Source organism: Bos grunniens, chromosome 8 (assembly GCF_055505025.1).
Source record: "Bos grunniens cultivar Pamir isolate PY7600 chromosome 8, Bosgru_T2T1.0, whole genome shotgun sequence".
Taxonomy (NCBI): Eukaryota; Metazoa; Chordata; class Mammalia; order Artiodactyla; family Bovidae; genus Bos; species Bos grunniens.
The window spans coordinates 103,763,321-104,051,678 of NC_141172.1; the positions used below are offsets into that span (position 1 = coordinate 103,763,321).

At 44.5% G+C, this 288,358-nt stretch overlaps 1 protein-coding gene and 1 long non-coding RNA gene across 13 annotated transcripts in view; one reads left to right on the plus strand and one right to left on the minus strand.

Annotated features, from left to right (window-relative positions):
• The window catches only part of LOC147367865 (uncharacterized), a 2,234-nt gene extending 1,489 nt beyond the window's left edge, over positions 1 to 745 (plus strand). The window contains exons 2-3 of the long non-coding RNA XR_015168752.1: positions 120 to 219; positions 599 to 745. This is a non-coding gene — a long non-coding RNA (uncharacterized LOC147367865). The remainder of the gene's footprint in view (positions 1 to 119; positions 220 to 598) is intronic.
• A 35,816-nt stretch (positions 746 to 36,561) lies between these two features.
• TNC (tenascin C) lies at positions 36,562 to 138,949 on the minus strand. 12 transcript variants are annotated; one of them, XM_086413892.1, is made up of 30 exons: positions 138,736 to 138,949; positions 108,051 to 108,644; positions 103,192 to 104,601; positions 101,705 to 101,968; positions 100,468 to 100,583; positions 99,240 to 99,396; positions 95,261 to 95,530; positions 94,333 to 94,518; positions 94,000 to 94,089; positions 92,191 to 92,454; positions 83,764 to 84,036; positions 82,929 to 83,201; positions 82,069 to 82,341; positions 78,914 to 79,186; positions 76,373 to 76,645; positions 74,827 to 75,099; positions 71,941 to 72,216; positions 68,193 to 68,465; positions 66,398 to 66,670; positions 60,506 to 60,628; positions 59,270 to 59,413; positions 57,021 to 57,140; positions 54,918 to 55,061; positions 53,791 to 53,921; positions 49,187 to 49,319; positions 47,436 to 47,587; positions 46,343 to 46,439; positions 45,328 to 45,489; positions 41,434 to 41,597; positions 36,562 to 37,283 (listed from the first exon to the last, which is right to left on the minus strand). In XM_086413892.1, exons 2-30 carry the CDS (start codon positions 108,505 to 108,507, stop codon positions 37,173 to 37,175), a joined length of 7,155 nt encoding a protein of 2,384 aa, XP_086270018.1. In that variant the 5' UTR covers positions 108,508 to 108,644; positions 138,736 to 138,949; the 3' UTR covers positions 36,562 to 37,172. The 12 variants fall into 12 exon arrangements, with proteins under 12 accessions (XP_086270018.1, XP_086270019.1, XP_086270020.1 ...); XM_086413893.1 differs by lacking the exon at positions 71,941 to 72,216; XM_086413894.1 differs by lacking the exons at positions 71,941 to 72,216; positions 74,827 to 75,099.
• Between the last annotated feature and the right edge of the window lie 149,409 nt (positions 138,950 to 288,358).

Here is a 288,358-nt window from a genome sequence, read left to right on the forward strand (position 1 = left end):
GAGTTTTCAGGAAGCTGTTTAAAACACCTCTTATATGAGCAAATGGAGATTTGTATTTCCAGGATCTGATAGAAGATAGTTCATTCATGCACTAGACCTTCTGAAATGTATTTTTATAGACAATAATTGGATGAACTAGCTGAATGCAACACAAGGCATGGAAGGGCAAGCCGTTACCTGTCCTGAGTTCAAGATCCAGCTCACGTGCTACATCACTGTGTGAGTACCCCCAAGCTCTCTGATAGGTAATTGTTCCACGACCCTGAAGTGTTGAGCATAAATGGTGCTTCACTACAACTTGGAAGCCTAAAAGATTTCTAACAATATGTATGATATTGTCCTAATCCTCTTTTTCAGTTGACTCCTTCCCAGAGGGGCCTCATGTTGCCTGTCTTTGCTTTGCTGTCTTTTAGTCCCTGCTTCTCCCCTCCTTTTTCATATGTCCTGGGGGAACTTTTATTTTCATCTAGTTCAGGGTTCCTTTACCTCTACACTCTTGAGCTCACGGGTTCAATGATCATTTGTTGCAGGCAGGGGCTGGGGTGTCCTGTGCTTTGTAAGATATTGAGCAGAGGCATCCTTGTTTTCTCCTCACCAGATGCCAGTGCACTATTCTCCCGGCTGAGATGGATGGAAATATCTCCAGACACATGCCAATATCCCTCCGGGAGCCAAACAATACACCCTCCCCTCCAGTTTGGTGAATATCCAAGTTTGATGAATATTAAATTATTCTTGCCAGTGAGAAGTGGAAATTGAGGATTCTTCCTGGTTTCCATCCCCCTTCCCTCACTCTCTCTCTCTCTCTCTAACACACACACACACACGCATACACACATCACTGACGCTCATCTTCATCCTCTCGTATTGACACAGATATTATTTCTCTAAGGCAGCTCAGTCAGTGGCACGGTAGGTATTTCCCACTGTAGGAGCACTCCCATCATGGGAGCAGGACTTGGTGAGGATGGAGGGCAGTCTTTCCTCTCTGGGTTCATCCTCTGATTCCCAGGGTGGGTGGAGACATCTGCACTGCTGGAACTCCGTGATCAATACTTGAAGCTGAGGCCCAACATGACTTTACAATTTGTTCCAGAAAATCTTTGCCCAGAAAGACAAACCAGTAAATAACTTTGTTCTGAACCTCAGGCAGCTCATTAAAAAAAAATTTTTTTTTTTTTGTCCTTCTCAGTATGACTGATGCTCACCTGGGCAAACATCACCTTTCGCAGGACAACAAATTGCTCAACCGGGCAAACTGTCTTGTTCATCAAACAACTGTTTACTCATGAACACACCCTTCAGGGCTCTAGCCTTTCTACTCCTAAGCTATTAGAACAAAGACCTTCCTGAAACACTTAAGTTCAGACCACAGGACTCTCTAGTAATGTCACCCTTGCCCTCCCCCTTTCTGAGACACAAAAAACCTCTCCGGGTGGTGTTCTCCCTGATGTGATAGTAAAAACTCAACTCCGCCTGCTAAATGAAGTCCTCTTTGGGGAACTGGCAGTCCCCTAGAGCCTGTCTGCTTTTAAAGGAGGGGTTGCCATCATAAAGCATGGATCCAGTGATGCTTATCAAAAGACCAGGAAGAAATTTTGAAACAGCAGCTCATCTGCATCTTTGCCCAGATAGATTCCTAGTTATGGTGTCCCCACATTGCACTCTATAAGCAGAAAGGAAGCAACAAGTGGATTTAGGATTCTCTTGCCCACAAAGGGTGAGTTTAAGCAGAGTAGAGTCAGGGTAGCGAGTTTCATAAGCAGAGAAAATATGGAAAGCATAGGAACACACGTACACAACACACAGCACACACATGCACACACACACACGCATACACACGCACTTTGGAATGATGGAATATTTCACTTTTATTACTTTGCCATATTTAACGTGTGTTTCTTAATGAAGATGTTTTATTATTGTTAATCAGAATACTTGCTGCTATAATTTTAGATGGAATTATATGTGAATATAATTCTCTCCTAGCATATACTGGGATATTCAGGATCTTGGCTTCAAAAACTACTGCAGAGTCGGGAGTGTATCATCTGTAGAAAGCGTTAATTAATATGAAGTGTGAATGGAAAGAATTGTGATTACGTCTCCTTTTTTCCCCTTTGCATTTCTTTAACCACCTCAAGGTTACTAGAAAATGCACTTACTAGTGAGATGGAGTGGGTAACCTCTGGGGCATATGTCAGGATACAATAACCAGCAGTAAAATAAGTCACACTGCTGATACTCAGAGAGATGGAAGGATATAAAACCAGGAGATCCTTGACCCAGTAGGTCACTATAAAGATGAACTTCTAGGTTTGGCTTCATCTCTGGTTGTTTTAGTTGCTGAGTCATATGACTTTGGCCACTGAGTCAAGTCTTTGCAACCCCATGGACTGTAGCCATCCATGCTTCTCTGTCCATGGGGCTTCCCAGGTAATAATGCTAGTGGGTGGCCATTTCCTTCTCCAGGGGATCTTCCTGGCTTTTCCTCTACTACTTCCTAGCTGTGAAACCATGAGCAAAACGCTTCACTTTTTAGCTATAGTTTATTCACCTGCTAAGGTGAGATGTCTATACCTGCCCAATGAGCCTCACGGATTTGTTGTAAAAACCAAAAGAGATACTGCAGAAAAACATGTTTAGGAACCAGTTCAAATTCATTTTATTATGAGAACACCTCTTACTTTTTCAAATTGATATAACCATTGGTTAACATAAACTCCCTGGAGAAGGAAATGTTGACCCATTCCAGTATTCTTGCCTGGGAAATCCCATGGACAGACGACTTGGTGGGCTTGCAGTGCACAGGGTCACGAACAGTTGGACACGATGCAGCGGCTAAACACCACCACCACCACCACCACCACCAACATAAACTCCCGCACCTGGTGTGAATTCTAGAGCTATTCAGTTCAACGGGATTGCTCCAGGCAGACACAGGCATTTGGGGATCTCTGTCTTGTCTTAGAGTACTGTGGCCTGGCACTGTACCAGGAGCCTGGCTGGAGACCCCAGCTTGCAGCCTAGTTCTCCTAGTGTGTGCAGGCGCTGGGTGCACCCACTGAGAGAATCCCTAGGTGGAATGCAGAGGATTGCTTGCATCACCATCCTTCAGCCTAGCCTGTAATCCACAAATTGGATTTTCTAGCGTGGAGCCTATGGGTTTTTCTAGTGGCTCAGCCGGTAAAGAACCTGCCTGCAATGTGGGAGATGTAGGTTCTATCCCTGGGTCAGGAAGATGCCCTAGAGAGGGTAATGGCAACCCATTCCAGTATTCTTGCCTGGAGAGTTCCATGGACAGATGAGCCCAGAGGGCTACAGTGCATAGGGTTGCAGAGAGTCGGACGTGACTGAGCAAGCACACTTTCACTTTCAGGGTGGAGTCAGGGGAATGGGAGGAATGAGGGAGGAACAGATAAATGTCTGTCTCCTGCACCCACTACTGTGTCCTCACCAGCTTCTAGTAAGTGTTACCTCATATAACACCCGGAGTCAGTACACGCATATAGTCTATATGTGATTGTGCCGTTACAAGTTTCCAAAGCTTAAGTAATCTGCCCCAGGTCACAGAATTCATCACAGCAGAGCAAAAATTCACATCCAGCTGCATAAATTCCATTCTGCTTTACTCCATCTGAGCAAGATTTCGGGGATTTGTAGATTAGCGCTGTGGGGTAGGACAGCATCAGTACTGGAAGTCAGTTATGTTAATATCAGGCAGTTCCTAGACCTTAATGCCTTCAATTTTCTTTTCCTCTGCCACACTCTTTATTTTGATTCCAAGAATAAAGTAATCCAAGAATATTGTAATCCAGTGTTAATGAAACATGCATTGAATTCACAAAAATAGCTAAGTATTGTTTTCTTTTTCTTTCTCTCTTAAGGCTAGTTTTGAGTGGTGGGTGAGAATGGCTTTAAGGCAACAGCTTCCCACTTTTTTTGACTTTTGAAATATGAACTGGAGAAAGTAGGTGAAAACAGAATTTGATAGCTTGCAGGAAAGGTTTTTCTAAAATACCTCCAACGTGCTTAAGATATGAATAGGGAAGCTCACGCTCATCGTTACTTGCCAGCCTACCTGCCCACGAGAAGGAAATGTAGTATTTCCTTTTTATTTTCAGACTCTTGCCACTTCTCCAGATTTTCTAGGAACATTAGATGCTTACCCAGATCAAGGTGAGTCAGTCCTTTTCTAGACGTCCAGCCCAGAAAGAAGGCTGGGTTCTGAGCATCGGCTTCTCCCGGCTACACAGTGGTGCTGTTGTGAATCGGCCCTGCAGAGCCCTGTGGTGGGTTTTCCTGTCTGCAGTAAGGTGCTTACTGGTCCAGATTCTTGTCCCGGCTGAAAATATCACTTTGTCTCCAAAGTGATGGTTCTTTTCAAATCGTGTCCACAAGCCCAGGCGTTTCTACCCCCCTCACTTCACTCTACCTGGACAAGCTAGCACGCGTATGCACATGCACGCTAGCGTGTGCTTCCTTTCCTTAAAGGCAATTTTATCTCTGGTACCTGTTACCTTTCCCTGGACCTCTGATAGAATCTCACTGAGCAGCGGTGGAGTCCTCTTGTTACTTCTCTCCCAGAAGACCCACCCTGTACCTCTTATATGACTTCACCCCTATTTCTTAGTGAGTGACTTTGTATACCATTGGTCTCCAGAAGTAACAGCTCTGGTGCGATAATACGAGATTCTGTTCCTGATTCTCCTTGCTCCCGAGTATCACCTACATTTATATAATTCAGGGATCCCATAAGGTGTTTTTTCCTAAGTAATTTGTTTTTTCCTATCTAAACAGAAGAATGGTTTAGCATAACTTTAAAATCCACCCCTTCAACATATACCCTGTTTGATGTCTTAACAGGTGCCTTATAGCTGATATATTATATGACATATTGAAAAAAAGGTTGAGGTTTGCAGTCTGAGAGAAACTGGGCTTTGAAGCCTGGCTCCCAGTCACCACTTGTGTGACCAGGTTATTGCTGTCTCAAACGAGGATTCTTTCTCTTACCTCCTGCCTCTGCCCCCAACCTCCACGATGCAGACTGATTCCAGATGGATTCACTGAAATCACTGCTCTGTGTAATAGGCCTTTAAAAAAAATCCCCTCTTGTATATTCCAACTTTTCTGTATTGATCATGCATTCATTTTGTATTTTAGAGAAAAATAAAACCAGGAATGCATAGATGAAACATGATGGCATGCATGCATGCATGCTTGGTTGCTTCTGACTCTTTGCAACCCACTGGACTATAGCCCAATGGGTTCCTCTGTCCATGGGATTCTCCAGGCAAGAATACTGGAGTGGGTTGCTGTGCCCTCTTTTAGGGGATCTTCCTGACTTAGGGATCTAACCCAAGTCTCCTGAGTCTCCGGCATTTCAGGCAGACTCTTTACCCTTGAGCCACCAAGAAAGCCCAATGGTATATATACCACAGAGCACTTAAAACTGAACGACCTAGATCTATGTGTACAGCAGCAAGGAGAAACCTCCAAAGCCCTCAAAGGAGAGAGAAAGGCATGCTGTACATATGTTCTATTTATGTTCAACTTCAGACATGCAAAGAGTAAAATAAGTTGAGATCTGAAGGATCCAGTAGATAGTTTTCCCTTCCCTACCAGAGTTCTAACCCTAACCTGGGCCCTAGGAAGCTGGCGTGGGGCCTGGAGCGTGGGCCCACTGAGTGTGCGGCAGTGAGTGCGGGGGGACCCCCGCCCCCAGGTGCCTGCAGGTGGGAGAAACCAGATTCTCCACCTAATTTTTGGGGCCTCTGCTGGTGACAGCCGTTACCCTCTCTGGCTTGCGTGGTGTTGGTCCAGGCAGAGATGTCCCTACAAGGATGAAATCTGGCACCTGGGGACATCTGTGCTTAGCTTCAGAGCATGTCTACAGAGAGTCAGAGAAGGCACTGGCAACCCACTCCAGCACTCTTGCCTGGAAAATCCCATGGATGGAGGAGCCTGGTAGGCTGCAGTCCATGGGGTCTCGAAGAGTCAGACACGACTGAGCAACTTCACTTTCACCTACCAGAGTTCAGTGACCTCATGTGGAGCCCCGAGTAGCTTCTGGAAAGACCCTTTGTGTGGATTGAGTTTGGGTAGGGAGGGGGTTGCACTCCCCTTCGTCCCCTTTGATGGGATGGGGTGAAGGAAAGCTGAACACCTGCTAATTCCTTCTCTAAAAAAGCCCCAGTTCTTTGATCTCTTTATCCTTTGGAAGAATGTATTGCAAGCCTTTTCATAAAGCCTGAAGGTGAGTGATGGAGTCAGCTTGGCCACCTCTCCTCAAGTCTTGATCTAGAATGTCTGTGCTTGAGAATATGGGATATTTAAGAGGCACTGATTTATAAGTGGTCTTTGGTTTGGGGTGGGGGTGGATTTCTGCACAGACTCCAGGGTAGTAGCAGATGACATTGTTAACACATTTTCACGTATCATTAAGGCCCCAGGGTTTCACAGTCAGGCCCCAAAGCTGTTCATTCGGTGCCTGGTTCTTCTATGCTCAGCCCTGTACGGGGTACTCGGCCATGAACAAGCCAGGTTTCCGGCTGTGGGGGTTTCAGGGCTGGTTGGAATTACCTTCCTAGTTGGTTCTTTGCCACTGTCTCCTGCAAACGAGCTAAGCGTCATCACTGCGCTGACTCACCAGGATGTCCTGCGTACTTCCCCACCTTGGGGCCTTTGCTGTGCGTGTCCCTCTGTGTGCAGTGACCTTTCTTCACTCCATGGGCCAGGAAGTCCTTGCTGATTGCCAGGCTACCACATCTCTCCCGTTCTCACTGTCCTTCCTCTGTGCGGCTCTAACCCTCTCCGGGTGGGCCTGACGTTGCCTCGAGCTGTGCATGTAGCTGGCTCCGTGGACTAGGAGCTTTGGGAGGGCACAGCTTTGGCTTTTTCATTTTCGTGTTCACTGTGGGGCCTGGCGCAGTGAGGGGCACCCAGCAGAGTGGAGGACATCTAAGTGCGCTTCGCCATGAACTGCTCAGCCCCCAGAGCACGAAGCTGCCTCTCCTCCTCCCTCGGGGGTCTCAGGAAGAGTGGCTATCAGGATGGGTGGCAAGAGCACTGGGCAAGGCATCCTGAAGCCTGGATTTTCCTTCCTGAGCTTTCAGCCTCCTGGTCCTTGGGCTGCCATTGTCCCTCTCTGGGCACAAGGCTCTGCTTCTCAGAAGCGGGGCTCAGGGCTCACTGCTCAGAATGTGTAAGAATCCGTTGCTATTTGCTGTGCTTCTTTCAGATCTGACCTCCTCTGACTGTCTGTCTGTCTCTCTTTCCCCTTGTCCTTCCTCTGAGGTGTGTAATAAACCAAGAGTTTACAGTAAAAGCACAGGAAAAGCCGAATGATGTGTTCTCTTCAGGAAAGTACCTGGTCCCCCCAGGTAGCCAGCGGCTGCCTCAGGAACCCGGAGCCTCCCTGAGCTGTGGCTCCTGAGGACTTTCAGTGTAGACCTGGTAACCCACCTCAAGCCTTTGATGTGGCTTTGACAGGGCATGATACACAAGCAGCCCTGATTCAGAGCTGCAGAAAAGCTTGCTGCTTGCCACCACCAGCCCCAGGGATCAAACAGTGGTGGGGGTCAGTCGGGGAAATGGCAGAGAACATGAACCTCAGCGATCACACCCGCCTGCTCCCCAAACTTCAGGTGGAGCCAACATTTTTTTTTTCTGCCAAAGCTCTCCTAAAGAGGGAAATAGACGTGCCCTTTGAATCTGTGTGCATCCTGAGAAGCCAGGCGATGTTCAAAGGAAGCCCCTGGAGAGACAACAGATTGAGTAGTCAGTCCCCGAATATTCAGAGATGTCTGTGCTCATATAAAGAACTGAGGAATCTCCAGTTGGTTTATACACATCTTCTTAGTAGAAATGAAGATGATAGAGGATCCTGAAGATATGGTTTCTACTGATGGCTTTCACTCATTTATTCACGTACTTAGCGAAGATTTGAAGACTGATGCTGCACATAGCACTATGCTGTCACCACGAACACAATGGTTTTAGGCAGATAGATGGTAGATATGTAGATATCGATATGGCTATAGATATGGCTGTGGATGTGGATATAAAGAGAGACAGAGATAATGACTGGACCCTTGCAAAGCTCAGAATCCGGAAATGGACACAGGCGTTTATATCAACAGTGGCACCGATAATTGTGGTAACTGCCCAGGGCGAAAAGAGTGGTGAGCCACAAGCCTACTAAATGGGGCACTCTTGATTTTTTTTTTTTCTGGGCTCAGGCAGAGCTTCCTGCATAGAGTCATTTGAGAACTGAGCTCCAGTGAAAGGAGACCATCGTCCCCCAGCCTCCCCACCACACACACTGGTCAAATGAATCGCAGTGTGGATTCTGGAGTCTGCTTGAGTTTCCATCTGTCTCCACGATGATAAAGTCAGTCGATTTACACAGTCATCGAGGGACCCAGGCTCCCTCCTTCTCCCCTCCCATCTGCAGCTCTAGAATGCTGCTTTCAGTTTCAGCTGACAGGATGCCTGCTGCTCCTGTAGGCGTTATGATGCTTTCAGGTGCCAAGAACGGAAGGACCAGATGCCAGAGGGGGCATTTTCTTTCAAAGAGGTTACCCACAAGCCCCAGCCATTGGATTCTGCCCAAGTCTCATTGGCCAGAAATGGATCTCGTAGCTACTCCTAGTTGTAAGAGTGTCTGGGAGGAAGGGAGGGGTGGTGTGTGTTGAACTGGGCACTTTGCCTCTTTGAACCAAATCAGAGGAGACTGGGTGGTAAACTAGCTGTGTCTGCCCGAACTATAGCCAGTGTTTATTTTCCTTTGGCCATGTATGTCTTTTCCTCACTTTAGGCAACACAGTGACCAGGTTTTCTTTCTGGAAATGAACCTGCTTCCATGATGAACATTCCTCTTTTCCTGCCTTCCTGAAACCAAAGGATGGTCCTTTAGGACTTTGCATCCTGAACAAAAGAGACAAAGATGGAAAAATAGTTGGAGTACATTCATTCCAAGGTATGGTCAAAACTATTGGTGATTTCCTGCCACCTAGAACCCTGGAATTGCCCACTTTCTGCTGTTTTCACACTTGGTTTTCTAGTCTTCTCTCAGATTCAGTAAGCTAAACTCCTGGAGCCTCTGCTCTTTCCTCCTGATGCCTTTTATTTGGTGCCTGCTTCTCTCTTGGACCTGTCCCCTCTCCTCTCCTCCCCCCTTCCCCCTGGCACCCGGCTCTTCACTTGAAGCTCAACCTAGTCGTCTGGTGTTCAACTCTCTTGCTCCAGGTGGCTGGCTGCGTGTCTGTGCCTCTCCCCAACCCCACCCTCTAGACTGCACACTCCCTGAAGGCAGGGATAAGATCTAGTTCACTTTAGGATTTGACTTCCAGCACCGAGCATTGTGTACAGCGTGTGCGGTTTCTGAATGCACGGTTATTGTTGCTGTTGTTTAGAGGTCCAGCAAGGTACTGGGAACTATTGCAAAATTATCACAGAACAGACAAAGCAGAAGGCAGAGCGGAGCGATTCCTAACGCATCTTCAGACCGTTTCTCAGAATCCTGCCAGTGGACAGATGTAGAGAGTCCTCGTTCTTCAGTGAGCCCTGGCTCCTGCAGCCACCCTCTCCTCTGCATCACATTTTTCACTGCACCGTCTTCCTCCTCTCCTTCTTCCCTCTTCCTTGCTGTCATCACCACCCTTTTCTTCATCGTCATCATTATCCTCATCACTGTTAGCTCTTTTTGTGTACTTATTAATACTACGTGCCAGGCCTGTTATAGGTAATATCTAAGAGGATAAGCTTCTTGCCCAAGATTATAGCTAATTTCATAGCAAGGTTAGGACTCAAACGGAAGTCAGCTTGACCCCAAACCTGTGTTCTTGACCCTTCCCTCTCTCAGTCACAGGGTTCTCTGGCAGAGGACAGGGAATTGCTGAAGCCATTCTCCACCTTCAAATCCCTCCTGTGAGCCCTGCAGCGCCCGCTGTGATGCTCATAGACCCCTAGTCCTGCCGCCAGTGCTTCCCTCCACCTCGGGAGCCGTCCCTGACACCCACCGACCTGCCCCTGCTCCACCCCTTGCCCCCAGGTTCTAGCACTACCACGGCTTGGCGCACCAAGCATGCGCTGTGCTCTTCCAGCCCTGCGTTCTCTCCAGCTGAAACACCCTCCCCAGTCCTCCTGTACCAATCATAGTCGTCATTTAAGACCTCTGTCAAGTGGCGGAGACACGTGAACTCCTCCTGGGTCCCCACCCGCCCCACTTCAATTTCAGCAAGTTGCTTAGCCTTTCGAAGTCTCTTAGTTTCCGTAGGAAGGAGATAAAAGTATACACTTTGGGAATATGAAACAGTGCTCACATAATGACTTATGCCCCCGCCCCCTCTCCCGACCACCCCTTTTATTGCATCTGCCACCCACCCTTTCTCTGAGTCAAAGATGCCCACAGCCGATGGGCCTGCCTCTCCATCATTTTTGGTGATCGTCTTCGGTGATGAGACAGGAAGAAATGACACCCTTGGCAGTCATCGCTTCTTTCTGTCTAGTCTGCTAGGATATTCATGGACTCCTGATGTCTCAGTCCCCCAGTGGCTGGTGAGAGGCACCCTAGACAGGAATAGCTGCCACATCAAGGATGGAAATTCTATCTCAACAGCCTTGCCACTGGTTTATGTGGGCAGGTCGGATAAGGGGCACTGTGGACTGTGTGTAGAGAAGAGAAGGTGTGCATGCAAGGAAGAAGAGCTGGCTCCAGTCACGGAACTGCCTCTTACTGTGCGATTCCATCATGTCTCTGTCTCTCTGGCCTCAGTTTCCCATCCGTAATATCTGATACTGGGGCTCAGTCCCTAAGCAGTGTCCGCCTGGATCAACTCTTCAGTCTGGAAGACTGTTTCGGAGAAGTCAGCTTGGCTTCAGATACCCCATGGTGTTGGGGAGGAGTGATTGTTGGTGGTGGGTCATCCTGAACTAGAGGAGTCCAGGATATGTGTGTGTGTGTGTGTGTGTGTGTGTGTGTGTGTGTGCACAAGGGGCTGCTCAGAGGATGTGTGGCATCAACCTAGAAACAGCTACTGGGAATTCAGGACCACTTGGAATTCTTGAAGACACTCCAGACTGTCACTGTAGATTATCCTAAAGTCAAGCAGTTAGCATTCACTGAGTACCTACTGTATACTCCATGATACTGATAGGAGTTTTACATTTAGAGTTATATTTTTATAAGGATAGTTGAGTTATTCCTATACTCTTTCTCAGAGCTAAGGATCATCATTGGTCCAAACAGCCTTTCATTTTGTTTTTATTTATATTATTTTCTTCCTTGCACCCTTGGTTCCCTCTCCTAGTCTCTTTACACTCCATCATAAAGACATGTATATATTTTAAAAAATGTGTAGTGTTTATGGTGAATCTATAAGCTCTTAATTTATATGTATGATGCCATGATACATATCTTATTCAGTTTCCTCTTCCTTCACTCAATATTTTATTTTGAGACCCTATCTACCTTCTAGTTGACTTTTCTAACTGCTACACAGTATCTCTATCGACCCACTACACTGCACCCTTCTATTCTGCTAGGGGTGGCAAGTGTATCATCTCTAATTCCCAGAAGCAGTGAGTCAGGTTTTATCTGCTGGGTTACTCACTGCTTTTTTTTTTAACCTTTAAAAATTGGAATAGAGATGCTTTACAATGTTGCATTAGTTTCTATTATACAACAAAGTGAATCAGCTGTAGGTATACATATATCCCCTCCGTCTTGAACCTCCCTCCCACCCTTCCCCCATCCCACCCCGCTAGGTCCTCACAGAGCCCCGGGCACCGAGCTGAGCTCCCTGTGTCACACGAAGCTCCCCACTCTCTGTCCGTCACACGTGCTTGTGTAGACGTGCCGGCGCCACGCTCTTAAGTCTTCCCACCCTCCCTTTCCCCGCCCTACGCCCACACGTCCGTTTTCCACGTCTGCGCCTCTATTCCCGCCCTGCAAATAGTTTCAACAGTACCGTTTTTCTAGATTCCATATACATGCACTAACATACAATATTTGCTTTTCTCTTTCTGACTTACTTCACTCTGAATGACAGCCTCTAGGTTCATCCACATCCCTACAATTGATTCAAGGCAGACACTTCCTGCTGATGGAGATAGTTTTGGGTGCTGTGCAGTGGAACTATTAGCAACATGGAATTATATACTGTATTACACCATGTAGATCCTATCAGTTTAGTGATAGTAAGTCATTACTAACCCTCTTTACTCTCTACATTTTCCTTTTAAATAGATCGGGAGCAGGCCTCAGGCTAACAGGTTTGCAGGCAGCACACTCTGGCTGAAATTTAATTATGTTGGAAATTCAATTAAAAGGTAACAATAAAAACCTATCTATTTAAATGTTTCCATCTATTTTAAATAAACAACCTGTATTTCCACTTAAAGAAGTGACTTTCCATATGTAAGAGAATTTAAACATTGCTGATTATATACACATCATTATTGTATATTCCATTAAGAAAGAAAAAAATTATGCTGATTAACTGTCACACACCATTGAGCATGAACAGGCTGCCTTCAAAGATGTTAAAATGCGAACAAACATGTACCTGTTTTTGTTTCCTTTGACAAACAAGGGCAGTTATATAAAGAAGACAGTTGATTTAACAAAAAGTAAATAAATGACAATTCTTGAATTAAGTGAATTTGGTAAAAATGAAGATGCTGATGCAGGAATGACTGGAGTTTGGGAAACACTGAATTAGCTCATGTAGGTGATCCTCAGACCAGCTTTGTGAGGAAGGCATAGTTATTCCTGCTTAGCAGACAAGGAGGTTTAGGGCAAATTTATATTCAGGCAAGTAGGTCAAAAGTCCTCACCTCCAGGTCCTAAGAATCCATCACTTGTGACTTCATTTCGGGGTGGCCTCTCCATGCCCCTCCTTTTGGAGAGGCTTTGAAGAGTGCCTGGATCTTGGTTGTTTCCTCCCAATCTTGAACCCTTCAAACACTTGAATGCTTATGGGTTAGTAACCACCATCACTCCACCCCAAATATGAAGTAGCGTGTTCTGGTATCTTTCTTACAATGGCTACATTATCAACAGAGAAGTCAAATGATGATGAGTGAACATTTCTGATATTGAAGCACCCACTAAGGGATATATGTTGAGGACAGAGAACATTCTAGTAATGGGTGAGGCAAGAGCAGTAGAAGCAACAGCAGCAGTTGTAATGCTTTGTGAGTTACAAGTTTTTTTCACTTTTTAAAAAATTTGATCCTTACCACCATCATGAGTAGATATTATCCCCATTTTACAAGTGGAAAAACTGACAATGTTAATTTGCCCCAAATCATACAATTAATAACTGGTAGAAATGTAAGTAGATCTGTGAAGGAACTGCCTTTTCCCTTCTCTTTTTAAATTAAATTCCCTTCCGAGTTAGCTGTAGATTCACTACTATTAGAAATAATGTAGACAAGTCCAAGAGATCTGGTGTGCTACTGGATTTATCTTTTTCCCTCACTGGTAACATTTTGAAAAATTGTTACACCATATCAGACCAGGGCGCAGGACATGGATACAATTAAGACATAGGGTCTGTCCAGGGGTCTTGCCCTTTTATATTCACCTCCGCTTTCCTCTCCGGCACTGCATCCCATTCCTGACACCTGGCAATCACTAATCTGTTCTCCCTTTCTGCAATTTTGTCATTTCCAACGCTACATAAATGTCGTTACACAGTACATAACCTTTAGAGGCTGTTTTTCCACCCAGCTTCACCCTCTGAAGATTCACCCAGGTTGCTTAGCGTGTCGATAGCTTGTTCCTATTACCCTGACTAGTTCTGTGGTTTGTCCACCCAGCTTTTTAATAGGTTGTTTTCAGTTTTCAGCTATTACAAATAAGGCTTCTGTGAATAACCTCACCCAGGTTTTGCATGAACGTAAAGGTTCGTTTCTCTGGAATAAATGCCTAAGAATGTGATCACTGGTTTTTGGGGCAGTTGCATGTTTTTCACAAGAAACTGCCAGACTGTTTTCCAGAACGGTTATGTTGTTTGTGTCTTTCACCAGCAAAGTATGTGACCCAGTTTCCCTTCATCTTTACTCACATTTGGTTTTGTCATTAATTTTTATTTTGGCCAATTTGACAGGTATGTAGTTATATCCCACTGTAGTTTTCATTTACTTTTCCCTGCTGCTGCTGCTGCTGCTGCTGCTAAGTCACTTCAGTTGTGTCCGACTCTGTGCAACCCCATAGACGGCAGCCCACCAGGCTCCCCCATCCCTGGGATTCTCCAGGCAAGAACACTGGAGTGGGTTGCAGTTTCCTTCTCCAATGAAGGAAAGTGAAAAGGGAAAGTGAAGTCGCTTAGTCACGTCCGACTCTTCGCGACCCCATGGACTGCAGCCCACCAGGCCCCTCCATCCATGGGATTCTCCAGGCACCAGTACTGGAGTGGGGTGCCATCGCCTTCTCCCTAATGGCTAATAATGTCAAACATCTGTTATGTGCTTGATTGCCATCTGTATATCCTCTTTGTTGAAACTTGGCTGCTTTTTTCACCCAAGTATCCTTCCATTTTCCCCAATATTCTTTCTTTAAAAAAATTAAATTTTGTATTGAGATAATTATAGATTCATAACACTATGGCAGTGTTTAAATAATCCAGAGATCAATAATATGAACCACTAAAAAAGCGGACAAAAGATTTGAAAAGACATTGATCCAGAGAAAATATACAAATGACCAATAAGCACATGAAAAGACAGGCAGCCTCACGAGGTACCAGGGGAATACAGATCAAAACCACGGTGGGATTCCATTTCACATGCACTAGAATGGTTGTAATAAAAAAAAGGGAGCAAGAAAACGACAAGTGTTGGCAAAGACATGGAGAAACTGGAAACTTCCCACACCGCTGATGGGAATGTAAGATGGTGGAGCTGTTTTAACACAGTCTGGCAGTCTGTCAAAAGATTAAGCTCAAACACAGCAATTCCATTCCCAGGTGTATGTTTAAGAGAACCAAAAGCATATGTCCAGCCAAAGACTCATACATAAATATTTATAGTCACAGTATTCATAACAGCCAGAAATGCAAACAACCCAACGTCCATCAACTGATGAATAGATAATAAAATGCAGTATAGCCATACGATGGGATATTGTTCATCAAGAAAAAGAAATGAAATATTGATACATGCTACAACAAATGTGTGAAAAAGCCAGTCACAAAGGACCACCTGTTGTATAATTTCAGTTCTATGAGATACCCAAACAGACCAATCTGCAGAGACAGAAAATAGATTAGCAGTTTCCTAGGGCTTTGGGGTAGGGGGTATGGAAGAATGGTAGATAAAAGATGCAGGGTTTCTTTTGGCGAATAATTAAAATGTTCTAAAACTGTGATGATGGATATGCAATTCTGTGAATACACTAAAAGCTATTGAATTGTACAAGTTACATGAGCGAATTCTATGTTATATGATGCATATCTCTATAAACTTTTTTTTTTTTAAGAAATAATAAGGGGATATTCTGTGTACCTGTTACCTAATTTCTCCCAATGGAATTAGCTTGCAAAACTATGGTATGAGAGACTATTGACCCCAGGATGGTGAGATTGGTACAACCTCCTCTGTATTTAGATTCCCCCAAGTTTGCCTGTACTTCTCTGTTTGTCTCGTATTCTCTCTGTCTCTGTGCCCGTGTGTATTGTTCTATATATTTTGATCACAAATACTGGTTTGTGATATTTGTGATAATGTCATAGTCAAGACACCATCATAGTCAAGACACCAAATGAAATACTGCCTCTTTTAAAGCTCTGTTCACTTTAGTTTCCATCTAAGGAAGTGCTCCAAAGACCTCTCACTTGCCCTCACTGTTAATAACCCAAAGCAGAGCAGATACCCCCCATCCTTTTTCCCCAGGCATACCCGTTCTTGTTGTCAAAGGGCAGAGGTCATAATGGAGCATGAATTCCCACCCACACTGGAGAGACAGAAGGTTGGGATTGCAGGCACAATTCATCTAGATTCTAGAATCACCCACACTTCTGAAAGAGTAGGAAATTATCTTACCAAAAGGAGGAACATGAATTCTGGAAGGGGGATACGCCCCCATGTCTCCACTCCCGCTTTCTCCTCCCACCAATTTCGGAAGCGATCTCTAACTCCCAGGCTCAGTGGGTGACTTGTCAGCGCTTTCGGAGATCCGGTCTTTATTGGGCTGCCGCTAACAAACGCTCTCAGGGACAGGAGTGGCAATGATTCATCTGTACTAATCCCTGTGTTTTCATCAGCCCTGCTTCTGTGAGAGGGGACAGCCCCGGTCGCTCTTCCACATCATCATGTTTGGTTTCTCTCAAAATGTTTGCTCAGAAAAAAGCCCAGAGTTTGGCCTGGGCTCATTCTGGGCTTCCAGGGGAATTCCCCATCCGCAGACTCCAGGCATGTAGTTGCTAGAACATTCGCTCCTTACCTGGCAGGGCAGAAGGTGAAGCTGGCTTTAGCACAGAGGTTTTGAGGGGGGATCAAAGACAAGCTTACTGGGATCCCATCTTCCAGGACAAGAGATGAGGGAAGAAATAGCTGCTGTTACTCTCTGTGTCTCCACTGTGATCCCACTGCCTCCACAGCGCGGGTCCTATCACAGCTGACCACGTGCTAGCCTCAGCTTGACCCTCCATCTGGATCTTAGAATCCAGCCATGACTGGGCCACCTAACACTTCCCTTGTGCACTTCTGGTCTCTGCCACCCTCACTGTGGTCCCCAAACACTGACTTCATCATCTGATCCCCACCTCTGCAAAACCTCAAACTCCTCAAACAGTCACCATCCCAAGATCCCAGGAAAACTTTGCCCTGTGACGTGGTAGAATCTCCAAAAACAAGTACTACCACAAAGGATGATAATATCCTGATCATATCTTGATTAGTGGAGGAACTTTGTGAGACTAAAAGAAGCTCAGAGATGTGAAAAGGCCACATAGCGATGAGCGATGAGAATTTGTAACAACACATTTAAATGTCTCTCTCTTAACCATGGTTTCCTTAAAGTCTCCTAACTCTTTCAAGCCCTTCATCCCAGGTCCTGTCTTCCTTAGTAAGACCATAGCCTTGCAAACCAGAGGCAAAAAAAGGTGATCAGCTGGCCCTTGGAGACCCAAGGTGGAGCTGGTGTTGAAGCTTGAGTCTGAAGCCCATCTGCCTGCAGAACTCCCTTTTCTTTGAGGGAGGTCAGTTTTTTCCTTGAGGCTTTCAAATGATTGGTTGAGGCCCACCTACATTAAGGCTCTAGAGCCATATTCTTCCCTCAAAGTTGACTGATTTAAATGTTTATTCTTGTTCAGTCCCTCAGTTTTGTCTGACTCTTTGCGACCCCATGGACTGCAGCATGCCAGGCTTCCCTGTCCTCACTATCTTCCGGAGTTAGTTCAAACTCATGTCCATTGAGTCAATGATGCTATCCACCCATCTCATCCTATGCTGACCTCATCTAAAAAAATACCTCCACAGCAACATCCAGACATGCTTGATCAAATATCTGGGTATCATAGCCTAGCTAAATTGACACACAGAATTAACCACCACGTCAGCCAAGACTTTTATGGAAAGGAGACTAGGAGGGAAGGAGAGGGGACTGAATCATCTGTGTGGGTATTTGACCAAGAAAACAGAAGTACTTTAGATAAATGAAAGAAACGTCTAGAACAGAACGCTATTCTTGTTGTTTCCCACTCTGGCTGGGGAGCTGCCGACAGAACTGCCTCACAGGGTATCAGACAAACGTAAGGGCAGGTATCTACCAGTGAACATGCAGGGTGGCGTCTGGGAGGCCACGAGGCTGAGTCCTCTCGAGTTGCCTTCTGTTCCTGCGGGTCCTGTGTGCTGTTCACTCGTCCCCAGTAGCTAGGCGCTGGGGCCGGGGACTGGTTAGCCGATCCATCATAGCAGGACCAGGATCGTTTTGTGGAGAACAGCAGAGATGACAAACCACTGGAGCTGAGGTCCAGTGGACTCACAGCCAGACCTCAGAAAGGTGTCGAGGTGGTAGGGCTGAGTTACCAGACTTCGCCCAAGCCGAGGAAGAGCGAGAGAAACACACAGACCTCCAACTGCACGTGTTTCATACTTGGTTGTAAATGCTAGAAGATCAGCCTGGAGCCAGGGAGATCAATGGCGTTTCTTCTGATACCAGCCTCCAGCAGGCTTTGTGCCTTGGGGCTCCAGCGTTTCCCTTCCATCCTAAGGTTCCATAAGCCGCACCTAGGCGTCATCCTGAAGAAGAATTGGGGATGGCAGGGTCAAACCATCACTTTAGAGATTGGACCTTTCTCTTGTAGAGAAACTGAGAAATTTCTAAAGCGTTTATTAGTATTTCAATTACTGGTGCAAATTAAGTATAAATTATATAAAACTTAAAGTCCACATTTTTATCTGGCTCACTGGCTTGAAGATTAGATCTCTGGGTTCTTTAGGGAAAGCAACACATTTCAAAGCTGGCGTTCACTCCAAGGTCAGCTTCGGCAAATTGAAGGAGGGACACGCCCATCATTCTTCTACAATGTTGCTACACTTCCGTGACTTTTATTTTGAGGAAGAAAAGAAAAATATTGAAAGGTAAAAAGAATAATATCCCATGCATTACCACTACCCAGAGGAACAAACGCTAAGGCCTTGTCATATTTGTTTCTAGTTTTCTAGACACACGTGAAACACTACGGATGAAATACAGCCCCCCTTTACCCTTATCCCCAGACCCGCTTTCCTCCTGTCTTCCCCAGAAGCAACCAGGTTCACGAGTTTGATGTGTGTTCTTGTCCACTGGAAAATACCTTTATCTATACAAATGCACACATCCAGGAAAAATACAAAATACTGTGTATGTGTTTAAAATACAACCAGATGGTACCCACCTGTATTTATAATTCAATAACTGCATTTTTCGTTCATTCTTAATGAGACTACATTCTAATGGTTCTACTTATCCAGCTGCTACGTTTCATTTACTTTCCTGTTGATAGGCATTCTGTTTTCTTCCTTACTTTAAAATGTGCAGCCAGGTTTCAGTGGACATCTCTGCACAGTAGTCTGCCTTGACCTGTGGTTTCACTTCCTGCAGTTTCACTTTACCTGTGGTCCATGAGGGTCCAAAAACTACTAGATGGAAAATTCCAGAAATGAGCAATTTATATAAGTTTTCATTTGCTCACCATTATGATGAAACCTCCGGCTGTCCTGCTGCGTCCCAGCCAGGATGTGAGTCATCCCTTTGTCCAGGGCTTCTCACCTATTAGTCGCTTTGTAGATGTATCGGTTGTCAGTCCACTCCTGTGGTGTCTCAGTGCTTCTGTTCAAGTCACGCTTATGGGCCCGAAGTGCAAGAGTAGCGACTCTGACAAGACACTGTGTGTAAAGAGTTCCGTATGACCTGTGATTTCAGGCATGCGCTGGGGGTCTTGGAACGTATCTGCTGAAAGTAAGTGGGGGCACGGTATGCGTTTCCATGAACACAGATGCTTCTCTCTCTATGTTGTGCTTCGAGGCGCGGACTGCTGGCTTTATTGTATGAGGCTGTTCTCACACAAGGGCCTCAAGAACCTGTGCCTGTGTCCGTCTTTTCCTCAGATGCTGAATTCCTTGAGGCTGTGGGCTGGCACCCCTGTACTGCCTGCTCCTGGCACAGAATGTTGAGATAAATGAACAGATACACGAATGAAGGAAAGGCACCGCCTGCTTTCCCAATCTAGCTGCTTCCCTCACCCCAGCATGACGAGAGTAAAAGGAAGTCCCTGCCACGACTTGCAACATGTATTACTCAAATGAGCTCTTTTAATTAATTACCACAACTTTCTGAGATATAGAATTTTGTAGGTGATAAAACAGAGGCTTAGAGATGTGACGTGAATTCCTGCCATCACAGTCACTGGGAGTGAAGGTGGAATTTGAACCCAGGTCAGTCTGGACCCCACAGCCTATGGCCCTGGCAACCTTCCTCTTCCTCTCCAACACTGGGACTTGCTAATATGAAGCTGGTCTGGTCCTTCGCCTTCATCAGCATGACATCAGCTGACACTCGCCACCTCAACTCACCTTCATTAATTATCCCACAGCTTTGACTAATTAACCTACATCTTTCTGTCTTGGGCCTTGGGTGTACATATTAGGATTTAAAATGTGAGCAAGATGCTTTGGTATCAGTGAAGTTAACCCTGTAATTTCCATAATAATGGGAAAGCTAGACCAAGGAGCCAAGGAAGCAGGCTGCAAGTGACGTGGTGAATTAGAAGCCAGGCTAAAGTCAATACCAGCCTCCTGGGTGCAGGTCTGGAGCCCTTCGATCTGACTTTTGGCTCTTCTCTGACAGGGAGGAGAGCGGGTGGTGAATGGCTTTATAGTCTCACTGATCTTAGGGCCGAAGCAGAAGGGCACGGGGAAAGGCTTGGGGGCAGGAGCGAACACCACAGAAGCCGGGGAACACGCCTGCAGCAAAGCCCAACTTGTAAGTGCCAGATGCACATGCTGAGTTCTCTGGACTCAGGTCACAGGAGAAAGCTGTCTTGATGGCATAAGACTGTACTGGCCAGGGTTGGCTCACTGCCACAGCAGACACCATGACACCATGTGGCAAAATGCTGTACCGATGGCTTGATCATATCACGGCCCGATGCTCCTGCTGGGTGGGCTTGGTCTCTGCTGTCTGGGGTTGTTGGGGGAGTCAGGCTCCTTCATCTGCAGACTCTTCCATCTCCCACCCCCAGCCTGCAACATCAGTGTCCAAGGTGAGTAGAGGGAGCCGTGAGTCCGGGCCAGTCAGGGGCATAGCAGGCTGGAGGAGGCGTGTCTGGCCCCACGGCCCAGGGCTAGTATTTCAACCACACTACCCTGCCTCTCAGTGTCCTTGATCCTGTTTACTCCTCTCAGGAATGGGAACCATGCAGCCTGCTCTTCCCACCCGCAGCCCTGAGATTTCGAGCCCTGGAATATGTTTTATAAACGGATGTGTGCCCTGCAGGTGGAAGCCTGGCTGTGGTTTCTTCTCCAAGTGACAGAGAACTCAGCAGCCTGTCCACCCTGACCTGGAAGGACATCTTTACTTCAGACCCTGAAAGGAGATCTGAGAAACCTCACTAATGGATGGAAAGAGAGCTGCAGTGTGACTGCCTCGAGCGTGGTCACTACCGCTGCATTTGAGGCACAGGGGGTCATCTCTCCCCAGATGCTGTGTGTCCATGTGCTGTGTGTGTGCGTGTGGACACAGGCAATCAGTTCCCACCTCTCCCCGCCCCTGCCACCTGGAGCCATCAAGCTTGCAGCCACAGGGTCAGTGGTTGACCTTGAAGCCGGGCTGCCATGCCCTTGGAGGCTGGAAGGGTAGTTGGTTGGCCTATTGCATGGAATTGGGAATCCAGAGTCTCAGGTTGTAGCGCTCAGTGGGCTCACTTTCCTCATCTACACCACAGGGAGAATGCCTTACACAGCCGTTATGAGAACGAAAGAGTCTCATTATGAAAACTGCTGAGCAGAGTGAAAAGAGGCGGCAGTCAGGAAAGCTGCGGTTCTTTTTATGCCATGTCCAACATGCTAGAGACATGAGTTCTGGGCACTTGTATAAGGGATGAGTCAGAACCTTACCTTGTGGCTTCCCGGTGGCCCCATTTCAATAAGCGGACTTTTGCCTCAGTGTCCCCTCCCTGTCTGTCCCAATTCCTTCCCTGCATCTCAGTGGGCTTCTCAGAGGATCCAGTCAAGGCGGGACCCCTCCAGCCACCATGGCTGGTGGGCTGGTTCCTAGGCGGGGCTCCTCCGTGCTGACCGCGCCGGGCGGCTCAGCCTGAAATCTAGAGCCTCCCCACGGCCCGTTCACGGTCTGGCTTGTGTCAAGCTCATGGACCTGGTCTGAGATGGCCCTCCTGCTCCTCATTACAGCCACCCTGAGCTTCACCGCCTCAGTCTGGCAGGCCTGAGGCCGAGCCTGAGAGGAGAGCTCTGCAGCTGGTCCCGGGATGCAGGCGTAAGGGCGTGGGCAGGATGTGGCAGGCAGGACCAGCTCGGGCTCTGGTCTGCAGTTCTTGCCCTGGGCAGCTGTGGCTCCATCCCACCAGGGCTCCTGTGAGAAGCCTTGCTGGTCGCACCTCGAAATTGTCCCAGGGAAGGAGAGGTTGTAGCGCTGTCTTCATCCCACTTGGGATGTCAGAGCTTCTCAGGGCAGTCCCACCTCCCACTTCAGAAACATCCCTGAGTTAGACCCCAGGAGGCTTCCCAGGCTCTGAAGAAAGCCCTGAGGCAGAGGGTGGGGAGGCTTAGAGGCACGTGCTTGAGGGACAGTCGCCCCCTGCAGCCACCCTGATAGCCGGAGGATGTCGGATACAGGCAGAGTCCACAGGAGCAGCTCAGCAAGCTGCTTCTCACTTGGGGCCTTCCACTCCGCCCATGCCCTGCTCACTCTATGGTCTAGGTTCAGAAGTCACCTTCTTGAAAGGGGCTTTCCTAGCATCCTATCTGAAGGTGCCCAGCTGTGATTACTCCACTCCCCATTTTCCCTTCCAGACCCTTCTCCGGCAAACTGGCCAGTGGAGCTGAAAACCTACTAGCCTAGATAGGTTGTCTGGGTGTTGGGACAGGTTCACACAAGACCTGCACCAGGCTTGGGTTGGGGTCGTTACAAAAGTGCATGCATGCGAAGTCACTTCAATCATGTCTGACTCTTTGCGACCCTATGAACTGTAACCCACCAGGCTCCTCCGTTCATGGGGTTTTCCCAGCAAGACTACTGGAGTGGGTTGCTGTGCCCTCTTCCAGGGGATCTTCCCGATACAGGGATTGACCGCATGTCTCTTATGTCTCCTGCATTTGCAGATGGGTTCTTTACTACTAGCAGGACTACATGGGAAGCCCTCTTACAGAAGTGTGTGTGTGCTAAGTTGCTTCAGTCGCATCCGACTCTTTGCGACCCTATGGACTGTAGCCCACCAGGCTCCTCTGTCCATGGGATACTGGAGTGGGTTGCCATTTCCTTCTTCATCTTTATAGAAAACTAGGGGTCAAATGTCAGTGCTGGTCCAGGGAGAAGATGCCAAAGGAGTGCTATAGCTTTGATTGATTGTCAGATATTGGGGTAGGAAATGTCAGAGTCAGGAACGCAGGCGACGTAAGTACCTAGCAAAAACTAACCAAGCAGTAGGAAGTGGGAACTCAGGAGGAGACTGAAGGTCCGGTGTTATTTCCACAGACAGTGCCAGGCGGGCAGGAGTCTCTTGGGGAAGGACAAGATGTGCCTTCTAGTTCTGCTTTGTCATTTGAAGGGCACTTTCCCATCTCTGGTTGTCTCCCTTGATGTGACCACACCAGTGATGTCATTCAAGGTTGGGAGAAGTGACGACTTGTGTACACACCCCAGTGAAGACACGTTTCTATCCTGTAGGTCATTTTGAAACCCTGAAGGTAATGGGATTTTAAGACCAGGAAGGAGTCTCTTTTTGAGTCTTAGTCCAAAGGGGAAGTGGCCTGAAGTGGCCCCTAGAATTCTGGAATGCAGAAGAGCAGGGCCCTGCCTTCTAGAGACCATAGCTTTCCAAGCCCCAGATGAGAGCGGTCACTGCTCTGTAGGCCAGCTCAGGTGTTCGTTTCTCAAGGACCTCGAGATCCCTGTCTCAATTCCCCACGCTGGGAGGCAGGCCTCAAGTCAGGAAGAGCCTGCAGAATAATGTGTCGGCCTGGGAGACAGAGAAAGCAGTAGGTCGGGCCCTTACGTGTATGGATCCTCTTCCCTTCTAACTCAGTTGCAACCAACAGCCTCTTTCAGTGTTCGTACAGTTGGGTTCTGCAGTTTCTGAGAGTGAAGCTTGAGTGGTAGAGGAAAGACATACTCCTTTACCCTTAAAACCAGGGTCTACAGTGTGGGCTGGCTCCGTGGCCAGCCTTTGCAGTGTATCATGTCCAGTTGACCTTTGAACAACAGGAGTTTGAACTGTTCACGTCCTGTATACAGGGATTATTTTTTCAGTAAATATGTACTGTGGGATCCGTGGTTGGCTGAATCTGGGAATGCGGAACTGTAGATACAGAGGGCAGACTGACTGTCCACAGCCGGAGTCATGATTCCTGGATGATGAGGTTCTAAGTTAGTGTTCCATTTTAATCCTAAATGCTTTAAGTAAACCACCGCCTCAAGAGTGTAGTTTTGAAGTTATCTAATCTTTCTGTGTCTCAGTTTCCTCCTCTGGATAATGGACATACTGGCATCATTTATCTCTTAGGATTTGTGCGCACGTGTGTGTGTATGCGTGAAAGTTACATGTGTTTCTACCTGAGAAGCACTTACAATAGTACTTAGCATATATCTAGAACTGTTTCAAGGGTTTGATGATATTATTTTTGGCATCATCACTCATTTAAAGATGGTGAATTTGAGGGAGAGAAATCAGGTATTATTTTCAAACTAGAGGAGCCCACGTTGGGAGCCGGTGTACACTTTTTCATTTTCCTTATCTTCTATCTTACTTTTTTGCAAAGAGCTTTGTGATGGTTTACATTTCCCCGGTGGTTCCATCAGTAAAGAATCTGCCTGCTGTGCAGGATCCTTAGATTCAATCCCTAGGTTAGGAAGATCCCTTGGAGAGGGAAATGGCAACCCACTCCTGTATTCTTGCCTGGGAAATCCCACGGACGGGGCAGCCTGACAGGTTACAGTCCATGGGGTCTCAAGAGTCAGACACAACTTAGCAACTAAGCCTACCTACCTATGGGTTAAACAGAAGCAAAATTGAGTCACTGGGTTGCAAAAGGAAACAGGAAGGATCTAGAAGGAGTAGATTATGCTTCAGACCTAAGCCGTGACGATTTGAATAGTGGCCAATGAACTTGTCTTTAATTTACTGGCAGTTTAGACAGTGAGCAAACATGCCAGATGACATATGTTTCTCTTCCTGATCACAACCTCAGGTACACATCCATTTGCAGAAATGAACTCACTGGGGGCAGGGAGGTGGGGGTCAGACACAATAGGAATCTATTATGTGGTTCCTTTATGTATAAATGACTCGGAGTGGAGTTTACTATGGCTGTGTATCCAGTTTTACTAATGAAAAGCAGTCAAATGTGTGAATCTTACGTGACTCCTCTGGAAGATCCAGAGACTTTGCTTTTTGGAGCTGAAATACTAAGTTAAAAATCATCGGGTAAATGAAAAACACATTATAAGTGTTAGCTGCCTCTCACCTAGCAGACGTATACTTAAATTTTAGATTTCCTTCCCTCCCTCTGCCCCAAACTCTTCCATGGAGCAGCTCCCTGAACCTAGGGCACGTGAATGCGCCTGTCTGCTATTCCTGAATTAACTGCAAGAATCCGCATCAGTCCCATCTGTAAACCAGCCAGGCAGATGCTCAGCAGCCAGTCACCATGTATGTACCGTGTGGTCCTAGGGAGCAGAAGAAGGAGACCATTTACTCAGCACCGAGTCTATGCCAGACACTTACTGGGACACTTTATACATATTGTTGCATTTGTCGTAGTCATTTGAGGTAGCTATTATTATTTCCAGTTTATGGATAAAAGCGATCGAGGCTTAGAGAAGTTATGTAGCTTAACAAAGATCACATAGCTGGTTCTGTAGCAGAACTAGAACTTGAAACCATCAATCAATCGGTTTGTTTATCGATTTAGCACATTTCTGTCTTCCGTGCCTGATTCTGCTAAGAAGTGATTCCTGCCTTCACCACATCTGCAGTCTGGTTGGGGAGGCAGTTTTCTAATTCCTTGCCTAGTGACCTTGCTATAATCAATCTGAAGCCTTAGTATTAAAAACATGTATTATATTCTGTCCATGAAGTCATTTACATCCATTTGAATGCTCTTGGTGTTTAGGTTAAGTGGAGAAGAAAGAATGAAGTGTATCTGAGAAAGGGAGATGAATGATAATGTTAAATACTTTTTACACTGAAGATCTCCTTTATGGAGACAGTGTCTGTGACCAAGCCTCCAGTAATTTCCCAAGAGAAGTTTAGAAAGTGAAATCTAGCCTGGAGCAATCCCTTGTAGCAGAGTCCTGGCAGGGGAGGCAGTGAGGTTCTCTGGCGATAAGTCGGAGTTGAGGCTGCAGGTTTCTCTTCCTATAACGAGCTGGCTTCGGAGAAACCAAGTAAACCCAGAATTCTTAGGAGGTTCGTAGTGTTGCCAGCTTGCAAATATGGCTCCCCGACCATGGTGTTCCCTGGAGGAAGGGCCAGTCGACACTGTTTTTCTTTTCTTTTACGCCTCTGTCTCCCCAAGGGGCCACCTTCTTCATAAGACCAACATCTGGGTTTTGTGGTATCTTCATTCTTTCTTGATAGCCCTTCCTTTTGTTGTATTAGAGCCTCAGGATGGAGCCTGAAAGCCTGAAGTAGAAATATTCTAGATGCCTTGTAGCTGAACCAGAGGTGCAAAGTCCATTTGGGGGCTGAAAGGACCTTACACTGCTCTGTTTAATCTCTGGCCACTGCCAAGCCCTGAGATGCCTCCACTGTCCGGGGCTCACTGCTTCCGTGGCTGCCTGTTCTCTGGGTGGCTTTGGTCACTAGAATTTCTTTTCTGATGTGAGGGCCATTTGTCCCCGTGTAGATTTCACTGTTGGACTCTCATTCTTCTTCTGTCACCTAACAGAGTAAGTCTGCTCTGTCCTTTCCATGACAGACCTTTAGAGAGTTGGAAACAGAGGGTCTCTCCCTTGTTGCGGTGAGCAGGGGCCATTCCATTTTTCTTTGTCTAAAGAGCTGGGGATTCTAAAATTCTCACGATCCCGATTTTCTCAATATGCAGCATTCAAAAACTGAAAGATTGATTGGGACTTCCCTGGTGGTTCAGTGGTTCGCAATCCACCTTGCAATCCAGGGGACAGGCGTTCTGATCCCTGGTCCTGGAAGATCCCGCAGGCCGAGGGGCAATAAAGCCCAGGCAGCACGACTACTGAGCCCACACCCTGGAACCTGTGCTCCACAAGATGCAGTGAGAAGCCTGGTCACTGCAACCAGAGAGCAGCCTGAGCATCAGTGAAGACCCAGACTAGCCAGAAGCCTGGTCACTGCAACTAGAGAGCAGCCTGAGCATCAGTGAAGACCCAGACTAGCCAGAAGCCTGGTCACTGCAACTAGACAGCAGCCTGAGCATCAGTGAAGACCCAGACTAGCCAGAAGCCTGGTCACTGCAACTAGACAGCAGCCTGAGCATCAGTGAAGACCCAGACTAGCCAGAAGCCTGGTCACTGCAACTAGAGAGCAGCCTGAGCATCAGTGAAGACCCAGACTAGCCAAAAGTAAATTAAGAAAAAAAAAAGACAAATATATTAATGAAACATCTATTAATTGAGTGCAACCTTTTCGAATGGGCCTGTTTGTGACCTCACAACTCTTCCCAATAACTTCCAGGCAGCTGTTATAAATTTGCTGTTGTTCTTTAGTCACTCAGTTGTGTCTGACTCTTTGCAACCCCATGGACTGTAGCCCACCAGGCTCCTCTGTCCATGGAGGTTTCCAGGCAAGAGTACTGGAGTGGGTTGCCATTTCCTTCTCCAAGGAATCTTCCCAACACAGGGATCGAACCCGCATCTCCTGTGAGTCTCCTGCATTGCAGGCAGATTCTTTACCCCTGAACCACTGGGGAAGCCCTTATTATAAATTGATTCCTTAATAAACAAACCTTAATTGTGCAGCTGCTGTGTTGAAGCTCTGTGTCCTACAGATGTGAACACAGAAGAACAGTCCATGCCCTCATGGAATTCTCAGCTTGCTCTGAAGCTAACCCTGGGAGCTAACTGAGTTGGAAGCCCTTTGCTGCCTTGAACTGGGATTTGGGGTGGAGATGGATGCCTTTGAAAGCTGATTCTAATGCTCACCTGAAGGGTGTCCAGGTGGAGTGGAGTCTTTTGGCTCCGCTGAGCTGGGTCTGCTGTGTCCTTGTGTCTCAAATTCTGTTTCCACACCCGGGACCTGCTCCACTCTGCCTTCTCCCAATTGCTTAGAAGTCCTTGATTGTGGGAAAGTACAGCTGCGGAGACGCTCAGTGCCCCGGGCGCACTGAGGTAATTGGGGTAACCCAGGCCTCATTTTGCTCTGGAAAGCAGATGCACTTTTGGATAAGCCTCTTTCGCTTATGTAGCCACACCTAGGTCAGTTCAATTCAGTGATGTTCCAGCCATACCTGGAAAATTCCCTTCCTTTCTTTCTATTTTAGTAACCCTTCAAAGTTAATGCTTGTAAATAAAAAAACTTGAGAGGTCAGCTGCTTTTGCTCACTTCCCATCAGCCCTTGAGAAAGGAGGGTTTTGTGTGGTGGGGTGGTGGAGCCTCTGACCAAAATTGGAGGATGCTCTCCAAGCGGCCGCATGTGTGGAAAGTCCCTGGAGAAGTCATTTTCACGGGGCATGTATAGTGCTGTGTCTTTGAAATGACTGATATTTATGGTGTTTTTTTCCTCTGAATGTCCTGCTGGATTTCTCTCTCCTTGGCTGTGGGACAGTCTCAGCCCATAGGCACAGGAGAGGCTGCTGTCTGGGGCTCTTGGTAGAGCAGTTCCTTTCCTGTTTCTTAAAATCCTGCCATTAGATTCTGACCCAGGAGATAAAGAGGTGGGTGAATGGGACTGAGTTCAAATCCATATTGACTGTCTGGCCACTTGGGAGAAATTACTTCTTTTCTGAGTTTGTTTGTTTCCACTTACAGTGATGATCTGGGAACAAAGTCAGTGAACTGAATAGCAAAATAAGATGAGGCTTAAAGACCTCTCCTCCTAGGTCTGATCAAATGTATTCCATTAACATGTAATGACTGAGAAACAACGGAACAGGCTGCATTCTAGGTGCTGAAATACAGCAGAGGGGAAATGCATTTGAAGTCCCTGTTGTCATAAAGCTTGGTTTCTGGAAAATATATACACACGTAAGTAGACCAGTAGCATGTTCAGTGGAAATATACGCTATGGAGAAAAAGAGAGTCCTGGGGATGGGAGAGCACGTGTGTGTTTATGTAGGAGATGAGGGAAAGGCTCATCAAGATGACGCTGGGAGGACACGTGAAGGACGTGTGCCTGTGGGCCACACCTGGGTGGGTGGGGAACACTCCAGGCCAAGGGTCTGCAGTGGCAGAGCCATCGCTGATTGTTGGATTCACAGAGCAGCAGGAGGCCAGTGTGTCAGAACATCTTGTGATCAGGATAAAAGAGTCGAGGCCAAGGAAGCATCAGGACACAGATCACTCCGGGCTTCGAAGGCCACTGTGACACCTTGGCTCTGCTCCAAGCCAGAAGGTGAGCTCTGGGGGCTTTTAAGCAGAGGAACACAACTCAACATTTCAGGAAGGTGGCACTGAGGGGCTAGGCCTTGGGACAGAGGGTCCTTGGCTTCCTTTTCAACGCTGCTCAAGATGCTCAGGATAATCTGGAGTGACTGCTGTCTGAACCAGGCTTTAGAGGCGAAGAGAAAGTAAAACAGTAGCGCCTGAGGGCAGCAGGTGTTGGTCTGCAGTCTAGACGAGCCTCCCTTTGTCTGCAGGAAGCGGTCAGGAAGGAGGACAGAAGTTTTGTAGCTGCAAGGCCTGGGACAAACCAAAGGCACAGGGAAGTAGAAAACAGGAGCTTGGCCTTCACAAGCAGCAATCGGGGATTAACACGCAAAAGTTAATTAGTGATGGGACATCCATGCATATGGATGCATGCCGGGGAAGTGGGGTCCTCGCCAGGGGTCCTGGCAGAATCTGAGTGGGGACTGGACACAAGGGCCATAACCTTCCCTCCCTGTCCCCACCCTGTTCTGCCCATCTCCCCACTCAGTGTACTTTTGCAAGAGGTGATGAGCAAGAGGGTTTGTGGTTGTTGATGGGAGGCTCTGTGTAGCAGAGAGGGAGGCGAGGGCAGAAGGGGTGCCTGCCGTGCCTTGCTGCCTTGGACTGGGTGTGAACCCCTCCTGGAATGAGGGACTAGAGTAATAGTAGAGAAGGAGTTTTCCTGAGAGTGTCCTGTGAGCCTGGGAGCCCCTAGCCCCATCAACACATCTACAAAGAAGCGCTCTCCTAAAGCCGGGGGAGGCTGCCATCTGCTGGTTGACTGCAGTATTTCACCCAGGTGCTCCGCTTTGGACAAAAATCTTTCAATGTTAGAGAATCATCTGCGTGGGCATTTTCTCCAGGTCAGGCGCTGCCCATAAAACATTGCAGGCAGATTCTTTACCATATGAGCCATCAGGGAAGCCCTTTAAATCATCACCGATTCTCATCAGCATATGTCCTCTTTATTCTCGTTTTTAGGGATGCTCAAAAAAATTAAGTACCCAGATCTAGGTCATTCAGAAACTGGAAAACTTGGAATTCAAGCTCAGCCCTGACTACAAACATGACTACTTGAAGAAGTTATTATGTTCACATCAGCTATGCAAACTGTGAGTGTTGTGAGGGGACCAGCAAATGGGAGGTGTTCTGGGTGTGTTGAGCGGAAAAGTGGAGACAGGATAGATCTGTGGATGGATGGACGGACAGATGGATGGATGCGCCCCAAGGTGCTGCATCCCAGGGGCCCACGGACTCAGGTTTCAGTCCCAGCTCTGGCCTTTCAGGTCTGGTGACCTTGGAGAGGCCATCTCAGAGCTCTGACACACAGCTTTATCTGTAACTGCAAACGTGCTGGGATAATTGTGGGAGCTACTTGTTTTGACTGTGTGTATGTGTGTCTTTCTGTGTGTTTTCTTTCTGTAACATCTTGCAGTTTATTTTCCAGTCTTGGTGAGGCTGGAGCGATTCTCAAGAGGATAGCTTCTCCCTGTCCCCCTTCCCAGCTCTATCTACATTCTTCTGCTCAGACGGTAAAGAGTCTGCCTACAATTCAGGAGACCCAGGTTCGATCCCTGGGTTGGGAAGATCCCCTGGAGAAGGGAATGGCTACCCACTCCAGTATTCTTGCCTGGAGAATTTGATGGACAGAGGAGCCTGGCGGGCTACTCTGGGGTTGAAAAGAGTTGGACACAACTGAGCGACTAGCACTTTCTGGGCAGGGAGGAGGACGAGGGAGTGAGCCCTCTGCTGGCTCCTGATATACCACAGCACCCAAATCCTGGCAAGGTGCAGGCAGCAGGAGTCCAGGGCCCCAGTGGACAAAAGTGGACAGACAGATGCCTTTCCAGTGCAGGAGCGAGCTGTCTCAAGGATGTGCTGGTTATGTATCTCTTGGCCTAAACACCTCTGGCATTCTCAGCTCTGCCCAGAAGATGCAAAGCCTTTGAGAGAGTCATTTCCTAGGCAGGTTGATAGGAAATCTAGGGGTCCCCAAGGAGAGAGGGGTCTGGAATTCTCAAGGAGGAAGAAAGGACAAACTTTTCACAGTCTTTGTAGACCAGGACCTGGGGACTGGAGTCGATGAAAATGAGAGGGTAACAGGCAGGAAGGCCAGGGGTCTCCAAATGGAGGAAATAGCCTGCAAGTGTCAGACATTTTTATCTCTCTTAAGTAGCAGGAGGAAACAAACTAGCAATATTTGTTCCTTCTCTATACAAATTTAAAGGGAGGTTTCTCTTAAAATACTGTGTTGCCATAATGACACCAGGGTTCGCCTGAAGTTAGCTATTCTCGAGCCTAGAGATAACCAATGCCTTTTTCTTATGGAAATGTCCGTCTTAAGCTATGCTAATGTGCTATGACTTTACCCCAAACTCTGTCTCCAAGTCGGTTCCGCCTCTTGGCCCAGAATCTACTTGACAAACCAGTATGGATATTGTTCCCCTAATCTATGTAAATGAAACTATTTGTATGGTGGTCTGCCCTTCTTCAAGATTCAAGTTAATTGTTTTATGGCCCAGGATAAACCATTTGGTGCCACGATTATCCCAAAATGCATCTTATGGGTGAGGGGCCTGGTGCCATTCTGAATTTTAAGACATTCCTTTCTTTCATTAACAGACTGCTAGTGACTATATAACATCCAGCTGAAGACTAGCAGGGGGGTACTCTTTCTGCCCCCTTCTGATGCCTATGTCAGAAGCTTTCTCTATCTCCTTTATACTTCAATAAAACTTTATTACACAAAAGCTCTGAGCGATCAAGCCTCGTCTCTGGCCCCGGATTGAATTCTTCTCCTCTGGGGGCCAAGAATCCCGGTGTATTCGCGTGATTCAACAACCTTTCACCTTCAAGGTGAGGCCCTGCACGCCTTCACCCATGGTGTCCAGCCTCAGCTTGCCCTGGCATCACCACTGTCCCCATGCTAGCCACAGCAACCTCGAGGGGCCTCCCCGATTCTCCTACCCAAATGCTGAAGAGCAATGCCTTAGCACTCCCAGGCCCTGCAGTCCTCCCTGTTCCGAGACCTAATGGAACCTTGACTCCAGCTCGCCACATCCTTAATTAGTCTGGCTTCACTGAGACCACAGGGAAAATCCCCTGTAGGAATTGAAGGCACCTCAAAAACAGGGGTGTAGACATGAATAACACTCCTGTTTTTGAGCTGCCCTCAATTCCTACAGGGGATTTTCCCTGTTGTCTCAATGAAGCAGGGTTTCTCTGGTGGCTCAGTGGTAAAGAATCTACTTACCAAGCAGGAGACACAGGTTGCCTGGGTTGGGAAGATTCCCCTGGAGAAGGAAATGGCAACCCACTCCAGTATTCTTGTCTGGGAAATTCTATTTACAGAGGAGCCTGGCAGGCTACAGTCCATGGGGGCTGCAAAGAGTCAGACGGGACTTAGTGACTAAACAGCAGCAGCAGCAGACGTGGATAATCTTGCTGAGACTTCAAGCCCTATGGATTTTCCCTTCTAAACATCTCTCAGAACCATATGCTTCGTGTCTATTAATAGGAACACACTTACGCAAACTCCGTCACCTTTAACCTGGCCTCCTGCAGTGACCTCCGTACAGCTCTCTCCCATCTGTACTTCCAGCCCCAATACAAACTGCAGCAAAAAGATTTTTTTCTTTAATTGAAGAATAATTGATTTACAGTATTGTGTTAATTCTAGGTGTACAGCATGGCGATTCACACATTTACTCATTCATTTACACATATGTGTTTTTTTCATATTCTTTTCCCTTATAGGTCATCACAGAATATTGAATAGAGTTCCCTGTGCTATATAGTAGGCCCTGCTGCTTATCTATTTTATACACAGTAGTGTGTATGTGTTAATCCCAACCTCTTAATTTATCCCTCCCTCCACTCCTGTTTCCCTTTTGATAACCATACATTTGTTTTCTATGTCTGTGAGTCTCTTTCTGTTTTGCAAAAAAAAAGTTCTTTCTTTCTTTTTTTTTTTTGATTCCACAGATAAGTGATATCATGTGACATTTGTCTTTGTCTAATTTACCTCTTGCAGTGTGATAATCTCTAAGTCCATCCAGGTTGCTGCACATGGCATTATTTCATTCTCAAAAAGATTAAACAAACAAACAAACAAACAGGCATGAACATTATACTCCTCTGCTTAAAATTCCTTGGTAGCTTCCTGTTGTATTCGGGGAAAAGAGCAAAACCCTTATTCTGGACCCAAAGAACCTGTGGAATTGGGTTCTTGTTGCTGCCGCAGTCTCCCTAGCTCCTGGGCCTCTGGCTTTCTTTCTGAGCAGCCTGGCAGCCTCAGGGCCTCTAGGAATACCCTACCCTCTGCCTCCGCTCCCTCTGTCACTGGTCAACTCCTGCTCATCATGTAGGCTGTGATTCACGTGCCCTTCCTCGGGGAAGCTATCCTAGTCCGGTCCCGGCTAGATGTTCTGCTAGTCCCTTGTATTGGCTTCCAGGGCGTGCCTTCAGTCTGCAGTAATCCATTTGCTTGTCTGATGTGAATGTATAACCCATAACGCCAGCCTCTTCCTGGCAGGAAGGTTGCATGAAGGCTGCGTGAGGGCGGGACGTGTGTTGGTTTGTTCACTTAGCGCCGGGCACATGTGGGTTACTCAGCACGGACTTTTAAATGAAAAGGGAAACGAGAATCTTGGGAGACGAGAGCCATCAGCGGAGCCCCCACGGAGCCCCCTGGATACGCTGGGGCTGGCCAGGTGTGCTGGAAGGAGAGTGGCGGGGCAAGGCAAGCCGAGAAGGGGAGAAGGTGGGCTGGATCGTGGTCCCAAAGGACGGGGCTCTGTGGGCCGATGCTGAAGGTGGTTGTGCACCTCAGAGGCTCTTTGGCCTGTATTCCTTGCTGAGATGGCTCTGGAAAAGGAATTCCCTGACTCATCCCCCACCCATCTCCACCAGTCTCCTTCCTTCCACGTCCCTGTGCTGCCTGCCAGAAGCCTGGGGGCATGGGAGTCCATTGGTCTCATTCTTGAAGGGTGGTCTTTAGGATACAGAGCAGGAAGCAAGGAGCAGAGCAGATGGAGAAGGGTAAAGAGAAGACCAAACACCCTGGAAATGCGCTTTTGATGGAGAGCTACAGACTGCATCATGGAAGTGGAAGCGGGCTTGCACCTTGAGGGGGGACTAGGATTTCACAAGACCTTTCAAGATGGAGGTGGGTGCTTGAACAAAGCCACCAAGCCAGTCACTGAAAGATGTGTTTAAGAAATACTAAACTCACACTTCGGACCAGTACTTGTGGAGTGCAGAGACCCACTGTGGAGGTTTTGAATGCCGTGGCCTCAGGCCTTCTGCCCAGCTAGTCCCCGTGTGGACACAACTGCAATCTTCTGAAGGCCTTTTGAATAAGGACTCTTGTTTGATGTGGCCTCTTCACCAAGAGACTTTGACTCTTGTGTAGCTTCTGGGGAACACCTTACCAGCTTACTGTATCTGTCTTTCTTGGGAGGGGTAGGCTGAGGCTCAGGGGCTCCCGAGTCGGCAGTCAGTAGAGGGTTAAGCCCCCATGTAAGGTCTGGTTGTTCCAGGGAGCCAGTTTATTTGGGTTTACACAGCAAGGCTAGTGTTGCTATGGCTGGCTTGCAGGCAACAAGTCTTATGATCTGGAAGAGCAAACTGTGTATATAGCATGACGGCATTTATTAAAGCAAGATAAACGCAGCAGCAAAGGATCTGGCTGGAGCCATAAATTCCTCTGATTCTCCTTTCTGAGCCATCACATTCCATTTGAGTGAGCCCTATTGGGCCAAACATTTCCATTAAATAAAGTCGATTTGTTGAAAATCCCTAAGAGAATGAACTGAGAGTCGCCCCCTCCCTCCACCCCCAATCCCTGTTTGAAAAGAGAAATGTGTAATGTGTGGTTCTGACTCACACTGTCTGAGTACAAACAGGTCTGCTGTTCTGGGCAGTGAGTCCCCTCCATCACTAGGGGTATTCAGACCAAACTGGGTGACTCAGGGCTCTCTTCCATTTAGGGGGTGTCGAGCGGGGGGAGAAGGGGACGTTCCTAGGAGACATTGTCCCTGAGACTTCAGGTCATATGAGCCTAATGATGGATCCTGGTGACTTCCCCACACCCCTCATTCTGCACCACGGCACATGTATCCCAGGGAAGGGGGGAGTGTCATCAGGGACTTGGGGGAGAGCAAGGACATGGGGACCAGAAAACCTGAGTTTAAATCCTAGTTCTACAATTACTGGGACGGTAGCCACTGAAATCAACCCTGAATCTTCACAGGAAGGACTGATGCTGAAGCTGAAGCTCCAATACTTTAGCCACCTGATGCAAAGAGCTGACCTGACCCAAAGACTCATTGGAAAAGACCCTGATGTGCAAAAGATCATGATGCTGGAAAAGACTGAAGGCAGGAGAAGGGGACGACAGAGGGTGAGATGGTTGGATGGCATCACTGACTCAATGGATATGAGTTCGAGCAAACTTTGGGAGATGGTGAGGGATAGGGAAGCCTGGTGTGCTGCCGTCCATGGGGTCACAAAGAGTCGGACACAACTGAGAGCTCAACAATAACAACAAAGTCGCCACCCACAGGTCCTTCCATCCTATGACCCCCTGCCCAGTCCACCATGTACTGAGTGATAGTAGCCACCACCCATACTTATGCTGGGCACCTTGCAAAGGGCCTCATGGGATGATGTCTTTTATTTTCCACAGAAATGCTATGAAATTAACAAGTCCATGTATCCCCACGTTATTGATCAGAAAACTGAGGCCTGGAGAGGTTAAGGAACTAAGGAATGGTGGAGGCAAGGTCAGAGCTTAGGCCTCTGGGGACTTCCACCCTCGCTCGATCACAGTTCTTACCTTGCCTGTGGCATTTAGGAGATTACTTTAGAAAATGGGTATAAAGGTGTCTTTTAAAATAATAAACTGCTAGTCTTGGAAGTGTTGAGCGGGAAGCTGAATCTTTTTTTTTTTAGATATTAATTTATTTGGCTGCTCCAGGTCTTAGTTGCAGCTCATGGGATTTTTAATCGAGGCATGGGGGTTCTGGTTCCTGTGCAGGAACTGAACCCAGGTTCCCTGCACTGGACCACCAGGGAAGTCCCGAATCTTAAGTTACAAGCATTTTCCAGACTTGTTCAAACTAAAAAATATTTTCCTCTCTCCCAGCCCGCAGTCTCCCTTTCCTTCTCCCACTCCCTCTTGGCCACCACCCCTCCTTACCTCTCCCTTCCCTCCTCGCCCACTTTGTTCAGATACATTGTCTTTGGTGGAATTCAGGCTTAACAGTCAATGAAAGGAAAACCAACAGTCAAATTTAAAAGTACTTGTGCTTTTATTAAAAAAAAAAAAAAAAAATACAATCAGGTACTGTCCAGATGTGTTTTGGAGAGGAAGATCTCTTTAAAAATCCTTAGTTTACATCATCATCATCATCATCATTATTATATTAATAATATTAATCGTATCCTTAAAATTGAAACAGCATTGCTTTTCTGAACGTAAAAAAAGGGACGGCTTCAAGACACACATTGAATCACTGCTAACAAAAATAATGATAATTAATTATACAGCTTTGTGTAAAATCCAGCTGGTTCTAAGACAAGCTACCACTGTACAGGCTACCCCGCTCCCATCCCCAGAGCCACCCAAGAGAAGGAATACCACTGTGATGCTGTCGCTGCAAGACTTTTGCCGAATCAAACAACAGAATGGAAACCTGCCGGACACTGTGGTCTTTGGTGTGAAGGAAGTCATCGCGGAGTGGCTGAGGCCAGCTGCCGCAGGCCCCGACGATCCATGGTCAACTTTAGCTCCTGCCAGACGCCCAGGTGTGGCTTAATGGTCGGACTGCTCACATTGATGCTTTGGTAAAATTATCTTCAATCTCTGGGCCCTTCTCCTCTCCCCCAGTTGTCCCCGGAAACTTATGCCCTTTTGCGCCTGCCTTCGAGGTTTCGGAAGTTGCTGGGTCTCAGCTTCATCTCAGCAAACTGGATTGAATGCTCGTGGCCCTTCCAGTGGAACCAGTTAACACCCTGTGAAGGAGAGAAGACCTTCAGATTGGTTTCCATCAGACAAAGTATTCACTGACCATTGCTATTTAGTTAGGGGGACAAAATGAGCCCTATTTCAAACATATGGATTCCAGGGGGGAAGGAGAGGATGAATTCGGAGACTGGGATTGTCATATATACACTATTGACAACTATGTATAAATAGGTAACTATTTATCTAGTTAATCGTAGGTTCTATTAACCAGAACCTACTGTAGAGCACAGGGAGCTCTTCTCAATGTCCTGTGATGATGTAAATGGGAAGGAAACCCAAAAATGAGTGGAGATGTATATATATATATATATATATATATATATACACATACACGTGGGGCTTCCCTGGTGGCTCAACAGTGAAGAATCCACCTGCCAATGCAGGAGACATGGGTTTGATCCCTGGGTCAGAAAGATCCCCTGGAGAAAGATATGGCAACCCACTCCAGAATTCTTGCCTGGGAAATCCCATGGACAGAGGAGCCTGGCTGGCTACAGTTCTTGGGGTGGCAAAGAGTCAGATATGACTTAGCAACTAAATAACAACAGCAACATATGTGTGTGTGTGTGCATGTGTGTGTGTGTGTGCACATGTAGCTGACTCACTTTGTTGTACAGTAGAAACTAACACAACATTCTAAAACAACTATACTCCAATAAAAATTAATTTAAAGGAAGAAGAGCTCTGTTTCAGTTTGACCACTTGGAAGCTCACGGCTGTATCCTGCTGATCTGTTTATTGATTTGCATAATCAAAACTTTCAAGAGACCTGGCTGAATCAGTTGTTTTCGTTTTTAACTTTAGTCAGAAGTCACCTGAGTTTGCACTGAACTTTGATCTGCCACCTTGAGATAAAGTGGTGGCTGATGAAACTGGCCATCATTAGGATTACATGCTGCAGGAATTTGGGTCATGATCAGAGCTTACGGAATTGAGTGGCTATATGCGGTGGGCGGCGGGGGGTGGGTGGGGTGGGTGGGTCTATACTTCACAGGATTCCTATGACATGTTTTACAAAGAACATAGGTGGACACAAGTTTTGCAACCTGACACATAAAGTTGAATCTTTGTGTTCTTACTTGAGAGATAAACGTCTTGAACAAGTTATCAAAAGGTTCTGGGCCTCAGTTTTACTATTTTTCTTCTTTAGGGTTGATAATGCTAACCTTAGAAGAATACTGTGAAGATTAAATGAGTCTGTAAAGGACCTGCCACCCTGCTGGGCCCATCATAGGCGCTCAGTAAATATTACCCCCCATCTCAAGTATGGAGGCATAGCCTCAGAACTCTGGCCAAAGATGTTCCTCAAGAAAAGACTGTACTTGTCTCAGGGCCTCCTGGTTCTGGGTTTGGCTTTTCAGCAAAGTCGACAGGTGGTCGACTCTGCCTTCTGAGTCCCACAGACCCCTTGTCCTCCTAGGGTGGGGGTCAGCTTCAGAGAGTCCTCCTGTGGGGTCTCCCCTACCCCCCTCCCACCCCGCTCCATGCACTGAGCCCTCTTCTCTTCAGGTTTCGTAGGGCTGGGATGGAACATGTCCACAGAGAAGATAGTGGCTGGTGAAATGGAGGAAAATACAGATGCTTTGTTTAATGCTAATTTTTGGCATTGATTGATACTGGACAGCCTCTGAACCTGACAGGCGGATGGGATCTGAGACTCCCCGACTCAATTTAGGGGCAGATGTGTTTGCAATGAACTCAGCTTGGTCCTGTTCTCCCTTCCTCTGCCCTCGTCCTCTCCTCCGACTGAGGTTCAGAGCTGGAAGTGAGTCCTCCTAATGCTACGGTGGAGACTGAAGCCAGAGAGGGAAAGTGGCTTCACGGAGGCCACACGACAGCCAGAGCAGAGCCAGTGCTGGGACTGAGCTCCTGTGAACTCTGTGGCCTTCTATGTCAGCTCCTTCTTCCAAAGTTGGATGGAAGGATGGACGAGGAAGTTTCCTTCTGGCATGTACCTTTTTTTTCCCCCTCCCAAAGGACCTTGTGTTATACTGATGTTAGGGAACCAGGAGATAAAGGAGTGCAGTAGTTCTCAGAGTGGGTGTATTATTGAGGCCGCATATAGGGTAGAGAAAATACAAGACTGGTGTTCACATGTGTCCTTCAAGTCTTGCCTCCTCTGTAAAATAGACACAAAAAGCCATGTCCTGGTCCCCTCACAGAGCAAAGGTGATGCGCACGGGAGAGAGAAGGTGATAATGCTTTGAAAGTGTCAGAAATTATCAAGATAAGGTGTACATTTAAGGTCACAGAAATCATTTCCAGGTAGTTAACTCAACATAAACACATCTATCAAAACCATTAATAACAGAGCTGTTGTTCTTGTTTAGTCATTAAGTCATGTCCGACTCTTTTGCAACCCCATGGACTGTAGCCTGCCGGGCTCCTTTGTCCATGCAGCTGGTAAAAACAAAACAAAAAAACCCCCAAACCCAACAACCCAAAAGCTGCCAAAACAAGCCCAAGAACAAAAGTATAAGTAAGCAAGATGATGAGATGCTGCATCTTGCCTAGGACCCCCGATCGGAATCCCTGGGGCCATTTGGTGTGATTCGGACCTTTGCCTTCTTACAAAGGGATCCCAGATTGTTGGGAGAAATATCAACAACCTCAGATATGCAGATGATTTGACTCTACTGGCAGAAAGTGAAGAGGAACTAAAGAGTCTCTTGATGAGAGTGAAAGAGGAGAGTGAAAAAGCTGGCTTAAAACTCAACATTAAAAGCTAAGATCATGGCATCAGGTCCCATCACTTCATGGCAAACAGAAGGGGGAATAGTGGAAACAATGGCAGATTTTATCTTCTGGGTCTCTAAAATCACTGCTGACAGTGACTGCAGCCATGAAATTAAGACACTTGTTCCTTGGAAGGAAAGATATAACAAATCTAGACAGTGGATTAAAAAGCAGAGACATCACTTTGCCAACAAAGGTCAAAGCTATGGTTTTTCCAGTAGTCAGGACCATGTGAGAGCTGGACCATAAGAAGGCTGAGTGCTAAAGATTGATACTTTCAAACCGTGGTACTGGAGAAGACTCTTGAGAGTCCCTTGGACAGCAAGGAGATCAAACCAGTCAATCCTAAAGGAAATCAACCCTGCATCTACATTGGAAGGATTATTGCTACAGTTGAAGTTCCTATACTTTGGCCACCTGGTGCAAAGAGCTGACTCATTGGAAAAGACCCTAATGCTGGGAAAGATTGAAGATGAAAGAAGGGGACAGCAGGGGATGAGATGGTTAGTTAGCATCAGCAGCTCAGTGGACATGAACTTGAGCAAACTCCAGGAGAGAGTGGAGGACAGAGGACCCTGGCATGCTGCAGTCCAGGGAGTCAGAGAGTCGGACATGACTTAGTGACTGAACAACAACCACCACCTGGGTTGCAGGCTGGGTAAGGCTCCCTGAGACCCAGCCCAGGGATCAGTCTGGATGGCTCTGTGCGAATACCGTTCTCTGCTGTGTGGTGCAGGGATGGCTGCTGAGAAGCGGCCATCATGGTTAAGTAGCTGGGCCCACCTGACTTCATCCACTTTTCAGGCACCTGCTCATGTAGGCAGGGCTCAGCGTGAGAAAATAGTTGAATTGGGTTTTGTTTACCCATTTCCACAGAAACTGTAAAAAATAAATCTGTTTCTATGATTGCAGAAATTGTGTCACAGCATCCTGTATGGTGCAGGGAAATTTGGGGGCAGGGTGTGGCCTGGAGGATTTCTGTCTGTCCCCAGCTTTGGCCCATGACCTCAGGAAAGTCAGCTTTTTCTGGACCTCGGTCTTAGGATTCATAAGAGGAAGGAACTTAGAATCTGGGATCTTCATTCTAAGATGTTCTTGGGGCTCTGGAGGTGCCTCCAGGCCAGGGCCTGCATCACCCCCTGCTCTACCCAAACAGCCTCCACTGCCGTCTGTTTCCTTGTGGGGTTCAGACACAGATAATCCAGGGAAAGCTTTGTATGCCCGGCATCCCCTTGACCAGTGGTTCTCCTCGGGATCTTCATGGGCTAATACACGCTGTCTCTGTGGTTTACCTGGCCCGGGGTGCCATGGACTTCTCCCTGATGTGAAGAACCTGAGGTCTTGCCCCTGAGGTCCCTGCCTCCCCGTCTCAGCCCTGCTTGGGCCCTTGCAGGCTCTCACCTGACTGTGGCTGTTGTCCCCGTATCTCCCCATCAGGTTGACACGGTGGCAGTTCTTGTACCAGAAAGCCCCCTTGTAGGACAGGGCACAGTTGGTGATGGCCGAGTCTGTGTCCTTGTCGAAGGTGGAGAAGGATCTGCCATTGTGGTAGGCCATGGAGTCACCTGGGGGAGAGAGCGTACCGACTCAGGGCTGGAGCTCCTGGGGGGCTGTGGGAGCACCAGGGCGACAACCCAAGGGCCTTGGGTGGGCCGGTCTCCAATGACAGGCCCAGAGGTAGGATCCAACACGGGCCTGGATGGAACATGAGTACCGCCGGGAGCCTCATTTCTGATAGAAGTGGCACAAGGTGGTAGAAAGAGGGCTGCAGGTATGTTTGGAGGGTCTCGCTCCAATCCCATCTTTCTCACACCCTGGTTGTGTCCTTGCACAAATCAAGCCGCTTGTGGAACCTCAGTTTTCCCATCTGTGGAATGGAATGGGCACGGCACATTGATTTGGTTCACCTCGGGGCTGTGGGAACAACTGATACGAAGTGTATGCTGAACAGGCGGTATGGAGCGCAAATAGCTATGACTGTTGTTACTTTCATGACTGTTTCTGCATTCACTTGATGCAAAGGAACTCAGAGAGTAAGGTGGGAAACCTGTATTTAATAATGATGTGCTTTTCCCCCAAATGCAAGTATTTAGACTTCAGTTTTTTTTTCCATGTATTTATTTATGCTTAGTCGCTCAGTCGTGTCCGACTCTTGGAGAGCCCATGGACTGCAGCCCACCAGGCTCCTCTGTCCATGGGATTCTCCAGGCAAGAGTACTGGAGTGGGTTGCCACGCCCTCCTCCAGGGATGTATTTATTTATTACCCATTTAGTCCTAGGTAGCGCTAGTGGTGAAGGACTGGACTGCCGATGCAGGAGACATCGGAGATACAGGTTCAATCCCTGGGTCGGGAAGATCCGCTGAAGGAGGAAATAGCAAGCCACGTGGAGGATCCCATGGACAGAGGAGCTGGTGGGCTGCAGTTGGACACGACTGAAGTGACTTAGCACACACACGCTTATTCATTAACTCACACTCACTCGCTCATTTATTTACACATATATTTAGCAAGTTCTAATGAGTTTAGTTTACCACTCTGCCATGCTGCGTTTCCAGAGGTATCCTGAGCCAGTCTGCCTTAAGTCTCAGCCTACAGAGCTATACTTACAATCAAACCTTTCAGGTTTTAGATGTCACCAAATAGCTAGTATATTGTACATTTATTTTTCAAAGTGATGGGACCAATTTCCCCTGATTCTTAGACAAAAAGCCTGTTTACATGTAGTGCTACATGGGAATCTAGCTTGTAATTTAATATATTGAATTTTAGGAGTATTTAAGTGCCATTTCTGTGTTCGCTCACTTCCAACCCTGGCCAATGCTGGGCAGAAAAGTTGCAAGACATTGAGGCATTCTACCCTGATATATGGGAGCAAGTTATCATGGGGACTTGATAGGGATCTTCCCAACCTAGGGATTGGACCTGGGTCTCCTGCATTGCAGGCAGATTCTTTATCCATCGGGACTTGAGTGCCTTGTTAACTGATGAAGCTCCCAAGAGCTAGAATATGATGAAAGCTAGATATGATGAAGTATATGAAGCTAGATATGATGAAACAAGATGCTCTCCTGGGGAAGGGCTGGCTGCCCTCAGTACACACAGGAGGAGGCGTTTCCAAGGGTGAGCTTCTGAAATGAAGGGGTAGATTATGGCTCCTTTTCTGTTGGAAATACAGAGAGCAATGGGTGGAGGCCACATTCCTGCTGCCTTCTTGCCCAAAGTGCCTTTGCTTGCCCTGTAACAAGACCTTCCTTGCCTGAAGCCATCTCAACAAAAGAGGTATTTGTTGCTAGGTAAGAAAATGTGAGAATTCCTTGACGATGCAAGAATGAAAACAATGTTTGCTCTGGGTCTCTCTCTTCATTACCACCAGTCTGACCTCTAAAGAGCTCTGACTCTCCTTAGGTTGAGACCTGCTTCTGGCAAATCATGTCTGGAGACTTTTCCCATTATGGGTGTGTTCTTTCAGGGCCCAGAGGTTGGGAATGTGCTATAGCATCTGTCTCCTCTGTTCTCATAAACGTAATGGGGAGCCACCCCAAAGCCGGCAGGGCTTGGCATGGGGTGGTCAGGCTCTTATACCTGATCTCCCTTGTTACCAAAACCACCTGTGAGCAGCTAGGCTTGTCCCCTGGGCCCACCTTCCTCAAGCTGTTACATCTTGGGCAAATCGCCAAACTTCTCTGAGGCTCAGTTTCCTCACCTGTATAATAGCAATATCTCCTTGGATACATATATATGATCTGTATCATATATGTATCATTTATTATATAATTTATAATGCAAATGAAATGAGGTTTCCCTGGTGGCTCAAATGGTAAAGAATCTGCCTGCAATGCAGGAGATCCAGGTTTGATCCCTGGGTTGGGAAGATCCCCTGGAGAAGGAAATAGCACCCCACTCCAGTGTTCTTGCCTGGAGAATTCCATGGACAGAGGAGCCTGGCGGGCTACAGTCCATGGTGTCAGAAAGAGTTGGACACAACTGAGCGATGAACACTTTCACTTTCACAATGCATATGAAACATCAGCAAAAAGAGGCTGCACCTCATTTGCCTGAATGCATATGGTTTCCTTGTTTGTTTCTCTTGTAACATGGTGCCAGAAAACCACACAAAGGTCATTTCAAGTCAAAGACATCTTCCAAACCTGAGCTAGGTTCTGTACTAGTCAAAGAGTGAAGGACTGCCAGAGAGGTAGGGAGCTTCTCTGGTCATGTGGATGTGCCAGCTGAGGCTGCAAGGCCATGTGGCAGGAAGGCCTTAGAAAAGACTTATCTGGGTGGGTAATGGAGTGGACTGTCTGCTACTCAAAGTGCAGGCCACGGACCAGCAGTGCCACGACACCGGTATCACGAGGGCCCTTGTCAGAAATGGCGCGTCTCCGTTTCACCCCAGACACACTGTGTCAGCTCACCAACAGGATCCCCCAGGGGTCATATGTGTGTAATAAACAGAGAGGCACGGGAGTGCATGAGTATTAAAGCTCCCAAGACACTGCTTGCCTCTCTGTGTAAAATTGGTATCTAAACACGGAGTAGGGCTTCCCTGGTGGCTCAGAGGTTACAGCGTCTGCCTGCAATGCAGGAGGCCTGGGTTCGATCCCTGGGTCAGGAAGATCCCCTGGAGAAGGAAATGGCAACCCACTCCAGTATTCTTGCCTGGAGAATCCCATGGATGGAGGAGCCTGGTGGGCTACAGTCCACGGGTCGAAAAGAGTCAGACAGGACTGAGTGACTTCACTTTCACTTTCAGGTAGCTACAAATACATCTTAAATGTCCTATTTCCCAACCTACCCTAGGTTTTGGTGATCAAGTATCTACCTGCTGCTGCTGCTGCTGTTAAGTTGCTTCAGTCATGTCCAACCCAGTGCGACCCCATAGATGGCAGCCCACCAGGCACCCCCTCGTCCCTGGGATTCTCCAGGCAAGAATACTGGAGTGGGTTGCCATTTCCTTTTCCAATGCATGAGAGTGAAAAGTGAAAGTGAAGTCACTCAGTCTTATCCGACTCTTCCTGACCCCATGGACTGTCGCCTACCAGGCTCCTCTGTCCATGGGAGTTTCCAGGCAAGAGTACTGGAGTGGGTTGCCATTTCCTTCTCCCAAGTATCTACCTAGCCCTGTTAAATTGTAGTTCTGCCAGATTAGTACCTATCAAATGTTTGTGGATAAGTGGATGGGCCGATGCAGGAAGGACTGCTGAGTGGGGAACTAGCTGAAAGCCCGAGACGTGTTCGAGGTCCCGTGGGCTCCGCGAGTGGCTGTGCGTACCTGCCACGCCGCTGCACTCACCTGCCGTGCCACTGTACCCCTCCACCTTCAGCCGGTAGCGCGTCCGGGCATCTCCCACGCTGAACTTGTCGTAGACGGCGTAGGCCGACTCCCCGTGGTCCCGCAGGTCCACCCGGAGCTCGTACTGCCCCTGGGCTGTGATTTTGCTCAAAGTGTCCAGCCCTGTGGACGACAGGCGAGGGTTACCGAAGAAGCACAGTGACCGAGGCGTTCATTCCTCCTCACCGCCCGAGAGCAGCGGCTCCATGTGTACTAAAGAGCTTTGCCTGACGCACCTGCTCGGCTCCTTGCTGTTACAGCATCAGGTGACACATATGCAGTGTCCGAGCCTCAGCTAAGATTGGGTTGACCTCTTTGCCCTGCCCATCTCCTAGTGTGCTGTGAATATCAAAGGAAATAAGGTGGAGAGCGTACCTTTTCCACTCTAAGCTCGTTACCTGTGAAAGGCAATGGGGCAGATATTCCCAGGCTCAGATGCTGGAATGTATGACGGTGCCCTGTGCCAGGGGCAGGTTATGGCAAAGTGTGAGTCACAGTGGGGGGTGGGGGATGCCACGGTAGTGCTGGCTGAGAGAATTCGGGTGCCACTCACGTCTTTATTGGCTAGATCCCTACGGTCAGCAGTTTAACCTCTTTGGGGCTATTTTCCCAGGTGCAAGATGGGAGCTTTGTACACTGTGGGGCTGCTGGGAGGCTTGGAGGGTGTGGCTCTGAGGGACCCAGTCAGCATAGGTGAAGGACATCAGTGAGGATAATGCTCCAGGTGGCCCAGGGGTTGACGGAAGGCTAGGCTTATTCTTAGGGTCCGGCTATTGGCTCTCCTCCGAACAGATTTTTATTTTTAATGACCCAGAGAATCTCAAGTTTTTTCCATTGAGAATCTGATATTCTGTGTCGACCACCAGAGCTATCGTTTCCTCCTAATCCGTTTCTCTCCCACTTTTCGCTGTGGGTTAGGACAGACGACAGGGTTGCCGAATGGGCATTTGGGGCATGAACGCGCAGGCTGTATTACCAAGCCAGAACTCTTCTTTTAAGTCCCCAAATCCAGCAGCGTAGGCCTTCCAGTTTCGATAGAAGTCCTCACGTCCATTTTTGCGTCTCAGGAACACCTATAAACACAAGCAATGAATCCGGGTGAGCTTAAGCCATTGAAGGAACGAGAAGGTGTCTTTCTGAGAGGAGGAAATGCTCACTGTGGGAAAGGCACCGGACCCCACCTCTGTCCTCACTAATCTGGCGTGCAAGTCAGTGCACACACGCCACCTCCCCTCTCGGAGTCTCAGCGTTCTCCCCCGAGACAGGGATGAGTAAGACCACCACCCAGCTTTGGGTGATTGTGATGTGTCCGGGTAGGCCATACATGTGGGGACTCAGTGAACCTCCTGCTCAATTCTGCTGCCAATTTAAAACTGCTCTAAAAAATAAAATTTAATAATTAAATATTCATTGGAAGGACTGATGCTGAAGCTGAAGCTCCAATTCTTTGGGCACATGATGTGAAGAGCTGACTCATTGGAAAAGAGCCTGCTGCTGGGAAAGACTAAAGGCAGGAGGAGAAGCGGGCAACAGAGGATGAAATGGTTGGCTGGCATCACTGACTCAGTGGACATGAGTTTATGCAAACTCTGGGAGATAGTGAAGGACAGGGAAGCCTGGCATGCTATAGTCCATGGGGTCATGAAGAGAGCGACCGAATAACAGCAATAATTTTAAAAAGTACTACTTAGCTCATATGGTAATGGCACTGAAATCATTCATGGAAAACTCTTAGCACGCTAGTGCCTGGTAGATGGCCAGTGTTAATCAGTAAACTTAATGGGCTCGAGGATTTATACATCATTTATACATCACTGCCATTTATACATCACAGAGCTGTTTGAGGATCAAATAAGATAAATTACGAGAAAATGAGGAACTGCTCTTTATCCTCAGCTTCTTTCCCATTACTTTAAGAGAGAATTCCTGAGTGTTTCCATGTGACAGGCACTGTCTTGCAAACCCTCAGGCACATTAAGGTCAGAGGGCATGGAGGGGACCTCCCCGCCTCTCCTCTGCCCCCACCCCTCCTGTCTGAGAGGCCTGGAGCCTGTCTCCATGATACTCACAATCCATCCACCCCCGTCAGAGGTCATGTCACAGAAGACTTCCTGCTTCTGGGTCTTGTCATTGTTCAGATAAATGGTGTAGACGCCAGAGGTCGTGTCTCCATTCAGCATTGCCTGGGAGCAGTCCCTGGGGAATTGGTACAGGACTCCAACTGCAGGATGAGAAGGAGGAATGATTCTCGGGAGCAGGAGCTTTGAAGTCACAGGCTAAGTGCTTGTTGGCTAGGCACCTAAGGACAAGCAGCTTCACCTCTCTGAGACTCTGTTCTCTTGTGTGCAAGGGGGGGATTAAAACTATTTTGTGGGAGTGCAGCGAGGCGCAGAGGTTATGGATAAAAGGGACCCATTTCAGCCTTTTGTATTGATGGGAGCCACCATGATACCAGTGGGAGGAGCGCTGATCTGCTTGAGGGCTGTGTCAGGTTGACTATGATCAATCAGGAGCATGCAGGCAGCACTCCATGAACACCTGATGGACACCCAGGTGTTGGCCAGGATGACTGGGTCTCTAGCACCCAGGGCGTGGCTCACCGTGGGTCAGGACACTCTGGCAGGCTGCATGCATCTCAGACTCTTCAAAGGATTCTGAAGCCAAAAACAAGGAAGGGTTCTAGTCCTGAACTTGCTGCTTCCTTGCCTTCGGACACTGGAGAAGTCATATAACTGCTCTGAGCCTGGGAATCTTAGAAGGCTAACATAGGAATGTCTGGGGAATTTCTATTTGTGGTAACATGGTGCAAAAAATTCAACACTGGATAGAAACGGATGATCTTGGGACTATGCTTATTAGCAGGTAGACTTGAGAAGTGATGATCATAGCAGCTCTTTTTTGTTGTTGTTCTGACCTCCTCAATGTATGTTACCTTCCCCTGAGATTGTCTCATTAGGTATTTTCTTGTCTGTTTCACAACCTGGTCTGAGAGCATCTTTAGGGCACATTCACACCTGGCATTAGATCTGGAAGACAGGTGCTTTAGCATCCACCCCTCCTTCAGCAGGTGTGTGCGGAGTGACCAGAGTGAAGTGTGAAGGGCAGGAGGCAGCGCTGGGATATAGTCTGTATACCCAGTTCAAAGCTCTCCAAAGCCCCCCTCCTCCTTTCCTCTTCTCCATTGGCTGGGTTTGGGTGTGGTTCCCTGCTCCTGCAACACTGGAGCCCAGACCAGACTCTAACTCATGGTATAACCCTGAGCGGGTCATTTAGTCTCTGGGGGCCTCTGTTCCCCACCAGAAAACTGGGCAAGATAGTCCTGGCCTACATGGGAGGCCTGTTTGTGATTTTAGAGGATAAGGAGGCTTTATAAATGCCCACATGCTGAAGGAGAACACTGAGTTCATAAGGAGCCCCAACAATGGCTACCCACTGGGCTAGGAGTTCAGTACAGAGATTCTCCCAAGATCCTCATGAAGAAGGGCTCATTATTAATCCCATCATATGGATAAAGAAACTGAGACTTGCAGAATGGCAGTAACTCTCCTCCATCACACAGAGCAGGTGGCGATGGGGAGTGAATCCAGCTGTTCCCACTGCTGGCCCTCCTTCCCTCCCACCATGAGTCCTGTAACCTGCTACATCCACATTCCTCCAGCTTTTCAGGTAACTGCAGGTAATTGATTTTTATCAAAATGTGATAGAAGCATTTAAAGTAGCAGTCAGAGGAGAAGTGGAGGGTTGGTTCAGTCTCACAGAGTGTGATTTCAAGGCCTGGCTGGCCCCCGCCGGCCCCCCACCCCCACCCAGAGCCCCTTACTCGTGGTGAAGATGGTCTTGACTGTCTTGCTCCTTAGGGTCCCGTTCAGTGCCTGAATCCTGGCTGTGTAGTAGGTGGATGGGCTCAGATCCGTCAGGCTGTAAGAGGTGGTGTCTGGATCCAGAACGACTTCCTAAGGGCAGAAGAAAGATAAAATAGCCTTTGGTCACATAAATCCACAGGGTATAGATGATATATTCCTTTATTCACCCATCCATTCATTTCTTTGTTCAGCAAGAATACACTGAGCCCCACTCTGTGCCAGGCTCCATGCTCATGTCAGGGACTTAGACATGAGGAGAGTACCCTGTGAGCAAAGCTCCTGGGGCCAGAAGGGGCAGAGCAAATTCAAGTCATAGGAGGAGGCAATGAGCTGCCTCAACCATACTTCACTGAGGGGAGCAGCAGAAGAGGTGGGAAGACACCAGATTATAAAAGACCTTCAGTGTCAACCTATGGACTTTGAAGTTTATCATGATAAGGAATGGAGGTTCCTAGAAAGTACTTTGAAAAAGTGAATGCCATGATCTCAGCTTAATCTGGTAGGAAGATGAATCACACAAAGGGCAAAGGTTTAGACATGGAACAACAGACTGGTTCCAAATAGGAAAAGGAGTACGTCAAGGCTGTATATTGTCACCCTGCTTTTTAACTTATATGAAGAGCATATCATGAGAAATGCTGGGCTGGAAGAAGCACAAGCTGGAATCAAGATTGCCGGAAGAAGTATCAATAACCTCAGATATGCAGATGACACCACCCTTATGGCAGAAAGTGAAGAGGAACTCAAAAGCCTCTTGATGAAGGTGAAAGAGGAAAGTGAAAAAGTTGGCTTAAAGCTCAACATTCAGAAAACGAAGATCATGGCATCTGGTCCCATCACTTCATGGGAAATAGATGGGGAAACAGTGGAAACAGTGTCAGACTTTATCTTTTTGGGCTCCAAAATCACTGCAGATGGTGACTGCAGCCATGAAATTAAAAGACGATTACTCCTTGGAAGAAAAGTTATGACCAACCTAGACAGCATATTGAAAAGCAGAGACATTATTTTGCCAACAAAGATACGTTTAGTCAAGGCTATGGTTTTTCCAGTGGTCATGTATGGATGCGAGAGTTGGACTGTGAAAAAGCTGAGTGCTGAAGAATTAATGCTTTTGAACTGTGGTGTTGGAGAAGACTCCTGAGAGTCCCTTGGACTGCAAGGAGATCCAACCAGTCCATTCTGAAGGAGTTCAGCCCTGGGATTTCTTTGGAAGGAATGATGCTAAAGCTGAAACTCCAGTACTTTGGCTACCTCATGCGAAGAGTTGACTCATTGGAAAAGAGTCTGATGCTGGGAAGGATTGGGGGCAAGAGGAAAAGGGGACGACAGAGGATGAGATGGCTGGATGGCATCACCGACTCGATGGACGTGAGTCTGAGTGAACTCCGGGAGTTGGTGATGGACAGGGAGGCCTGGCGTGCTGCGATTCATGGGGTCGCAAAGAGTCGGACATGACTGAGCAACTGAATTGAATTGAACTGAACTGAAGTCAGTCGTCTCTAATATGGCTCTTTTTCACAGCCCTCTGGGAAGCTTTAAAATAAAACAGTGCCTGGGCCCCATCCTAGAGTGACTGAATCGTCAGAGCCTGATCGGGGCGTGATGATGGCGTGAGCTGCCCCAGCAGGTCTCTTGTCTAGAATGGGCGTATCCAGGAGGGGCAGAGGTGCGCAGCTGCCTAGGCCCATTCTAAGTCCACCTGCAGTTTGTGACGCGTCACTGTGCGGATGTCCAGAGGACGGGATCGCTTTCAGTTTTGCAGGAAATCCTTGTTCTTTCAGATCCTCTTTTTCAAAACGTCTAGTGCCTGTGCAGTCACCTTTTAGGAGATGACCCTGGTGTCAGGGATTGGAATTCCACCTGCATTCCTAGCTAACCAAATACAACAATGCTCTCTACAACCTGCAAACATAGCTGCTCGGATTTAGGCAGTAAGGAGTCAGTGTGGAGGCCCCTGGAAGGTTCACTGGCATCCTCACCACCAGGAATATGACATTATTCTGATTTTTTCCAATATGGGAGTGGGTGGGTGGGTTTGGAGGGGTGAGTAGTTTCAGAGAAGCTAAGAGACCTGCACTCCATAATTTGTCAGTGACAGGGTGGTCTTGCATCTGTCTCCTAACTCCCTGTCCAGGACTCTTTCCTCCTCTACCAGGCTGATTTTCTTGAGTGAAACAGATAAAGCTGGGGATTGGACATGCAGGGAGATAGACCCAGGTGAGAGCCCGTATGATGCCAGTGACCCAGTAACTTTTGTGTAGCTTCAGGTCTGGTCCCTGCGGAAGGATAAGGTATAAAGCTGCCTTCCTTAAGTTACCTGGGGATACAATTACCTATCAGCTTTCTAAGCTGCTGCACAAAGTCTGTTTCTAAGCAATTAGGGTAGATTGAAATGAGACTCATGGCTTCAGGCAAGCAGGATGCCTGACCAGGAAGGGCCCTCACAGGCTGGGGCCTCCAATGCACTCATTTTACAGATGTGAACACTGACAGCCAGAGAAGGCAAGGGACTTGTCTCTGCTCACACAGTGAGCTAGTTTACCGTTACGCTGACTCCTAGAAGGGCCATGACGATAACTAGAGATGTGTGTCCACTTCTGGTTAACCATAGCATATTGAACATGCCAGTTTATTTCTACTTGCTTCTGATACCCACTGAAATGAGAGGGAGAGATATAAAGTATAAACCCACAGGAAGAGGGGAGTGGCAGAGGAGACAGCAGCAGGCATGCGATGTCACCAGAATCTTGATCGGTGAGAAGTGTGGGTGGTGGAGTGACAGCGGAGATGACAGAACGGTGGAAGCCTCAGTGGATGGAGTCGCTCGGAGGCTGGTTGATGAATGCTGCAGAGCCCAGCAAGCTCAGAAACGGAGTGCACGCACAAGCAAAGATGCCTTTGAAGGCCCGTGTGGGGTGTGGTTGAACGAAGGTTTGTTTACAACTTTGTACAATAAACAGATTCCCAGTTCTCTCCATCCCCCAGCAGTCTGGATGACTGTCCTTCCCAGCCCAGGTGAAAGGCTGAGGTTTCCTGTCTGGACAGGCTGAGCTAGAGAGGAGACTCTGGATTCAAATCTATCATGCCCAGCTGCAGGGGAGCCTCAGGTGCTGCACTGGCTAGAGGAGAACTGAAGGTGTATACACAGTGGGAGCCCAGGCCTATTCTCCAGCGAGGCTTCTGGCAGCCTGGTGTGAAGGAGTTTTGTGGAGGATCCTCCAAGGAGAGTGATGAGCCTGAGAAATAGAGCTTACAGTCCTGATGCTTGGGAATCCTCCCAAGAAAATTGCTGTGTATGTGCCGAAGAATTGATGTTTTTGCCCTGTGGTGTTGGAGGAGACTCTTGAGAGTCCCTTGGACTGCAAGGAGATCCAACCAGTCAGTCCTAAAGGAAATCAGTCCTGAATGTTTGTTGGAAGGACTGATGCTGAAGCTGAAACTCCAATACTCTGGCTACCTGATGCGAAGAGCCGACTCATTTGGAAAGACCCTGATGCTAGGAAAGATTGAGGGCAGGAGGAGAAGGGGACGGCAGAGGATGAGATGGTTGGATGGCATCACCGATGCAATGGACATGAGTTTGAGTAGGCTCCAGGAGTTGGTGATGGACAGGGAGGGCTGGTGTGCTGCAGTCCATGGGGTCACAAAGTCAGACACGACTGAACGACTGAACTGAACTGACTGTGCCCAATTGCTCTATAGCGAGCTCCAAAGTTGACAAGCCCTTTCTGTGCTCTTAGACCTCCCAATCAGCTATTTCATTCTTGGCTCCAGTACAAAAAGGTCAACCGACATTAGGGGTAAGTCTCCAACATGAAACATGGTGACCCAAATCAAACCAAACAGCAGCAAACCAGAAAAGAGACCTTGGAGGAAACACTCTGCAGGCAGAGGAAGAAAATCCCAAGAACATATATTCTTAGACATAAAGAGAAGAAGATACAGGATATAGAAACAATATGCCAGAAAAAGGTCAACATGCAGAAAATAAGGAAAAGATCTTGGAAATTTAAAGGATGGTGACCAACATTAAGACATCAATAACATGTTTAGAAGGTAAAGGTTAGAAAACTTCTTTTACTTTCTAAAGTTATTTCAAGTTAAAAAGTAGAAGGAAAAAAATTCATGGGTAGAGAATAGAAATAAAAACTGCTGTAAACAGTTGATGTCATAAGCACATGGTGATATATATATCATTATATAACAGAATGATACCATCTGTGAGATATATGGCAAAGACGCAGAAGAAGCTTTTGGCCTTTGCTCAATAAAACACTAAAGGACAAAGAGTCCAGCTCCTAAAATGCCCTCAAGTCTTGTGAGCAGTAGTTCTTGACCTTGGCTGGCTATCAAAACTGGAGTCTGGTTAAAATGAGACCGGAGGCTACAACTTATGATTCAGAAAGTCTGGCATGGTGTCCAGTTCCTACTAATTTCTTTCCAGCTCCCTAGTCACACTAGCGTAGGAGAAACAGACTTCAGATAATTCTTCCTGACTTTGAGACTCATGTAACTGTTTCATTCAGCCGTGGGGATTTGTTTATATACATCAAGATACCTTGATTGTACCATCCACGGATTCATACACCAATAGGTAACCAGTGACGGACGCCCGGGGAGGTCTCCAGGTGAGGAGGGCAGTTTCCGACTGAACCTCTGTAGCAGTAAAGTCTCTTGGAGAATCAAGGTCTGGAGAAGAGAAGACATTTAATATCAAATAAGTCAGCAGGTACGGGCTTCCCTGGTGGCTCAGACAGTAAAGAATCCGCCTGCAATATGGGAGACCTGGGTTTGATCCCTGGGTTGGGAAGATCCCCTGGAGGAGGGCATGGCAACCCACTCCAGTATTCTTGCCTGGAGAATCCCCATGGACAGAGGAGCCTGGCAGGCTATAGTCCATCATGGGGTCACAAAGAGTTGGACACGACTGAGTGACTGAGCACAGCACAGCACAGGTCATCAGGTGTAGGATAAAGTCCCTACCAGGAGGCCTGAGTTCAAGTCCTTTCCCTAGCATTGACCTATATGACCTCGGGTGAAACCTTTCCCATCTGTAAATGAAGAGGTTGAGCCACATGACCTCTAAAGACACATGTTCTCTGTGTTTCAGCTCATCCTAAGGGCCATGTTTTCCTGAGCCCAATAGGATCGCAACTGGCTTTAGTTGAATTAGGGGAGAAAGACACAGCCATGAACATAATTAGAATGCCTCCCTTTGTTTCTAAAGAGGACAGATGAACGCTGGTATGGGCCCTCCCCCCTACTCAGTGGACACCGCTTCCATTCCTTTCCCCATTGCAATCTGAAAAAAAGATCTCAATGTATATAAAAAATCCAGCGGACATCTAGGAAAATCTGCCTTTAAAATCTTTCTCTTAAAAATATTTCCCTGCCTAGAACATGGATCATTAACTACTGGGTTTAGGGCCAGTGGGGACTGGTTTTCCACTTAAAAAGCCCTCCTCTTAAAATCATTTCCTAGTCTGTGGGGAGAGCAAGGTCATTTCAGTTCAAAAGGAAATGGTGTATTTCTTAAGTCTTGATTGAGGGGGCATTGGTGGATTGAGTTGCTGCTGATGTCATCACATTGCAGGGAGCTGACTTGAGAAATAATAGATGGAGAGGGATACTGTTAAAGATAGAGGCAGTGGGTGGGCTTTTTCCAGCTCTTCAGTGTCTTTGTACCTGTGGTGAACTTGGTGGTGATGGTTGAGCTCTTCTGGGGCCCTTTCTCTGCAAAGATCCTCAGCGTGTATTCTGTGGCAGGCTCGAGATTGGTCAGTGCGTACTCCACCGTGTTCCCGGACACCGTGCGGGTAATTTCTGGCACTATACAGGAAATATACACACCACGGCAGTTACCTCTCCCTGTCTGGGCCATCAGTGGGCTTGGCCAACAGTGCACGCACCTCCTAACACAGAAGCTTTCAGCAGTCCTACAGAAAAGCAGGTTTGATTTCTGAGATGACTTACACTCCTTTCTCTCTCTTGAGCACAGTGTTGCACAGGATCCAGCTAGAGTAGAGTTGCAGGTAACATCCCCATGCCTCAGGCTACCCAGATTTAATTTGTCCCCTTGCTTGCTCTCCCATTTTTTCCCACTTACTCTCACATCCTTTATAACTTGCTAAATGTCATATCTTTAGGCTGGGGAACCAGAAAAATCAGGTGGTATAGACAGACCAAAACCTGATTACTGGTTCTCAGTCTCATTGGGTCAGGACCAAGGGCGGACCCCAAGCCATGGCATCCAGGTGTCACCTTCCTTGTCACAGGTGACCAGATGGCCTGGCTGGCCAAGGCCTGAGAGGTTTCTCAGGGTATGGGATTTAAAAGGCTAAAACTGGGAAAGTTCGGGGCAAACTGGGCTGAGATGCTCACCCTCCTTGTCATCCATGATCCCCCTCCACACACACACACACTCTTCTGGATGAGGACATGTCTATGCCTGCAGCCACAGTTTCCATGATTCTGATGAACTATACTCTGGTTTATTTTAGGTGAGACAACATCATCTTCCCTGACTTACAAGAGTTTGCTCACGGGGAATATTTAAAAATAAAAAAAGTAGAAAAAAAGAAACCCAAGAATTCCTCTAGCCCCACCCCCTGATCCGCCAATCCTCACAAGGAACCCTCTCTTACAGGAGGTCGCCAGGGCTGAGTTAAGATTTTCAGAGACCCCCTGCACAGCTGATGGTATGCTCTCACGCTGTTACTGAAAGTAAAACAACCATCAGATATGAAACTCACATATACTGTGACATTAAAATAACATATTTTTTCCTAATCTAGTTCCTGAAGAATAGGGACTTGTTCATTGAAAAGGAATCTTTCTTTTCTCTCTTATTTGTATTTAATTTTACGTGCTAGTGGCTATAACTCACTGGTGCCCCAAACAAGTTACCAGTATTGAATCTGCCGGCTGAGTAAATGAGCACAGATGGTTAAAAAGGCAAGGGGAGATCATTTCTGATTTCTTAGTCAGATCAGCCCTGTCTGCGGCATCCAGGAAGTGCAGTCTCCCCAAAGCTGCCTGAAGTAGTCTATTTAAGATTTCAGATTGTGGACTCCTTTGTAAGAGGTGAGAGCTGTGCCTGTACAGGGTGGCTCATGGTGACAGCAGAGACCAGCAGGAGAGGAGGAACAGGCTGCAGATGCACCATCTGCTTTTCTTTAAATGGCCTGTTAGCCTCCTTGATATAATCGTGGTATTGATGCTTTTCCATTTGACCACAGCGGGAAGATACAGGTTGGGCTGCTCTCGCCACCACTTGCACAGGCCCCTTCACACCCATCCATTCACCAGCCCCTGTCCCAGCCCATGAGTCTGTTCTCAGGTGGCAACTGAGAACCATAAGAACATTGCTGGACTCACCAACCTACCCTCGCATCTTTGTACATCAATCCTAAAGGAAATCAACACTGAATATTCATTCAAAGAACTGATGCTGAAGCTCCCGTACTTTGGCTACCTGATGCAAAGAGATGATTTCCTGGAAAAGACCCTGAGGCTAGGAAAGATTGAAGGCTGGAGAAGAAGGGGATGACAGAGGATGAGATGGTTAGTTGGCATCACTGACTCAACGGTCATGAGTTTGAGCAAACTCCGGGAGATGATGAAGGAAGGGAAGCCTGGCGTGTGCAGTCCATGGGGTCGCAAAGAGTCGGCCATGACTGAGTGACTAAACAGCAAAAGCAACCAAAAGTGGCACAAAGAAAGAAGAACAGGAAGTTTAGAGCCGGACAGACGCTCCTCAGAGAGGGAGGGTCTCGGACATGACCTTACCTCTCTCCCCTGTGTAGGAGATGACATAATTATCCACAGGGGCGATGGCTGGCTGCCACATGGCCAAGGCTTCTGAGTCAGTGATGTTTGCTGTCACCAAGCTAGATGGGCCATCCAGAGCTGCAAGGAAACACAGTGATGTGTTGGAGAGATAGTCAGCCATGGGGCAGTGCATCAGACCACAGCTACTCTGCTGTCTACCCTGCTCCTGGCCTCCTGGTGTGGGACACAGTGTCAGAAGCATGCAAGAGTTCTGACCTTGGAGCCAGGATGACCTGAGTTTGAGACATGACTCCTTCCCTTGCTGTCTGGGTCATCTTGGGTCTCTGTTTCTCATCTGTAAAATGGGTATAGAAGCTCTGCTTGGCTTTGTTTTCAATTATACTTTGGTTTTCACATGATATTATAGGTGGAAAGGTGCTCTGTGAACTGCAAAGAGCTGAACACATGACAAGGATTTATATTTATAGTTCACGTTACTTTCTCCAGGGAAAGGCTTCACAAAACCAGGACAGGTACAGAGTGAGGGCTGCCTGTGATGTCTTTGGTTTTGAGTAATAGCTCTGGTTCGGTGGGCTATGGAGAACACAGGGGCAGGCTCCAGGGGCCGGTGGTCCCAGGCTCTACCTTGGATTCCCTGTTGTGGGTCTGTGTGCCTTTGGGTCATCTTCCTTCTCCACACCTCACTCTCCTCAGTTGTCACAGAAGGCTGCTGTAAGGATGAGCTAGACGATGTGTGTGAAATGTGCTCGGGGCAGCACTCAATAATTGCAGTTGGTCTTAACATGACTATTAAAGTTATTTGGAGTTTTCAGAATGATTCCTAAGTGACTTGTGCTGAGAAGGCATGGAGAGTCACAGTTCTTGGCCCTTTGAACTGACCACTGCTACAACCCAACACCCCCTTCTTAGAAACCAACCTACATGTGACTGGTTTCCAATTTCGTTCACATTTATGACTCAGTTACTCCGGGACCACAGCTCTGGGAAGATGGAGGGCAGGCAGCCATCATCAGCTGACTTCACAGCTGAGGTGCCTGAGCCCCAGGAGATGAAACGACCGGCCTGAGGGTCTCAGGAAGGGGTGGAGTAATTTGGGGGCACCCACCCTGTCCACCCGGAGGTCCTTCCTGTCTCATCTTACGTGGACAGAGTCTCCTTTAACAATGAGGACAATGGGGCCTCCAGAGGAAAAAGACCCAGGCTTTGCAATCAGTTGCCATGGAGAAGTCACAAATGAAAGATTTCTAGGCGGGGGATGAGGATCTGTGTGGCAGGGTGGTCAGGACTCTGGGTTCAGACGGGAGGTTTTAATTGCATATTAGCAACCCTTTTAGACTATTAGGATATTTTTAAAATTTCCTATGAGGCCCGTTCTTCAGATCCCTTAATGGATTAGGCTGGATAATTGCTCATATATCAAAGGATAAATTGTTTAGAGACATGGGAGCCTAAAGAGAAATTTTCCACTTCATTCTCCTTCAATGCAATTCATTATTTTTTCCCTCCTTATAATGTGCTGTACAAATCAGGTTATAATAGGAAAATCATCCTTTATCTAAGAGGGACGCACAATTTGGAGGCAGCCTGACCTGAGCTCAGGTTTGCTTCCAGCATTTACTAGTTATGTGGACTTGGCCAAGGCATGCGATTGCCCTGACTTCAGTTTTTCCCTCTGTAAAATGGGAAGGATATTAGCTATGAGAAGGATGTTAGCTATGTTGGTTTACATGGGAATGGTTGAGGAACAGCCCTGAAATACTGTAGCTGCCACATCGAGAGTTGTTACTTTATAGCTATAACGATTCACGTGTCTGTGTGAAGCATCTGCTTGGAAGGGAAGGAGGTGGATTAATGCGTGCAATGATCTATATTTACAGACGCTTTACACACAGTTTCCTAAGGTTCTTATAGCATCCTGCAGTGCGAGAAGAACTGCACCCGTTTTCCAAGAAAGAAACTAGATCCTCAGGACGTTGACCGACAGCTCTGTGTCCAGAAGGGGCAGAACCTGGGATTCGCACCAGGTCAGTATGACTCCCCAGCTTCCACCCTTTTCCCCACAATTCCCTGGGACATGGCGGCCCAGGGAGGCTGAGGATGAAGCTCAGAAGAGGCTACAACTGCGTCACAGAGGAGGCCTCTGGTGCTCCCAGGCCAGCCCACTTTCCGCTAGAATTTCCTAAACAAAAACATTTTTCTTCTAACTGCTGGATCATGAGCAATGATGCTGCAGGTGAGAAAAACACCTGTGGTGAGCGTCCCCGAGACAGGCTCGCTTTCCTCAAAGCCCTTCAGGGCGATGACGCTGACCAGGTAATCCGCTCCAGGTAAGAGTCTCAGCAGCCTGGTCTGGGTCTTGGTCCCATCCACAGTCACCGCTGAGGGCGCACCTGGAACACAGGAAAAGCAGGAGGGACTTAAGCACACCTGTCCCAAGAGTGGGCGTAACCGGTTTGGCAGTGACACTGCATTTATCCAGCATTTTCTTCACTTCTTCTCATTTGCTCCTACCCTCTAGCATAAGAGAAGAGGTTTTACTCTTTGTATAATGTTTTTTTCCATCCATGCAGAGGCCAAAAACTAAGCCAGGGGAGGAAAAATTATGAGGTCACAATGTGCTACAAATGGCAAGTTTCCATTCAGTAGAGAGCTGGCATGCTGTATAAATTTTATTTATCTATTTCTTCCCACAAAGGATATGGGAAGCTCACTGTGTAATGTATATCTGATATATTTAATCCATTGTATTCGCTTAATTATATATAGACTTATCTCTTACTAGCAGATATTCTACGATTGAAGAAGATGATCATGGTCTAATTTGTACTCTTATATCTATTAAAAAGTCCAAAATTTTTGTTTTTTAGAATCTGGGGGCTTTTGAGGAGCTTGTGTATCAGTTGACCGAACTCCCGACAGAGATGCTGCAGCGTGTCTCTGAAGAGATAATCATCTTTGTATACACTTTGCATATACTTATCAACTATCATCTTTGTGTACACTTCCACTAATAGGGAGCTCACTACCTCCCAGAATGTCTTTAGATAGATTTGAATATGCTTCCTCCCCCTACCCCCGCCCTGTGGTCTTGTGGTCTCTATTATGGCCCATGTGCCTGAACTAGAACTTTCAACTCTGCAAAGTCACAGCTTCCCATCCTTTGCTGAGACAGACAGATTTGGGGACCAAGAGGCAAAGATCAGTTTTGCCAAACAAAAAAGGTCAATGGGTTTAGAGTCTTTTGTCCTTGTGTGAAAACATTATTGGGGATCTATTGCTCATAGAATTTTAGAATTATGAGACTGGAAATGATCTTTTTAACATGATTCCTCAAGGTATAGTTTCTTTCAAGGATCTCATAGCACTTTACAAATGAAGTCTATTCAGATGGTCTCAAATATGAAGAGGAGGATGGAATTGTCTGAGCCACAATTCCACCCAAACACTCCAGATCCCTTCCCTCTCCCCACCAAGCGCCCTACCTCCTGCAATGGGCACATAGGTGACCCGGAAGCTCTCCACCTGGGTAGTGGGTGCCATCCAGCTGACACTGGCTGCGTTTTCAGTGATGTCTGAGAAAATGATTTCCTTCGGGGAGCCCATGGCTGTTGAGGAGAAAGCACAGGAGAAACCCAGAAACAGTTAACTCTCTTGCTCATCAGTGATTCTTCCTGAATTCCTTATCCATGAAAGCTCAGTTTACATCTGAGCCAAGCCCTTAGGATGGAGGATGTGGTGATTTGTGGTCAAGTTATGACTTGATGGAAACAATTGCTCTTTCATTCAGGTACAGGGCCCAGAGCTGCAGAGCTGCCATTTGGTTTCATCCAAAAAGAATGTTAGCATAGCTGACATCTAAAAAGTGAGGGTAAGTGGGTAGTTTCACAGTTTGAAATAACCTTCCTTTCATTTTTGATGTTTATCATTTTTTTTTCAAATCTTTGCCTTTTAATTCCTTTTATGATTAAAGAAAATTTGATATTAAATGATATCAAGTCTTGATGGGTCTTCCCTGGTGGCTCAGATGGTAGACAATCTGCCTGCAACGTGAGAGACCTGGGTTTGATCCCTGTGTCTGGAATATCCCCCGAAGGAGGAGATACTACCCACTCCAGTATTGTTGCCTGGAGAATTCCACGGTCAGAGGAGCCTGGTGGGCTACAGTCCATGGCATTACAAAGAGTTGGACATGACTGAGCGACTAACATTTTCACTTTCAAGACTTGGTAAGTGCTCAGTTCTTTCGCTTTATAAGGATTAACCCTCACTCAGAAACCACTGAGAAGAAGGTGTGGTTGTAGCCAATTTACAGGAGACCAAACTGAGGCTCCACTTTCACTTTTCACTTTCATGCATTGGAGAAGGAAATGGCAACCCACTCCAGTATTCTTGCCTGGAGAATGCCAGGGACTGGAGCCTGGTGGGCTGCCGTCTACGGGGTCGCACAGAGTCAGACACGACTGAAGCGACTTAGCAGCAGCAGCAGCAAACTGAGGCTCAGTTCTCCAATGAATACTCTTGTGATGTGATCTAAGTCCCAGGACTGGGCGGCAGAGCTGGGCATAGCCCTGGGATTCTGGAAATAATGTTTACGTGGAAACTGACCTCGACAAACTCATTCCCAGAATTAGATGGAGATTCAGAGCCAGAGGAGGGAGCTCAGAACCATGCCCAAGGCAAGCCCCTCTTGAATACTGGGTCTACCTGTGGGGAAAGCCATGCCCTGGGGAACTCTTTTTGCTACGTAAATACCTCCCCCGCAAACCCAGTTTCCTTTGGCTTTTCTCTGTGTATTTTTTGGCTTAGCTTTTTGCCCTCTTCAGCTGACCATGCTTAACCATACAATCCAGGAAACAATTTTCGGGTCTCCAGGGAGCTCATTTCCTCATCTTTTTCCCTCTGCAGCCCACGTTGATCATTAAGTTCTGAAACCCACAGCCCACTTTGGGGAGTTTTTTTTTTCCCCTCTCCATTTCTGCTCTTTCTCCCTCCTCCGACGCATTCTCCTGTGATCTGCTAGCCACCCCCAGATTCTGTGGCTGCCTGGGGTTTTGCCTTCTCCTTGGAGGGCTTTGGAAGCCACATGGCTCTGGAGTGGGATGATCTTGATTGTCCGAACACCCTGGAGAGGCTGGGCGACTAGGGCAGCTCCTGTGCCTCATAGGAGCCTCCCTTGCTCCATCTCAGTGGGAAAAGTGGTGCCCACTTTCAGGAATGTTTTGAGGATTAGCAGAGATGATTGATGTAAAATCCTAGCACAGAACTTGGCACACAGTGAGAATTCAGTAAATGCTTGCTTTTTTTTTTTCTTTCCCATGTGACTCTTTTTTTCCCCCCACCATGGGCAACCTGAATTTTGAAGTAGTCACCCAGGAAAGATCTAGATGAGGCAGAATAAGAAAAAAAAAAAAAAAAAAAAAACCCAGTGAGGTGTGTAAACTCAGGCACAGGGGCTCTCTTGCAGCAAGCCTGGTTCACTCGGACCTCCACTCTGTGAAACTCATCAGGCCAGGTCCTGGCACACTTTAGAAGGTGCATCTGGCCACAGCTCCCCTATCTAGATCCCAGTTTTCTCAGTTGCACAATGGCAATATTATCTGCCCTGTCTTTAAAACAAAACAAAACAAACCCATGAGAATTAGTAACCTCATCTGTCACGCACTCCTGAGTGATACACTGGAAAGCGACAGCAGGCAGAGAGCCGCGTGTCGTCTGAAGAACGGCGCAGTGGTGGTGGAATTCCAGGGTCAGTGGTATTTTTAGACAACAGACCTTCCTAGGTGCGGAAGACACTTTGTTATTTTAGCATGTGTCCTGCTGCCGTAAACAGGGCCCACGAGTCTCCAGCACCGAAGGGGAAGGGAGGGCCAACGGGAGCCTGAAGGCGGAGCCTCATAGAATAACCAAATTTTGCCTATTGAAAAGCTAGGAGGACCCAGGAAAGGCAATGCCTCTGACTCTCTTTCTGAGTAGACTCTTGGTTTTCAATAAAAGTTCCATTAGGGAAGCATTAGAAATTGCTAGAAATTCTCAAGGAGGTTGAAGAGGACTTCTGTTTGTTCTCTGCATAAAATGTTGCCTCCCCAAATCTGGAGCAAATTTCTTTAATAATGTCTCCATTCACAATCATTTAAAAACCTTTTACCTTCAACATAGTTTTATAAATACTTAATATATGTGAATCCTGTGAGAAGCTAAGGAGATGGTAGCCAGCATGGTTTAAGAGCAAGGACTTGGAGGTACACTGACCTGGTTTTGAATCCCATTCTGGCTTTACTAGATAACAGCACCTTAGCCCCTTAGGTCTCTGTGAAATGGGGCTGAATGTGTCGCTCAGCTGGACTGTCTGTGTCACGTGAATCAGTGAGGAAAAGTGTGTCAGTTGCACTGCTATGGGTGGCATGAAGTGCAAGCTCTACAATAGGTGGTTATCATCTTTACACTTAATGAGAGTCAGAGCCAAAGGCACGAGGCACAGAGAGTTGGCTCCTGTAGAGGAAGGACTGCTGAGCACGTGTCTCCAGACACGATGCCATTGCAGCTCTGTGGTTTGTGGTTTCAAGTGCATCGAACTGGAACTGACTGGAGGGGCTGGGAGGCTGCCTGGCTGGGAAAGTGAGATGGGGTGAGAGGGGGTACATTCTGGGGCTTGGAGAGGGGTTTCCCCCTTGGCTTCAGGGTGCGGAAGGGGTGTACAGTTAGGGTGGTGATGGGGCAGTTTAAGAAACATTTGAAGGTCCTCACTATCCCCAAGGTAGGCAGTAGGAACCTCCAGAAGAAAATGACAGAGTCATCTTACTCTGGTTTTGGATTTTGAAGTATTTTCTTTTCTATTCTAGGGACCATCCAGATGGTACCCAGAAGCGTGTTGGCATTTAACTTCCCAGAGATAAGAGAAGCTCCTCTGGCTTCCCAAAGGGGGACCAAGGCCATTGTGAAGAAGTGGCTCAATCCATGAAGAGGAAGAGCAGCCACTGGAGATGCAGGGATTGGCAGAGGAGAGAACAACCCATAACCTAAGGTCTGGCAGTAGGGGAATAGTTAAATAAACAAGATATGTGGGAATATATCTGAGATCTATTAATAAGCAAGGAACACACACACACACACCAGTGTGTGGAAGAGTGGGTGTGTTAATCACTGTGCCAAAAAAAACCTGGAAAAAAGAGAGAACACAGACTCCGGTCTAATCTTGTCTGTCTGTAAGAGTATTTCTGCAGAGATTCAGAAGAAAGTAGTCATGCTGACTGCTTCTAGATAGAGCAACTTAGTGAGGACAGCAGAATAGAGACCTCATTGTATATTCTTCTTTTTAACCTTTAAATTTTCAACCAAGTGGACCATTAAAAAATGTAAATTAAAACACCCATAGTATCAGCTAAAATTGTTACAATGGGCAAGGAAATATACTCAACATTCCTGATCTGACGGGAACCTCATAGCTGACCTTTGAGTTAGGGCCTATTGGCCAAGGGAGGGGACAGACACTCAGAGGGGAAAGGAGACTTGCTCAGGAGCAGGGGTCAGACGCCAAGAGATCTGCCCAGAGGCTGTAGGCTTAACCACTTGGCTACACTGCCTCCAGCCACTGTCTCTGTGCGGGGGCACTCGGGGCTGCCAGCCTGTGCTCAGGGAGTGAGAGGAGATGCTGCAGCAGCTTTTATAAAGAAAAAGAGGAGCAGAAAGAAGGGTTTACAAGGAGAAAGAGTGAAAAGACAAAAGGGAAACTTTCTGAAGCTGATGAGGTGACTGAGATGTCTACTGTGCTCCAGAGTCACCTCTCCCGTCATTCCAAATACCAGAGCACATGTGTGTACACATACACACACAGACACAGACGCGTCTCTTCAGCTGTGAAATACAATGCCCCAGAGAAAGAAGTCAAAGAAAGGGCTATCTTACAGAGCCTTTTCTTTTGTTCTTAAAAAAAGAGCTCATGATTATTCGTTCTCTTTTTTGCTTTAAAACTGCAGAGCCTTTGGGGAAAAAAAAAGATCAGCAAAACAAAATCGCCGATCAGAAGTAAACTTTGAAAAGCAGTGTTTATAAACCAGGGTCAAAACCAGCCTCTGCCTCTGATCTAGAGTTGTTTTGTGGGAAGCCACAGGGAGGAGGAGACAGGGACTCATGTCCCGGGAGATGGGGCCTCTGTGTTAATAAGAAACAGGATATTTCCTCTGGCTGAATTACTGCCTGGATCTCAGCATTTCCTCTACGTCTACAAATACCAATTTTTATTTCTACAGGTGGCTTCTCAGAGCTCATTTGGTCCTGAAAGTTGGCATCATAAGATACTCTGGACAAAGGGAAGGTGTAGTCTAGTGTTGTGCTCTTTGCATGTCAGAGGTGGCAAGCGTGTATAGTAGTTGGTTATGTTATCTAGCCTGCCTCTATTTAATAGTAGTAAAATAGCTTGGTATTTAGGTTCTACTCCAAATCTGGCTGTGTGACCTTAGGCCAATCACTTCACCCTTCTGGGTCACAGATTCCTCATGCACAAACAGAAGGGTCTGGGATACACCATTCCTCAGGTCCCTTGTACTTCTGCTTGTGGTTTTATGATTGTTTCTTCTGGTTCCTCTGAAGCAGCTGTCTCTAGCAAATGCTCCATTTCTGTACCTGCCTTGGTTTCCTGAAGGAATTCACCCTACCTTACCATTGAAGGTCTGTCCTTTTCTCTTTAAAGAATCATGTTAATCTTAATATTATCATTTTAAACCATCTGGTAATGGCCATTTTTCTTTATTCTTCTGGAAAGAACTCACATTGAATAGAATTTTCATTTCTGCCTCTAGTGCTTTTTAGAGTTGCTGTGAGTATAAATAAAATGTGTGAGCCCGCCAAACCTGCTAACCTCTTCTTTTTTCCTTCTTGATCAAGGTACTGACTATTCACATGTAGAATTTTAGAAGTATTAATCTTTAGAGGTAGAGGTACCACTTCTCCATTATACCCTGCATAGCTTGAACATTTGACCAAAGAACACGGAAGTATATCTCTGGATAAAACATAACAGGCAGAAAGAAGGATCTTTGGAATTTGAAGAAAAAGCAATGATTGTAATGATTATCTTAATGACAATAACGAAAATGTTACTTGCTCTCATTAGCTCAGCCCTTGCTATGTGCCAGGCCCTCCCTATGGGCTTTCCATGAATCATCTCATTCAATCCTCACAACACTATTAGGTAAGTGGCATCATGCTCTTTTTGCATAAACATTTAGCCATGATCACAATCACAATCATCCAGTCTATAATCAAGAGTCATGATTCAAACCCAAGCTTGTCTGCATGCAAATCTCTAATAATTTCCCAGCCCTGTGAGAAGAGGAACAGAGAACTTTTCTCTAGTCTCTCCCATTTATATATGGTACCTGTTGTTGCTATGGCAGTGACTGGCTGGGATCGCCTTCCACTGCTTATTCCATAGAGCTCAATTTCATATTCAGTGGCCTCTCTGAGACCTGTAATGTCCCTGGTTCGTTCGGGGGCAAGGAGGGTTATCTCCAGTGGCTCGGACTGCTTTTTGGTATCTCTGATTTTGAGAACAAAACTGTCGAAGACTCCTTCATCAGCTGTCCAGGACAGACGGAACCCATCTGGGGTGGCATCTGAAACCAGAAGGTTGTCAACTTCCGGCTCGGCTTCTAGAAGGGAAGAGAATGGTGGAAGGAGGAGAGAGAAGATCACTCAGCAGCCTGTGCCATAGTCTCTCTGGTGGGGGTATTGATATGCAGCCGTGTCCCGGCTCTCAGAGTGAGAAGTGTCCTGAGGTACCGAAAATAAAATGATTCAACATGGACATGTCCAGTAGGTCGAGGAGAGGAGAAAGAGAGTTGATACATTCAGTACAAGTCAAGTGGGTGCTTATATGTGTGAGTTTTGTCTAAAAGCAATTCTGTAAATCCACATCTGGACTCAGCAAAGACCCCTTCCCTGCATTATTAAACAATTTCAAAGCCAGTAACTTGTTTACATTTGCTCTCTGTCTGCCAGTGGCTGAACGCCCATGTCTGCGAGACCTTCTTCTTTTCTTTTTGCAAAGACAAATAAACCAGCATTAACGATCTGTAGAGCTGCCCACGATGATACGGCTGATTATATTTCCCTTGATCTTGAGCATTTGGCTTTTAAAACATTATAAATGTTATGCTCTTTTTCTTGGAGCTGCTATACTAAAGGAGGCTCCTACTCTTGACTGGCTTGCTTTTTGTTAACCATTCAGTAAGTGTTCAGATGGTAGAACCAAGACTTGGAACCTCTTGTACTACATACTTTAGACCCAAAGTTGTGATCTTGGATTGGCTTAACTAGACAAAACTCAGTGTCAAGGTAGATTTAGACCTGAGTTTCCCAAAGTACACTCAGAGCAAACTGTACCTGTTTGATCATCATTCATTGTCAAATAAATGTGGGAAAATTTCCTGGGTAAGCCCCTCTTGGAGAGAAGCATGCACTTTACAATGTTCTCTAGAGACTTGTGGTCAAGGATCTGTAACTCAGTGTTTCAGAAATTTATTTGAACATGGAACTTCTTTATTAAGTAGGACCTCTGAATATGGAGTTAGTCCCCTCTAGAAAGACTTTGGGAAACACAGATTTTTGACTGTTAAAGTTGTTCATGCTATATTTCTCTAGGAATTATGAGTATGCTGAAAATTATGGATTTAGTCTGTGTTGAAGAATCTCAATGATATTAGTGTTTACCAGTATAAGTTCACAGTTGGTTTTCCAATGACAAGCCCACCTGGCAAGTTTGGCAAGACCACAGTTGAGGCTTTGAGATGACAAATGCAGTAAATAAGTTTTTGAAATATACTCCTTGGTATATTTCTCTTGAGAAGGCTGAAACGTAGCTGGGGACCAGCCGGATGAACACAGAGGAGGGTAACACACAAGAGCTACAGACAAGATGCGGTCAAAGGATTCGGGACACCTAGTGGAGACATTTCGACCTTCTCGTTTCTGGAGTGGGAGGAAAGGAGCACTCGTTAGAGACGTGAGACGAGAGACAGTGCTGGGGGTGGGGGTGGGGACACAAAGACTAGGCCACATCTATGGATTAAGTAGGAAATATGGACAAGAGTGTTAAAACCATGGCGGTCTCATAGAAGGATTACATGGAGGGAACTGGGAAGAGGAGAAAATGGCTCACTTGAGCCAAAATACCTGTAATAATCTCAGCCCTCAAGGGCTTGGTTTGGTGCCCTTGGGTGAAGCCAGAGACCATGACCTCATAGCCAATGCCAGTTATAAGGCCTCTGAGCTCCAGCTTCCTCTGGGTTCCTGAAAGGGTGAATTCCTGGGGGTCCAGCAGCTTCCCAGAATCCACCACCGTGACTAGGAAGCTGTCAAAGGCATTCTCCGATGCCATCCAGGAAACTGTGAACCCGTAGGGATTAATGTCGGAAATGGTTAGGTTTTCCAGAAGGGGCAGGGCCTCTGAAAGAAGGGAGGGGTGAAAAGAACTCAGGTTAGCGGCGCTGACTCTGCCAGGACAGCACAAGTCTCCACAAAAACTGATGAGATGCACAATCAATCATCAAATGTGTTAATGTGCTCAGAAAATGCATTTTTGGTAAGAGCTTATCAGTTGCCAGGTGCCGTTGTCTTGTGTAGATCTCTTAAGTCTCTGAGATGGACGTCATTCCCACGATACAGGTAAGAAAGCCGAGCTTCAGAAGAAGTTGACTGACTTGGCCAAAGTCGCAGGGCTAGTATGTGACAGCACAAGGCTCTAGCTGGGTCTGACTCCAAAGGCCATGGATTTTTCCCAAGAAAACTGAATATCTTGTAATGGGTTTGGACTCCTTTGTCTATTTCCCACTAACTTATGGTCTTGAAGAAAATCAGCTTATTTATTTTTAAAACATACTCCCTTTTTAGTGTATTTTATATGTTTTTATTCCACTGCTAGATCTTATTTAGCATTAAGTTGACCAGGCCAGTTAGTGATGTATATCCTCACCAGCTGAGATAAAGGGATGAGGTAAGATTTTCTTGTGTGTCCAAATTTAACCAATTATGATTATGGCATATACTAAGATTTGTTAATTTTGTTTTCCTGGATAAAGGTAGGATCTTCAGTAAATTCTGTCATTATTTGTTCATTCAGTCACCAAACATGTGTCTCTGGTCCTCTTATTCCATAGGTACCAAAGGGTCTTTTTCCACATTGGAATTCCCCACAGGAGTGAGCTTGTATCAACTGAACTTCTGTTAATAATTCTCAACTGACAAGGCTTCACATCCATTATCCTATTGAACCCTCATAATGACACTGTAAGTAGATATTACTATCCTCTCTTCGCACCTATGACAACACAGTAAGCAGAGAGGTCAGGGATTTCTCCATGACCCAGTAGTAAAGGGACTTCCCAGGTGGTGTAGTGGTAAAGAACCCGCCTGCCGATGCAGGAGACATAAAAGTCATGAATTCAATCCCTGGGTCAGGAAGATCCCCTGGAGGAGGGCCTGGCAACACACTCCAGTGCTCTTGCCTGGAGAATTCCATGGACAGAGAAGCCTGGAAGGGTATGGTTCATGGGGTCACAAAGAGCTGGGCACGACTAGACGACTCAGTGAGCGACATATCCACTAGGTGGCTGAGCTGAGATCCAGCCTAGGTCATCTGACGCCAGGTTCAGTGTTTTTTCCATACCCTAAGCCAAAGTCTAATTAGTCAACCCCATTGGTGCTGGCAAGACCTGAGGCGTGAGCAGGGGCGCTGGAGAAGGCCCAGGGCCTTCCCTCCAGTAAAACGAAACACAGCAAGAGTGCATGTGTTTATTTTTATCAGAGCGGGTACGGGGGGTGGGAATTCCATGGCCAAGGGTGCTTTAGCCACATCTAGTTTAGAGCCTGTTATTTCACTGAAGCTAAATGGAAACATTCAAAGAGATAAATGACCTTATACTAATGCCCAGAGTCTAATACGTGGAATGTAAAGGAAAACGTTTTAAAAAGACATGTGTGGTGACTGAATGAACAAGTGAATGAATGCCCTCACCCCTTAAGCAGAGATTAAATTTTGTCACAGCTTGGATTTCCTGTACTTATTTTGAACTGCGTGGTGTTTGTCTTGAGGCTTTAAAAAAAAAAAAAAAAATGAAGATCTACTCTAAATCATAACTCTATCAAAGGCAAAGATGAAATCACATACACTGTGCTGACAGGCTCCTTTGTCTGCAAGACAAGGGTCTCAAATTCTGCTGCAGAACTTTGTTTGGATACGTGGCGCCTTTCTCTGATAACTGGCCTCCGTGAACTTCCAGGCCATCAAAGCAGAGAATTCCAATGAACAGGAGGACATTCAGGCTAATTAGTCCATCAAGGGCTAGCTATTTATAGTCCCTCGTGTTCAGGGTTTTTTTTTAATTTCTTTTAAAAATATGCTTCTTTTAAACTGCAGAGTCTTTTCACATCCAGGATTAGCTGAGACAATATTGTAACTGGATCCAGGATTCCCTAAACCAGCTCTCCCAGCCCCTTTTTCTTCTCTCTGTTCTGTGGGAGACCCTGCAAGAAGCTACAAGTAAGGGCCTGAGGATCTGCATCAGGGCATACTTTCCCTCCGGGGCAGTGAAGTTCTCAGTCATCTGTCTGTCTGTTCCTTGCCCTGCCCCACTAAGGAATGACCATGTTCTGCATTTGAAGACAGGACAGTTGAATTCACATTAGACAACTGTACAGAAAACATTACCTCTCTTTGATCTTACAGTAAAAAAAAAACGTAGTGTTCTCTTAAAAATAATAGGAAAAGTCATGACTGCCAGATCTATTGTTTCTATCTAGGCTGTTGCTTTTATTTATTTATTGTATTGTTGTTGCTGCTTATCTTTAAGAACCTACTTTTCTCATACTGTTGGGAGACAGAGGAAAGGACTCAGCATCTGTAAAATGCCGCCTGGATGCCAGGCAGTTACATTTCACCATATCCATTAAATCCTGAAACTGTCAGAGGTGCCTGTTAGTATTCTGTTTTCATATATGTGAGAGTGGGGTTTCAGAGAAGTTAAGAGCTGGTCAAGGTCATGTAGTTAAAAAGATGTGGGAGAGAATTAGAAACCACATAGGCCTGATCTCAAGATTCTCACTCTTTTAGGAAACCTATGCTGCCTCCAATTAAATACTTAGCTGATCTTATTGATATATCTTATTTATGTCAATAAACAGCAATTTATAGCAATTTGGACCTCAAGAGACGCCTGGTTTCATGTGAAAATCAGCCAGCAAAGTTGGTCTCCTAAAAATGATCATTAGTGGAAAGCAAGAGACTTCTAAATATTTTCTGAGGCTTTGCAGGTTAGAGATTTGGTAAATTGATACCCCTTTCAGCCTTTGCCATTGATTGAGGATAATTTCAGGAAAGGGAATAGAAAACCATTTCTTTATGTAATTCAAAGAGAAGAAGTCGAGTTCAATAAATAGATCGGGTATAATTAAAATTGGGATTTGTCTGCTCTAAGGTTGAACCTTCCTTAATCTGTTGTAGATGTCAATTTTAAAAAGTAACCCCTTTATGGAAGAAAAAGTAAATCATTTTATTTCTGGGGCAGGTAGTTTATGGGCTGCTTTACCTAGCATGATTTATGGGCAAAATTCCTGCCTTGGGCCATTACCAACTTAAAACTCACTCTCCAGCCAGAGTCTCCAAACTGTGAATCAGACAGCCTATAAAACTGGGCACAGAATTCCTTGGAAGCTTTATACGACTGTTGAGTCTACCATCTTCATTTCCTAAGAGTGGCTGTGAAGGGTCTCTCTTGGAAATAGCACTTGCTCTGTTTTCATGTAGAAGTTCACATATGGAATCAAGACTATACTGGGGGTTGAATTTCCCTTTAGAACGCCTATCCCCTTTCCTCCCTTCCCCAGTTTAGAATTCCGAACAAAACCAGAGCCTTTGAAAGAGTACCTGTCACGACAAAGGCAGTGAGGGGCCTGGTGGAGCCCCCAGCCCAGGTGGTCCCTGCCACACTAACGTCATAGCCAGTGTTCGCCACCAAGCCCGTGACGTGAGCGTGCTGTGCGTCTCCTGAGACTGTGAACTGCTGGGGCTCGTGCAGCGAGTGAGAATCGCTGACATTGATAACAATCTTTGCAAAAGGCCCAGCTTGAGTGGTCCATGACACGTTGAAGCTGTCAGGAGTGATATTGCTAAGGACTAGCGTGCCCAACTGTGGCTCTGGCTCTAGGGGGAAAGGAACAGGGGCAGAGAGAAAGAGAGACACATTATTAGAGGGAGCAGACGATTTCTCCAGCATGTAGCCATGGAACATGAAAGTATCAATCCCTCCAAATATTTGCTGAAAGGTAGCGTATCAAGCTTTGTCCACACCTGCATCGGTCATAAAGCTAGGAAATATACCAGTTTCTCTACAGGTGTGGATTTGCCTTTTTTTTTTTTTAAGTAGAGACGTGACCATTTGCTGGTCATGTATAAAGAAAAGTCAAGAAGCCATTATAGCAGTAGATAGAATTATTGTAAAGATGTATTAAGAGTACATTTTCTAAGGTATGTGATGGGACACTAGCTCTGTGAGATGTTCCAAGACAAGATAGCTTCACATTATATTGAATAATATATCTCACCCTAGAGATTCTTGAAGTATACTAGCATTTTAAAGGAATGCCGGTTCTGTAAAGAAACCTACTTAATTTCATTTAGCCCAGCATTTCATAGCGCTACCCTGGTGGCTCAGATGGTAAAGAATCCACCTGAAATGCGGGAGACCTGAGTTTGATCCCTGGGTGGGAAAGATCCCCTGGAGGAGGGCATGGCAGTCCACTCCAGTATTCTTGCCTGGAGAATCCTCATGGACAGAGCCTGGCGGGCTACAGTCCATGAGGTCGCAGAGTCAGACACGACTGAGTGACTAAGCATAGCATTTCATTAACTTATTGATGAATGGATACCCTATCTGAGGAATAGTCTCTGAACATCTCAAGTTGCTGGTGTGCCACTGAGCATGTCTTAGAAAACGCTATTTTGGAATTTCCTGATTTAGTCTTTGATCTGTTTGGATTGTAGAAATTAAAGGTTAATATCCACACAAGAGAAATCCTTTGTAGTATTCAGAAACCCAAATGTATGCACCATGTAGAAAATCTACATCTCACTCTGAATACTATAAAGGTGAAGCTGTCTTCCACTCAAAAATCCCTGGTATATGTAAAAGTTAAAGGAAAACTTGAAGCTGGACTTTGTGTTTTCTGATATGAAATTCACTTATTGGTTAATTTGGAAAGATGGATGGTTCCACTAAGGTTAAGTTTCTCTTGTCGCTTAAAATCTAGATGATCTGTGATGAGAACAGCTTGTCTTTAATGTAGGGGGACTACAGTACTAGTTTCAGCTGAGACGTATGTGGTCTGGCCACCTAAGTGCACATTTATTAAATAATACTGACATTAAAATAAGTTCAACCCAGACGAATTTTAGAGAGAAGCGACAGTCCAGGATAATTGCGATACTAGGATTAGCATTTAGTGTTGGGAAGAAGCAAACTCTTTCTTCCAAGGACTCAGATATTGTTTTGCTGCAGCTCCAGGATTTGGAGGAAAGAAGGGGCTCATTTGGATAAACTTTAAGTGGACAACTGCAGAGCGTAACTCGAAGCCATGAAGTCTCGAAGGACAAATGGATCTGGCTCAGAGGCAGAGTGTAGCCAGAAGTAATGTCATGAGATTTCCTACTTAGCAATTAGATTGAGAAGTTAACGATGCTATAGCTTTCAGCTACAGCATTGGCAAATTACCTCAACCACAGAAAAAGTGAAATCCTCCGATGAATCTCTGTCTGCTTTTTCCTTATATGTTGCTGTGGAAGGAATCTCCTGAATTAAGGATGAATGTTAGGACTCTTCCTATGCTACCAGACGGAAACTGGCAATGCCGACACATTAACAATCATGCAGAATAAGACTTGGGTTTTCAAGGTCAGCTGAACCTCTAACTGTCTCCCAAAGGATGCAACCAAGCTGAAAAGTGAGATGCAAGAAGAAACTCAGAGAATGGTAGTGAGGGTCCAGTCAGCGTTCCATGCAAGCTAGGGATGTTTTTCTGTTACCACGTCTAACCCTTTGAAACAACTTCTTGGCATGCTGTCCCCTTCTGGGAAAAACAAACATTTCCAAAAACCTCATACTCCGAATGTTTACCGCATGCACCAAGATTTGGATAAGATGACAGATGAAAGGAAGACTCTGCCACTCTGTTATAGATATCAGTGGATGACAAAGCATGCTTGACAGAGTCAGTGTCAAAAAGAGCAGTCTCTAGGGAACACAAGCAAATAAAAGTTCTCAAGAACAAGATGAGACCACTGGGTCCTCTTGTGTGAGTCTCGGGTGTGCTTTGGGGTGTTTTTCTCTGCATGCTAGTAACACCACTTTTAAAAGCTTGGTGGAGAGAAAGAGAATGTGGATCTCTGTGACCAACAAGGGCATGCACACACTCCTTTAAACAAGACATGGGAAAACTGATTAGAAAGACCACAAGCAGATGATCATGTTCAAGAGCAGATCAGAGGATGGTTTAGAAATTCAACCAAGGCACGTTAGGTTAACTCTCTACAGACAATGCCAGATGTGAGCAGATATTTAGGAAAAAGAGGTCGACACCGAAGTTCCTTAATTTGGGGTGAGAGATTTTCTTTTAAAGTTCTAGTCGGGGTGGTTCTCTCAAATTTGAGAAGGATCTAGAGGAATAGAAGGGTGAAAAGTGGGTCGAAGGTGATTTCGGGGGGAATCCTCTTCAGAGGAAGTTCACCAGACAGTGAAGAGCCCATCATGGGAAATACCTGTGGTTGCTTGGACCATCAGGGTCTGAGCATGCTGCCTGCCAATCAGCCCGTGGAGGTGGGCAGTGTAATCAGAAGAAGCTTTGAGGTTGGTGATGACAAAGCTGCGAGACGCCGCAGGCAGAGAATGGACCACCGTCTCCTGGAGGGGGTCAGAATTCCTAACTTCTACAAGGAAGCTATCAAAGGCAGACTCCTGAGCTTTCCATGAGATGGCCACACTGCCCGAAGTCACATTTGAGACAGTGAGGTGGCTAAGGAGAGGCTCAGCTACTAAAGTGAGAAGAAAAAAAAGAAAATACAAACAGCATGTCAATGTAAAACTCTATTAGGTTAAAATCAAAACATGTAAGACTAAATCCATCAAGTTTTAACCTTTACCCTCTGATAAAGGAACTTGCCCTTTTTTGAAAACCAACTTGAGCCATGAGAAAGAAATACATGTGTTTGATTTCTGTAGGTTTTGATGAACTTTCATCTGGTTGGGATGAGAATGAGGTACTGCTGGCTAGCTCACTGTTTTTCCCGCGGTCCATGCTGATAACAATTTGTAGTCTCATGCAGAATGAGGACAGACCCTCCCTCAGCCTCGGGCAACTTAAAATGAGGGAGTTTGGATACTGCAATGTTAATCTTTTTCTTGAATTCTTCTAGAATATGGGAACATTTTTGTGAGAAGAAGAGAATCTCCTGTTTACTCCACAAATGACTTTTAATTTCAGTCTGTGATATCTAATTTTATCTGTCAGGAGAAGGCATTGTCCAAAAATGTGCTAAGAATGCTATTTTGAAATGGACAAGGCTCTCCTTGTTGAATTCACGTAGAATTGTCTTTTGCTGCATGCCAGAGAGCATCTCTGAGAGTGTGCATGTCACAGATAACACAGACTTGCTGAGGGCAGGTCACTCTTCAGTTAACCAAGTTCCATATATAAACACGCCTACTCTGTTTCTGCCATCTGCCATTCACTGTTCTGGGAGCAAGCCAGCATGTTCTGGTCTTTTCTTCTAGAGGTAGCCTTGGAATTGGGGTGGTCTGAATAGCGTGACTTCCTCCTACACTCCTCTGATGAATAACCTTTGTTGACTGTCCTCACTTTCCCAATTCAATTCCCAAGTCCTCATTCAATCATTGGAATATTGGGGTTTGGGGAACTCAAAGGCACTGGGAAGACAAAAGCCATCATATAACACGCAATATACTTTTTAAGACCTCTTTGACCAATATAGACATCTTCCCAAGTCAAGAACAGCTCTCATAAGAGGTTTTTCGTTACTGAGGAAGAGAATTCTTTTTTCCAGATTCAGCTTGGCAATCTGGGCCACACTATATATTATGCTGGAAATGGCTTGGTCAGTGATAAAGTAGGAAAGTCACCATGTGGGCTGCTGCTGGAAGAGAGGCATGGTCAACAGTGCTCCAGGCTAGTGTCAGGGAACAGTTGCTGCCCTGTGACCTGGGCTTCCGTGGGAGTGAAGGAGTGGCTTCATCCTGCAAAAAAGACTCCGGAGAGAGGGTGTTAGGAATGGGCGAATGTGCGTGTACCTGTGCTGGCCGTGGCACTGATGGTTTTGGTCTGCATGCTGGGAGCGAGTCCAGAGAGGTAGACAATAAAGTCATTACTAGGGCGGAGCCCTGAGATGTGGGCTGTTCGTTCAGCACCAGAGACGTTATATTCCATGGTCTCCAGGAACCTATTGGAATCAATAATTTCAACAGTAAAGGTCTCGAAGGCACCATCAGTAGCGGTCCAGGAGAGATTGAAACTCTCAGAAGTGATGTCGGAAACACTTAAGTTTCCAAGTTCAGGTTCTCTGGCTGAAAAAGGAGGGGTAGGAGAGAAGAAACAAATAAATCTGAATTAGTCACGGGCTTGGGTTTTAAGACTGTAGTTGTTAATAGCTGAGTAGAAAGATCTGCCAGTGCAGGGTCAGGGCGAAATGAAGCAACGAAGCAATGTTACCAGTCAGTGCCAATAGGAGAGAAAAGGGGGATTTGTTAAAAGGAAAAATGTAAAAAGGAAGGTATAGCAAGTAGATTTGCCTGCTCTGGAGCTGCCACACCTGATCAGGGCCTGCCTGAGATCTGGCCTGAGTGAGGAGACAGGCTCAGTGTTGGCGGCAGGAACTGCTCTGCCGAGGCCCCAGTGCTTCTGGGAGCCGCACCTCAGGGATGCTGGCCGTCCGTCAAAAGATACGAGTGCTGGCAGCTTTCAGCCTCTTAAATTGCACTCAGGAGACCATGTGCACTTGCTTCCCGCCAGCAGGCAGATATCCTCTGCTTTGAGGGAGTTCCCATCTATTCAGATGATGACTAAATAATTCTGATGCCATTCCCCTCCCACGGTGGTACCTTGAGGCTTCTGATTTTGTGACTTAAAGAGAACTGGCAATTTGTCAGTGTGATTCTTCGTACTTCTGACAAGGGCCAGCTGTTCTCAGATTCTGTTAAAATAGCTTGTCCTTTCTTAACTGCTTCTCCGGGGGCCAAGAAGGCTAGTATTGCCTTGCCAACGGAGAGAGCTGAGCCAGGATGAGGCCATCAGGCAGCCCTGTCCGGCCAAGAAGTAACATTTTGTCTCAATGCTTTTCTGAGCAACAGGAATAAAACATGCAGAGGGCAGGCAGGAGCAGGGTTTGCAAAGCTAGTATTGTCTCTCTAGCAGGGCAGGAGAAAGCTCTCCCTTCCCAAGAGATCTGATGAAATGCAGACCAGATGGAATTATGGCTCTTCCTCCCCACAGACCGACTCATCAGAAGCAAGCATGTTGGTATCATTATAAAGAAATAAAAAAACAAAAAACAAAACATAAAAATACTAAGAACACCCAAACCACAAGATCTACAGGAAAGATGAAAAGTGGTGGGTGATGTCTCTGCCTTCTGAGAGGGAATGGTTTATGGATGTTAGATAAAAGGGCCCCAGATCCATCCAGGGCAGCCTCAGCCCTAATTCTTAGGCATTTCAGGGTCACCATTCATGCATCAGTTGTCTGTGCTGTATGTTTGTATCAGTAAGAGTTACTGAAATGGTGCAGGCTGAAAAGGAGAACCATGTTTTTAGTAGAATCAACTAGGACATAAAAGTTCACACGAAATTTAAGTTGCAATAATTATCGGAAAATGGGAAAGGCATATTCAAAATCAAACTAACCAGCCTCTGCTCAACTTCAGACCAATGGAGGCACAAACCAGGGCCAGGGGGGCTGTGCTCTTGAGCAAGGTCCAGGGAAACACTGAATGCTCTGTCATGGGCACAGACTGATGAGCACACTAAAATGCACCCTCCTGGGTCTGGGCGGAGAGTGCGCCATCCAAAGGCCAACAGTCCAGGAGCAGCTCTTCATTAAAAGAACAGAAAGGGCATCGGATCTTTGACATTCATAGCCTGGGACATTCATCGCTTCAAACACTGCTGTGTGTACTTCTGCTAATGAATGGCTTTTTCTTTGGTACAGTCTCCAGTCATAATTATGTGATTTTTTTTTTTCTTTTCTGGTCTAGCTATTTGCTAATTTTATGTTCTAACAATGACTCAGTATCTGAGAGAACTGCTCGGAGGAGGGTAATTCAGTTCTCTTATTACACTCAGTTCATTTTAGAGAAACATTTAAATTAAAACATTTCTTTTTAAATGCAAGAACCACGGTGCCCATATCCTTGAGGGATTAGGAATAGTAAAGCACCATTTTCAACTTGCAACAAAAAGACTCTAAAGTAAATAACATGTGCTCCACCAGAACTCACTTGTGGTAAGGTTGGCTTCTGGTTTCATCCAACCTCGAGGGAAGAGAACGGAGACCATCAAGCTGGCTCATGAAATGGAAAGCTGTCATTCAAAAGAGGTGCAGTTACAGGACTAGACAGGTAAGGTCTGGGAGAGGTTAGAGGTCAGAAAAGGCCACATTTGCACGTACATTCCTGAGATGTCAAAGGCATCTGGACCAAGGCACAGCCCACGGGCAGGCTCTGAGCATGCAAGTTCAGCAGCTAATGGGCACATGGGAAGGACTTAGGTATGGATGCAAGCTGACTCCTCGCACGATCTCTTGGAGAGAAATCACCCTGGACAGGGAGAACAAGGTACCTGTGGAGGCCTCAGCAGAGAGCACTGGGGTCCTATAGCCCCGGATCACCCCGTGGATGGTGACTCTGTAAGAGGTGGCGGCCTTCAGGCCCGGGATGTCCACAGCCCGCATGTTCCCGGGCACTGTGAGGTTCTGAGCCGCCTCCACCCTGTTGGCCTCCTGCGCCTGAATGACAAAGTGCTCAAAGGCCTGATCAGCTGCGGTCCAGTTGAGTCTGAGGCCATCCCAGCCAGCCTCAGTCACGACTAAGTCTCCCAGCTGGGGGAGCTCCGCTGAAGAAGGACAGAGAGGAATTTGTCAGTCCTGCCAACCAAACATGAGGAAGGAACGTCCCACAGCCCAGCTCTAGGGAAGACAGAAAGGGGCAAAAGGTTTTCTTGTGTTTGTGTGTGTGTGCTCATTCCTGATCTCAGGAAATTTCAGTTTGAACTGCGGTAACTGGCCATAGCTTTCTTAGGGAGATGAAGACGGTCACAAAGGGGATCATCTGTGTTGCTTATCCTTGACTTGGTGATGCCAATATTTCCCCGAATATTTTTAACCATTGACAACCCATGGGGAGGTCTCTGAGGATCATGCATGACTAGCACCTAAAAGGCCATGGAAAAGGTGGCATTGTGGGTCAGGGTAAGGGAAGTAAGAATTGGTTAAAAGTATAGGGACTTCCCTAATGGCTCAGATGGTAAAGAATCTGCTTGCAATGCAGGAGACCTGGGCTCCATTCCTGGGTCAGAAAGATCCCCTGGAGGACGAAATGGCAACCCACTCCAATGTTCTTGCCTGGAGAATCCCAGGGACGGGAGAGCCTGGTGGGCTGCCATCTATGGGGTTGCACAGAGTCAGACACGACTGAAGCGACTTAGCAGGAGCAGCAGCACGTGTATCCTCCTGTATACTTTAAAAATCGTCTCTAGATGACTTATAACACCTAATGCAATGTAAATGCTAGGTATGTAGTTACCAGCACATGGCAAATTCAAGTTTTGCTCTTTGAAGCTCCCCGGAATTCTTTCCCCTAATATTTTTGATATTGGTTAGTTGAATTTGAGAATGTGGAACCCACGGATATACAGATGTTTTGATGTTCCTCCTTGGAACTTCTTGGTCACATGGGAGAGAATTCCCTGCTTCATCTCATTACTGAACAAAGAGAGGAGAGATCCTCTCTTTGCTGGCCACAGGGTAGCTGACTGGGTACACAAAGCATGTGCTGAATCAGGTTTGGACAAGTCTGATGTTGTATCTCCAGACTTTTCTCATCTGTCAGGGATCAAACTGTCCGTACTGAGTTCTTGGCTTGGCATGTTCCCTCCCAGCTTCTCCTGACAGCACTTTGTGTCTGAATGAAGAATGCTTGCTTCACAAATCAAGGCCCTGTGTGTGAAATGAGTGTCTACTCTTAATTAAAAGTGATTATGTTTTGCTCTGCAGATGGTGCAGAGCAGAGCACACCATTCATTTTTCTACAATGTAGGACAGGAGGCCTGGCGTGCTTCGGTTCATGGGGTCACAAAGAGTCGGACATGACTGAGCGACTGAACTGAACAATGTGGGAAGGAAATTTAATGTAGTCATTACTGATATAGAAAGTTTGCGTTCCAGATACGGAAAAACTCACTGCTACTCAGGATTAAATGTAATCTCCCAGCCTTTTTTTTTTTTTTTTTGAGGCTGAAGTGACCATGGATTCAAAGTCAGAAAAGACAATATCTGCAAGATTTCCATCAGAAAAAGTATGAGGTACCGGTTCTCAGGTATTCCAGGATTCGGTGCTAATGGGGCTCTGGGCAAACTGGACCTTTTGGAGGGGCTGCATTTAGACTGTAGAACTGGTCCTTTTATGGAAGAACTGGGTTGGAGACATGGGTGTGGAAGGCCCTCTCCTCCTTCCCAGCTCACCAAGAAGGGCTGTTCTTGGTGGGTCTCCTTGTAAGACTGCCCACGCAAAAGGAATTCTCCTGCTAAAGACACAAAGTTTATAAACTACAGATGTAGATCACCATACTCTGCTCTGAGATCTCATGTGTCCCAAAGGCCCCTTTTGCTCCTGTTTGGTTTGATAATATTTCAGGAAACACAGGCCATTGATAATCTGGCCAGGTAAAGTGTACTGCCACATAACTTTTCTTATACAGCTTCTAGCAAGGACCAGGTTTATTCAGTATATCTCAGCAAGAAAGACAATTCATTTAATTAGGTTATTTGGGTGGCATTAAAACACAGGGTGTGTAGAGAAGGGCATGGGCTTAGAGCCCAGCATAAAAACACTCCAGGCCAGAATACTGGAGTTGGTAGCCTTTCCCTTCTCCAGGGGATCTTCCCAACCCAGGGATCAAACCCAGGTATCCCTCATTGCAGGCAGATTCTTTACCAGCTGAGCCACAAGGGAAGCCCATAAAAACCCTAATCCCCCAAATCAGACCCATTTCTCCATGATCCTTTTAAAGCTGTTTCTAGCAACCTCATGACCAGCACAGTTTTCTGTAACAGATGGAGTTGCATATTTTCAGGGGACAAATTGAGATGAATTGTTTTTCCTCTCCAAACTGAATCTAAAACACTGAAGTCCAACATGACTGTCCTTTCTTGGAAATAGCCCTGCTTCAAGGATCTGCTAAGGAGAGAGAGACAGACTTGGCTAACTTCTGCATATGATGATAGACCATTTCAGAGTTTATTCTGCAGTGGTCTGACTACCAGATGGATGGCCATCAGTGACTCTGAGGCCACTAATGCTAAGATTTCTCTAGAAACTTCTGACCGTATTCTGTGTCACAACCCTGCTGTGTATGTTAATTATACTATGATGTGTTGCTATTGGATAAATTTAGCTATTTGCCATTCAAAATTTACTACAGAATGGGTGCCTTGCTAAGAACTCTCATCCATTACCTCATTTACTGCTCATGACAGTGTTCTGAGGTCAGAGTATTATCTCTGATTCAAAGGTGAGAAAAGAAGGCTCAGAGGTATAAAATGAGATACCCAAGGTTATTCAGCCAGTAAGGTGGAATTCCAACTCAGACCCTCTGGAGTTAGAGCTTGTGTTCATGCTGACTGCCAATAGCTTTGAGAGCAGTCCCTGACTCCTGGGGAATTTTCTCTATTCCAATGACAGGCTGGGGCCCCTGGCATAGGGAAGAGGGTTGTATACCTGTGATGACCTCCACAGCAAGGGGTTGAGTGCTGTGGTCCCTGACCTCGCCACGCAGGGTGATTGTGTAAGAGGTACCAGCCTTGAGGCCTGGAATCTCCACGGAGTGCTGGCTGCCAGGAACCGTGAGACTGTGAACTTCTTGGGGCTGGTCAGTCTCCCGGATCTTAATGACAAACCGTTCATAGATCCCATCGGGGCTGGTCCAGTGCAGTCTGAGGGCATCCCAGCTAACCCTGGTCACTGTGAGGTTCCCCAGACCTGGAACCTCCTCTGCATAAGGAGACAGAGTTGCCAAGTTACTAAAAAAAGGCAATGGCATTTTGGGATTCAGGTGAGATGGCACTGTGGCTGAGGTCGGGAGAGTTGTCTGGTTGGTATTGATCACAGATGTGTGATTTACAGCAGGTGTCAAGCACACTCTAGCTATTGGCACTGAAGCCAGGGCATTTCTAGTCAGCCTTTGTGTTTCATAGACAGTTCTCAGAATTGTTCACAACTTCCATTCTTGACATACAGATGGGGCTTCAGGGAGTTCTTTGGTGCATTCTTAAAATGAGCTCAGATCAATTTTTTTTCCCCCATTCGCCAAGTGTGCTTTCCAACTTCTTAGATAATACGGCTGAAACTTGCTTTGAAAGAAAAGTCACCTCTTAATTTATGCAAGAGAAGAGAACATGGAGCTTTCCACGGAATTGGCTCCCATGCTAGGACTAGGACCTGGCCAAACAAGGGACAGGACCTCTGGGTGAATCATGGCACTCCCCGCTGGGGCAGGAGCGGAGCCCAGTGTAGATGAGGGAAGAGCATGGATCCCTGTTAAGTGGGAGGAAGCAAGTTAGTGAAGCAGTCTAGAGTACCTGTTAAGGCTTCAACAGAGTGAGGGGCTGTGCTGAAGTCCCGAGTGACCCCACGGATGGTGATGCTATAGTGAGTGGCTGCCTTGAGCCCAGGCAGGTCCACGGACCTCAGCCCTCCCGGGACAGTGAGGTTCTGGGCTGCCTCCTCCTTGCCAGGCTCCTGCACCTGAATGAGAAACTGCTCGTAGACCCCTTCTGGAGCCGTCCAGTTGAGTTTGAGGGCCTCCCAGCCCACCTCGGACACCGTGACCTCTCCCAAGTGGGGAGTGTCTCCTGGAGAAGGACAAAGAACTCGTTTAATGATCAAATCACACACGCCAATCCAGGGACTCTGTAATGGAAAAGCAGGCCTGACGTTACTTTTTTAAAGGAATGTGACTTTCTTTAGAGAGCCATGCATCACACAGATTCCTAAATTTGAGAAATAGAGCCGACGGGGTGAGGTGTAGGAAAACATTTGTGATCTTATTTTATTAAGGAATTGCCTTCTCCTCCAGAAGACAAGAAGATTCTTATGATTATTTTTCCTTTTAGATCTAATGCCTTAGCCTCCTTACCCAGGAGGAAGCCTGTGAAGCCAAAAGGCCCTGCCATAGGGGCTCAGCACATAGTCCCCAGGCTGGGCGTTGCAGAGCCGGAAAGGCTGTGGTTCATATGACGGGCACTGTGAAAGCTGCTCCAGGAGCTGTGCAGCCTTATTTCTTCCCATTATCAAGCACCACAGTGCTATATCTTGGGGTATTCAAGTCTGTTTAAAAACGAGCTGCGTCTGATTATCCTTGGGCAGTTTCCTGTTGGGAAAAACAGAAGCTAGAGACAGAAAGGTAAGAGGTACCTGTGGAGGCCTCAGCAGACAGCACTGGGGTCCTATAGCCCCGGATCACCCCGTGGATGGTGACTCTGTAAGGGGTGGCGGCCTTCAGGCCGGGGACGTCCACAGCCCGCAGGTTCCCGGGCACCGTGAGGTTCTGAGCCGCCTCCACCCCGTTGGCCTCCTGCACCTGAATGACAAAATGCTCGTAGGCCTGGTCAGCGGCGGTCCAGTTGAGTCTGAGGCCATCCCAGCCAGCCTTGGTCACGGTGAGGTTTCCCAGTTCAGGGGTGTGGTCTGAATAATGACAGAGATGGCGTCCGTTAAACCGTGCCTAAAATGCTTTCCATTTGGGAACTCGGAAATGCAAACCCGCTTTGGGTGCGGAGGGGCTGTGGGGCCCGGTCTCATGCTTTACTCACCGGACCCCTGAGTCATGCTGTTGCCATCAAAACACTAGCAGGAAAGTCAATATAATACTTATTTTGCCTTGTTGCATATTGGAGTTTGTGTTTTGAAAATGTTTTTCCATTGACCAGCGTCCTGTGGATTTAGAAAGTGTTACACGTCTGTGTTAGCACTGCTCTAGGCTGCAGTTTCCATTTTGAGAAGCGTCTCTCATCCTAGGGGTGAGATCATAAAGAAGAGCCTTCAGCTGCTCCTCTTGGGATCCTTAGTCTGAGCTGGCCAGCCTGCTGTATTTTGAGAAAATTGGCTCCTCTTAGATTCCCTTCCTTTCTGTGCTTCCTCCATCTCCCTGGGAAGGCACGTTTCACAGTCTCTTTATGCTGGGATTTTTGTCAGTTTGTGGGGCTCAAATCAGTTTACATAAACCACTGTGGACAGATCAGAGATAAATTAATACGAGACAAGTAAGGCTGTCCCGAACAAAGAGCTGAGTCTCTGCAGAGCTCTTCCTCTTTGGACAGAAAGAAATGCCCTGGGAGAACAGTTATTAAGCTCAATTAAAGCTGAATTTGCTGTCTTTATTCATCTCTGGAATGAGCCTAAGTGGTCTTTGTATCACCTGGGAAGAGAGGATTTTATCTGGAAACATCCTCTAAACAACAGAGTAAGAACTGACTTGAGCTTATGTAAGTGAATACATTGTTTCTCTCCATATATACTTTATATTGCTGCTTATTTCAAATCAGCCTCCTGTGTCCATTAAAGCTGACTTCTCATTCAAAAATCTTAGCCTGCTGTTAGATTGAAGATATCGGTTCAGAAGGGAAAACGTTTCTTCTCCAGAATCTATTTGATTCAGACTTTTCTACTTTCTGGGGAATGTTCTTCCTGATTGTTCTAGTTTGGCAAAACCTGACACTACTTCAAATCCTGTTTGATCTACAACAGGGGACTGCTAGCTAGGATCTGAGGGTCAGATTCAGCCTGCTGCCAATTTGGTAATCAGTGAGCTAACAACACTTTAAAATTTTTCAAATGGTTACAAAAATCTAAAGAAGAACACTTCATGAAGATGAAATGTATGAGATTCAAATTTTGATGTCATAAGTAAAATGTCACTGGGACTCAGCCATGCCTCTGCATCCATGTTCTGCTCATGGCTGCTTATGTGCTGCAGTGGTGCAACAGAGGAGCTGAGACCCTATGGCCTGAAAAGCCTAAAACACTGACTGTCCTTGCAGAAAGTATATGCCGTACCTGACCTTGACTGTCATTCTTACGGACACTTCCTTTAGCCCAAATCTGTGTCCTGGAGCCCTTGTCCGAGACCACATAGCAGTTCTTAACCACACAAACATAGTCCAGGTGAGGAAGAGAGGGCTCCAAGCTCAAAGGGATGTATCTATCCATACCTCTGGGGAAAGAAAGGAAAAATGGTCAGCCATCTTTCAGCCCGTGGCCTCTGTGCAGCCGGGCGCAGTGCTCCAGGAGCAGCAATCATTCCCTTGAACTTGGACTTTCAGCACAACTAGCCTCAGGAGTGTGACCTTTTCAAATATGCCAAGAGCCCTCATCCGTAAAGAGACATGGGACAAAAACCAATCTAGGTCAGACTGCAAAGTTAAGGGAATCAATTCTGTGGCTCACAAACTCTCCTTTTTTATCCCACTTTCTTCTTTTTTCTTCTCCTGCTGTTGTCAAAACTGCTTGTCAGGGACTTAGTGGACATTGACAATTGATCCCCTTCATGTGAATTAAGTCTGTGTTTCCTCTCAGGTAACTGCTTTTTAAGCTCTCTCTCTAAATTATGACATAAAATATATATTTTTTTCCCCATGGAAGAACTTTCAGATACCAGGTTGCAAGAGATGTGGGGAGAATTACCTAATCGGGAAAGGGAGGGTTACAGATTGTCTATTAAGCTGTTGCAGTAAAGATGATTGGAAAGAGGAGATCCACCTTAGAAAATGTCTCTTTCTCATGAGAACCATCTTTTCTCTTTGCATCAGCTTTTGTACATGCTTCAGATACTATTATACAATGTCCCTCATATTCTGCTTCATCGCTTGGCACAGCTGATAGACTAATTTTCATATAATGTCATGTTGCTCAGCAAATGATAATAGTCATAATAGTCCACCAAAATTTTTGGCTATTGGTGCCCTACCCAAAACACTTCACTAAACAAATGCCTGACACAAAAGTAATAGTGTAATTCCAATGAATAAAATCAGTAGTTAAAATAAAGGGAGGTGGGAAAGAATTATGAAAAGAGAGGGAATGCTATGAATAAAAATACGGCAAGCAACACTTGAGATGGAGACCAAGAGGCTTCATGTAAATGCGGACTCTGCATTTCAACAGCAAATGACACACTTGTGGGCTTACTGCCCCAGAAGCCCAGGGTTTCCGTTGTATATTCCACACTGAATTTCTTGGCCTTTCTTTATGAAAAGGCTGTTGTCTTTTTCCTTACAGCTGTGCACTGGCATCTACCCTCTGAACAATGTCAGTGGGCCTGGGAAATCAGAATTTCAAAATCCCATTTCTGGGCTCACGGTGAGTTGACCAGCTGGCCTGGAGGAATTTCTGGCTGTGCCAACTTTAAATCTTTAGATTTCTACCATCATGTAGATCGTCATTACCAAGTGCTGACTGATGAGGCTTCCACTTTTAATGCTCACTCATGGGAAACAGTGATTCTCCTACAGCAGCAGAATGGCCAAATTCAAGCCTGAGGACCACCCAAGGGAGATTAAATTGTTTTGATCTCCTCTTGTAAAGTTAATGGAAATTCAAAGCTTTGCCTGCTCTAACAGTTTTGGGGGACTGAACACTGTCAAGAACGAAACCCAAGCCCCTTAGCATGATCTTCACTGCCCTTTGTAGAAGATACTGATGATGTCCGTGACCTTGAACCCTGTTTTCCAGCTCCATCATACAGCAGACTGTATGGCTGGCGTTGCACTAACAAAGTTTCTCATGTTTTTGAACTTGCTACATGCTGTTCCTCTAGCTGAAAATGTCATCACTCCACTTGCCCAATTTTTGTTTCTTTTTGAAGACTCGGTGAAGTACCAGCTCTCCCAAGAAGCCTCCTCTGATACCCTGCCTTCACTTTGCTCAAGTCTGGGATGGGTATTTGCCTCCGTGCTCCTGTAGCTTCCCACACTTGCCTCTAAACAAACTAGTCACAGTCTTATAATTTTGGTTTCCATTCTCTCATTCTCATTGCAGTATGCATCATTTCCTGACGGGAGGGGTTGTGTCCTTCTGTTCTTTATGCCAGTGCTGCCTGACCCATGGCAGGTAAGAAATAAATATTTGTTGGATGGATAAATATTTGACTAAATTTCAGTTTGCTCCATGAGAAAAATCAAAGAGGCCAATTAGAGCAGAGTGTTCTCTGTTACTTCCAGCTGTTTCTAAAAACAAAATTCCACCTCTCTGCTCCCCCAGACCCTTGAGAATTATGGGGGTATCGCTGTTGAGTTTTACATGGTGTGGAAAGATGCTTTATTGGCCTTGTGTATCTGCATATTCTCCTGGCTTTATGTCCCTTACTGCTCACAGCAAATCATGGCCTCCACTTCAAGCAGGGTTTTGTTGAGTTTGTTAGACTACAGATGCTGGGTATGGGACACACACTTGGCACACACTCATTTGTGCTAACAGGGATGTGTGCATGCTGAGATGCTCCAGTCGCGTCTGACTCTGTGCGACCCTATGGACTGTAGCCCGCCAGGTTCCTCTTTCCACGGGATTCTCCAAGCAAGAATCCTGGAGTGGGTTGCCATGCCCTCCTCCAGGGGATCCTCCCAACGCAGGGATTGGATCTGCATCTCTTAGGTCTCCTGCGTTGGCAGGCAGGTTCTTTACCACTAGTGCCTTTTTTCTTTCCTTCCTTTATTCCCTCTTTCTTTCTCCCTCCCTCCTATCTTTCCTTCTTTCTTTCCTCCCAGTTTTATTCAGAGTAAGATTAATTATGGAGCGGGAAACGGTAGCCCATTCCAGTATTCTTGCCTGGAATATCCTGTAAACAGAGGAGCCTGGTGGGCTGCAGTTCATGGGGTTGCGAAGAGTCGGACACGACTGAGCACAAGCTTAATTAAAGACTCCAGGAGAACGGCTTCCCTTCCCTTAACTCTTAAGGGAGAGAATTTGGGCTGTTGCTGCAGGGGTGAAAGCAAAAGACCAGAAGATTCAGTGGAAATACTGCCTCTGGAGGAGCTGGGGTCCCCAGAGGCTCCTGAAGCCTGTGCCACGTATTCAAGGCGCTGGGGTTGCAGCACTGAGTAAGAGACAGTCCTTACATTCTGGTCGGAAGTAGGAGGCAGGCCATGGAGCAAGGCGTGGCAACCCACTCCAGGAATCTTGCCTGGAGAATCCCATGGACAGAGGAGCCTGGCGGGCTACAGTCCACCATAGGGTCTCAAAGAGTCGGAGATGACTGAAGCGACTTGGCACACATGCACACAGGAGGCAGGCCATAGATAAGTAAACCAAAGAGTGAGTGCTATCAGGCCAGGCAAGTGTCCTGAGGAACTCTGGAGCAGCCTGAAGGGGTGAATGAGGACAGGGCATCCTTTTAGACTGGCAGACAGAGATGTCTTTTGAGATGACCCTTGAGCTGAGTGAAATGAGGGAGATGCTGGGTGAAGACCTGGGAGAGGAGGGTATATAGGCAGCAGCAGAAGCATGTGCAAAGGCTTCTGCTTGGCATATGTAAGGAACAGCAGAAGGGCCAGGGTGCCCACAGTAAAACGAGCAAGCGGACAAGTGGTGGGGGCGACAAGTCAGGGCGACGGGAGGGACCAAATTATTTAGGGCTGTGTAGCCTGTGGTAGGGTCCCTGCATTATATTTCAGGTATGATGGGCAGTCAGGTAATGCATACTTTTAACTTGATGCTGCATCCAGGAAAAGGCTTGTGCTTTGGCTCAGTGCTATGACTTAGAGTCCTGGAATTCTCTGGGGAAGATGCTTTGGGGCAGCCGATTTCTCATTTTCTCTGTAAAGCTCACAGATAGTGAGCAGTGTTTTTCAGACTTCTGCTATTAAGAATCTAGATGCAGAGCTGGGAAGCCCTTTCTTCTGAGTTTGAACCTACAGCCCTTTGACATTTCAAGGCTCATAGCCACATGGTACATTCCCCTGAGGGCTTCCACTTTTCCTGTTTCATTTTTCTCCCTGTATTTAGCAAGGCCAGGTGCTTGGACTTCTACTTCCTTATGTATTCCACAACACAGTCCTGCCTGCCTCCTCTGTGTCTACCCAAAGGCTTTGTCCCGTATTAAGCCTGTCTTGATACTTAGAAGGTATCCTCTGCTCCCACTGCACCCCCACACCCCCAGTTACAGCAATGAAAGTGTCTGTTTGCTAGTGAGCTCCCTGGAAACACAGACCTGTCTCCATTGCCCTAGTATCCCCAGAACTTAGCATGGAACATGGCTGTAGCGCATTACCGACTGAGTAAATGTAGGAGATACTTACTGGGAAGATAATGTACGAGATGCTTATTGGGAAGATAGACTTCAGGAGACAGACAGAAATGTCCACCTCACTCTTAATGAAATAAAATAGTTCTATGGAGAAAGCCATAGAAAGAAATATTTCAGAGACAGTGGAGGAAGAACCCATACAAGGAACTTTGCACACTTTTTCCTGTAATGAGTGAGGAATGTCTTTAAATATACAACGTGATTTCTTTAAATGGTGTTAAAAAAGGCACGGCTGGGAAAATGAAACCACTGAGCCTCTGGGATGCCAAACTGGGCTCTTAGTCAGAGGCAAAGTAATTCCAGCCTGTGATTCACTTGAAAGCTTTCATCTCCCTGAGCTGCTGAAGCCTGGGGATTCCCTGCTGGAGATAAGAGATAAAGTGGTCATGGCCAGAGGGTAAGATGACTGAGAGGAGCCAGGAAATCCTCTATAATCTAGCATTTGTGAAACTGAGGGAAAAGGAAAGAGAGAGGGAGACAGAGAGGGAGGAAGGAAGGAGGAAGAGGAAGAATAGGAAGAAGAGGAGGGAGAAGAAGAGGAGGAGGGAAAGAAGAAGAAATTATTCTCTTGTTTCTCTGATTCATTTGTGGCCCCTTCACATCTTACAACAAGCTCATGTTTTACAAGCTGAACCATTCAAATCTCTACCATTGATTTATTTCTTTCCAATTTATTCTCCCCACCTCGTCTATGATTAAGCTACCCCTGCCCCATCCAAGGATCCTTGATGCTCATCTCATAGCTGGCTGGAAGCAGTCCATGCATAGAGTCAATAGAAGTGACCACCTAAGTTCACTTTAGCAAATGGATCTATAGCTCAGCTGGTAAAAAACACAAACAAACAAAAACAACTCTCCTGCCAGTGCAGCAGACACTGAAGACACAGGTTCAGTCCCTGCGTCAGGGAGATCTGCTGGAGGAAGAAATGACAACCCACTCCAGTATTCTTGCCTGGGAAATTCACGAGCAGAGGAGCCTGCAGGCTGAAGTCTTTTCTGAAGAGGCTATTCTTTGTCTACCAAATACCCACCCCCTCTTCCTTACAAACTCTGTGGGCAGCAATGCACACAGCTCAAAGACTACCTTTCCTAGACTGACTTATAGCTAGAAGTGGCCAGTAAAATGTAAGAAGTCATTGGGGAGGATTCCAGACAGACTCGTCTGGGAGGCACTATCCGTTGTTCCTGTTTCTTCCTCCTTCATGCCGCCTATAACACCGATGTGAAGGCTGCACTGAAGCAGCCATATTGTGACATGGGGGTGGCTTTGAGAATGCAGGCCAAGGACTAAGACTAGTGCAAGAGAAGGAGAGAAGGAGCCCGAATCCCCGATAATTGGACTTGCTGGGCCAGCACCGAACCACCTAACCTCCGACTTACTTTATGAGAGAGGAAACCACCCTGTGTCTTGCTAGAGTTCTGCAACTTGAGATTTCCGTTATGTGTAGGTGAAAGTATTTATAAATGACTGAGACTTTTCAAGGCATTTCCAAAGGGTTTCCCATCACAGCAACCCCTTTTCTGCTTATGGAGATTCAGCTGGAATAGTGTCTCTGTCAAGACACTTTCTCTGGCTTGTCCTGATTACCCCATTACTTCCTTTCTTTGGGTGAGTTCCATCTAACACTCAGACTATCTGGTCTTCCCCACAGACTAAGAGCAGGAGCACAGGAGCCAAAATAACAGTGCTAAGTAAGTACACGATCAATTTTTCTTCAAATATCAGCATGATACCATGTATTCAATGGGTTCTCAATAAATACTAATTAAACTGAAACTAAGCTTTTATCACATTCTGAAGAATTAACATTTTCCACCTATACCTCTTGACTATTTGGGAGCCAAAATTAAATATGCATATTCATAAAAGAAGAACTGATTTTTTTCCCCCCCAATTTAGCCATTGAAGAAACATGGGGGCAGGTACAAAGAACAGGATACTTGGGCTAGAAGGGATACTGGAGGTCAGGATTAAGCTGTCATGGATAAACAAAGTTCATCACTTAACGAGTAAGAGAAAAAGGAGAAGGGCTCTGTGACAGGCTCACAGGACTGTGTGCAGCATTTCAGGTAACCTGAGAGGAGGGCAAAAGACCTGGAATAAAAATATTTAATGGGTCATAACCAAAGAATTACTCTGAACCTCTTGGTCACCTTGAAAAGAAATAAAATGAAAAGTTAATGGACTGTGCTAAAGAGGGGGAAAACAAGAAAAAAAAAATAACATTCATTTCCATGAAAACACGAAATTAAAATACAAAGAACCAAAGACAAGCACAAACTCTCATGCTTTAAGTTCTCCTAGGAAGAAATATTTAAAAGCCATTATTGATTGCCCAGCTAGGGAACTTTGCTGTGGACATGTCAGTGGACAAGAGGAAAAGATCTGTAAGTGACTCAAACGGCATTTAGAGGATTCATGAGTAGAGAAAGTCCCTGTCTTCCCATCTGATCTTCTTATTTGAAGACAATCTGGCTGATGGGTCTGCCAGCCTCAGGGTCATCAGAGGGTCTGGAGAGAGCTCAGAGCACATCCACCTCACCTGTGGACGCCTGCACCCGTGCCGGCTTGCTTTTGTGTCTGCCTTTCTCTGCTGTGAGCAGGATGCTGTATTCCTGCCCAGGTTCCAAGCCTCTCAGGACGAAGGAGGTAGTGTCTCTGGTGAGCTGCACCTCCTTTGGCTGGCCCGAGGGAAGACTGTAGTTGAGGCGGTAACGGTCAAACTTGGCCACCGGCGTCTGCCAGACGAGGGTCAGGCTGGTCTCCGTAGGGTCAGAAATCCGAAGGTCCTTGGGTGTGTCCAGCTCTGGGAGGAAAACAGAGAGTTGAACACCCTTCAGGCTTCAGGGCAGGGCTGCTTCTGGGACTGAAGGGTGGCTGTGGGCCACAGTCCTAGGTCTGCTGTAGAGATGTGTGGCTTCAGGCATCTCACCCGAGTCTCAGTTTTCACCTGTATGAAATGCCATTGTACGGTACCTCATTGTGTTTGGGAAGATTAAAAAGATTATAGTGATAAATCCATACTGAGATGATACGCAAAAGCATTTAGAAGGAGCTGATTACTGATAGAAGGCACAATTTGGATGGATCTCAAGAGAGTTAGTGGGGCTTCCCTGGTGGCTCAGATGATAAAGCATCTGCCTACAATGCGGGAGACCCAGGCTCAATTCCTGGGTTGGGAAGATCTCCTGGAGAAGGAAATGGAAACCCATTCCAGTACTCTTGCCTGGAAAATCCCAAGGACCAACGAGCCTGGTAGGCTACATTCCATGGGGTTGCAGAGATTTGGACATGACTGAGTGACTTTCCTTTCCTTTCCTTTCTTTCCCTGGTTGCTCAGATGGTAAAGAATCTGCCTCTAACGCAGGAGATCCAGGTTCAATCACTGGATCGGAAAGATCCCCTAGAGAAGGAAATGGAAACCCACCCCAGTATTCTTGCCTGGAAAATTCCATGGACAGAGGAGTCTAGTCAGTTACAGTTCATGGGATCACAAAGAATCACACACAACTGAGGGACCTTCATACTCTCTCACACTCATGCTGAGAATTATGGGGCTTCCCTGGTGGCTAAAGAGAATTATTCTGAGTGAACAAGCCAGTCTCTAAAGTTCGTGTGCTGCATGATTCCTTTTATGTAGCATTCTTGAAACTGGACAAAGACCAGATCAGTGACGCCAAGGGTTAGGGTGAAGTGGAGGGAGGGTGGTGACCATGGGGATGGGAAAGTGTAGCACGGAGGACTCAGTGTGATGCAACTATTCGTTCTTGACTGAAGTGGTGGATTCCAAATTTACAGGTGATAAATCACATCGAACTAAATGTCATTCAGTCACTAAGTCATATCTGGCCCTTTGAGACCCTATGGACTGCAGCATGCCAGGCCTCCCTGTCCCTTACCATCTCCCGGAATTCATCCAAGTTCATGCTCCAAGTTCATAGAACTAAATATACACGTACAAACACACAGACAGTGGAGCGAAATCTGAATAAACTTGATAGATTATATCAGTGTCAATTTCCTGATTGTGATAGTGTTCTTAAGTTACACAAATGTTACACTGGGAGGAACTAGACAAAGGGCACAGATCTCTCTGTATTCTTTCTTAGAGTTCATGTGAACCTACAGTTACCTCCAAATAAAAAGATAAAAAAAGGATATGTATAAGTGGTCTGCCTTGGATCCTGGGTCCTTATGCTCCTTTTGAATGTGAACATCTGGGCTGGGTGATCCTTGAAGCCTTGTTTTCCTCTGGGCATCTACACTTCTTTTTAGGTGGTTTCCTGCCTCCTGGCCCCGGTCGTGTCTGTTAGTGCCTGTCCCATGGTGGTGGGAAGCCAGGCCGGCTCACCTGTGGCCGCATTGATGGTGGCTGGGTCACTCTCCTTGTCTCCCTTCACAGCAGACACCCCAATCCCATATTCAGTTCCTGGCCTCAGCCCTAGGAGAGAACGAGCAGGTTGAGATTCAGTACAAAACTGGACAAACTTTCAGAGGACCATAAAAAGGCCCCTGAGCTAGGCCCTGAAGGCTACGATTTCTCAATGGCTGGCCTGTTCCACGGCCTGACTCACTGACGCCCGAGGGAGAGGGACAATGGGGAACTGGCTATTTTTCTCTCTCTGGAGGGCTGCAAGGTGGGGATACGCCCCCGGGTCTGCGCGGGTAGGGGTGTGGAGCTCACCTGTGAGCGTGGTTCTGGTTGTGGTCTGTTGGCTCCTGGGGACTTCTACTTCCGCGTGGTCGCCTCCAGAGATGGGTGCATACTTAATTCTGTAACTGTCGGCGGCTGCCTTGACGTTCCTCCACTCCAGGGTGATGCTGTTGTCTGTCTGGGAGATGCGGCGGAGATTCCTGGGCGCATCCAGGCCTGTTTGGGAGAGGAAAGGGCACTGGTACTGAGAGCGCCAGGCACAGGAGACTGGGAGTCCTTGATAGTTCATGGTGAGACGCGAAAGGTGTCTGCCATTGGAGAGAAAAGACCCACTCACCCCTCTGGCTCAATAGCTGAAGCACACATCTGGACAAATACTACTCACTGGACACTTCATTATTAAATCGCCGTGATACCTCAATCATTCATGTTTGCCAATGATTTTATACTTAATAAAAACTATACAAAAGCTTGCAAATTGGCTCTGTGGCTGGAAGAACAGGTGTGCTGCCTTCATCACTGGATTTTTAATGATTTACAGAGAGCTTACCGAGCTCTGAAAAAATATTTAGTGAATGAATGATTGACACTCTGGTACCTTGAAAATGGTGCCCTAGTCTAAGAGGTTAGAAGGCATTTTTGCCATTCATACTTTCCGTATACTACATTTTACTCTTATAATATTTATTTGAATTTTATTTTAACCAAAATGTCTGAGAATCTCAGACCAGCATCTTCTATGCAGGCAAAAAACTTTCTTTATCCTTAGAAGGTTATTGGGGGTAAGTTTTTTTCTTTGAAAAATCAATCAATTGCTACAGTATTCTAAAATAAACATCCTCTTTCCATTTTTTTCTATTGTAAAAGGTGGCTGGGAGACACACTGCCATAGAATGGGGAGGAGTCTGGCGATCCTTCCTTTTCTGGGGCTGTTAGCAGCCGGGAGTGGGCGTAGTACCTGTTGTGAAGGTCTCTTTGGCGGGGTTGCTGGACATGTCGGCCCTGCGGGAGATGAGGGCCACCTCGTACTCGGTGTCCGGCTTCAAGTTCCCAATGGAGTACTGGTTCTCCTCGTGTGTGAGATCGATGCTGGTGCGATCTCCTGGCACGTCTTTGATCCCGTACATGAGCTCGATGCTATCAATCTCGGCCAGGGGCTTGGACCAAGTGATCAGAGTGGTGGTGTCTGTGACATCTTTCACTTCAATCTGGCTGGGGGCGTCCAAGCCTGTGACAGGCAGAGGAGACAGCAGTTTTAGAGACCAGGGCCAGTGCCAAATGGCTGAGCAGAGAGGGGGCTTGCAGTCTTCCAAGTGCATGAGTGTACATTTAGCTGTATACTGGCCAGTTGACTTATTTTGTCTTTTGGAATCTCAGTTTCCCATCTGATAAGCTATAAGTATCATCGGAGTCTCTGTGGCGCTAAGCACAGAGGATGACTGCTAACTTGTAGGGTTTTTTTTGTTTGGTTTTTCAAATGTTAATGGAAATAATGCATGCCAAGCATCTAGCACAGAGCCTGCTACATAGTAGTTATATGATAAATAGTCATGATTATTATTATTATTATGACTATCATCATTATCATAAGTGTAAGAAACACACAGCGGGTGTTTCACTTGAAAAACATCGACTCAGTCTCTCTGGTTTTCCAGTGAGACAAAACTCCCTAATTGGTGACTTCTCCATCAGAATAATGGAGCAGAAAACTGAGGCAATGACTATCTTGATAATGTATGGAAAGTTAGCTTTGATGGAAATAACTCAAGCAAGAAGGTCATGGCTATCTCAAGCCTTGTCAGTCTCCAAGTCCTCATCTCAGTCTTCCTCCTGCCCCAAAGGCCTTGTGCTTCCTGCTCCGACAGCGTACCTCTCCTCCAACAGTGCATTGCTGCCTTTGAACTTTTGGTTCCCCTGTTTCTTCTTCCTGAGATTGCTCCTCTCCCTAGAAATCTCCTCTTCATCCTTCAAAATCCCTCTTCTAGGTCACTTTCTAACACAAACCCTTTTCTGACCCTGTTGCAAACAGATAAACACACACTCCCTCCCCTATGGGTAAAAAGTTTCAGTCTGCAGGATGACTGAGCTCTAGAGATGTGTTGTACACCATTGTACCTCTAGTCGACAATACTGTATTACACTCTTGAAAGCATGTTTCCATTGAGTCGGTGATGCCATCTGACCATCTCATCCTCTGTCATCCCCTTCTACTCTTGCCCTCAATTTTTCCCAGCATCAGGATTAAGAGGATAGAGCTCAGGATTAGTGTTCTTACCAAAATAAAAAAGAAGAGCTTTTGAATACTGTACTTTTCTAACTATTCCAAAACAGATTTCTCTACAGTTTATTCAAACTGCATCATGCCATCTATATAGTCATTCATTCATTTAGAGAGTGGGTCTTTGACCTTTCTGAATCCACAGCATACCATCAGGCTTTGTCATCTATGTTTTAACTTTTTTCTAATTATGTAAAAATTTTAATGCATTAAAACATACCAAGCATAAAATTAAGACATTAAGGCATCCAGTCAATGTTTCTTTCTTCATTTTTTTAAACATAGTTAGGTTTGTGTTTTCAGCATTCATGAGAAAACAATATTGAATGAAGGGGACTCGGTTTTATAAAAGGCATGAGAAGGAATAATTCAGAGTCGATTGTGAGAAACCTGCAATGTCTATTTTTTGAACCCTAGGCGTTGATACGTAAGTCTCAGCTCACAGACGATGAAAGTATAAAGTGCATAATGAAACCGATGCTGCAATTCAACAGTGAAGCATGTGTTCTATGTTCTTTGAGGTGTTGGGAGACACCCAAGCCATACCTACTGTCTTTCTTAACAGCCCTTTCATTAAAGAAATAGAGATTCAATTAAGGACGCTGATCTTCTCCTAGCTTGGGATCCCTTCAATCCAGGAGGTTAACATGGTCTTGAGGTACTGTGTGCCAATCACAGTGCTTTGTCACTTTAAGTCTTAACTCTCATGACTATGCCATAGGAAGATACTATGAACCCAGTTTCCAGATGGTGAGTCTGAGGCTTAAAGAAGTGAATCTGCCTAAAGTGGTGGTGAGTGCTGAAGCTAGAATTCAAACTCAGGACTGTTTGGATCTAAAACCCATGTTCCTTCTCCTTAAATGTCAGTGCCTCTCAAAAACATTTACGCATCAGAAATGGTTGTTATACAATCTCTGTATAGAGCCGAGAGGGAAGCAGCTGAAAATGAAAACATTAAGATCCTTTCTTTAAATTTGGAAAAAGACCAGGTATCAGCAAAATAAACAGGTAAGAATCTGCCTCTCAGTGTTAGTATTAATGTGATTATGAAACGTCAGATGTTGGGGTGTTTGTCCTGCAAGAAGAAGAAAATAAAGCAACCAGTCCCCAAATTCAGATTAAAAAGCAAAGGGCAGATGAAAGAAACGCCTTTTGTGTTTCAGTGTGCTGTCTCTGTGTTTGATCTTTTCTCTGCCTTTCTGGTGATCTAATGATGTTTTTCTTGTTGGTGCCCGTCTTCTCCCTACCACAGTGGGATGTTGTCAAGATGATGGAAAACACTTGCTTATAAAAAAAGACAGTCTTATGAATTGAATTGTTGGATCTGAGTTAAGCAAAATGTGCAAATATTTAAATGCAAGATGTTCTTTCTTGTCATTAGTCAACAGATGTAAATTTTCCAATCACTCCCTGCCAAGAAGAGTCAATTCCTTAAGCAGTTGGCATACGTGTTATCTTGAAGAAGATAAAGAGATTTTCCCAAATGTCAGCACAGAATAATTTTATTTATTTATTTATAAAAATTTGCTTCTCTGTAGAACAATTCCAAATTCAGGATTTTTAGTCCGCCCACCAAACGATCTAACAGTGCCACATCGACCCCCAAGCAGCTCTGACATCTTTAGTGCTGCGCTACATTTTATTTGGGTTCCTGTTGAAGAATTAACACTATATAACCCAGAGGCTAGTCAGTGTTATTGGTAATGGGGTTAAAGTCATAAAACTAAACCCGGGCTTAAAACTTCTTGCCCTTACAGGATTAACCACATGGTGTTAGTCAAACTGATTCCGCTTCCCTAAGCCTCAGTTTCTACTCTTGAAAAAGAACAGCATTAATATTTGCCCTACCTCTTTCATTAAGACTGGTTACTAATATTAAATCGGATGGTGTGGTGGCTCATTTGCTAGAATCTCCGGTATTTTCCTGTATCAGCGCCCCCTTTGAAATGTCACACTGAAGCGTCTCTCGTAAAGAGATGGGTCTGTTTCCCCACCCTTTCCATCTGGACTGGCCCTGAGATTGGCTTTGGTGGAAGTGACCCAGTGCTGGTTGTGAACTTGCTCAGCTGCTGTGAGGCCAGGTCCAGGCTAGCCTGTGGGAGGCTGGGGGACTGTGTGGGGCAGAAGGACACCATCCTGGCTGAGGCCATCCCAGGTCAACCAGCCCACACAGATGCTTTAAGTGAGTCCAGTGGAGAAGAGGAAGATTGTCCAACCCCTGATCACAAATGTGCAATCGTTTTAAGCTACTAAGTTTGGAGTTTGTTTTTTAGGTAGCAAAAGTGAATTGACACTGCTGCTCTGTAAGAGCAGAGAAGGCGATGGCACCCTATTCCAGTACTCTTGCCTGGAAAATCGCATGGATGGAGGACCCTGGTGGGCTGCAGTCCATGGGGTTGCTAAGAGTCAGATACGACTGAGCGACTTCACTTTCACTTTTCACTTTCATGCATTGGAGAAGGAAATGGCAACCCACTCCAGTGTTCTTGCCTGGAGAATCCCAGGGACGGGGGAGCCTGGTGGGCTGCCGTCTGTGGGGTCGCACAGAGTCGGACACAACTGAAGTGACTTAGCAGCAGCTCTGTAAGAGAGCATGCTATCAACTAGAGGTGCTTTGCAGTCCAATAAGCTTTACAGTGGTATTAAAGGTAATACTCACGGGTAGTTGTCACTCTCTTCAGGCCAGGGCCCCGGGTATTGTTTTTCACAATGTGCAAGGATATCTCATACTCCTGCCCGGGAGCCAGGCCAGTTTGCCGGTACGTGGTCTCCGGCCTCCGCAGGCTCTTGGTGATCTCTTCCTCATCGTCTTTATTCTGAAATATAGAGGCACCTTCATAAGACCTAAGGCAATGCCAGACCCCTCGTTTATATGATTCATTCATTTTGTGTCCTTCTTTCCTCTTTCACGCTTCCATCTGTTCACTAGGCACTTACTAAGCACCTGATCAGTATGGTGGGTGCTGAGGACAGAGAGACAATAAAGACGCCCTCCCATAGACCTCTCTACTCACCCCTTTGACACTCAAGAAAACTGAGAGGTGTGAGAAGCACAGGCACTCTGGAGCCACAAAATCAGTCCTTCCTTTCATAGATGAAGAAACTGGCATCCTAAAAGTCGGGTGATTGTCCCATCGTCACATAGTTGTAAGTGGCAGAGCCTGGCTTTGAACTCAGGGACCCACTTTCCTGTCTCATATGTGCTTTTAGGCACAGAGAGAAAGGATGCTCAATCTCAGATATGCTTGGAGGCATTTGAGACAGAGACCATTTTATTTTCTTTGTTTAAAACATTATTGGAGTATAGTTGATTTACGATGTTGTGTTAGTTTCTGTTGTATAGAATCAGTTACTACATATACCATTATTATATACACATTATTGCCTCTGAGTGGAGATTTGCAAGACTGTAACAGGCAATCAGAACCTAGAGATGACTTGCCATCTGTTTGTCTAGGCACTCAGTCCTAAATGCCATGCTTTTTGATTTCTTAACATCAAGTGAAATATATGCAAATATGCAGGGTCTAATTAGAGCCTTGAGTGCGTGTGTGCTTGGTCATGTCTAACTCTTTGCAATCCCGTGGACTGTAGCCCACCTGGCTCCTCTGTCTATGGTATATCCCAGGCAAGAACACTGGAATGGGTTGCCATTTCCTTCTCCAGGGAACCTTCCGGGCCCAGGGATAGAACCCACATCTCTTGTGTCTCTTGCATTCGCAGGAAGATTCTTTACCACTGTGCCACCAGGGAAGCCCTTTTAGTTAGAGCCTTGTCCCCCACCCAAAGCCAGGGAAGCAGAGTTGATGGAAAAGTCTGCAGAACCCCATGAGCATCTTTCTGGTTCTCATGGACGAACATGCCTGCTTCTCTTCTGTGCTCCTTACCATATTCCGGAAGATGACCTCCCATGTTTCAAAAGCAATGTCCAGAGGATCCCACTCCACTTCCACAGATGTCTCCTTGATGGACTTGAATTTTAGACCTTCAGGTGTAGGCAGGTCTGTCAGGAAGAGCACAGAGAGGAGGTAAGAATGAGTCCTTGTGTGATGGGGAGGGACAGACATCATTCCACCAAACCCCACGGGGCTGATCGTCAGAGCTGGAGTCTTTTTAAGGGTTCTTCTGGGATGCTGTTGACTTTGAGGCATCATGAAAATTAATATAAGGGCCAGCCATATGATTGAATATTTGTAATTTCATATGCTTAAACTTAATATGAACATAGATGTTAGAATCAGACATATGGGCTGATTGTATGTAATGATCATAAGCTCGATCATTACAACTTTTGTGTGCTTGGTTGAGTTGAACACAATGTCCTGAACCTTAGTTTCTTCACCCAAGAGAAGGAGGGTAAGTATGCCTGCCCCTGGGGAATGTTTTGAGACTAAATGATGTATTCCACAATGACTGCTAGCCATGGTTCCTGGCCTGAAGCACAAGTTTAATAAAAAGCTGCCAAGGTTATTCTTAGGAAGCAAAAAAGGACCAATTTCTAACCACAACTTGCTTTTTAAGAGTGGAGGTAATTTTTCTGATGTTGAACTCTTAAAGGAAGAATAACTTGAAACTTAATGTTTCTACTTTTGTATATTTTAAATATTTGTACAGTGAGTTCCACAGAAAAGTAACAGTAGAACAGAGTATTTAAGACTGCCAGGGTTCAAATTCCATCTCGACCACTTATTAACTGTTTGGTTTGGAACAAGAGGCTTAGCCATTTGGGGGTCTCAGTTTCCTCATCTGTAAAATGGGTTAGCAATAGCTCCTGTCTCACAGGGTTATTGTGAGTTATAGGAGTTAGCATGTGATGAGTGTCTTTAAAAATATTCAGTAAGCTGTAAAAAAATGTATATATATATATGTGTGTGTATGTGTGTATAGCTGAATCACTTTGCCATATGGCAGAAATCAACATTGTAAATCAACTATATTTCAACTTTTTTTTTTTTTAATTCAGTGGACGTCACTGGATTCCAGAGTTTTAGCTGGTATAACTGTATGAAGTCAGCCACTGGCCTGTGGGGCAAAGGTGAGGCAGTAACATGCCGGTGGGGGTGGGTTATGCACTGGGCAGGCAGGGGGCAGTTGAGACTGCCAAGAGGGGTTCTGTGCACTCACATGTGGCCACCCTGGCGCTGACTGGAATGCTCTTCTTGTTCTCCAGGATGGCGAACACACGGATGAAGTACTCCACTCCAGGCTCCAGCTCCCGGATGGTGGCGGACGTCTGGTCTCCAGGGACCCGGAACTGCATTTCCAGGCCATCCTCGTGGGTGGGTGTGTACACGATGAGGTACTCCGTGACCCGCATCTCATTGTCCCAGGCCAGGTTTACGGTCTCTTCCGTCACTTCTGTCACGACAAGGTCTTTGGGAGGGGACACTGGCAGGAAAAAGGAAGGACAGCTTGGGTCAGATGGTGTCAGTAACACACTCTATGGGTCACAGCAGGGGCGTACTTGATGAGTCTGCATTTAAGGAGATTTGGGGCCTCTGTGATTGGCAGGGGAAGAGACAGGTCCAGTCTACTGTGTCTCATCTTCAAAACTTTTGGGGGCCACCCCTTGCCTTCAGGGTCAAGTTCCAGGTCTGCAGTGTGGCTTTCAACTTGTTTCTATTCTTTGGACCTTAGTTCAGATTCAGGCCATCTGCAGGAGAAAGTGCAGCCTGAGCTTGGCTTTCTGCTCTGAACTTCAAGTCATATATCCTTAGCCCTTGAAGGGTGTTGTAGGCTCATCTAGTCCAACTCTTTCCTTTTCTTAGAGGTGAGTGGGACTTGCTCTACTTCGCTGACTCATCAGATTTGGAACTTACTTCTCCCTGCCAGACTGGTGTTCCTTCCATACAGGCCTCCCTGGCTTGGCCATGTCACACACAGAGCCACGTGTTTATTCTCATGTGCTGATGGCTTTAATCAAGCTGATATTCTCCATTACAAGTATATATGGTGGATAAGGGAAGTACAAAGACCCTCATTAAACACGAACATTATTGGTCTTTGTGTGTTTCTCTTGACTTGAATACATGCCCTGTGCTAACTGCTGGGCTAATACTCCTCTAAGGCACTCAGAGTCCTTGGGATCAAGGACAGCAACAAAAAGATGATTTAAGAGACAAGTCTGCTTCATAGGTGATCAACATTGGTCTTTAGCTGAGCATGCGTTTAAAATAGTTTGTTTTATGTAATCTCACTGTCCATTCAATTGAGTTGAATTTTAACTCCATCCAAATAGAGGGATTTAGTTTATGATGTCATATCAGTTTTACATGTCAGTGTGTAGAGTAGGAAAGAAGGTTGATGTTTAGCAAAAGGTAGATAATCATTTCATCTACCTTATCTCGGGCACCGGTTATGAAACTCAGTATAGAGGAGTTACCCAGATTCAGGTACCAGCTGTGTGATCTATAAGCTGTGTGTCCTTGGGACAATTCCAGAACCTCTCTGAGCCTCTGACCCCCAAATGGAAGCTCTGAGACACCAGGGTGAGAGACCAGGGCTCCTTCAAAGAGCGTGTGCTTCTGTGTGTGCTTGTGTGTTTAGGGTAACACAGAGATCTACAGCACGTGCCAGTACCTGACGCCAGTTCGCTGGAGGCTGCTACTCACCCTGGGAGCAGTCTTCCCCGGTGTATCCCTCATTGCAAACGCAGCGGCCAGAGACGCATTGCCCCCAGTTGCTGCAGTCGTTGGGACAGGAGCGCTGTGCACAGTCGGGTCCGGTGAAGCCCTCATGGCACACGCACTGGCCGTCCACGCAGCGGCCCTGGCCGTGACAGTCGCCGGGACACCTGCGCTGCGCGCAGTCGGGCCCGGTGAAGCCCTCGAGGCACACGCACTGGCCGTCCACGCAGCGCCCGCGGCCGTGGCAGTTGCCAGGACAGGCGAGGTCCGCGCAGTCGGGGCCGGCGAAGCCGTCCTCGCACACGCAGCGCCCGTCCACGCAGCGGCCGCGCTGGCTGCAGTCCCCGGGGCAGCGGAGTTCGCGGCAGTCCTCGCCCGTGTAGGCGTCGTCACACACACACATGCCGTTCACGCAGCGCCCGTGCTGGTGGCAATCGTGCGGGCAGCTCATCTCGCCGCAGTCATCACCCTGGAAGCCAGGCTGGCACTCACAGCGCCCGTCCACGCAGCGCCCACGGCCGTGGCAGTCGGAGGGGCACCGCCGCTGCCCGCAGTCCTCACCAGTGTAGCCCTCGTCGCACACGCACTGCCCGTTCACGCAGCGTCCATGGCCGCTGCAGTCGCGGGGACACTGCAGCTCTCCGCAGTCTGCGCCGGTGAAGCCATCATTGCACTCGCAACGCCCGTCCACGCAGCGGCCGCGCTCATGGCAGTCGGAGGGGCAGCGCCGCTCGCTGCAGTCTGGGCCCGCAAAGCCCTCGTCGCACACGCACTGGCCTTCATCACAGCGGCCGTGGCCGTGGCAGGCGTGGGGACAGGCGAGCTGGCCGCAGTCCTCGCCCGTGAAGCCCTCGTCGCAGGAGCAGGTGCCGTTGAGGCAGTGGCCGCGGTCAAAGCAGTCGTTGGGGCAGACGAGTTCCCCGCAGTCGTCACCCGTGAAGCCCTCGTCGCACACACACTCATTCTCCACACAGCGCCCGCGGCCGTGGCAGTTGTGCAGACACAGGGGCTCCCTGCAGTCCTCTCCCGCGAAGCCCTCCTGGCACACGCAGCGGCCGTCCACGCAGCGGCCGTGCTCCTCGCTGCAGGGCACCGGGCATGTCTCCTGGCTGCAGTCGAGCCCGGAGTAGCCTTCAAAGCAGACGCAGGCCCCGTCCACGCACTTGCCCTGGTCGTTGCAGTCGCTGGGACAGGCCAGCTGGCCGCAGTCCTCGCCGGTGAAGCCCTCGTGGCACACGCACTGGCCGTCCAGACACTGGCCATGCAGGTGACAGTTGCCTGGGCACTCGGGCTCAGAGCAGTTGGGGCCTTTCCAGCCGGGTTCACACACGCAACCGCAGCCTTCTGTGCTGAAGTTGCCCCTGCCGCTGCAGAAGGGCCTGGTGTCCACGCGGCCTGCAGGGAAGAGAACAGAGTCTCTCTCTGAGCAGGGGCAGCTCACTTTCTTGGCTTCTACCCACAAAACCCAGATTCAAATTCCATTAGAGCAAGGTGGCCTCTCAGGCTCCGTCTGGCTTGAAAATCAATTGGTTATTGTGTGGAATCAGGTGAGGCTGCCTGGCTAGCTCAGTCTGTTAAGAGCATGAGACTCTTAATCTCAGGGTCATGGGTTGGAGCCCCACCTTGGGCTGGTCTTCTATTTTGGGTTTCCCTGGTGGCTCAGATAGTAAAGGATCTGCCTGCAATGCAGGAGACCTGGGTTCGATACCTGGATCAGGAAGATCCCCTGGAGAAAGGGAATGGCAAGCCACTCCAGTATTCTGGCCTGGAGAATTCCACGGACAGAAGAGCCTGGTAGGCTACAGTCCATACAGTTGCAAAGAGTTGGACATGACTGAGTGACTAACACTTTCACAACCAATGGCACTAGGCAGGCATTCTTAAGCTATACTCTCTGAAATTGTGTGTGTACGTGTGTGTGTGTGTGTGTGTGTGTGTGTGTGTGTGTGTGTGTGTGTGTGTGTTCCATCCCTGGGGAGAAGACTCGTTTTCATCAGATTTTCAGGTATTCCTGTGACTCCAAGGGTTACGAACCATTGCCTGTGGAATGCATCTTGCTGGGCTGTGTTTTTACTTCTCCCATAGTTAGCCAAGGTTAGCCATGTAAGAAAATAAGTGTTTCACCAAGAAATAATTGTTGAACTGAACTCAGTTCTGATGCCTTGATTCAATAACTGTGCCGCATTTGCAAAATGACTTAGACACTCTGGAGCTCAGATTCTCCATCCGTCAGGTGGGACCCATGGCCCACTCACCTGGGGTCGATTGGGTTAAATGAGGACATTAAGGACCCACCGTTGTGCTGATTCTGATTTCCTCTTGCAGAGGGTCTTGGTTCACTTAAGTCGGTATATGTGCTTAGGTGACCAAAGTTTTCTAAATTTTCAGTAACTGAAATGAGGCAGCTAAGTAGTGGCTTTCTGATTCTGCTAGGACAGCTTTCCGTTAGACTCAGCCCCCACAGAGCTCATGTGCATCCATCTTTTCCCACAATGTCTTGGCTGAAGTTGCAGCAGTGGGCGGTATGGCCTCCATGCAATCAAGGGAAAGAAACAAAAAAAACTTGCTCCATTTTATCTGCATCTAAATACAGTTGCATTAATACATTGTATCTCCTTCCTGACAGCCGGAAGGAAGTAAATTTTAAGAAAAAAGTTGGCTTGAAAAGTGAGAATCTAAAACTATGTCATCTAGTATGGTAGCTGTTAGACACATTTGGCCTCTAAACCATTAAACTGTGGCTAGCCTGAGCTGAAACTCCAGTACTTTGGCCACCTCATGCAAAGAGTTGACTCATTGGAAAAGACTGATGCTGGGAGGGGTTGGGGGCAGGAGGAGAAGGGGATGACAGAGGATGAGATGGCTGGATGGCATCACTGACTCGATGGACGTGAGTCTGGGTGAACTCCGGGAGTTGGTGATGGACAGGGAGGCCTGGCGTGGTGCAATTCATGGGGTCACAAAGAGTCGGACATGACTGAGTGACTGAAGTGAACTGAACTGAACTGAGCCTAAATTTTGATGTGCTCTAAATGTGAACTAGAAACACTCTGGATTTCAAAGAAAGCATACAGGAAAAGAATGTAAAATATCCATTAATAATTTTTGTATAGTTTCCAAGCTGAAAGATTATTTACTTATATTGGATGAATGATTAAAATCATTTTACCTGTTCCTTTTTCATTTAATTAGTATGACTACTGGAAAAGTTATGATTAATTATATAAGTGGCTCATAGTTCTAATGGATAGCACTACATTAATGAGTTTTTTAAGCAATTCCTTTGGGTTCTATTAGTCCTATTCTGTAAATCCCCTCTGCATTTTACTAGGGGTTGAAAGAAGTGGAAGATGAACTAATTTGTACATAAACTTTTTTTTTGCCTTGGAAACCTAAAGGATGTCCTACGGTACTCTCAATTTATGATGATTAGGGCTTATTATTATGCTGATTAGCCTTTCCAGCTGGGTTCCCACATGCAGCCACAGCCTTCAGTGCTGAAGTTGCCCTGACCGCTGCAGAAGGGCCTGGTGTCCATGCAGTTACAGTAGCCTCAATTTATGATGATTCGGGTTGCTCTTGATTGGAGCTGCTCTTGAAATAATCTGTCAAAATACTTTCTAGTATTTTGTTTGCTTGTTTTATGAGTGGCAGAAATAGATATTTTCACCTCTGATTTAGCGTTGTTGAGACCCGTGTATTTTTATCAACTTTAGGGAATGGAAATGAAGACAGAATTCCAAAGTGGCAAAATTCCTTAAAAAAAAGATGCACCTGGAGACAGGCAGAGTTCTGGGAAACACAGGCACCGCCAAAGCTCCTGTTTCTCATCACTCTTTGTGTCTTCTCGTGCCAGTTGCTTAACTTTTTTTGAGTCTCATTTCTTAGATCTGTAGAATGGGGGTATTAAACTTTATCTCAAAGGGTTGTTGGGAGGATTAAATGAGACAGTGAATTATAGTGCCTGGTATTGAATTGGCCAAAAAGTTCATTTGGGTTTTCTGTAGGCTACAAGCCAACCCAATATATAAAGGACGTAGTTCACATGTGATCATCATCATTGTTGCCTTTAAACTGGAACGTTTTTTCCTATTTCCCCCAAATTTTACATCACTGTAGGTTGTAACTTTGTGAGAACACCAGGGTATGGAATACTGTCATTTAAGTCCTAACTTGGCCACTTAGATCAGGACCTTGGGGAATCCCAACTTCCTTTTTGGCCTTAGTTTCCTTATTTATACAGCAGGGTGATGGGGGTACATTACTACCTTTCAGAGAATGATCTTTGGGTGAGAAATTTCAAAATACATTATTAGGGTTTCAGGGTATGGCATGAGCAGATGTCATTGTCAAAGAAGTTTTAGAAGTGAAGTGAAAGTCGCTCAGTCGTGTCTGACTCTTTGTGACCCCATGGACTATACAGTCCATGGAATTCTCCAGGCCAGAATACTGGAGTGGATAGCCTTTCCCTTCTCCAGTGGATCTTCTCAACCTAGGGATCAAACCCAGGTCTCTGGCCTTGCAGGTGGATTCTTTATCAGCTGAGCCACCAGGGAAGCCCTAGTTTTAGAAACTAGTACTTAAAAGTAAGATAGGGTTTTTCAAAGCAAGATTTCTCAGAGGCCTGAAAATTCCTCTGAAACATTTGTCACCATGACTCTCCCAGAGCCTATTAGATATGGTTACATTCTCCACAGTCGTGGGTCCATTAAATCTCTTTTGAATGAACACCTTCTGAGGCTGGTTCCCCAGGGAACCCACTCTGGAAACAACTGAGAATCCTGCCTGGCTCACCGTTCCTCCCATCCATACAGTGAGGGGCTGGACCCGTCACCAGCTCCTACCTTCGGCAGACTGCAGGCAGCAGCCCGCTCCCGAGGTGCACTGTTCCCGCAGGGAAGACACCAGGTTCTCCAGCTCCTCCAGTCTGCTCAGAAGCTCCTTGACATCAGGAGCAGCTGCACAGCCACAGGCCCGGCGGGGGATGTTGATGCGGTGAGTGAAGACGATCTGGTTTTCCCCGTCCACCGTGTGCTCCTGGAAGCTTTCCCGGGGCTCTGACGGTGCGGCCAAGTCTTTCTCCCCGCTGGCAGATTCCAGATCCACCGAACACTGGGACCCCACGGGCAGCTTGATATTGTAGACGTGATTGAACACCACCGGCTGGTTTTCCTCTGGCAGGGTGACGTTCATCCCGCTCTGCTGCTTGTGCCGGATGACTTTCTTGAGGACGCCACCTTCGGCCGGAAGGGCAAGCAGTGCTAGGAAGAGGCCTGCCCATAGCCGAGTCATGACCCCCATGGTGGAGGTGAGTTTGGCTGAATGTCTCAGGGTGCTTGTGGTCCTAGGGTATCTCACTCTTAGGTAGAATCGGAGATTCGGAAGCAGAGAGCAGAATCCAAATCAGTTGCTCCTGATCTTCTTGAAGGAGTCCTCTCCTACGAGTAAACAAAGGAAAGCCAAAGCTTGTTAGTATCTGTTGCTAATTGAGTCTGTTGAATATCTGCAGTTCTTAGTTAATTTTGATGTTCTGTTTCCTGTGTTTGAAGATCTCCTTTTATTCCTTCAGTATGTGCTGAAGTGTGGTCATAAAATGGTCTCTAAAAGAATTTTGCAATCATGAAGGAATGATTTTACTCAGAATTCAGTATTTGGAAATATAAGGAGAAAGGAGAAAGGACAAAACTTTGGAATAAGACAGATCAGATGTGGTTTGGATCTAAGCCCTAACTCTGGGCCTTTGGGTGAGTTATATAACTTTTATTTGTCTTATTTTACTTCTGTACAGTGAAGATCATAATATCAGAGTCAAAGTAATGATGTAAGTGAAAACATTGAGGAAATCACTCATATATTCCCGAATCCCTTCAATATTTGCTGAGTGAGCACACTGAGTGATGTGAGGGTCACAGTCGCATAGATGTTGAGGAATTTCTCCCTTCATTATTGATTCTCCAGTCTGAAATTAACTCCATCTGCTGTTTGCCTCTCCTGTGGGAAGCAAAGGTTAAAATCCAAGACTTTAGAAGGCAAATTGAGTTTTTATTCCAGCTTAACATCTTGTAATATGACGGTTGAAACAATATTCTATATCTTTGAACTTTAGTTTCTCTTCCTTTTTATTTCTAAAACTTTAAAATATCAGGTTTTTAGAAGAACTTGACAGAATGTTCCAGGACCAGTTATCCAAGCTATGACCAAGGGCAAGAGATGACTCAGAAATGGTATCCATGAGCCCTTGCTGTCTTCTGCAATCAACAAGTACTTAAACTATTCTTACTGAGTGTTTTTTCTTCCCCTCCCCTCAAACTCATAACTGAAGCCTTAACCCTCAGTGTGACTATATTTGGAGATAAGGCTCTTAGGGAGGTAATCAAGGTTAATTGAAGGTCATGAGGGCTGCATCCTAATCTGATGAAGATTAGGATGTCCTTTAGAAGAGGAAGAGACTCCACATTTCTCTCTGACTTGGCTTTTCTGTCTTGTGCACAGAGGAAAGGCCGTATGAGGACACGGAGAGAAGGTGGCTGTCAGTATGCTTTATTATTCAAATTAGGCTCCTAAGAAGAATTTGTGGATCTTTGATGTAGGCAAGCCCACTGGATGAAAATTATTATGAAGAGGAGAACTTGGCAAGTTGTCTTCTTTCAAGCTACCATAGCCCATCTTAGTTGTTTACTGGACAAATATTTATTGATTGGGTATTCTATTGCAATTGTTTGAACTCTCTTAGCCTTCCACAGAGTCCTTCTTTCTCACTCTCTTCCCATCAATTCTTTGCCTTTTTTTTTTTTTTTTTTTTATGAGGAAGGGCCACGGGCCAAGTTTGAAATGCTTTTGGACTTTTACCCAAGACTTTTGTGTGTGTTGCTAAATGACTTAAATTTCCATCTAAAAGGCTGTTAGAATCGTTGGTTGAGACTTAAAGGCAACGAGTCTAGGGAAATACTGACCAGAGTATGGGCTGAGTGAGGATTTCTCACTCTGTATGTAAGAGACGTGCACTGGCAAAGCCAAATGCTCTGTTGTTTGGAGGAAGGAAATGTGATTCTTGAGGGTTGTGTATTTCCCATATTGGCTCCTGGTGGTCTGAGGGCAACGGGATATTTTTGCGCTTCAGGAAAGACTCATTATAGCTTCAACATGGTGGAAAATGTCTAGACTTTGGAGCTAGACATACCAGAGAACAAATGCCACTCACTAACTCTGACTTGGGCAAACTACTTGTCCGTCCATCCTCAGTCACTTCAGTTGTGTCCTACTCTTTGAGACCCTATGGATTACAGCCCACCAGGCTCCTCTGTCCATGGAGTTCTCCAGGCAAGAATACTGTAGTGGGTTGCCATTTTCTTCTCCAGGGGATCTTCCCGACTCAGGGATTGAACCTGCGTCTCTTAGGTCTCCTGCACTGGCGGGCGGGTTCTTTACCATTAGCGCCACCTGGGAAGCCTGGGCAAGCTATTAATCCTCTCTAAACCATGACCTCACTTGTACAATGAGGGATCGAAATCCTTCCAGAGGGAATTATGAATTAAAGATCTGCACAGAAAACACCCAAAATGGTATCGAGGCCATAGTAGGCACACATTAAAAAATAGCTGCTATTTTTTTTGTACTCTGAGGAACAAAACCTAGCACGAGTCCAAGCTAATAGCCTACTTTTGCTTCAGTTTAACCTCCTCATTGAATCCAGTCCTAAGCCCAGCAGCAACTTGGATCTAGATCAAAGAGGAGCTGCAGAAGTCACTGATGTGTAAGGGGGTAAACTTTATGAAGATAAATGTACTAGAACTGGAAATATTTACACCAGAGAAGCAAACATACAAAGCAAATAACAACCTTTAAAAATGTAAAATATTCTCATACAGATAGCTGACTGATTCATGCCTTCTCTGAGGACAGACCTGGGGAAAATTACTTTAGGTTGCAGTTTGTTACCTATAATTAGACACGAAGGATCGTGTTCTGATAGTACGGCTTTTAAAATCAGAGAATGAGTCTTTAGAAAGCGCAAGCAGAAGCACTTCTTATCTTCCTAGGCAGGGATCAGGTGATGGAAGGTCTGGAAAAGATCTCTCAGGAGGAAAGAATGCAGACCTGTGCATATTTATTCGGTAGTTGAGAAAGCCAAGGTGGAGAGGAACAGGATCACTCTGTATAAACCCTGGGGAACCAGGAGCTGGCTCGTCCCCTGTGGCCTCAAAGGACAGAACAAGCCAGTATGTGTGTGCGTTGCAGGAGGAGAGGAGGATTGGTTATAAGAAGGCAAACTTCAGCACAATAGGAGAAATACATTTCTTTTGCTAAATTTTTAAAATTGGAGGATAACTGTTTTACAATGTTGTGTTGGTTTCTGCATACAGCAACTCAAATCAGTAATAATCATAACTATATGTGTGTGTGTGTGTGTGTGTCCACTCCCTCTTGAGCCTGACTCCCACCACTCTAGGTCATCGTAGAGCACCAGGCTGGGCTCCCTGTGTTATACAGCAGCTTCCCATTAGCTCTCTGTTTTATACATGATAGTGTATATACGTCAATGCTACTTTCTCAGTTCATCCCATCCTTTCCTTCTCCTGCTATGTCCACAAGTCCAGCAGGAATAGAGATGTAGATGTAGAGAAAAGACTTGAGAGATACATTTCTAATTGGAATTACCCAATAGAAGGGCTTTGGATAATGTAGCAAACTCCAGGTCACTGGTATATAAGATGAAGAGTGTTGAAGAGCACAGATATATAGACAAACTGCCTTGAGTTTGAGTCATTGTTCAACCACTTCCTTGGACAAACTGTTAGCTATAATGCAAGCCAGAGTCATGGCATCAATAAAACATGCTAGGAGTGTTCTTGTAGGACTGCTGTGGAGTCTGTGTGAGATGCTGTGTGTAGAAGGAACAGGACAGTCTTTGGCAGCAGTGAGAGCTTTTGTAGTGAACAATATGGACTTCAGTGAGCATTTTTTTCCAGGATTTTCTTTTTCCAACTCTTGAAAATCCTATCTTGGCATATGTAAGTCTGTCTTTGTGTTGTTTTTGTTTTTTAAGCAAGGATGGGTTCTGCAGTGAAGTGAAGCGCTCTCTTTCTCAGAATTCCCAGGCGAATATGTCCTGGGAGATTGTCTCTCTACCTTTATATCCATACATCTACATCTTCATCTTTATGTCTACATCTATACCCACACCTACACCTATACCTAAGTCTATATCTCTATGCTATACCTAAAACTCTTATCTATCTCCCATCTGTCAAGTCATCTATGTTCTGTCTTCTATGGCCTAAAGACTAAAGGAGCTATTTGTCAATGTTTGCCAAGGAGGACTGCAGGAAGACACACAGCCTTTGTATTGGCTCAATACATAGATTCTTGGGGTCACACATCCAGGACAAAGTGCTCTATCCAAGCCATGCAGGTTGCCATGCTCTGTAACCTGTCTTGGCATATATGCTAAATGCAGAAAAATACACACGTGGATCATACTCTGCTTTCTATTTTTATCAAAAGAAAATGTTAGAGCCAGATTAACTCTTGTGATTGTGCTGGTGATTCTTTAGATGCCTTCTTTCCTGTTAACTTCTTAAGCATGATTCATCTGGAGAATAATGACAACAGCAACAACAAAACCTTAAAGATTTCTTCATGAGAGAAAAGGGTTAAGAGGAAGAAAAGTCTTTGAGTTCACTGGTCTAGAGCTGCACTGTGCAGTATGGAGGTCACTAGCCACAGGCGGTTATTAAAATCAAATACAACTGAAGATTCCGTCCTCAGTGGTACTACTCACATTTCAAGTGCTTAAGAGCAATGTGATGAGTGGCCATGATATCAGATATTGTGGCTAAGGAACAATTCCATCATTGTAGGAAGTTCTATTCACCAGTACTAGTTTAGAAGTCTGCTTGGTAATATCAAGCCCATAGTACAAATGAGGAAACTGGAGCTTAGAGAGGTCAAAGAAAGTCTAAAAAGAAAGTTAGGACAGCTGTTAAGTCTCCTATATTATTATAATACAGTTGTGTGTACCTCACATCCAGGTACCAGGAGACTAGAGAAGATGACTCCTTTTCAGTAACATAAACAAGTACATGTGTGTACTAATTTCATACCTTCTATATTCAAACATATCCAGGTACAAGTATATGTACCTGGATACATGTGTGGTCTTTATGGCTATTGTCCTCCTTAAATCTGAAAGGACATAGACCTTGCCCCAGGTTATCATCCTATCCCCCTCCTACACTTGCAATACAAGGTATTTTTTCTTTTTCTTTCTGCGTATGTTACAGCTCCAAGTGCTCCATGAGATTCTTCTAAAATCAAACCAAAGATAACTTGCCCAGGAACCACTCTGACTATGTCTAACATCTTGTCCTGCCCAGCCTCACCCTTCTCTTGGGAGCTGGTAGAGCTGGTCAAGATCAACTCATGGCTCTCCTGCTTCTGTTGACTCTGCAATGCCTTGCTCCAGACTTTTTGAGGGGACTCAGTCCATTTCCTTCAGCTCCCTGGAGAGTTCTATCAATGAAGCAGCTAGTATGGGAGAAAGAGTCTGGTCTTTGCAGAGAAATAGACCTATGTTAGAATCCAAGTCTTCCACTTAGTAGCTGATACCTGTGGCCATTCACTTCCCCCTCTAAGTATCACTTGCCTCATCTCCTACAAGGCTATGGATTTTTCAGGCAAGGGTACTGGAGTGGGTTGCCATTTCCTTCTCCAGGGGATCTTCCTGACTCAGGAATGGAACCCAGGTCTCCTGCATTGCAGGCAGATGCTTTCCCCTCTGAGCCATCAGGGAAGCCCCCATATATGTGCCTATTTCATAGAGTTATGAGAAGATGGGATAAGATGAGAAGGTGTACTTAAAGCTACTAGCATGTGCCTGGCACATAGTAGGTACTTAATATGGTACCTAATGGTAACAGAAACAACAATAATGACACTGGTCAAGTAGATAGTAGATTAGAAAGCTTGCATTCAGAAGGCGGGGGAGAATCAGGGAGTTACAGCATGGCTATGATTACGATATAATGGTAATAAAGGAGATTGTTAACCTAAGTCTGTTAAGTTTCAAAGTGGAGGGTGACTACATTTTTTTGAGGGGCTGAAAAAAGACACCTTAAAAGGGGTAGCACCTGACCTGAGCCTGAAGGTTGGGTGGGATTCTAAAAAGTGGTTGGATGCAATTGAGTAGGTGGATTGAATTTGCTCCTCACCCAGCTACCTTTCTTGCTTGCTGCTGCTGCTACATCGCTTCAGTCGTGTCCGACTCTGTGCGACCCCATAGACGGCAGCCCACCAGGCTCCCCCGTCCCTGGGATTCTCCAGGCAAGAACACTGGAGTGGGTTGCCATTTCCTTCTCCAATGCATGAAAGTGAAAAGTGAAAGTGAAGTCGCTCAGTCGTGTCCGACTCCTATCGACCCCATGGACTGCAAGCCCACCAGGCTCCTCCATCCATGGGATTTTCCAGGCAAGAGTACTGGAGTGGGGTGCCATTGCCTTCTCCTGCTTAGGTGTCTAGAAAGTGGGAGAAGCATGAGAAAAGGCAAGGAACGCGTGGGTGAGGAGGAGATGAAGGGAGATGACAGCAGTAGCAGCAGCTTCCCTTCGTGACTCCCTGATGTGGGCCAAAGTGCAATCACACGTACGGAATACCGACATCCTGGTTCCACGGGGGTGTGTAAGATGTGCGCAGGAGTGGAAAGAAGAGGGCATGTGGAGTTGACAGAACCAGTAAGGAGAGCAGTAATGGTCAATGTGAAGGGCTGGTACTGAGCTGGATGAGCACTGCTGTATCTTTTTAAGGCCAGGTGCCTAACTGCTCAGTGTCATCTATGCAGATTAGGCAAAACATAGGCTTCTGTATTTGGTCCCTTGGTCTGCAAATTCCTGGCACACTTACGGTGCCTGCTATTGAAGAAAAAAAAAGATGAAAACAATGGTCTTAAAGGCTCTTTTTTTTTTTCTTTTTTTTTGAGGGAGTGAGTGTTAATATGTCAGGATTTTATCATTTATGGAAGATAAAAATTAGTTCTTGTTTCAGTCTCTTCATTATTAGATGTTGCCAGTATAGGATGATATTTCCAAATTTTGGCATTATAGGTTTTTATTTGGAGCATTACTCTGAGGTACCACTTCATCCAGTAGATGCAGAAACCACGGTGTGGTCATGGCAGCCACATCCCAAGACTTTTTTGGTTTATAATTGTATATTCTGAGGTGCCTCAGCAGAGCTGTTTGATAGCTAACCTTTTGGAAGCAGCATGAAATAAACTAACGGTTATTTTTAGGCACTTCATCACAGGACAAAGACCACTGCTTAGATGAAGGAGTCAACAATCTCTGAATTTTTTCCGGGTCACAGCTGGAGAATAAACAGTTTCATTTCTAGATAAAGATAAAACTTCCAACTGGCTAGAATCATATTTCAGAATACTTATGACTTCACTCTTAGTAACTCACAGAATATATTTATCTTGTTGACTTAGGCATTTACGTCAAATAGTCTGGGCTTGGGGGAACCAGGAAGATTCCTGATGGTTTAAAAATCCAGATGAATTTCTTTCCACATCATTTTGGCAACACCTGAGGCAGATCACATTTTTCTTCCTGCTTACAGGAAAGAGAATTTTATTGTGCACAGCCAGTAAAGCATGGAGCTGCTTACATGGGTGTTCTTAAAGGTTCTAGAAATTCTCACCCCTTGTCCTTCCCAACATCCATAAATTCCTTCTTGGACTGTGTCAGGAAGAGAGAGGAGCCAAGAAACAGCCTGAAGTGTGGATTTTTTCCGAGGACATCTGATCCTTCCACTTGAGGGAGTCCAGTACAACCTGTGTCTTAAAGGAATTGAGCAGACACTTCCTGCCAAAACCAAAAGCCCTCCAAGCCCTAGGTGTAGGAGCTCCAGCACTGAGAAGCACTTAGCCATTTGGGTAGTACGGTGGCGCGTAGCTGGTACCCAGTTAGGAGGCTTGTGGAGCTAGCAGTCATTTCACAGCCCTGGGAATTAAATTGCTCTTAAAATCATTCATTCTTGCATCAACAGAGAGGAGTTGAATGATGATTAAGACCAGGCTGTGGGACAGCTCAAGAGGTAGTCAGGTGTTTCAGAGGCCAGTGATGGATAGTTCCTGTTCTCAGAGAGCTCACAGCTCAGGAAAGGAAACAGGCAGGAAAACAGATACTCACAGGGAAGAATGATAGATGCTAAAACTGACAAATCTCCAAGGAGAGTCTGTGCAGCTTTCCAGAGTATCTGCTCTAGAATCAGCCAAGTACTATGGATTCTGGTCCTGCCAATGGCTATTAATTTGAATCTAATGGAACTGTCAGTTTCAAGGTCAAATATGGTTGGATAGAGGCAACCTCATATGGCTCCATCTAGTGGCTTTGACCTTAGATGTGTAGCACTGCCTCTGTGAGCCTCAACTTGGGGCTTCCCAAGTGGCACAGTGGTAGAGAATGCCAATGGCGGAGAGGCAAGAGACACAGGTTCAATCCCTGGGTCAGGAAGATCCCCTGAAGTAGGAAACAGCAAACCACTCCAGTGTTCTTGCCTGGAGAATTCCCTAGACAGAGGCGCCTGGTGGGATGCCAGTCCATGGGATGGCAAAGAGTTGGACATGACTGAACACACACACACACACACACACACGAGCCTCAACTTTCTTGCCTGTAAGATGGCAATACTCATAAGAACCCCACAATAAAGTTCTTTCAACTGAAAGTGAGAAAAAAGTGAGATCAAAAGGGATCACACTTGGAAATATTTAGGACAGTGGGCGACAGGAAGAAGGTCTTAGTAGCTGGTGTACTGTTATTGTGTGGTGACTTGTGTCTTTTGTTTGGAGAAGGCAGTTGTGGAAGGCTAGTTTCTGAAGGATGAGGGATTCCTGAGAGAATTTTGGGGAGCCACCTCATGCCCACTGTTTGCTTTTTCCATGGAGACGCATAATTTGTAATATTTCAGTTGTCAAGTGACAGAGACACTCTGAAATCCTTAGGAGAAGAGGAGGCTGGGTCTATAGTCCTGGTTTTCCTCCTCACCTACGTATTCTCATTCAGTAGCAAGAAAAGCAAGCCCATGACCCCAGGGTGGGGCTCTTTTGGGCAGGTCTTGGCCAAGAGGCGGTGCTGCTACTGGGATGGCTGTGCATGCTGCTCAGCCAGGGCTTTCTCCACAACAGACTGCCTGCGGTTTAGTTTTTCAAGACACTGCTTCTGACGGGAAACGTTTGGCTCTGATTTTCAGTACTTTCCATAGACACAAACAGACATTGGATTAGAGAATCTAAATCAGACTTCAGAAGGGTTAGAGGCAACTGAGAAAATCACCGTGTCCTTGGTGGCAAATCTGAGGCACCCACGTGCATCCTTAGCATGTATGTGGCAGACATTGCTAATCGATGCCTGCACAATTCCTTGGGGCTCCACTTCATAGTTAGGGGACTAGACACTTCAGGCAGCCAGAAGGAATTGAGTAAAAGTAACACATGCCATGAAAGAGAATGCCTGGACCTAAACACCCAAAGAGGATCACTGGCTCTTCAGTTTAGTTCAGTTCAGTCGCTCAGTCGTGTCCAACTCTTTGCAACCCCATAAATTGCAGCACGCCAGGCCTCCCTGTCCATCACCAACTCCCGGAGTTCACCCAAACTCATGTCCATCGAGTCGGTGGTGCCATACAGCCATCTCATCCTCTGTCATCCCCTTCTCCTCCTGCCCCCAATCCCTCCCAGCAACAGAGTCTTTTCAAATGAGTCAACTCTTTGCATGAGGTGGCCAAAGTATTGGGAGTTTCATTGGCTATTAGTATAAGGCAAACATTAAATCCCGGATATCCTACCTATTTTTTCAATGAATTTGATTAAGGTTTACCTATTTGCTGAGACCCTTGGGAGGGCATCAACAAAGACTTCTAGTAATTCTTAGTCTGAGGTCACTATAATGGTCCCCAGAAAGAAAGATCTGCAATGGGATCTTAGAGAGCATCTGTGTTGAGATGTTTAGATTTCTTGGTCCTATAGGATTTCTTCAATTGCCATCCATCCATTCATCCATCCAATTATATATCTTTTTAGTATGCCTTTATTAAGTGACTACCATATGCCAAGACCTGAGTTAAGCATGAGGGATATAAAAGTGAAGAAGATAAGCACAGTCTGTATTATCAAAAAGCTTGTAGTTTCCTCTGGAAAGGTCATGAAATAGAATCAACTTTATTTTTTATGCATTTACAATGGTTATTTATCGATAGTCACATTTCATTGGAAGAATTGACTTTAAATCCTTGTACTGTGGATTGAATATATGTGATATTCCTAAGTGTCCCAGCACACTCTAAGCCAGGAGCGGGAGTAGAAATGTTAAGCCTCTTTCAGGAGCTACCTGCAGTTTACTTATAATGTGCCTCCTGATGTGTTGTTGGGTGCTGGGAAAACTAAGCAGCATAAGGACCTCTTCTCTGTTTCCAGAAATCTCAGAAGTTAGAACACACACAAGGTCCAGTAGCAGCGAGAGTACGGATGCAGGCATTGAGAGAAGAGGTGTCACTCTGAGCTTGGAAGTTCACAGAGGACTTCCTGGAGGAGGAAGTGCTTAGGATCCCCAAATACCAATTGAAGAGGCCTTGTATGATCAAGACAAAATTGAAATGATGACAATGATAATAAAATGTAATAAACTATCATTCACTGAGTGCTTAATTGCCAGAGCTTGTGCCAAGCATTTTAAATCTGCAGTTTAAACTCTTACAAAGTGATATGAGGTGGTATCTTTGTCCTCACTTTGCAGGTGAGGAAACTGAGTCAGAGGACAAGTAAGCGTCTCTGCCAGTTCAGATATTCATTAAGTAGTGGAGTTAGGACTTGAACATGGGTCCATCCAAGTCCAACGTAAGTGCTCTGAGCCACCATCTTATAAAGTCTTTTGTGCTGGGCCAAGGAAAGGAGTTATGATTCAAGACCAAACCCAAGCTCTGTCTATATAACTGCCAAACACCTGGCTCAAGGGGGTAATACTATCAGTATCCTGGGATTGGGGCCTTAAGATGCCACATGACCTGCCAGTTCTGTAGAAACGAAGCATGCTGACAGACACGTTGGAGACGCTGTTGAGCTCAGTTGTTACCGAGGAAGAATTTCAGATGTCTTGAAGTCTCCTCAGTAGTCCTGTTCCCATCTGAGCAGGCACATTTCTCTATCCTTCAACATCCAGCTCCAAAAAAAATCATCTATTATTAGAAGCTTTCTCAGGTAACTTTTTTTCCTCTTCTGAATTCTCTGAGTATTGATCTGATATTATTTCCATCACATGTCATTCTAAAAATGATTTGGGTAGCTTTATCACATGTGTATATCTTCCTCTCTTACAGCAATAAGCAAATTCTGTCTTGTACTTACATTCAACTTAGCAGTTCATCTCCATACAACTAGACTGTATGTATACTGCAAGCCCCACGAGGGCAGGAACCACATCTGTGTCATTCATCTCTTAATACCCAACACCAAGTATTGTGTTCTGAATATCATAAATGCACAGTATATTTTAATAAAATGTAGCTAAATATATTTCTTGATTTGAGCTTACCTACAGTTAGCTGATGCTTATTTTCGTGGAATTGATGAACAAATAATCTTTGTTTCATAATGGCCTTAATGTAATTGGCTCTCCTGTGATCTCTTTTAAGGCACGATGTATCGAGGAATTCATTATAGCTCCACTCCTGGAATTAGTTCATTTTGCTCATTTGGCTATTCACTGAGTTTGTATCAGTTCTATGGGCCAGATGCCATAAGCACAAGTGTTACAAAAAATATCCAAGACAGACCTGACTCTTTCCTATAAGATTCTAATCAATACCTCGAGTTCTGGAGGCCCCAGTACTGCCTGCTTTCTGTCTGACTGAAGTATACTCAGCTGGACCTTTGGCAGGAGCTGGACTTCACCAGGCATGTAAGATAGCGTAAAACTCTGATTTCAATGCAAAGGCAGCATCCTTGGTTACTAGGAATCCTTCCAGTTTCATTGCAGTGTTATTTGTTAAATTTAGGTCACACTCTCTCTCCTTTTGTATTTTGAATTTTCATTATTTATTTTTAAGCTCCTAGAGATTGGAGGCTCTCATGGGGCCACATAGAAGCACATGCCATAGACTGAAAAGCTACACAGTGAGCTGAGAGCCACGCTTCTGCCAATTGCTGTGGGCAAGTCACAGCCGCTCTTGGGGCTGCAAGGAGTCGTGTATGGTTTCAATTCTAGAGTCTCTTTTGTTCTAGTGATGCGTGGTCCGCTGCTGATTCGGCAATATTTCTGCTGAACCTAATTTTGGATTTCATTTTTTTAGACCCAAGTCACACGGCCAATTTTAAGAATACCTCCCACCCCCCCATCCCTGCCCAATCCTGAGTGTTTCTTTCTTTAGAGTTTGGCCTAAGCACTGGAAGTGCTTCGTGGCTTCCTCCCTCCCATCCCTTGAACATACGTTTCATTACCAACCAAGTTAAGCCCACAAATCTTAATCCATAAAGTAGTTCCACCCAGACACAATAATGAGATTCATACTTGTGGTTTAGTATACCTAAGAAAAGCTCAGATGAAATATGACTAGATCCATTGATACATTCAGACCACAAACTGCCCTGGTATGGTCTGGTTTCAATTTTTGAAATAAAAATTCTGCAGAGCACTTGCTTTCTCTGTCCTATTTCTTTACCTAGACAGAAAAGAAAATAAAAAAAAAAAGTGGGTCTGACCACGTGGCAACAATATAGGTTCCTATAAAATTCTGGAAAACTGTTTCAAAAATAGGTTTGAATTCATTTCCCAGTGGAACAATGACCTCCTCTGTTTCAGCTCTCATCCAGAATTTTAAGAAATCTCGTTGGCTCTTGCACAAGTATTGGAAAATGGGTTCCTGAACTCTTGAGCAAGGTACAAAAATAAAGAGGTTTATTTAGGAAGGGCAGGTTATAGATGGACTCATAACTCAACCCTAAAAAAAAGAGACTTTTCTAAAAAGAGCTGCATAACACGGTGGCCTTTGTCAACTCATTATCAGCCACCCAAGGCCAGAGATGGAGTCTTGGGAGGGGATATGGAAACTCTTAAGAGGAATTATGTTGGGAGAGAGAAGGAAATTGTCTTCTCAGTTAGGAAGACCTGAAATCAAATTGTTTACCTGCTGGGAGCCCTTGACAAAGTCCTCTAACTTTTCTGAATTGTGGCTTCTTCAGTGTAACATAAAGATTTTCCCAGGGTTTTTGGAGACAGAGTGTGATAAGGAGTTATAAATGCCTGGTGTATTAATAATAAGTGCTACCTAGATGTTAGTATTCTCCTTGTCTCTCCTTTTCCTTCTTGTCCTCCCCTATTAGGAAGCTCTACAGCACTGAACATATATATTTTTTTAAACAAATCATAATACTGTAGAGGTTACTCAAGTGTTGGTTAAGAGGCTGAATCTGGTTTGAGGTGACAACTTTCAGTTTATGTGTCAATTTCAATCAGCTGATAATGGCTGCCTGGAGCCACTTTGAGAAAGATTCTATGGCCGTGTTTGAACTCAAGGGAAAAAGGTGTTGTGATGGATTAGCAATGTCTTCCATGGTGGGGGCTGGTGTTAGTATGTGTGCAAATATTTGGCATAGCAAGACTACCTAGCTTTGGCCGTCTTTTCCGACTCTATGTGCTGATATTTAAATGGATGGAATGCGGCTTGACTGATGCCTGTGTCAGAGGGAGCCAGATGGAGTCACTGACGATTATAAAAGCCTGTATGAATCAACTTCAATAATGTTTGATACATTTTGATGAAAGTTGACTCCTAAAATGGAAATATGCCTCTAAGACTAGAAGCAGGAAACTAGATTGTCAGAAAAAAACTCAAACTACTGTAGTAATTAATGAGTATGATCCCAGGCAAGGCAGACATACCTTCATTGTCTACTTTTTCTTTCTCAAAAAAGGGGTGATTTAAATGCTGCAATAATAACTAAGATTGATTGAACACATTTGAGCCAGGAACTGCATAAGGTGTCTTATGTGGATTATCTTATTGAATCTTCTCCAAGACCTTTGAGGTGACTGACTTTATTTTCCTCAGTTTATAGATAAGGAAACAGAGGCTTGCACAGCTCAAGGTCACAAAGCAAAAAAGGGGAAACAGGAGTTTAATTTGGGTAGACTGACTCATGAGTCAGAGGCTCCATTCCTAACCCTTGGCTCTGCGGCCTTCCTTTAATGATGTCCAGGAGTGGTTTGCATGACTGAGTTAAAAGGACCAATTGCAAAAGGACCCAGTGATAAAGGTCCAGAATAATTACTGGCAATGAAAGAGCTTTATGACTTACACAGAGAACAGGAGAAGCTTCACATAGCCTGAAAAATAGAGATTATTTCCAACCCTTGCCTTGAGTTTAATCTAGCTGACCAACTTTAAGCAGCCTTTTCTAGAGTGCTATTTACAACATGTTGACAGTTATTAACGCAAAGAGAAGAGATTCCTAATTCAACTTACTTGGAAAATGTTATTTTAAACCAAACAAATTACCCCCGGCTTCTTTACTTCAGGATCTTCTAGGGTCTTTCATATGTTTGTGTTTATCTGAAATCTCCAAGAAAGGGAACATCCATAGTGTTTCCCAAACTTATTTGATTATTCTGTTTGAAGTGTGTCATAAGTTTGATGGCACAGAGTGGAGAAAGTGCAGATTTGGAAGCAATCCTAAACCTTCTCCTCTTTCATTTCCTTGCATGTTAGGTGAGAGTAATGACACCCCAATAATGGCTCGTCCATGATAACTGTGTAGCTCCAGGATGGAGCCTCTCTAGCAACTGAACATTTGTCCTGTGCTGGGAACATTAGTGAGGCCATTTAACTTTGACACCAACCTTATGACTTAGGAAGCACTGTTTGTATTTTACTGTGAAGAGAATTGAAGGTTTAAGGACTTCCCTGGTGATCCAGTGGTTAAGAACTGGCTTTCCAACGCAGGGTATGCACATTTGACCCCTGGTCAGAGCACTAAGATCCCACATGCTGTAGAGCATCTAAGCCCGTGCACCACATAATGAGCCCACAGGCTCTGGAGCCTGCGCACCACACCTAGAGAGAAGCCCACATGCGACAGTGAAGCCATGAGTAAATAAAAAGTCAACTTTGAAAAACAAGAGAGAGAACTGAAGATTTGAGAAGGTTAAACAAGTTGCCCGGTCAGTAATCAGTTGACTCGGAATAAAGAGCTGAGTCTTATAATTCCAAAGCCTAGGCTTTTTCTGCCATACTGTGCTATCTTTCGCAACAAGATTCATTGTTCAGTTTGAGGATTTAGTATTCATGCAATAAATATCAGCAGGATATCCACCATCGTTGATATAGAGTTACTGAAATTCTAAAATGGGACCGCTTGGGAAGGTGATACTGGGGCTTGGGGCGCACATAACTCTTACACAGTTTTGAACTTGAAGAGGAGGCACAAAGCCAAATGCACTGTAGTATCTATATCTCAGGCAAATCTCTAAAGTCCCTGGAAACAGCCTATTCTCCATGTGTCTGGCCTGGAGAGAAAGTGAGTAAGTGAGAGGGAGATTAAGTGAGAAGTAGCAGCCAGGGGAGCTTAAAAATCTCTCCTGGATGGAAGCTTGGGCCTCATGCTATGCGCTTTCCAAAAAAAAAAAAGTATGACTTCTAAGATATTAGTTAAGACACGAGAGCATTTTAGAGGCTCTAGAAATTGCAGCTTTCATTTTTGAAAGAGTGGACTTATATGAACAAACGGACCGATAGATAAATAAGGAAACAGATGGGGTGGGGACCTTTCCATATGCTGATCATTTAGTTCAGCATATACTTTGGCCACTTGATGTGAAGAGCCAGCTCATTGGAAAAAGACCCTGATGCTGGGAGACACTGAGGGCAGAAGGAGATGGGGGTGACAGAGGATGAGATGGTGGGATGGCATCACCAACTCAATGGACATGAGTTTGAACAAACTCCAGGCACTAGTGAAGGACAGGGAAGCCTGGCGTGCTGCAGTCCATGGGGTCGCAAAGAGTCGGAGACGACTTAGCAGCTGAGCAACAACAGTAGCCAAAAGGTCAAGAAATTTAGCCTGAGAGACATAAAAGTCAGAGGTAGTCAGGAGCAAATCAAGGCTGGACCATACAAATGAATAACTGTTCTCTCATTTTTCTAAGCATCCTTTAGGTATAGGATTTGGGTTCATGTTCTTGGATGAAGACTTACTAGATGAACCTTTATTTGTGCTTCAATTCCTTCATTCGTATAAATATAATATATCCAATTTTCAGCATTGTAGTGATTGGAAATTACATGTATAAATTTAACACACTGACTAGTCAATAAACTTTTTCTTAAGTAAATCTGTTTGAGTAGACAGTAAATATGTTTGGCTTTGCAGGCAGATGGCCTGTCACAACTATTCAACTCTACAGTAGTAAAGTAGCCCTAATCATGACATAAATGAGTGAGCATGGATGTGTTCAAGTAAAACTTTATTTACAAAATAGGCTGTCACCCCATACTTTCCTGATGCTTGCTGGAATATAGTAATTAGTTAATAAGTGATGACCTTATTATAAAAGCAAATACAGATTGAAATGGGCAGGAAGGAAACTAACATTTTGTTGAAAGCCTGCATGCATGCATGTTCAATAGCTTCAGCTGTGTCCAACTCTTTGCGACACGATGGACTGTAACCTAACCTGCCAGGCTCCTCTGTCCACGGGATTTTCCCAGCAAGAATACTGGAGTGGTTGCCATGCTCGCCTCCAGGGGGTCTTCCTGACCGAGGGATCGAACCTGCATCTCCTGCATTAGCAGGCGGATTCTTTACCGCTGAGCCACTGGGGAAGCCTGCTGCTGCTGCTGCTTAGCCACTTCAGTCGTGTCCAACTCTGTGCGACCCCATGGACTGCTTCACTCCAGGCTCCTCCGTCCATGGGACTCTCCAGGCAAGAATACTTGAGTGGGTTGCCATTTCCTTGGCAGATTCTTTACCACTGAGCCACTGGGGAAGCCAATTATATACCTATTTTGTTCCAAGCCTTATCCCAGCTGCTTTTTAAAAACATGTTATCATTTATCTTATCCTTTGTCATGACAACCTGGTGAGACAGGTATTAATAGACCTATTTAGAAATTAAATCTAGGCTCAGGGAGGCTCAGCGACTGACAAAAGAGGCAAAGGCCCTTTTGGACCTGATTTGCAAGTCTGAAATATGTGTTTCCAACCACTACACTGGGGTGACGCACTCAGAAACGTCCTGCAGTTCATATAAGGTGAAAACTGAAATTAGCACTTCTTGATAAGGGGAGCAGACACCATCAGCTTCCATTTCCCAGAGCTTCAACAGCAAGCTGGTGGCTGTCCATGTGTAAGCGCAGAAATATTTGACCTGTCTTTCTTTCAGAGCGTCTGGCTGGACCTCAAGTTTCATAACCCCCCTCCCCACCCGCCTTGGAGAATGCTTAAGCCAAGGTGTGTTGTTTGCAAATGCTTATTAGATGCTAGACAGATGTTGGCAAGTTTTATTTGGCCTGAGATGGAGTTCCAGAGTCTGCTGAAGCCTGGCTGTGCTCACTGACCATTTTAGCCAAGAAGAGCTGCTAATTAGAGTGACGCTCTGCTTGTCTCTTTCTACCTCTGGAGCTAGGTTTTCCCACTCTGAGCTTGCCTGTTTCAGCCTGAGTTTGTTTGGCTTTTTACTATAGATCTAAATTTACAGCTCTTTTAAAACCTATGAAGCCTGGTACGCCAGTGCAATGTTTACCAGACTATGTTCCAAGACGTTCTTGGGTAGCTGGGCTAAGGTTTAAGGGCTTGGTAAGGGTTAAGAGTATGGCTTTGGCATCAGAAAGCTCCAGGTCTGAGAGTGGGAAACAGTGTTTGTGTTCATGTATGTCTGAAGGTACTGGGTTGAATGAAGCTGAACATTAACTGCTACAAAATGTCTCACCTCATACACTCTTCTACCTCAAATCTCCCACTGGCTTCCTGTCACAATGAATAAAATCCTAACTCTTCACCACTGCCTACAGAGCTCATTTCCTCAGTGCATTCAGATCTCTGCTCAAAGATCATCTCCATGTCTCATCCTAGTTAAAAGAACAAGCCCCCTCACCACCAGCTGTTGTCTGATCCCTTGCACTGTTTTAGACTTCTTAGCAAGTATCTCAGAGAAGGCAATGGCACCCCACTCCAGTACTCTTGCCTGGAAAATCCTATGGGCGGAGGAGCCTGGTAGGCTGCAGTCCATGGGGTCGCTAACAGTCAGACACTACTGAGCGTCTTCACTTTCACTTTTCACTTTGATGCATTGGAGAAGGAAATGGCAACCCACTCCAGTGTTCTTGCCTGGAGAATCCCAGGGACGGGGGAGCCTGGTGGGCTGCCGTCTATGGGGTCGCACAGAGTCGGACACGACTGAAGCGACTTAGCATCAGCAGCAGCAAGTATCTTCTGGAGACCATCCTGTAAGTTTGATTTCCTTTTTTTCGCCTACCTCTTTCACCATAAGTTCCATGAATAAAAGCACCTCTGTGTCTTGTCTTCTGTTGTATTTCTAGCCCTTGGAATTACGTATTGAATGAATACGTGAGCTATGAATTTCCAAGAACAGGACAGTGTCAAGTGTTCTCCACTCTTGGCCACAGACACTTTTTAAACTTATTTTTTTAACTTATTTTTTTTTCTTTTTTAAATCCTGGAGTATAGACTATTAACAGTGTTGTGATAGTTTCTGTTGGAGAGCAAAGGGACTCAGCCATACCTATACATGTATCCTTTCTCCCCCAGATTCCCCTTCCATCCAGGCCACTGCATAATATTGAGCTGAGTTCCCTGTGAATAGGTCCTTGCTGGTTATCCATCTTAAATGTAGCAGTGTATACACGTCCACCCCAAACTCCCTAACTACCCCTTCTCCCACCCCCCTACCCTTCCCCCAGCATAAGTTCATTCTCTCAGCCTGAGTTGTATGGAACACTTTTTTGAGGTGCACCTCATGGGGAGACTCTCCCACAGGACACACTTTGGGGAACTACTCCTCTAGTGCAGTTTTATTGCCAAGAACTACTTCAGTGATAGATAACAAGAGCAGCAATAACAATAGGGTGTTGATACTGAGTGCATTTCTGGGCTAAGCAATGCAGTTGTACTATATCATTTAATCATCACAATAACTTTATGGAGTAGGTGTTACTAATGTTTTGCCTTTAATACAGATGAAAAAAAATGAGGCTTAGAGCAAATAGCAAACTCTCAGACCTGGAGCTTTCTGATGCCAGAACCATACTCTTCACCCTAACCCAGCACTTTCCCTGGGCTATGAATTGCTCCATGCCCTAAAACAGAGAAACTTCTTATCTTCATTCTCTGCCCTCTCCTTCCTCCCACTAGCTGTGGACAGGTCCTTGCTATAGCTGCCAGATTTTCCGCTGTCTCTAGTGACTCAGCCTCAGATCCCTAGATGGGCCTCCTCTGTCCTTGGTACTGGTTTTTCAAAATCCCAGGCAATGCAAACTTTGATCCTGGGGGCCACCTCTGAAAGCAAGGACATTCCCTAAGTCTGCATCCTGAGATGGTTTCCTGTCTCAGGGCTGGGCTGACTTCCCCCTGTCCTGTATTATGACATCACTTTGCACAGTTGAGAGCCTAGAGGGCTAAGCATGAAAACAAGTTCAGGTTGTAGGCTTTCTGAACATGCTCTAGTGAGATAGGAAAATCCAAATCTGGAACACAATGGATTTTATTCCAGTTGTATCTGATTTTAGAAAAACTAGATAGACAGATCCTTATTTTTAAACTTTAAAGGAAGAGTTGACCTATGAGCAGACGAGAATTCCATAATGATAAAGTGATGATAGAAAGATGCCATGAATGGGATGACAGCAAAGGGACATTCACTCTGCCTAGAGGAGGTGGGTCCTGAACTGAATTTTGACAAAAGAATATGAGTAGGTGACAAACAGAGGGAAGGACATTCTGGGAAAGAAGGAATGGCTTTTGGAAAAACATGAAAAGCACAAAATGGTTGGTGTGGAAAGCACAGATTACAGCTGAAGTTACCAGGTTCATTTGGAGACCTGGGCCAGATCCTGGGGAAAACTGATGCCTTCCTAGGGATTCTTTTGTGGCCAAAAGAGAATCATTTGGCAAAAGCTTTATGCCTGGGAATCTTGATTTCTATAATCCAATATTGAGGGACAGATTGAAGGGAAGGCTGGGAAGTAATAGGGAAACGCTGCAGTCATCCATCTGTGAGACATCACAGTCTGAGCTAGCGTGATGATGGGGAGGGTGGGAGGCAGTGAACTGATTTCCAGGTCAAGGCAGTAGAGTTCACAGAATTGGTGTATGATGGGATAGTGACAAAAATGTGGAAAAGAAAAGGAGTTAATCCTAGAGTTAAGTTTTCATTATAATATCTACTAAGAGAGAAACAGGTCAGGGAAGGGGGACGATGGGTGAGTTTCAATTTGGGTCACTTTGAATTGTCTTGCCCTTTAGTAAAATGCATTTTGAAGTCATTCCTTGGAAGATCCTACCCTGGGGTTATATTCAAGAGGACTATGGCTCTCCTATGACATCTGATGGAACATACCAGGCTCTACCTGGTACTGAATGGACAAGAAGTTGAAATAAGACAAAGTCCACACTAGTGTTTACTGTAAGTACTGACTGCTCATCCATATGACAGCAAGTGGGTTGGATGAACTTACTGATAAGAAGTTGTTAGACATTGGTGACATTGGCATGATGGAGGCAGTAGCAGGTGAATAGCAGGTAAAGGATTGGCTCCAGTTTCTACCTCCTGCTGTTTACATTCTTGTGTAATTCCTTGCTGCGTGTGGGGTGGCTAGAGGCTTCCTTCAAACCAACAGAACATGGCTAAGATAAAGTGATATCACATCCACCATTAGGCTACTCAAGATTGTAATATTTCTCTTGTTTGCAAGCTCTCTCTCTTGCTGGCTTTGATGAAGCGGCTATGCTGAAGGCTATGCTGGAGAGGCCCACGTGGCAATAAAGTCAGGGTGGCCTCAGACCAACAGCTAGAAAGGAAATGAATCTAGCCAACAACCACAAAAGTGAGCTTTAATCATTCCCCAGTTGACCCTTCAGACGAGACCCCAATCCTGGCCAACCCTGTGATTGCAGCCTCATGAGAGACCATGATGCAGGGTGTCCATCTAAGCTGTTCTTGAAATCCTGACCTACAACAACTTGCAGGATAATTAATGTGTGTTGTTCTAAACGATCAAATTTTGTGGGAATTGGTTATGTAACGATAGATCACTAATACAGAGGACTCCTTGGCTCAGCCCACGTGCGCTAAAGCTGTTCAGGGAATAAAACCCTGCTGATTTTTCCTTTCTAAAGAATGTATTAGCTCTGACACTTTTTATATTGCCCCCGTCTTCCAAGAGCATGAGTTAGAAGACCTCAGATTCAGTGCTGACCCTGTTGCCAACTGGCATGAGGTCTTAGAAGGACTTTTTCCTTTTCCATGTCTCCGTTTCAGCATCTTTAAAATGAGGGAAGATAAATTATGCCAGCAATTTCCAAAACCTTTTGCTTTTCCTTGGCCATGGAACTGTTTCATCCAATGACATTTCATGAGGAAGCTAGTGCCCCAAAGAGATAAGTGGAAGGGTTTTAGAATGAAATAATGCCATTTGCAGCATGGATGAACCTGAAAGGTTGTTGTTGAATCACGCAAAGACACCAGGATTCTTGGCCCCCGGAGGAGAAGAATTCAATCCGGGGCCAGAGACGAGGCTTGATCGCTCAGAGCTTTTGTGTAATAAAGTTTTATTAAAGTATAAAGGAGATAGAGAAAGCTTCTGACATAGGCATCAGAAGGGGGCAGAAAGAGTACCCGCTTGCTAGAGTTAACAATGAAGTTATATAATCCAAAGAATGTCTGGAGGTTGTAAAGACCTCATCAGACCTACTCCTATAATTTACATTTTAAGATAACAGAAGGTTTAATCCAAAGACTGTCCTTAGGCAGGATACATTATTGTTATATAATCCTAAGGAATGTGGAGAAAGAAAAAAAGTTTGTCCTTTCTTCCTCCTTGAGAATTCCAGACCCCTCTCTCCTTGGGGACCCCTAGACTCCCTATCAACCTGCCTAGGAAATGACTCTCTCAAACCTAGAGATTGTCTTACTGAGGGAAGGTAAGTCAGACAGAGAAGGAGAAATATCATATGATATCCTTATATGCAGAATATAAAAGGAAATGTTACAAATGAACTTATTTACGAGACAGAAACAGACTCACAGACTTAGAGAAAAACTTATGGTTGCCGGGGAGACGAATTGGGGAAAGAGATAGAGAGTTTGGGATGGACATGTACACAGTGCTTATTTAAAATGGATAACCAACAAAGACCTACTGTATAGCACAGGGCACTCTATTCAACGTTATGTGCCAGCCTGGATGGGAGGGGTGTTTAGAGGAGAATGGATACATGTGTATGTATGGCTGAATCCCTTTGCTGTTCACCTGAACCTATCACAACACTGTTAATCAGCTACACTCTAATATAAAATAATTTTTTTAAAAAAAGAGTGGAAAGGCTTTGGTTGAAATAAGGCTGAGTGCTTGGCCTTTCCACCTCTACCCGGCAGCCCCCAGAACACCTCGGAGGAGCCTCTCAGGTCAATTGTCCAGGACCCTGGCTTGGAGGCTACCAACAAGCCCTTTGAGTTTCAACATTCAATGGGCTCAAGGGAAATTCTTTTTACTCCCAGCCCCCGCCCCCACCTATCAATTGGAACATCCTTCTGTGACATCTCTGCATAGAGCTACCTCTGTGCATCCACCCTAGGACCCAGGACATAAGGACCTCAGAGAGCAGACCACTTCCTTGGGGGTGGCACTGCAGGTATCTCTGCCCACTGCGAGCCACCTCCCCCGCAGGTGCGTTTCTCCTGTGCCATCAGAGTTCATTAGGTATGTGCTCCCTGCAGCTGTCTCTTCCCCCGGTGGACAGTCATGGCGTCCTTGGCCCGAGGTCCTCACAAGCTTTATTGCTATTGTTGTTGTTGGTTGGTTGGTTTCTTGGTGCCAGCCTATCCTGGACGCAGTATTCCTGAGGGTCTCTGGTCCTCTTCCTGAGGGTCTCTGCTGAGGGTCTCTGGCTGGCAGGGAGTCCAGTGTTGCTCTAAGGTCTCTTGTGCTGGCTGTGGTGTGTCGCTTTCTGCAGCAAGGTTATGCATATGCTTATTGCATGGCATGCTTAGCAGAATTCCCCAGGGCACTGCTATTAGCCAGGCTTTCCCTACATGGCATCCATAGGCATAGAGCTAGATCCAAAATATACTTGCACTTGCACTCAATATTCAATCTGCTTTGAACCAAAATATACTGACTTGCACTCAATATTCAATGTCCCATCTCTTTTTTTTCTTGTGTGTGTGTGCATGCTCAGTCGTGACCGACTCTTTGCAACCCCATGGACTGTAGCCTGCTTCAGCCCTGGAGGACTGAATGCTTCTCCACCCATGGGATTTCCTAGGCAAGAATACTGGAGGGGTTGCCATTTCCTCCTCTAGCGGATCTTCCCGATCCAGGGATCAATCCCACATCTCCTGCATTGGCCAGCATGAGAAGCCTCATTTTTTCCTGCCTACCTCCAAGTGCGGTTTTATCCTGAACGCACCCCTGGGAGATTAAATTTAAGTTGTCTGATATATCTCTTTATCTAAAGCCTACCATTGGAAATTCTTGTATTTGTATTAAGCATTACTCTCTCTATTGAATACTCTTGTAAAATGTGACTGTTCCTCTAGCAAGTATCCTGTTACCTCTAGCCTCTTTTCTCATCTGGAAAATGGAAATAATACCTGAATGTCCAACAACACAGTGCGAGAAGCGCAGTTTTGGGAGTTCCTGGAGAAGAATCACAACGCCACCACTTTCTACTCTGTGCAGGTGATAACCTTTTGTGGCCTCAGTTTACTTAACTATGAAATAATATTTGGTTGCTGGGAAATCTGAGAGTGACACAGAGAAAACTTATTTTATACCTTTGTAAACGTATGAGAATTCTGTGTTCTTGAAACTGTGTCTGGCATGTGAAAAATGCTTCTGTCACCGTAGGAACCAGTTTGGAAGCCAAGCCATGTTGTGCTTTTTGTTCATTTCCATTAGGACAGCAGAGTTTCTTCAGCAATACTTTACTGAGGGCCTGCCACCTGCCAGCAGGTGGCTAAGCTCTGGGGAGAATGAGCTTCCAGCAGACAGGGTTCCCGCCTCTCATGACTTTGTACTCAATGCTGTGAGTCAGGTGGTGGGGGGAGGAGATCATTGGGGCAGTTATGATGCACAGAGGTGTGTGGGGGAAGTACAGAGCTCTGCGGGAACTGTCAGAGTGGTGTGTGAGCCCGCCAGTAGGATGAGCATTTGCTTACCTGTGCGTGTCCCTGAGTCATGTCCGACTGGCATCAGGGGTGAGGCCTGGATCAGGCTTCACCTCCTGCCGTTTCCAGCCTGGTAGGGGAAACATGCGCGTGCATGCTTACCAAGTCACTCCAGTTGTGTCCGACTCTTTGAGACCTCTGTAGCCAGCCAGGCTCCTCTATCCATGGGATTCTCCAGGCCAGAAATACTGGAGTGAGTTGCCATGCCCTCCTCCAGGGGATCTTTGCAACCCATGGATCAAACCCGTGTCTCCTGAGGCTCCTGCATTGGCAGGTGTGTTCTTTACCACTGAGCCCCCAGGAAAGCCCCTCGCCACTAGTAATAGGCCCTAAGAAATGACTGTAGACTACAGGGAAGGTGGTGGTGGTGTAGTTGTTCCGTCGTATCTGACTCTTGTGACCCCATGCACTGTAGCCCACCAGGCTCCCCTGTCCATGGAATTCTCCAGGCAAGAATACTGGAGTGGGTTGCCATTTCCTTCTCCAGGGGATCTTCCTGACCCAGGGATCAAACCCAAGTCTCTTGTTTCCTGCATTGGCAGGCTGGTTCTTTACCACTAGCGCCACCTGGGAAGCCCCTGGGGAACCATACTATGCTAGAAATAACACACTACTTATTTCCTGACAGTTTCTGCAGGGAGTGGGGCCTGAAGGAATGAGCTGGAGAGAGCAGCCGCAGCCACCTGCTGAAGAGAACACTGAGGTCTGAAAGACACATCTCTGACTCTTTCTGAGCCCTGCTCTCTGTCCAGCCTCGTCTGTTGTCAGAGATGAATAGAATTTCAGTGTGGAGTGTGACAGTTATAACCACGTGCTCAGGACTTGGAACTGCCTTTGAGTTCTGACTTCGGCAATCACTATCTGCATGGCCTTGGGGAAGCCACTTAAACTTTTCCAGCCTCGGGTCCCCTAGGTTTGAACTGAGAGGCATTTCTGCTTGCTGGAAGCAATTGTTGCAGATTAAATGGCACAATGCGTGTAGCGTCCTCAGTAAATATTAGTTATTGCCGTTGTCAGTCCCTCCTAGAAGAACTTTTTGGACACGTTCATGTAGAAATTCGTAGCTGCCAACTCACCTTCTCCAGGGTAACAGTTGATCAATGGTTAATTCTGAAACAAGCCGTCTACTTTCAGAGCTTATGAAATATTTCTGGCTCTTGACAGAGGGGAGGTTAAAGGACCATCCAAAGCTATTCGAGTTACCATGGCTGCATAATTAAGGGCCTGTGAATTTCAGGATATTTAAAAAATCTGAAACAACTTGGCATGAAATGATCTTTTTTTTTTTTCATTTTCACTCACAAATAGACTAAAAATACACATGAAAGGGATTTTCCATTCCCGATCTGCTTTCACTGTGGGCATCTGAATTTTTTTCCATGATGGAGGGTCAAAGGTAGTGATGACGTGTTGAACTTATGTGGCTGCTAAAGTTAAGGAGATACCAGAAAAATGAGACAACAGAGGAGGGAACACAAAAAGGATTTCTAGGCTTCAGGGCATAACTAAAATAAGCAGTCTGGTCACCGGGGTGAGAATCAGGTAGGCATGTAGGTGTGTACAGTCCCTTTTGATAGTAAGGCCATTGCTCTTTGCTTTGGATGGAATTATTGCCTAGAATTTATGGGAGTTTAGAGGGGCTTTCCTTCTTGGAAACGAACCTTCATCTAATGTTTCCCACATGTCAAAGGTGTGCATACTAGCCTGGGATTAGATTCAAGGGGATTCCCTGTGATCTTCTCAAAGTGAGATGTGATTGAACCATGCTGTTTTTTAGTCCCTAAATTGCATTCTATTCTTTTTTGACCCTGTGGACTATAGCGTGCCAGGCTCCTTAGACAAGAAAACTGAAGTGGATTGCCATTTCCTTTTCCAGGGGATCTTCCCGACCTGGGGATCAAACCTGCGTGTCCTGCATTGCAGGTGGATCCCTTACCACTGAGCAACCAGGGAAGCCTGGAGGGCTTTTAGAGGGGTTCTAAAAGTCAGGAAGAAACAGAGGAGGCTTGGTGCAGCCAACGAGGACCTGAGGACATAGACCAACATAGGTAGCGATGGAAACGCCCGGGGAAGAGGGGTCGGGCAGGAGCACGCCTGAGGGGTTATGGTCCAGGACAGCATCACACACACTGGTCTTCAGGATGAAGGCTTGGAGCAGCTGCTCCATGTGAGACAGCAGGGAGTCTGAGCTGAACCATACCAGGGGAATGTGTGGCTTAGAGCTTACAACTATCTCCTGATCTCCTGGGATTCACTGCCCCAAGGCTGGCCACACTGACTTCACTTCATCTTCCAATCAGCCCTTTTAAAAACATGCTTTCAAATACCTGGCTCTCAGAGAGGATCCAGGCACAGGTACAGCCCTGCTTTCCCCGTCAGAGCTCCCACCTGTCCAACAAGGCAAAGGGCGTGCCTACTTTTCTAGAATGAAACTCAGCAATAATGACCTGACCGCTGCCTCTAGGGTCATCCTTCTCTCTCCCAGCCATGAAATTTGAACGTTTCTGTCTCCAGGCAGAGCATTTCAACACCAGGAGCTGACCTTTTCTGAGCACCATGAAAAATGATATACACAGGGCTATTCTGCAAAATCAATAGACACCAAAGCCAGCAGAGGGCTTCTCTGCCACCTTGGCCAACCACTAAGAGACATCCTTCAGGGTTTCATGGAAGTCTGCCCAGCCTGACTGCTGGAGGTGATACAGCCTAGTGGAAAGAATAGTAGGGTGTTGGTCCAAAAGTCTGGGTTCAAAGCCAGCTCTGCCCTCACTTATGGAAACCCTCAGATGCATCATTTCAACTTCCTTGGGTCTCGATTTCTCTGGCCATGAAATGGGGCCAGTAATTCAGAACGTGCAGTGTTGGAGTGAAAAACTGATGAGGAACCAGAGGCAAACCATCCTATCACATATGTAATATGTAGTTCTGCATTAACTTTTTTGAGTGTGTGTGTGTGTTATCATCACAGAGGGCTTGTATATGGAGTTAACTTAAACGTCTGTTTCCTACTCTGCATTCCAAACCACTGTGACTTCAGCGTGACTTGTGTATTAAGCCAGCTGGATACTTTTTCCTCTAAGAAAGCATGGCTGTTTGTAGAAATCCAGGGGGAGGTGAGAATAGGTGTTCACAGTCCATTGTGAGCATTAGAAAGGGTAGGATTAAGGGGGATATGTTTTTCATTCTGTCAGCTTGAATTCCCTTTCCAAATTCCATTCTGGTTATATGATCAGGCTACCGCTGTATTTATGGGTGGCCACAGTCTGGCTGGAGGGGCAGATTTAGTCAGAAAGAATTTTTTTTTTTTCCTTCTAAAGGCAGTTCAAGAAGCAACAGCATTCAGCAGGAATGTGGCAGAACGGGTCCTGATTTGAGGGTCGTGGGGACCTGGGTCTGAAACAAGGCTCCATCCCTCTGAGCTCTGTTACTCATTCTCTCTGCTTTTCGAGCTTTGTCCAGTAGGAATGGTCCCTTTCTGACACATGCGGATCTTCAGTGAGATGAGGTATACAAAGATTTAGAGAGTGGGCTTTCCTTGTGTTTTGGCTGTTGCTGTCATGACTGTTAATTAAAAACTCGTACTTTACTAAACATTTAACACGCTCCCCCTGCCCCCACCCCCCCGCCCTGCCCGGGGAATATATGTCTATCTACTGTGTTACCTGGGAAACTTCTTGGAATTCCACTGGATCATGAGGGGTACACATCCTTGTCAAAGTGCAAAACTGCAGCCTGAACACACACTACACAGCTTCCTAATTTTTAACTATATTCTGTGTGTTCGAGATTTTGTGGAAATGTCCCAGAGGCAGAGGGCCCTGGGGTGAGTTTTGGAACCTCCAACCCTGCTGCAATCAAATCGGCCCACATTTACCTGCCGTATAGCAGGATTTTGCCTGGTTCATTTCCATTTCACTTGATGAATATTTCCACTGCCTTTTGATAACCACTGTCTCAGAACACTAATCTTGGCCAAGTCCTTGCAAACTCATAAACAGGAAAACCAAGGAAAATCTCCATTTATTGAGCTCTTACTACATGCCAGGTTCTGTGCCAAGTTTGATATATATGATCTCACCGAGGGTCACAAGAGCCCTGTGAGATACAGATGGTCCTCCTCTCTATGGATGATAAAGCCAGTGTTTGCAAGGCTGGTTCCTTTGGGTGAGGGAGGGAGTTGGTGAAAGGAGAAGGGGAGCTAGGTTTTTCAAAGCATAGGAAAAAAAAAAGTTAACACCTTAAGAGCTTGGCAACACCCTTCTCAATCCTTATCCAGTTCACACTACTTGTGCAAATCAGAGAATAGGCATATTCGTTTTCTTCCCCCAAACGCCATCACCTCCCAGCGACACACAGTTTCAACGCACACTCACTTGTGTCTGCTGCAAAGGACTGGATGCCCACAATGCCAGCAGACTTCCCACAGGTTTCAACAGCACCCAGCAAAGCTTTCCCCCACTCCTAAGTTAGCCTCACCACATCTCAGGACAAGGCAGGAAGCCGGCCGGGGGAGGCAGCAGGTTTTATTTCTAAAGCACAGATGGGAAAACACCATCAAAAGGGGGGAAGTTCACAAAAACATGAAAAAGAGGCATTCATTCTTCAAGGGAGGCTCCCTGTCCTGCTCTCCCTCTGGACGGAACACATTCCAAGGACTCCCTCGGCAGCAGCATGGTACTTTATAACCGAGAGCTTCAGAATCTGCAAAGGCCCAAACTCAAAACCTGTGCCTTCTGGCATCAGTGCTCGACATTTTATGTCCAACCTAGGCTGCTCCCTTTTCTCCCAAGCTGTGCCAACATAACCTCCAGCTTGTAAAATACAGCCAAGAGTCTGACCTGCCAGCTAGAGAGGTGCCTTCAGACCTGGTGGGACAGAAAGTCAGGGAGTAGAAGTCGGGGTGGGGTGAGGAACGCACAAGAAACACTCCAAGATTGACTTAGTGCCTCAGTCCCTCTAAGTTGGGGGCAATGACAGTGATTACCCAGACTTCCAGTTCTGGAGCCCTTGCTCCTCCAATCTCTTTATATTTCATTTCCTCATAATAACAACAGAATGTATTGTCCCCATTTTAAAGAAGTGAAAACTGAGGCTTGGAGAGGTTACATATTTTTACCAGGGTCCTGTGTGTGGTGTGGTGGTTATGGGGATACGAAAGGGATCCTTGGCTTCAAAACCCAAGTTCCTAATCCCCTTACAACACTGCTGGGACCGAGAAATCCCCCTATGTTCTTTCCAGTCTGCCAGGGGAGCTGTGCTTCCCATCCCCAGGGGCAGTTGTTTCTCAGGGCTTTCTGCAATGAGAGGTGAGAAGGGAGAGGTGATTTTAGAAAGATATAGAATGCTGCTGACTCTGAGCACCTCAAATACACCCAGGTGCCCAGCCCAGGGATCAATGAGTCAGGAGGCATCCTTAGGGAGTCCCCCCCCACCCACCCACCCCACCGCCCTTCAGAACAGAAGCCTGTGTCTACCACTCCCGTCCTGTAGTCTGTACTTGTCCACCTGACCCTAGGAGTTACCTTCTCTGTTCACCCAGCCCACATCCCTTGCCAAGTCTGACCACAGGGTGGATGTCGTAGGGACAAGCGGATAGTACACAACTCTTTGTAAACTGTAAAGTAAGGGTTGCTGAGATGTAAAATCTTATTGTTCTTCTACCATCTTCTACGAATCTCCTCCTAACCTACTCCATGGAAAGGCCACGAGGAAACGCCACTGTAAAACTCTGCTACCTTAACCCTTAAACAGAAATATTCACAGGTGAGTCAGCCAGGTGGCAAGTTAAGAGTGAATTCTCACTCTCCCTCTGAAGAATGGCAGCGATAACAACTTCCTAAAAAGTTTCCTGCACGTGGAGCTCTTCATAGAACTAAAACAAGCAGACAGAAATCTCCAAGACTGGAAGAGGGCAAGTAGAAGACAAGTCAAGGTGCATCCGATCATAGCAAATACTTTCTGCCAGCAGCCAAAATAAAGCCAAAGTTTTATCATTTAGGAAACCACAACCACTTTGTATCGGAAATGCAAGCAGTCTATCATAGTGATCTTTGGTAATGGGGTGAAACAGACTTACCTTTCTGGAGTTGGGAAAGCCCTAGATTCTTGAGTGAACCAGCTCCATGGAACAAGTACCTGGATGTGAGCAGCGGGGCTCCCAGTGCGCAGCCCCCCAGTGTCACCGAGAGCCCGCTGTCTTTGTGCAGAGGGCCGGCGGCGCGGGCGCGGACCGGCGGCGCGGAGTGTGTGCCTGCGCGGGGAGAGCTTGTGACAGTAGGCAGACTGTGGCCGGTGCAGCCAGCTTTGGCTGGCTTATATAGCGAGCTCCTTCCTCTGAAATGGGACGCCTCGCCTCCAGACATCCTTTCCCACTTTTTCAGTTGGTGAATTAAAGGAACAGCCCTCCCAGCGGAACAGCGTTAGCTCATGAAAGACGCGGTCTGCTCTCTGCCAGGGAAAGAACCTATTTGCATACAATTTATTGCAAAAGTAGGAATTCCCTCTTCCCTCTTCTCCTGCCCCCGACCGGGAGCAGCTGTTAGTAAAGTGTGACTTTTGCTTTGCTCCCCAAAAGGATTTTCTAATTGTGAGACAGCAGCGCAGGGAGCGAGGGGAACTCTGGCTCTCTCCCCAGGCAGGCTGGAAACGCGGAAACGAGACCCGAGACCCAGGCTAGCCAGCCCCGGGTGCTCACTGGGCAGCAGCTGCTCAGTGGCACCTTGGAGAGAGCGGAAGGCCTGAGCCGAATTCCTGGAAAGAGGAGATAAATAAAGCCTTTCAAAAGCCTGGGGTGTTTGGGGTTTCTGGGGCCAGCAGAGAGATAAGGGATTAGTTGTCAGCAGGTGGGAACAGCGCTGGGCACACGGATCAGTTCCCAGTGTCTTTTGTAGGGGGAGGCAGCCTTGCCCAGCTGCTTACAGGCAGTATTGTCCCAGCCCTGGTATCCTACAGGGGAGTAGCTTTTTGACACCATTCATGCCCTGTGCAGTGATCCTGTCTTCTAAGCTGCGTCTTCTAAGAGAGTTCCCTGAGGTTTCTTCTCAATTGCTGAAAGGTATCCATCATAAGGAAAAAAAAAATAGCTAGTTACTCTTTGAAACATAAGCTGTGCCTTTGCTCTCCAGCCTGCTGTGGATTCTTTCCAGGCTCTGAGTCATCGGTGAGTTTGGTGGTTAGCATGCAGTGGGAATCCTCAGGGCACACACAGGCATGGGAGGGAGCGGGGAAGCGGCCAGGCCGGGGCACCCAGGCTTGAGCTTGTCACAGCTCTTAGTACTTTGGGGGATCCTGGAGGGAAATGAGGTATCACTTAACCTGCAGCTACTGCCAGACCCTCCTTTATGAAGTCGCTATTAGGTGTCACGCAAAGTGCTTTATGGACGTTGTCTCATTACATCCTTTAACCAGAAAGTGTAATAGGCATACCTGCTGTCCCCTTTTTACAGACAAAGAAACTGAGGTTCAGAGAAGTACTGGAAGACACCCTGGGAGCATTTAATGACAGCCCTGGGATCCACAGGTCTAGTGCACGTCACAGCCCAGAACATTGTTCAGACGACATGTAGACAATGCTTTATGCCCTGGTAGATCGTAACTCTGCTTGCGTAAAAATCATGCTGTATTTGTATATGGAAGCTGTGTCTTTGTTCTGCAGGGCTAATTCAGAGATCCTTAATTTTTTTAGAATTAATCACTAATAACAGAGATTTCAATAATTCAGCTGTTTTCAGTACTGAAGATATCACCCCACACCTATCATTGTTGCTGTGGGCCTCAGTTTCCCCATCTGAACAAAGTGGGACAAGATGAAGGTCATTCCTATGGTCTCTCTGGCCCTGGTATTCTAGGATTTTTTTGCTTTAGTGAACTTCCCAGATGGCAAGAAAGCCCATAACTAGTCATGTCATTAAACAGTTCATTTGAACTTTTGAACTATTTTGGCTGATTCAAATGTTGGTTGTTTTGGAAGTTTTTAATTCTGCGTTTTAGCCAAAGCATATTGTTGTAGCATGAGGCCATGTCTTCTTACCATTAGTGAGTGCTTCCGTTTCTCTTAGCTTTCCAATGTCTGCTCACTTTATCTCCTGGGGTAGGGAATACAATATTAGAATAGTATATTATACACTTTATATGGCATAAAGACTATATTTACATGTAATAAACAATCAATACATATTTGTCACCGTGTGTATATTTAAATGGGATAAGAGTGTGTGCTGTAAAGCTGGGTGATACCTATGGCTTCTTCTGGGAAACTCCCAAGCCTTGCCCCCATCCTTGTAGTGACTTTCACGGTGGCTCAGCAGTAAAGAATCCCACCTGCCAATACAGGAGATGTGCATTTGATCCCTGGGTTGGGAAGATCCCCTGGAGAAGGAAGTGGCAACTGCTTCAGTATTCTTGCCTGGAGAATTCCATGGACAGAGGAGCCTGGCAGGCTCCATGGGGTCGCAAAGAGTCTGACTCAACCAAAGCGACTTGGCACGCATTACAAGTGGCTCCTGCAATTGCAGGGAGAAAAAAAAAACAAAGCCAAGTGTAATCAGACTGGTCCTCAAGGCAGGAAACAGGCCGGTGGAAAAACAAATAACATTATAAAGCATAACTTTATAATATAATATAATATAATAGTTAGCTGTCATAGAACTATATTCCAGTAACATAAAAATGAGATGTTTAGCTTTATTTGTGTATTTTAAGAAAGAGGCTACTTATAAAAGGAGTTTTCTCCAAAACCTTTGTGGTATCTTAAGCGAGGAACCCAGACAAGACACTTGTTTTCATCTTTCTCTGGGGCTTTTGCGGCCTCCCTTCCGGGAAAATGGGTCTGCACACACCATATGCTCTCCGATACCTGGAGACAGTACACTACTGGTACTGTTGCTAATGGTACGCTCTGCCTGGAGTCTTCACCTCTACCTTCGCACATCCCCTTGGCATCCAATTTGGATCTAACTTCACCATGAAAGTGTAAGAAAGTGTTTATTGCTAGGTCATGTCTGACTTTGTGACCCCTTGGACTCTAGCCCTCCAGGCTCCTCTGTCCATGGAATTCTCCAGGCAAGAATACTGGAGTGGGTTGCCATTTCCTTCTCCAGGGGATCTTCTTGACCCAGGGATGAAACCCAGGTCTTCCACATTCCAGGCAGATTCTTTACCATCTGAGCCAATGGAGAAGCCAAACTTCACCAGCTTTCTAGATGTCTTCCACAAGAAATGCTTCCATGCACCATAGCCCGTTACAAGTCTGTTAGGGCATTCATTGCCTGTACATGGTATAACTATATGCGTATACATCTAGTTTCTTCTCCTACTCACTAGGCTTCCAGAGGACAGTAGTGACACCTGCTCTTCCTTGCCTAGCAGAGAACCTTGGGGATTGTAGCAGCTCAGTAAATGTTTATTGAATGAAAGAAGCAATGGAGGAACCAGTGAACGTTTGACATGCTGTGTCTTATAATTCAATTCTTCTTGTTTCACTCAGAACAGAAGAGGGAACTAGATTGCCCAACACGTCCATTTCACAGGTGAGGAGAGGGGACCTAGGGAGGCTAAGTGACTTACCCAAGGCCATCTGGGCTGCGTTCCATGTAGATGGTCATCAAGGTCAGAGTTGAGCAACCAAACCGTGTTAGACATTACAGCAGAAGATGTTAATGGAATTCATAGCCATTCAGCCTCCTGCTGGCAGAGGCAGCGCCTCTCGGCGTCCCACCTCTTATGGCTGCATTCTTCTCCCTACACTAAGCACTTTTTCCCACGTGAGAGGGTAGAGTGAATGCGTGTACACATCACCTCTGCACGGAGTCCTCAGCCCAAGCCTGGTTTTGTTGTCTGTCTGCTACATTCATTCACAGGTAGCCAGTGGATGGAGGATGTGGTTTGGAGGCTGAGGGTTGTAGGGGTTCACCTCAGGTGAAATCATTCTCACTTATTTGAAGGTCTGTTAGATGCAATACATTTTTTCCCCCCTGAGATAAAACATCCAGTGAGTGGAATAAAGGCCAGAACCAGTACTGTCTGAGGAAGCTGAGTGTCCATTTCTTTGAGAAGTCTAGCATTCACTTCCCATAGGACCCCTTGGCTCCTCTACTGCTCCCAACCTCCTCCTCTTCCTTCTGGGGATTCATCTAATGCGTTAACTCCTTCTAAAAGTCCCACGTGACTCTGTATCTGCCAGAAATCTCTCCCGAAGCAGTGAAGGAGCTCGGGTCCTGCACAGTGGGCTAGTCATTCAGTTAGATGCGCCTGTTCAGGGTCGGGGTTCCCTGACTTGCTGTCTGCGAGGCTTTGTTCAGAGTTCTTCCTCTCCATCTCTTCTCACTTCTTAGACAACTAAAGACAGAAGAGCTCAAAGACATCATTGATCAGTGAATGAGTGCACGGACAGAGGAGAGCTTCCCTGCCTGCTGGAATACAGTGAATCAACCCAAAGTAGGTTGTCTGGCCAGCAGAGCAAAGGGAAAGAGCTCTGGTGTAGAGTAAGTTTGCGTCCGGAAGCTGCAGACCTTAATGTGACTCTGAGCAAATCTCCTCTCTTTTATAGCTCTCAGGGTATGGGTTACCAAATGAGAGATCCCTGAGGATATTAGCAACTTAAAAATGTTAAGTAAAAAATTCAAAAAATAATTTAGAGGCCTCTAAGCCTTTGTACATTCCCAGTCCCTTAAATAACCTGCCCTGGACTTTAGCTTCATGACAAGTTCCTATATTATTTTTCAAGATTTACTTCTAAGACAGTTTTCATGACCTTACCTTCAGAGAGAAGGATGCCTCATCCATGCTCATCTAGGCTTATATTTTTTTATTTTTAGCACATTGTATACTGGCCTTTTTTAGCTCATTAGGTCATAAACACTTTGAGGGTAGGCACCATACCTTTTCACATGCCTACTAACAGATCTGTCTGTAGCCAGCATCTGTTTATTGTTGGCACCTATGCCATGCTGCTAAGTCACTTCAGTCGTGTCTGACTCTGTGCGACCACATAGACCACAGCCTACCAGGCTCCACCGTCCCTGGGATTCTCCAGGCAAGAACACTGGAGTGGGTTGCCATTTCCTTCTCCAGTGTAGGAAAGTGAAAAGTAAAAGTGAAGTCGCTCAGTCGTGTCCGACTCTTCTCGACCCCATGGACTGCAGCCCCCCAGGCTCCTCCGTCCATGGGATTTTCCAGCAAGAGTACTGGAGTGGGGTGCCATTGCCTTCTCCGACCTATGCCATACCACTAGTTAATTATTTTGAATATTGCTCCTGCATATCATGGTTTTCAGAATGGCTTCTGATCTGTGACAGAATTTTTAGGTAAACCATAAAGCTTTCTTGAAATGATTTCCTAGGTGATGAGAGCCTTTGCCTTTATTGTTATCACTGACTTACTCGTCCATTTCCTCAAAGGCACTGTGAGAGTTTCCCGTGGTCAAGAATTGTGCCTTCCATCTTGAAGCACTGAGAAGTCAATTAATGTTCCTGTGAAAAGACTGAATGATGAGTTGAACGATGGAAAAGGTGGAAAAGGCATAGGACTGGCACAGCAGTTTTGGATTCCAGCCATCTTAACCATTTTCAAGGTGAATTATCTTGAGAAAATCATGTCTCTTCCCTGAAACTCAGAATCCTCATTAGTGAGACCAAATTCTGTCTTGTCTGCCAATTCTTCCTTCCTTCCTTTCTTTCTTGTATTTTTTTTAAACTGAATTTTCTTTTGTTTATTTTAAAACATTTTACTGGAGTTGACTTACTCCAATAGTTGATTTACAACGTTGTGTTAGTTTCAAGTGTCCAACAAAGTGAATCAGCTGTGCATATATATACAGCCACTCGGTTTCAGATTCTGTCCCTGTATAGGCTATTGCAGAGTATTGGGTGGAGTTCCTTGTGCTGTACAGTAGGTCTTTATTAGCTATCTGTTTATGTGGTTGTATGTATGTGTCAGTCCAGATCTTCCATTTTATTTTCTGGGCTCCAAAATCACTGCAGATGGTGACTGCAGCCATGAAATTAAGACACTTACTCCTTGGAAGGAAAGTTATGACCAACCTAGATAGCATATTCAAAAGCAGAGACATTACTTTGCCAACAAAGCTTCGTCTAGTCAAGGCTGTGGTTTTTCCTGTGGTCATGTATGGATGTGAGAGTTGGACTGTGAAGAAGGCTGAGCGCCGAAGAATTGATGCTTTTGAACTGTGGTGTTGGAGAAGACTCTTGAGCGTCCCTTGGACTGCGAGGAGATCCAACCAGTCCATTCTGAAGGAGATCAGCCCTGGGATTTCTTTGGAAGGAATGATGCTAAAGCTGAAACTCCAGTACTTCGGCCACCTCATGTGAAGAGTTGACTCATTGGAAAAGACTCTGATGCTGGGAGGGATTGGGGGCAGGAGGAGAAGGGGACGACAGAGGATGAGATGGCTGGATGGCATCACTGACTCGATGGACGTGAGTCTGAGTGAACTCCAGGAGTTGGTGATGGACAGGGAGGCCTGGCGTGCTGCGATTCATGGGGTCGCAAAGAGGCGGACACGACTGAGCAACTGATCTGATCTGAACACCTATCCTTCTGAAACTATTCCAAAAAACTGCAGAGGAGGGAACACTCCCAGTCACATTCCATGAGGCCACCATCACCTGATACCAAAGCCAGACAAAGATATCAAAAATACCTTCTGGTTTTATCTCCTTTAATACGACTTTTAGGTGTTCGCTGGAAGATAGGCAGGGAAAGGGAAGTCAGAGGGAGCTGCAACCTCCACCATCAGCCTGACAGTTTTGAAGTGGCCTCTTGATATGGAAGCTCTGCAGTGTTGAGTGATTTAGCCCAGGGAGAAGAGTGAAACTGGACTTAAAACACTGCATCCTTATCATTCCACAGTCAGCCTGACTCTAATAAATGTCAAGCTTATCTGAGTAGCTGCTCGTCTATAACTCAGGATTCATCCACAGCACACTTTGTCAAGTTGAAAAGAGCTAAGAGATCATCCTGCTCAAATCAGAGATAAGAAACGGAGGCCCAGAGTGTTGCCTTCTCTGCCCACACACTATGAATTGTGGTTAGCTGAGGCTAAACTCTAGGTCTGCTCATTCTGTACTGTTTCTCATAGTGGTAGCAACTTGTTGAGATTTCTGTAAGACCCACAAACATCAAAGAAGGTTATAGCTTAAAAAATTCTTCACATAGATCAGAGTTTTCTCCTTAGGAAAGACTCAAAAGGTGCTTGGGAGGGGCAAGCAGACACATGATCTACAAGCTCTGTATCTCTCTCTCTCTCTCCTGTTTCCCTCTGGTTTTCATTTGGCTCAGTGATCTCATCCAAGGGAGTTTTGGTGTGTTGGGACCACAGTCTCCCTGTAGTGAGATGTCAAGCAAGTCTTTCCGACACTGCCTCAAAGAGTGGCCTCTGTAGGGGAAGTTCAAAGGCTTTCTAAAGGACTTGGAATACCTGCCCAGGCTAGGATTGACTTGGCTTGCAGATGAGTGGTATACAGGAGTGTTCTTCTGAGAGTATAGATACATGACTCATAGCTTGAGGCAGATGATAGACGATTTCCTCCATAAAAATACTTTATAAGGAAATTACGGTGAAGACTTGATAATCCCCATGGACAGGAGGGAGCGGGGGCTGGGATGAATCAGTGAGACAGCTGCATTGTAGCAGACCAGCTGAGGGGTGCTTACCCTGAAGTCTGTTCTGCCAGTAGCTCCTCTAATGTAGTATAGTACTGCCAGTGCAGATTCTTCTGGGAGCCTGGTGTAGTGAGCAGAAATTAGTAGTACACGATTGTTTTCCAAAGAAGTAGAAGTGCTTTGGCTCTCTGGCAAGTTGCAATCTTGTCTGCACACTTCATCAGTAGGTGATTCATATAAAATTACTGGTATTTGATGACGTTTTATCTACAAAAATGGCACTTACATATTCGTTCAACTAATGAGCTCAGACCTTGCTAAGATCTCTGCACCATGATGGGGTATGGAAAGAGCAGAGCCACTCACTTCTAGGGCTGTGGGCTTGCACAGTAAGGATACCTGTCATGGCCAGAGAGGAATGAGGCATGTAACTGGTTCCCAGATGTTCTGGGCCATGTAAGAGCCCCTTAACTCCTGAATAAGCCAGCAGGTAAGAGAAATAATGTCCAACACAGCTGAAATTAACTTTTGCCAGTTATTTGGGTTTTATATTTTGTCAGTTACTTTGGTGAGAACTTAGCACAGAAAGGCATGCTTGAGAGACATGAAGAGAAATAGAGAAATGTTTATTATGCTCCAGTACTATATTGCACCTGCTACTGGGTTATATACGTAAACCTATCAACTTATGGCCAGCCACAGAAATGCTAGTTTTCTAGTTTCTTCCCATGGAGAATAATCACAGATGATGTAATAGACTCTTCCTGTTTTCAGGGAGGTCACATGATAATTAGAGAGAGAAAACCTACAGGTATGCCATCCTTTCCAATGCCTGAAAATTCTGCTTTGAAGCATCTTTCTCTTTAGCTAGCAAGTATTTGTTGCTTAATTTACTATTTCCTTTAAGCACCAGTTCCCTTCTTCACAGGTGCTGAAACCAGAGGATGAAGAGTTTATCTCCAAGATTTCTGAGCCCCTCTTTTTTGTCTCTCTAACCCAAAGAATCCAATAGGAACATCTGGCTTCCTTTGGGAAACTGAGAAGAATGCCCAGTGTCAAAATCATTCTTTCAGTCTTAAATGACCCAACAGGATTTAACCACCGTATTTAACCAGAAAGGAAATCAGTCCTGAATATTCACTGGAAGGACTGATGTTGAAGCTGAAACTCCAATACTTTGGCCACCTGATGTGAAGAGCTGACTCATTTGAAAAGACCCTGATGTTGGGAAAGATTGAGGGTAGGAGGAGAAGGGGACGACAGAGGATGAGATGGTTGGATGGCATCACCGACTCAATGGACATGAGTTTGAGTAAACTCTGGAAGCTGGTGATGGACAGAGAGGCCTAGCATGCTGTAGTCCATGGGGTCGCAAGGAGTTGGACACGATTGAGGGACTGAACTGAACTGAACTTGAACAGTGGCTGGCACTCCATAGATATTTATTTTATGAAAGGTTGAATTTAATTATCTTTGAAGTACAAAGTTAGAAATGGAAAATCTAGCTCACAATTTTTCTTTGTAAATGCGGCCAATTTAACTTAATACAGTTATTGATTGCCTGCATTTGTCTGAAACAGCAGAAGTAACAACTTGAATCTTCTGTTTCTGATGGTTGGATGTTGTGAGCAGAGTTAGCAACCACTAGGGTTTCTGAGGCTTAGAACTTGTGACATGGAAGATAACTGAGTGGCGACTTTGTCTGAGTTCTAATCTGGCCGATGGATGCCTTCTAGGGCCTCGATATCTTTATTTTACACATTTTATTTATCAGACTTGGGCATGTATCCCCCTTTGGGACCATTCATGGGGATTAAAAGGTGATCCATTCAGCTCTTAAGTAGTTTATAGACTCACAAGGAAGACAGGTACAGAAATGGGTAGTTGCAAAATAGTGTGATGCATGCTTAGGGTGAAAGGCCCCCTAAGAGACAATGATAGGGACACAGAATAGAGAATCTAATCGTTCCATTGCCTGAATATCTCCAGTGTCAGGAAACTCATTATCTTAGAAGAAAGTAGAAAGAATGCGTTGATGTCTGTGATTCACTCAACATTTTTACAATGAGTGTCTACTATGTGCTGGGCTTCCCAGGGAGTGCTAGTGGTAAAGACCCTGCTTGCCAGGACGAGAGATGGAAGAGACATGGGTTCAATCCTTGGGTCAGGAAGATCCCTGGAGGGGGGCATGGCAACCGGCATCAGTATTCTTGCCTGGAGAATCCCTTGGACAGAGGAGCGTGGTGGACTACAGTCCATGGGGGTCACTAAGAGCGGGGCATGACTGAAGTGACTTAGCACACACATACTACTGTGTGCCAAGTACTATATCAAGTGCTGGCGAGGCGGTGAATAAGAGAGATACAGCTCCCACTCTTATAGGGCTTTCAAAATCATGGGTAAGAGCTCCATTAAACATGTAAATATACAAATAAGCACAAACTTAAAACAGTTGTGACTGTGATGAAAGAAAAGTCAGGTGGCTGTAGGACACTCTAAGTTGGTTCCCGTTACCTGGTCTCAGATCACTGTTGAGAGGTGAGTGTCTTAACCTCTATCCTGCTGAGGAGTTAGCTGAGGATCCCAGCTGTAAATTGCCTTGCCCCAAACCACACAACTGATAAGTGTCAGAGCAGGGATTAGAACCCAGGACTGTCCAATGTCAAGTACATGCTTTTAACTCCAAGTCTTCACTGAGGAGCCTCATGGTATATGGGCCACCTCACTCGGGGACAGATAATTGGAAACAGAGTCATTAAAGCGTATTCTTTTTCTTCAGCATGCTGTTATATGCCTTTAACATGTGCCACCAATTAAGGGGTTAATTATGTACTTTTCTCATGTTGATTTATAAGTGGGATTTGTTTAAGTAAGAGCATGGAAACTCTGATTCTTTCACTCAAATCCACCCACCTTCTGTCTAGGCTGATGTTGAATGTAGACAGTCTCATTAAATACTCATTGGTTTAAATCACAGGCTTTGGAATTTTTATAACGTTGCATACAGACTACCATAATGGACTGAGATAACACAATGGCTCTGAGTTTGGACTTTAAATCATGCAGACCTGGGTTCAAATCCCAGCTCAGGTACTTGTAAGCTGTATGCTCCTGGGAAAGACTTTTCACCTCGCCAGGTCCCAGCGTCTTCATGTGTAAAGCGGAGATAAGAACACCTACGCTCAGGTCTGTCGTTAGGAGTCCATGAGAAGCACTGCTTAGACATGTTAGGATATAGAACTGCTGAAGAGTTGGCGATGATCATTACGCTCGTATTTGTCTATTTATTGAACAAGTATCATCTGAACGAACAAACAAAGCTAACTCCCAGCTTTTTACTTCACTTCTAAAACTAGATAAGGAGTTGGAGACTTACTGTATTTCACTTTTTCCCTGAATTCTTATCCCTGCCTTTAATAAGAAGAGGTCCAATTTGTTTCATTCTTCAGCTTATGCCAGTGGTTTTCTGTAGGGGGGTGATCTTGCACCCAGGGGGCATTTGGAAATAACTGGAGACACATTTCGCTGTCACACCTTGTGGGGAAAGTGCTACTGGAAATTAATGGGCAGAAACCGGAGATGATAGTGAGTATCTTGCAAGGTACAGGACAGCCCCCAACTAATAGCAAAGGATTACCCAACACAAATTATCCAATGCAAATATGTCAGTACTGGCGAGACTGAGGAATCCTGGTTTATGCTCTCCAGCAGCATACACACACATACACATGCCCCACCATATGCACGCTTACACACACCCACGTCCCTGCTTGGGAGCTCCAGGATGATGTCATGCCGGGGAGACCCACGCGAGCCTGTGGTGAGACACAGTGCATGTGGGGAACCTCACCATTTCCGTGCAGACCCCTCACCTCGCCGTCGCCGCCGCCTCATATCCTGCTCTGGTCCCATGTGGGACCAGAGGGAAACCTCACAGCAGATGGGGTTTCGCTTAGTCACATTCTCTGTGGCCAGATCCAATTACATCAACAGCAGCTCTGGCTCAGACACCCACAGTTGCCTGATGCTCTCCAGGCTGGCCTTTCACCTTCCAAGGTCCGAACTCATCCCAAGACAGGCTAGGAGACGAGTTCCTTTGCAACTCCATCTATTGAAAGGAAGAAAGCTGAGAAATAGAAGCAAGTCAAAAAGTATCATTATACTCTTTTGAAGGGCAGGATATTTCTGTCTATGTATTTACAGGGAAGTATTCAGTAACTTTTAAAAAAGAAGTATATAAAAGATAGAAATCCTGAAGGTATTTGTATTTCATAGGAAACAGTATGAATGGGTACTAGTTACGAGCATTTATAATATTCCAAGAGCTATGTTATGTGTTTAACAAATATCATTCTCCTGTAATTCTAAGACAGTGATGTGCAGATTAGCATCTGCACTTGAGAGCTGATAAAATAGGCAGAAATCCAGGAGCTACCAAGAGGCAAAGCCTGGATTCCAACCTCACTTCCTTCGAGGCCTGGGTGTTAACCACTTAGCTAGATGCTGCTCTTTAATGAGGAGAGAGCTGATCTCTGGAAGAAAACATGGCTAATCCAGGTGGTAAGGAACCTGCCTACTAATGCAGGAGATGCATGAGACGTGGGTTCGAGCCCTGGGTTGGGGAGGTCCCCTAAAGAAGGAAATGGCAACCTGCTCCAGTATCCTGGCCTGAAAAACTCCATGGACAGAAGAGTCTGACCCTGGATAGAGGAGCCTGGCGGGCTACAGTCAATGGGGTCGCCGAAGAGTCAGACAAGACTCAGCAACTACACAACAGTGACAACTGTGTGCTCACTATGGAGCCTGCATTTATTCAGAGCTTCTGACCTCCCAAAAATGGCATTGTCCACTTGGGAGCTTGGCGTTTCATGGCACGTCACGGCACCACCCATGACTGGCCTTGGTGAGAACACGCTGTTTGTCCACGGTGACTGCAGGGCCACCGGCATCCCTGTGCGTGTCACCAGGCACTTCCCCTAATCACGTGCCCTCCTGGCTGCAGTCTGCATATGATCTCTGCCACCTGTTCTCACAGAAAAATGGGAGCCACAGAGGACTCTGAGCCCTGCCCTCGTGAGGACCACTCTCTGTTTCCCACAGGCTCTCTGATACAAGAATGTCTGTCTTGCCTCCCTCCATCCGAGGAGAACCTATTGATGGGCTGTTTCCACTCTTCACAGAAGGAGACTGAGTCCCCATAGTGGCCCTTCCTGACTTACCTCCCTCTAGCTTTCAGCATTCACAGAAGAGATCGAATATGAAGATGTGTTGGGAACTAGAATCTCAGGTTCTCGTTTGTAATCTATTTTTGGACAGGAAGCAGAGCCACATGGAAAAGATTTGATAATGTTAACAAATGACACAATAGCAACTAGATGAGCCAGCAAGTGTTTCTTTCCACGCTCAAGTGATGTGCTTCAGTTACACAGACTTCAGGGAAAACGGCTTTCTCACCGTATCTAAAATGTCATTTCATCTTCTGATGCTCAGGGCAAAGGCCACCTGCTCTGTAAATTATTCCTCAGTATTCAGTTCAGAACATCTCTCCCCATTTAACTTGTCTCTATTCTTTGATGAGGTTTCTTCAAGCAAGAACGCTGGAGTGAGGTGCCATGCCCTCCTCCAGGGGATCTTTCCAATCCAGGGATTGAACCCAGCTCTCCCGCATTGCAGGCAGATTCTTTACTGTCTGAGCCACCAGAGAAGCCCAAGAATACACCTGGATCCTCAGTGATTATTTCCAGATGTGTGTCTCTCATGAGATTATAAAATAAGATAACATTTATTATGAGCCCACAGGTGTCAGGCACTGAGATAATTGTTCTACACATTCTGTTTCATGGAATCTTCTCAAATTGATTGTGGATAAACAGTAGAAGCTTCCATGGTGGCTCAGTGGTAAAGAATCTGCCTGTAACACAGGAGACTTGGGTTCAATCCCTGGTTGGGGAAGATCCCCTGGAGAAGGAAATGGCAACCCACTCCAGTATTTTTGCCCATGGAAATCCCATGGACAGAGGAGCCTGGTGGTCTACAGTCCATGGGGTTGCAAGAGTCAGACACGACTTAGAGACTAAACCACCACCACAGACGTTACTAGATCCATATTAAAAATAAGTAAATGGAAGTTCCTAGGTGTTAAACTCTATGAGGACTTAAAAAAGTATGTCTTCATCTAGATCTGCATACTTTATCAGTATGGCATAACTTAGATCCTCAAAATGGTAGGAACAAAATATGTTTTCCTGAAATCCTTGGAGTTCTTCCTTTCCTTACTCCCTAGTCTTACAACATCCATCAAGGCTCATTTTATATTTAGAAAATGGTACTAGGAAAGCTCAACAGTGGGGTAATCAAGGAGTCAGAACACTCAGCATCTTGGATCTCTGCCAGGGCCTTTCCCACAGGAGATGCATTGTTCTGTGCTTCATCATGATAGAAAGAACCTTCAGTGACATCATGATGTATTTTAGAATCAGATTTGCAAAACTTCTTCCAAACAGCTGTGTGTCACAGTGTAGGAAGGGCCTGGACATCTGGACCACCTTGTGCTCTGCCCCTTTTCATCTTCTTTCCTGACCTTTAGTGAGCCCAGTGTGTCTTTCTCTTGATGAAATGGCTCATGAAACACAAGCCCTCCCCAATTTCGGAAAATCCTCAAACATCTGCTTCTAAGTGCGTGAGTGTCTGTGTGCGTATGTGTATTTTCGGGAAAGGGAGGGAAGAGTGAGGAAATGATTTCCACTCAGTAGTCTGGGGTCCAGTGTATTGGAAAACTTCCCCCCCACCGCCGAAAAAAAAAGAAGGATTGCAAGAACTCTTCTTTTGCGGACTTTGGAGTAGATTCCTATCGGGATTTGGAAAAGCGGGTGTGAAAAATCCATCATGTTCTCATCCACAGTCAGAAGGCCTGCTCAGACCTTTAAAACTGCAGAGGGAGTGTTTGTTAGCCCCTGTTTTCAATTAGATGAGCTAGTTCCCCTGCTAAGGGAATGTGTTCCCATAGAGGAGATGAAGCTGCTTTTACCATCCCTGCGAGAGGGAGGCTGGGGTGGCCCTGATGAGTTGAAAGTGAAAGTGAAATTCACTCAATCATGTCCATCTCTTTGCGACTCCGTGGACTATACAGTCCATGGAATTCTCCAGGCCAGAATGCTGGAGTAGGTAGCTGTTCCCTTCTCCGGGGGATCTTCTCAACACAGGAATTGAACCCAGGTCTCCCACATTGCAGGCAGATTCTTTACCAGCTGAGCCACCAAGGAAGCCCAATGCAAGTTTAACAATGCAAGCACACAGCATCTACTGTGAGAACATAGAGCATCCATTGGGCTACCCAAGGGGCTCAGCAGTAAAGAATCTGCCTGCCACTGCAAGAGACACAGGAGACGAGGGTTCGATCTCTGGATCAGGAAGATCCCCTGCAGGAGGAAAAGGCAACCCACTCCAGTATTCTTGCCTGGACAATTCCATGGACAGAGGAGCCTGGTGGGCTACAGTACATGGGGTCACAAAGAACTGGACACGACTGGGTGACAGAGGACATGTAGCATCCATTATGAGGTGAACTTGACAATGAAGGTATGTATCCATTTATTTAATTCATATTTACTGATCACAGGCGGTGTGTTTAGCATTGTTCTAGGCAGTAGAGAATTTAGATGAATGAAGGGGCTTGTCCTTTACAGGCATCTAGCCCAGAATAGGAGACAAATAAGTAACAATTGTAATTCATGGGACAGGGCACCATGAGAGAGCAAGTAGAGGTTGTAGATGCAAGGAGGAGAAGTCTTATTAGAGCGGGTGACACCTGAACAGAATCTTGAATATGCTTTAAAGTATGGAGGAGAGGGGAAGAAGGCAGAGGGATGGGCCCTACCAGGTGTGGAGCTGAGAAACAGCAACACCTTCTAGGAATCTTAGTCGAGTGAGGGTATGGGGAGGTCTGGTGGGGAGGCTAGTTGGCAGGTTCTCATGCAGGGCCCTTGAGAGCCAAGTGAAGGATTTCTAACTCTTCTCCTACAAGTGAAATTCACTCAGTCATGTCCATCTCTTTGCGACTCCATGGACTATACAGTCCATGTAATTCTCTAGGCCAGAATACTGGAGTGGGTAGCCGTTCCCTTCTCCAGGGGTTGATGACAGGCCATTCCAGGGTGTCAACAGGACAAGGACAAGGGGAGCGTCAGGCTTTAGAAACATCATCCTGGCTACAGAGTAAAGGGAGACCAGTGAGGGGCAGTCATAGTCAAGTAAGAAGAGCTGATGGCTGTCTGGACCAGAGTGGGGGCTGTGGAGATGGAGGACATTGGGAAGATTTTATTTATGCTCTCTCTCTTTAGTCGCTCAGTTGTGTCCGACACTTGCGACCGCATGGACTGTAGCCTGCCAGGCTCCTCTGTCCATGGGATTCTTCAGGCAAGAATACTGGAGTGGGTTTCCATTTCCTTCTCCAGGGGATCCTCCTGACCCAGGTATTGAACCCGGGTCTCCTGCACTGCAGGCAGATTCTTTACCAAGTCAGCTATTATTTATGCTAAAGACATGCTTATCAGGACTTGGTGACTGAACGGATGTGGGGGATGGAGTAGAGAGAAGCAGCATCCTGGATTGGGGTCCCAGCGGATGGTGATGCCATTCACCAAGATGGGATCAGGGGAAGAGCAAGGATGACCTCTGTGTGGGTCTGGTCATTTCAGGTCAGTGGTGGCAAAGGGCTTCTCGGTGAGCCAGACACATGCCCATGCTCCATTCTTCTCCAGAAGAGGCCTGTGAGAACAGACACATAGAACTGCTTCACTTGACCTGGAGCCAACGATAAACCACATTGATCTCTAGAGACACTCACTCTCCCCACTGGTTTGGTGTGTTTTTTTTTCTCACAGTATGTAACAGGCATCCTGATAGTCACAGAGAGACACTTTGGTGGTTAAGTGCATGTAAGCCAGACTGCTTGGGTTTGTAAACAGTCGAATTCTTATCTAGTTCTTATTGCTATGTGACCTCAGGCAAGTTACTCAACCCATCTGTAACTCAGGGTCCACATCATTAATGTGGGGATCTAGTTTCTACTTGGCAGATTAATTGTAGAGGAAAAAAAAATATTTAGAAGCACATATAAGGGAGTAGGTACCTGATAAACATTGATGAAACAGATAAATAGTTCTAAACTATCCTTGGCTCATTTTCTCTTCTCAGTATAAAACATGAATGTTTTATTTTATACTGGATACATGGCATTTCATGTATTCAGAGTTCTGCTTTTTTTTTAAGAGAGGGAAAGGAGTTGAGAGGTCAACTAAGGGTTTTTTTTTTTTTTTTTTCAGAGAATCTGCTTGTATGCAGTGCTGGGTTAGGCCATTGTTCACATCTTCCAACCCATGGTCACCTAGAGTTATCACACAGAAATTCATGAGCTAGTCGAGCCTGGGCGGGCTCGAAAGATCAAATCCAAACTCCAGATGCCTTAGCAGGGCTTTTAACGCCATTTGTGACCTATTGTCAGTGTGTTTCTCGTTCTTCATCTCCTGTTCTTGCCTCCTACATGCGTATTCTACTCTCTACGTTAGCCATGATATAATCTCCATTCTTCAAATGTCACGACCCTACAGGCTTTCACGTCAAAATGTGTTCCGTGCTGTATGCCAGGACCGCCCTTACTTCTCACTTCTTAATTAAGATCCTGCTCAGATATCAACCACCTCTTGTTGAATTAATCACCCCATCTCCTCTGATCCCCAGCATTTTGATAATTCTTCTAATATAATGTTTACTAAGAATATCTTGGGGCTTCCCTGGTGGCTCAGATGGTAAAGAACCTGGCTGCAATGAAAGAGACTTGGTTGCAATTCCTAGGTCATGAAGATCCCCTTAGAGGAGGGTATGGCAACCCACTCGAGTATTCTTGCCTGGACAATCCCATAGACAGAGGAGCCTGGCGGGCTAAGTCCACCGGGTCGCAAAGAGTCAGACATGACTTAGCAACTAAGCATGTGCATACAGAGTATCTTAATTTGTTCACGAGTTTGTCTTCCCCTAAGTAAACATTAGCACTTCAAGGGCAGAACCTAAGTCTGCTTGGCCTTGAAGTCCCATATCCTAACCTAAAACTCGGTACAAAGTGACTGTCGGGGTAAGCTTACTGAATATGAGCGAAGGATAAATAAACCCCATTTTAGAATAGAAGATCTTACTTTGCCTTTACCCCAGCTCTACAATCTGCCAAGAAAAGGAGAGTATCTGGAACTGACCTAAGAAGGAAAGGAGATCCTTAGATATAGTACAGATATTTACTGCTTTACTTGTGTTTCCAGATAAGGCATTGAATCTAAGACACCGACATTATTTACTGTAACTAAAGAGATATTTTTTAACCTCTCAACAAAGACCCAGGGCTTAAAAATCCTAATTTTTCTAATGCAAGTTGTTGTTGTCATTCAGTTGCTTAGTCATGTATGACTCTGCGACCCCAAGGACTACAGCACGCCGGGCTTCCTTGTCCATCATCAACTCCTGGAGCTTACTCGAATTCGTGTCCATTGAGTCGGTGATGCCATCCAACCATCTCGTCCTCTGTCATCCCCTTCTCCTCCTGCCTTCAATATTTCCCAGCATCAGCGTCTTTTCTAATTAGTCCGTTCTTCCCATCAGGTGGCCAAAGTATTGGAGCGTTAGCTTCAGCATCAGTCATTCTAATGAATATTCAGAATTGATTTCCTTTAGGATGGACTGGTTTGATCTCCTTGCAGTCCAAGGGACTCTCAAGAGTCTTCTCCAACACCACAGTTCAAAAGCATCAATTCTTCCGTGTTCAGCCTTCTTAATGGTTCAACTCTCACATCCAAAAATGACTGCTGGGAAAACCATAGCTTTGACTATACAGACCTTTGTTGGCAAAGTAATGTCTCTGCTTTTTAATACATTGTCTGAGTTTGTTATAGCTTTTCTTCCAAGGAGCAAGCATCTTTTAATTTCAGGGCTGCAATCACTGACTACAGTGATTTTGGAGCCCAAGAAAATAGTCTCTCATTGTTTCCATTGTTTCCCCATCTATTTGCCATGAAGTGATGGGACCAGATGCCATGATCTTAGTTTTCTGAATGTTGAGTTTTAAGCCAGCTTTTTCACGCTCCTCTTTCACTTTCATCAAGAGGCTCTTTAGTTTTTCTTAGCTTTCTGCCATAAGGGTGGTGTCATCTGCATATCTGAGGTAATTGATATTTCTCCCAGCAATCTTGATTCCAGCTTGTGCTTCATCCAGCCCGGCATTTTGCATGATATACTCTGAGTATAAGTTAAATAAGCAGGGTGACAATATACAGCCTTGACATACTCCTTTCCCAATTTGGAACCAGTCCATTGTTCCATGTCCAGTTCTAACTGTTGCTTCTTGACCTGCATATAGGTTTCTCAGGAAGCAGGTAAGACGGTCTGGTATTCCCACCTCTTGAAGAATTTTCCAGTTTGTTTTTATCCACACAGTCAAAGGCTTTCACCTAGTCAATGAAGCAGAAGTAGATGTGTTTCTGGAATTCTCTTGCTTTTTCTATGGTCCAGTGGATGTTGGCAATTTGATCACTGATTTGTCTGCTGTTTCTAAATTCATCTTGAACATCTGGAATTTCTCAGTTCATGTACTGTTGAAACCTGGCTTGGAGAATTTTGAGCGTTAGTTTGCTAGCATGTAAAATGAATGCGATTTTGCAGTAGTTTGAACATTCTTTGGCATTGCCCTTCTTTGGGGTTGGAATGAAAACTGACCTTTTCCAGTGCACCCAGTTACAAAGGGTGACATGCGTCCAGAGTTAGGAACACTGGACTGGGATGGACAAATAGGCTCAGATTGAGTCCAATCTCAGCCCAACTTGACAAATAACATTTATACTTAGAAAATGTGACATCCTCACCCTCTTTACACAGGCTAGTTCACTAGCAAATCATATCCCCTTGAACACCTAACATTTGATTTGACCCTATTATAATTAATGAAGAGAATTCACTCTGGTAAAATACAATGGTCTTTAGGAGTTTGTGAAAACTATGTACCTTTTAAAGTTGACAGATGTTTTTATTGTACATTTAAATAGTTGCAAAGGATAGAGCTTCAAATATATTAAAAATACGGTCATTTAAAAATAAAACTGTCATATCACTGTTTTAAATAGACTTAATGAAATCTAAATTCCATGGTGATTTGATGCTATCATTTACCCATTAAAAATATATGAGTAAGATCTTCTTTAATAATTAAACATTTATGTATTTCCTTTTTCTCAGTAAATATGTATTTCAATTCCATTTCCTCCACAGGAATTGATCCTAATCTAGTATATTTTCATACTTGAAAGTCTTTCGCTGACCGTTTTATTATATTTCTCTGAAATAAAATGCATATAGATCAATATTAAAATTTCTTTAATGTTCTATAAAAGGTCCTAGCAAAAAATTATTTCTCTTGGATTGAATTGTCTTAACAATTATTAGAAGTACTCAGTTGATCAATTTGCTATATTTATTGAAATTTTGATAAATGCTTATGACATGAAACAAAATTTTATTGGAAATGCTTTTCCAAGAGATAAATTTTTTCAATTAGATCATTTATCTGTTAAATACTTTTGCTAGCACGAGATGGTATTATACAAATTCTACTCCTAGTTTTCATTTTTTGGTGGTAACCACTAAGAAACCTATTCACCAAAGTAAATAAAAGAGAAAGGAGGATTTTTGTTAGAGCAGAGTTATAACCACCAAGCAGGTTATGTGCCCAAACTGAATAAGGATAATCATCACAAAAGCATTTTTAAATGATTTCTCAACTGATATTTTAATTAGATTTTCATTCAGTTTCATTTTAACCAAAGCATTGGAAGTCATCTGATTTGCAAAATGTTACTGGATCATGAGTCATTCACTTTCAATAGTTACAACAGGATTTTGAATTGTACCTTTGTTTAGTCCCCTGGGTTTTTGAAACCCCAAGACGACTCAAGATGAGTGAAACTTATGACTTCCTTTTGTATAGTGGGAAAAAGGCATTTATGAGAAGGAAAATCCTTATCCTCAGATTCTTGACAGGGAGTGAAAATGGAAGTTGATAATCTGAAAATGTCCTTAAACCCAACTAGAGCCCTTGGAAAATCCTTGGGTACCTCTGACAGTATAGTGCATAGCAGTTTGAAATTTTCTATGTAAGATATGTTTTCTATAATTATATTCAGTCTCCCCAGAGAAGCAGCATGGTTGTAGAGATGTCAACAATAAGACAGGAGTGCAGAGCAGCCAGAGGTCAAGTTCACATTGACTAACATTAACTAGTTTCTTTAACTCAGAAGTGGGAAAAACTAAACTGAGTTTTAACAATCTAGGTTGATGTCACGAATGAGCTAGGATTCAAATAAATCTGTGAATTATGGAAACAGAATATCAAATCTGGAATAAACTTCAGAGATCATCTAGTCTGGAGAAGGTGATTAAGCCTTGCCTTTTATATCAACTTGTATTAACTGTGAGTGAACTGATCATATAACCCTTCTGTATCAGGAAGGATTCAGAGCATCTGTAGGAAAGAATGGCATGAGTGATTGGTTGTATCTGTTGGAGGAAGCAAGAAGAGAAATGTACTGATGCTCTGTATCTGCCATCCTTGAGCTGATCTGAGTACACGTGGTCCCTATCATATAGACCCCAGGGAGAGCTGAAGCCGAGTAAGAGCAGGAAGGTTGATCAAAATTCCACAGCTAACTAGTGGCAGAAAAATCTTCATGACCCGATCATCACAATGGTGTGATCACTAACCTAGAGCCAGATACCCTGGAGTGCAAAGTCCAGTGGGCCTTAGCAAGCATCACTACAAACAAAGCTAGTGTAGGTGATGGAATTCCAGTTGAGCTCTTTCAAATCCTGAAAGATGATGCTATGAAAGTGCTGCACTCAATATACCAGCAAATTTGGAAAACTTAGCAGTGGCCACAGGGCTGGAAAAGGTCAGTTTTCATTCTAATCCCTAAGAAAGGCAGTGCCAGACAATGCTCAAACTACCACACAATTGCACTCATCTCACATGCTAGTAAAGTAATGCTCAAAATTCTCCAAATCAGGCTTCAACAGTATGTGAACTGTGAAATTCCAGATGTTCAAGATAGATTTAGAAAAGACAGAGGAACCAGAGATCAAAATTGCCAACATCTGTTGGATCATCGAAAAAGCAAGAGAGTTCCAGAAAAACATGTACTTCTGCTTTATTGACTATGTCAAAGCCTTTGATTGTGTGGATCACAACGAACTGTGGAAAATTTTTCAAGAGATGGGAATACCAGACCATCTGACCTGCCTCCTGAGAAACCTGTATGCAGGTCAGGAAGCAACAGTTAGAACTGGACATGGAACAACAGACTGGTTGCAAATCGGGAAAGGAGTACGTCAAGGCTGTATATTGTCACCCTGCTTATTTAACATATATGCAGAGTGCATCATGAGAACCATTGGGCTGGATGAAGCACAAGCTGGAATCATGGTTTCTGGGAGAAATGTCAATAACCTCAGATATGCAGATGACACCACACTTATGGCAAAAGGGAAGAAGAACTAAAGAGCCTCTTGATGAAAGTGAAAGAGGAGAGTGAAAAAGCTGGCTTAAGGATCAACATTCAGAAAACGAAGATCATGGCATCTGGTCCCATCACTTCATGGGAAATAGATGGGGAAACAGTGGAAACAGTGATGGACTTATTTTTTTGGGCTTCAAAATCTCGGCAGATGGTGACTGCAGCCATGAAATTAAAAGACACTTGTTCCTTGGAAGAAAAGCTATGACCAACCTAGACAGCATATTAAAAAGCAGAGACATTTCCTTACCAATAAAGGTCTGTCTAGTCAAAGCTATGGTTTTTCTATTAGTTATGTATGGATGTGAGAGTAGGACTATAAAGAGAGCTGAGTGTTGAAGAATTGATGCTTTTGAACTGTGGTGTTGGAGAAGACTCTTGAGAGTCCCTTGGACTGCAGGAGATCCAACCAGTCCATCCTAAAGGAGATCAGTCCTGAATATTCACTGGAAGGACTGATGTTGAAGCTGAAACTCCAATACTTTGGCCACCTGATGCGAAGAGTTGACTCATTTGAAAAGACCCTGATGCTGGGAAAGACTGAAGGTGGGAGGAGAAGGGGATGACAGAGGATGAGATGGTTGGATGGCATCACCGACTCAATGGACATGAATTTGAGTAAACTCTGGCAGTCGGTGATGGACAGGGATGCCTGGTGTGCTGGAGTCCATGGGGTCACAAAGAGTCTGACACGACTGAGTGATTGAACTGAACTGATCTAGTGGTAGGATGAACAGAATTACATATTTTTCTTTAATATTTGGTGCTCAACATGAACTTGGCAATATTGGTGACTAGAAAAAATCTGAATGTTTTAGGGCTCAAAGGGAGAAAATTCTGATATTGCCAGTAGGAACCGGTGTTTTCATTTAGGGAGTTATTAAGCTCCTTTATGTTTGTTCTCTGTGCTGTTTGTTGAAAGAAGGAAATAGGTCATCCATTATGAAGAGACTGAAAACCTGAACATACTGAGGGTCGAGTTTTAGTTATCCATTCAAATGAAGCTCGGAAAAAGTCATCAACTGTCTAAGCAGATTACCACCTATCTGGCTACTGAGTCTTAATCATCCTGGTGCAGAAAAACAGATCTATATGCAGAGCAGACTGAACAGAGGCTTGCAGGACCTTTTGTTCTGCCATCTACCTATGATACGTGTTAATCCCTAGCATTTTGCACACCTGTAGGACCCTACATGGGTCCTTTTGCCATTTGAGATGATCACATCTTGGGATCTAGATAGAACTGTAAATGAAAGTACAGCAGGATGTCTACACTGATAGAGGAGTTAACTTTATAACAGATTGACTTTCCCATATGTAGAAAATTACATTTTGCTGGACTCCTTTTTCTTTTGGATCTCCTTCCACTTAAATCTACGTGTGTGTGTGTGTGTGTGCTAAGTTACTTCAGTTGTGTCTGACTCTGTGACTCTATGGTCTGTAGCCCGCTAGGCTCCTCTGTCCATAGGATTCTCCAGGTAAGAATACTGGAGTGGGTTGCCATACCCTCCCCTGGGGGATCTCCCCAACCCAGGGATCAAACCTATGTCTTTGAGGTCTTCTTGCATTGGCAGGTGAGTTCTTTACCACTAGCACTACCTGGGAATCCCAAATCTACAAGTACCTCTTTTTTTTTTTTTTAGCTGCAACATAATATTCAGTTGATTCCAGATGTTGGCTAGTTCAAATGATGATGCAATAAAGATCTCCCCTGCATTTATCTTGGTGCCCTTCTGAGAATTTATCTGAAGGATAAATTCCTAGAAACAGACTGCTATAACAAACTTTCAGTTTCCATGAATTCTGTCACATGGGTTTCTGAAGAGGTTGCATCAGTTTAGAGGTTACTCCTAATCATGGTATATGGGAGCACTGGCTCTCCCACATCCAGCTAACGCGTATTTTCTCATGAGAAGAGGAGGAGGATTTGAATAGTTACAGTTTTGACTCAGAAAGGAGACATCCCTCTTGGCTATTCCAACCTGTGTCTCACCAATACAGCTGGCTGGTGGCTGATGCCACAGACTCTGCTCAGAAGGCTGAATGCTCCTGCTTCAGTGGGAACAGGGGGTGTTTCTTCAGTCTGTGCCCTACTTGGCGTCTGTCCCTGACAGAGCCAGCCAGTGTCGGGGAGCCAGCCTCTCTGACGGTAAGAGAAAGTGGATTGGAAACAAATTGAACTTTTCACAGCTGGCCGTTCCCTTCTTTCCCTTCAACTCGGACCCAGCTCAGAACAAGGTCGCTGATGTTCTCCAGCAACAAAGATGGCATTATTGAGGACTGCCTTCTTTGTGGGGAAGTCTCATGCCCCAAGAGTTGTCTCTGTCATGTCAGCTATGACAAGTCCGGAGACAGCATAGCTGCAAGTCTCCAAGGGTCTCCAAAGAGACACCCGGGCTGTCCAGCCTGTTGACCATGGACTTGTCTATTGGTGTCTACCACTTTATTTCAAAGATGTCAGATGACTCAGTTCAGCAGACTCTAACTTTTTACTCATGCTTCTTGGAGGCTGAGAACAGAGGGTGGGAGAGTTTGGAATTCTAAAGGAGAAGAAATGTGTGAACAAAGGGGAAAAAAATCTTGTGTTTATTTCTGGCACCATCGCTCTTACCACTGTACATCCTGCTTCTGTTCCTTTTTTACGGCTGGGAGAAATCAATTTGTTTATCTTTTAATTGCCCGTCTTCTCTACAGTTCCTGAGGACAAAGGCAGGGCTTAGCTCACAACTACATCACAGGTCCCTAGGGTAAACTCTGGTCACTCTGGAAGTGCTTGATGCCCATTTGTCGCATGAATGAGTGAATGGTGGAAGGAAGTTGAATGAGCGAATGAAAGATTGAAGTTGATGAGCACCTCCTGGACAATTTCATATATTTGATAACTTCGATGTTTAAACTTTAGGAGGTGTAGATATTATTTTCATTTATGGCAAAGTACATGGGGTTTCAGAGATTAACACTTTCAGAACTACACACGGGTAATTGGTAGAACTGAGATTTTTGTCCTAGGCATGACTGACCCCAAAACTGTCATCTAGACTTAATTCTGAATTTTCAAATTTTAAACTATTTTGTAAGTAGTGTGGGGCACAGCCATCAAGATTTTGTAAGTAGTGTGGGGCACAGCCATCAAGACACTTCCAGGTGGGCATGACGCATTCACCATGAGCAGATGTTCCTCTTTGCCTTCAAGAACATGGGCCATTCCTGAAGGCTGTGCTTATTAAATCCTTGTTCCCTTGAGGACAATAGTAGAGCTCATTTATGTTCATTTGCTCAAATTTTGGAATATTTGAACTGAGTAACAGTTCAGTTCAGTTGCTCAGTCATGTCCAACTCTTTGTTACCCCATGGACTGCAGCACGCCAGGCTTCCCTGTCCATCACCAACTCTTGGAGCTTGTTCAAACTCGTGTCCGTTGAGTCAGTGATGCCATCCAACTATTTCATCCTCTCTCTTCCCCTTCTCCTCCTGCCTTCAATCTTTCCCAGTATCATGGTCTTTTCCAATGAGTCTGAGTTACAAGGGAACTTTAAAAGGTCCTTCTGTTGACAGTGAGCAAATGTAAGGAAGGACACTGGCCATGTTGTGGGCAAGGAATTCCGCTTTCAATATGTGATTTCATTTCATTCTCACAGCCCCATAGTTCTGTTTGATGTTCTTTTCTTTCTTTCTCTTCCTTCCTTCTCTCCTTCATTCTCTCCTTTATAACTTTCTTTTTCTTTTTTTTTAATTTCCAGACAAAATTTGGAAGATTTAGCTTGGGTAAGCAATGAATAATGGTAGGACCAGGAATTGAAGGTACATCTTAATGTCTATAAGGACTCTTCTCTTTCTACCCACCATGCCATGAGTGTTGGGCAAGGACTGTTGTCTCGGTACAGTCATAGACACAGAGGGTGCTGTGTAAATAATTGATTGGCAGACCCCTGTTGGCCTGATTCTTAGCCAGTGACCCTTAGGGCTACTTGGTGTTTGGCACCATGCCTGGTATGACTCTATCCTTTAACTGTTCCTTTCTTCTGCCAGCCAACCCCCAAAGGGAGCCTTATCTCCTTGAAACCCTGGTCTGGAATGAGCGGTCTCCATAGGATCCCAGAAGCCCACACTCAGCGCTGTGGTTTTTTTCTGAGAACTGGCTGCAAGGTAGTGCTCTGAGGTCAGTCCTTCCAGCTCCCAACTTAACCATCTACAAGCTCCAGGCCCCCAAGCATGTTGAACTGCCAGCTGTGATGAAATAATAGCACAAAAGAAAATCACTTTTCTATTTTGGGATTCTAATCAGGACAACGTGATTCTGGATGATTTATGTACTTCTGTGTATTTTCAAAAAGTTTCTTTTAATGTTGTTCCTTCTCTACTCAACTCTCTTATCACTTGGGCTCAGAGTGATGCTTACTCAGAATCTTCCCTTTTTTTCTCCCATTTGTAAAATGACAAACACATGTCCCCATTCTGGCTCCCTGAAACTGGAAATCTTTGGGGATTTCTTTAGAAAAAGTCTTATCAATTGTGTTCTGGACACAGTGAGCCCTGGATAGTCTGTACCTGGAGAGTTTGGGGATAGACTTGTTTCTCTCAAATATTAGAAATCCTTAAAAATAAACAAAATGAGTTTCTACAAAGTCCTAAGAGCATTCTGCTCTGTATCCGTAGCTTGTTCATTCAAGTAATCATTTGAAGAATACTCACGGGGCTTTCCTAGTAGCTGGGATGATAAAGAATCTGCCTGCGATGCAGGAGACCCCAGTTCGATCCCTAAGATGGGAAGATCCCCTGGAGAAAGGAATGACAACCCACTCCAGTATTCTTGCCTGGAGAATTCCATGGACAGACTATGGGGTTGCAAAGAGTCAGACATGATTGAGTGACTCACACACACACATGCACACACATTAGGTACTTAGTCTGTGCTAGATGTTGTGCTGGGTAATGAGGAATGGAAGTAAATGAGACGACAGCATCCCTTTCTCAGGAGTCCTGAGTCACCTGAGTGATGAGGCCAGTGGAGCCCTCCCTCCTGGCCGTCCCTCTTTGGCAGCCCTTCCTTCCTGACTCTACTGTCCTCCTCATCTCATTCCCCAACTTTTCCGGCCTACATTCTCATTCTGTCTTTTGATCATGCACTTCTCTCCACTCTAGAAGATTTTTACAACTTTACTCCATCCAAATAACCCATTCTTCAAGTCCAAACCTAGATGCCACATCCCCCAAGAAGGCTTCTCTTCGCCCCCTCCCAGGCTGGGTTTGTGCCCCTTCCATTTGCTCTCAGGGCCTCTCCTATTATGAAACTTGGTCTATTATATTGAAATCAGCTGCTTCCTTGCCTGTCTCTCCCATTAGATTGTAAGCCTCTTGAGGACAGTGGCAACACTGAGCTCAACACTGGGAACATTTCTTGTTCACAGAAATGACGGAAATGGGTCTAATGCATGGCCATAAGTAGGTGCTCCACAGCTGTTTCTGAACAAACAAGTGGCCTAGAAAACAGATAAAGCAAATACATGTAAAGAACTCCATAGGGATTCTTGTGAGTATTAAATGAATTAGTATTTGTAAACTACAATAATGCCTGTTCTTACAAAATGGAATTTCAACTCTGTACAATAAATGCTAGGATAAACCACATTAGAAGAAACAAACAAACAAAAAAAGCTGCTCTAATGCAGCCCATGAATCAGGATGGAGAGAAGACTTAAGAAACAATTTAAAAAGGAGATGAGGGGATGACCCTGAGGGATGGGATGGGGAGGGAGGTGGGAGGGGGATTCAGGATGGGGAATACATGTACACACATGGCTGATTCATGTCAGTGTATGGTAAAAACCACTGCTGCTGCTAAGTCACTTCAGTCGTGTCTGACTCTGTGCCACCCCATAGACGGCAGCCCACTAGGCTCCCCCGTCCCTGGGATTCTCCAGGCAAGAACACTGGAGTGGGTTGCCATTTCCTTCTCCAATGCATGAAAGTGAAAAGTGAAAGTGAAGTTGCTTGGTCATGTCTGACTCTTCGTGACCCCATGGACTGAAGCCTACCAGTGTCCTCTGTCCATGGGATTTTCCAAGCAAGAGTACTGGAGTGGGGTGCCATTGCCTTCTCCATAAGAAGACACTGGAATTTATTTTCACCAAAATTATCAACTTGGAACTATTTATAAATATTTCTGTGTGTATTATCGGACTGAACTCAAGTCCTAAAGGAGCTTTCTTTACATTTACGTGGCACCTACTATGTTCCCTGTCATTGTCTACATGCATTTTAATGTTACAAAAGTCTCAAAATACTACTACAATATTGTAAAGTAATTAGTCTCCAATTAAAATAAATTGATTCATTAAAAAATAAAAAGGAGATGAATGTCAAAGGATGAGTAGGCCTTACTGAGATGGGCAGAGAGGTAGGGTCTCTAAGGTAGAAGAAATGGCATATGTAAAACCACAGAGGTAGCAGGGAGCCTGACTTGCTTGGGGAGATGTAGCTTTTTTGGTGGGAGGAAAGTGGATTTGGGTAGGTGTGAGTAGGTAGATGGTAAGAGGAGATTTGTAAATGACTGACTGTGGTTCAGTGGCTAAAGTACTGGAGGGAGACAGAGGGGACTAGAGTTTGAGCCCACACTGTTGACATTGACTTCAGGAGATCTCACGTGGGCCACTTCACTTTCTTGACCTTAGTATTCTCACGGCTATAATGTGGGCCATGCACTAGATGATCCCAAAAGCCCCCTTTCATCTTGGACATTCAGAGAATCTGGGGGGGGTGGGGTGGGTAGGAGCTCCTTGAGTTTAAGGGCACATGTCTGGTGCCTGTCAATTACTACTACTATTACTGCCATGCTTCAATACTATTACTTCTGCTAGTACTACTTTAAAATTGTATTTCTAATATTTTACTAGCTTGATACTACTACCACTACTGCTGTATAACTATACCTACCTTTCCTACTACTATGAAAACGACACCACTCTAGTATAGTGCTATTAATATACTACTACACCATTACTATGACGCAACTACTACTGCTATTACGTCATGCTACTATGAATATTATACTACTAGTGTTGTTAGGCTCCTCTGTTACTGTACTGGGCTTCCCAGGTAACTCAGTGGGTAAAAGAACCTGCCTGCAATGCAGGAGACACTGGAGATAAGAGTTTGATTCCTGGGTCAGGAAGATCCCCTGGAGAAGGGCATGGCAACCCATTCCAGTATTTTGCCTGGAGAATCCCATGGACAGAGGAACCTGGCGGGCTTCAGTCCATAGGTCACAAAGAATCAGACACGACTGAAGTGACTGAGCGCAGCACGTCACTGTACTATTATAACTACGAGTACTATCATTACTGTTGCACAGTCTCTATTTCTATACTGCTACCGCTAATCTCAGAAATAGCGGCTAACATCTATTGAGAGCCTACTCAATGTCCAGCAGTACTTTCCACGTGTTGACCCTTACTCCCCCCAATAAGCCTAGGAGACAGATTCTTTCATTATTGCCATTTTATGACTTTTCTAAGAGAAAAGTCTCTAGGTTCACAGACATTAGGAAACTTGCTCAGAAGGCTGGGGCTGAAGTTCAGCTTCAGGATCCAAGAAGCTCCAGGAAGATCCCCTGGAGTAAGGAATGGCAACCCACTCTAGTATTTTTGCCTGGTAAATCCTATGGACACAGGAGCCTGGCAGGTTATAGTCACAAAGTGTCGGACATGACTGAAGCAACTGAGCACACACATCGAAAGAAAGAAATAGCCATTTCCTAAGTCAGGTTAGCCAAGAGTCTTTAATAATCTATTCTGCACTCACCTCTGCATTCATCATGAATCAAGCATTAGCTAGCTATGTGAAATGGAGGATGAAGTGATTTATCAAATTTATTCTTGATTCAGCAATATGAGAACATGTGCATGCCTGACATTCCCTGAGAGTTTGTGGTCCCCTTGAAGAAAGAAGGGGAGATTTACATGAAAGCCCTCATGCCTGTGTGGAGGGGACTGCTGGCAGGCTGTCAAGTAAGGAGTTATATGCACTCTGCAGTGTGCTTAGCTGAAGTCCTTTTAAGGGTCCCCAATATTTGGGAAGTCTAGTGAGAAGGAACATCATTCGTGGCGTCAGGGGGCTGCTGATGAATGAAAGTGTTTATGAGAGGACAGGTGTTAATACTTTCACATTTGATCCATTTCCAAATCCTCTAGAAGTGTATCTAGGATCTTCTCATTCTTTTATTAAATTTATTTGTTTTTAGTTGGAAGATACTTGCTTTACAATACTGGGTCAGTTTCTGCCATACATCAATATGAATCAGTCACAGGTATACATATGTCCCTTCCCTCCTGAACGTCCCTCCCAGAACTTCTCATTAACTGTACTTCAAGGCTATGCCATCTGCTGACTTGGAATTTCCCCTAATGGATTTGGAGCCTGTGCGTTATCTCCCTGGATCCCCTCGGCTCTGTCTTAGGCTGCTGGAACGTTTTGCTGCCACAGCTGTTGGAAACAACCCCTTGATGTAGCCAGAGACAGTTGCTCAGCATCTTAACAGCAAGACCAAAAGGGGTGAAAAAAATGGGAGTCTCGGATAGTGAGCGACTGACCTCATTCTGTAGGAATCCTTTCTGGAAAGGGAGCTGCGGACTGTTGTGACAGGCGGTAAGTCATCTGTAAGAATGTTTACTGTGGAATTCTAGCAAAGAAACGGCTCCAGAAACTTCCCGGGTAACACAGATGGAGTCTGCTCAGGGGCCCCAAGGGGGAGATCTGGAAAACTAGTCTTGTGAGGGGGGCTGTCTCTTCCCGTTTTGGGGTCGGCTGACTCTGAAGCAGCATTTGAGATCTTCATACTGCCGAGTGGTGTTTATAGAAGAATTTTCTAGTTCTTAAGGCAACCTGACCTAAAAGGCTCATCATGGGATATATGAGGAAGGGCAAAACATGGTACCCTTTATTGAGCTGTGCTCTGCTTAGTCGCTCAGTCGTGTCTGACTCTGTGACACCATGGACTATAGCCTGCCATGGTGCTCGTCCATGAAATTTTCCAGGCAAGAAGACTGGAGCGAGTTGCCATTTCCTTCTCCAGGGGAATCTTCCTGACCCAGGGACTGAACTAGTGCCTCCTGCATTAGCAGATGAATTCTCTACCACTGTGCCACACAGGGAAGCCCCTAGACTAATTAATGCATTTTCCTAAATTCACAGAGTTTGTAAATTCCAGCATCTGGGTTCAAATCCAGTTGGCTTTGGCTCTAAATCCTTGCATGGTTGCCTTTTCTGAGGGCAGGATGTATGGATTCTATATATATATATATACATTTTTTTACTCCATTTCAGTGCTCACTGTCCTAGGTATATCGAATCCTGAAGGAACACGGGAACTTTTAGACATTGCACAGCCTAATCGCCTCACTGTTTGGATGGGAATGGCCCATGACACAAAGGCCATGGCTGGGATCGAGACTGACTGTCCCTCAATTCAAAATGCTGCCTTCTGACCAAGGATATCACTCTGAATAGTTATTTAATATATTTCGTTGATTGATTTCAATGCCACTTATGGCAGCACCATTTCTCCTTCTTCTAGGTGAGTCACTGCTAAACCCACGAGTCCACCTTTTGTCCCACTGCTCGGTTATTGGTATTTAGTGTGTAAAACCTTTCCCCTTCAGTCCAGTAAACAATGACACCATGTGAGATGCCAGAGAGACAAAGATAAATCATCCATGATTCATGAGCTTCAAGAACTTACCAATACCTGGGAGAGCCAGATATGAGAACATTTTATTCTAATACATCATATAATCATGAGACGTAGACACCTGGAAGATGTGGAAGCAGAGATGAGAGGCACCTACCCAAGCCTGGGAGAACAGAAGTGCCTTCCTGGAGGATTAATGTGAACTAAATCAATTCACAATTTCACCCATTCACCAAATATTTATTGGGCACCTCTTCTGTGCCAGGTACTCATATTAAGGGATATAGTACTAAGGCAAAATACTTCTCTATCTAGTGGGAGAGATGAAACACATAAATAATTATTCAAGTAGCAGTATTGTGAAGAATATAACAAGGCAAAGGTCCAAAGAATGATATAGGGTGAGGATTTACTTTTATGTATATATGCCTTTCATTGGAGTATAGTTGCTTTACAATGTTGTGTTAGTTTCTGCTGTATGACAATGTGAATTATGTTCTGAATTTTATGCATGCATATGTGAATTATATGTATATAGACATCCCCTCCCTCTTAGACCTCCCTCCCACCCCTTCATCCCACTCATCTAGGTCATCACAGAGCATTGAGCTGAACTCCCTGTGCTATCCAGTAGGTTCCCAGTAGGGTTTATTTTAAAAAGAGTAGTCAGAGAAGGCCTTTTCAGGGGCATATCTTTTGATCAAAGAAGAGATGGAGAAAAGTCTTGAAAATACCTTCTAGACAGAGGAAAAACAAGACTGATGTCTTGAGCCCGGTCCAGTTTGATGTATTTAAACAACAGTGAAAGCCAGTGTGGGTAGAGCTGGGTTAGTGAGGGTTACTGTTGAAAGTGATGGAGATGGAGACGTAGGCCAGAACCAGGTCACGGGCTGTGTGGGTCAGAGCTAAGTGAATGGCAGTCAAACAGAGAAGGGCTTTTCCATCTTTTCCTTCCCAGGGGTCATCGCTGACAATATCTCAACATTAACACACAGAAAGACAGACCTAACAGCAAATAAATCATTCTGATGGCCCATCTTGAGATGTTCCTACAGGGATTAATGTGTCCCTGCCCATAAGGTCAAATTCCATCCAAACATCTCTCTGGAAAATGCAGCGCTCAGAAACCCCTGCCCCGGGCACTCCCACCTGCCTCACCATGCACCCTGCATTCATCATCTCGCTCTTGTTCTTTGTCATGTGGCTAAGATTCCTTGAAGGAGATGGTCCAACTCCAAGTAAAGCTCTCTCCATAAATATTTAGACTGAATAGAAGATGTGCCAGAGATGCAAAGAATCTGTCTGGAGGGAGAAGAGACCTTTCTCTTTGTTGTCTCTTCAGTCTTGTAATTTAATCCATGGATACGTGTCTTTGAATAATACATAAGCATCAATTTACCATGAAGAGTTCCACAGAAACCTTAGCTTCTCATCCTTCCGCTGTGCACTGCATAGCAGTTTCTTCTCATCCTGGAATATACATTCCTCTGGTTTACCTTTATCACTTTCTTCTCTACTCCCATGTTTCTGATCACATACTGTGTGTTGGGCTCTGTTAAACGTATCATTGCAGAGTCTATATTCAGTTCAGTTTAATCACTCAGCTGTGTCCGACTCTGCAACCCCATGAACCGCAGCACACCAGGCCTCCCTGTCCATCACCAACTCCCGGAGTTTACCCAAACCCATGTCCATCGAGTCGGTGATGCCATCCAACCATCTTATCTTATTCAGCCCCTCCCCTCTTCTCAGAGTCACTTGTCAGTTCATTTTGTTCAGGCTTCTCCCTCTGCCCCCACTGAGGTCAGTTCAGTCTCCATGTCACTGAACCCAGCGGCCTTCTTTCTTGTTCTCATTTTGCTAGGACTCAACACTTACGTGGTGATGAACATAGTGTTAGTTGGTCCTTGCTGAGGCTCACGTCTCTTCTGGTGTCTGTCTGTGCCACTCTTTTGCTTGGACCCCTCTGACCGCTCCTTCTCTGCCTCTCAAACTTTTGGTCCCTGGGGGCTGTGTCTTTGGCAGACCTCTTTCTCTCACTCCATCCATCTTTGCCACCAGGCTCTCAACCATGGCTTCGGCTCTAATGGCTTCCAACCCTCTATGCACCCCTGCCCAGACTTGAGAGCTGATTACCATCTGTGGGCTTGGAATGCTGAGCCTAGCCGACCAACACTCGCAGCTGGTGAATGGGTTGTAACGTGACTCCTGATGAATCTGCCTCGTTCTGTTCCAGGGCTGGGACTCTTCCAGCTCCAGCTAGTTTCCTGAATGAACTTGAGTAAGTGCCTTCCCCTCTCTAGGCTTCAGTGGCCTTAAGTGTAGAATGAGTGAGCTGGACCCCTTCAAATCTCCTTCAGCTCTACATGGGCATGGCATCTGGCCATAAGGAAACAGAAATAACTGTTGTGGTTATAAGGGACCCAATAAATGATACCTCACCCTTCTCCCCAAATTCAGGACCAACAGCATAACAGAAATTAAAGCCATATTTAAACAAGAGAATTCAAATGTCAGCTTCATCAGATACAAGGAGACCCATCTACTGGGTTCTCTTTCAGTTCAGTTGCTCAGTCATGTCCGACTTTTTGCAACCCCATGAATTGCAGCACGCCAGGCCTCCCTGTCCATCACCAACTCCCAGAGTTCACTCAAACTCATGTCCATTGAGTCGGTGATGCCATCCAGCCATCTCATCCTCTGTCATCCCCTTCTCCTCCTGCTTCCAATCCCTCCCAACATCAGAGTCTTTTCCAATGAGTCAACTCTTTGCATGAGGTGGCCAAAGTACTGGAGTTTCAGCTTTAGCATCAGTCCTTCCAATGAACACCCAGGACTGATCTCCTTTACAATGGACTGGTAGGATCCCGTTGCAGTCCAAGGGACTCTCAAGAGTCTTCTCCAACACCACAGTTCAAAAGCATCAATTCTTCGGCGCTCAGCCTTCTTCACGGTCCAACTCTCATATCCATACATGACCACTGGAAAAACCATAGCCTTGACTAGACAGACCTTTGTTGGCAAAGTAATGTCTCTGCTTTTGAATATGCTATCTAGGTTGTTTATAATTTTCCTTCCAAAGGAGTAAGCGTCTTTTAATTTCAAGGCTGCAATCACCATCTGCAATGATTTTACCTGTCTCCAAATCCTCCTAGCAGATATTTCCCCAAGCAGGCAGAGAAACCATACTCTCCTAGCATGATGAAAATTATTCCTCTCCAATGCTTGATAATGACTCATTTTGATTTCATTTAGCTTTGTCAAGCTTGGGAGATATTCTAAGGCTGGAGGAATGTTTAAACTCCTTCTGGCTGCTTGTTTAGCATAAAGATCTCTTCTCTAGACCCAGGGGTGGGAGTCACTCTTATCTTCTCTTTTAATCAAATCAGTTCAGGCTGAAATGAAGGCCAAGTTGACAGTCAGCATTTCACCAGCCTTCTACCTCCCTAGTAGCCACTTTTTTTTTGTTGTTTGTTTGTTTGTTTGCTTTACTGAATGAGATGAGTTACTTGATTTCAAGGGCTCTCAATCAGCAAGAAGCAGATGAACTTGTATCCTGCAGAAATAGAAAGTACTCAAGGCTGAACAGAGGAAGATAAGAGGGTAAAGACCTTTCTGTTGTCTTTTACAGATAAGGAAAGTGGATCAGAAAGAGGATGTGACACCCCCAAGGTCAATGAACTTAAAAAACTGCCAAGGTGTACAACAATCCTGATCCCGTAAGCTCCTAGTACGACTTTTGCCAGCACACAGTGTAGCAGAAGATACTAATCCCCTCAGTGCTTCCTTTAATGAAGGTTGCCAACTGTTTAAATCAGTAGCACAAGTGTAAAGTCTAGAGCAACTTCCAATTCAACATTACTTATAACTTCAAGGAGAAGAATTACAAGAATTCTCCCCTTGTCCCATCTGTTATCCTGTTTCATTTTAGGTCAACACATTGAAAATTATGAAACTTTATTTTTAACTAGAAGAGTAATATAACTATTCTTAGGAATTATACTGGTATTTTAACAAAGGGATCTTGTAGTTAATACAATAAAGTACAATTATAATATCATTGCCTTTATTTTTGTCAGTAAATCAATAAGTACTCCATGAACAAGAATCATGAACAATGCAACAGGCTGGGGTTGTGGGGGGCACCCATACCTCACTCCATGCAGAAAGCTATCTGCCTGGGTCTCTGGAGACTCTGTATTTCCTTCCTCCTCCCTGCTGCCCCTCAGCAGGGGAACAGTGACTTGATCAGGTTGCTTAGTTTGAGAGAAATTGTTGGGGATACCTAGCTTAGATCAGTGGCTCTCAACTGAAAATACTTGGCTTAGAGGCTTCCTGGGTAGTACAGTTGGTAAAGAAATCGCCTGCAATGCAGGAGTCCCTGGTTTGAGTCCTGAGTCAGAAAGTTCCCCTGGAGAAGGGACAAGCTACCCACTCCAGTATTCTTGGACTTCCCTGGTGGCTCAGATGCTTAATAATTTGCCCGCAATGTGGGAGAACTGGGTTTGATCCCTGGGTTGAGAAGATCCCCTGAAGGAGGGTATGGCAACCTTCTCCAGCATTCTTGCCTGGAGAAGCCCTATGGACAGAGGAGCCTGGTGGGCTACAGTCCATGGGGTCACAAAGAGTCGGACACAACTAAGTGACTAAGCACAGCACAGCTTAGATTAGAGGTCCCAAGACCTGCAGCATCAATATCATTAGGAAAGATGTTAGATACGCAAATTATCAGGCCACAGCCCAGCCTATTGAATCAGAAGCGCCTTAGGATGGGCCCACGCCTCTGTGTGTGAAGGCCACTGGGTAGTTGTCATGCCCACTCAAGTTTGAGAGCCACTGGTTAGGTGATTTCTCCTTTCTGTCTTTGGATCTGCCTGCCTGCAGAGGGGCAATGTTCCAGTCTGTTTTCTGCCATGTGGTTAAGAAAACCATCTGGCCTCATGGGACTGAGGAGGGTAAACAGTTACGTGGAACTGCCCCTGACTGGGGGCTTTCAGATGCTAGTTTCAGGTGAAGTGTTAGGAAGTCCATGATTTCACAGACCTACATGCTCAAAGCAAACTTTTATCTGATGAATCTGACATTTGGATTCTCTTGTTTAAATATGACTCTAATTCAGTTGTGCAGTTGGTTCTGAATTTGGGGAGAGGAATGGGGTGCTCTTTACTTGCTGTTGTTATTCAGTTGCTAAGTTGTGTCCAACTCTGCAGCCTCTTGAACTGTAGCACACCAGCCTTCCCTGTTCTTCACTATCTTCCAGAGTTTGCTTAAACACATGTCCATTGAGTTGATGCCATCCAACCATCTCTTCTTCTGTCACCCCCTTTTCCTCCTGCTTTCAATCTTCCCCAGCATCAGGGTCTTTTCAGATGAGTCAGTTCTTCGTATCAAGTGACTAAGGTATTGGAACTTCAGCATCAGTCCTTCCAATGAATATTCAGGATTTATTTCATTTAGGATTGACTTGTTTGATCTCCTTGCTGTCAAAGGGACTCTCAAGAGTCTTCTCCAGCACCACAGTTTGAAGCATCAATTCTTTGGTGCCTCAGCCTTCTTTATGGTCATTTATTGGGCTGAAGGATTGATGTTTTTGAATTGTGGTGTTGGAGAAGACTCTTAAGAGTCCCTTTGACAACAAGGAGATCAAACCAGTCAATCCTAGAGGAAATCAGTTCTGAATTTTCATTGGAAGGGCTGATGTTGAAGCTGAAGCTCCAATGTCTCAGCCACCTGATGCAAAGAACTGACTCATTGGAAAGGACCCTGATACTGGGAAAGATTGAGGGCAGGAGGAGAAGGGGAGGACAGAGGATGAGACAGTTGTATGGCATCACTGACTTGATGGGCATGAATCTGAGCAAGCTCTGGGAGTTTGTGGTGGACAGGGAAGCCTGGTGTGCTGCAAGTCCAAAGGGTCACAAAGAGTCAGACACAACTGAGTGAGCTGAACTGATTGACCCCTTAAAATGACGAGTCAGTTATTTATGTTTCTTTACGGTCACATGTCATGTCCATCTAAAACTGAAGGAGATTTGGAGCGGTCCACTTACTTCACACTTAAGATAACTAAAACCCAGAAAATGTAGCAAGTGAGCTTGAGTAAGAAGCTCCCAGCCATACATGTCTAGTTAACATAACCACCATGCACCTTAACCAGTTCCAAGTTGAAACAGAAGAAATTCATATTCAGAGAAATTGATCTCACCACGTTGAGGATTTCCTAATTTACATTTCAGCCTGGGAATCATGGATGCCTCTGTATCTACCTCATTTCTGTGGCCCCCCTGGTGAATATGGCCTCTCTGGATGTCTCATCCTTGCATTCCTGCCCTTGCTTCTCACAACCAACTGTCTTGACAGGAATTGAAAATGAATTGCAGCTGTTCAGCATCTCCATGGAGAAGACCAAATTCTTAATTCTGAACTGAGCTCATTTCCAGGAAAACAGCAGTGCAAGGAGGAAGTGCTCTCAGCTATGACACTCCGCTACCCTCTATTCCTTTTAGTCATTGTTTCCAGTCTGCAGTTGAATTATTTCTCCATATTGGGTTACTTGATCCACTGCCAGAGACATTTCCTATGAATTACCATATCTGGCTTTCAGAAATGTGTTTTGGCCAATCGAATTTTTATTGGCCTTCTGCTTTTCTGATTCCTTTCCTTGGTCATCTACTCTCATGCAATTTTCATGTTCAAAAGGTTCACAGAGGCACCCAGCTTTGGTGATAGAGACAAGCCAATTTACCTTTATCTTCCTAGCTTGATAGTGTACTAGCTAAAATTTATTGAGCAATTATTATGTGCCAGACAATGTGATAAACATTTTACATATGTGAGCTTAATTTACTCTCACTGTAATCTGTGAGGCAGGTAGTGTTATAATCCCCACTTTTTAGATGAGAAACCACTTCACTGTGACATTATTTAACTTTTTCAAGGTCACACAGCCATTAAGTGGTAGACCCAACATTTGAGTCCTGGTTATCCAAATCCATAAGCTGTGCTTTAGCCTTGGTTATACCATGATCTGTACACACAAGGGTCTGGAAGATATTCTTTACACTGCAAACCCTGTTTTTGAGATGCTACTCTTTTCTTTGTTCTGCGGTGGTAGAGGTTTGAATCTAGGGCTTGAGCTTCCCAGACAGTTCTATACCATGAGATGTGGTGGTTTTCTGGAAATGACCCAACCAGGCAGGGTAGAGGAAGGGTTTGCTGAGTTAAAGAGCGGTGTAATTGACAGCCTTTGAAAAAGCCAAAGAGGGGGCACATTTAGTTCAAATCCCATGCCAAGAAGAACTTGAAAGTGACATTCTTGGGGAAATAGTCAGGAATTTGTCAGTAGTGTACAGTGACCAAGGCCCATCCTCGTGGACGTTTTTGGGTCTGAAAATACTGAGGAACCTGAGTGTACAATAGACCCTGAGATCTTGCTGCTGGCCTGCTGTCCCATGTTGTCCCCACGTGACAGCCAGCCCCTGGGGTTTTACAGAAGGGACCCTCAAGTCCCTAAAGCAAACAAACAAAGAAACCTACAACAACAAAACAAACAAACAAAAAAGCATGATGTTTGTGTTGGAGGAGAAATTTCTAATAGACAATATGTGCCATATATTTTTTATATAGATTGAAAACAAATAAAAATTAACCATAAATTGTTTATGCATTAATTATATATGTGAAAACAATGAAGAAGTGACAGTAATTGTAGGTATATCTGAAGAGAAGACTTAGGAATGAATCAGGAAAGGCTTATAGAATTAACTATGCTTTGCCGTCTGAGCCACCAGGGAAGCCCAATAAAGAACGTAAGGCTTTCTATTCCCAGGTGTGCAAGTGGTCAAGAATATGCCTGCCAATGCAGGAGACACCAGAGATGTGGGTTCGATCCCTGGGTCCAGAAAATCCTCTGAAAATCCTCATGCAGTACTCTTGCTCGGAAAATTCCTTGGACAGAGCCTGGCAAGCTACAGCCCATGGGGTTGCAAAGAGTCAGACATGACTAAGCATATGCACACAGTAGAGAGTGTAACTAGTTTTGAAGTTGGATAGTTTTCACTTTCATGCTTTGGAGAAGGAAATGGTAACCCACTCCCGTGTTCTTGCCTGGAGAATCCCAGGGACAGGGGAGCCTGGTAGGCTGCCGTCTATGGGGTTGCAGAGAGTCGGACACGACTGAAGCAACTTGGCAGCAGCAGCGGAGGTATGTATGATGATTTAATATATTATGAAGTTTATGAGTGCAATTGCATAAAACTGACCATTAAGAAAAATTGTAAGTATATCCACAATGATGATGTCATGAACTGAAGATGGTGATAAATTCAATTTTATGTATCTAAGTTTCAGTTAAGGGAAAAAGCAATCAAGGGAACAAACAAACTCATTTGTGTTTTCAAATTCTTAGTGTTTTGCTAATTAAAAATAAACTTCTGTCTTTCAATCTGAAAAAAAAATATAGGGAGAGGAAGGTTAAAATTTACAATCCAAGAAGAATGAATTAGTTAGGGACACCTGCTGCTGCTGCTGCTAAGTTGCTTCAGTCGTGTCCGACTCTGTACGACCCCATAGACGGCAGTCCACCAGCTCCCCCATCCCTTGGATTTTCCAGGCAAGAAGACTGGAGTGGGTTGCCATTTCCTTCTCCAATGCATGAAAGTGAAAAGTGAAAGTGAACTCACTCAGTCGTGTCTGACTCTTAGCGACCCCATGGACTGCAGCCTACCAGGCTCCTCTGTCCATGGGATTTTCCAGGCAAGAGTATTGGAGTGGGGTGCCATCGCCTTCTCCGGGGACACCTAGCAGACATCAAAGATCTGAGCAGCATTTATCATTAGGAAGAAGTGTAGGGATAAAGCAACTACTTTTTCGTAGGAACTTCACTTGGCATATCCACTTATAAATGAGCTTGTTTGCCTGATCCAGGCAAGCCAGATCTAGGGTTTTGTAAATAGACCTTCAGTTCAGTTCAGTTTAGTTCAGTCATTCAGTTGTGTCCGACTCTTTGCGACCCCATGAATTGCAGCACACCAGGCCTCCCTGTCCCTCACCAACTCCCAGAGTTCACCCAGACTCACGTCCATCGAGTCAGTGATGTCATCCAGCCTTCTCATCCTCTGTCATCCCCTTCTCCTCTTGCCTCCAATCCCTCCCAACATCAGAGTCTTTTCCAATGAGTCAGTTCTTCACATGAGGTGGCCAAAGTACTGGAGTTTCAGCTTTAGCATCATTCCTTCCAAAGAACACCCAGGACTGATCTCCTTTAGAATGGACTGGTTGGATCTCCTTGCAGTCCAAGGGACTCTCAGGAGTCTTCTCCAAATAGACCTTAGGATGATTAAATAACCAAGCTGAGTCTAAAACGGTCAGTAGGAGCCAGATGATGAAGGCAAATGACAAAGGTTGGTGTTCCAAAAATAACCAACTTATTTCCTGTATTGTTTAGGATGTAATTGGTTGCTGGTGACAGAAACCTAACAATGGGAAAAAACAACTCTGAATTTATTTATTTTTTCACCTATCAGGAAGTCCAGCCTTAACAAAGCCAAGGCAGATTTCTGCTTTTTTTTGTTGTTGTTGTTTTCTTTGTTTTCCCTCACCCCAAAACCATGTTAAGTAGTCTTCAGAGGTCTAGGCATCTTACTCACCTTCAGATCAGGAAGAGGACGGGTGAGTGACATTATCGACACTCAATCCTTTTATCAGGAGAAAGACAGTTTTCCTGGAATAGTCAGAAAATTTCCACATATTTTTCATTGTCTGGAACCAAGTTACATGACCATTCTTGGGAGTTTTTCCAGCTTTCACAGAGGAGATGAGTCAGGAAGAATGCCAGCAGGAGTGGGTGTATGTTAGCTCACTGACAGTGTTTGACAGCTCACACCACCCCTGCTCTCCTGGGAGCTTTATGAAGGCACCATTGGTATTTACATTATTGCCTTGTTTCTCCCAAATACAGAGCACAATGTTATGCCCAAAGAAGGATAGCAGAAAACATTAATTGCAAAATAAATTCAGATAAATAAATTCAGTTTATTCCAATAAGCATTTATTAAATGGGGTCCATATGTTAGTAACTGTTTAAGTACAGTTCGAGACTGAGACTCTGAGGGCTGGTGGATGGATAGTCAACATATGCTATGGCAGAGGTTAGGAAATAGGGGCACGTATGGGACTCTTTCAGGGAATCCAGAGAGGAAGCACATGGCCCACTTTAGTGAGCTGGAGAAGAAAGGCAACAAGGGAGTCAGAGACAGGATAGTGTAAGTTGTGCTTAGGTAACAAATGGCCCCTAAATCTCAGTGTGTAACCACAGGGTTTATTTCTCCATGATGGTAGGTGGACATCGTCCTCAGCTGTGGTTTGGTCCACTTCAACCACAGCCTGGGACTCAAGCCAAATGAGCAGCATCTCTCTGGAGAATGGACAGCAGACAGAACGAGGCAACCACACACTGGCCCTTAGAAGCTTCTTCTTAGAAGTGACACATGTCAGTTCGCTCATGCCAAACTAAGTCACATTTTTCTAACAAAATTAACACTGTAAGGGTGTATGATCCTCCACTGAGAAGCACAAAGGGGATGTAGTGTTATGTTGTCTAAGGGCAGGGTCCAGCCATGCTCTCTGGGCCTCTGGTCTACCCCTCCCAACTTCTCCTTTCCCTAGAGGCCAGTTGTCAAGTTCTCTTAGTGTGGGAGAGCCGTGGGATGGGCTGAGTGGCCAGAGATGAGCTGAAGGAGCCAGGACACTGACTTCATCACTACCTGGTCCAGAAAGGGAGACTGAGAGAAGAAGACAATATCCAGAGCTAAGAAGATCCCGGCAGGATGTGGCTTTTCAGGAGGTAGAAAGAGAGATTTCACCATCGGTGTCTTTCCTATTGCTTTTCTCCCAGCATATAGAAGCTGGTGGCCCAGACTCCTGGGATATTTTATTTTTTTTGGCTGCCAACATCAGCTCAGCAAGTGCCAGTTGTGAGGATGGACCTGGTGGAATGCATGGGGCTTGGAGTCTTCGGAGGCCAGGGGAAGTTAGCCAGGCACAGGGACAATGACCAGACATTTTATTATTGTCAGTAGAAATAAACATGCACAAATATGGATTTAGCACACGAAGAGCCAGATTAAGATTGAGCTTTGGAGGAGAGACCATCTTAGGTTTATTGCCTTCTTAAGGTGTCTTAAACTCCATTGCCTTTCTCCTGCTTCTCACTGGGAGTCAAATCCTCCTTTAAAATCCTCTCTACACAACCAGTTTTAAGATTGACTGTTACTAAGGTACTCACAAACTCAGGGTCCTGTCTGTGGGTGCCAAAATTATCCCCTTGGACTTCAGCATGGAGGTACATAGAACACCTAGCTAAAACCACATGAAGTTTAATTTCATTCCTAGCTCTGGAATTTTCTTGGGCCCTCAGGTTCTCATTAACTTCTCCAAGCCTCAGTTTTTCCATTTGTAAAAGGAAGATGCAGATTACAACTCTCCTGCTTTTCTCAAAGAACTATTTGGGAAATCTAGTGAAAGCCTTTATTTATTAAACACCTACTGAACAGAAGACTTATCTGGACATAAGTGGGGACACATTACCACTTAAAATATTTATGTAAGTGTAATGTAGGAGATGTAGGTTCGATCCCTGGGTCAGGAAGATCCCTTGGAGTAGGAAGTGGTAACCTGCTCCAGTATTCTTTCCTGGGAAATCCCATGGACAGAGGAGCCTGGCTGGCTACAATCCATGGGGTCACAAAGAGTTGGACACAATTTAGCAACTGAGAATGCATGTATGCAAGAAATTTTTGTTTTTTTAATTATATTTGAGAAAATTATAGTTTTTCCACAAAGGAACATTTATGGCAAGTAAATGATTAATTCTGGCATCAGAATCTATACTTAAGGCTTCAGAATATTCTAAACAATCTCCAGTTGTCCAATTGAGAACATGAAGCTTCTGACACAGAAATTGCTTAACTTAGGTCATCAACATTTCCCATTGGCTTATGATGGTGGACTCCTGTCTCTCTGCTCCCAACTGCTCCAGTCCTTTGTATAAGCAACAGATGAATCTAAAGACATTTTGCTCCTGCTGAGAATATTTTCATGACTTTCAGCTCTTCCAAGAAATTCACATTGTTTAGATATTCCGTATTTTTAAAAACCTAGACTCTGTCCATCTCTCCAGCAGCATCTCTTGACACATCTCTTCCTGCCTCCAACAATGCTGTCCTGACCCTTCCACACATAGACTCACAATTGTGTATGCATTTTCTCTGGGATCTTCAAACCCTTGAAGAGGTCCCAGTGCCTTGAGCCTTTGCATACTTCTGTCTAGACCGTCTTTATGCTTGTAAATTATGACTTAGGTTCAACTAAAATGTGTCTTCCAGAGCTCAGCTTGAAAGTCACTCTGGGGAGCCCTGCATGACATCTGTCTTTTTCTTCTGCCTTCACAGCCTGCATCGCAACTGACATCCACTGATTGGAGTTACTGTTATGTGCTGTGTTTCTTTTCCAGAAACACAGTGTTATTAGACTCTGAGTTCTTTGAAGACAGGGATGAAATCTCATTAATTTTCTCTTTCCTTCACTTCTTTCCTTCCTTAAGTAGTGCATGAGTGCCTACTTTGGGCCAGACACTGTGTTCTGAAGATTCTTACATCTTTAGGCCTAATATGGTGCCAGACACAAAGCAAGCCAGCAATAAAGACGAGTGATGGAATGGAGCCACCGATTAATCAAAGGTTCAGTTCAAACAGGCTCAGCCCTTTCTCCCATCTAAAGCTATGCGGAGGTTCAGGAAGATCAGAAGGTTTTCTGACCTTTGCTTTTTCCCACATTGTTATTCATTTTCTGGTTTTAGCTTCTGACAGACAGAAATAGACTGCCACACTTTTCTAGGATATATCATCTAATTAGTGAACCACCCAGGCCCTTGATCTAGCTTATTGTTTTGCTTTATGGTCTTGTGAGCTTGCTCTCCTGTCTAGTAGGAAAGGCACAGGCATGGAGTCCAAGGGGTTCTGGTGCTCCTGCTTACACACGTGTCCTCTGGACCAGTCATTTACCCTTAATGAGCCTCAGTGTCCATATTTATAAAAAGAAAATGCTCATATGTGGTCCTGTGAGGAATAATTTGGAAGATGGGCTTCCCCTAAGTCTCAGCGGGTAAAGAATCCACCTGCAATGCAGGAGACTCAGGAGAAATGGGTTCGATCTCCGGGTCGGGAAGATGCCCTGGAGAAGGAAATGGCAACCCGTTCTGGTATTCTTGCCTGGAAAAATCCCATAGACTGAGGAACCTGGCAGGCTATCGTCTAAAGAGTCACAAAGAGTCAGACATGACTCTGACTAATGGCTAATGTTTATAAGTAATTGACCCAGGGCTTGGTAAGGAATGGATTCTCCCAAAATGTGTCTGCCTGTGTCTTTCACCCAAAATGCATGCTGCCAGAGGAAGACTCTAAAGAGACAGAGGGGGATTAAAACATACCAGTTAATGGATATTATCTACTGAGAAGGTGGGGAGTTAGAAACACTGGCTAAGGAGAAGTGTCACATCACTCCTAGAATTGTTGGGAAAATCATTATGCCTCATTATTTTCACATCTAAAATTGAGATATTTTGCTTTCTAGGAGGATGTCACGATTACTCAATGAGAGAATGAAAGCAAGGTCCTTCCTCACGGGTCTGTCACAGAGGGAAGCCTTCATCAATTTTGGTGACAATAATATTGTATTGTCCATCTTCATTCCATCGGTTTGGATGGCTAAGCTGCGCTTTAATTCTGAGATTCTTTAACTCTGACTGCTGGTCCAGACTGGCATAGATCCTGGGGGCAGTGACAGAGTCCAGATCCCCTCCAGAGCGTGACCCACAGATTCTATACTCTGAAGGAATGTGGTGAGACAAGAACCAGACCACACGTTGCTTTATTCTCAAGCCAACCGCACGGCCCAGATGTGTTTTCTGACACCTCTGAACCTTCCTGGGGATGGACTTTCTGGGCCGGGTTCTGGGACATGTGGGGATTTTGTTTTTCTCCCTCTCTCGTGGGTCTTAATGGAAAAGCTCTGTCACTGGCAACAGAAAAAGAGTGGTGTCAGCATTGTTGAGACTTTCCATGAATTCCAATTACACATCATTTCCAGTTACGGAAAAAAAAAAAAAAAAAAAAGCAGAGGTACTGGGCCCTGTTTCCCAACCACGGTGTTCAGAATGCCCTTTTACCAGAATGCATTTCTCAACACGGCACGGTGACCAGTGGTCTGCAGTGTGACCTTGCATAAATCTATAACTGCATGACCTGGATAGTCACCGATCCAGGAGAAGTGGAGGCCGTATGTGAGGCTCAAGCTCATGATTAGAGCTCAGGTTCTGACGCGGGACAGCTCCACACAGACCAATGTGTAGCAAGAGATCTCCTCAGTTTTCCCTCCTATTAAATCGGCACGCTGGGCTTTCCTGGGAGGATTAAACGAGATCATTTTACGTAAATGCTTTAGTCAACTGCCTGGTACCAAGAAATCTCCACTTCTGCTTCCACTATTATTAGATACTCACTGAGAATCTACCATGTTCAGTAACCTCTGAGTGGTTATTACCACATTCAGTCCTTAGAACAGCACTGCAAACGGGCCATTTTCGTAACGCTGAACACAAGAAAAGAGAAACTTAGAGACTTCAGGTAACTCACCCAGAGCCACCCGAGGGCAAGGGGCAGGGCTGGAATTTAACCTGGGGCCACTTTGATGCCAACACCTATGAGGATCTTTCCACTGAGAGACAGACGTTGACCTTTGACACTTCACTTTTCCTGACAAACACAGACAGGGAATGACTAATCAGAGGGAACCAATTCTTTTCAGACAAACAAACATGCTTAGAGCACTTTATATGTGCCTAGCAGTGTGAGAGATGAAGAAAAGTGGACGTCCTGATCCTTGGCCACAGCTTATTGTTTATTTGAGGTTGTAAGACAGGAAGATTGATGGGAGTGCTCTGGAGCCCCGAGGATGCCAGGATCGCAGACAGTGTCTTAATATCTATAACCAGAATACCAGAGACTGGATGGCTTAAACAGCAAACTTTTATTTCCCGTGGCTCTGGAGTCTCAGCAGCCCAGGACGAGAGAGCTGGCAGATTTCGTGTCTGCTGGGAACCCGCTTCCCTGTTCATACATGGCTGTCTTCTCTCTGTGTCCTTATACTGTGGAAGGGACAGGAGAACACTTTGGGATTTCTTTGATAAGGACACAAATCTGATTCATGAGGGCTCCACTTCAGAGGGGCCTCACCTCCCAAGACCATCACACTGGAGGTTAAGATTTCAACCTATGAATTGTGTGTGTGTGGTGTGTGCTCAGCTGTGTTTGACTATTTGTGACGCTAGGGCTATATAGTCCTCCAAGCTCCTCTGTTTATGGGATTTCCCCAGGCAAGAATATCAGGGTGGGTTGTCATTTCCTTCTCCAGGGGATCTTTCTGACCCAGGGATAGAACCCACATCTCCTGCATTGACAGGCAGATTCTTTACCACGGTGCCAACTGGGAAGACTTATGAATTTTGAGGGGAACACAAACACAGCAGACAGTGATTCCTGGGTCATGTGGTCAAAATATCTTCCAAGAAGGGTTGAAGAACTTGTAGATTCTGGCAGAGTCATGGGAGCTGCCGTGGGAGGAAGGAAGGTCACCCAGTCCTTGGTGGTGTGGAGTTTCTATAAGCACGCAGGAGACAGCTCAGTTAGTCCTTCTCTGAGAGGTCTTCCCTGCTGCCCAGGTAAGATCCCCTGGAGGAGGAAACAGCAACCCACTCCAACATGCTTGCCTGGAGAATCCCGTGAACAGAGGAGCCTGGCGGGCTACATCCACAGGGTCACAGAGTCAGACACGACAGAGTGAGCATGCACACACATCCACAGCACACCCCTTGGTACATAGTAAATGCAAGTCTCATTCTCACAGACTCGTAGGGAGGAATGACCATCTGCCTTGCTGGCTGGATCGCCCTGATGTAGGCTGATGATGTGGGGCGCTGTTTCCCTGTCGGCTTTCTGGCAGAGGGTTAACAAGTGCTGGATTTCAGAGGAAAGAGGCGCTGCCCGAGTCCTGAGCTTTCCCTCCAGCTTTTTGCGGTGGTAAGTTCTGCCTTTCCTGCAGCCATGGGTCATGGTATGTGCCATGAGCATTGCCCCCTCCTTGTCATGCTTCCTATGCGAAGTTTCCCTGTGCAACCAGACAGCTCCTTGCGATAGTCTCATCCGGCAGTATGTCTGGGGCTCTCAGAAATACCTGCTTTAGGGTGGATCAGGACCAGCTGGGTACATATAAGCCAGAGTTAGCTTCCATCCTTCAGCTTGTAAGATATAGTGTTTTCTTTTGCTCTCAGATATTTTTTCCTTCTTCTCTTTCACTTCAATAACTCCTACTGCCCTTTCGAGCTCAGCTTAAATCTTCCAGTGGAAGCCTTTGTACCCTTAGGTACCACCTCTTAGGGCCTTTCTCATCTTGGCCATGCGACAGATTAATTATTGAATTACTTTTCCACAGTGTCAGTTATCTTTAGCTTTGATTAGTTTATTAAGTGAGTTTATCATCTGTAGAACTTTGGAGACTTAAGAGAAATTTTTCACAGAACTGATAGTTTTTGATGAAGGGGAATTGGAAGCAAAAGCGATATGGGCCTCAGTGGGGGTCTCGGAGCCTCATAGCATTGAGCAACTTTCTGAGTGAGTCCCAGGAGGAGAGGCTGGAAAGAAGGAATATAACAATGGAAAACTTGACTCACTTGAAAATTCGTCCATGAGCCAGTCCTGAAGTCAAATATGACCTCATCAAAGCTTTCCCCCTTGATCATAGTCATATATTAATGCATGTATGTGTGTGAATGCATGTGTGTGTGTGAATGCATGTGTGTGTGTGTATGAATGCATGTGTGTGTGAATGCATGTGTGTATGTGAATGCATGTGTGTGTGAATGCGTGTGTGTGAATGCATGTGTGTGTGAATGCATGTGTGTGAATGCGTGTGTGTGAATGTGTGTGTGTGAATGCATGTGTGTGTGTGAATGCATGTGTGTGTGTGAATGCGTGTGTGTGTGTGAATGCATGTATGTGTGTGTGAATGCATGTGTGTGTGTGAATGCATGTATGTGTGTGTGTGAATGCATGTGTGTGTGCTTCTCAGACAGCAAAGGGCTGTCACACGGTGTTTCAGCAGCCTTGTGTGTTAAGCACAGTAGAGTTCCTCTCATTTGTTAGTGAGGAGGAGTCTAGGGTTTCAGGAGTGATCTGCCCAAGCCCTGCAGCGTGGACATATGCTGCTGGTCTTCTAACCCCCATGGCAGCTAGTCTATTCCATTTTCATGCCTTGAAGCTGAAAGGTCTTTAGACACCTAAGAGGTAGGTATTAGCCTTCATCTGGTTCATCAAAGAATTCAATGCACCTTATTGTATTGAATGTTAGCAAGACAGTTTACAATGATATTCCATAGTAGTATCATATGGTATTCTTGACCATGGAAGAAGATGGCAAAAACCCATCCTGACAAAGGGTGAGTAAATGCAAGATATTCATAAACAAATGGAGAGACAATCTATGGACTGGGGGAAATACTTTGCAAATGATGCTATTGACAAAGAATTAATTTCCAAAATATACACACAGCTCTTACAGTCTAACACAAAAAAAGACAAAACAAGAAAAACAACTGAATCAAAACTGAGAAGACCCGGATACACATTTTTCAAAGAAGTCATACAGATGGTCATCAGGCATATGAAAGGATGCTCAATATTGATAATTATTCAGTTCAGTTCAGTTCAGTCACTAAGTCATGTCCGACTCTTTGCGACCCCATGAATCGCAGCACGCCAGGCCTCCCTGTCCATCACCAACTCCCAGAGTTCACTCAAACTCACGTCCACCAAGTCGGTGATACAATCCAGCCATCTCATCCTCTGTTGTCCCCTTCTCCTCCTGCCCCCAATCCCTCCCAGCATCAGAGTCTTTTCCAATGAGTCAACTTTTCTCATGAGGTGGCCAAAATATTGGAGTTTCAGCTTTAGCATCATTCCTTCCAAAGAACACCCAGGACCGATCTCCTTTAGAATGGACTGGTTGGATCTCCTTGCAGTCCAAGGGACTCTCAAGAGTCTTCTCCAACACCACAGTTCAAAAGCATCAATTCTTTGGCGCTCAGCCTTCTCCACAGTCCAACTCTGACATCCATACATGACCACTGGAAAAACCATAGCCTTGACTAGACGGACCTTTGTTGGCAAAGTAATGTCTCTGCTTTTCAATATGCTATCTAGGTTGGTCATAACTTTCCTTCCAAGGAGTAGAGAAATGCAAATCAAAACTACAGTGAGTACTGGCCACTCAGAGCAGTCAGAATGACCATTGTGAAATTTAAAAGTCTATAATAAATTTACATAAAATAAATAAATGAATAAATAGAAGTCTACAATAAAGTCTCTCTATAAATACTGGAGAGGGGTGTAGAGGAAAGGAAATCCTTCTATACTGTTGACAGGAATGTAAATTGGTTCAGCTACTATGGAGAACGGTATGGAGGTTCTTTAAAAAACTAAGCCAGAGTTACCATATTATTCAGTTCCACTGAAATGACTGTATTCAATCCCATTCCTGGGCACATATCTGCAGAAAATTCTTATTAGAAAGGGTGCACACACCCCTGTTTTCATAATAACACTATCTGCAATAGCCAAGACATGGAGACAGCCTAACTGTCCATCAACAGATGAATGGATAAAGAAGATGTGGTTCATATATACAATGGAATACTACACAGTCATAAAAAAGAACTAAACAATGTCATTTGAAGCAACATGGATGGACCTACACATTATCATGCTAAGTGAAGTCAGACAGAGAAGACAAGCATATAGTATCACTTGGATATGACATCTAAAATAAAATACAAATGAACTTATGTACGAAATAGACTCACAGACAGATTTATGGTTACCAAAGAGGATAGTGGAGGGTGAGAGGAGAGATCAACTAGGAGTTTTAGATAAACAGATATACATTACAATATATAGAATAGATAAACCACAAGAATCTACTGTAGAGTACAGGGAACTATTCATATATTCAATATCTTATAATAATCTATAATAGAAAATAATTTGAAAAAAACATATATACATATACATACATATGGGTATAACTGAATCACTTTTCTGTGCTCCTGAAACTAACATAATACTGTAAATCAACTATACTTCAGTTTTAAAAAATGGTTAAAAATGCAGGAAATCAAGACCAAGGGAAGAGAAGTTGCACACACGCAAACTCCATGTATCCCCAAGATTGGAATATTTGAGGCTCACAGAGGGCTTTGACTTCTTAGCAGCCAAGATAAAAAAGAAAAACATATTTAATCCCTTGTACTTAGGAAAGCAATAGTTTCTGAGCCAAAGGAATCATTTGTAAACCTTTAGGCATCAGAGAATTCTTTTCAAGGGGCTTTAGCATTTATTCAACAAATACTTACTTACTAGTTACTGTGTACCAGGCACTGTGCTAAGACATGGGCACAGAGGATGAACAAATACTGTCCTTGTCCCTGTGATGATTAGTCAACGATTAACAGTGTCTTTCTTGCCTCAGTTTGCTCAGCAGGAGCCATCTAGGGGGAATGTGTGTGTTACTCACTCAGTCGCGTCTGACTCATTTGCAACCCCATGGACTGTAGCCTGCCAGGCTTCTCTGTCCATGGGATTCTCTAGGCAGGAATACTGGAGTGGGTTGCCATTTCCTTCTCCAGGGGATCTTCCTGACCCAAGGATCGAACGCAGGTCTCCTGCATTGCAGGCAGATTCTTTCCACACTCAAAACCCAGATGTGCACCCCACACGGCCATTGTAGCTCTCATCTGGGAAAGTTTTCAGCAAGCAATTGAAGCTCTTTTTGGTTCTTTCCTTATGCTGTTTAGGTCCTAAGTGGGTAATTTGGTCCCACAGTTGCAGCGGTGAGAAACTAGATTGACAGCTTCTGGCGCAGCCAAGTAGAAGTATCGCAGGCAGGCTTTTTTCCCTGGGTAAATGGGTCTTTCTCTGCGGACAGATGCTGGCACTTCTTGATGACTCACTTCTGAGGGCCTCAGCCCCATCAGGGTCTGAAGAAAGGAAGAGGGCTGGAGCCAGGCCCAGTGCTGGTGACATCCTGGCTTCTTGCCTGCCTTTTAGAATTGCCCCAGTGGGCACATCTGTGCCCGGAATTTGTCGACTTGTGTCAAAAGACAATGAAGGTTTGTTGCCTGCATCTGAAACGATGACTTCATGGTTCGTTTAAGGGAGAATAACAGTTAGGATGGAGGAGGTGGGAGATTTGTGGAGTCAAAGGGGCACATTGCAATGTTTGAGTTTCATGTTAGATAAAATCTAGAATTCTTCTTATCTGGGAAACTGTAAAGTCCAAAGCATTAACCCTGTTGGCCATAAAAGAACCCAAGTTTCCTCCCATTTAGCTAATTTTGAAAGGAATGATGAGTCTCCAAGTCGCTGGGGTGACGTGAGTAGGCTTATTTTCCTTTCCTGTGCTGAAAAGCATGATGTGGAGCAGTAGCGTTTAAAATTTTTTGACAATGATCCATAAAGAGAAGGACATTTTATATTGTGACTCTGAACATACAAATGTACTGAAAAAGTTTTCATGGAAAATTCTGCTGCAATGTGTAATATCCGAGAAGAGTCTCTGTTATATTTGTTCATTTACTTCATCTATAAAAATCAGCTTGTGAGTTGGTTCCAGGACTTCCTAACAGGTCATGACCTCCAGTTGGAAAATATACATGTGGAGGAAAGACCGTGGAGTCTTAGAGGTCTCAAAACAATAAGATACTTGTCTGTCATTGACATTAGGGGCTCTATGCATTGTAGTGACTCAGGGACCCAGGTGGCTGGAGTCTCTGTGTTAATCCCTCCTCCAACGGCTTGGAGAGCAATCTGACTTCCAGCCATGAGCCTGGGACAGTCGCGGCCCCAGGCCTGGTTTCCCAGGCATGTGACCTGTGCAGTCATGGGGCCTTGTGCTAGGCTCACTGCTCTGCGGTCACTGTCTTGACTTATTAATACTTTTTGAAGAAGCCCCTTGCTTTAATTTTGCACCGGGCCCCACAAATTATGTAGCCAGTCTGCATACAATGTCGTCGAGTCTCTACTTTTTTCATCTGTAAAATGGGTGCTATTGATAAAACTCTTAAAAGGATTAAAAGAAGAATGGCTGAGGGTTCGTATACACGAGCTACTGTTTTCAGCTTGCTGGTCTCATTTTCAGTGGAAAACCTCTATTTAATTAAACGTGCCTGGTCACCCTGAAGTGCTGTACTTCCTTATACTGCCTTCCTTTCTCCCTTGTGCTTATCTGAGTTTTGTTCATTACTCAAGAAATCACTCTAGTTTCTCCTTGGGGGCCATCTTCCATGACTTCTCAGCACCCCTGCAGCATCATCATAGGTCCTTCCTTCATGATCCTATCACTTTAATTCCATCCTCTCCATCTGACTCCCTCCACCCCAGCTCAGGACTCCTCATTTCTTGCCTGGAACATTTAAGCAGCCTCCTAATTAGTCGTCCCATGTCTAGCTGGCCCTTCCCTTCTATCCTCCACCATGCCAGGGTCATTTTCCCATTATTCTCAGTTGACTTTTCTAGGGTGCCACCTTCATAGGTAGAAGCTTCAGTGGCTCCTGTCACCTGTAGGCCTTGGTCTCGCAGTCACTGTCCCCACGGCCCCTCTATTCTGCTCTTCCTCTGCTCCCCTCCTGAGCCCTGCCTGCCTGCCCCATGAACCATCTCTGGAACAGAGTTTATTCTCCGTCCTTTGGTTCTTCACACACTCTCTTCCTTTGGCTGAAGTGACCTGCCCTCAACTCTCCCTGGGAAGATTTTAACCCACCTTTCACTGCTCCTGTGAAGCTCAGCCTCCTCCCCAAAGATCTCCTGGGCAGGATGGAACGACTCCCTCTTGTCTCTGAATTCTATAGTGTTTCTTGGAATTTAACCTTCATCTTGAAGTTATTAGGTAATTCACCCAAGGTCTTAATTGCATTTTCAGCTGGGTCTGTGTTTCAGAGAATAGAGACAATTAGGTGATACGCCTGTTGCATCAGCCATTCTTTAGGGGAGGCCCCTGGAGTGCAGACTCCGGCAAAGCTTGCTTGGGGCTTGTCCTGGTGCCCTCAGCTGGTCTGAATCATCCGTCCTCCTCTGGCCCTCTTGGCACTTGGCACATCCCTCTAGCATAGCACTCGCCACTTTCCATTTGAGTTATTTCTTGACATGACTGGCTTCCCCGCTAGGCATGTCTTATTCATTATTGCAGCTCCAATGCCTCTCCCAGGGTTTGGTGCTCAGTTAGCACTCAGGAAATGGATGAATAGATGAAAGGACAGAGATCCAGAGAGAAGGGGAAATTGCTGGCTACTGTGGGGGTGTGTGGAAGGAGGGTCTTGCGTGTATCTCTAAGATAAGGTAGGCTGAAATAACAATTGCTTCTCAAATCTTACTGACGCCAAACAACACATATTTGTTTCTCAGACTTGTGTCCGTTGTGAGCAGTAACAATTCTGCTCTGTTCTTTCTTCATTCTGGGGCCAAGGCTGATGTCGGTCACAGAGACATGACGGTCTATGGCAAAAGAAAAGGACAGATGGCGGAGGCATGCAGTGGCTCTGGGGAGAAATGGCTCAGATCATTTCAACTCACATCTTGTTGACTGAAGCAAGTTTTAGGGTTCTAGGAAAGAGAATACTCTCAGAGGGTTGGGCCCAGTAGAGAGGGGCGGTGGGTATTTTGAAAACACAACCAGCTCCAGTGTGGCAATGCTTCAAAGTGGGGTAGTACCCCAGAGTTACTGGTGTAATGCTCTGGCTCTCTGTGCTCCCACACTCACTCTGATCCTGGCAGGGGTGGGGGAGGTGCTCATCCACTTGGTGTGTTTGGAGCCCGGAACTGGGACCACAGAGTTCTGCATCTGGCCCATCCTTTCTAATCCAGCATGGGTTGCCCATAGGGACTGTGTTTTCTACTTCGCCCTTTTAGGGGTGGAGGGAGAGACATTCTAGTCCAGGGTTCCTGTGACTTGGTAGGTTCTGTCTAAACCTGAAGTCCCGTTTATCATTGGTAGAAGCCACATTCTCCGATATCAAGTGTACACATAACAAAGGTGATGAATAAGGAGATGTTTCCTTCTCCTTAGTCCTCTGTCCCATTTCTCAACTTGTTTGGAGCTTGGATGAGGAAGAAGGTGCGATTTTCTGAGACCCTTCCGGTGCCTTAGTACCTGAGTTTGCAGAAATACCAAGTTCTGAAAATGATGTTTACTCCAACACAGAGAGGTTCCGATGTTGCTACTGCGAGTATTGTTTCACTTAACGGACTTGGCCAGTGGGAAAGGAAGACCGGTTCTCAAACACAGTGTCTAAACACGCTGCTTCCTGCCCCAGGATCAGCTACCAAAGACTCTGTTCAGGACTTCCCTGCTGGTCCAGTGGCTAAGACTCTGTGCTCTCAGTGCAGGGGGCGCGGGGTTCTATCCCTGGTCAGGGAACTAGATCCCACATGCCACAGCTAAGACCCAGAGTGGTCAAATAAATAAATAATTAATTAAATAAAAATTTAAAAAGACTGTTCATGCTGGGCCATCTGGTTCCTGTATAATCAGAAATCAGAGCACTCTGTGGTGACCTAAATGAGAAGAAAATCCAAAAAAAAGAAAAGGATTTTTATACATATATGCATATGTATGTATATGCACAGCCGATTCACTTGGCTGTACAGTAGAAGCTCGTGTAACATTGTAAAACAACTGTACTCCAATAAAAATTAATTAAAAAAAAGAGAAATCAGAACACTGTAGGAAATGGCTGTGGGGGACATCTGAAGTGAACAGTATCCTTTTTCATGCAGAGCAGACCCTCAGGGAAAATCCTGAAACCTGACTATTCACACTCATTTTTACCAGTACATATGGCATTCAGAGGGTCCTTGTGAGGGGAACACACCTATCCTTACTTAACAGGGTGTTTTGCAGAGGCCAGGCCTGGGATTCATATGTTTCTGGCAAATGGAATCAGTGATACCCTTCCCTACCAAGCACCTCTTTGTATCAGCTTTTATCCATGACCTCTTTATATCAGCTGTTATCTATGGATGGTGCTTCAGTTCTTAACTGGAGGAAGAGAGACACATTCTGATGGGAGGAGGAGGTTGGTGGATGGGCAGAGAAAGGTGAGCAAAGGTGAGAGGGGAGGTGTCATGATTTGTTTCTAATCAGTCTGGCTGCATGATAGAATATGGGGAGGGGAATGATGTCTAGAGCAAAAGTCCTATTTATGGAAAAGTGCGAGATGCAGGGAAGAAGCAGTGCAGCTTCGGGAACAGGCACCAAATTTGGCAATTTGCTCAAAAGATTTCTCCTCCCTCTGGTTCCAGAGCTCAGTCTTTGGCAGGGCTTGTAGGCCACAATGTTGACCACAGGAGGGGCAGAGAGAGAAGCAGGGCTCTCACCAAGGGTGCCAGGTGTCTGTGGCACTCAAGTTTTTTCCTAAAACTGTTTGCTCATAGAGTATTTCAAAGAGAGACTGGGTGAGGCTTGTTCCTGAGCCTATTCAAAGTATGGTGCTGCATGATACTGCATGCGTGCTCGATCATCTCTGACTCTTTGCAACTCCATGGACCCTCCTCTGTCCATGAAATTTTCCAGGCAAGAATACTGGAGTGGGTTGCTGTTTCCTACTCTAGGGAATCTTCCCAACTTAGGGATTAAACCTGCATCTCTTGTGTCTCCTGCATTGGCAGGCAGATTCTCTACCACTAAGCAACCTGGTTAAAGACTATGTTATTGACAATTGATGGTGGTGCTGGGGAGTATTTAAGAATCATTATCATTTATCCATTGACATACCTATGACCTCATATACATTCCCAGGATGTTGGATCCTGAGACACAGGGGTACAACTACAGGTAAGCCTTCAATACTGGGGTGACTATTGCAATTGTGATATATCCTTCTGTATTAGTTTCTTATTGGTGATGAAACAGTTTACATTGGAAGGATTGTTGCTGAAGCGGAAGCTCCAATACTGTGGCCACCTGATGGAAAGAACCAACTTATTGGAAAAGACCCTGATGCTGGGAAAGATTGAGGGCAGGAGGAAAAGGGGGCAGCAAAGGAAGAGATGGTTAGATAGTATCACCGACTCAATGGACATAAATTTAGGAGATAGTGGAAGACAGAGGAAGCTGGCGTGCTACAGTTCATGGGATTGCAAAGAGTTGGACATGCATGACTTAGCAACGGAAAAAAACAACAGCTTAGCACAAACTTAGTGATTTAAAAAAAACCCATAAATTTATTATCTTATAGTCCTGGAGGTCAGAAGTCCAAAATCAGTTTTACAGAGCTAAAAGCAAGGTGTCAGCTGGCTATGCTTTTTCTGAAGCCTCTAGAGAAAAGCTCGTTTTTAATTTTTTTGTGTTTTCTACATTCTGGCAATCACCAACTTTCCTTGACTTTCATTCATCATCAAAGCCAGTGGTGTAGCATCTTTCGGTCTCTTTCCCCTGACTCTGACACTCCTGCTCCCTTTCTTAAAGACCTTGTAAAACTATCCTCATCTCAAGATCCTGAGCTTAATCCCTTTTGCCATATATTAAGCCTACTATATCCTCCAGTTTCCTTTGGCTTTGATTCAACCTTATCAAGAGGACACACTACTGCAACATTTATTAAGCACCTGCTGTATACCGTTTCTCTGCTGGAAACTTTTTATACTCTTAAAATTGAATCCCCACTGTGACTCTGCACATGTACACATGTTCGTGCTCAGTCATATCTGACTCTTTGCAACGCCTTGGACTGTGGCTGGCCAGTCTCCTCTGTCTCTGGAATTTTCCAGGCAAGAATACCGAAGTGGGTTGCCATTTCTTCCTCCAGATCTTCCCAACTCAAGGATGGAACCTAAGTCTCTTGCATCTCCTGCATTGGCAGGCAGATTCTTTACCACTGCTCCATCTAGGAAGCCTCTGCCTGAGGGGTGTTTTTTATGTCTGTTGTATAAATGAGGAAGCTGAGGGTGGCATATGTTAGATTACTTGTTTATTTTGTAAGAGACGGAAATGAGATTTGAGTGTAAATGGGTCTGGCTTAAAAACTCACTCTTTCCCTACAATTTCAAATACTCCATCTCTGAAGCTGCTGCTTTCTCATGATTGAAACGATTTAGTGAGGGAAAAAAAAAAAAAAAGCCAAGAAATATCTTGTCCATTCTCTGCTGGTGGCTACAGAGGAATGTTCAAGGGGCCTTTCAGTACTTCTTGATAGCCACGTTTTCTATCCTGGGAGTAGGGGAGACGCCTGATTTCATATTTTGCCTGGAGTTCTGACCAGGATACCCTGGCTTTGTGGAAGAGACACACCCAGATTCTCCAGATGAGTCATAGACTGTGCCCAGAGCTAAAGTGTGGTGAAGAGGGAAGGCTTCTGCTGCCCCAGTCTGTGAAATGGTTTCCATTACGGTATTTCTGCGGAAAGAGCAGCAGAGGGCTGCCCTTTGATCCTCCTCCCCATGACTATGGAGCCTCAGGCATCTGCCTGAGTTAGCAGAAGCATGAATAGGGCACTGGAGAAAGCCCGGGACTGGAGCTCAGTGACCTGGATGCCTGTGTCAGCATCACCACTAACTGATCCTTTGACTGCTCCATCCTCTGAGTCTTGGGTTCTACCTGGACTGAATGTCTGCAGCCTTCTCTTTCCTTACAATTTAGAGTGTCACTGCTTAGCCAAAGGTACTGCTTTCAGTGGAACAGATAAGTATCAGAAAGTTACCGTGCATATGGAGATAACTTTGCCACGTGCTGCACTCTTTCTCCGTAGAGTGTCTAAGAGCCCTGCATTAGAATTCTGATTCTTCCCTTACTGGCTGGGTTATCTTGGGCAAACCTCACTTTCTTCACTTATGAAATGGGGATAATGATAATTATACTGCCTTCCTTCTGAGGTTGTTGTGGGGATTGCACAGCCACTAGAATATCACTGGTGACTCTTCAGTTCTATATGAATGCTCATCTCACGCCTCCCTCTCCACTCTTATGGAAGCTCTAGTACAGAAAGGAACTTGGGCTCTTGAGTCAGAACCACTAGCCTTTTCTATTAGATTCTGCTACTCATCAGCTACCTGACCTTAGACAACTCAGTTCAAACCCTCTGATCCTTAGGACTTTTCATAAACTGTGGACAATGATAATAGAGACTTCTTAATGGGGGGATGAGAATTAATAGGATAATACATGTAAAGTTCCAAGCAGAGTGCCCGGCATATGGAAAGTATTTGCTCCCTTCCGGTCACGTGACTAACTTCTTTCGCATTTCTAGGATGCTTTGAATTTCATTCCAGTTTCAAAGGTGTCAAGCAATATTTTAACATTTTAGGTAAAGTCAAGCTTTTATATTGAGGTCACATACTTGTAAATATGTGTATTAAACTACATCCTGATGTAAACCAAGTGGTATTGATTTTTCCAGTGCCTTCCACCCCCTAACTTCTAGCCTCAATGTCTGCAAATAATTAATGGAGAGAGGAGGTTTACAGTTGGCTACACAAATGCACATTAAACATTTAATTTGAGGAAGTGAAAGGATGAACCCAACAAGCTTCAATAATCTTCAAAAGCTCTGTTAAGGATTTAGACATATGGTATTGACTTATGGATAAAACCAAGACTTTTGGCTTTGACTCCACTGAAAAATCGTGAGGCCACCACTTCTACATGGAGTATCAGAAAATACTGCAGAGGTGGTCCCGTGCCCTGATTTCTGGTTCAGCCTGACCTTGAAAATAGAATCAGACAGCAGTAGCCTTTGCTCAACTTTTGGCTCTACCAGATGCAACCAAATATTCAGAAGATTTAAGGCAGTGAGAATATACTGGACAGAGAACTGTCAAAGGAAGAAAACAGATTGGATCCTCTTTGGATTTAGCTGCTTTCTACTTGGAATAGAGGCAATGGTAACTAAGGCAACTAGCATTTAAGGAATTATAATTTACTGGATGGCTTTATATTAGTTCCATTTTATCCATGAGAAAACTAAGGCTCAGGAACATTTCATAACTTGCTCAGAGCCATATAGTTCATAAATGGAAATCAAGAATTTGAATACAGTCCTTGAGACTGGACTGCTTTTGTGAAATTGTTAAAGGGAATCATTAACATCTAATAGGAATGGTTCATCCATTAATTGATTAAATACTTGCTTAAAGGCTGAGCAATGGATCGAATGACCTCTTGGAAAGCCAAGATTTTGGTAGTTTAAGGCTCCTTTCATCTTTCTGAGTTGAATATGTTGGACATTTTCATGAGCCCTTCCAAGTAAGCTGCTCTACATTCCTGGCCTGTGGATTCCTTGTAACTATTGCCACCTTTCAAAAGCAAAGCATTGATTTGTACCCACTCAGAAGCTATTTGTCTGCCTGCTGTTACCTGGAGAGTAAATTTCCTGTTTGACCAAATTCCTACAAAACTCTCAGTAAAGCCAGGACATGTTTTTAAATTGATAATAATGTTTGTTGAGCTTTTATTTCCCTGGTTTTGATGGAGGGAGGAACAGAAAAGTTTCCATCGGACCTTATACATTGACTATTGCTATCAGTGTGACCTTGAGCCCAAAGTTTGGGGATGGGATTTTCTGCTCTCGGTCTTGGTTTGCAACATTTCCTGAGATATGGCATCCATCCCCACACTCCCACCATCCGTCACCCATCCATCATGGCCCAAACTATCACTGTGCTTCACCTAAAATATTGAATGACCTCATTGTTCCCCCTGCCTAGAGCTTTACCTCCTCCAATTCATTTCATTTATAAAAAGGTTTTTGTATTATAAAATAACACAAGCATATGCAAAAGTATCACATGATATAATGAATTATATTATAGTTCACTTAGAGTTAGAAACTTTAAAAATTACACATATGCATTCATAAAAGCAATATATAAACAATTGCTTCCCCTGCATTTAAACTTGGCATAAATTGTATCACACTACACACATCCTTTGGTAACTTGTTTTTTGCCCAGGGCAGCCTTGTGTCTTGAGAATTAGTCATATTGTTATGTGTAGATAAAATTTATTCATTTTGAAACTGCTCTATGGAGTACCCTTGTGGGAATATCCCACATATTTAGTTTTTCCACTCTATTTGTTGGTGTTCATCTGTTTGGTTTCAATTTTACCCGGTTACAGATAACATTACAGTAGGCATCCTTGCACACATCTTGTGCATATTTGTGTAAAGCCCTGTGAGTGTATACCTGCGTATGGACTTTCCAGGTTATATAATATGCCCATATTTATATTTACTAGATGATATCAGGGCTTCCCTGATGGCTCAGATGGTAAAGAATCTGTCTGTGATGCAGGAGACCTGGGTTTGATCCCTTGGTTGGAAAGATCCCCTAGAGAAGGGAAAGGCTACCCACTCCAGTATTCTTGCCTGGAGAATTCCATGGGCAGAGGAGCCTGGTGGGCTACAGTCCATGGTGACTGTAGTCGGACATGTTATCAAACAAATTGGTTTCCAAAATGTGCCAGTTTACCTTCTCAGCTGCATGTTATGGAGAATTGAGAGTTTCCATTCTCCTACATCCTTGCTAGTAGTTGATATTGTCAGATATTTAACAATCTGATGGATCTGACAAAGTATTTCATTTCCTAAACTTGTATTTGCTAGTGAGAATATTTTTCTTACTTATTATATTTTAATTTGCTTTTGTTACCATATCTTTTTATGTACTTATAGTGGTAAAGAATCCACCTGCCAATGCAGGAAACTCAGGTTTGACCCCTGGGTTGGGAAGATCCCCTGGAGAAGGAAATGGTTACCCATTGCAGTATTCTTGCCTGGGAAATCCCATGGACAGGGTAGCCTGGCAGGCTGCAATCCATGGAATTGCAATGAGTTGAACACAACTGAACGACTAAACAAAACAAAACAGAAACTGGCTGCTGGGAGTTTTCTCTATCACATAGTTAAGATTTTTTTTGTCTTGCATTTTTAGTGTCTTATTGTTTTGTAGAAATATTTACCCTATGTTGACTGCATATTAATACTTTAAAAATTTGCAAATAACTTCTCCAAGTCTGTGACATTTTTTTGCATTTTTTTATGTCTTTATCATGTAAAACATTTTTAGTTTCACTGTAGTCAAGCCTTTTGCTTTGTTTGATTTAAGCTTTACTATCTGCTTCAATGAATTCTTAATTCTGAGATCAAAGAGTTATTTTTCAATCATTTTCTTAAAAAGGTTTTACTTCTCATATTGTGATCTTCGATGCACTTGACATTTATTTTGTTATAAAGTAGTTTATTATTTTGTTTTGTCTCCATGTGGAAAGTCAGTTGTCCTTGTACCATTTATTGAATAGTCCATCCTTTTCCTGTTTATTTATAATGGCATATCTGATTATGCCACTTTTCCATGGGTATGTTTCAAGGTGCTTGGTTCTATTATATTAATTTGTTTGTTCTTATATCAATAGCCGGGGAAGGCGATGGCACCCCACTCCAGTACTCTTGCCTGGAAAATCCCATGGACGGACGAGCCTGGTAGGCTGCAGTCCATGGGGTCACTAGGAGTCAGACGCGACTGAGTGAGTTCACTTTCACTTTTCACTTTCATGCATTGGAGAAGGAAATGGCAACCCACTCCAGTGTTCTTGCCTGGAGAATCCCAGGGACGGGGGAGCCTGGTGGGCTGCCGTCTCTGGGGTTGCACAGAGTCGGACACGACTGAAGCGACTTAGCAGCAGCAGCAGCATATCACTAGCACATTGTCTTGAATATTCTATTTTTAGAATAAACCTTGATATCTGATTTTGGTAATCTTTGTTATTCTTCAAAATTTTCTTATTTCTTTATGCTTCTGTAGGAACAGTATGAGCTTTGGCCTGTCAATGTCAATGAAAACCTTATTGAGATTTTAATTGTAAGTACAACAAATGCATAAATCATCTTTGTGACAGAACAGAGGCCTGTTTAAAGCCAAATCTTCTCTTCCATAAATATTTATTCAGGCTATCTTTTATGTCCTTTAAAAATGTCTTAAAATTTTTTTCCCTAAAAGTTTATTTACATTTTTATTAGAAGTATTTATAGGAGCCCTGAAGTTTTGCTTGCTATTATGAAATTATCTTTAATTTCCACTATATTTTATAATTGATAGGGTTGTTTTCTGAGAACACTAATGAATTTGTGAGTTGATCTTGTAACTTGCAGAATTCTCTTATCTTTTCTAATATTTTCTCTGTAATTTTCCTGGATTTTCTAATGATATTTTCTGCAGGTGGAGATCCATTTTGTCTTTTTATCTATTTTAAAAATCATTTGTTTATTTTTCTTATTGCATTAGCCAGGGCTCTTGGATAATGTTGACGAGTAGGGGTGCCACAGGCCTCCTTGGCTTCCTCCAGAATTTTTTCAAGGAAATATTTCTAGCATTCTATCATAGAGAGGCCATTCAGTGCAGTGGCTAAAAATGCACGCTCTGGGGTCAAGTGAGTTTGAGATTAGACTCTGTCACTAAAGTGTCATATTGCTTGGAGTTTAGGAACTTCCATACAGTTCTGCATATTGGCTGTACCTATTTATATTCCCGCCAACAGTGTAGGAGGATTCCCTTTTCTACATACCCTCTCCAACATTTATTACTTGTAGATGATGGCCATTCTGACGAGAGTGATGTGATACCTCATTGTAGTTTTGATTTGCATTTCTCTAATAATTAGCAATGTCAAACATTTTCTTTGTGTGCTTATTGGGCATCTGTATGTCTTTGAATAAATATCTATTTAGGTCTTCTGCCCATTTTTTTGATTGGGTTATTTGTTTTTGGTTTGTTTTGATATTTAGCTGTATGAGCTGTTTGCATATTTTGGAAATTAATTGCTTGTCAGTCACATTGTTTGCAAATATTTTCTCTCATTCTGTAGGTTGCCTTTTTATTTTGTTTATGGTTTCCTTTGCTGTGCAAAAGTTTTAAGTTTAATTAGGTTCCACTTGTTTATTTTTGTCTTTATTTCCATTAATCTAGGAGATGAATCTAAAAAGACATTGCTGTGATTTATGTCAATAAGGGTTTTGCCTATGTTTCCCTCTAGGAGTTTTATAGTATCCAGTCTTACATTTAGGTCTTACATTTTGAGCATAGTTTGTATATGGTGTTAGAGAATGTTCTTATTTCATTCTTTTACATGTACCTATCCAGTTTTCCTAGCACCACTTACTGAAGAGATCATCTTTCCTCCATTGTATATTCTTGCCTCTTTTTCCATAAATTTATTGACCTTAGGTACATGGGTTTATATCTGTACTTTCTATGCTGTTCCATTGATCTGTATGTCGGTTTTGTACCAATACCATACTGTCTTGATTACTGAAGCTTTGTAGTATAGTTTGAATTTGAGGAGCCAGATTCTTCCAGCTCCATTTCCCTTTCTCAAAATTGCTTTGGCTATTTGGGGTCTGTTGTGTTTCCATACAAATTTTAAAAATTTTTGTTCTGTCAAATGTCCTTGATAATTTGATAGAAATTGCAATGAATCACTGAATCTGTAGATCGTCTTAGGTAGTATAGTCATTTTAACAATATTGATTCTTCCAGTCTAAGAACACGGTGTATCTTTCCATCTTTCTGTGTCATCCTCAGTTAATTTTATCAGCATATTATAGTTATTGGAGTACAAGTCTTTTGTCTCCTAGGTTGTTGTTGTTGTTTTGATGTGATGGCAAATGGGGTTGTTTCTTTAATTCTCTTTTTGATCTTTTGTTGTTACTGTATAGAAATGCAACAGATATAGTCTGTAGATAAGCCAATCTTATAATGACTATTTCTCTCTTCCTTTCTTTTCCTTACTCAGCTATTGTGATATTGATTTATCCTTTAAGTTTTAAAAATTTATTTTAATCATATTTTTCAATTACACATTTTTCTTTTTTTTTTTTTTTTTTTCAAAAATTTTATTTAAAAAAAAATCACATGCTCCCCATCCTGAACCCTCCTCCCTCCCAACCTCCCCATACCATCCCCCTGGGCCTTCCCAGCGCACCAGCCCCAAGCATCCAGCATCGTGCACCGAACCTGGACTGGCATCTCGTTTCATACATGACATTTCACATGTTTCAATGACATTCTCCCAAATCTTCCCACCCTCTCCCACAGAGTCCATAAGACTGTTCTATACATCAGTGTCTCTTTTGCTGTCTCGTACACAGGGTTATCGTTACCATCTTTCTAAATTCCATATACATGCGTTAGTATACTGTATTTATGTTTTTCCTTCTGGCTTACTTCACTCTGTATAATAGTCTCCAGTTTCATCCACCTCATTAGAACTGATTCAAATGTATTCTTTTTAATGGCTGAGTAATACTCCATTGTGTATATGTACCACAGCTTTCTTATCCATTCATCTGCTGATGGACATCTAGGTTGCTTCCATGTCCTGGCTATTATAAACAGTGCTGCGATGAACATTGGGGTACACGTGTCTCTTTCCCTTCTGGTTTCCTCAGTGTACACATTTTTCTTAAACTCTTTTTTCTCTTCAGTATTCCTGCTCCCATTTTACCTACTTTTGGTAGTTTTTGGTTCTTTATTGTCTCTTTGATGATTATAACCTTACTTGCTACTTTTATTAGATTGAAAAAATGTATTCTGTGTAATTTATTTATCTCATGATCATTGTTTTGATTTCTGATTTTTATATGGTTTAATGTTCTTTTTAATTTTTATTTGGTTTAGATTTTGCCATTTGGATGGTGTGCTTTTTTTTTTTTTTAAGATTATTAATAGCTTCTTCATGAGTTTTGTAATTTTGCCCTGCAGGATAATCTTACACAGAAAGAGTTTTATTTTCTTCTGATGTATTTCCTCCCTTTTCTAGAAGATTTGTAATGTTTTCCTCCAATGGACTCTGGGTCTGCTATCCAGAACTATGTTTTATGTCAACCATTTGAGATTACTGCTCCGTGGACACAGTGGGAATATTTTGATGCTATTACTCCAGGGAGCTTATGGCTTGGATCACCTTGATTCCTGGCTACAAGGATGGGTCTGCATACACTGGTCTCTTTTTTCAAGTGGCTGTAGCTCCAGACAGTGGTCACAGCAGTAGTTAATTTTCCATCTCTTCTTATTAACAGGGGAGCTCAATCTCCAACTTAACTCTCAGCAGGGAGCCTAACTGAACTCTTCAGCCTTGCTTCATATTAAGCAAATTGAACTTTATTCTCTGTGGAAATTCTGAATGCTTCGGCCTGCTTTGGACTGGGGACCCAGGGGCCTGTAGCTTCAGCCTGTTTCTTAGCTTGTTTTTATTCTGTTTCTCATCCACAGAGATGTTTATGGTGGATTTGAGGCCAGCTCTGTGTTCTGGATGTTCTCTTTGAGACTGTTATTTATCATTATTGTGACTTTAGAGTATTGCCATCTGCCTGGATTTCTGCTTCTGTTTCCTACCTGGCAGGACAAATGATATTCCCTAAATTCTGCATGCCATCACCCTGTTTATAAGGTTTCTTTAAGATTCTCTCGAACGTAGAATATGTGAAAATGCATTACCAGGCATTTTTAGATCTTTATTCACCTGGTCTCTGTTCTCTATTTATATGGAGCTGCTTCTAATTCCCTGATTACACTTGCTTCCAGGCTTTAACTCAGGCTGTTTCTCCAACTGATATATGTTCAACCTTCTGTCTGGTTTGTATTTGATCTCCCTGATCTTTCTCATCTGCCCCTAATGTCACTTCCTCCCCTATTCCTCATTCTATATTCTTTCATTCTCCTGTCCCCACCTTATATTTGATAACACCTGTCTCCTTCCTGAAACTACTGTTTCATCAGTCTCTCCTCCAAGACAGAAGATCCTTGTGAGTGTCTCTCATTCAGTCCTTCACCACTACAACTAGCACAGCAGAGACACCCAGTAAATGATAGGAAAACAGATAAATGAAAGGAAGCACAGTTCTCTCTTGCACTTGATTTCTTCCTTGCTGTCCAGAGGGAGCCCTGACTTGCAAGTGATGTGGATCATTCCATCCACATCACCAGCTAGCTGATGAGTTCCCAGGGCTCAGCCTTGAATTCATCAAGGAAATCTGGAGCTTTGTGGAGTGATGGAGGGCGAAGAGGTGGGATTCCAGTGTGGAACTGGGAGGGTCCAGAGGAGGTGAGTCGGGACGTCCAGTGCTCTGTGATATCCCTTCACACTGCTTTGTGTTGCTGGAGAAAGGACACACGGGTTTTCCAGGACTGCCGTGATTTGTGGCTCTGTGGTAGTTATTAGAGTGTATCCCCACCTCTTGAACATGCTGACTCTTGTAGATTCACAAGTGAAATCTGGTCTAAGCCCAGAGGTCCTGGGAAAGCAAGATCACCCCCCTTCACTCTGAAGCAGACATTGTTCTGTGTGTTTGGACATAGTCTTGTGGCATTGGCTGAAGCCAGTTGGTGCTGGGGCATCTAAGTTCTAGCACTGATCACCGAAGCAGTTGTTGAGCCTGGCTTTCAAGGCCATCCCTTTTGGGAAGGCTTTGGCGTGCCAAAATCTCTCACCCCCTTTCCTGCACCATTTTTATATGCAGTCTTGTTAAAATCCTTGCCTTTCATGTGGAGGCCAAGATGGTGACTTCACAAAGGTCAGGAACTGGGGACATGAAAAAAAAAATTTTTTTTTCCTTGAAAGCTTTAAAATAAATTATTTATAAGAATAATAAACAGTAAACTGAACGATTCGAGACGAGGAGCCTGGTATGTAGATGAGATGAAAACTGTGATAGTCGGGGGATTGTTGCCAATCTTTTCCCAGGACTTACGTGGTTTTATCTCTCTACTACCCTTCACATGCTATCCCTCCTTAGAATGAAGCTATGTGTAAATTTCTAAAATTTCCTTCTTCACAAGAGGGAGGGCTTATATATATACTTATTCAACTGATTAATGTTGTTGTACAGCAGAAACTAACACAACATTGTGGAGCAATTGTCCTCCAATTAAAGAAAAAATCCTTCTTTAGACTACGGTAATGGAATTGTGCGATCCCATTCCTTTTTCGTGAAATCCTCTGTTCTGCTGTGGGACATGAGACAGCTGTTCAGGCTAAAAGTGCAGTGAGGGGAGGGGAGGAGAGACCTAAGGCGAGCAATTCAGAACGCCCTGCAGTTGTTTTGAAGCCTATTTATGAAAGAAGCTGAGGAGTGTTTTGGGAAGAGTGTGAAGTTAGGCAGGAGAGTAACCCACCACTGTCTTTGCCCTACCTCTTTGCCAGTTGGCTCTGGGTAAGTCACTGAATACCTGACCGTCCACCAACTCTCAAGATCTCAGTTTGCCCACCTATAAGTGGGAGAGTCGGGTTGATTCAAGGATAGTCAGTTAAATCGCTTGTGAAAAATATGAAGGGAATTTAAGCAACCAGAGCAGTGGCAGGAATCCTGGCAAACAAGGAATTGCTGTTACCAAAATGTAACCCCAATACGCGGTTACCATGCAGAAAAACAGATCAGGCACTGTTAGCGTTTCTAATTATTTCAAGGGAAGCCCCAGATCCAGATTTTTATGTGAAATATCCTACTTTCACATCTAATTAGCAACTCATTAAAAAAAATAGAACAGACCAGCAATGCCCTGTTTAGGTCAAACAGACATATCTGGGGGTTGAACACAGTCTGTGGACCATCAGTTTGCAACCTCAGGGGCAAATGATCTTTGACTCCAGATTCACAATCTGTCTTCAAAATCAGGAAACATGGATTGACCCAGCCCTGGATGAGGATTCTGAGATCCCGGTAATTGACTGCAGCATCAGCTTCCTGTTGGAGACTGGGAATGCCATCTGACTCCTGTCTAGATAGCACTGTCTGCAGAAAGCTTTGACCCTAAGACATCTTGTTTCTTTGTTAGTAAGGGAGATGAACCAGAGTTTAAGGGATGTTAAAGGTACGTTGGCATCAAACTGGGACTTTCTCCTGGAAGTAGACAAGAATTGAAAGCTCACCGAGCAGGGAATAACTTTCTCACAATGAAATTTGATGTCAAAATGCCCTCTCCATCTATACCCCCAAGACTACCCTGTAGACCTGCCTCCGGATTTAAGTGATGTGACTGTTTAGTCGCTCAGTCACGCCCGACTCTTTGTGACCCCATGGACTGTAGCTTTGCCAGGTGCCTCTGTCAATGAGATTCTTACAGCAAAATACTGAAGTGGTTTGCCATTTCTTCCTCCAGGGGATCTTCCCAACCCAGGAATCGAGCTCCCATCTCCTGCGTCACAGGTGGGTTCTTTACTACTGAGCCACCAGTGTTATTAATCTAATACCTTTTTGTTATTGAAGGATGTACCATTTATAAATCCCTGTTGCATTCACTGGGCTCTCGTAGCAGCCAAGAGAGAAGACCTGTTCACGGATTATCATCCTAAATGGACAGTTCAGGAAGCTCAGAGAAGGGACTAAGGCATTCCAAATCCCTCAGCTCGGAGTTTTCAGAGCTGGGTTAGAACCTGGGTCTTCTGACTCTGTTCTCTCTATTACTCTGTGCTGCCCACACAGAATCAGCTCCCCAGCCTCTTCACAGGTGGGGTTTGCACCCCAGCTCAATCCCTGAGCAGCCATAACGCATCAGGGCTCGAAGAAAGAGTGGCACACGTGCACATTCTAGTGCCTACATGGCATCACATGAACCCAAGATAATGCCCCGGACCCCAGGAGGTGCTCAGATGAACACCCAGTCTCTTCAACTCCTTGGCTAACTCCCTAGACCCTACTTCCCTACTTTGCTGTTTGAATTCAATTCCTATTAAAAAACAAAACCAAACCACTTCTGAATCTCCATCCATCTTGGATTTGTCCAGTACTAAAGAGAGAAGGGGCTTCCCAGCTGGCACTACTGGTAAAGAACATGTCTGTCAATGTAGGAAACAATCCCTGGGGTCAGGAAGATCCCCTGGAGGAGTGCATGGCAACCCACTCCAGGATTCTTGCCTGGAGAATCCTGTGGACAAAGGAGCCTGGCGGGCTTTAGTCCATTGTGTCACAGACAGTCTGACACGACTGAAGCGACTTAGCACACACAGAGAGAGAAAATTATTGTAACATTCAGGAGTGCTTGGAGTCGTGTGATTCTCTACCAAGCAGAGTCACATTTTAGTGAGTGTTGGGTGACAAAACATTCAAACCAGATAGAAAGCAAACATATTAAAGCATTTGCTGAGATAGTTTGGTGGCTAATTCTAGACCTAAACATATTCCTGTTTTTTTTTTTTTTCCATTATGTTCTTTATCTTATTTAAACATGGATTGTCAGAGTTAGTAATTAATTGTATTTTACTAAGACATTTTAAAGGTCCTGGAACACAAGACTGCAGCCCTGGAAGGTTCTGATTTTCTTATTCTGCTAGGACTAAGGACCTGAGGGGATCAAGGAACAAGGGACCACAGTGAGTGAGCTTTTAGCAGATGGTGGACTAGGTGATTGTATAAATGAAGTCACATTTTTATAAAGAAACACATGTTGCTATCTTTCTGTTTTTTGAATTAGTTTTAAACTGCTCAGTGGCTCCCCTCACCCCAACCACTCTACTTCCCTGCAAGTTTGGAAACCAGTGATGTTTCAGGGAGGCAGAGATCTTGTGATAAAGGACTTGCTTCAGGCTTCAGACTTGAATCCATTTTACAGCTTGCATATAAAACTATGTAAGTTGGCCTAATGATGGAAAGGCTGATGCTATCAAATGCTAACTGGTGCAGTTAGAGGGATATTCAGATCTCTCTGAGCCTGTTTTCTCTTCCTGGTACCCAAAGGCACAGGTCTTTCCTGGCAGCAAATCAGTCTCCTCGTTAATTTCTGGGGTCGGCACACAGGTCTGCTCTGCCAGGTGTCAGACCCACTGAGTCAGCAAAGCCAAGCAGCTGGGCCAGGCTGGTGTCTGACACCAAGAACAGAGGCAGTAGCCAGGGATGGTTACGAGCAGGCAGAACCATGGTGATGCCACGGCAATGCCACAGCATGGAACTCCAAAAAGCACAGACATCCCAGAACCCAAAGCAGTGACGAAGGCCCAGGGATATCTCTCACAGGTTGCTTCTGCTTTCCTGTTTGATCTGATGCTTACCCAATTGATGGTTTAGAGAGAGGGTATGAGAGTGGGGCCATTCCTTGTAGTTTTAAAAATCCAGTTTGCAAAGCTAGTTCAGACCATAACATTTTGCCCTGCACAAACTTATTTCAACATAGGTCACAGTAAAGCATTTAATCATTAAATTCAGGCCAAATCCTAAAGTGTGAATCTCCTGTCCCCCTCAACTACTCCATTGTATAGTCTATATCAGGAAAAATGGCTTTTGTCAGTAGCAAAGTCAGAAATAACAGAACTTCTGAGTGTATTCTGCTGAACTTCTGAGAGTGTCATGTTTAACACAGTATTTTAAATTTCAGATATGAGTATCTGAGCTAAATAGCTAAATGTCACCAAGATATATACGAAGAGGTGGTAATAACAACCAGAATAATATGTTGATAGTGTCTGGCACTTGCTCAGCATGTACTGTGCTGTATTCCAGCCACATGGCTGAGAAATTTACCCTTCATGGTTGCTACGTCCATGGTGGGCTTCCCCAGTGGCTCAACTGTAAAGAATCTGCCTGTAATGAAGGAGATACAGGAGACAGTTTCAATCTCTGAATCAGGATGATCCCCTGGAGGAGGAAATGGCAACCCACTCCAGTACTCTTGCCTGGAAAATCCCATGGACAGAGGAGCCTGATGAGCTACAGTCCATGGGGTCACAAAGAATCAGACACAACTGAGCGACTGAACACGCAACACACACTCACTTCCACGGTTCCCTCAACTCTAAATGATTGTGTCTAAACTTTCAGGCAATTATATGAGGTAGTTGACATCATCTTCAGAAACATTTGTTACCAACAGATTTGTATTGAGTATTTATTATGTTCCAGGTGTGATTCTAGGTCCTTGTGATCCATAAAAGTTTGATGAGATAGATATGCCCCCTGTCCTGATGCTTTTGATCTTGTGAGGAGAAAATGTTAACTACAAAATGCTTCTTTTACAAAGTGATGAGAAGAGGGTTCAGATAGGGTCTGGAGGGAGGGCATCTGTCTGTGAGATGAGTTTGCAGACTGTCCCAGACCAAGCTCTGAAGTGGGCAAGATGCTGGCATGTTCTGGAAGCTGCAAGAGGGACCATGTGATTGGTGATGGTGGCGAGAATGAAAAAAGTGAGGCTGATGAGGTCGGGAGGAGCCAGAGTGACCAGGGATGCTCACATCTCCTCTCTGAGTCCTTTGTCTCTTCCTGGTACCCAAAAGAGAATCCTGTGGGTCCTGGGGGAATTGAGATGAGGAAATAGAGTCAAGGAGGCATTTGGTCTTCTTTTTCATGGCTGCATAGCTTATAAGAGCTATAAAGTACAAAATGACCAAATGGGGATTTTTTTTTCTCTCTCTCATCAATATATAAATGTTTATCAGCCTCTTTCCTCCTTCTCCATCCTCCACCTTCCCCACTTCTCCTCCTTCTTCCTCTTCCTCTCCTCTTCCTCTTCTTTTTCTTCTTCTTCATCTCTCTCTACCCATCTTACCTCTATCAGCAACTGCATGCCAAGAATTTAATTCTATGCTCATGATATGTGATTGAGTTCTCGTACTAGTGGCTCCTTATTCCTCTGAGTTCCCATTCTCATGGGTCTTGTTTTCAGTAACTGATGATGCAAGCTAAGGTAGGGAAAAGGACTATAGACAGAAGGGGACTCTTTCAGATAAGGTGCCTTACACAGAGGATACCTCTGAGCAGAGGCACGAGTTCCTGAGAAAGAAGTCATCAACCCTGCAATTAAGAGAGCTTTGTAATTAGCATTATCAAAGTCAAGGGGGAAATGTTGTTGTCCTCATGGAGTAGGTTGACACACACTATGTTGAGTGTGTGTGTGTGTATTGGTCAAATTTTTTCCCAGACCAGAGCCAGCAAGGAAAGGTCAGCCTAGGTTGTATAAACAAGGGGGATTTGGAGGCTTCAGATTAATAAAATTTTACTCAGTTTGGAGAATCATGGAGGCAGTGTTCATGAAAAGAAACACTCTAGCCAGATGGAAGGTTGAGCGTATTTGGGCCGTAAAGCAATGCAGCCTTTGGTGTCCGCACATCAGGAATCAGTTACACCTGGAGAGACAATTATGGCATTTTCAGTAGAACATTCTTTTGGCTCATTCAAGAGCAGACTTACATAAAAGACTGAGGGAGATTAATGAGCCCAGCAACAGCCAATAGGAATTCATGGGAAGACCAAATGCTAATGCTTAATTGCCATTGGGTCTGACAAGTGTACTCTATCCCCATAAAAGACTGAAGATTAAGCCATACTTCGCTCTCTCCATTTTATTCTCTATTTTCTTTTTCTTTTTCCGAACAGAATTACTGTTGTTTGGAAACTTTAATGCAGAGTAGAATTCTGCACATGATTAGGATTAGCTGTTATAGTATAAGGTGAATGGTAAAGGACCATTTGTCATGTTGATTTTTTGGAATGTCTAGACATGAATGAAAAATTAAATGGCATAATTATTGTTTTTTATGGTTGTCAAGTGGAGTCATCTATTCAGGATTAAATCTGACAATTCACAGATCAATACCACCCATTTTGGGTTTCTTTATGGCTATGGTCAAGATATTTCAGAGGGTGCTATGTGATTTATTGGGTTTTACACAATTACTATACAGAGAAGAATGATGTGCCTTTGACTTGTTCTAGAAATTGCCTGTATATCTAACCATGCTTCTGTGCATCCATCCAGAAGGTCTTTATGGAATATCATGAATGACAGAGAGATGAGTAAGTCAAGACCTTTGTTCCCAAAATGCTTTCAGGCTACTGACTGAAAAGTAATAGGACATTATCCCCTAAAAGTGGAGAATTGACAGATGGTGGCAGGGATCAGATGCTTTGGCACTGAAGGGAAGGGCCTTAATGGAATGAAGGTACTGCGGAGAGTTTCTCATTAACATCAGTGATGATGCTCAACCTGAAGAAGAATGTGTGGGAATTGTGCAGGCCGAGAACGTGAGAAGTTCTCCAAGAGAAAAAATTCCGAGCCTGTGCACAGGCAAGAGGGTGGAAGAGCAAGAGTTAGTGAAGTAGGAAGCTGGCGCAGCTGAAGTCTGGACTGCATAGGTGGTCAGACACTGAGCGTTGGGGATGGCTGGGGGAGGAGCGATCGGCCCTGAGGCTCAGAAGCCTTCATGGGCAAAGTTATGAGAATCAGGTTATGAAGTCTGGGGACCACTAAAGTGAACTTAGATTTGATGCTAGTAGCTATGAGGAAGCGTGACCGTATTTTAAATTGAAAGTATCTGGCCAGCATCTTAGAAGTTTCACTGGCCTCTTATGGAATAATTGTTTTTATATGGGCAATTTTTTGCAAGGATTAACTCAGAGAGTAAGGCCTAGAGTAAATGGTTATAGGTTTTGGAGTGTGGAAGCCACTTGATTCTTTGTCTGTTGGTCCTAACAGCGTGCATAGCTCTTTCATAGTCTATATCTAGATCAAGTAAATAATCTGAACATGAAATCTTACAGATAATTTTAAAGGGAAAGGAAAAAAAAAAACTTCAAAAACAAAAAGTTCTTTATTATACTTCTATGACACATGTTACCTTGGAAACGTGGCCATGGTCTGATATGGTTTCTTGTTTGGTCTGGAACTCTTTCTGTTTTGCATTCTCCCAGTGCCTGCCCCAGTGCCTGGGACAGAGAAAGATACTCAGTTAAAGATGCAAAACATTGGTTTGCTAGTGACCAAAACCAAGCTGTGGGAGACCCGTTTGAAAATTCTGTGAATCCCATGTGTGTTGAAGGTGGGAAATACCAGTGACATAGCAGGTCACTCACAGCTCTAGAAAAACAGCTTAATAGTTGCATCTTACTGGGGACCTAGTGGAAGCTATAGCATGGTGTCAGGCTCGCCCTGTCATCTGACTTAACCTGGCCCTCCCCTCACTGCTCAGTATTACTTCCCCCTTTACAGAGAGGAGGGCTGAGGTCAGCCGAGTTCATGCTCAAGATCACACAGATGAAGACTAGAAGAGCAGGACATGATTGTGGGTCTACTTTACAACGGTGTCTATGACTTTTCTTTCCTATTGCTATTTCCAAATATTTCCAGGTGTTTCTTGTGAAAGAGGAAGCACATTTGTTCCCCTGGCCCCAGAGGAGAGAAAGCAGACCTGGGGGCTCCCCTGCTGGGACAGTGACGGGCTTGGCAGGACTTTGTGATTGCCTTGGCTCCCAGAAAACAGAACTGACTTTTCTGCAAGACTGTGCCCACCCTGTCCCTGGAGATGAGACACTGCTGTGAAAAGTAGATAATCATCTCTCAGGGGATCTGTAGAATGATTTCTGCTCTGGCTGGTAGAGCAAAATATATTTACTTCTATCTTTACAATCTTGAGATGTTCTTTGGCTAGTAACAGCCATTCCTGACGTCTGGATAATATTTCACATTAGACAAAACACTTACATGGAGCATCTTATTTAATCTCAAATGGCCTCCTTTTTGGGAAGAAGTCATTGCTGCTCAGAGAAACAGCAGGACTTGCCCAAGGATATGTGGAGTGAATGGAAGATGCAGAAGACAGACCTGGATCAAATAATTCCAAGATCAGAGCTCTTTCCTATCTGCACATTGTCTATACAATGGAGTGAATATTCAGGTCTGATGGGAAGCATCTTATACTGTAGATATGGGGAGTCCCTTCCCACCATGAGCATAGGCCACATGCTGAGGCTATTTCCGAGACAATCCTCCCTTTTTCATGGCTCAATATCCCCAAGGCCTGCACCCCACTCCGGGAACAAAGCCTCCTTCAAGGTCTCCCTTAATCATCCTGATCAGTGTAATAGGTTGCTTCCTGTCCAGCGGCCCCATTTCCATAGGCAATTTATACATCCAGAGATACTAGAGTGTGGATTCTCACTCCCATCATTTCATGTCTAGGTTCTCCTTCCTCCCACATGAATCCAGGACACAAGTCTAAGTCCAGACTTCACAGCCCAGAGGGGCCACCCCCTGCTCAGCCAGGAGCACGCTGACTCCCGGCTGTGGAAAGTTTGCTGAGTCTAAGTGCAAGCAGATGTCTCCAGCTGCTGGATCATACAGTCATATGAAACCAATCACCCGCTGTGCACAAACATGCATCATCAGGCCGAAGTCTGAAGATGCAACCGACTCATCCTGCTTCCCAGCAGACAGTGGGTGAATAGGAGTGTGGGGTGTGGGGAAACCGGTCAAGGCAATCCATCTAAGGGCAAAATGTGTAAGGTTCAAAGGCATCCATGCGTGCTAGGTCACTTCAGTTGTGTCCAACTCTTTGTGACCCTATGGACTGTAGCCTACCAGGTTCCTCTGTCCATGGGATTCTCCAGGCAAGAATACTGGAGTGGGTTGCCATGCCCTCCTCCAGGGGATCTTCCCAACTCAGGGACCAAACCCACATCTCTTACACCTCCTGCATTGGCAGGTGGGTTCTTTACCACTAGTGCCACCTGGGGAGTCCTTCAAAACCATAAGGATGGTGAAATTGGATCAAAGGATGTGCTGCCCAAAGTTATAATAGACACTCTGACTCATCCTGTAATACCATCTGAGCACTTTCCATACTGTACTCACGGGATAACAAAGGTTTGGGGGTGGGGGTGATGACTTCCTCATGATATTATTGCAATCTAGTGGCCCAGACAGGGCTCTATCAAAGATCAAAATGTCCGGTCCAGTACTCTCTTCATCACTAAGGCTGCCTGTGCCCTTGGCTTCCTGGTGGGCTTCTCTTTTGTTTTGAATCCTGTTAGCTTTTGGGGTGACTTTTCCTAGCTGAGTAAACTTTACTAAAGAATGATGATAATTAATGCCAGTTTGGAGAAGGAAATGGCAACCCATTCCAGTGTTCTTGCCTGGAGAATCCCAGGGACGGGGGAGCCTGGCGGGCTGCTGTCTCTGGGGTCACACAAAGTCGGACACGACTGAAGCGACTTAGCAGCAGCAGCAATGAGGGTTAATATTAGCTTAGGTTGGATGTTCTATGCAGTGTGTTATGCATAAAAATGTTCAAATGCCATGAAGTAGGCTTTTCCCTCTTCTATTTTGAAAAAAGGGAAGTTGATACTCAGGAACAGAAAGTTGCTCAAAGTCACAGAGCCTTTGTAGGTGGTACAGTCTAGACCCCTATCAAGATGAGCCCCAAAGTCTTCCTTTAACGGAATTGTGAGCTGAAAAATTATTCACAACCTGAAAATTGAGAGTTGTGTTTTGTTCGGCGGGAATTTTTAGGACTGTAAGCCCTAGAGGCAGCATCTCAAGTAACCCTGAGAGAACTGCTCCAAGGAGGTGAGGGGGGAGCGATGATGTATAGGAGTTGTGCAACAAAGGGCAGGTAGTCGGAGACATCAAAAGATTATTGCAAACTAACGAAAACCAGATAGCCTGAATTAAGGAATTTAGCGCTTTTCTATGTATGGGAAGATGCAAGAGTCTGGGATCACTAAATTCATTCCTTTGATAGGTACCTCAGCTATCTGGGGCCAGTATCTTGGGTTTTCACATCCCGGGTTTCTTCAGTATTCACCATAGGGAGTGGCTGCAGTCTGATGGCTGCTAGATGGCAGGTATTCTTTCCTTCCTGAGTTCCCTCAGGGCTGACCAGCTCGCCATCCAGGGTGGCTGCAATCACTGATGACTATGCCATCCTTGTCTACTGATATGGCAGGCACTTTTCCATTTCTCAGAATCAATATATCATACAGAGGCATTCAGTTGATCAGCCCTGAAAGATGGCTGGGTAATCAACATTCATACAGTTGAAGGGAATTTTTTGAACATCAGTTTTGTGCCTGGCAGTATAAGTGGCTGCAAAGATGAATATGACACCATTACATCCCTCTGGCAAAACAGTCTAGCGGTGGAGTCAGAAATAAAAACAACCTCTTAGTAGGTGTTGAAGTCATGGTGAAAGGAATGACTGATTAGGTACAACTGGAATAGGGTAGAAGGAGCACATGTGTTTGCCCAAGTGGTAAGAGATGGTTTGTCAGAGAAAGTGGCACTTTCTCATTTGTCAAATGAGCGAAGATGATATTCAAAGCAGAAGCTGACGATACGTGTAGAGACATTCACAGGACAAATTGTGACTACCTAGGCCATGCTGATCACTCAGCGCTACTAGTTTGCTAAAACAGAAACAGGAAGCTTAAAATAAGTAGTTTAAAAATGTATAGGTTATTAGGACCTTGAATGTTTTGCTAAGAGGGTTGGAATTTTCTCTGAGGTCAGTTGGGAATCATGCATAGGTTTTAAGCTAAGAATGACCTGATTGACCTATTATTTAGGATTAAGTTTGATTGCTGGTAATGGAACATTCTAAATTAGTACTGGTTTTAAGGCAGTTGCAGAGTGTATTTCAAGTGAAAGTCTGGAGTTAAGTGGTCCAGGACAACTCCAGTGGCTCTTCTCGGGAAATCGAAGTCTTTCCCACATTCCTATATATGGCCTTTAAATTCATATTCCAAATTCTTAGTCCAAGGGGCAAGTGGGGAACAGTGATAAGTAAGAGAACTGTGGGGAGTGTCTTAGTTCATGGGCCTACTGTGTAGCACAGGGAAGAAGAAGAAGATATGATCTGTTCCTAGGACATGTATTGTGTTTACTGTGAAAGTCCATTGCAATATTCATTGGGTACAGACAAACTCTGTTTGATTCTACTTATATAAGATACCTAGAATAATCAAATTCATTGAGTCAGAAAATACACTGGTGGATGCCAGGAACTGAGGTGTAAGGGGGTGGGGAGGGGGGACTTGGAGTTAGTATTTAATGGGGACAGATTTTCAGTTGAGGATGTTGACAAATTTGGGAGATGGATGATGGTGAAGTTTGCATAACAATGTGAATACTTACTGGCCCTAAACTGTACAGTTAAATATGGTTAAAATAGAATGCTTTACATTATGTGGCTTTTACCACAATAAAAACAAATTTTTAAAGAAATAAAAGGGAAAAGCACTCCAACATATGAATTTTGGATGGACAGAAGCATTCAGACCATAGCAGGAAGCCTTCGACACTCTCTTAAAGAAAAGTCTCAGAAGCTTGCACAAGACATTTTGATTTTTATTCCACCTATCAGGAATTAGCCACAGGTTCATATTCAGCTACAAAGAAGATTGAAAAATGTAATCTCTTCACGGACAACCATGGGTCCACATCAAAATCAGATATTGTGTTTCTCTATTAGAACTGGGGGATAGACATTTAGAAAAGTTACCAGTCTATGCCACAAGTAGATCTGAAATTTAGAGATAACCTGAAATGGTAAACCACTCCAGTATTCTTGCCTGGAGAATCCCATGGATGGAGAAGCCTGGTAGGCTACAGTCCACGGGGTCACAGAGAGTCGGACACGACTGAGCGACTTCACCTTCACCTTCAATATCCTTGTAGTAGATGGACAGCTTCCCAAATGGCACTAGTGGTAAGGAAACTGACTGCCAATGCAGGAACCCAAGAGATGCAGTTTCAATCCCTGGCTTGGAAAGATCTCCTGGAGAAGATGGACAAGGATGTAAGGCCATGACCAAAGATTTGGGACTAAGGCAGTGGTTGCCATGGGGTTAGGAATGCTCTTCCCTCCTTGCTTCCAGTTACCTAGGCTTTGCCCTATTAAGTGACTTGGTCTTCCCTTTATTTCTCCACTATTGAATCAGGGTTACTATATATCTGATTCAGCAACTGAGTTATACTCAGGGTTGGGCAAACCTGTTTGGATATGCAGAATGGACCATAATATGAACTGGTTTGGACCACATCCTTCATTGACTTGAAACACTGCTCATTGTAATTCTGACCTCCAGTGGATGCATCAGATTTCTTCTTCTGATCATTTAGAAAGCCAGGATAGGGAAGAGGAAGTTTCTATACATATTATTCAGATTAGCAGAGTTAGTACATTTTTATCTATGGAAATTCATTGAGTTAGTTGGTTAAGAGCATATGCTTTAGAGGGCTTCCCAGTTGGCTCAGTGGTAAAGAATCCACATGCAACGCAGGAGACATGAGTTCAATCCCTGGATTGGGAAGATCCTCTGGAGAAGGAAATGGCAACCCACTACAATATTCTTGCCTGGGAAATCCCACAGATAGAGGCGCCTGGTGGGCTACAGTCCACTGGGTTGCAAAAGTTGGACACAACTTGGTGATTAAACAACAACAACATATGCTTTAGAACCAAAAAAATATCAATTCAAAACTCTGCCATGGTCGGGATCTCAGGCTGTCTGATTTCAAAGTCAATCTTCTGAATCACCATGCTGTCTTGCCTCCTCTCGGACATTTTGTTTACTTTTCCCATTTCCCTAAACTTCCTTCAAGTAAGATGAGGGAAACAGTCGCAGTAGCCTGGATGAGTATCTCCAGAAGGTGGTGGCAGGAGAATGGACCTAAAGATCTAAGAGGTTAGCCTTGGTCCTTGACTGCTCTCCTCTGGCTGCCTACCTCCATGCAGCCCCTTTAATAATCAACTCCTGTCCCAGCAAAGGGGTCTGTGGCCCCATGAAAGAAAGAGCCTGGCATATGCCCAAACGTCGTCCCCAAGCCACATGCTCTCTCGGTATCTCACTGTTTCTGCCCATGTCTTCATGCCCCCTGCTTTCTGGCCTCTCTAGTCTATTTACATTAGTCACACCTTATATTAGGCACCCATGCTATATGCATTTGTCTCGTTATCACAAGATGATTTTTCCTTATATATTTTCAAGCTTTCAAGCCTTTTCGTGAGGGCCTGCCAGTTAATTCTCATGGACTCAGTAGAACATGTTATTGTCTTTGTGGTTTAGGTGCCAAAGACATTGAACTTAAGTGCTGTTAATTGTCTCATGATTCCCCTTTATGGGACTTAGGGGCAAGTGACTCATCCCTACTGACTGTGCTGGCAGAGCCTTGGGCCTGAATGCGCTGGACTCCAGAGAAAAGAGCCTGGTTTTCTTTGAGGATTTAAAGCACAAGTCTGAGATGGGAACCCCTACTGCTTTCTGGGCTGTAGTATGATCATTCTTCTGCTTGTGGTTCTGAGGCTATTTGCTTACCAAGTACTGGTCTTCTGATCCATTGGAGAACCTCACCAAAGGTCTGCAGGACAGGATCAAATGAGGTTTTTTAAACCCAGAATCCCTCTCCATTGCTCCTCTACCTGGTATAACAGAATTTGATTCAAGAAGCATTTGCTGAAGGTCACACTGTTTGCATGAACTTTCCATTGATACATCTGGTTTTCCTTTTGAAAAGAGCCCTCAAACCTCATAAAACCAAAATCTTTTGAATCAAACCACAAATTCCTTATAGCTAACCTCAGCAAAACTCCCTCCCCCTCTGTGTATTCTGTCCCTCTAACCCCATTTCTCCTCTCTTCCATCTTCATTAATGTAGCTGGAGCCAAGCTCACAAGAATAAATCATTTTTTTTAATTCACTTCATATTAATAAAAATTACAGGTTGTTTTTTCTGTCCGAGACCTTTGATTTAGAATAGACACCATTTATTGAGCCCTAACAATGTGCCAAGTGCTTTATGTAGTATCACATTTAATCCTACAACAGTCTTGCAAGGTAGGTGGTATTTTTCCAGTCTTTCCAATGAGGAAAAAGAAACAAAGAGAAGTCAAATAGCATGTCTTGCTCCTGCTTAGTGGTGGATTTAGTAAATCGAATCCGGTTGGTCATCTCTAATGCCCTCAGTTCTCATGCTTGTCTCTCTACATAATACATACCTAAACTTAATTTTCAAATGTGATTTGCTATTTAAAATAACTCCTTGTTGACCTCAGACAATTGCTATCCTACTTACTAGCTCCGCAGTGATGATAATTCTTGCTATTACTAAAAATATCGGCCACTGTTCTCTGAGTAATCACTTACCGTAACTTGAGTTCTTGCAACAGTCTTCTGAGGCAAATGTTGATATCAGTGTTTATAAACTGAAATGCAAAAAGGCATGTTAACCTGCCCAAGGTCACAAGCAATCAATTAATTGGAATTGCAATTTTTAAATTAATTTTTATTGGAGGATAGTTGATTCAAAATGTTGTGTTAGTTTCTGCAGTATAGCAATGTGAATCAGTTACACGTATACCCACTCTTTTTAGATTGTTTTCCCTATTCTTCTTTACAGAGGTCATTACAGAGTATTGAGTGGAGTTTACAGGTCCTTACAGAGTATTGAGTAGAGTTCCCTGTGTTATATAGTCGGTTCTTTTCAGTTATCTATTTAATATATAGTAGTGCATATATGCCAGTCCCTGAAATAAAACCTTTATATATGCCAACACCTTTGAAATATTTTATCCAGTTAACTCATTTAGTTCCCGCAACAATTTTGTAAGGTCAGTTGCATTGACATTTGCATTGCAGAAGTGGGGAAACTGAGGCAAAGAGAAATGAACTTTCGAAAATGACACAGCTAGTCAGTGGTGTAGCCAGTGTAGTCAGTGGCCATGAGTCAGTTCATCTCTGCTTCCCAACTCAGCTCATAGCCACCTCTTGCTGCCTGACTGATTTCAGAACCTCTGTGCTCTGGACAGGTGTCTATGTGAATGGATTTAAAACTATATTACTCGTCCAATTCTTTTAGTCTCTGGTGACCTCATTGTGTCAAAGGGACAGGGGGTGATGCATGTCATGTCAGTGGCAATCATAGTTACTGGGATGGATCTGCACTGATGTCGGGGAGTTTGAACTGAATGTTAATGACACTCAAAGGTGACCCGTAGGAAAAATACTGCTCTATCGGAAAGCTGGAGCTAAACAGAAGTCATGACAGACTGTGGCTGAGTCTCCTCCCATCAGACTCTTTTATGAGCGGTGTTCATGTAGACAAAGCTTATCTAAAGGCTGAACAAATCACAGTGGAATCTTCTGGAATGTGGGAAAGGGATGCGGGCAGGAAGTAAGTATTGGGTATGAGTGGCGACGTAGGTAGGTGGTTCAACAGGAAGATGGAACGTGAACTAGAACAAAGGGAAAAGTGTTGTCAGCCAGTTTTCTTTTCAGGAATAAAGGACCAGAAATGGAAGAAAAAGCAGAGGGATTTTTTTTAACTGCAGATGCAGAACTAGAGCGGCCAGCATCTTTAAGAATCCAAGTGGAAAGCTGGGCTCTGGCTAGGTATTACCCTGCTTTTGATTCTTAAACTTTTTCCTCCCAAATCTTCTCAACTATAGGGACAAGCATATAGCATAGCCTAAAGTGGACCTGTCCATTGGAAATTAATTAAATATCAGTCAGAAATGAATTACATGTAGGCTTTTTAAATATGAAATACTTATTTAGATTGGTGTTCAGCTAAATTTCTTAAATTTAATTCAGTGAAAATCATGCCCAATATTTATTATCGGATGAGTATTCCCGAGAGCGATGTTTTAAAAAGCATCTTCCTATTCTGGATTTAAGGAAGGATACCCTCCAGCAATCGGAGAAGGCAATGGCACCCCACTCCAGTACTCTTGCCTGGAAAATCCCATGGACGGAGAAGCCTGGTAGGCTGCAGTCCTTGGGGTCGCTAGAGTCGGACACGACTGAATGACTTCACTTTCACTTTTCACTTTCATGGATTGGAGAAGGAAATGGAAACCCACTCCAGTGTTCTTGCCTGGAGAATCCCAGGGACGGGGGAGCCTGGTGGGCTGCAGTCCATGGGGTCGCACAGAGTCGGACCCGACTGAAGCGACTTAGCAGCAGCAGCACCCTCCAGCAATGCAGAGGCTCAGGGGAAAAAAGTGGGAAGGAGACTAATATTTATTTGTGACCTATGTTGTGTTCAGCACTGTGTTGTGTTGTGCATATACCATCTCATCTAATAATCATAACAGACGTGCACGGTATTTTTTTTTTTTTGTCATCAAATCATGTCTGACACCTTGCAAGCCCATGGACTGTGTAGCTCACCAGGCTCCTCTGCCCACGAGATTTTCCAGGCGAGAATACTGGAGTGGGTTGCCATTTCATTACTATTATTTTTAAAACTTTTATTGAAGTATCGTTGATTTACAATGTTGTGTTAGTTTCAGGTGTATAGCAAAGTAAATCTATTGTACGAACACATGTATCCATTCTTTCTAAAATTCTCTTCCCATATAGGCCATTATAGAGTACTGAGTAGAATTCCTTGTGCTACACAACAGGTTTTTATTAGTTATCTACTTTATACATAATAGTATGCATGTGTAAATTCCAATCTTCTAATTTATCCCCTCTACCTTACTCCCTGGTAACCATAAGATTGTTTTCTCCATCTGGAGCTCTATTTCTATTTCGTAGACAAGTTCATCTGTACCTCTTTTCTTAGATTCCACGTAAAGTTGAATCATATATTTGTCTTTGTCTGACTTGCATCCTGGTTATTGTTAATCCCTATATTGCAAAGAAGGTGACCCAGAAGAGTGAGTTAAATTACACAAGGTCAGGTGACTGGAACATGTAGGAGCTGGAATTTGATACATAGTCTGTCTGACTCCAAAGCATGTTCATTCACCAAATCACCCAACACTGCCTTTCAGGGTAAAACAGAGACTTGTCATTATTAACTTAGATTCTTGCAGACAATTAGGTCACGGGACTCTTGTTCTCCCAAGTGAACAATCAAACCAAACAAAAACCATGAATTTCAGTCCTCTAATTTGGAACATCAAACCTTTTGAGTCCCATGTTATGACCTTTGTAGCATGTGGAGTATGGGCCATCTTGTGTCCTCACTGGGGACCTCTGTCTCCTTTTTCTGGGTTAAAAAGTAAATTATTTGTGAAGGAAGCATTCATTTTAGTGAGAAAATAGATCGCATATTATAATTTGATATGCTGTGCATTTCATTCGTGTCAAATATTTCCTTTGTTTTCGGTTGGAGATCAAACCAGTCAATCCTAAAGGAAATCGACCCTGAATATTCACTGGAAGGACTGATGCTGAAGCTGAAACTCTAATGCTTTAGCCACCTGATGGCAAAGAACTGACTCATTGGAAAAGCCTCTGATGCTGGGATAGATCAAAGGCAGGAGGAGAAGGGGATGACAGAGAATGAGTTGGTTGGATGGCATCACTGACTCAATGGACCTGAGTTTGAGCAAGCTCTAGGAGTTGGTGATGGACAGGGTAGCCTGGCGTGCTGCAGTGCCTGGGGTCACAGAGTTGGACATGATTGAGCGATTGAACTGAACTGAACTGGAAAAATTTCCCTGATTCTCTGCTCATCCCACACCCTTGCCATAAGATGCTGCCACCCTTTCATCAAGCGGTAGTCTATTTCCCCATGCTTTGAATTCAGCTGCCTCCTGTTTCTAGATTCATCCAATAGAATGTGACAAAAGTTATAAGATTCCAGTCTGAGTCTAGGCTGTAAGGAGTTTTGTTTTGGCATGCTCCTATTTCTCTCGCTTAGTCATGCGTCCCTATCATGCCATGGGAACAGAAGTGGGCTAGCGTGCAGCTCACCATGTTCTCATGAGGGAGCCAGGCAGCAGCCACAAGAGCCACCCAGCCATACCTGCCTACGTTGCTGATCTGCAGAATTGTGAGCTCAAGAAATGGCTGCTACGTTAAGCCACAAATTTTGGAGTGGTTTCTTTTGCAACAGCAGGTAGCTGACATCCATTTACTAAAATCTGATGGAATGCCAGCCCCATGGCATGCTACGGGGACCCAGAGATCACTCAGGCATCGCCCCCATTCTCCAGGGGCAGCCAGCACTCCAAATGGAAAATCAGCCATGTAAACAGATAATCACCACCTGGCAAGTTACACGATGAATCAAAGTCACTTGTGAAATACTTGTAGTGGGAATAGTTCTACTTGCTCTGTAAAGAAGGCATCATTCTAAACACTGAAATACTAGTTATTTCCAGGACTTCCTGTGACAGTGTCATCCAAACCTCAGACTGCATCAGTGGTCACTCAGTGAGGAGCCTTGAGGATTACTCACATGCTATTTATGTCTATTATAGGAGCCCCGCTGAATAATCTCAGATGGGAGTAAGGAGCTGGAGGCCAGAACTTTTTGGAACAACTAGTTGAAAGGGGTATTATCCTGTGCTTAAATGTGGAACTGCTAGATATTTGGTGGGTACCAAGAAAAAATTTCAACTCCTTGGACATTTAATCATCGAAAATTTTAATAGAGCTGTAGGCACCAGAAATCATGGACTCCTTGACTATCTCTGACTTTTGAGAGAAAATGAAGGCTATGGAGGGCTAAGACAGAAAGTCCGGACGACTTTGTTTGGAGTAAACTCTTTGCGCTGAGTGCAAGTGGCCCAGAGCAACAGCCAATCCCCTCTGTCCACAGAGAGAATGGTGGCTTCCTGCCGTCCTGGGCACCGCAGTGGGGTAGATCTCAGTTGGCTGTTGCATTACACATGGCCAAAGCCATAGCTGGATAGACTGTCGAGAATGCTTTCTTCAAATGTAGTAACTAATTCAATATTTGTATGCAAACCAGAGAGGAAGTGGGATCATTCTTTCCTCTTGCTTTTCTTTGCTATTAACCTCAATCACATAACTCTTACTTTAATTTTCCTCCTCTAGAAAGAACATCTAACAGAAACCACATGTGAAAATTAAATAAAAGCAGAATTGAGTGAGAGCTGAATCTGTGATATATATGTGTGTGTATATACATACATATATACACATATCGGAGAAGGCAATGGCACCCCACTCCAGTACTCTTGCCTGGAAAACCCCATGGACGGAGGAGCCTGGTGGGCTGCAGTCCATGGGGTCACTGAGGGTCAGATATGACTGAGCGACTTCACTTTCACTTTTCAGTTTCATGCATTGGAGAAGGAAATGGCAACCCACTCCAGTGATCTTGCCTAGAGAATCCCAGGGACGGCGGAGCCTGGTGGGCTGCCGTCTAGGGTCACACAGAGTCGGACATGACTGAAGCAACTTAGCAGCAGCAGCATATACACACACATATATATATGTGTGTGTGTGTGTGTATATATATATATATATATATATATATATATATATATGGAATTCCTCTACAGAGAAGGTGTATGAAAGCATCTTAGAGACACAGTTTTATCACCTGTATGATTTTATGATGATGGAAAGATTCTCTCCAGGGGTTAGCATGGGGCTGTGGGCTTATAGGGATGGTCTAAGATAATGGATGCGAAAAATGGTAGCCTCTCTACTAAATCACTTTGTAGTCTCAGAACCTTTGCCCTTACTGCTCTCTCTGCTTTGAGATCCCTTCCTTTCCTCTAGAGATGTCTGTTGGTACATCTTTCAATGAATAATGACCTCTGCTCAAATATGACCTCCTTTCCCTGGTGGCTCAGATGGTAAAGAATCTGCCTTCAATGCAGGGGACCTGGGTTTGACCCCTGGGTTGGGTAGGCCCCCTGGAGAAGGGAATGGATACCTACTCCAGTATTCTTACCTGTAGAATTCCATGGACAGAGGATCCTGGTGGGGCTACAGTCCGTGGGGTTACACAAAGTCAGACATGACTGAGCAACTAACACTATAAGGACCTATCTTGATTATCTCATCCAAAAATAGCCATCCTATACTCTTTATCTTCTCATCCTGGTTCACTTTTACTTTGGAGCACTTCTCTGACTTTGTCTCGTATACAGTAAGTCCCGTACCTATGAATCTTCAAGTTTCAAACTTTCAAAAATGTCAATGTGTGTGCTGGGCCTATATGCCAGCTGTTGTACTATACTGCTCTACTTTTCAAGATACTGTACTGTAAGATTACAAATGGTTTCATTGTTTTTGTTTGTTTGTTTTTTATGTATGTATTATTTTGTGGAAAGTATTGAAATGGAGCAGAACCCTATGGTCCTTGCCTCCCGTGTACTCTGCCTGCCTTTTGTCTGTGGAAAACTTTAGTCAAAGAATAAGTTTAATCAGAGAAGTGAGAATATAGAAGTAGAGAAGTAGAAACAAAATCTCACTAAGCACAGTCAAGGACCTTTAGTTCTGTAGATGATATTCTGAGCCACATCCTGTGAACTGTCTTACAGACACTAAAACGCCAGGGTGAAGAAGTTAACTACACGGTGGCCAGACTGTACCCATGATATAAGTTGCCACAATTCATAGAGTTGGCCTCAAAGAAATGGGAACAAATGGACCCTGGAACTGAAGATTGCTGCTGCTGCTGCTGGTGGTAAGTCGCTTCAGTCGTGTCCAACTCTAAGCGACCCCATGGACTGCAGCCTACCAGGCTCCTCCGCCCATGGGATTTTCCAGGCAAGAGTTCTGGAGTGGGGTGCCATTGCCTTCTCTGGAACTGAAGATTAACTGCTCCTAAAACAACCAAGATGATGCTGGACAGACCACCAATGCCAATTTGAAGATGAGTGTCAGAGTTGGTTGTGCTGTTTCTACATGCACCACCCCCCCTCATTTTGTCTATCAAAGCTCTTGCCCCACTGGTTGCCAGTCAGGGAGGAGTCAGCCTTTGGACAGACATCCGCCACCCTCTCCCGGGCCCCCGGTTGCCATCATCTGAAATAAAGCACACTTTCCTTTCCACCAACATGGCCTGCTTATTGGCTTTTGAGTGATTGTTTCTACCATGGTCCTCCGTGAGCAACCAGACCTCACACGGTCTTTCAGTAACAGGACTAGAAACCTATCGTGGTACAGTACTATGGGCTTCCCTGAGAGCTCAGCTGGTAAAGAATTCATCTGCAATGTCGGAGATCTGGGTTTGATCCCTGGGTTGGGAAGATCCCCTGGAGGAGGGCATGGCAACTCACTCCAGTATTCTTGCCTGGAGAATATCCATGGACAGAGGAGCCTGGTGGGCTACAGTCCATGGGGTCGCAAAGAGTTGGGCATGGCTGAGCAGCTAAGCGCAACACTGCACAGAACTATATAACCCATTGTGTTTGCTGGGTACCTAGGCTAACTTTGTTGAACTTAGGAACAAATTGGACTTACAAACACACTCTTAGAATGGAACTCACTCGTATGTAGACGGCTTACTGTAGTTAGATGTTGATTTGTTAATTGACCATCTCTTGCAGTAAAATGCCAGCCACGCGGGTTTTGTTAACCTCTATATCCCCAGCACCTGTATTAGTACCTGTTAAGGAGTGAACACTCAAAATAGATATTCATTAGGTAAATGAATAAGTTAACGAACGTGCAAGCTTATCTCTAGATTGAAAATCATAGGCAACCAGTGGGCATTCTATAACTGTTGGCAGAATTCACAGGCGTGCGTGCTCCTGAGTGAGCAGGTATCACATAGAGCAAGCAGCGTCTCCCTGGCTTCACACCCCTACACATTGTGTAAGGAGTATCCAGACGCTTTCTCTTTCCAGCATGACGTAATGCGGAATGAGAAGACCTGCAGAGCGTGCTGCTCACAGACCAGACAGATGATCTCATCCCCTTCTTGGGCATTCCCAGGCTATGCTGTTCAAAAAGAAATAAATAAAATGTGCAACGTTCAGTTCACAGGTGGCAAAATCCTGAAGCTCAGCTCTCAGCTCTCTGGTGGCCAAGGGGGAGGGAAGTCATGTCGAATATTGTCTGGGCTCTTCCTTCAGCCAAATGGAATGGATTTAGCCTGAGAAACTAGGACATTCACGGGGAGAAATGCATTTTAGCATCAGCCACAAGGGACAGGCTGTGAGTAACTAACTGGGGGTGATGGGAGAGTTTAAAACACAAAGTAAGCAAAACATTTCATTGACACCAGAAACCCGAGGTTGTTCTTGGGATGCTTTCAAAGGTTTAGGGCCTGAAGAAAGAGTGTACTCAATTTTTCTTACATGGCTCACTTTCATATAAAAATTCCTTTGGCTTTGATGTCTGTGTATATATTAAAATAATCTTATGATTTATAGATGTTTATTGTTCTACAGTTTGCCATACTTCTTTTGGTCTACTTTTTAACTATTTTTTAAAATATAGTTCTTTGGTTTTGCCATACATCAACATGAATCCGCCACAGGTATACATGTGTTCCCCATCCTGAACCCCCCTCCCCCCTCCCTCCCCAAACCATCCCTCTGGGTCGTCTCAGTGCACCAGCCCCAAAGTGATTAACCTCCAATTAAAATAAATAAATTTATATTAAAAAATAAAAATAAAAAGTTTGCAGAGAGTAGAAAAAAATAAATATAGTTTTTTGTTTTATAGGAACGTGTAAGTCAAGTTTTACCCCCGTGAAGTTTTTCTTTTTAATTGAGGTAAAGTTGGTTTATACCATTATATGTGCTATGTGTCATTGTGTTTCTATTTCTGTATACACGTAAATTTTGTTTCCCTCCATCACGGTGCAGCTGATCCCCTTCACTCAGCTCACACTCTCCCCGTCCTTTCCTGTCTGGTAACTGCTACTCTGTTCTAACTACATGTTTGTTTTTGTTTGGTTTGGTTGGTTTGTTTATTGTTTGTTTTTTACATTCCACATCGGAATGAAATCGTATTGTATGCAGTGCCGTTTAGAACACGGATTGTCACAAAAGCCCTGACAGTGAGGGGTGTACGATTATTCCCATTTACAATTGAGGAAGCTAAGGTTCTGAAGAGGTGGTGAACTGACCGTGCTCACACAGCCAGAGTACAAGAGAACTGGTCATGGAACCCAGATCTGGTTATCTGGTTACCGTAAGTGCAAACTCATCCAGTAAAAAGTTCAAGATTTAAAGGTGATCTCTGTTTGTCCATCACAATGTCTGTATTCCTAAAGGTTCCCTGGCCAGCTACCCTATTTTAGACCCTAGTCTGGGGCAGTTTTGGGCAGACAAGTCTGTGTACAAACCAAACTGAAGTCCACCTAGATATCCCATGAACAAAGACCATATCCAAATGCAGCTGTCAGTTCTGCCCCCAAAACTTTCCCCCCACCCTTTGCTGTCCTCTTCCTACCATCTCTTTACCCAGCAATTGGTATCACCAGTTGCTCAAGTCCTAAGAAGTCATCCCTGGTTCCTCCCTTGCTGTAACCACTTTCTCCAACCAATCCATGATCAAATCTTCCAATTTGCATTTCCAAAGTTTGTCCTGGCTTTATCCTCTCTCCTTCATCTTTATTGCCAGCATCTTAGTTCAAGTCACCAGGTTCATGCTCTCTAGGTTTTTACAAACTCCTCAAAGCAGCTGACCCTGTCCTGCTCTATACCTCTCCCATTCATTTTCTCTAACAGAAACAAAAGTGATTGTCCTAGCATATTTTTTTTGTATTTAGATCTCCCAAGGCTTTCTGGTACTTCCTGGTACCCAAAGTCCTTAACATGACCACCGGTCTCTGCTTGATCTAGCCCTTGGCTTTCTCTCCAAACTTATTTGTGCCCTTTTTGCACTTGCTTATTGTATTCTAGGAGCTACTGTGTGGAGGGAAAGGTTTCATGAGAATAAAGTCCATAGAGAAGAAGGAAGGAAAGTAGAGCTCAGATGCTAGCAGGGGTGGAATTCCGAAGAAACCACTTGAGCTGCAGAATCCCGCTGTGGCCTAAATGCTGCACTGACTTAATGAGTCAATAGATCCTCTATCCTATTTTTGAAAATTAAGGTCATACCGATTTGCATTTACTGTTGTTTGCAATAAGATATTCTTGGATTTTTAGAAACTCATAGTCAGATGGGGGAAACTCAAAGTGTGAATAGGAAAACACTCAACAAAGTGGTTGGTATGATGCAAGTAAATACCAGGAACTTTTGCTCAGCCTGGGAGAGGAAAAAGCACCATGGAAGAATTCCTGCAGGGTCTGAATCTTGAAGCATGATTAAAAGTTGACAGGATGCGCCTACCAATCAGAGGATAGTGCCGAGACATTCCAAGGCTCAAGAAAAGCATGAATCAAGGTATGTTGTGAAACCATATGATAGGTTCAAGGAACCACAAGTTGTTCAGCATAACTTTAATGCATCACAGGCCATGGAGTTAAGGAAAGAGAAGCTGGAGAGGGAGGCAGAGGCCAGACTAGCAAGAGACTAATAAATAGGTCACCCTAACAAGATGAATATTATCTTGGAAGTTTGGAGGGGACATTGAAAACTGAAATCTCCACTTTTAAAAATGGGGATGCCAATCCCTGCCTAGCTTACCCTAAAAGATAAGGGTGAGGGTCTCTCGATAAAATGGCTGGGAAGATGCTTTGAACCAGATATGAATAAGCGATTTAGGAAAAGGAGAAAGAAGACTGAAATCTATTGGTCATCTCCTATTTGCCAGCCTCTGGACCAGGAGAGATTCAGGCAGGTGGGAGAAACTGAGGAGCTGTGTAGATGGGTTTGGTGAGTTCCCCAAGCTTTTTGTTCCTACAGTAAAGGCAGAGGCGGAGCCTCTTTGGGAGTTAGGAGTTACCCCTGAAGGGAAAGCAGAAAGCATTGTTTATGAGCTCAGCCTATTTCACAGGTGCCCCAAGCTGGATTCACCCTCTGTCACTCTGTGCCTCCTGGCATCCCAGCAGCCTGAACCCGGGATGGCTTTTCTGATGCTTAAGTCCAAACCACTTCAGCAGAGGGCAGCTTTGTTCTCAGAAACCGTCCCCCTGTGTTCCCTTCCTGTTAACTCTCTCCCACCCAGCCCTGGATCGTTACTTGAGCAAAGCCAAGAAAATGCCACAGCTGCAGTCTTTTATAGCTCCAGTGTGGGGAGATGACTGGCCTCTTGGGGGATGTGTGGTCTGGAAAGCAGGGCTGTAATTAACAAGGCACCAGAACCCAGGGTTTGTCCTCCCAGGGAGATCCATCCATGAGATCCGGAACTCTCAAATTGGACTCTTGGTATCAGCTTTTCTGGACCATCTGCTCTGGCCTCCAAGTGTGTGGACTGGCCCTGGGCTAATTGTTTCTGGTAATTAGTGAGCTGGGACTGTCACCCTGAGGTCTGAGATGTTGCAATGTGGATCTACCCAAATCAAACAGCATGGGATTGCCACAAGAAAGGAAACAATGTATCTCTTCAGTTTAGAGGGTGAGTTGGTAATATTGAGAATTTTAAAGCATTCCCTCTATTTCTTTTTTTTTAAAAATATTTATTTGTTTATTTTTCCACATAGGGTCTTAGTTGTGGCATGTGGAATCTTCTCTGTGTCATGTAGGATCTTTTTCATTATGGCACACAGACTCTCTAGTAGCCTCATGGGCTTACTTTCTGCGTGGCATGTGGGATCTTAGTTCCCCGACCAGGGATTGAACCTATCTCCCCTGCATTGCCAGGTGGATTCTTAACCACTAGACCATCAGGGAAAGGCCCCACCTCCATTTCTTAGGAGTGGAAAGAGCGTGAAGGATTATATGATGCTTTGATTAATTATTTCATTCATTCATTGATTTACTCAACAGTTACTGAGAACCCGTTTGTGTCGGGTATTGGGGTAGGACCTGAATAAGATAAATGAGACCCTTGTCTGCCCTCCAGAAGCTTGCAGTCTGTCAGTGGTGTTGCTCAGTGGTGTTAATTTACAACCAGAAGTCAGAGAATTGCAATCTCTCCCTAGCTCTGCCATAGGGCTGTGTATGCCTGTGTAGAAGGAGACAGCATTTTGTCCACAAAAATTCTATCTTGGCAAACAGGAGCCCTGTTATAATCAATGTCTGACAAGTCTTGCATATTTATGGACAATCTCACAACTGTTTTATTTTTAATAGCAAAAATAGTATTTGGGGAAAACATATTAAAATCAACACCAAGTTTCAATATGTATTGAGATCACTTGAACAAATGGTAAAGCAGGAGGCAAAGTTTATTACATTTTGCAATTATTCCTCATAAACTGCCGTGTGGAATTCAAGAATATACATGCCGACAGAATGAATTTAAAAATAAATGAACAGTGTTCTCTTGCTAAACAAATCTCTACTTGTGGCTTGTGGGTTTAAAAAAGAACTAGAACTCATATGAATTAGATAACTGCAAAGTTGATGGGATCTGGAAAGCAGTTAGATGACTTATAATGGATGGATCTTGATGTCAAGTTTGTTTAAAAGAGGTTCATGAAAATTGAAAGTTGGAAGAACAAGTAATGATGAAATATATTAATAATTTATGTCTTTAGATACATGGTGACTTCACTGATAAATAAGTAGACATTTTATTATTTTATCCAAATCTCTAATGTTTAAGTATATAAATAGGCCAAATAACTTGTCTCTTTGAGTCATCTTGGAAAGATGAGGGATATACCGTCATTTGATGCTGTCCTGGGCCTGGGCAAATGTGATAAGTGGCTAATAAGCTGCTTGGTTTTCACACAGTTATTTCCATCTCCTCGTCTGTGAAATCAGAGTGATGAGGTACTTTACTTTGCCCTTCATTTGGAATCATGGCTTTTGTAAAGGCAAATGCTATGAGAAATCATACAACTACACATTGGCTTTGTTTTGAATCTGCCCTCCCTTTAGTCTCAGCTAACTGAGTTGGGAAACTTCATTAAGTAAATACACCTCCAGAACTTAACAACACCCTCTTCCCTAAGACTCTAAGTAGGGAATGCAAATACTTTTTCCTTTCTCTTATCTGTTACAGAAATTGAGGATGTATAAGGCATCTCAGGAGAATGGAGATGCTTGTTGATTTTCTGATCCTATTACCTCCTTCTTGTCCTCATCCAGATGGAGCAGGGCAGTAAGTATTGTATGAGGAGCATAATGACATTTAAAGGAGAGGATGTGGGGAGTTATCACTATTTTGAAGCAAATGAAGCTTTGGCAAACGCACTTGATCCTTTTGCAAACCCACTTGATCTAGCTGTCCCCATGGGATGGGTCATTCCATGTGGTCCATAGAATCTCCTGAGGTATCTTTCATTAAATGGTCCATAGAATCTCCTGAGGTATCTTTCATTAAATGGTCCATAGAATCTCCTGAGGTACCTTTCATTAAATGGCCTCTGCCACTACTACTTTTATATCATCCTAGGAAACTAGAGGAGAAGGCAATGGCACCCCACTCCAGGACTCTTGCCTGGGAAATCCCATGCATGGAGGAGCCTGGTGGGCTGCAGTCCATGGGGTCGCTAAGAGTCAGACACGACTGAGGGACTTCACTTTCAATTTTCCCTTTCATGCATTGGAGAAGGAAGTGGCAACCCACTCCAGTGTTCTTGCCTGGAGAATCCCAGGGACGGCGGAGTCTGGTGGGCTGCCGTCTATGGGGTTGCACAGGGTCGGACACGACCGAAGTGACTTAGCAGCAGCAGCAGCAGCAAGAAACTAGAAATACAGTGGAGCTGTATAGGTGGGCTCTGGCTAGTTATTAAAGTCTGCGTGTAACTGGATTGCACACATCTGTAGAACAGAGAGGCTGGGCATGTTTTTATTTAATCTAATTAATGTAAACTCTTCAGAACTTTGGGCATTCAGGATTTACGTGTGACCTACAACTGCTGCTTCTAGTTGCAGAGAAAGAAAATCATGTTTAATAGCTTTGTTAAAAGTTTTTGCTTTTACTGACCTCCTTTCTGTAGAGTCTAACTCAATCTGTGTGTATTTAAGAAAGAAGGGGAAACAGGCTGGGAGCAAAATTGTCTTCTGGTCTCTACCCAAAACATCCTTTTTTTTTTTTTGTAAACTCTGAAAGCCTTTAAAAAGCTGCTTTGATTAACTTCCCCACCACAGCCCCAGCTCAGAGTGAGATGCTGGTTTGTGGCCCCGGATGAGAGAAAAAGGGGAGCTGTGACTCTCACGGGACAGCTCGGCCACTCAAGTCTTCCAAACCCAAAAGACTTGACTAAATTGGAGATGCCCTGGAAGGGGACCAGCAGCCTTTTGAGCTCTGTACCCATCACTAATTCTGGCTCCAGCTGGACTCCAGCTCTGCTGATGAAAGGGGCTGAATGCAAACACTTTGGATGGGATCTATTCAGTCTGCACTTACCCTGCATCCTGGGGTTTCCATGGCAACAGGTGCATGTTTCAGAGTGTCACGTGTGGAGGGGCCGTACCTTGTAGTCTTCCCTTGTCAGGAAAGTCTGGTCATGTGTCCCTTCCTTTCTTCTCATCTGACTGGGCTCGACCAGGAGCTGGTCTCTTCTCTTTCCAGGTGATATGCAGAGACAAATGCCTGAGACCACTGTCTAAGATCCTGAACTGCGGGTTCCCCTAGAGACACAGGAGAATGGGTCCAAAGACACTTGGCAAGGTTGTGGAAGATCAGAAACTGAGCCACAGGCCCCTTTCCCGCTCTCCCTTGGCTCCCAGGCTTGGCTGGGTTTTGAGGACCATGAGATGAAAAGATCACCTGGACACTGTCCATCCTGGTTCTGCTCCAAGAAGTGTGATTCGTTAGGCAGCTGGAGAGCTGCCGGAGAGAACTCCTTGCACGAGCCTGGAATAACTGTTTTCTGTGATATCTGTTAGTCATTTGACAAACCTGAGAGTTGGCTGTTCGCTAGCAGTTCATGGGGTTTCCCAGGTGGCATTAGTGGTAAAGAACCCACTTGCCAATGCAGGAGACATAAGAGATGTGGGTTCGAAACCTGGATTGGGAAGATTCCCTGGAGGAAATCATGGCAGCCCACTTCAGTGTTCACGCCTGGAGAATCCCATAGAAGGAGAAGCCTGGTCATGGGCCACGGGCCATAAGGTTGCAAAGTTGGGCATGATTGAGTGACTTAGCAGGCATACAAGCAGTTTATAGGATCGTCAAACTATATTCAAGAGGAATCTAGTTTATTTTCACTGTTGTAAGAGAAACCTCTCTCTTCTCCTGTTTCCACCCACCTCAGTTCACAAAAATGGGGTCCTCTGACATCTGAGAAGTTTCAGGAAGAAAGAATTGATTCTTCTTTCCAGTCCCTTCATTTACTCATCCCCATAAGACACGGTATCACTTGTCTGTGTTACCGAGTCTGACCTCCCCTGTCCATATTTCTCTGTAGGGTGGGTCCATATGTTAAAGACTATGTGATACATGAGCTATCTTAGGTCCTAATGCGTCTTGGTGCCTGTCCTCTTTACTAGATTATATTTTCCATTTTTAAAATTTATCTAGTTCTCTAGTTCAGAAATTTCATTTATGAATCTATAATGATTCAGAGAGGAAAATCAGTAGCCCTTACAGCAGATTTGATCCAATGATGCTTTTTATTGATTCACTTGGAGACTAACCGTGGAGTTTTGATTTAGATATCAAACTTTGAGCATTGAGAAGTTGTACAATAAAATTCCAGATTTCCAATTTATCTTGGAAAATCTGGCAACATGGGGCCTATAGGGTAATGATGAATAGGAGGTAGCCAACTTTACCCCTCTGGCTGTGGCTGTTCTTTCCAGTTTGCCAGAGCTCCCTCCAGGCCCACTCACGCACTCAGAGTATCCGACACCCAGGTGGGTGTTTGAGCACGTGACCCCTGCTAACTCAAGATGTATGCCTCACTCTCTGTAAGGTTCACATGTTACAGTTTGTGTGATGTGTGACCTTGTCCCTTTGTGTGTTTCCGTGGGGTGCACAGGGAGCCAGGATGTCCCTTGTGGCTGACTGGGTTAGGGTTTTGGAGGACCAGCCTCCCTATATCAGGATGCTGAGATCTCACGATATTCCTAGAAGTCCAGTTGCTGCTGAGATGGCAGAGAAGAGCAAGGAGCAGCTTCACCTGGGAAGAGCAGAGGAAATAATACTTGAGCTGGCTTCTGGAGCATAAGTAGGATATCACTAGGCAAAGGAGGAGGACAGAGGCTTTCTGAGCTGAAGATCCTAATGTGGGGGGAAAGGGCTATTAAGAAGCATGTGAAACTTCAAAAGATGATACATATTTTGGTATGCCAAAAATGTCAAACGTGGGAGAGGGTGCTTGGACAGAGAGGCAGGGACCAGGGAATAGAGGATCCTCCATGGTCAGTGGAAATCTAATGAAAGTTAATTTTTAATTAATTTGTAATGACAAAAGTCATGTACAATTGCATCTTATTTGGAAGGTCTAAAATATTAAAGATAAATTTGGACATCTATGTAATTCTCAGGCCCTCTGGGTTTACCTAGGGCTTTTCAACCTTGTTACTACTGATATTTTGAGCTGGATAAATCCTTGCTGGGGCTGAATGTCCTGTATACCCCGGACTCTGTCCATTTCATTAGGGTAGCACATCCCTCCTTCCAACCGTTTTGATAGCCACCAGCATTCTAGAGATGTTGTTGCTCCCAGATGAAAACCAATGGCCTAGCTGTCACCAACATCCTCCATTTGCTTTAAAAGCTCATGGACTTATTTCCATACATTTCCCTGGTGTCTGGTAAAGAATGGTAGTAAAGAATCTGCCTGAAATGCAGGAGACTTGCAGGAGATGTGGGTTCAGCCGCTGGGTTGGGAAGACCCTCTAGAGAAGGAAATGGCAACCCACTCCAGTATTCTTGCCTGGGAAATCCCATGGACGGAGCAGCCTGGTGAGCTACAGTCCATGGAGTAGATTGAGCAAAAGAGTCGCAAAAGAGTCGGACACGACTGAGCAACTAAATAGCAAAGAGAAGCACCTGTATGTATAGTTACCACGTCTCGTTGTTTTCTGTTTCTGTTTTCCTTCTCATGTATGTAGTGCTTTGTTAGTAAATGTTCTGTTTTCCTTTTTCACAAACACTATTATGTGAAATGCATCCATTTTTAACTTGCTTACTTCACAAACCTTTATGTTTTTGGATAGTTCACACACCTTTATGTTTTGGTCTTCCCTGATGGCTCAGCTGGTAAAGAATCTGCCTGCAATGTGGGAGACCAGGGTTTGATCCCTGGGTTGGGAAGATCCTCTGCAGAAGGGAACGCCTACCCACTCCGGTTTTCTGGCCTGGAGAATTCCACGGACTGTAGAGTCCATGGGATGGCAAAGATTCAGACACACCTGGGCGACTTTCACTTTGCTTTCGGATACCTATGTATGTGCTGGTAAAAAAGCAAGCTGTCAGGGTTTTTTTTTTTTTTTTTTTTTTTTTTTTTATGGTATAATATTCTGTTGTAGGGATATAGCACAGTTTATCTATAGCTCTGTTATTCGATCTTTAATTTGTTTTACTTCCTTTCTTTTTTGTATTTCAAACAATTTGGCCATGAATGTCCTGACATATTACCTCATGTACACAGAAGCCTGTATCCAAACAACGAAGCAGTCTTGCTGTTATTCATTTCCAAAATGACGAAACTGTTAACTAGAGTCTTTGTGCTTCTTAGGGAAATGCTTCTTTTCTATTGGAAACAACCCTAAAGGGAAAAGAAAAAAGGGGGCAAAGAAAGGAAGGGTGGTGGAGAGAGTAAAAGCGAAGAAAACAAAGACGGGTTTTCTGGCCACTCCAGTGATTGGAGCTGAGCATTATTAGTTCAGAAAAAAAAAAAAAACAAAGAAAAAACATTTTTTTTTGGTGAGAAGATGAATAGCACAACAGGATATTTCAAATGTCAAAGGAGACATCCAGGTGCAAGCAGGAGGGAGAAGGATGAAGCTTCTAAATTTCTTTCCCCAAAGCTTCTCAAGACTTTGCCTCCTGGCCTCTGATTTGCCCTACAGCCAAAACCAACTGACCTCTCATATTCCTTATTCCAAAGAAAAAGAAATGTGTCCCTTTAACTCCAGCTTAAGCCAATTATCTGAGACAGGTGTCATGTTCTGAAAAAAGTCCGTATGCTTTTAATAAACCCCTTCTTTCATGGACTGATAGGCTGCCACTGGCCTGGACTCCTTAGTGGGGAATTAGTTCATAACCTTGCCCTTGTTCATCCCACCACATTAGTGGATGTTCAGTTAGGGTTAGCCTACCCTGTAATTTATCCAGAGAGAGGAGGGCCAGAGCCTTCGGGATTAATCAGCTCTGTCCTGGGAGAAGCTGAAGCTCAAAGTTCCCATTCTGGCTGTGTCCTTGACATGCCTGATCAGCAATCTCCCTCCCATCCTTCAAGACCTGGCTTCCCCTGGGAAATATTTTAACCCCCTTGCTCTTCTGACCCACTTCCTTGATGCCTCCCTAGCCCCAGCCCCTCTTCCCCTTGTCCTTCCATGATAAGTTTCCCTGTGTACTTATTAAAACCTTAGAGCCTCTGCTATGTTCTTGACCATCCCTTGGGTCCAGATGCCAACACCTTAAGGGCAAGACTGTATCTAAGGCAGCTCCATGCCCCATACTCTGCTCAGTGCCGCATTCTGCTGATCAGTGAGTCACAGAGTCCACCCAGACTCAAGCGGTGGTGAAAAGAACACCACCTACAAGGCGAAGAGAACAAGATTTCACTTTGCAAAGGAGATTTCATGTTGCAAAGGAGGCTGGATACAGGAAAGGATTTTTTTCAGGGATTTGTAAATTTTTATAAACAATCTATTCAAAGTGGGTTTTATTAAAATTAAAAATGCACGTACTTTAGGACCCAATAATTCACTTTTCTCTGAGAGGCAATTTACACAGGTGCATAAGGAAATATATATCAGGACAATTGTTGCAAATTTATTTGAAATACAAAACAAACAAGATCCACTAGCATAGATACAGATACAGATATGATACATACATACTACAGAATAGTATGTCACTTAAAAAAAAAAAACCTGGTAGTTTCTTACATACCAGACTATTTAGATATCCCAAATAATAAATAAATAATTAAAAATTAATGAGTATGATATAAAAGAATATATGTGAAAAAGATAAAAAGAACATGTACTATTGGTAAACCCATGTACAGGTAAACCTATAGAAATAGGCTCATGAACTTCTACAGCAAATAGATAACACTGGTTACTGCTCTTCTCACCAGGTCTGCTGTTCTCAGCTGGGAGTGGTCTTGCCCTCAGGGGACATTTGGCAATGTTTGGAGATGTTTTTGGTTGTGATGATTGAGGATGTGAATGAAGCTACCAGGCACGTAGCAGGTAGAGGCCAGGAATGCTGCTAAGCCTCTCCCCGAGTACAGGAGAGCCCCTCCAGCCAAGAATGACCCAGCCCCAAATGTCAGTCGTACCAAGGTTGAGAAGCCCTGCTGCTCTAAATAAACACAGAAGAGATGTTTTAGACCGTTTTTAAAGAAAACATAATTGTGAATTATACATGTAATTACAAAGTGATTCAGATTTAACCTTCAGTAGATTTCCATTGACCACAGAGGTCTGTATGTAAACCTGATCTCTGTCTTGTCTCTCCCTGGTTCCTACAATGCATCCTACATTTTTGGCATACCGAAACATTTGTCATCCTTCAAAGTTTCATGTGTTTCATGATGCTTTTCTTTATTTCACCTCATGTTCTGAGATCCATACACTTGGAGTGTCTAATTTCTTATTGAGTGTCTGATAACTAAGTCAAAATTAACCTGCACAGAACAGACCTCTTTTTTCATGAATTTTTAAACATTATTTACTTTCCGTTTGTTTGTTTTGGCCGCACTGGGTTTTCGCTGTTGCGGGCAGGCTTGCTCTAGTCGCAGTGAGCGGGGCTTCTCTCTGCAGTGCCCTCTCTTGTGGAGTGTGGCCTCTAGGGCGCTCAGGTTTCAGTAGTCACGGCACACAGGCTGGGTTTCCCCATGGCATGTGGGGTTGAACGGGTGTCCCCTGCATTGCAAGGCAGACTCCTAACCACTGGGCCACCAGGGAAGACCTCTTGATTTCTATCAGCTTCACATTTGTTTTCTTCCCTGACACTTTCCCTTATGGCATTTCTTTCCTCCTCATTGTTCACTTTACTTTCCCACATCCGCTCCAACAACAGGACTTAGACGCTCTATCAGCAAACTGTGCTTTGAACTGACCATTTCTTGCAACCCCTGTCACTTTCCTGCCTCTCCAAGCAAGCCATCTGTGCATCTTTCCTAAGCCACAGAAAAGGGCTGGAGGGGATAAAGGGTGCTGGTACTATGTGGCTGAAAGTGAAGTGAAAGTGAAAGTGGCTCAGTCATGTCCGACTCTTTGTGACCCTGAGGACTACACAATCCATGGAATTCTCCAGGCCAGAATGCTAGAGTGAGTAGGTGCTCCTTTCTCCAGAGGATCTTCCCAATCCAGGGATTGAACCCAGATCTCCCACATTGCAGGTGGATTCTTTACCGGCTGAGCCACAAGGGAAGCCCAACAATACTGGAGTGGGTAGTCTATCCCATCTCCAGGGGAGCTTGCCAACCCAGGAATCCAACTGGGGTCTCCTGCATTGAGGGTGGATTCTTTACCAACTGAGCTATCTAGGAAAGCAGATTGTGGGGAGTGAAACAGAGCTGAGGGGAGCATATTCTCTGAGTTTCAGTGAAGACCACAATATAGAAATATGCCCATAATTTTTGGTAACAGAAGAACATGTTAAATTAGAAGGATACAAAGAAGATAGCCAGCTGTGTTTTGAAGGAGCTTTCCCAAGCTGGGTTTGCATGTGGTAATCAGACCTTGTGAGCAGGATTTACTTAGAGGGCACAGCAGTCCTTTGTTAGTGGGACTGCATGGGGTTTGCTATGGCAACAGAGGGGTACTGCCTGATGTTCTTGAGGAGGGGAGCAGAAACGGATCCACTCAGTGAGTAGACTGGGAAGCTAGTCGAGATGGGAGCTTGGACTGCAGTCTCATCTATGAATGGGATTAAAGTGGAAACTGGATTAAGTCTGATGAGTCCTGGAGTTTGAGATGGAGAAGCTAGTATAAATTCCAGTCTCAGCCTACGCTAAATGTTTGAGCTTACTAAACATCTGAAAGTCTCATTTTCCTTACCTATAAAATAGATTTAATAATTTCTGGCTAGCTTCTATTCACCACTGTACTGTGAGTCCTAGCCAGAGGAATTAGAGAATAAAAAAAAAAAAAGAAAGAAAAGTATCCAAATCAGAAAGAAAGAAGTTAAAGTGGCCCTGTTTGGGGATGGCATAATTAGTTATGTAGAAAACCCTAAGTGCTCAACAACAAAAAATTGTTGGAACTAAAAAATTCAGTAAAGATGCAGGATACAAAATAAAAAAATCAGTGGTACACAATGAAATCTCTGAAAAGGGAATGATGAAGGCATTCCCAATTACAGTAGCAATAACAAGAATAAAATGCTTAGGAATAAACTTAACCAAAGAGGTGAGAAATTTATACACTGAAAACTATACTATGTTAATGAAGAAATGAAAGAAGATACAGACAATTGAAAACCCACCCCATGTTCCTGCATTAGAAGAATTAACATTGTTAATTCTCCTGCAGTGGAGGAGACTTGTGTTCAATCCCTGGGTAGGGAAGATTACCTGAAGAAAGAAACAACAACCCACTCCAGTATTCTTGCCTGGGAAATTCCATGGACCGAGAAGCCTGGTGTGCTACAGTCTATGGGGCAGCAAAAGAATCGCACACAACTGAGCTGCTTAACAACAACAACAACTGTCTAAACCCCAGCGACTTTCTTTACACCACAGGCCTAAAATTCATGTGGAATTATGGGAGAGGAGAGTGAAAAAGTGGGCTTAAAGCTCAACATTCAGAAAACGAAGATCATGGCATCTGGTCCCATCACTTCATGGGAAATAGATGGGGAGACAAAGGAAACAGTGTCAGACTTTATTTTTGGGGGCTCCAAAATCACTGCAGATGGTGATTGCAGCCATGAAATTAAAAGACGCTTACTCCTTGGAAGGAAAGTTATGACCAACCTAGATAGCATATTGAAAAGCAGAGACATTACTTTGCCAACAAAGGTCCATCTAGTCAAGGCTATGGTTTTTCCTGTGGTCATGTATGGATGTGAGAGTTGGACTGTGAAGAAAGCTGAGCACTGAAGAATTGATGCTTTCAAACTGTGGTGCTGGAGAAGACTTGAGAGTCCCTTGGTCTGCAAGGAGATCCAGCCAGTCCATCCTAAAGGAGATCAGTCCTGGGATTTCTTTGGAAGGAATGATGCGAAAGCTGAAACTCCAATACTTTGGCCACCTCATGTGAAGAGCTGACTCATTGGAAAAGACTCTGATGCTGGGAGGGATTGAGGGCAGGAGGAGAAGGGGATGACTGAGGATGAGATGGCTGGATGTCATCACCGACTCGATGCACATGAGTTTGGGTGAACTCCGGGAGTTGGTGATGGACAGGGAGGCCTGGTGTGCTGTGATTCATGGGGTTGCAAAGAGTCGGACATGACTGAGCGACTGAATTGAACTGATGAAAGACTCAGAATAGTAAAAACAATCTTGAGCAAGAAGAACAAAGCCAGAGGAATCACACCCACTGATTTCGAAATACACTACAAAGTTATTGTACTCAAAATACGATTATAATTATAATTAATATATATTAACATAAAATATATTATATAATATATATAATGTTATATATTAATATATAATATATAATATAAATATAATTAATATAATTATAATTAAATATAATTAGTCCAATATAATCCTGGACTAATAGTATACATATTGAACAGTGGAACAGCATAGAGAGCCCCGAAATAAATTCATACATTATAGTGAACTGATCTTTGACAAGGGTGCTGAGAGCACACAGTGAGGAAAGGATAATCTCTTGAATAAATGATATTGGGAAAAATAGGTACCCATATTGCTAGAGAGTGAAATTGGATTAAAGCCTTAAATGCAAGACCTAAAACTATAAAGCCACTTGGGGAAACAGGAAAACCTTCTTGACTTTGGTATGGGCAATGATATTATGACCCCAAAAGCACCTTGTCAACAAAGGCAGAAATAGACAAGTAAGACTGAATCAAACGAAAACCCTTCTGCTCAGTAAAGAAAACGATAGGGTGAAAAGACAGCCTGTGGAATGAGGGAAAATATTTACAGACTATGTCTTTGATAAGGGCTTAGTATCCAAAACATGTAAGGAAATTAACTCAATAACGCACTTATTTTTTAAAGTGTATCTAAATGTTTCCCTGGGATACAAGTAAGACCCCATAAAATTCTTTCTAAGTGCATAACTCAGTGATTTTTAATATGTTCATGATGTTGTGAAGCCATCATTGCCATGTAGTTCTAGAACATTTACATCAGCACAAAAGAAATTCCTTACCATACCCATTAGCAGTCACCCCCACAGTCTTCTCCCAGCTCTTCACAATCCAGCAGTCTCTCTTCTGTCTCTATACTTTTTGCCTATTGTGGGTGTTTCATACAAATGGAACTATATGATATACGCCCTTTAGTGTCTGGCTGCTTAACTTTCCACGATATTTTCCATATTTATCCATGTTGTAGAATTTATCAGTACTTCAGTACTTTTTCATAGCCATAAAAAAATAAAAAAATATGGTTAATTCCACCATATGAAAACATGACCATGCAAAAACTTGTATGCAAATGTTCATAGCATAACGTTATTCATAATAACCAAAAGGCATAACGACCCAGTGTAGTGCAATTAATGAATGGATTTTTAAATATATAGAGCTCAGAACTCCCTAATGGCAGGAACCATGTATTATTTGATGTTTTATGCTTTACAGGTGTTAGATGAATGTTTGGTCAGTTAATGAATGAATGACAACTACTATGATAATATGTGATAACTGACTATTAATAATAATGGAGATAACAGCATTGAGGGTGATGGAAATTACTGCTTGGTTGAGCTTGGTTAGATTTCTGACTCTCTTTGGATTTCAGTTCCTTTGCTAATGAAACAGGGCTAATAGTGATGGTTAAAATGAGATTAGGGATGTAAACATCATTCCTATATGTAAGCTTCATTCCGCATGGCAACCCTCCTTTTCCAGGCCTGCCATGTATATTACAACAACAGACAATCACTGAGCATTTAAGAAATGTACCAGTGATCAAGAGTAAAGGACTCGCTTCTCAAGAATCTGTTTATATCAAGTAAATTTCCATTTCTTTCATAATTAAAAGAAATTACATTTTTCTCCTGGATAGTATAAAGAATTAGTTATAAGTGGTTTATGAATATCTGAAGGAAGGTTGAGGTTGAGGCTCACACATTTTGGGATTTTAATGTTTGTTTCATGTTTTATCAGTTTCAGTAAAAACCATTGAATCTCAAGCTTCCTAAGGCAGGCTGTATCATCATTGTTGCGTTTTCAGTGACAAGCAGAAGGGCTGGTGCTTAGAATGCACTTTTTAAATTTTTTGCAGATACATTCATTGACAGCATTTGACATAAAAAGGTGTCAAAACTGATCTCTAGGTTCTGTGTCAACACATGAACACAAGGCTCCATAGATTTCACCTCAAACAAATCCAAGCCACAGAGAGTTGGAGTAGATCCCTCCAAGGAAATTGTTTCTTGCAGACATGCCCTGTTTCCCGGGCTCACTTCTTGGAGAAGGATATGCACCCAGTGCAGATGCACTGTCCTCCCCGCTGCACAGTGGTAAGCCCTTCAGGAGACCCAACCTTCCAGGATCTGAGTTTGCTGCAGGAGAAAGTCATGTCATGAGAAATAAAGTACAGAACCCATAGCCTTTTACAGATGGAGGGACAAAGGCAGATTATTTGTGGTGGGGACAGAGACAGTCATTTTAACCAATATCTCCAGACATTAAAAAAAAAAAATCTAGCCAGTCTTTGTGGCTAAGTCCTGGGGTAACTAACCTCAGACAGAGCCCTATGGCTGATGGGGATGAGGAGGCAAATTTCATCTGTGAAATGATAGGCCTGGAGGAGATAATGATCACTCTCCTCCCTCCCAGCTCAGCCTCGTGGTTTCTTTGTGAAACCCTATGGAGGGGGATGTGGGATCCCAGGGCCCCCAGGGCTTGGGGAACCTAGCGAGGTCCAAGGGACTGCCAGGGGGTCCTGCAGGGGGGTTTCTGACTTTCCTGTGCAGCTGTGTGCACCCAGATTCCTCCTCTTTCTACATGCTGAGCTTCTCCTCTGCAGACTCAGGCTCTCCTACAGCACATGTGTCCTCTGCACAGCAGAGATGCTGAACCTGGAGGAGGAAGGCTCTTGGCCATGGCCTGGTGCCTGGAGCCACCACTGTCACTGATGCGTTTCTGAAACACCAATCCGTCATCCCTCTGTGAATTCTTCCACAACATGCCTTGCATTGGGTTAGAGTCTAATCCTTGCCATAGCCCCTAAGACCCCAGAGCATGGGTCTTAGTCAACCTTTCCTGGGTATTCCCTGGCCACCCTCTCCTTCAGCTGAACTTGGTGATTTTCTTTCCCTTTTGTCTTTCCTTTTGTTTTTTCTCACATAGACCGTGGTCCTCTGTCATCTGAAACTTTTGCATATACAGTCGACTCTTGAACAACATAGGGTTGAACTGTGTGAGTCTACTCACAAGCAGGTTAAAAAAAAATAGAGTAACTGAGTAACTGCATTAAGTAAGTGTAGTTTGATCAGAGATCATTATATTTGAATCAAAGGAACTTAGGGCTTGAGTTCTGATTCTGTTCAAACTGCTTAAGCTTTCTTGCCCTGAGTAGGTCGTTTATCAGCTCCTTCATTTTTGAGGCAGAGAACGCAGTTCGTGGATTTTTGACTGCATATAGGCTCAAAGCCCTTAGCCCCCACATTGTTCAAGGGTCAACTGTATTGTGCTTTACGCTCTTCCAAGACTTAGAGTGATCTCTGAATATGAAAATCAGATCACAGATCTTCCCCGTTGACACCTCCAATGGCTTCTCATCACACTTAGAATTTAAACATCTTACGATTCCCTACATGATTCTACAAGAGCTGGCCCTGCCCTCATTCCTATGCTTCCTTGTTCTTGCTGTGACAGCCAGATCACCTTCTTTGTGTGCCCAGAACATGCTAGGCTTGCACTGAATTTAAGAGCTTGGTGTCTGTGCTTGTCTGTTCATCCTTCTGTTTATACTTCAGTTTATACTTCAGTTGTTCACATGGTTGCTTGGCTGGCCTTTCTCCTTTCTCAGATTTCAGTTGAGATGGGACTTCTCTGGAGTGGTCTTCTATGACCATCAAATCCAAAATAGCTCCTTTCCACAGCAGTCTTCATGTCATGGATCACTTCCTGGTGTTCTGTTAATTATTTGTTACTGATAAACCACCTGGAAGACTGACTCTATAAGATCAAAGACCTTGTCCGTCATATTCAATACTGTACCCTCAGTTTTTAGAATAACTCCTAGAACATAGCAGGCACTCAGGACTTGTTTGTTGAATGAATGAATAAACACCTCTCATTATCCTTTTTCTTCCTTCTTGTGTCTAACTTTTGCATATCCCTCAGCTCCCTGCTTAGACATCACTTCCTCCAGGAAGCATTCTGTGACCCTGGAAGATGAGCCAGATAGTCCTCATCTGTGTTCCCTTAGCAGCTGCTACTTTCAGAAACAGAGCATTATGATGCTGTATCATTCTTCCCGTAACTATGTCCTCACGGACAAAAGCTTTAACATGCACGGTGCCACATGCCTGAAGTTAGACTACTTGTGAACAGCTCAGTAGCTTTAAAGATTCAGAATAAACTATGTATGCTTTTGCTAAAACTGAGGTGCTTCCTAGGTAGTCGCCCTGCTATGCCTCTGGGTTAATTCACTCAAGGTTGAGGATGGGGAACTCTGTGGGGTTGCTGCTGCTGCTGCTAAGTCGCTTCAGTCGTGTCTGACTCTGTGTGACTCCGCTGTCCCTGGGAATGGGGTTGCTAGACCCAGTCCAGCTTGTATGTGTTGGGCAGCTTCCCACAGAACAGCAAGCAATTCTTGGACCCTACTGGCACAGTGGTGAAGAATCAGCTTGCCAGTACAGGAGACACTCTCTTGTGTTCAATCCTGGGGTCAGGAGGATCCCTTGAGTAGGAAATTACAATCCAGTCTAGTACTCTTGCTTGGGAAATCCCATGGACAGAGGAGCCTGATGGGCTATAACCCATGAAGTTGCAAAGTTGGACACAATAGCACATGGAGCACACACACACACACACACACGCTGGTGTCCAAGAATTCAACTCAGTTCTGACGCCATCTACCCAGAGATAGCACAGATCCCACAGGCTAGATGTTCGGTGCTATCAGACTCCGCCCTCCCTATTTCAGAAACCAGTCCCAAGTCTGGGTTGTTACCTGTTCTTCTGACTAACTGGCTATAAATCAGATATTCCCACAACCTCCTCCTCAGGTCTAATTTGCTGGAGCAGATCAAAGAACTCAGATAAACATTTTACTTACGAGATGGTCAGTTTATTATAACAGATATCCTGTTCTATCAGGAATGGCCAGATGGGAGAGAGATATTGACAAAGCATGGGGAAAGGGCTCGGAGCTTCTGAGCCTTCTCTGGGCACACTCCTCTCCCCAAATGTCCACATGTCTACCAGCCTGGAAGCATACTGAATGCAGTCCTTTTTGGGGGTTTTATGGAAGCTTTACCACGTAGCCATGAGTGAGTGAACCGTTGGTCATTGGTGATTGAACTTCATCTCCAGCTCCTCTTCCCTCCCCGGGGGTCAGGGAGGTGAAACTACTTTCCAACACTCTAATCTCTGGTTGGTCCTCCTAGCAACCATTCTTCAACATTAGATGCTGTCCAATAATCACCTCAGTCACATAGCAGGAGATGCCTTTATGCTCTCATCACTTAGGAAACACTAGGGGCTTTAGAAACTCTATGCCAGAAATGAAGACAAAGACCAAATGTAACTTCTGTCTTAAAAACTGCAGCATCACGGGGAGCACTGCCTGAGTGTCTTGATAAGTGCTGGTATCTTACTTGCTTTTTCTCCTCTTGTTCTCAGTGAGCCCTCACTAGGAGTAAATGCTGACTCCATCCTATGGGGGTGGGGCTCGAGGCTCAGATACAGCAGTGACTTGGTCAATTTCAGAAGACAGAAGCTGTATTCTGTCCTAACTACATTTTCTCCTCTTTTCCACACCTGTCCACAACAGTGCAGAATGCACAGCTGGCCTTCCTGAGAATGTGATTGGCAATCTTCACAGCTTCCCTCTGACCTTCCAGAAAGGAGGCCACGATCAGAAGTCCAGCCTCAGAAGTGGAAGAGCCCCTGAGGCTCTGGTTCCAGGTCCCCTGCAGGGAAGCAGCTGATGGAAGCCAGTGTTATTGCTCAGCTAAGCCCCAGTGCCCATCTGCCCATCTGACCTTCCTGAGAGGGTCCATATCTGACCTGAGCAGTGTTTACCAGCAACATGATTTGATTCTGCAGATCGTTAGATAAGAAATCAGGGACCTTCGTGACTGGCTGGCGATGATTTGTTTTTGGTTTAAAAAAGTGGAATTTGGATTAAACCTCAAGTGCACTGGGGCCAGGTTCTTTCCACCCTTGCATTTAGGTAGCTGGCAGGGCTGAGGACTGATCTCTGTACGCAGACATCTTCTGTCTCAGCGGTTACCCACTCCATCAGTTAATGCCTTTCCATGCTTGACACCCTCCTGGTCTTGCTGAGTCTCCTACTACCCTCTGTTAGCATCCTCAGAGCTCACTGTAGTGGATTCAGGAAGAAACCGCAGCCAAAATTATATGGGCAACTTAAAGTTCCACAGTTTAGACAGGTGCAAGCTGGGCTTTGTGCATGAGTCAGCTGCTCTGTCTCCCCTCAGTCGCCTCTAGAAACCTCTGGCTCAGTGATTCCTCTTCCCCAAACCAGGAAGGCCTGCCTCATCTTCTAGAGTCCAGTCCTTGGATGGTGAAAACAGTTGCCTTTCCTTTCCCAGCCGTAATGGGACATATATCAGAGCCCCTCAGGACACCCAGCGGGAGGTCTTTCTGTAAACTTGCTGTGTGACCTTTTGAAAGTCATTCTACCCCCTTGAGCATCAATTAATTGAGCCATTAACCCAGTGATTCAGCTATATATTCTTATCTCAAGATCCCCCCCTGACTTCTTAATTTTGTGATTTTTAAAGCCACTCTGAACTGACAGAGGATGGCATCCACCATAGATTAAATAAAAGAGGCAAGTTACAGAACAGTCATCAAGGGGGTCTTCCCGACCCAGGAAACAAACCTGGATCTCCTGCAGTGCAGGCAGATTCTTTATCATCTGAGCCACCAGGGAAGCCCTCAAAGAATCCCACATTTGTTTAAATTCATATGTCTGCACTGTGTGTATTGTTTCGTAATTTAAAATAAGCACTTGTCAGCCATATTTGGTAAGCTGCTCGTCCCACTAAATAATGGATTCATTCCAAAGTCTGCATTGAGTGCCTACTTGATATCAGACATTTGGGATACAGAAATATGAAAACAGGGTCATTGTCCTGCAGGAATTTGAAGTCTAGGGAGTTTATGGGGACTTATGATTTATTTTTAAAGATTTGCACAAAGTAATTACTCTGCATTGAGGCTGGCCTGCCTCCATGTCTGATACACCGAAAGGGCACTGAAGCTCATTTTCTCGAGACAAAGAGTGTATTGTTCACACTCTCTTCAGCGACACATCCTCTCATTAGTGTTCCCGCCGGACTCGCCCTTCCTGAACTCCTACCCTGAGTTTGGGCCAGTAATTTAGCACTAAATCATGCAGCATCCTCTCCCGCTATTTCCCCTCTTCACCACCCTTTCTTTCCTTAGCTCACTCCAGCCAGTCTCTGTCACCTCCATTCCGCTGAAAATATGCTTGTCAAGGTTATAATGATGTTTCATTCCACACACACACGCACACACACACACACACACAAGGGCAAAAAGGCACACTTGCATTGTCAAAAGGTGTATGGACTGGTGAGGTCCCTCTGACACTGCCTCCTGGGTCCTATAGGCTATGGGGTGGCTCTTTAGTGTCGAGCATGTGACCCTTCATTTTCTGGTCTCTGTTTATACTCGGTCTCACCCGTACTTTGCTCTCTCAGGATTCTGTTCCCTGCCTATGTCTTTCTCACCACCAGACCTTAAGCTGTGCGGCTCTCCTGTGCTCCTCTCTGCCTGAATGATCATCTTTGTCTTAACCAAGTGGAAAATTCCCACTCTTGTTTGCAATAGACGCCTTTCTGTCTTGTTTCCCTCACCCTTTAGGGGATTTAGTTGTCCTCTCTTCCCTCTTCCTAGAGCACCTTAATTTCCCTTTGTGGGATTGTATCTCCCCTATTGTGGGCAAGAAAGCCCTGCTGGGTCCTTCATCCTACCTACTTGGGACAGTTATGGAATGGGCACTGACCTACTCTAGGCCAACTGGACTTTCTCTCCAGGTGAACGCATGAATTCTCTCCTTCCAAGAGTGGTTCAGGCCTCCATCTATTCCAGTCTCTTTCTTTAGCCTTCTAACTTGATCTCAGTTTACTCTTAAACTCCTGAGATATGCTTTTTGAGACTCCCATCCAAAATTGATTTCTGCTTCTTACAATGGAAAAGCCTTGTCACACTCCTTTCTGAGTATATTGGTGATACTTTCTGAGCAATAACAAGACTGATGCATCTTTTGAAAATCAGATAAGCAGTAACCTTCCCTGCAAAGTTCACAGGCTTCCTCCTTTGTCCTTCCTTGGCCTCTGGTTGCTCTTGTGGATTCCTCTTCTATGGGGTTGTAACTGACATCTCCTCCCCTTAGGGGCTCCTAGCGGGTAGAGATCATAGCTCATTTAAAGTTGGGTCCCTAGGGCCTAGGGCACTTTATCTTTCTTACTGCTGCAATACAGATCAAGTTTGTTTAAGGATGAAGGAAGAATCAGAACCCTTATACCTACAGGACAAGTACATGCTTCTTATCGACAGAGATTACAGAGTAGTCTCCTTTTAAAACAGTTAACAGTTTGTTTTTTTTATAAAATGTCCTTGTAAGAGATTTGGCAGCATTACATTTAAAGCTACAGATGCCTTTTGTATCCATCAGGTTCCAGTCAGGAAAATGGAAAGCATATCAGGAACTTCAAATAGAGGGATTTAATATAGGAAATTGACTGCACATGTGTTTGGAAGCCTAACTTGCAAACAGAGGATGTGAGATAATCCAGACATTTGTAAATGCAGGAAGCAACTACTACCCCTCGGGCAGGCAGAACAAAAACATAAAGATAGTGTAAGAAGGTTTCCCCGATGGCTCAGCGGTAAAGAGTCTGCCTGAAATGCAGGAGACACAGGAGACATGAGTTTGATCCCTGGGTTGGGAAGATCCCCTGAAGAAGGAAATGGAAACCCACTCCAGTATTGCCTGGAGACTCCCATGGACAGAGAAGCCTGGAGAGATACAGTCCATGGGGTGACAAAGAGTTGGGACACGACTAAGCACAGCACAGTGTTCTTCTTCCTGAGAAGAACTTAGGAATGAAGGGAGGAAGCTTGCATGGCTGATTCTCATCTGGGATAGGGGTGGGTGGGGGGAGTATCTTACAACTATGCCTCAACCCCTGGGGTGGGGCTACCTTGCAGCCAATACTTAGACAATCTGTGGAGGTGCCCCAAGCCTGATACTCAGGTCTCAGTGGGGTACACTGTGGCCAGTCCCAGAGTTCAGGGAGTATGAACTGAATGCCTGAGCTCAGACCTGATGGGCCAGCAAGTGCTGTACCTCTAATGAGGCATCTCGGGTACCGGAAGTGCTGGAGGAGGCTGAGGCTGGAACCTCAGCTCTCTTGCTTCTGGAAGGTATGCGACTCTCCATCTGCCACCATCTAGTGTCCTGTCAAGTCCTCCTGTAGAGGGACCCTCATGGGAAGTGAGCCAGAAAGGAGTCTGGGAAAGGTAGTTAACAGACTCCCAGCTCCAGGATCACAGAGTGTGGAGGAGGGTGGGGAGCCTCGAGGCTGAGAGAGGCTGAGTAAATACCTGACCTAGTCTCTTCCAGGAAAGAGAGACTAAGTGGAGTTGGCCTCCTAGGTCATGTGGCAAAATACAGTCTCCCTATTTTGCAGCCCCTTTCTAGCATGATTCCCCATCATTCTTCAGTAAGAAGTTGCAGCTCGGATAGGCCCTCCCTCTGTGGAAAATTCTGATGCCAATGTGAAAAGCAGCTCCGAAGTCAAAGCATTCCTGCAAGCCCGGGCACATGGAGCCCATGATTCATTCTAGCTTCTCTTTATTTTGCCTCCTTCTGCTGTCCCTGCTTCCAAGAACACCTTCTGGGCCAGATGCCCCCCGTGGTTCTGGCATTTGGAAACACAGCCATTTACTACAACGCCTGCTGCTCCTCAGACCACCCAGCCAAACTCCTGGCTGGGCAACCACACCCTGTCCTGCAGGCTTGCCCCCTCCACGAGTCACCGACCCCTGTGTCTCCACCCCCTTCCTGGGGAAGAGCACGCTGTGACTCATCCCGTCCCATCTCCGCACTCAGTTTTTTTCTTCTTCATTTCCCGTTGCTTTTGCTCATCCCTTCATTCTGATGTAGGATGGAGACCCCTGGATCTCTTTCTAGCTTCTAGGCTCTTCTCCTAGGACTCTACTCTGTAAAGAGCATCCATTATAATAGTGACGGTGACATTTCTTATACAGCCACACATTTTCTTCTTTTTCTTTTTTTCCCATCTACAACCTTACTGACATAGTTAGGAGGAGAAATAGGCTTTTGGATTCAAGTCATCATATTTAAATCCTACTTCTAACTTGAAAAAAATGTAGCCACTTTAAGTTCTCTGAGCCTGGGATTCCTCTATTTTAAGACGACTAATAACTACTTCTGAAAGTTGCTAGGAACTAAATGATCCAGCATGTAGTAGACAGGGCAAACCTCAGTTCTCTTTTCCCGTGTGAGAGTGGTGTTTTTCTTAAATACTTCTGGGAAAAGGAGGATTCAGTGTTATATAAGCCTGGCCTGAGCCATATAATAGATATTATAATAAGAAAGGATTTAAGATTGAAAATCTGGGCAATGCCGTGGGGAGGAGCATTACTTATCTGTTCCTACAGGAATATGGGAGTGATACTATCATCAGACGAGATACGACGATGGACTGGTGTCCCTTCTCCAAGTTTCCCTGGCTTCTGGAAGATCTTTTCTGTTATTTGAACACACCTGTTATTTGTATATGCATCACAGCAGGGAATAAGGAGGCTCAGAGCAATAGCCTGGGACTGAGACGATATGAGGTGTTCGAAGGGAAAGAAAGGCAGATTATAGAACTAGGAAGGAAGCTTTGAGTCACACTATACGGATCCTTGAATGCCTTGCTAAGGAGTTTTGCATTTAATTTCTTAGGCAATCGAAAAATTAAAACCAGAAAGAATAAAGAATAGAGAAGCTTATAAAATGGATTTGACATTTTATTTACAAAACTCTTACTTAAGGAAGGACAGGCAAAGAGATTCAGAAAAAATGCAAAATCCAGGGAGATTTGTCTTTGGCAGTTCTTTTCTCCCCCTTAAATGACTTGAGGAAAGTTATATTTAAAGTAAGTGCTAGAGGCCGAGGTGTTCCTGTCATTTTCTTTTTCTTTTTTTCTATTCACAAGGAACATGGCCTGCCACTGCTTCGAGCCCAGGAAAGACTGCCAGTGGACCAGCTGCAGTTCTGTGTGAAGGAGGTGAACAGGGTCTCATGGTGGTTTTATTCTGTTAGAAACATTTGAGTCATTTCTGCCTTTAAGTTGTTAACATTCTGGTGGAGAAGACAGATGCAGTGGAATATTACTCAGTGGGTCATTTGTAGAGACGTGGATGGACTTGGAGTCTATCATACAGAGTGAAGTAAGTCAGCAAGAGAAAAACAAATATCATATTAACATATTAACACATATATGTGGAATCTAGAAAAACAGTACAGATGATCCTGTTTCCAGGGCAGAAATATAGACACAGATGTAGAGAATGGACATGTACATATGAGCAAGGAAAGGGGACGAGGGGATGGATTGGGAGATGAAAATTGACATATTTGCACTCCGATGTGTGAAATAGATAGCTGGTGGGAACCTGCTGGATAGCATAGGGTGCTAAGCTCTGAGTTCTGTGATGACCTAGAGGAGTGGGATGAGCAGGGTGGGAGGGAGGTCTAAGAGGGAGGCGATGTGTATACATATAGCTGATTTATTTCATTATAGAGCAGAGACTGGGCTTTCCAGTGGTGCGAGTGGTAGAGAACCCACATGCCAATGCAGGAGACATAAGAGATGTGGAGTCAATCCCTGGGTCAGGAAGATCCCCTGGAGGAGGGCATGGCAACCCACTCCAGTATTTTTGTCTGGAGAATGCCCATAGACAGAGGAGCCTGGCTGGCTATAGTCCATAGGATCACATAGAGTCAGACATGACTGAAGCGACTTAGCATGCTTGCAGGCAAAGCAAAGACTAACACAGCATTTCAAAGCAATCATAGCCCATGAAAAATAAACAAATAAATAAAGAGAAACCAGGATAATCAATAAAGTAGACATACTGAGAAGTGGTGGTTAGTATTGGATCCTCAAGGTAGAGTTGGTAGGGCTTCAGGGAACGCTTTCTGGAAATACACATGGCATTAGAAAGGAATAGCAGCTAAGCGGAGCCTTGGGCTTCCCAGGTGGCCTGCACGGTAAAGAATCTGCGGCCAGTGCAGGAGACACAAGAGATGTGGGTTTGATCCCTGGATCAGGAAGGAAGATCCCCGGGAGAAGGGAATGGCAACCCATGCCAGTATTCTTGCTGGAAAATTCCACAGACTGAGGAGCTTAGTGGACCACAGTCCATGGGGTCACAAAGAGTCGGACATGACTGAGGGACTGAGCACACCCAAGCTGAACATTAAAGGATGAGGAAGAATCAATCATGTGGCACTAGAGACTGAAGGACAGTGGTCCAGGTAGGGGAACACCCTGGGGAGTGATGAGAAATGCATCATTTACCAGGAGAGACCACAAGGACATTCTGGTCCTGGAGGCCAATGAGGCACAGAGGAATGGGGAGAGAGGAGCTGAGCAGATGAGGCAGGACCAGAAGGAACAGGGTCCTTATATGCTTGCAAGGCCAAGAAGTTTGCAACTTATCCTGTAGGTGATGTGGGAAGAGGGAGGGCTCTGAGCAGGACGGCGACACTAGAGAATGAGCATTTTGTCTGCTCTCCAGTGGCTGCATGAAGCAGGGGACAAGATGAGACCAGATGGGAGGTATTAGCAGCATTCTAGATCAACTCTTAGGGGGAATGGGGCTCCAAGGGGTGCCAAGCAGTGTGTGGAAATGGGTCTGAGGGCTTGGTGCTTGACTGAAACAGGGAGATGAGCCATCCCAGATGTTTAGCCTCCGTGACTGGTGGATGTTGCTGCCAACCACAAAATGGGGGCCACACGAGGAGTTGCCCCTTCAGGAGAAGGCCGTCTGCTTAGCTTCAGAAGCAATGAACTTGAGGTGTCGTGAAGATTCAGAAACAATGAACTCGAGGTGCCTTTGGGAGGCTGAAAGCTCATCCTCCCAGCTGTCTCAATTACTGACTTTTTGTTGTTGTTTAGTCTCTCAGTTGGAGAAGGCGATGGCGCCCCTCTCCAGTACTCTTGCCTGGAAAATCCCATGGGCAGAGGAGCCTGGTAGGCTGCAGTCCATGGGGTCACGAAGAGTCGGACACAACCGAATGACTTCACTTTCACTTTTCACTTTCATGCATTGGAGAAGGAAATGGCAACTCACTCCAGTGTTCTTGCCTGGAGAATCCCAGGGATGGTGGAGCCTGGTGGGCTGCCGTCTATGGGGTCGCACAGAGTTGGACACGACTGAAGCAACTTAGCAGCAGCAGCAGCAGTCTCTCAGTTATGTCTGATTCTCTATGACCCCATGGACTGCAGCCCACCAGGCTTCCCTGTCCTTCACCATCCCCTGGAGTTTTCTCAAACTCATGTCAATTGAGTCAGTGATACCATCCAACCATCTCATCCTTTGTCTTCCCCTTCTCCTGCCCTCAATCTTTCCTAACATCTGGGTTTTTCCAATGAGTTGGCTCTTCTTATCAGGTAGCCAAAGTATTGGAGTTTCAGCTTTAGCATCCGTCCTTCCAATGAATATTCAGAGTTGATTTCCTTTAGGATTGTCTGGTTTGATCTTGCTGTCCAAGGGATTCTCAAGAGTCTTCTCCAACACCACAGTTTGAAAGAATCAATTCTTTGGCGCTCAGCCTTTTTTATGGTCCAACTCATAGCTGTACATGACAAATGGAAAAACCATAGCTTTGACTATATGGACCTTTGTTGGCAAAGTGGTGTCTCTGTTTTTTAGTATGCTGTCTAGGTTTGTCATTGCTTTATTTCCAAGGAGCAAGTGTCTTTTAATTTCATGGCTGCAGTCACCATCCACAGTGATTTTGGAGCCCAAGAAAATAAAGTCTGTCACTGTTTCCACTTTTTCCCTAAATGATTTACTCTCCTGAGCCACAACTTCCTCATCTCACTTGAAGATGGGAAAATAATAAATAGTTTTCAGGGAAAGATAAATTCACTCAAGGAGCTCAAGGTATTGCTTTCATCAAACTCTTTCCATTTGTACCTTCTTCACATTAACTGTAATATAGGAAACAAACGAACAAGCCTCTGTCCTAAAAGTTAACAATGTTCCTGTCTGAGCCAAGGTTCTGCCTCTGTTGGTCTTCAGCCTCAGGAAGTGCCCCACCTGTAGGACTGGCCCTTGGGTTTCATGCATGTCCTGCGGGATGTTCTTTCTGCTCCGTCTTAATAGCAATGTGACAGATTACAGTCTGAAGTTCCCAGAGGTGGAGACACTCCTGCTGAGAATCCATGTCAAAAATTTCAGAAGCCTTGAGAAACAAAGGCGATCCAGAAAGGATTTTGAAATGTATGAAAGCTTTGAAATAATCCTTAGTTTATATTTATTTCTCTCCTATCATATTTCTAAACATTTTGACATTCATTTTATCCTTAAATATTGTCTTTTTTGTAAAAAACTATGTTACCTAAAATTTTAATCTCTATAAAAGTCATCATTTTTGAACCCAAAGGTTTTGGGGTAGAGGTGTGTGTGTGTGTGTTTTGGTGGCAGGATAGAAAGGGGAACAGGCCCAAACCCTAAATTCACATGCTCCTAGTAAGTCACAAAATGAACAAGTCTTACCAGCCCCACCACATGTGTCCCTGCAAAACGAAAAGGATTTTGGTGTGACGGGTCCAATTTTTTGCTATGAACTGTGGACTAGCATATTTTAAACTTGGCTCCTAAGGCTGATGAAGGGAGCTGTTTTGTCCCTCTGTAATAAAATGCAGATGGCTGTCCTCTTGCAAGCTCCTAAATCCACAAAGCTGTGTTTAAGCATGAATTTCATCTTCTTCAAGGATAAGAATAGATTGGGAATTCAATAAGTCACACTGTGCATCATTTCCATTCCTCATCCCAAAATAGTTTCTAAAGGGTTTTACATATAGTAAGTGTGCATTAAATATGTACTAAATGAGTATATAAGAAGGCATTAACAGTAGCCCAAGAATATGAAGATCTGGGTTTAAATTCTGGCATTGCAGGCCATTATCTATAATGGAAAGGAGTCTTGGGTTCCAGTTTAGAATAAAATCCTTTAAGTTGGTTAGATCAGGATTGGATCCTGAGTCTATAACTACCTAGCCATTTGTGGGGAGGATTTGGGTCAAATTTCATAACCTCTTTATAACTCAAATGGCTGCAGTGGCCGAGCTTAAGGATTTGGGGTTTGAATCCTGATTCTGTCTCTTATTATCTAGAGTATTTTGGCAGTTTACTCAAATGGCTTGATTTTCTCACTTGCAAAATATGTATAAAAAAATAGCTATTGTTGTGAGTTTGGTATGAGGATTTAAAATTTAATATATGCAAAGCGCTTAGAGTAGAGCTTGGCATATGGTCAGCACTCTGTATGTGTTAACTATTATTCCATTATTTTTATTATGCTACCTCTTACTGTGCTATTGGGACTCAGAAAATGTGCAGTTTTTCCTAGAGAGGGAGCTTCCACACTATGCAGCATCTTGGGGGTGGTTCAGGATGGTCGATCGTTCAACCTCAGCCACTTGGGGTTTCAGTTTTCCACACATGCCAATGAGATAATGTTCCCTATTCCTCCTCTCTCTCTATAGCATAGACTTTAGTGAGTCTCAAATAAGATCAAATGTGAAAACACTTAGCTAACTCTCCAGTGTTCCGTAAATGTGAGTTTATCAGTTGGAAGCCTTTCCACTACGAATGACAAAGCCCCAGCTCAGGTTGATGAGCGCCCAAAAGAGGATTTGTCGGCTCTTGCAGCTTGATTCTAGGGTAGCTCACACAGTCCCAGAGGAAGAACTCTGGGAGCCCAAACTGATGCTCAGTATAACTCGAACACCTAGTTTACCTCTGAATGTCATCTCTGATGGCTGCTTTCTCTCCCTCACACAGACTTTTTGGATATAATAAGGAAGATGGCCCCAGGAGATCAGCTCCCCATTGTTCCAGTATTCCATGCCAGCAAAAAGGAAATCTCCCAATCATCTCCTGTATATTCACTTCGAGGAATAATTCTGATTGACCCTAACTTAATCTCCTGTCTAACTTTGAGCCAATTATTAGATATGAGTATTAGATATCCACTGAAATGGACTGGAATGGGTGAATTTAACTCAGATGACCATTATATCTACTACTGTGGGCAGGAATCCCTCAGAAGAAATGGAGTAGCCATCATGGTCAACAAAAAAGTCTGAAATACAGTACTTGGATACAATCTCAAAAATGACAGAATGATCTCTGTTCGTTTCCAAGGCAAACCATTCAATATCACAGTAATCCAAGTCTATGCCCCAACCAGTAATGCTGAAGAAGCTGAAGTTGAACGGTTCTATGAAGACCTACAAGACCTTCTAGAACTAACACCCAAAAAAGATGTCCTTTTCATTATAGGGGACTGGAATGCAAAAGTAGGAAGTCAAGAAACACCTGGAGTAACAGGCAAATTTGGCCTTGGAATACGGAATGAAGCAGGGCAAAGACTAATAGAGTTTTGCCAAGAAAATGCACTAGTCATAACAAACACCCTCTTCCAACAACACAAGAGAAGAATCTACACATGGACATCACCAGATGGTCAACACCAAAATCAGATTGATTATATTCTTTGCAGCCAAATATGGAGAAGCTCTATACAGTCAGCAAAAACAAGACCAGGAGCTGACTTCGGCTCAGACCATGAACTCCTTATTGCCAAATTCAGACTGAAATTGAAGAAAGCAGGGAAAACCACTAGACCATTCAGGTATGATCTAAATCAAATCCCTTATGATTATACAGTGGAAGTGAGAAATAGATTTAAGGGCCTAGATCTGATAGATAGAGTGCCTGATGAGCTATGGAATGAGGTTCATGACATTGTACAGGAGACAGGGATCAAGACCATCCCTATGGAAAAGAAATGCAAAAAAGCAAAATGGCTGTCTGGGGAGGCCTTACAAATAGCTGTGAAAAGAAAAGAAGTGAAAAGCAAAGGAGAAAAGGAAAGATATAAACATCTGAATGCAGAGTTCCAAAGAATAGCAAGAAGAGATAAGAAAGCCTTCTTCAGCGATCAATGCAAAGAAATAGAGGAAAACAACAGAATGGGAAAGACTAGAGATCTCTTCAAGAAAATCAGAGATACCAAAGAAACATTTCATGCAAAGATGAGCTCGATAAAGGACAGAAATAGTATGGACCTAACAGAAGCAGAAGATATTAAGAAGAGATGGCAAGAATACACAGAAGAACTGTACAGAAAAGATCTTCACGACCCAGATAATCACGATGGTGTGATCACTGACCTAGAGCCAGACATCCTGGAATGTGAAGTCAAGTGGGCCTTAGAAAGCATCACTATGAACAAAGCTAGTGGAGGTGATAGAATTCCAGTTGAGCTATTCCAAATCCTGAAAGACGATGCTGTGAAAGTGCTCAACTCAATATGCCAGCAAATTTGGAAAACTCAGCAGTGGCCACAGGACTGGAAAAGGTCAGTTTTCATTCCAATCCCAAAGAAAGGCCATTGCAAAGAATATTCAAACTACCGCACAATTGCACTCATCTCACACGCTAGTAAAATAATGCTTAAAATTCTCCAAGCCAGGCTTCAGCAATATGTGAACCATGAACTTCCTGAAGTTCAAGCTGGTTTTAGAAAAGGCAGAAGAACCAGAGATCAAATTGCCAACATCCGCTGGATCATGGGAAAAGGAAGAGAGTTCCAGAAAAACATCTATTTCTGCTTTATTGACTATGCCAAAGCCTTTGACTGTGTAGATCACAATAAACTGGAAAATTCTTCAAGAGATGGGAATACCAGACCACCTGATCTGCCTCTTGAGAAATCTGTATGCAGGTCAGGAAGCAACAGTTAGAACTGGACATGGAACAACAGACTGGTTCCAAATAGGAAAAGGAGTACGTCAAGGCTGTATACTGTCACCCTGCTTGTTTAACTTATATGCAGAGTACATCATGAGAAAAGTTGGGCTGGAAGAAGCACAAGCTGGAATCAAGATTGCCAGGAGAAATATCAATAACCTCAGAAATGCAGATGACACCACCCTTATGGCAAAAAGTGAAGAGGAACTAAAAAGCCTCTTGATGAAGGTGAAAGTGGAGAGTGAAAAAGTTGGCTTAAAGCTCAACATTCAGAAAATGAAGATCATGACATCTGGTCCCATCACTTCATGGGAAATAGATGGGGAAACAGTGGAAACAGTGTCAGACTTTATTTTTCTGGGCTCCAAAATCACTGCAGATGGTGATTGCAGCCATGAAATTAAAAGACGCTTACTCCTTGGAAGGAAAGCTATGTCCAACCTAGATAGCATATTCAAAAGCAGAGACATTACTTTGCCAACAAAGTTTTGTCTAGTCAAGGCTATGGTTTTTCCTGTGGTCACATATGGATGTGAGAGTTGGACTGTGAAGAAGGCTGAGCACCAAAGAACTGATGCTTTTGAACTATAGTGTTGGAGAAGACTCTTGAGAGTCCCTTGGACTGCAAGGAGATCCAACCAGTCCATTCTGAAGGAGATCAGCCCTGGGAATTCTTTGGAAGAAATGATGCTAAAGCTGAAACTCCAGTACTTTGGCCACCTCATGCGAAGAGTTGACTCATTGGAAAAGACTCTGATGCTGGGAGGGATTGGGGGCAAGAGGAGAAGGGGACAACAGAGGATGAGATGGCTGGATGGCATCACTGACTTGATGGACATGAGTCTGAGTGAACTCCGGGAGTTGGTGATGGACAGGGAGGCCTGGCGTGCTGCGATTCATGGGGTCGCAAAAAGTCGGACATGACTGAGTGACTGATCTGATCTACTCTGATCTTAGATATGAGGGAATGGACAACTAAGGCTCTTTAGGCTTGGTCACAGACCTTTCTATTTAAAGTGGGACAGAGGAGTAGTGTATTCGAGTTCTCCAGGGAAACAGAACCAACAGGATATATACATCTCTATATAGAGAGTTTTATTTTAAGTAAATGGGCTTTCATGAAAGTTGGCTAGTCCCAGGTTCTAAGAGAGCTGATGGTATAATTGCAGCACAATTCTGAAACCCTAAGAATCAAGGGAGGTGATAGCATACAGTAAGTCCCCTACACATGAACAAGTTCTGTTCTGAGAGCACATTTATAAGTCCAATTTGTAGGTAGCCCAGCAAAGTTAGCCTAGGTAACCAACTAACACACTTGGCTATATAGTACTGTGCTGTAAGAGGTTTATAATACTTGTCACACAAATAATAGGTAGAAACCAAACACAAAAAGCGAAGAAAACATCTTTAATCTTATAGCACAGTACCTTGAAAAGCACAGCAGTACTGCTCAGCAGCTGGCCTACAGGGGCTGGCATGGAGTGAATGGATAAGAAAAGTCACTGACTGGAGATGGGAGATGGTAGAGCTGAAGAACTGTTAGCAATAGGAGACAGAGGGGAAGCTACAGTTTCATGCCTGATGTTAATAGAATGCACATTCACAGTTTTGAAATTTCACAACTTAAAGGTTTGTATGTGGGGGACTTAACTACAGTGCAAAAGTCAGCAAGGTCAAATCCAAGGAAAGTCAGTGTTTCAATTCAAGTCTGAAGACAGAAGAGAAGCAAATGTCCCAGTTGAAAGGAAATCAGACAAGAAAAATTTTCTTACTTGGGGAAGAGTCAGTTTATTCGTTTTATTCAGGCCTTCAACTGATTGGACCAGGCCCACCCACACCAGGGAGAGCAATTTGCTTTACTTACTCAATTGATTTAAATGTTAATCTCATCCAAAAACATCCTCACAGAAACACCCAGGGTAATATTTGACCAAATATCTGGACACTGTGGCCCAGACAAGTTGACCCATAAAACCGACCATCAGATTCCACATATATTCATGAATATGTATTTGTTTTCTTCTTTCTGACTTACTTCACTCTGCATGACAGATTCTAGGTTCATCCGCATCTCTACAAATGACCCAATTTTGTCCCTTTTTATGGCTGAGCGGTATTCCATTGTATGGATGAACTGATTTACAGGGCAGGCATATGGAACAGACATGTGGACACAGTAGGGAGGGTGGGGAGGAGAGGTGGGATGGACCCAAAGAGCAGCGTTGACCTGTGCATGCTATCACGTGTAAAATCAATAGCCAGTGGGAAGCTGCTGTGTATCACAGGGAGTCCAGCCTGTTGACTCTGCGATGGCCTAGAGGGATAGGATGGGGAGGAGGTTCAAGAAGGAGGAGATATATATATATATATATATATAGACAGATAGATAGATAGATAGCTGATTCACTTTGTTGTACAGCAGAAACACAACACTGTAAAGCAATTATATTCCAATAAAAAATAACCATCATAGATATATTACCAGATGAAGGAAAAAAAGTATTGAGTAGATTTTTAAAAATAATACTATCATAGATTATCATTATTAATAGTAGTTTCTTTCTTTCTTTAGGGTAACCTAGATAAGGTACCCCAAATTCTTGAATATTTCTCAATCTCTGGCAGAGAGAGGTCGCCAGAATATTGATCCCATTAGAAATTGTTTTGGTAGAGGAGAAATCCTACTAGTACAAGAAGGATTCTTAACTTTGGAAATACTGACATTTGGGCTGGAAAATACTTTGTTGTGGGGGATTGGTCTATTCAGCGTAAGATGTTTACAGCATTCCTGGCCTCTACCCACTAGATGCCAGCAGCACCCAGCCCCCTGCACCATCCACCTTTTTGACAATCAAAAATGTCTCCAGACATTGTCAGATGTTCCCTGGGGAACAAAATCTCCTCTCATTTCTGGTTGAGAAGAATTGTACTAATAACTCCCAGCTAAGTAGTAAGTCATACCTCTCTATCCTTCACCCCAGAGATGGCAGCCCACCAGGCTCCCCCGACCCTGGGATTCTCCATGCAAGAACAGTGGAGTAGGTTGCCATTTCCTTCTCCAATACATGAAAGTGAAAAGTGAAAGTGAAGTTGCTCAGTCGTGTCCGACTCCTAGCGACCCCATGGACTGCAGCCTACCAGGCTCCTCCATCCATGGGATTTTCCAGGCAAGAGTACTGGAGTGGGGTGCCATTGCCTTCTCCATTTAGTCCCAAAGGATGGAGGAAATGGTGCTGTACTAGGCTGATCTTACAACTTTATAACCTCCCTCCATTCCATTTATACACGCCCCACCCCACTGAAGCTCGCCACCACTGGGAAATCACACTGTTAAAAAAAAAAAAGCAGGATATGCCATTCACAATATTTGGAGGTACAGTTCTTCCTCTGTCACTGATTTATGGTTTAAGGGGGAATCTCTTTCCTCTCCTGGCTTTAGTTTTCTGTATTGGCAAAAGGAGAAGAAGTCCTGTAATTGTACATGCTAGTATAAAATTCTATAATACAAATGGGTGAGATCTGAACTATGAAGTAGGAAATCACCATAGAGAATTCACTGATTGACTAAGATCCTAAATTTCCCATAAGCATCTCTTTTGCTTCTCGGAAGTGAAGATTGCATTGGGTTCCTTGGAAAAGTAATCTGGGCAAAAGAGAGGACTGCACCAGGTCAGGACTTCTGCTGCAACATGATGTTTCATTTGGGGTGTCACTGTCTGTGTGTAGGAACACAGTATCGAGTGGAGAATCATTTGGTGTGGCTGCATCGTGTAAGGAATGACTGGGAGATGGTACAAAGCTTAGATGCCAGAGTAAGGGCCCCAGCGCTATTAACAGAGTGGGGTGGTAGAGTTCATAACAAAACAGGTATCTGTATAACTGGATGAATTCTTCTTCATCTTTATGTTTGAAATTTAGTTAGTGGAAGAGTGAATTTGATACAATTGGAACAGATGTGGATACAATGTGGACTAGATGACAGTTACTGTGTCTTTATTTTCCTTGGCAAAATTACAGGGCACCCAACATTGACTTTATTGATGAGAATACTGCCACTCAAAAAGATGAAATTATGAGCAGTGAACACACTCTGAGGTAGTGGCAGAGTTTAGGCACACTTCCAGGCTTCACAGCAACCAGCCCAGTGATGTTGCCACCATATAACCCCCTGGGAAAAGGCCATATTGGAAAAAAAAAAAAAAGTACCCTTTCCTCTTCCCTCCTAATATTACAGTTCCAAACAGAAAGTTCAGTTGGTGCTGATTTTTCCATCTTCCCCTCCTCTGCCTCCCCCTTCTTAGGTAGGCTTTTCACAAAGATTTCAGTCTTCTTCTTGCCATTTGTTCCTAGCTGGAGGCACAGCAGAGCTTGTGACGGGCCCAGAACGGAGCTCAAAGAGCAGATGTCTCCTTGTCCCAGCCCCCTTTTACCCAGCTGAAGAAAAAGCAAAAGAACAGAAATAAAGACATCAGTTGTGTTTTCATAATGCCCTCTCCAGCTGATAGAGATGAGAAATTATGCATAGTTTTTGAACAGCTGAGTTTTCTAGTTCCTGTGTTCATTTCCTGGAGCTGTCATAACACATGATCACAAACTTTGTGGCTTCAAACAACAGAAATGTATTCTCTCACAGTTCTGGAGGGCAGAGGTGTGAAGTCAAGGTGTCAGCACCCCCTCCCCCCACCACTCCCCCAGCAGAGGATCTAGAGGAGATGATGTTCCTAGTTTCTTTCTGTTTCTGGTGGTTCCTGGCATTTCTGGGTTTGTGACAGCCTTGTTCCAATCTCTACCTCTCTGACCACCTTTCTGCTCCTCTCTGTATCTCTCACAAGGACATAGGTCACTGGGTTTCAGGCTCATCTGGGTAATACTGGATAATCTCCTTATCTCAACATCCTTGACTTGATTACATCTACAAAGATTCCTTTTCCAAAGAAGGTTACAGTTGTAGGTTCTGGATAGTAGAACATGCGTGTATGTTTGTGGCCACCATCATCTTGCCCACTACACATTGGAACTGTGCTATTTTTTCTATATAGGTGTAGAATCTCTTGGACTTCTCACAGGTCTTTGATTTATGAGTGAAGACTCTTAAGAGTCCCTTGGACTGCAAGGAGATCCAACCAGTCCATTCTAAAGGAGATCAGTCCTGGGTGTTCTTTGGAAGGAATGATGCTAAAGCTGAAACTGCAGTACTTCGGCCACCTCATGCAAAGAGTTGACTCATTGGAAAGGACTCTGATGCTGGGAGGGATTAGGGGCAGGAGGAGAAGGGGATGACAGAGGATGAGATGGCTGGATGGCATCACTGACTCGATGGATGTGAGTCTGAGTGAACTCCGGGAGTTGGTGATGGACAGGGAGGCCTGGCGTGCTGCGATTCATGGGGTCGCAAAGAGTCGGACACGACTAAGCAACTGAACTGAACTGAACTGAACTGACCTCTCATTTTATGAAGAGGTGAAGACATAGCAATAAATTTGTAAAAGGATACAGAGTTAGAAAGTCAAGGAGGCAGGGTGCACAGACTCAAGTATTTTTTAGTGAGTTCGTAATCTTCCTCAGAACTTTGTATCTTCCCTCAAAGAGTTTAGCTGCAGTGACTTTTGTTGTTGATGAATTTATTTTAGGGCAAGTCCGTGCAGAAATGGGAGCGTCATCCGTAGAGGACACATGTGCTGATGCACTAGGTTGGGTGGGGAGTTCCCTCTAAGGTATTCAACTGGACACAATCGTTACCTTCGTGATTTAAGAGAATCTTCATTCAATTATTAAACTCTAATCCAGTCTCTATTGTGAATACATTTCATCAAGTCTGTTTACCTCGTTTCTCAGATTTTTCCAGCTGAGAAATGAGCACATTGGTCTCTGAACTTTCAGTTTTGCTTTGTTTCATTTTGTTTTGCTGTGGACCATTTTTAAAGTCTTTATTGAATTTGTTACAATATCACTTCTGTTTCATGTTTTTGACCACAAGGCCTGTGGGATCTTAACTCCCCAACCAGGGATTGAACCAGCACCCCCTTCATTGGAAGGTGAGCTAGGGAAGTTCTCCCAAGCTCTTCATCAGAAGAGCTAGGGAAGTCCCCCAGCTCTAGATTTCTGAATTGCACTTTTCATCGATATCAATCCTCAATGACACACAGTTTTTTAAGAAATGATGCCATATTCGCAAGGGTAGTGACTGCTGAGCGTATTCAAACTTTTCCCACCACTGCCCCACTGGTGGGATCGGACTGAGATGCAAAGCTATAGGAGTCACTCTGATGAAGCTCATGTTTCCCAGCTACTCTTCTGTCCTAAGCTCTACCTTCTCCTTGGCCTTGAAAACGCTTCTCAAATATTCCTCCTGCCCTGGTCGTCCTGGGAAGAATTAACTATTCCTTTCTCTCTCTTCCTACCCAGTGTACACTTGAATAATGATATGTATCTTTACATATGGGGCTTCCCAGGAGGCTCACTGGGTAAAGAATGTGCCAAGAATGAGGGAGACACAGGAGACATGGGTTCAGTCCCTGGTTTGGGAAGATCCCCTGGAGGAGGGCATGCAACCCACTCCAGCATTCTTGCCTGGAGGATCCTCATGGACAGAGGAGCCTGGCAGGCTACAGTCTGTGGGGTTGCAAAGAGTCAGACAGGACTGAAGCTGCTTAGCATGCTTGCACGCACACATCTTTATGTATGCCTGTTCTCCTCAGCTCACTCCTCAAGAGGGCGTGTAAACAAACAAGGGAATCTAGGCTTTTTTTCAGGTGTTGTGAAGACAGGGAACCTGCATTCTCACATTTTTTTCTTTATATTTGATTTAAAAAAAAGTGCCAGAGCCCTTAGAGAGAGAGTCTGAGATAGTGAGATATGGAAGCCACAGTTAAAAGAAGACTAGAGTTTGCTTTTATGCAAGATGATTATTTCCTTTGTTTCTTTCCTCTTTTTCATCCTTTCCTTTCCATTCCTGCCCTACCTTTATCAAAAACACACCCTGAGCTCCTACTAATTTTCAGATGCTGTTAGGTCTAAGGATATGATGGTGAATAAATTACCGCTCTGCAGTCAAGTAGATTTTAGTCTCTTGGCCAGTGTAATCAAGGAAACAAAGAATTACAGCAATCATAGTGTATGGTATTATGTCATATATAATATATATGATATAATACACTTAGTATCTATTGTTTGACTATTTATTTTGCATCACATTTTACACTATAATATGTTTCACATTGCATACTATGAGGAAAATGTACTAAACTCTTCAGAAGTTCTTTTCTTGGCTTCAGGGGAGGTCCTACAGAAAAAGAATCTGTGTTTATCCGGTTGGGGGGGGGTGGTATTTAGAATGGAACATTCTCTAGCATTCCCTAAAGATTTAACATAACATTTAACATTCTCTAAAGCTCAGACCCTGTGCACTTGAAAGGCAAACTCAGATATGATGGCCAAAGAATTTCACTGGGGGGCAATTTACACACGTTATTCAGGGGCTTCCCTGGCGTTCCAGGGCCACTATACGGCCCGCGCCTCCGTACCTCTGGAGTTCAGCAGGCTGAGCCAGCATCACCTTTTGCCCACCGTCCAGAACTCCAGCCAAACCAGACTGCAGGACAACTGTGAGCCGAGAGCCAGCACGTGGCCCTTCTCACTGAGCGCTCGGCCTGGTCCTCATTAACTGCCGTCTCAAGCTACTTTGGACTCCACGGAAACCACGTGTATTTCCACTGCTAACCTAATCTGCAAAGCATTCACTGAACTTCTTAATTTTCTTTTATTTCTTTGTAATCTGATATTGCAAATAAAAACAAATTATAAAATGGGGGCCATCAGTGAATGACCTACGTTATCAATAAATGGCTGTTCATTGTTAGGTCATGAAAGTACAAAAGTATGATCCATTTTATCTTGATATCCCTGTGCCTGGCATTGGGTAAATTGGGTAATGAGTAAATGAGAATTAAGTTGAAAAATACTGAAAGATAAATGAAGTAGGCTTTATGGATTCTCTTAAATAAAATCGATTAGAATTGCATATACACCAACTGGTCCTGTGTCTGTCTGTTTCTCCAACTCAGCTCTAAGCTCCATGAGAATGGAGACCGTGTTTTTGTTCTCAGTTCTAATCCTAGGATTTAGCATCTATCAGTTGCTCAACTAATGAGAGAAGGAAAGAGAGAGAGAGAGGAAGGAAAGAAGGAAGGGAGAGAGGGCAGCAGGAAGGGTAGAAAGGAAGGAGGGAGGGAGGAAGTAATTATGAATGGATGAATTAGAAGAGTGGGGCAGCCACAACCAGATGGCAGCAGGAGACACAGTCCCATAGTCAAGCCCAGCCTAAATTATTTTGTGCATGAGCTCTTCAGGAAGAATTTTCAACAGCTGCCCTCTATCTGGCTTTGGGGGACCAGGGATATATGGCTGCTCAACTGCTCCGTAAACAGTGCTGGGGAGCTAAAGAGGCCTTCACTCTTCAACCACGGGAGCCTGGGACTGTTTTGTTTGTTGTGTCTCTGCTGCCATGGCTCCCAGATGACACCCCATCTCCTCAAGTGCTGCTACAAATAGACTCGAAGCTGCCAGGTGGGATTTCTCAAACCCAAGAACCTCAGCAAAGCAGCAGCTGACAAAGGCTAGGAGCAGGCCCCAGACAGAGGGAAAGGAATGCGGATTTGTCTTGATCTGCCTCATCAGAGGGGAAATGATAAAGAAGGAGTCATAAAAGACTGGCGGCAGCTCAACTATTTGGCACTGAAGGCCTCTTCCAAAGAATCATTTTCCAAGAAGGGTCTGCTCCCCTGCAAACATGCTCACATTCGTATAAGGTTCTGCTTGCCATTCCTTTTTCTTTTCTTTTCTTTTTTTTTTTCCTATCTTTTAAAAATTTCCTTGATCTTTCAGAGAAAATAATTAGCAGAAGGGTCAGGTCTCAGGCACCAGGTAAAAATAGAAAATAAAATAGGAAAGTGAAGCAAACACTCCTCAGGGGAGAAGTATGGTCTGTCTGGAAGGAGGGGCACCCTCAGCCCCCACCCTCCCTTCCCAGGCTGTTTCTACCCTGGAAGAGCCCCAAGTGCAGAGCCCATTGTATTCTTGCTACTCATTGACCTGATCTCAGAAGTTCTAACCCCATCGTTTCCCCCTAATGACTCTCCTTCTCTGAATATCTGCCTGACTTCCCTCTGGGGAAGATATGACAATGAGATGCTCCTTGTAAGCTTTTCTTTCTCAGGGCTGACAGCAGGTAGAACTAGATTCATTCCTTTCCCTGGGAGAGGGGCCCATCTCCTCCTTCCCCCTCTTCTTGCTCCTGACCTGGTGTCATTCATTTTCTCGTGTCTTCATTGCCAGCCCCCTCTTGTCCCGTAGCTCGTCAGCATGCAGGGGTCACCTTGTTGGTTTTGATGAAAGTGCACTTTGGCTGGAAGACCCATTCCATGATGGTGGGATCCCAAGCGTCCTGTGTGACTTTCTGGGACTCAGGCCGGTCATCTCTGGCCCTGATCTTGTGATTCGCGTATGGTCTCTTCCTTTGCTTCCCTCAGGAGCCATTTCTACACTCTGCTGTTCACTAATGCCTGGAAAATAGCTCCCTTTAATTAATCTCCCCCAAACTCCCACACTTGCCTGGAGAATCCCATGGACAAAGGAGCCTGGCAGGCTACAGTTCATGGGGCCGCAAAGTCAGACACGACTGAGCAACTAGCACTAAACTTCAAACTCCCACATGGGAGCTGTGGCTAGCAGACCTTTACTGAGAACCCACCCTAAATGTGCACAAGTGTGCAAATGTATAAATTTGCAGCTCGAGCTGGATGTCATTTCAGCCGTCTCCAGTCTTAACCATTCCTTTTCCTCCCTCCCCCTTTCTAATGCCTTAACCCTCCCTCTCCAACGTACCAATTTATTTTCTGGGTAGAACAGTTTAACTGTTTTATTCTAGCCCTAACCAGTGTCACTATTTAATAACAGAATGACCCATAAGAGATCTTGTTATTTAAAAGCTGTCTTCTCCCTCAAGTAGAATTTTATCACTAGTTCTTAACCTTACAACCTAAATTTTTTTTTAATTGGGGTATAGTTGCTTCATAATATTGTAATAGTTTCTTCTGTATGACAAAGTGAATCAGTTGTATGTATACATACATCCCCTCCCTCTTGAACTTCCCTCCCACCCCCTGTTCCACGTCACCCCCTCTAGATCATTATTTCATTCTTTTTTATGGCTAAAAATTCCACTGTATATCTATATCTATCTATCTATATAGATCAACTCTTCTTTGAGCTTCCCTGGTAGCTCAGATGGTAAAGAATCCGCCTGCAATGCAGGAGACCCAGGTTTGATCCCTGGGTCAGGAAGATCCCCTGGAGAAAGGAATGGCTATCCACTCCAGTATTCTCACCTGGAGAATTCCATGAACAGAACAGCCTGATGGTCTACAGTCTGTGGGGTTGCAAAGCAGGACATGACTGAGCAACTAACACTCCCACTATCCAGGTATTATACACATGGTAGTGTATATTTGTCAAACTCATTCTCCTAATTCATCCCACACCCCTTCCCCAACCACCACCCCTGTGTCTACAAGTCCCTTTTCTACGTCTGCATCTCTCTTCCTTCCCTGCAGATAGGTTTGTCTGTACCATTTTTCTTGATTCCACATGTATGCATTAATTAACCTCGTAGTCTTCTACACAACACACTCACTCAGTATACACACGATGGGTATCCTGTGTGATGCCCTGGGCCCTGCTGACTGTGGAGGGGAGAAAGGGAAGGCTGATTTCCCTCATGTACTTTAATCTTTTGTGTAACTATCTTTTCTGAGTCTTGAGGGCAGATGGCGTGTTTCATTTATTTCTACGTTCCCAGCTTCTAGTATCGTGTGCAGTATATGTTGAGAGTGTGTAATCAATAACTGCGGCAACAAAGTTTCTGATATTATTATGATGCACATTTTATAGGTGAGAAGAAGAGAGTCAGAAACCTCCTAAAATGAAGCCTTCACCACACAGTGAATGGCAGAGACAAGTCTTCAAATATCCACATGTTCAGATACCAAACATCTTTACCATATTGATGTCAGGCTCCTGCAAAAAGTTTTTTTTTTTCAGATTTTACACACGTATGAAGTTATGTGTTCCTGTCACACTGGTCACCCATGCCCATAGGATCATCTCCCACTGCTTTGTAATACTTGCGCAGGAATGGGTGGGGGCAAGGATTGGTAGTTGGCCACACAGGCTCCATTCTTGGCCATCTTCACATACCAACTGCTCCCTAAGTCTCTAAGGCTGGCTGCTGAAGAAAGCCTCTGCAATCAGTCCATAAGAGTTCCTGGGCTCTTTCTTACACAATTGGCTCCTGAAGGCACAGCCTTGATCATGGCAGCAGAATATTACATCTTAGACAAGGGACATATGAACATAGGAGTATCTCCCAGTGTACCAGTTTTCTGTTGTATGACAAATAATCACAACTTTATTAGCTTAAAAACAGCTCACAGACATTATCTCAAGTTCTTTTAGACCAACAGTCTAGGTATGACTTAGCTGGATCTTAGAAAGTTGCAAAATTTCTGCAAAACTGGGATATGTTGACATCTGGGGACTGGGCTGGATATTAATCCATTTCCAAGCTCGCTCAGGTTGTTTCTAGAATTCATCTCCCTAGGACTCTAAGGCAAGGCCAGTGTTTTGGTGGCTGTGCATGGATTTAAATTTCTTCTTTCTGGATTCATTTCCATTTCCATTTTAATGAAAGCAATATAAATAATTTTTCTTCAGTGTAGAACACTAAAATTCACTCAGAAATCATGTGGGCAATCATTTTGCAGTTGATGTTTGATTATTGAACTCAACTCAAATATTAAGAATGTCAGACTCTTACCCTGTGGAATAATGATCAAAGCAGGATTACAGACACCTGATGTTTTTTCCTCTGGTATGTGGTCCACAAGTTTCACTGATAGAAAGAGTGTTGCTTAAGCTCAGTGAGAAATCCCCAGATCTGCAGTTGGTACCACTTGACCACTCTATTTCAACCCCCCATCCCCCATCCCCAACCCCACCGACAGTACCCTTCTCTACTACCAAAGTGCTGGAGACTCAGCTGGGAGCCATGTGACATCTCAACCCCCAAAGACTCAACTCAGCTCACTACATATTAACTTGGAGTTGAATGTATCACAGTTTCAGCAACTGAAAATTAAGATCATTTTTAAGATAAAAAAGTTGACATTTAGGCAGCTATAAAGCATTGGAGAAGGAAATGGCAACCCACTCCAGTGTTCTTGCCTGGAGAATCCCAGGGACGGGGGAGCCTGGTGGGCTGCCGTCTATGGGGTTGCACAGAGTCGGACACGACTGAAGTGACTTAGCAGCAGCAAATCCTTTATACTTTTCTGGGGTAAAGCTGTAGACATTCTTTACAAAGGCAGATTGTGTCTTTTGGACTTCTAAGAGGGACCACATTGGAAGGCTCTTTCAATCACATAGGTCTGTTCAGTTCAGTCGCTCAGTTGTGTCCAACTCTTTGCCACCCCATGAACCGCAGCACGCCAGGCCTCCCTGTCCATCACCAACTCCCAGAGTTTACTCAAACTCATGTTCATTGAGTTGGTGATGCCATCCAACCATCTTATCTTCTGTCGTCCCCTTCTCCTCCTGCCCTCAATCTTTCCCAGCATCAGAGTCTTTTCAGATGAGTTAGCTCTTTGCATCAGGTGGCCAAAGTATTGGAGTTTCAGCTTCAACATCAGTCCTTCCAATGAATACACAGGACTGATCTCTTTTAGGATGGACTGTTTGGATCTCTTTGCAGTCCAAGGGACTCTCAAGAGTCTTCTCCAACACCACAGTTCAAAAGCATCAATTCTTCAGCGCTCAGCTTTCTTCACAGTCCAACTCTCAAATTCATACATGACCACTGGAAAACCATTGCCTTGACTAGATGGACCTTTGTTGGCAAAGTAATGTCTGTGCTTTTTAATATGCTGTCTAGGTTGGTCATAACTTTTCTTCCAAGGAGTAAGCATCTTTTATTTTCATGGCTGCAGTCACCATGAAATCATCTGCAGTGATTTTGGAGCCCAGAAAAATAAAATCAGCCACTGTTTCCACTGTTTCCCCATCTATTTCCCATGAAGTGATGGGACCAGATGCCATGATCTTAGTTTTCTGAATGTTGAGCTTTAAGCCAGCTTTTTCACTCTCCTCTTTCACTTTCATCAAGAGGCTCTTTAGTTCCTCTTCACTTTCTGCCATAAGAGTGGTGTCATCTGCATATCTGAGGTTATTGATATATCTCCTAGCAATCTTGATTCCAGCTTGTACTTCTTCCAGTCCAGCATTTCTCACGATGTACTCTGCATATAAGTTAAATAAGCAGAGTAACAATATACAGCCTTGATGTACTCCTTTTCTTATTTGGAACCAGTGTGTTGTTCCATGTCCAGTTCTAACTGTTGCTTCCTGATCTGCATATAGGTTTCTCAAGAGGCAGGTCAGGTGGTCTGGTATTCCTATCTCTTTCAGAATTTTCCACAGTTTATTGTGATCCACACAGTCAAAGACTTTGGCATAGTCAATAAAACAGAAATAGATGTTTTTCTGGAACTCTCTTGCTTTTTCTATGATCCAGCGGATATCGGCAATTTGATCTCTGGTTCCTCTGCCTTTTCTAAAACCAGCTTGAACATCACAAACTTTTTTGGGAAAACTCCAAGTAGTTAATCTGTAAGACTTTTCAGGGAGTCAGTGCTGCCATTTTAGCATAAAAAGTAACCCTAGACAACATGTAAATGAATAAGCATGACTGCATTCCAATAAAACTTAATGTATAGACCTTGAAATTTGAATTTTATATTTTCTCATGGGTCATAGATATTTTTCTTTTGACTTTCTTCCAACCATTTGCAAATGCAGAAACCATTCTCTTTTTTAACATTGGATTTTTAACTGGAAAATAGTTGCTTTATAGTGTGTTGGCTTATGTCATACAACAATGCAAATCGGTCATAATTATATGTTCTCGGTTTGTGGGATATATACAATGGGCAGCAGGCTAGATCTGGCTCATGGGGCATTGTTTGTTAACCCCTGCTACAGGAATAAAACAAGCACCTGTCCATTGTTCTTGGAGAAACCAAGTTTTCTCCCTTACCCTCTTGGGAGTTAGTTGGAGTTGCTCTGAGGTTGCAAGTGTCTCTGAAGATTCTTGGTGGGGAGGACTGTCTCTGAGGTTGCACTTTCAACAGAAGTGCTTGTTATGTGTGGGGACAGCAGCCAAAGGGTGAGCTTCTTAGACTCCTGGGACCAGCTCCACAGAGGACAGCTGGGCCCAGCCAAGCCAGGATATCAGTGATCTCGTGAGCAGGTGAGGTGGCCACACCAGGGAGATGAAGAAAAGAAGCAGCTGCAACTTGGTGAACCTACCTCAGTAGAGAAAGAATTGACCTGCAGGAGAGCAGACGGTGGTCCGGAGACAAATGCCTGGTTTATTTGGAAAGTGACAACCAGGACAAATTTGCTGAACTTTCCCAAAAGATACTTGATGGAGCACGGTAAAAGAATACATTATCTGTATTTATCTCTATATCTAAATTTCCTATTCTTGAGGGACAATTCCACTATAATTTGGAAATAAAGAAGTGCAGTGGTTTTAGTCGAGGTTGGCTTGTGAGTCCTGAGATGTATGTTATCATAAACATACTTGGTTGCCAAGCAATGTGCATGTTCCCGTTCTTCCTCTTTAAACTTTCTATTTTAAAATAATGCAAAATATTCAGAAAAGTTGCAAAATAGTACATATTTCTGTCATCCAGATTCTTTGGTTATTAATACTTTTCCACATTTGTCTTAGCATTCTTTCTGTATTACATATGCACTCGTACACACGGTGCACATATTCATATATACCATTGTTTCTAAACCATTTGCAAGTTAAGTTATATCAATTTGTATATCTTAAAAAACAAGGATAATCCCCCACATAATGACAGCACAACTGCCAAAATAAGAAAGTTAGCATTGACCCAATACTGCATTTTAATACGTATACCCAACTGAAATTTCCCTCATATCTGAATAATGTCCTTTTTATGTTCTGGATCAAATCCAGTAATATTAGTTCACTTAGATGACATATATTTTTAATTTCCTCCAGTCTGAAACAATTCCTCAGTCTTTTTTTTAATTGAAGTTACAGTTGCTTTATAAATTAGTTTCATGTGTACAGCGTAGGAATTAGATATTTTCATAGATTAGGCCCCAAACAAGGTCATTATAAAATACTGACTATTTTCCCTGTGTTGTACACTGTTGTTCAGTTACAAAGTCGTGTCTGACTCTTTAGCGACCCCATGAAATGTAGCCCTCCAGGCTCCTCTATCCATGGGATTTCCCAGGCAAGAATACTGGACTGGGTGGCCATTTCCTTCTCCAGGAGATCTTCCTGATCCAGGGATCTAACCCACATCTCCTGAATTGACAGGCAGATTCTTTACTGCTGAGCCATCAGGGAAGCCCGTGTTGCACATTATGTCCTTGTAAATTATTTATTTTATTCCTAGTAGTTCTTTATCTTTCATGACATTTTTGAACACGCCAGGCCAGTTACTTTGTAGAATATCCCTCAGTTTGAATTTGTATGATGTTTCCTCATGATTTATGCTTCCTAGCAGTATTATCTGCCAAATATTCTTCTTACAGCATTATATCACTAAGCACCAAATGTTAATTTCTCCCACTACTGGTAATACTAACCTTTTTTCACTTAAGTGTCTATAAGTTTTCTCTATGGTGAGGTTAATTAATAAGTATTTTATATTCATTCATCAACAGTGACTGATAAAATATATTTTGAGGATCGATACTTCAAGTCTTCTACTATAAATTGTAACTTTTCTCTCTCCCCCATTTATTTAAACCAGTATATACAAATGCATTTCTATTTCACTCAAAAGGTTACAATCTGCCAATATTGTTATCAGCTTGATTCACAAATGTCCTGGCCTGCACCAGTGGAGTCCCTCAAACTGGCTCCGATGGTGTTTTGATCTATCTCCATCATTCTTTCAGCAATTCCTTGTTTGATAAAACAACAAGATGTTTTGCACCCATCTTGAATTTTCCCCTTGTCAGTTCTCAAGAAGGCATTACTCTTAGGGGCTCAAGTTTTCTTTAGCAGAGAGAGGCTTCCTACGAGGCACTAGTAAAGAACCTGCCTGTTGGTGCAGGAGACATAGGAGACACAGCTTCCATCCCTAGGTTGGCAAAATCCCCTGGAGGAGGCAGCGGGTGGCAACCCACTCCAGTAGTCTTGCCTGGAGGATCCCACGGACAGAGGAGCACACAGCACATAGAAACAAGAACTAAACCCACTCATTGTGAAAGGAGTGCAACTGTTTCAGATCCTTTTAATGGGCAGAGATAGAACATACACTCATGGACACACATATAATCTATACCTATCTATATTGTGTATGTTTGCATACAAATGAAAAACGACGAGTCAACTCATTGCGTTCCATTTCAATCTACAACTCATTATAAGATTTACTTTAGGCTCACCCGTCTCCATTTTTGTAAATACCTTCTCCATCAGTGAAAAACCAAACTTGTAGCATTTCCGACATACTTACTTAACCACCACAGGTCTAGTGGTTACATGTAGCTGAATACATTCTCAACTTAACCTCGACTTGGACAGTGTTTTTGTGCCATAGGTGACGATGACCCCTCTCTAGCTCTGTGGATAAATCTGATTTATTTCTTCCTCTCATTTCACTTTCCAGTAATTGGAGATTATGTGGAAGGTGAATTTGGCCATGGGAAGAATCAGTCTTTCTCTTCCTCTGTAAGTTACTGTGTGTGTATAAGGTTCATGATTTCTGTGGTCTAGCTACTTGCACAGTGAAGAATCTGATCCAGAACTGCAGCAGGAAATCCAAACTAGTATCTACCTTGTCTTTTGACCCTCAGTTATTTGAATTGGTACATTTTCCCACCAACTAACCTGATTTGAATTGAATTTTCCATTCCTTGCTGCTAAAAGCAAACTAATTGATAAATGCAGATAACAATATATATATTAGGGTCAGTTCTTGGCAGTGAAAATGCAGAAAGAAATGTCTACTTTCAATGAGATCAAACAACATACTGGTATATGTGCCATCAATGAAAGGAAGATGCAGGACACAGGAAGAGCTCAGAGGAAGTCTGGATGAAGGGTTGCCTTAACTGACTGGGATTTTACTGTGTGTAGAAGGCAAGACAGGAATAAAGACCCCTGTAGACAAGTTATTTAGTACAAGGACATAAAACACTACATGGAGAGACAGGTTGGTGATAGGGGTGTTAATATTAGAATGAAAACTTTGTGCTGTTGTTGATTTCATGAAGACACACATGTTGGTCACATATGGGTGCTGTAAAGAGGTCTCTGGTGACTAAAGGGGATATATATGTGCACAGGTTGTAGGGGATATAAGGATGAAGACTAAATGTTGCCAGGGTAGAAGTTATAAATTGAATCCTCTGAAATGCCTCTTCTTATTAGACTGGATTGTGGAGTGGACTCTACTTCTCTGAAGGGTATACTGAATTTGATCCAATAATCTGAATTTTCTTTATTTTACTGACAGCTCTGTGTTTCATGGATCTGAAAGTACAGGCCAGGAAGCTGTCCGTGTCAAGACATGAGGCTGCCCATACCCTCTAATCCAAGATGGTGGGTATAGTTGCCTATAGGATTTCTTCAATGAGGTTATGAAACAAAGTTCCCTGGGGCAAAGCCCAGTCTTGTTCTGAATTAGCAGACTCTGTTTGGTGGCTTCTTTCTACCATTCCAGAATTGGTCCTTACCCACAATGGCCCAGATCTGGTGCAGCTTTTTTGACATTGTTGCTAGATGCGCCTTTGGGGAGTAGACAATAGAAATGTCTTCTCCTTTGCTATCACCGTGGAAATCTAAAGCACCAATCAGTCACTAAGTTAATTACTTCATTCCAAAAATTTTTGTATTACTTGAATTAATTGAAATCTAACAAAAGACCATGATATACTGGAAAAAAGAGATAAATGTTGGGGGAAAAAAGACATAAAACAATAATTATTTTAGAGTATGGGATTTTATGGACTTCCCTGGTGACTCAGATGATAAAGAATCTGTCTGCAGTGTGGGATACCTGGATTCAATCCCTGGAAGATCTCTTGGAGAAGGGGATTCTATTTCTGGGGAATAAAGAGAATTAGAAAAAATAACCTTAGGATAGATAAGGCAATTTCGAAAGTTGGTCAGATACAGGATAAATATACTAAAAATCAATATTTTTAAATAGATATCAGCATTCAGGAGATAGAAAATTTAACGATGTACATTAAACAAAATAATCAAAGCATTAACAATTGATGGAGAGATCCAGAATGTTCATCAGTCCTGCTAAGTCACCTCAATCATGTCTGACTCTTTGAGACCCTATAGACTGTAACCCACCAGGTTCCCCTGTCCAGGCAAGAGTACTGGAGTGGGTTGCTGTGCCCTCCTACGGGGATCTTCCCCACCCAGAGACAGAACTCGTGTCTCTTAGTTACACCTCCTGCATTGGCAGGCGGGTTCTTTCCCACTAGTGCCATCTGGGAAGCCCTCAGTTATCCTACCTTCCATTAGACAACCAAATGCACTATCAGTGGAATGGAACTGAATGTGGAGACCCCCTTTATTCAGCATATACTATGTCTTTTCTCATTGCCAAGCACTCTTCCGACTTGAACCATAATCCTTAAGGCAATCTGTATGATATATACTTTGAAACTCCTTTTGATATGAGCAAATTGAGAGAGGAGAAATCTCCAAGCTCACACAGTTGGTAAATGGCACAGTGGGATTTAAATTGCTCTCTGTTTCTCTGATTGGCTCTCAAATTCAGTTTTGTCACTATTTTCACTGAAATTATTTCCCTCTGTTGTAGAATTTTCTCTTTAAGTTAAAGATGTTCCTTTTCATGGAAAGACTACTACTACAATTTTCCTCCTTAGTTTTTCCATACTAGTAGGTCAAAAGTTTTTATATTGGGCTTCTGTTGCAATTTCCTTCCTATTTCCACAGGTGAAATACACCTAGCTGAAGTCAGTAGCTGATTATCTGGTTTGATTTAGAAAAACTGCTGGCTTGTAAATAAGGAAAACAGAACTGCAGCCATGTTCTTTTCAAATTTGCCTTTTTGCTTTCAAAGTTGACTGTAGAGAATCTGTGGCATTTTGTCATTGTTTTTCAAATTAAATCTTGAAAGAAGAGGAGAAAAGATGGTGGAGGTCCTGCATGTCTTTGACTTGATTGAATTAAGTGTCCTCAGTAGACTGGCGTTTTCATGGAGAATTCCTCAAATGTGAATCCCCAAATGTCAAGGCCTTATTAATCAATGCCATAGCTCAGCATCCTTCCTGCATTGTCTCTAATGACATTTTCCACAAGAATGGGGTCTTTCCATTATTTTTGTTTTTGAGAAATGTATCTGTGTATAAATTGGAAGAAAGGAAAACATGGGAGAGTCTTTTGAAACTTTTTGGCTTTAGCCTAAAATAACTAATGTGAGTGTCTTGGGGAGTTATTCTATGGAGAATATATATATATATATATATATATATATATATATATATATATATATATATATATTTAAGGGAAAGTAATGTGAAGCCCAAAATTTGCCTGCAATGCAGGATACTGACCTTCAAGAAACAGATCTCATTATTCCTTTTTGTGCTGATTAGCATTTCACACTTGGTGGACTGAGAATAAATAAGAATTAATAGCTAATATGGGACTTCCCTGCTGGTCCAGTGGCTAAGACTCTGCGCTCCCATTGCAGGCAGCCTGGAACCAATCCCTGGTCAAGGAACTAGATTCCTCATGCTGCAACTAAAGATGCCCTGTGTCCCAGCTAAGACTCAGTGAAGCCAAATAAATAATAAATATCTTAAAAACAAACCCCCTCCCTCAAAAAAACAAAAGTAGCTCACTTAGTCTTACAGACTCTCCACTGTGGCTTCATTACACTAGATGGGAAAATGTGGAAACAGTGACAGATGTTATTCTCTTGGGCTCCAACTCATTAGAAAAGACCCTGACACTGGGAAAGATTGAGGACAGGAGGAGACAGGGTTACAAAGTATGAGCTGGTTGGATGGCATCATTGATTCAATGGACATGAGTTTGAGCAAACTCCAGGAGTGCTTGGAGGCAATGGTGTCACAAAGAATCGGACCGACTTAGTGAGTGAACAACAACAATAGCTAAACAATGATGAGGATTCAGATGTGAATGGCCACATATGATACGATATAGTGCAAAGAACATGGGTTTGGAATTGTATGTAACTCCATTCAACACCTGGTTCTCTTACTTATACAGTACCTAGAAGTAGTTATATGACTACTTTTGTTTGCACATAAAAATAGAGTAAGAAAATGCAATTTTCCTATTAGGTTTACCATTCAGCATTTTTTCTCATGCTTTTTCATCTGCTTGGAATGTCATATCTTTCTTATATGCTTAGATAATATCTGTTAGGCTTCAAGGTTTAACACAGTGTTCACCTCCCTGTGAAGACTTCTTTGGCTATTCCTCTCTATTGGGAAGAGGCTTTTTTTTTTTCCTCCCTCTCTGGCTCCCAAGTTATTTCTCACTGTTATAAATATCACACTAAATTAAATATATTTATATCCCCATGTGTGTCTCTGGTTAGACTGTGCCAGGGACCTCTCTTCTTCACCTTCATATCCTCAATGCCTAGACTGGTGTCTGATGACATGAAGGTATTAGAAAATGTTTATTTTGATAGATTTGGAATATAGAAATGGAATCATTTGCAAAAGAAACCTACATTTGTCTGTATTGCCCAGTTGATTTTCCCAACTAGCCACTAGCAATGGAATTGCAGAACCAAAAGCTAGAATGACAGATCCTGTTCAGCCAACTCATCTAACACCAGTTTGTGATCTACCTTCCCAGTTTCTTTCATATCCACATACTCCCTCTACCTATATTCAGAATTTCTAATATAATTAAAAAAAAGAAAAACTGAACTACTTACTTTGAACTTTTTAATCAGTTACTTATGTGATGTGAAGCATTTGCTATAATGATTATTTTCTAGCACACATTACAATAATTCACAGCTGCTGAAATGTTTGCAAGTTTGTCCTTGTGGTACCTCTAAACATTCCACATACCCCCAGTGGTACACACACCCTTTTTGTGAAACACTGAGCTTTGGGTCCTTATTTACATATGAGGACTCTACTTGCTCAGAGAAATACGTGTCCAACCAGGGGTCTCACAACAGCAGAGCCTTGACACAAGTCTAAGTCTTCTGAGCAGGTCTTCAATAGATGTTTCATGAATTAAACCAAATATGTACATTTCCTTGGAGCTCCAGCATGTCGAACAGCCTTTGTCATCATGCCCGGCCTTCGTGGTTCTGGTGAAAGCAAGACATCACGTACATAGCTCCCTGCCTGTGCCATAGCAACCCAGCACAACACAGATGGCTGGCTTGGCAATCTGCCCGCCAGACGCTGATCACATACCTGATGGTGAGATACAATGACAGCTTCCCCCACGCAGGGATAGCACGCATTTGCATAGTGTGACTAGACTTTATGTGATATGCAACAGAGATTGCATCTCCTGCCTTCAGGCCAATTTGCTAGTTTCGAGTCTAGAGGCAATAACTTTCCACTGGTGTAATGACAACTTGTCTCTGGCAGCTGGATCACGTTAGGGCAGTAGGAATTTTCTTTTTTGGTTCCCTTTCAATAGTGTCTTGTAATAGTAGGGTAGCATTTTCCCAAGTTCTGTCTTGCCAATTGCACACATGTATTGGCTCATGAAGTCTTGAGCATTTCCTGGCATCAAAGAAAGAGAATTGTCTCTATTTCCAGGAAAGAACAGTCTCCATTATACAGGTGGAGAGACCAAAACTCATTTCAACCCATAAAGCATTTATTACGTGTTCATTATTGTTTGTTAAATTGAATGATTGACTATTGTGTATGAGCCTTTCCACCAGGAACTGAACTTGCAAAGATAAATAATGCACCATGTGATTAAATAGGCACTTGGACAAGTAGACGAGACAGAGCTTTACACTAAGAGATCTAACACAACATTGTGAGTGGTCCAAAAGCAGGGTGTATCCAGTGTGCGGATGCACAGGGGAGGGGGCAGTTAACTCTCCCTGGAGGAGGTAGAAAATGAAGGTTACGTATGAGCTGGATGTCGCGTCCAGGAAAATGCATTCTGGCAATGTGGTGAGACTTTTGCTTTGCTGCCTGATGAATCTGTTCTCAAGTTCTGACTTTACTACTTACTCATTTTGCGACTTTAGGAAAATCATTCAACGTTCCAGATCTGTTTCTTTATCTATAAAATGGTGACAGAAAGAGTTCAAGCCATATATGTTTATATAAAGTGAGAACAAAATGAAATAATTATGAAGGACTTAGCATCTTTTCTGGCATCTAAAGCTTGGGCAATAAATATTATCCCTGTGGTTGTCATTTTTATCATTGTTATTGTTATGTGATGTGATGTGAGTTGCCTTGCAGGCAGACTTGTGATGCGGTAGTGTCATCGGCATCAGAAAGCACTGACTCTAAATTTGGCTCAGAATTGTACTACCTGTTTGTCCTTAGGCAGTCTTCTCTGTTCTGAAGTAGTTTATACTAGTTAAGCAAGATGGAGTAGGAAGCCGCTGTGAACAATAAATGTATATCTGGTTTCTGTCCCTGGTCTCTGGCACACAGCTCCTAAAGCCATCAGAATTTCTAGAGCGATAAGAGTGTTCTTTGCTAACGAGATGACTGGTATTTGGGGACCCCTAGATATCTTCAGTATGGGGGCTGGTGTCCAGAAAGACCAGAGCAGGATTTAGTGGCTTGGAACTTTCAGCCCCACTTCCCACCTCTAGGGAAAGGAGAGGTCATGGAACTTGCATTAATTGCCAATGGCCAACAATTTCGTCAGTCATTCCTGTATCATAAAACCTCCATAAAAACCTCCAAAGTTTTGGGGTTGGTGAGCACATCATGGAGCTGAGGGGTGGGGGTTGTGCACCTGGGGAGGGCATGGAAGTTCCTTGACCACGATCTCCATCCCTCGTTTGTGCCCAACTTTTCCCTTTGGCTGTTCCTGAGTTGTATCCTTTATAAAGTGAAAGTGAAGTTGTTCAGTCGTGTCCAACTCTTTGCTGCCCCATGAACTGTAGTCTAACATACTCCTCCGTCCATGGGATTTTCCAAGCAAGGGTACTGGAGTGGGTTGCCATTTCCTTCTCCAGAGGATCTTCCCGACCCAGGGATCGAACCCAGGTCTCCCACATTGTAGGCAGACACTTTACCATCTGAGCCACCAGGGGAGCCACCAGGGTATCCTTTATGGTAAGCCAGAAGTAGTGAGAAAAGTGCTTTCCTGAGTTCTGTGACTGTTTTAGCAAATTACCAAATCTGAGGAGGAGGGGTTGGCTGTGGGAACCCCCTGTATAAATGGTTGGTCTGAGTATTGGTGACAGCCTGGGACTTGCAGCTGGTATCTGAATGGAGCCTTGTGGCCCTGAGTCCTAAAGTTATGGGATCTGATGCTAACTCTAGGAAGATAGTGCCAGAGTTGAATTGAGTTGTAGGACGCCCAGCTGATGTTGAAGAGTTGGAGGAATTATATTGGAAAAAACACTAGACTTGTGGTGTTGGTCAGGTTGTGAGTAAAATATGGTTCAGAGCCACTTATCCTCATCCATTAGCTCTCATTCCAAAGGCAAATCATTTGAACACAGTGACATTTCTGGAATTGTGGTTCTATCCAAACATCTCACTGTACCACTCATTAGGTTTTGGAGGTCACACTTTTTTTTTCAGAGAAACAGCACAATGTGATCACGGCACACTCCATTGTCCAGCATGAGTCAAGTGTAGACTAGGTGTACCATTGCAAGATGCGTATCATACTGGGAACTTGAACTCCAATGAAGCAGAGACAATGGACAGAAGCTGGGGTGATGTCCAGGACTAGAAGAAGGCTGTGCTATGTTGAAGGGGAACGCCTCCAGGCAGAGAAATGATCACAGCTAATGGGGATTCAGGGTACGTGGTGTGCAGTGTGTTGTGGGAGCAGAGATGGAAGTCTTCTGTCCTTCTAGGGGAGCTGGGGAAGTGAGGTTGGCAGAGTCCTGAAAGCTGAATCAGTCTCCAGGAATAGTTGAGAAAGGATCATCTGGGCTGAGAAAAGAAACTTGCAGAGATCTGGGAGAATAGGTGTTTGGAGTATATTTGGTGAATGATGAGATGTGAGTGGTCTGGTGTATCAGGGAAGGAGTACCAGACTAGACTGGAAAGAGTGTACAATCGTGCTAAGTCACTTTAGCTTTGTCTGACTCTTTGAGACCCTATGGATTGTAGCCCACCAGGCTGCTTTGTCTTGGGATTCTCCAAGCAAAAATACTGGAGTGGGTTAGCATGTCTTCCTCCAAAGGATCTTCTCGACCCAGGGATCAAAACTGCGCCTGTTTTGTCTTCTGTATTGTTACGTGGGTTCTTTACCACTAGTGCCACCCGGATAGTTCAGACTGGAAAGAGTGGTTGGGGGCAAATTCGGGAAAGGGAAGACAATGAAAAACTGCTTCCAGTTGAGAATTTTCAACGTGTTTCACTGCCCACCCAATCGCTCTCACCATTGTAATTCAAAATAGTCAGCAATAAATGCCAACGATGTGCTATGCTGTTGTTCGGTTGCTCAGTCATGTCCAGCTCTTTTCTACCCCATGGACTGCAGCATGCCAGGCTTCCCTGTCCTTCACCATCTCCTGGAGCTTGCTCAAACTCATGCCCACTGAGTCGGTGATGCCATCCAACCAGCTCGTCCTCTGTCATCCCCTTCTCCTGCCTTCAATCTTTCGCAGCATCAGGGTCTTTTCTAATGAGTCAGCTCTATGTACTATGCATCACACTAAATGGCTTATGCATTAAATATCTTTTAATCCTCACAAAAAATTGGAAAGAATTAGCCTTTCAGCTAGGGTAAAGTTGGCTGAGAATAATATGTGCATGTCCCCAGCCCTGGATAACAGTGACATAAACAAGATACAAATTGGTTTTCTCTCCTGTACAGTCTAGAGTTCAAGGATGTAATGATGGATCTGATCTAGGAAGGCCTCAGATATTTGGGCGTCTTCTGCTTTGTTGTTTCCCCATCTCTATGCCCCAGGCCCTGTCACAGAACGAATCAGACTAGTCTAGCTCCAGTTTATCTTGTCCACCTTCTTGTCAGTAACAAGGGGGAAGCACTGAAAAAAAATAAGGTCATGAAAATATGCTGGAAGTGTTCTGAGAAAGCTTTTTAAAGCTACCTCTCACTATTTTTGTTTGCATTCTTTTGATTCAAAGTTAGTCCTGTGGCTACACCTAGCTGCAGAAGATGCTAGAAGATATGGTATTTGTCCTGGGCAGCCATGTGCTCAACTAATAATGTAGAAAAGGGATGAATGGATAGCTATATTTCCAGATAAGGAAATTAAGGTTTAGAAAATCCAGGGAACTTGCCTACAGTGACACAGATATCAGGTGTCTACTGGACATGGAACAATAGACTGGTTCCAAATTGGGAAAGGAGTATGTCAAGGCTGTATATTGTCACCCTACTTATTTAACTTATATGCAGAGTACATCATGCAAAATGCCAGTCTGGATGAAGCACAAGCTGGAATCAAGATTGCTGGGAGAAATATCAATAACCTCAGATATGTAGATGACACCACCCTTATGGCAGAAAGCAAAGAGGAACTGAAGAGCCTCTTGATGAAAGTGAAAGAGGAGAGTGAAAAAGCTGGCTTAAAACTAAGCATTCAAAAATGAAGATCATGGCATCCAGTCTCATCACTTCATGACAAATAGATGGGGAAACAATGGAAACAGTGACAGACTTTATTTTCTTGGGCTCCAAAATCACTGCAGATGGTGACTGAAGCCATGAAGTTAAAAGACACTTGCTCCTTGGAAGAAAAACTATGACAAACCTAGACAGCATATTAAAAAACAGACACATTACTTTGCCAACAAAGGTCTATATAATCAAAGCTATGGTTTTTCCAGTAGTCATGTATGGATGTGAGAGTTGGACCATAAAGAAGGCTGAGCACTGAAGAATTTATGCTTTTAAACTGTGGTGTTGGAGAAGACTCTTGAGAGTACCCTGGAGTCCTAGGAGATCAAACCAGTCCACCCTAAAGGAAATCAACCTGAATATTCACTGGAGCAACTGATGCTGAGGCTGAAGCTCCAATACTTTGACCATCTGTTGCAAAGAGATAACTCATTAGAAAAGACCCTGATGCTGGGAAAGACAGAAGGCAGAAGGAGAAGGGGATGACAGAGGATGAGATGGTTGGATGGCATCACTGACTCAATGGACATGACTTTGAGCAAGCTCCAGGAGATGGTGAATGACGGGGAAGCCTGGCATGCTGCAGTCCATGGGATTGCAAAGAGTCAGACAGGACTGAATAAAATGAACAAGATTTCAGTTGATTGAAGTTCCAGTGTCTTAATGACAGTACTTTATCTCCAGTATCACTTATATAGTCTAATTAATAATTCCCCCAAAGTATTGCCAAGGTCAAAGACTTGGGTGAAAATATTTGGAAGGGAATTATGGGATAGCTGAGATCAGCTCTGGGATTTCTTTGAAAGGAATGATGCTAAAGTTGAAACTCCAGTACTTTGGCCACCTCATGCGAAGAGTTGACTCATTGGAAAAGACTCTGATGCTGGGAGGGATTGGGGGCAAGAGGAGAAGGGGACGACAGAGGATGAGATGGCTGGATGGCATCACTGACTCAATGGACGTGAGTCTGAATGAACTCCAGGAGTTGGTGACGGACAGGGAGGCCTGGCGTGCTGCGATTCATGGGGTCGCAAAGAGTCAAACACGACTGAGCGACTGATCTGATCTGATCTGATCTGATCATCCTGTTTTGTCCAGGGTGTTCCTGAGAAACTGAAGGAGTTCCTGGGATGCAAGACTTTCAGTTTTAAAGGTGGGACTGCTATCTAGGGGAGCGAGACAGGCAATGGAGCAAAGCTGATGTGAAGGTCCATCATGAAGCATTGGGACTCCATTTTATCAGGGCCTCTGAGACACATGCAGAATTCCTTTCCAAATGTTCACCTGAAAGACAGGTACCTTTGTTTATCCATTCTTCTGTCAATGAACATTTAGATTGTTTCCATGTGCTGGCTATTGTAAATAGAGCTGCTATTAACATGGGGGTGTATGTATCTTTTTGAATTATAGTTTTATCTGAACATATGCCAGGAGTGGGATTGAGGGATCGTATATGGCAACCCACTCCAGTACTCTTGCCTGGAAAATCCCATGGATGGAGGAGCATGGTAGGCTATATATAGTTCATGGGGTCACAAAGAGTTGGAAATGACCGAGCAACTTCACTTTATTTTTTACTTTATAGAAACTCTATTTTTTAAAATTGAAAAAGTGATCTCAGTTCATCCCTGAGATGGGGGACCAGAGTCATTGCCATCTCCCACTGCATGTAGTTTTGTTGACTTCTTGTATTCTTTCTTTAGATGCTACCTTTTCACAAG

Excerpts from the sequence above, each read along its gene's own strand:
- TNC (XM_086413892.1), bottom strand. The coding sequence starts at position 108,507 with ATGGGGGTCATGACTCGGCTATGGGCAGGCCTCTTCCTAGCACTGCTT. Across the intron at positions 72,217-74,826 it reads GATGGTCCAAGCAACCACAG|AGCCAGAGCCACAGTTGGGC; the intron begins GTATTTCCCATG and ends CTTTCCCCCTAG. Across the intron at positions 55,062-57,020 it reads CTCCTACACAGGGGAGAGAG|TGCCAGAAATTACCCGCACG; the intron begins GTAAGGTCATGT and ends TTTCCTGTATAG.